At 38.8% G+C, this 240,546-nt stretch overlaps 1 protein-coding gene and 1 long non-coding RNA gene across 8 annotated transcripts; both read left to right on the plus strand.

Moving 5' to 3' along the window:
* Positions 1-46,163: 46,163 nt before the first annotated feature.
* On the plus strand, positions 46,164-49,576 carry LOC147584747 (uncharacterized). Its single transcript, XR_015252838.1, has 2 exons — positions 46,164-47,255; positions 48,878-49,576. It is a non-coding gene; the product is annotated as an uncharacterized LOC147584747 (long non-coding RNA).
* Positions 49,577-52,237: 2,661 nt separating this feature from the next.
* DGKH (diacylglycerol kinase eta) lies at positions 52,238-239,531 on the plus strand. 7 transcript variants are annotated; one of them, XM_086711415.1, is made up of 32 exons: positions 52,238-52,521; positions 59,327-59,551; positions 132,092-132,202; positions 134,267-134,347; positions 135,716-135,829; positions 157,734-157,838; positions 158,134-158,266; positions 165,131-165,237; positions 165,894-166,019; positions 169,905-170,007; positions 171,566-171,725; positions 173,411-173,519; positions 173,671-173,810; positions 175,459-175,543; positions 181,971-182,056; positions 189,894-189,993; positions 191,739-192,012; positions 192,795-192,917; positions 196,621-196,752; positions 203,115-203,232; positions 204,350-204,460; positions 204,600-204,696; positions 206,912-207,019; positions 209,119-209,232; positions 209,478-209,612; positions 210,495-210,658; positions 214,765-214,870; positions 215,918-216,010; positions 218,689-218,808; positions 219,411-219,519; positions 220,959-221,089; positions 226,626-239,531. In XM_086711415.1, the coding sequence occupies exons 1-32, from the start codon at positions 52,462-52,464 to the stop codon at positions 226,713-226,715; spliced, it is 3,870 nt and encodes a 1,289-aa protein (XP_086567541.1). In that variant the 5' UTR covers positions 52,238-52,461; the 3' UTR covers positions 226,716-239,531. The 7 variants fall into 7 exon arrangements, with proteins under 7 accessions (XP_086567541.1, XP_086567557.1, XP_086567549.1 ...); XM_086711431.1 differs by lacking the exon at positions 220,959-221,089 and having other exon boundaries at positions 52,240-52,521; XM_086711423.1 differs by lacking the exon at positions 135,716-135,829 and having other exon boundaries at positions 52,240-52,521.
* Positions 239,532-240,546: the final 1,015 nt, after the last annotated feature.

The following is a 240,546-nucleotide window of genomic DNA, read 5'->3' on the forward strand; positions in this document are numbered from 1 at the left end:
TACGCTGCTCAGAGACCTCTTCAAGAAAGACTCATTGCCCAGCTGTGAGGAGTATGGTCAGCTGATAGCCTCCAGCTGTTAGCTCCTTCAGGTCCACCTCAACAAAGACAGTCTTTGCTCTGGAGCTCCCATTGGACAAGAGAGACTTTGTCAGATCTCTATCCCAGTCTAATGGCTCTTCTACCCAATCCCAATCTTCCTGTGGGTCTTATTCCCCAGTAAAGTTTTTGCACTGCCAATTCCAAGCCCACATCTGCTTTCCAAAGGATCTAACTGAGAAACACCACCACAAGGAAGCCAACTAGGAGACAGTTGGGAGTGGTCACTCTAAGCAGCCCTGGAATGACTCTGGGCCTGTGCAGAAATCATTCTTTGTGTCATACTTTCTAAGTTCCCTTAAATGTCAGAAAATCTCACTAAAAGTCACATGCTAGTATCCACCATGTTGTGAGGAAGGGGAAACAGTCCACCCCTTGGGAGAGGAGAGAGGGAACATCTCAGGAGAGCTTTGATCCTCATAGCAGCAGGATGGCAGCTTAACAAAGAGGTTGGAATGGAGGACCCAAGGGCTCAGATCCAGAGCTCACCTGTGCAGCCCTGTGGGGGCCCCTCACAGACAGCTAGGGTCACTCTGAAGGTCTCTTCCCAGTAATAAGTCCAGGGGTGACTTATGCCATCACTCCTGGGTTGCAGTCCACTAGATTTGCACCATGAGAACCCAAAAGGTAGATAGATTTTATTATCCTCATTTTGCAGATGAAAAAATTGAGATACCATTCTGGAAGTTAATTACGTATTCTTTTCACTATCCCATAATAGCCACCCCCCTCCAATCTTTTCAAAACAGGGTAACTCTCGGGTCACCATTTCCTGTTAAATAATTGAGTCTAATGTCAAAGGGCATCTCAGTGGTCTGAAATAACTTAATGCTTTAGGTGGGGCAGTCAGTCCGCTAAAGAGCAGCACCATGGCGCTCTTTCACTATTGGATGCCTTTAGTGTTACCAGGAAGTGCATTTGTTTGTTTAAACAAGACCGCAGTAAGTTAAGTTTTATAGGGGTTGCAAGAGTCTGTGATAGTAAAGTTAAAAAAAAGAAAAAGTACGCATTTCCCCCGTGGTTTTATCTCTGACTCTCATCCATCTTATGAAAGGACTTTCTGTTGAAAGACTTAAATGAGCAGGTATTTTTAAATATGTTTATTATTTAAAAGAAATTTAAGGTTAAAATCCTTTTTCCCAGTAATTCTAAGTTTTTTGAACCCAGTTGTTTGATCCCCTTTGATCCATGTAACTCCTCCTACTCTCGGGCCTCCCCTCAGAATCCGTTATTTCCTGCAACAAATATTTCCTTACAGGTAAGGAATGCCTTGTCCTTTTCCCTTTCTGGTGAACTTGTTAGAAGTAATGCTGCACTTGTCTCGCATTTTTCGTTGCTTTTCCATTACTCAGTTAGCTTTTCTTTGCTTGACTGTCCCAATTTGTGTCGCTGTTGCTGCATTTTAACATTTGTGGTGAATCTCCTTTGTTTAAACGCTGGAAGGGTCTGTGCTCTACTAGCTCACACTCTGTTTTTTGTTTTGTTTTTTAAGTTGTAACTTCTTTTCTTTCATTAGCTCCTCTGGGAATTTTATTTTTTCTGCCATCACATCTTTCTTACACAAAAATGAAAATGTTTAAAATATTACAAATTTCTGATTTTGTTTCGGCTACCTAAGCCTTCCCATAAGAGTAAAATAGTCAGGGGCGCCTGGGTGGCTCAGTCGGTTAGTCATCCGACTTCTGCTCAGGTCATGATCTTGCAGTTCCTGGGTGTAAGCCCCACATCGGACGCTGTGCTGACAGCTCAGAGCCTGGAGCCTGCTTCGAATTCTGTGTCTCCCTTGCTCTCTGCCCCTCCCTTGCTCGTGCTCTCTGTCTCTCAAAAATAATAAATAAACATTAAAGAAAAGCAGAGTAAAATATTCAGGATTCTTCATTATGTCTTCATCTGGTATAAATTCTCAGCTGCCCTGGGCAAACAACTGAGTGGTTATTGCTAAGCCTGCTTTATAGGAGTAAAAATAATTATCCTTGGATTTCTTTTTCATGCTCAATTTTCTCCTGGACTTTTTATCTTTTTCAAGGAAAATGAACAATGATTTTATTGACTTTTATAGTGCTTCAAGCTCTTTATACCACTCTGTGTCTAAAGGAATTTTTCTTTTATTCTCTGTATCATGAGCCAGGAAATATTTTAACCAGTGTTTTCTGGAACTTTATTCCCTGGTTGTTATGCTCTGTGAACAGTTTAGCAATTTCCTTCTACCTGTCATGACCACAGAAGGAAAATGGAGTAGTATTGTTCTATAAAGATAATTTGACCTGACCTCTGCAACTAAGAGGCAAAAAAAAATAGTAATAATAAGTTAAATGGGGAAGATTCATGTTTATTTTTGTCTTTTATGTTTATTATTTGTATTTAACACGTGACAGGCACTATTATACTCTGAAATAATTAATTGTATAACACTGTTTTTACTGAGATACTGAAACCTTCAAACTTTAAAAATTTTTTTTATCTTTATTTATTTTTGAGAGAGAGACAGAGTGCAAGCAGGGGAGGGACACAGAGAGGGAGGCACAGAATCTGAAGCAGGCTCCAGGCTCTGAGCTGTCAGCACAGAGCCCGACATGGGGCTCGAACTCACAAGCTGTGAGATCATGACCTGAGCCAAAGTCAGATGCCCAACTGACTGAGCCACCCAGGCACCCCTGAAACTTTCAAACTTTTAAGGTTTTGAGCAGTGTTTCTAGAATGGCTTCTACTGGATGACTTTTTGGGGGGAGAATGGATATTTTTAGTGTAATTTTAACATGACTATTCAAAATTCCCACACAGCTTGATTAAGTGAAAAAATTCTTTTATGTTGACCAAAATGATCTCTTATGATTTGAAAATGTGTACTTTAAAAGAATCATAGAATTTAGACAAGAAGAAAACCACAAGATTATCTAGTTTAACTTCCCAGAGAATGTTCAGTTCTCTCTAATACGTCGTTGAGGTGTGACCATTTTAACTTGGATGTGTCCACTGTGGAGAGCGCCTCTGAAACCCCGTTTTTGCTGAACAAGTCTAACATCTAAAATCTTTGAACCCGAATCTGCTCTAGTACTTCCATCTTTGGTACCAGTTTTTCCTTCGGGAGTAACTCATCTCATGTCTGTTCTCTGGTTTTTATGGCAGCCCTTTTTATATTTACTTATTTATTTTGTTTGTTTTTAAATTTACATCCCAATTAGTTAGCATGTAGTGCAACAATGATTTCAGGAGTAGATTCCTTAGTGCCCCTCACCCATTTAGCCCATCCCCCCTCCCACAAGCCCTCCAGTAACCCTCAGTTTGTTCGCCATATTTATGAGTCTCTTATGCTTTGTCCCCCTCCCTGTTTTTATATTATTTTCGTTTCTCTTCCCTTATGTTCATCTGTTTTGTCTCTTAAAGTCCTCATATGAGTGAAGTCATATGATTTTTGTCTTTCTCTGACTGCCTAATTTCACTTAGCACAATACCCTCCAGTTCCATCCACATAGTTGCAAATAGCAAGATTTCATTCTTTTTGATTGCTGAGTAATACTCCATTGTGTGTGTGTGTGTGTGTGTGTGTGTGTGTGTGTGTACACACACACACACCACATCTTCTTTATCCAATGGACATTTGCAGCCCTTTATATATTTAACCATTGAGGTACATATCTCCTTACTTCCTTCCATGGTCAGCACTGACTCCTCCTTCAGCCATTCTTTATGGTTTACAATTCTTTGTCCACTTTATTTAATTCATGAATGATACTCTTAAATGTGATGTGCAAAGTTATACTCATTCTTTTTTGTTTCTGTTTTTTATTATTTAAATTTTTGTTGAGGTGTAAGTGGCATATACATTATATTGGTTTCAGGTGTACAACATAATGATTCCATGTATGTATATATTGCAAAATGATCACTGCAATATGTGTAGTTAACACCCATCACCACAAAAAATTATAATTTTTCTTGTGATGAGAACTTTTCAGATCTATTCTCTTAGCTACTTTTAAATATACAATACAGTATTATTAACCATAATCACCACACCGTACATTATATCCTCATGACGGATTTAATTTTATAAGTGGAAGTTTGTACCTTTTGACCATCTTTACCCATTTGCCCCCCACACCCTATGTACCTTTCCACTCCCCACCCCTCTGCCCCAGCTGCCACAATCTGTTCTCTGTGTCTTTGAGTCTGGTTTTGTTTTGTTTTTAGATTCCACATATAAGTGGGGTAATATGGTATTTGTCTTTCTCTGTCTGGCTTACTTCACTTGGCATAATGCCTTCAAAGTTAACCCACATTGTCGCAAATGGTAAGATTTCCTTCTTTTTTATGGCTGAATAATATTCTATTATACATGTATATGCTACATCTTCTTTATCCATTCATCTAGATGTACACTTAAGTTGTTTCCAAGTCTTGGCTATTTTAATAATGCTGCAATGAACATTGGGGTGCATATATTTTTTCAACTTAGTGTTTTCATTTCCTTTGGATAAATACTCAGAAATAGAATTGCTAGATTATATGGTAGTTCCATTTTTAGTTTTTTGAGGAACCTCCATATTGTTTTTCTACAGTGGCTCCACCACTCTACATTCCCATCAACAGAGCACAAGAGTTCCCTTTTCTCTACATCCTTGCCAACATTTGTCATCTCTTGTCTTTTTGATAATAGCTATTCTAATGGGTATGAAGTGATATCTCATTGTGGTTTTGATTTACATTTTCCTAATGATGAGTGATATTGAGCATCTTTTTGTGTGCTGATTGGTCATTGCTGTGTCTTCTTTGGACAAATGTCTATTCAATTTTCTGCCCATTTTAAAATCAGATGACTTTTTTTCCTATTAAGTTGTATGGGTTCTTTATATATTTTGGTTATTAATCCCTTATCATGTATATGATTTGCAAATATTTTCTTCTACTGAGTAGGTTGCCGTTAATTTTGTTGATGGCTATACTCAATTTTAACTTTTAACTTGCTATTATGCTCATTTATTGCTTCAAAAGATACCTTCCAGTAAGTGAAAACACAGCTCACAAAAAAGGGAGAATATATTTGCAAAGCATATAACTGATAAGAGACTTGTATCCAGAATATCTATAGAACTCTTACAACCTAAAGATAAAAACTACAAACATAATCCAATTTAAAAATAAGCAAAAGATTTGAATATACATTTCTCAAAAAAAAAGATATTAAAAGTCTAATAAAACCATGAAACCGTACTCAACATTATTAGTCATTAGGGCAATGCAAATCAAACCACTCAGAGATATCACCTCGCACTCCTAGGATGGCTATAATAAAAAAAAACAAATCTTGGCAAGGATATGGAGACATTAAGACTTTCTTACAGGGGCACCTATGTGGCTCAGTCAGTTAAGCATCTGACTTCAGCTAGGTCATGATCTCCCAGCTCGTGAGTTCAAGCCCTGAATCGGGCTCTGTCCTGTGACAGTTCAGAGCCTGGAGCCTGCCTCTGATTCTGTGTCTCCCTCTCTCTCCACCCCTCTCCCTCTCATGCTCTCTCTCTCTCTCTCTCTCACACACACAAACAACAAATAAATAAATAAATAAATAAATAAATAAATAAATAAATAAACAAACATTTAAAAAAGACTTTCTTACATTGCAAGAATGTAAAAACCCTTGGATAAGAGTGTGGCCATTTCCTCAGGGAAACAGGGCCACCCCCATCGACTGAGCATCTCCCAGGACAATATTGGGAGCAATATGGCTCTTCTCATTCTTTCAATTTGGCAAGTCCAAGTGCGTCTTCCAAAAACAGGGATCATGTGTGAGTTCTAGAGACAGAAATCAGTTACAGGAAAAAGGAAAGCTATCATTTAGTGGACTGGAGACAAATTGAAAGCCCAGATTTCACTTTATTTCTGGGAGGAAAAGTAAAATAATGGAAAAACTACTAAATTCATTTCCATCTCCAAGCTTAAGTTCTCATCAGCTCCAGTTGCCTTCCTGCAGCAGCAAAGGTTTTCACCACCTACAGGGATTTTCAGGGAAACTAAAATCAAGGTGAGTGGAACCCACCCACCGGGCAGAGCTGCTGTCTTAGCAGAGTTGGGGAACCATCAAGTGTGTGAGCATCCTATGTACGTCAACAGATAGAATCCAAGGCAGGAGACACACATACTCACGAGGAAGGAGAAATGAAACCGTCTCAATGCCGCCTCACCATTCAGTTTCTGAGTATATATTATCGACTTTCCCAACTTAGATGAGCCTGAATCCTGCCTGTTGCCTATTGCTGTGCTATGATATATAAGAAATACAATACAGGGACTTATTCCAGCCCAAGCGCACTCTTCTAGAGTTTCATCCCTACATCTTCGCCTGCTTTTCTATCCTGTTGAACTAGCTGGACAATATACATACTTGACATGCAGTGTATCCTCTTCCTAAGCCAGTGGCCAGCGCTAAGCAGCCAACCTTAGCCTTACTAACAGAGTAGTAAATCCTACTCTCTTTGACCTTACCTTGTTTCCTCTTAAAATTCCAGAATCAAAGATACTGCCTAAGATGGCATGTACAGCTCGTGCCTTATTCTGCAAGAGAGAAAGCATGAAGAAAGGAGAGAGCAAGATGACGTTTGTGATCCTGTCTCTCCACCAGCTGAGTGCTGTAGCCTTCCACCCTGAGGAGCCTCTCTCTGAGGAGGCTGTAATGAAGGGGTAGAGCTGTGGGGGCTAACACCTCTGCACATTCTATAACATAAATTGCCTTAGTTTCACCAGGCTACAGGTAGAGATAAGGCTATGTTAATAGCATTTACCAAATTTCTTTGGGTAAATGGATTTTCGCCCCATCCAGTTTACCCATGAGTCCTGCAGAGCTTCCTTTAGATATTTCTAGGAGCCCCCAGACAATATCTTATAAGCCTTTGCAAACAAATTCCCTCTCACACGTGGCATTTGCCACCTTACTGGGGCATTAGCACCTCCTGAAACAGCTGAGGACACAGAGCTTTTGAGATGTTAAAACACTGCAGTGTTGTGTTCCAAAGCAGGAGAGTGCTGTGCCCCTTACGTGTTATACCCTTACAGGGGCTGGAAAGCTAAGCTTGTCCCATGAGGTTATCGCCATTCCTTTTCTTTTACAGACTCCCTCCTCCTAATAACCCAGTGTAAACTCTAATGAGTTCTGGGTCAGGAAACACATTTCATTATCAGTATTGGATATTTGAGATTGATATTTGAGGATCAATGCTATTTCCATAAAGTCCCCTCCTTCTCCAACAACCAAAGCTCTCTTACTGGAGTCAAGCTCTTATAATGTCTAGCATCTGCTTTCTGCAGGATGAGTTTCCCCCAAGAGGCTTTTCAGAGCACGGGAAACTGTGCTTCTGGAAGACTCATCCCACTGTTTTGTCAAATATGTTCAGACACATCTGATTTTCAGTTTCTCAGCTAGCCCTTTCTCAGCCAAGACAGAGCATTGGTTTGGTTAAGGAGGTGTTCCCAGTGCAGATAACACGAAGCCTGACTAATGAATGGTAGCTTAAACAAATAGGATTTCATTTGTGTCTCATTACAAAACATTCAAACATAGCAGGCTGGGGCCAGTGCAGTGGCTCAAGGAGACTGTCAAGGACCCATATGCGCTCTTGTTCTCTCTCTCTCTGCCCCCCTGTCCCCCACCTTGCCCTGCCATCCTTACCTCATCAGCTTTTATTCTTAAGTATCTCATGATCACTGTATGGCTATTGCCTGGCCCAGCCACAGGTCAGTATTGTGTGCAGAGGAAGAAGGAGAAAAGGTATGCCGGCAGATTTATACTTAAATCCCTTCCACCAGCACTGCCTACAGTGAGTCACTGGTGTGGGGTGGGGAGGGTGCTCTCCATTTGGTCCAAGCTGTCCAAGCTGAAACAGATTCTCCCATGAGGTATCACAAGGACATCTACGGTGTAGAATCTAACTTAGATATTCTCCAGGCAGCACTGACTGTTGTCCATTCTCTTTGTATCCCACCCTCAACGTGGGCCACACACCTTCATGTCTCACCTGTCTTTGTGTAAATAAGAACATGAAGCTAACTAATTAAGTGGACAACTTAGGACTTTAAGACTTTTTAAGAAGTTTTTCAGTGGCTCCTAAAAAGCAACTAAAATGGTTTAGAACATGACTTCAACTAAGTCTGTACCATGCTAGACTGTTCTCTAGGTTAAAAATTTTTTGCATATTCAAGAATTTCTCAAAGTGTGCATTATAGAACACCAGTCCTATCAGATAAAACACGGGTACAAACACATGTTAGAGATGCTGCCTGTTATACTGGACCCTTAGAGCTCTACAGTGCACATGGGCATTTTAAATGTTCCCAAAGGGTGCCTGGCTGGCTCAGTCGTGGGGTGTGTGACTCTTGATCTCAGAGTTATGTGTTCGAGGTCCACACTGGGTGTGGAGATGACTTAAAGATAAAATCTTTAAAAAAACTAATGAAATAAATATTCCTAAAAGGCACACTATAAATAAGCTTGTTTAACTCTGTTTAACCCACTGCTTCCCAATTTTTTTGGATAAAAGAATTTTTTGAGGCATAACATTTTATGCTATGAAAAGTTATCCATAATTTTTTGGCCATGAACATGTTAAGGAGCTAAGGTTCTATGGAATACACTTTGGAAAATGCCAACATTCTCTTTTCTTGTGTTAAATTCTAGCTGTGTTGTCCAACTAAGCTTATCAGTTTGAATTTTCAAGTGTGAAATATAAATAATAAAATACATGGAAGGCCATGCTTTCAGTTTAACACCCTTCCAAGTGGTTGTTTTTGCCTTACCCCTTTATTAATTTATTAATTTGAACATTTATTAATTCAAGCCCTTTCCCTTTAACAAAAAATCCATATTGTAATTTCTTATTCATATAGATTAATTAAGAAAAAATGTTTTAGTTATATAGCAAAGCTTTTAAAATAAAAAACAGTTTGGGGCGCCTGGGTGGCACAGTCGGTTAAGCGTCCGACTTCAGCCAGGTCACGATCTTGCGGTCCGTGAGTTCGAGCCCCGCGTCAGGCTCTGGGCTGATGGCTCAGAGCCTGGAGCCTGTTTCCGATTCTGTGTCTCCCTCTCTCTCTGCCCCTCCCCCGTTCATGCTCTGTCTCTCTCTGTCCCAAAAATAAATAAACGTTGAAAAAAAAATTTTTAAATAAAAGTTTGATTTCTTTTTTTTTAATCTTTATTTTTAAGAAAGACAGAGAGACACACCATGAGCCGGGGAGGGGCAGAGAGCGAGGGAAACACAGAATCCGAAGCAGGCTCCAGGCTCTGAGCTGTCAGCACAGAGCCTGACACGGGGCTGAAACTCACAAACCACGAGATCATGACCTGAGCCGAAGTCGGACGCTTAAACGACTGAGCCACCCGGGCACCCCAAACAGTTTGATTTCTTAAAAAAAGGAATAATAACTGCACATATTTAAGGAATGAAAATAATATAATAAAAAAAGTAAACTTAGAAACACCTAGAGATACTACAGAGAAGAATTTTTTTTTTTTTTTTTTTAAATATGCCACAACTGGGCAGGAAATAACCAGCCTATGATGCTGTAAGCTACCGATGTGAACTCAAAAGAAATCAGTAGCTTCGGCATATAGCCAAGGGGGAGAAAAAAAAAAAAAAAAACAACCATTGGATCTTAACTGCTGACAAGTTTCCACAGAGGCAAACGATTTTGAGAAATCAAATAATTGAACAGAACCCAAGTTCAGATTATATGCTTCATTAAAATTTTTGGTCAGTGAGCAGAACATTCTCAAGTACCTTAAGCCTGTACTAATTTTATATCATGTACACATATTCACATGCAGAGTCATGGTGATGAAACACCCAACAAGGACAATAGCCAAATACGGCTATCCTCATGATGACATTGGAGAAGCAGTGGAGGCCTTGGCCCCGAAACCCACAATGCGGATATGTGAATGCCAACAGGTCAGGCGCAAGAAGAGGGTGCCTTCTGTGAATGCAATTAACCACAGTATCATATTTAACTCGTAGAAGGCAGTCTCTCTGACTTAAGGGTGGAAAATTTAAGTAGCCTCTACAGCAGAGTTACGCATGAGCCAAAATGATTAATCAGAAAATACATGACTCTAAACTCCTGCCACAGAAACAAACAAGTATTGATGTCATCATTTATGTACATGATTTTATGTGAACTTTTTACTGACTTTTAATAGCTATTTTACATCTAGTTTCCCTAGGAAAGACTAAAATTTTATTTATTCTTACTATCAGATCTATTCATGAGTTGCAACAAAACACTGGTGTTCTTTTCTTAGTCTTATAAAATAAGAGAGGCTCTTGTAGAAAACATGTAGCCCAATAAGGTGAGGTTCTTTGCTGAAAAATCTTTGTGAGTGTTGGAAAGATGAGCTTGGGAAGCAGGGGAAGGGGAATTTCAGTATGTCTCATTACACATTTGATGGCTTCTGAAAGAATGGAACCTCAAACACTATGCTGATGTCAAATTTAATAATTGCTTGAGGGTAGACGTTTTAAAATCTAATATTTACATATGAAAATTTAAGGAAGAAGGATTTTTTTTTTTAAAGAGAGAGATTGGGGCGCCTGGGTGGCTCAGTTGGTTAAACGTCTGACTTCAGCTCAGGTCCTCATGATCCTGTGGTCATGAGTTCGAGCCCTACATCGAGCTCTGTGCTGACAGCTCAGATCCTGGAGGCTTGGAGTCTGCTTTGGATTCTGTGTCTCCCTCTCCTCTCTCTGCCCCTCCCCCATTTGCATTCTTTCTTTCTCTCTCTCAAAAATAAATAAACATTAAAAAAATAAATAAAAAATAAAAAGGAGATTAACCCATGGTGTAGAAATAGACTATAAAATAGGAGTTCTCTTGATAAAATAATGATTAGCACTGTATGCACAACAGCATTTGTTTCAAGATAGGACTTGAGTACGTATGACATTTAACCCTCTGTCTGTAACTAGAACAAGGCAAATTCAGCACCTAGACACAAACATGGAAGTAGGTGGAATTTGGAACTCTAAAATTTATTTACTTGTACATTTATTTCAGAGGAGGAAGTGGTCCTATTCTATGTGACCTATTCTCACTCTGTGAAGACTTGCCTGTTGAAAACAAGTCCTGGTGTTTGTGTTTCCTTTCTATATCACAGTCTAATCAAGTGCCTGTTTAATAATCTATACCACACAAGTCAAATGAAATAGATTTATTAAATGTTGTTATATTCAAGGAGCCACGCTCCAAAACATGGATATCCTGTGACTGAAGCTCTGGGTTCTTATAATCATTAAATTGAGTGAGAAATTATTTTCTGTCAAAGTGTTTTAGTTCTATGAGGATATAGTAGGAATCCCCAGGGAAAGAAGCTTGCTAAGGAACTCTTGTAACTTTTCCTTGGTACGGTGTCTCTTAAAACATTTTTTTGAATTCCAGTAAAATATACATAACATAAAATTTACCATCTTAAACATGTTTAAGTGCACAGTTCAGTGGCAGTAAGTACGTTCACATTTTATGCAACCCTCACCACCGTCCATCCCCAGAAGTTTTTTCATCTAGCAAAATGGAAGCTCTGTAGCCAATACAGCTGAAATTCTATTTCCCCTTCCCCCCAGCCCCTGTCAATCACCATTCTACTTTCTGTCTCTATGAATTTGAATGCCCTAGGTACTTCATGTAAATGGAATCATACATTATTCTTTTGTGTTAAGCTTATTTCACTTAGCATAATGTCCTCAAGGTTCATGCGTGTTGTACGATGTGTCTACAGTCTCCCATTTTGGTGGCTGAGCAAAAAAGAAAGCAGCTCCAAACACTTAATTTTTTATATCTATATAATATTTCATATCAATTTTCTTCTAAGGGACTTTAGAAAGTTTGCCTGGGGTGTGAAACACAATAGAACAGAGTAGTGTTATCGGTGGTGGTGGGCTAAGTATAGAAAGAGGCATGAAGAGGCAGTTTCACTCTAGGTTAAAGTTATCTGCTCTGCTGTCAGAGATTCTGGAGTCCACCTATTTGGGTAAGGTCTCACAATCAATATTTTTTAAGAGCCTTTTTAAACAAATGCAAATAATGCAGAGAATACAAATTCTTCTTTGCACTGCACTGTGCTATTTCTACCTGTGACTGCCACCCACTGCTACCTGCTGCAGAGATAAAGCCAATCCATCCTCTTTGACAGCCTTTTAACATTTGACTTTGTCTCCTCTTCTTGAGGCAAAACACCTCAGTTTTGCTGAAGTAACAGACTTTATTTTATGTGGTCTTCTTCTCTAGTAGGTGGTCAATATCCATTCAAAATGAGGCATCTGAAACTGCTGCTTGTTCAGCATCGTTTCCTAAGATTCTAACTGTGCTGGGCAGAATTCTAAGACAGCAGAGGGAATCAAGCTTATTAATCACTTAATAGTAAGATAGGAAGATTGTCCAGGTTAGCTTAAACTAATCACGTGAGCCCTTTAAAAGCAGAGAGATTTCTCCTTCCCATTGCAGAAGGAGAAGTCAGAGAGATTCAAAGTGAGAGGGATCCACTACAAGACGGGATCTCCATTGCTAGAATGGAGGGGGCCACATGGTGAGGACCTGAGAGTGGCCTCTAGGAACTGAGAGTGGTCCTCAGCCAAGAGGCAGCAAGAAAACGGAGACCTCAGACCTACAAGCGCCAAGAACTTGAGAGAGCTTGGTGACTGATTTTTCCCTAGTCGAGCCTCCAGGTGAAGTTTCGGCAGCCAAAACCTTGATTTTAGCCTCAGGAAACCCTAAGAAGAGGACCCAGCTAAAATGTGCCAGACTCCTGAATAACAGAAACTAAGATAATAAGCAGGTGTTGTCTTAAGCCTCTGAGTTTGGAGCAGTTCGTAAGGCAGCAATAGATAACAAGCACACTGCCCTTTTATGTTCCAACAATACTTCTCTACTTGCATTTCCTGAACATAGCTTGCTGTCAGGCTTGCATACTTTTGTTCATGAAGTTTGCTCACCTAGGATATCCTTTCTTACCTATTCAGATGGACAAACTCTACTCTTCATGTTCAAGATCTATCTCAGGCATTACTGCCACCAGAAAATGTCACTATCCTCCCGAGGCAGACTTACTGTGTATTAGTCCTTTTGACTGTAGGAATTTGTGCCCTGATAAATTCCACTGGAAGAATTTTCAATTAACAATCCTAAGATTATATGGGGACAAAAATAAGATTATAAAGATTGAAATTGTGAGAATACATGTATAAAAGTACTCGTCGGTGTTTTATATTCCTTGAAATAACACACGAAGTTTATCAGATAAAGACAGTTAACAATGATATTCTACACAATATTGGCAGCGATTAATGATTGGCAGTCTGCTTTCTGTATTTACCACGCTTTGCTAAGTAGAAACTTTTAAGGATTTCCTTCCTCTGCAATTTTAGTGAGATGCTTGTAAAATTCTCCTGGTTTTGTTCCAGGGGTTGTGCCTGTGGGCACGCACGTGTGTGTGTGTGTGTGTGTGTGTGTGTGGATTCCCCGATATAGTCCAGGATTCTTATAACTTTTAACTCTGAGGTTTTGACTCTTCTCCTTCCTCCTATTCTCCTATTCTGCAGAGAGTGCCACTTGGATGGCACGGAGAACAGTAGGAACAGAGTAGGTGTTCCTCAAACCACTCCCCGGTACCAAGAGGTTATATAACCTTGCTGATCACTTCATACCAAACCACAGATGCTCTTATGCTCTCTCCTTCCAACCCGCTGAGCTCTGCCTTTCCTTTGACTGTAGCACTGAAACCAGGACATGAACACCATCAGTTTCATTTCTCTGGCCCCCAGAATTACAAGAATTCTATTTTTGCACTCCTCTCTACTTCCTTTCTGTATCCTAATCCTAAATTCATTTTTCTAATTACAGTATATACTTTGTACTCACAAGCGCTGTATCCTCTAATCTTTGATAATCCTCAGATTCACAAGTGCATCGTTGCATGTAACAAACCCCTATCATGAGACAGGCCCGCAGACAACAAAAAGATAATAAATGGTAGTCAATGTAAACAGCATCAATGGGATACAACAGGTATCCCAATAGGCAGACAAAGCATGGCAAAAAAATTGGGGTATGGAAAATATTTCAAGATTCAAGTAGACATCAGAGAATCTGTTAGGAGGTGGAAAGATAGCAAGATGTCTAGAGGTTCAGGTGCAGGATTTTAGTCTCTGGTGGGGAAATGACAAAAGCAGAGCAAGGTCTTGGTTCTTTAGAGATTGGAGTACTGGTAAAAGAAAGGCAAAACTCCCAAGTGGAAAAGCAAATCTGTGACCCAATTACCAGAAGTAGGCCACAGGCAGGGAGCAAACCCAAAATTCCATGTCATTGTACAAATCTACTTGCATAAGTATGCAAATATATTCATGCAAGGCTGTTAGTTACAGCCATTAGTAATGGTGAAAAACTTAGAAACAACTAAATGCTCACAGTGGGGTCCTAGTTATAGAAATGATGGTGTATCTAACCAAGGGAATACTTTGTAGCTCTTAAAATCAATGAGGCACCTAGCTGAGATGAGCTGATATGGAAAGATTTCCAAAGTGTATGATTAATTAAAACATTGAAATAGACGACAATAGGAATAGTTTGATATCACCAGTACAAATAAAAGGATATATCGTGGGGGCACCTGAGTGGCTCAGTCAAGAGTGCCACTTGAAACACCCCACTCTTGATTTTGGTTCAGGTCATGGTCTCAGGATTGTGAGATTGAGCCCTGCATCAGGCTCCATGCTGGCCATGGAGCCTGCTTAAGATTCTCTCTCTCCTCCCTCTACCCCTCTCCTGCTTACCCGTGACTTCTCCCTCTCTCTGTCTCTCAAAAAAAAAAATATATCTTAACCATACATGCACACACACACAAGTACACACACTCATACCTGTATATATACATGTATGCATATGTATATATTACATGTATGTAATATATATACATATATATACACATATATATGTGTATATATGTGTGTGTATATATATATATATATATATATATATATATATATATATATATATATATATATATATTAGTGTCCTTTTTGAGGTAGGGGGAAGAATATTTGAGGTATTCAAACAGAGGAGATTTAATATAGGGACTATTAAAAATTGTTGCACAGCCAAACAGGGAAGGTGAATTTACCCAATGGTGGACAACTTTACGAACACTTAATGGAACAAAAGAAAAAGCAATTTAACCAAGAGTCCATAGTTGCTGTGGTACCGGGCCTGCTAGAGGATCTGTCAAGGATAAATCCTAAACATTCCATGCTCCAACCGTGATATCCCTTTCATGTGCTTGTTTTGGACTCCCATTAGGCTGAGGGGTGGTCTTAAAATGGCAATGTACTGGTATTCTTATTGTACATTTAATGGAATTAGTAGATTGTGTCAGAGAAAGGATCTTAATGTCAATCCTTTGATTGGTTGGTTCGTTGGTTTTTAGATACACTCTTCTTGTTTGGTAAATGTTTCATGATGACAAAAAAGACCTAACTTTTGCTTGACTAGTTGGGGCAGTGGGGGTGAAGAGAATGGGGGAAGAGCCTGACATATTATTAAATATAAGATAATTTACAATGATAATCTATGAATGGTTTTATTTTAACCTATCAGAAAAGAAGAGTCTGTTTACAACTGCATGAAGACTGTGTTGGATTTTTTAGATTTCCAAATAGAGATGTATAGCATATCTTTAAGAGACAAGTATGTTACTTTTTTATACTAGTCAGTTGAGTCTATTTCATCATGAAGATAGAAGGTCTTTGTATCTGATACTTCTTGGGCACAACTTGAGTTCTCTCGGCCCCACCTATCTCTTATTCCAACCCCTACTGTGGCAACCAGTTCTGGGCATGCTCCATTTTCCTACAAACACAACCAGACAGGCACAGGCTTCCCTTTCTAGGGGTTGCTGTTGATGCTGAGGCAGAGACACAGTGGGAACCCACAGCATGCAACAAACTGGAAGGGCAGAGACAAACTTTTGATGGACTGGAGCCTATCAATAAATGATTTTCCTGCTTTTTGCCCTGGCTGTGTAGCCCTGAGTTTCACAAGGCAAATCACCAGTAAGGGAGTGAGTGAGCAGACAGGAATCCATCTTTGTGTTGGCTCTCCCCACTTCCCTGCTTTGCTCCCCTGTCCTTCACTCCTGCTCTCTAAATCACACTCCTCTGTAAAGTACTTGAACTTAAGTATTTGCTTGAGGCTTTGCTTTATGGGGAGCTCAGACGAAGACAGCCTCCAGTATACAATACTGTGTTTCTGATGATGATCCAATTCAGTGACTGCTGGGGGGGGAAATGCATGGAAGATAATATTACAGCCAAATGAGCAAAGCCAAAACCTGAGCTTGAGCACTTTGTTATGATTTTCATGAAATACAGCAAAATGGAAAAATCCATAAGTAGGAGGAACTACTGAAACCAGAGAGTCAAATGCTATCAGGGCTCTCCCCACATCTCATCTGCTTTGTTTCTGCCTCTGTCTCTCTCAGTTTCATCTGCTTCTCTGGTTCACCTGGAAAGAGAGTGCCCAGGTTGGAGGTGGGGAGACTCTCACCCCTTTTCCTGTTTCCATGGGGTGGCATTGCTGTAACTAACACTCCTTCCATTTCTCTGCAGCCTGACTCCTCAAGTCCCCCCCCCAAAAATGTGTGATTTATGTGATTTGTGAGTTTGTGGAAAGGGATTGGATAAATGTGGCTCAGCTATGTCCTTCCTCCTTTCCTTTTGAGATCAGTCAGCCCGCAGGGAGCACACATTTTCCACTCCTCCAAGCAATAAGTTTTAAAGGATTAGACACATGGAGGGAGCCAGCTCGCATGCAGCTGTGCCTGTGACTGGGTGGGTAATTCTCTTTAATTTAGGGGTGGAGCATGAGCAGGACTGTGTGTTACACACTCTGCTTTGATCTCCAGGCTGGCTTTGATCAGTGATAAATATGATATCTTGATCTCTGATTATCTGAGTCCTGCATCAATTTCCCAATTGGTTCTGAGCTTAGGTGGATATGTTTTATATATCGATTCTTCTGAAACCCCACAGCCACCAACATCCCTCAGGCTTTTATGTTTCACAGTCTTTCTGCTCAAAGAGAGATGGTTTCAGAAGGTTAAGTCAATTGTAACATGGCATCTCCATCCCACTGGAGCTGTGCCGCCACTGTGGGCACAAGCCCTGTAGAGTCCATCAAGGGTCACCGAATTTCTGGGCAAGACTGGCTATCAGGGACAGTGCTTACAAGTATGCATGGAATTCATACATGACACGACTGCTCCATCATCTAAAACATGCATCGCCCAGTGTGTGAGGGCAACAGCTTACCCTATCAGAATCACCACACTGAACCTGATGCCAAATCCTGAATAGCTTCACCCATCGGCCTAAGTGGATGACCTATGACTACTAAAGCATTTATGTTATGTGGGCTAAAAACATAACATGGCTGACCCAATTGCAGCTGGAAAGATGGCAAGAGAGATGAGATACTTCTCAAAAGCTGAAGGGCTTTGAGGTCCCAGATTTAGACATGTTTGCTCCTACCTCAACCAGTTATCCCAAAGTTTTGTCTCTGTCCTGTCTCCCCACCATATCTTCATGTTGCTCTTCTTTGCCTCAGGGCATCTTAATAAAAAGAACAGAGGCTGATGTGAATTACAAAAGCTCTCTCCACTTCCACACAACAAACATCTGCTTCTACCCATCTCTTACCTTCTTTCCTTCTGTCTCAATGGGAAAGGTGCCCTTTCTCCACGTCATGCCATCTATGGGGTGTGACAATATAATGTTGGGCTTGGGAATCAGATGGCCTAGATGTCAATCTTGGCTCTACCATTTCCTTGGCTTATGACATCATCTTTCTGTGCGCCCCCGCCCCCCGCCCCAGCTCATCTGTCAAACCCAGCCAAAAATAGTGGTAACAACTGAGAGGGTGGATTTGAAGATTAAATGAAAGAATGGACACAGAGAACTTACCCCTGGGCCTGGTACAAAATAGGAATAGCAGTTTTCTCACCGTGCTGTGACCACCACCAACTTCCCGGTCACTAACCCAAAGGCTACTTTTCACCTTTATCTTCCTTGACCTTCCTGGGATGTCTGACATTGTTGACCTCTCTCTCTTTAACTGTCTCTTTTCTGTTGACTTCCATTTTACCACTTTCTCATGGTTTTCATGTTATACCTCTAATCATAGGCTCTCAATACCCATCAAAAATTTTCTTCCTCTGCCTGCCATTTCAACATCAAGGCTCTGCCTATGACCCTCTTCTCTCATTATTTCACATACTATCCCTTCACAATCTCACTTACATCTACATTCTTGGGTAATCCCTGAGGGTAGGTTTACATAAATTGCATTTCTAGCCGTAATTGCTCCCCTGAGCTCAGTGATAGTTAATGTATGGCCAGATGTACCCAGAGCTTAAATAGACTCAAGAGTGCTTTCATAAATGCAATAAAGGCAAGTATCTAATGGATTCATATTTTTAAAGATCCAGATATCCACCTGTATGTTCTACAGGCACCTTAGACATCTCCTTGTGCAAAGCAAATTTATCTTATTCCTCACCCTACAAGTGAGTTCTTTATCCCTCCGTCTGTATCACCTGCTCTGTCACCCTAACCAGAAACTTCTTCCTCCCTTTTACTCCTATTAAAACACTATTTGTCCTTAACAAGTCTTATCAGTCTACTTCCTAAAGCTCATTGGATTTATCTCTTCCTTTTGTCTCACATTATCCCAGCCAACCAAAACACCTGCACTTCCAACAAGTGTGCTATCTCCCTCTTTTGTTCAAGCTCCTCTGTAGATTGGGATGCCCTTTTCTCTTTTGCGCACTCCTACTCTTTCTTTGAGATTTAGCTGAGACCTTGTTTCCACGAAACCTCCTATACCTCCCCCAAGATCAAATTAGGAGCCCCTTGATGCTCTCTGTGGCAGGTACGCGGGTGCACTGTGCTGCATCCACTCAGCCTCCCTGGGGACAGCTGTACGTGCTGTGCCCACTCCTCACTTCAAATCCTCCCTGAAGTGTCTTTGCAGTTTTCTGAAAGCTTTGCAGCTTTCTCTCAATCGACAGGAAGTTAACTGCTCAGCCTGGTTGCAGGAGCAACGTGGAAGTGTGGCAGAAGCTAATACCTGCAGAGCCAGCTCCCAATTAATGGGGACAGGAATCAGTAGATCCTCCAAGCAGTGATCTCAGGTCCTTTCTACACAATTCTGAGGGTCTCCAGTGGTATTGGACCCCAGGTCATCGTTGCTCACCGCTGTCCTGTATTAGCTTTTCTCCTTCTTGCTCACTTTCCACACTTCCTCAACCCTGCTTCCTGGCATGACACCAAATAAACTACCTGTCCCAAATATTTTTCGTAGGCTCTGATTTAGTAGGGTGGGGGTACCCAAACTAAGACATGTTCTAAGAGTATCCAGTCTATCCCTCTGCCATCACATTCGTTATATTACCATTGCTGCTTTACCTTAATCATCTTTGCATCGTTAATGCCCAGTGCCCTTATATAGAGCCTGGATTAAAATAGACATTATGTAAAATATGTAAAAGCAGATGGAGTCGGGGCGGGGTGGGGGGAGGCAGAGGAGAGAGGGGAGAGAGAGAGAGAAAGAGGAAAAAGAAATATGGAAGGAAGGGAGGAAGACAGACCCTTTGGCCAACATCGCTCTTCTTGGTGCTGATTAGTCCTACTGCTACACATTTCATTTTATGAAAGTACAAAATTTGAATAGCACATTGCCAATATATAATATTGTTGAAAAATCACCCACAAAGTAAGACACAGACACAGGGTGGGCTTTTTGTTTGTTTTGTTTTGTTTTTCATTCATGTTAAGGTGATTATGAGGCTAAGCCCCTCCTTGGAAATGTGATACACTGTCTCAGACTTGCTGTGAACAAAACAGAACAATGGTTCTTTGGGGGATGCAATTCAAATAAAGTACCTGTGAGACAGCGGTAAAGATGGAATCAACAGAGGCGACACCACTGAACGCTTTTCAACCTCCTCAGGATGTTTGTAAGCAAGATGGAGTATGGGAGACCAGAGCCAAAGTAGGCTGGGTTTAGAGGGTATTAAAAAAAACAAAAACAAAAAAAAAAAAACGATGAATCTTTTACTGGAATTTCACAGATGATTTCTTCACAACCACTTAAAGCTTGCTTTAAAGAGAGCAAGCTTCATTAGTGAATAATGTGATAACCTAGCGTATAATTATTTATGAAGTTTTCACACTGGCACTTAAACACTTCCGAGATACTGGATGTGTGGCCTGGATGCACCGAGAGCTTTATTACACTCAGGGTGCATCTACAAATGTAATAAAGGCAGATGTTTAATGGGTTCACATTTAAAAAAAAAAACAAAAAACAAAAAACTCACTGCCAAGGCACTTGGAAATGCTCACTTATTTCCTACTACCCAAATACCAAATCTCAGGAGAAATAATGGTAATTGAGCATAAAAAAGTGGGCTAGAAGTTCTTGGTCTCTGAAGGGGAGTAGTGCCAGGAAATAAAATGGTAATTTAGGAAAAGTAAGAACTAGTCACAGCACATGCTTCTATTTCTTGTTTGATCTTTTTTTCCTTTTAATTTTCAATAATTTGTGACTTCGTTTTCCTTTCTTCTATTTTCATGTTTTTCATTCTGCCCTTCTTTCTCTAGTTCTTTCGTTTATATTCAGAAAGTCGAGAGAGCCAGGGCTCCTTGGCACAAGCCTTTTCCTTTTAAAGAGATCTGTGAGGTTAACAGATATATTCCTTTCCTGGCCTATTTCACTGAAGCAGACTATCTGCAGAGAAGGATTTTCACACAAAATGAATGTTTTAAAAACTTAAAATACATCTATATTTGGATCTGTGATCTATAAACAGCAGGAAACCTGCAAGGTTCTAAAACCTGCTATTTTCCCTCTTATTATTTCTATTTTACAAAGCTTTGTGTGTCCCATCTTCAGAAGTGGTCTCAATTCTTCCAGTTCAAGAAGATTTACCTTAACATCGTGTGCAGCCTTTGGATTTCTCTGACTTTACCCACAGATGTCACCCCAGAAATGATGCATACCACTCAGCTCAATTTGCATCATTACACAAAAGGGACTCTCCTTGGAAACCTTTTATGTGCTTCTAAAACATAATAGCATTTCAAAGAAATGTGTTCTTTTTAAGATAATAACTGCAGTTAACTCCCCCACTAGATCTTGCTGAAGTATTTGACAATTAACCCAGCTTAACTGGCTTGAAGTGATTTGACAGTGATTTAACTCTTTGGGGAAATGCTTCTCTTTAACTTACTACTAAGCTTTTTTTTTTTTTTTTTTTTTTTTTGCTTTGCTTTTCAATGTGTTTTAGCACATTTAAATTTCATCTCTATTCTTCTACATGTATCCCTTGGAGTACAAATCCATTTTTAGTTATGTGTCTTTGTGGTTCTTGAAAACATACAGAATCATTGTGTTCTGGGCTAAATTGTGTGACACCCCCCGCCCTGGCAACTCATATGTCAAAGCTGTATCTTCCAATACTTCAGAATGTGACTGTATTTAGAGAAGGGTCTTTAAAGGGGTGATTAAGGTTGCATGAGGTCGTACAAGTGGGCCCTAATCCAATCTGACTGGTGCCCTTATAAGAAGAGGAAATTTGGACACACACCAAGACATGAGGGATGTGCACATGCAGAGGAAAGACCATGCAAGGGTACAGCAGGAAGGCAGCCATCTGCCAGCAAAGCCAAGAGGCCTCAGAGGAAACCAAACCTGCCAATACTTGATCAGGGACTCCAGACTCCAGAACTGTGAGAAAATGCATTTCTATTGTTTAAGCCACCCAGTCTGTGGTATTCTGTTATGGAGGCCAGAGCAGACTAACACACATGGATTCCGAGTGATCTTTGCAGCTTTGGCCTGAAGCTCTTCGGTGTCAGGGAACATAACACTCACTCCTCACTACCTATTCTATTTAGGGCAGCCCTTGAGGAAAGTGTTTCCTCCTGTTCTGAGTAACTATGATTTCTTGCTATAATTCTACTGCTGAAGCAACGTCAGGATGCACAAAGGGCCATCCCCAAATCTCCACAGAAGCCCAGTGTTTTCCAAATGCCGTTATAATACATTGATTAAAAATGGCGTTAAGTTTTTGAATTGTCAGCCAGTGCCTCTGAACTCCTCTAACTATCCACACAGACTTAGTTGGTGAACTCAGACTCCTCAGTCTTTGCCTCATCCCTTAAGGCTGTCTGGTCCCTTCCTAATTTCCTCATCCTCTGCTGCCTTGACTACCATCTTTCTGGTCTCCCTGTCTATAGCTTTCAGTCATAACTGAGAGAGGTTATTTTATGAACATTACAGGGGTAAAAGATTCTGTGGGCTAATCACCCACCTTGACCATTTTTATTTGATGAGATTAAATCATGGTGAATAATGAAACCTGCCTTAAAAAGAGAAATAAGACACCTGGAGGCAGTTTAGGAGCACCAGAGGGGAAAGGCAAATGCTTTGTCTTACCCAGAATGTGTGTGTGCCACTATCCCCTGCCACCGATGGTCCACTCGGATCATAGCAGCCCAGTGATGATTTTAAATTGTATTTGCACAGCCATCTCTCTCCTTGGCTCCCTGTCTCAGTCAGGGTAAAACCTGAGTCCTTGAAATGTCGAGCTCACGCCTGGCTCCCTGTAAGCTTTCTGACCAGTGTGGCTTCCTGCTCTCCTCAAATGCCTCAGGCTCCCACATTGTGGCTTTTGTTATTCCCTCAACTTGGAATTAATTTCTCCCGTGTATCTCTCTGAAATTTGCTGAGATGATACTTTTCACTTTTTCACCTTCCCCAGTTCCACCAGTAAGAAGAAGAATATTGATGATAATAACAATAGTAATAAAAACATTATCTTTCCTGCCATCATTTAAAGTTCTACAAATGGTACCTCCACTCAGCGTGATTTAAACTGTGTAAAAGCAGTAGTTAAGGACACATGTTCTTTACTGTCTCACATGTACGACCCTGGGGAATTCACATGATGAAAAATGTTTCAAGGATACAGTTTGGGGGTCACTTACTTGCAAAACTGGTTCTAATTAGATATTTTTTTAAAATTACATTTGATGAAAATACTCTGTATGATACTATAATGAATAGATGCATGTTATTATGCAGTTGTCTAAACCCTTAGGAGGTACAACAGCAAGAGTAAATCCCAGGCAAACTAAGGACTTTGGCGATCATGATGTGTCAGTTAGATTCCTAAGTTGTAACCAATGTGCCACCCGTGGGGGATGTTGATAATGGGGGGGCTGTGCATGTGTGTGGGCAGTGGGTAGATGGGAAACCTCTCTACCTTCCCTTCAAATGTTCTATGAACCTAAAACTAACTCCAAAAATATTCTTCAAAAAGAGTTAGATTTGCAGGCTTTTGCATGGATCAATGTAAGGGAATGAATGAATTGGTATATCTGGACTGCTCAAGTATCCTTTTCTTTTCTTCCTGGATTTAGGTCAAAAATTTAATTCTTAGTTCACCCTCTTCTCACAGATTGGTCCTTGGGGAACATCTGAAATAGTCCTAATGGAGGCTGCACCTACTACATGTCTTGGGGTCCTCAAAGATTCATCCGAACCTGGCATAGTTACCTCTAGGGAACATTTGTTCTGTCTCATGTGTGCTTCTGTGGGCATTGGAAGGGAGCATGGATCACACTCTGCTGCAAGTATGTCTTCAACTGTCTGCTTGACCTCACGCACTCTGAGTGCTTTCTAGATGGGGTCGTTAAGATTTATTATAAAATTAGTACATGCTCAAAAACTCAAATAGTACAGAAGTGAAAAATCCCTTATATCTCCATCCCTTCACATCTACCCCCCAAAGGTGTCCCCTGTTAAATTTTGGAATACCTTTCTGAATTTCTCTATTTATAGACAAGCATATGTCTATACATAGCAGGCGTGATTATTTTCAGGATGCCACATGTAGGGGTGCAAAAATATAACTTAAAAAAATAACATCTTAAACAACAACAAACAAACAAATAACATCGTAATCTTTGAGTACCAGTTCCATCAAGTGGCAGAAAATATTTGTCAACGCAAGGGAAATGCAGGCATTTCAAGGTTTTCTTAATCAAGTAAGGAGCTTCCTCTCTGCTTGCCTGCCTTGGATTGTTGCTCTAGATCACAGGGGGATGGAACAGCAGTTTTGCAGAGGAGATGGCCAGCCATCAGCCAGCTCTGAACACGCAGGCATTTACCATGTTACCCACCACAGTGCCCGGCTGCCGCCGCCTGTAAGTCCTCCATCTTGGCATCTGGTACACGCCAGGTAGCTGAAGCGGCAGCTGCTGATGGGGCTGTCTCTTGACAGCCAGAGGTCTCAACTGGCTGTTGATTCCTTGCAGGAAACCAGAGGCTGCTCCCTGGTCCCAGCCAGTGAGTGAAGCTGTCCCAAGCCCATCTGCCTGGCAGACCTTATACCTGCCTCTCCCCTGTTCTGTGTCCTGACACCGAAGAGAATTCTATAGGAGCCCTAGACAGGAGACTGCGCACCGCTCTTCCTTCTCGTTGCCCCCCACGCTGCGGGGCTCATGCCAAGGTGGGCAGTGTGCTGACTGACCCTCAGCACTATATGTTCCGGCCAGCTCTCCTCTCTGCTTCTCCTTTCTCTCTTGGAGTATTTTATCCAGTTTAAAGCAGGAAAATTGGCTCTTAAATCAACATTCATTTTTTCAAAACTATTGTTGAACCTATTGTCTCTGCCAAGAGTTCCAGAAGGTCTATTTTGAAACTAAAAAGCCAAGAATTGATTCTTTTGTTCTCTGTTCCACGTGGCCTTGCTCCCCTGAGGCCTGGGCTGCCCCAGTGCTGCCTGTGGTGGGGGGAGGGGCACGGCCTGGTGGTGATGACAGGGGGCGGGGTGCATCATAAATATTTTGAAGGATTATCCCACCACACCTATAGATAGCCCTATTTTGCCCACAAGTACAATCCCTCCATTCTCACTGTTCTATAATTTGCTTTTTCCACTCAATGAAATACCAGGTATCTGTTTCCAAATCAGTACATTTATGTTTACCTCATACCTTTTCACATTTGCGTATATGTCATTGCCTCAATATATGCTATTGTTTATTAACTAGTCCACTGTTGATGGATATTTAAGTAATTCCAAGTTTTAGCTTTTCAAACGAAGCAACAATGAGCATACTTATAAACACATATCTGGTTATTTATATGAGATACCCATAGTATACTTTACTAGAAATAAAATTGCTATATCACAGAGCTTATCAATTTTACAGTTTGGTTCTTGTTGCCACACTGTCTCTAAAAATGTGTGCCAATTTACATTCCCACCAAAAGCATTTAAGAATGTTAATTCCCTACAACATTTACCAGCACTAGGCATTTGTTGAACTAGAGATTGTTCTTGGTTTCTTTTGGGATTCTTTTTTTGTGTAAATTGCTCATTAATTTCCTGAAACTATTTTCTTCTATTAAACATTCTTTTTTCTTATTGATTTGTACAAGGTCTTTATATGTGAAGGAAATTATGCCTTTGAATAGTTTTCTTTATTTGCTTTATTTTTAACTCTGTTTATGTCTCTTTTTTTCTATAAAAAGTTTATGTTTTGTTAGAGTAAAATCTATGAAATCTATCAAATCTGTACATTTCTACCTTTCATGACATCAAGGAACAGCATATTACATTCTCATAATAAATGAATATTAATTTATATATCACTATATTCCTTTTTTGTTTCTCCATTTTAGACTTTATTGGCATTTATTCAGGTGTAAGGTATAAGGTGTAGGTGGGGCTATAATGTTATCTTTTTCCAAATGTTTTGGTCCCACTTATTGAATATCATATATCTTGTATATTTCAGGAAGAAGTACTAAATTTGGTTATATATTATAGTTTTTTTAATGTTTATGCATCTTTGAGAGAGAGAGAGACAGAGTGTGAGCCGAGAGAGAGGGAAGCACGGAATTCGAGGCAGGCTCCAGGCTCTGAGCTGCCAGCATAGAGCCTGATGCGAGACTCTAACCCACGAACTGGGAGATCAGGAGCTGAGTCAAAGTCAGATGCTCAACCGACTGAGCCACCCAAGTACCCCTATATAATCTAGTCTTAATAATTTTTGGAGTATCTAAAGTAATCAAGGTCAGTGTCTTCTCTTCCCCCTTTTCCCCAATATTTCAGATGATAATTTCTTCCAGAAGGTAGACAGAAGTAGTATTTGCTTTCATGTGTGTCTGGAGAGAAGAGAGGAGACCAAACCTAATGATAGCACTTGCCTCTCCTTCCTTCCAAAGGACAGGAGCTCCTGTGAATGGATACAGATGGATGCTCCCCAGAAAGGTCCTGCTTGTCAAAGGTTCACAATTTCTGTTAGCAGTGTAAGGCTTATTGCTAAAGCCACAGGTGTTAGTAGTAACGTAGCAGGCTGTTCTGCTGGAAGGTTGCATGACTTCTACAGTGTCGCAATTCTGAGCAAGTTATAGCCAAAATGCTTGCCCTGAAAATGCAGAAAATACACCCCTTGGAGTTCCGAGCCTAAAGCACCTTCCCTCCTCCTTGGCTTACACTTTCTGAGCAGAGTAAACAGGTGGTGATGTCTTCTCACCTTTCTCAAGAGTGGGAGTGAGCCTTCGGCTTCTCTCCAAATTCCTTCACAGTGACCGTGAAACCCACAAACTTATCATGAACATAAATGTTACAGGGAATGTGCGAGGATAACAAATGCTAAGGACAAAAGCAAAGCAGAATAGGGTGTGTGGGAGACCCCGCATGCTTGGGGATGGAGGGACAGGTTGCAATTCTAAATAGGGCCGTCAGAGTAGGCTTCCTCGAAAAGTGACATTTGAGCAAAGGTGTGTAAGAGACAACGTTGTGAGTCATAAGGGCTTTTGAGTAAAGAACATTCCAAACAGAGGGAACAGCCCTTGTGAAGGTCCTCAGGTGGGACATGACTGGGCTTTAAGGTGTAGCAATGAAGAGCAACGTGAATGAGGAGAAAGTAGAAGGAGAAAAGGCCAGAGAGGTAAGGAGTAGGGGTAGGCACAGACCATGTGGAGCCTTGAAGGCCTACTTTCTTTTTTTATTTAATGTGTATTTATTTATTTTGAGAGAGAGAGAGAGATTTAGAGCATGAGTGGGAGAGGGGCAGAGAGAGAGGGAGAGAGAGAATCCCAAGCAGGCTCCATGCTGTCAGTGTGGAACCCCACATGGGGCTCAAACTCGTGAACCCTGAGATCATGACCTGAGCAGAAATCAAGAGTCAGTCACTTAACCGACTGAGCCACCCAGGTGCCCCTTGAAAGCCTACTTTCAAATTATGGAGCCATCACGCCTAATTTTTTTAATTATTTTTTTTCATAGTCCAAAAGACTATTAAAAACCCATCCTTCTCGCACTAAAATGATTCATTTAAGTAACTTATGGAGAGTCAATCAAATTGGGAATTAATGTTATCCAATACAAAATAGGATGGGTATTTACAGTGAAATAATCCAATGTTAAATTATTAAATAAATATACTATTGAGTAAACTAAACATATCCAGATGAAGAAGTTTGTTATATCATAACCTCACTAAATTAAACCTATTTAAATGAAACTACTTTTCAAAACCAAAAATAGTATTAAGGGTGGAGGAGAAAAAAAGGTGGGCAAGATAGAAATATGCATGTATATGGCTTTTTCTTAACTTCTTTCTCACAGAACAAACAAGTAAATTAAAACAGAAACAATGAAATGACAGGGAAAAAGTGCCTGATTGAATTGTGTCACTTCCCTGGCAATATTTACTTGCTTATTATTTGAAGAGTCCCCATTGTCTCAAATGAGAGATCAGAACCAGGGATCAGGCTGGTATAAATGCTGCTGGCTCTTTTGTTTTCAATCACTTGGTAGATATAAATGCATGACATCCCTCATGCCCAGGTTTCCTGTTTAGCAAAGTAAAATAAATGAACAAACAAACAAACAAACTGCTCCCTTGCTCACTTGCTCGCTCACTCTCTCTGGGGCAAAGTGCTTAAGCATTGATAGCCTAAATTTTTTTGGTGAAAGATTTGTAAAAAGGTTGTTTATATTAAATTATGAATCTTTCTGATGATCAATGCTGACTTAATTTGCTCAGCAAATAGTTCTCAAATAATAAGGTAGGTGGAAGAAGAAGACCATGTGAAGAGTCTGAGAGAGTGGTTGAACAGGTAAGGGAACAGAGAAGTATCAGAGAACCAAAGCAAGGGGAAATTTCAGGAGGTAGCAAATGTCCATCAGCTATTGCAAAGAGATTAAGTATGTTAATGCTATCAACTTCTGATAGATTGGCATTTAAGAGTTCATTGGTGACTTAATTAAGATTGGGTCCATTGTGTGTGGTGTTTATAAACACTCTAACATGTGTTTCATCATTGTACTAAGCACTGTCTGTTGAAATACCTAGAGTGGTTTCTGTGTTCCTGATTTGGCTCTCATTAATACACAAGGTACATCAGCTAGGTCATGACTGAAGTTTGAATTCACTGGGTAGGTGGAGATAGGTGGTGCTTACTATCCCTGCCTGCCTCTACGTGCATCACAGACTTTTACGGAAGCCAAGAGACTCCTGGGGAGACATGAAATCTCGCCTCTACCTACCTTGTAGACACAGATGTTGACACATGGAGAACTGATGTGTGGGTGGGTTATGAGGGTAGGGGTTGTGATGAGAGGTGATAAATTACTAGAAGAATATGGACCCTGTGGCAGAGAGTCCACCATAAAAACGGAGTCAGGTGCCATGAGGAAGAGACTCTGAGAGTCAAAAGAGAGTAATGGCCACAACATGAGTGAGTCTCAACCAAGTCAGATAATTTGGGCCCTGACGGGGAAAAAAGCTGTGTGTAAACCAAAAGAGGGACCTTAACAAACTCTGGAACACTTCTACACCCAAATAATATACTGTAGGATCCCTCAGTGAGGTGTAGGATTCCACCTCACTTTGGTGGAAGAGAGCTGCCACTCACTCGAACACACCAGTTTCTTATAACATGTGAGCTTTGAGGAGATGTGCACCTCAGAAGGGCAAGGGCAATGTCATCTGCAGAACCTGACAATAAGCAAAGGTGACAACACCTTGGACTGACTACACCTCCCAAGAAGTACCTTCTGGGGACCATCCCAAAACTTTGGGAGACCTGAAAAGAATCAATGTAACTTAGGTTACAAAGAGAAGACAATGTAATTGACTCTATCTCAGACTTCTGGAAATGAAAGATTTTTTGAGACTTGAAACAATAGGATAATTATCTGTTTTATATCATGGCAGTTTTATATTTGGAATTTTCACCTAGGTTTAAAAATGAGTGTACAAATTGCTGATGATAGTCTCTACTCACTTTTCATATCAGTTATTGTAGATCCTTCCTTATTTCAGATTTTTAAAAAATGCTTATTTATTTTGAGAGAGAGCGAGAGGGAGAAGGTAAGTGGGGAAGGGGAAGAGAGAGAGAACCCCAAGCAGGTTCCACACTGTCAGCACAGAGCCCCATGTGGGACTTGAACCCACTTGAACCGTGTGATCATGACCTGAGCCAAAATCAGGAGTTGGATGCCTATTTGACTGAGCCACCCAGGCTTCCCCTTATTTTAGATTTTTAAATTTGATTTCTCTCTCTCTTGGCCTAGTTTTGCTAGTTGTTGAATAATTTTGGTAACACACACAAAAAAAACACTCTTGCTTCAGTCTATCAATAAAATTGCTTTCTAGTTTCTCAATATGATGTCTTTATTTTTTATAAAACCAATATTTTTCCCCCATCTCTGCTTTTTTTTTCTGTTTTTGCAACTACTTTTGGTATAGAAAAATAAGGAAATTAACATTTATTGAGCTCTCTACTACGTACCAAGTTTTAGTATACATCAAGATTATGTTTCCTTTAGTGTTATTTTCATACTTTAAATTTGCTTCAGAAATAGTTTTCACACTGTTCTCCTTTTGTGTCCTGGATTTCATAACAATAATACTTTACTTAAGGTACTTAATTACTATTGCTATGATAGTCATCTAAATCACTTAAGTTTATTGTTCCTCCAGATAACCCCAATGTTCTGTAGTTTATTTTGTAGATGCAGTTTGTGTTAAAATATGCCTTCAGGCTCTACGTTTGCCAAATATTTTGTCTGCCTTAAACCAAAACAAACAACAACAAAAAGCCCTAAGAAATCAACTAATATATATATTTTAAAGTGCATTATAATGGATTTGTAGTGAGAATCTAGTGTTTTTAAGAGATTCATGGCAGTTTTATTCTTAGGACTTGCTTATATTCTATTACATAAATTCAAACATCTTTTACTCTGAATCTTTGAATGATAGCTTTCTCTCCTCTTTATCTATTTCCATTAAATGTCACATGTCTCTATAGCTCAAGAATTTGACAAGTAGATACCCAGGAATAATTCTCCAGATATTCAAGATACACAGAGACTCAGATATTCTTGCTCTTTCAAAATTGAGGATGAGTTAGTTTCGGTAATTTCTTTCCGTATGATCTCTGTGATAATTTTCTCCTCTTTTTCTCTGGCAACACTATTCACAGATTGAATTGGCGAGATGTTTCTTTAGGTCAATAGGTTTCTTTTGAACTGCTTTAAATGTTAAAATCATCTCTCTTAGAATTTGATTTTCTATAACTGCTGAACTTTTAAAGATACCTACTGCTGTCTTAGTGGGCTTAGGATGGGAGGTGGCCCCTATGTTGTTCATTTTTTCCTTACAGGTTAATTCAGTAGAGTTCCCAATGGCCAAGTGACAGTCTCAACTTCCATTTCAATAGAAGAAATGTAGTTGTAGGTTTTGAAGAGAGTATTACTTCCTTGAGAACCATGACCTTAAACCAGCAGAACCTAAAGTTGCAAGGATGGGAGGCAAACATTTGTGGGTCCTTACACGTGATAGTGAAAGGATAGATCCCCATCCCCAAACCTTGATTCCTGGGCTGGGCATTCTGGCTCTGGGAGACACACTGCTGTATATTGATCACTTTGATCATGGATTCAAAGCATGTACTCCATCCTATAGGGCCACACTCCGACCTTGTACCATGTCAGCATTCCCTAGGGGCATCTAGATGATGGGGACTTGGGAAAATCAGTGAATTCCATGGACATGAGCCCATTGTATCACTCCTTTTGCTGTAAAATTATTTTCTTGGTCAGAGACAATTGCAAAATTGATTATTTTCATTCAACTCCCCAATCAACCCAAGTTCATTTTGTAATATGTCATAAACTATGATTCTAATTGCTCATTTATAGTTTACCAGAGAAAATTGCCTCATTTATACTCAATCTGTTTCCTCTTCATCGTTGTGTCAAAACAAAACAAAACAAAAAAGATAAAGGAGATGACAAAGAAATGTGAAATGCTCTGATTAATTTTATTATTATGAGAGTATTGGTCTTTGTTCCAATTAGTAGTGTGAAATCTACTTGTTTGCCTAAAATATATTAAATAAATTAGCTAAGTAATCCTCAAAGTATTCAAAAGTAAAAACCTTAAGCAAAAAATTCTAGGGACATCTGGGTAGCTGTGTTGGTTAAGGGTCCAACTCTTGGTTTTGGATCAGGTCCTGATCTCATGGTTCACGAGTTTGAGCCCTGCATCAGGCTCTGCACTGACAGCATAGAGCCTGTTTGGGATTCTCTCTCTCTCTCTCTCTCTCTGCCTTTCCCCTGCTTATTCTCTCTCTCTCAAAATAAATAAATAAGTAAATAAATAAATAAATAAACTTTAAAAAACTTTAAAAAAAAAGGAAGGTTCATCTTAAAAAATTCTTAAAAGGAGCTTCAACTTTTTGGTATATTATGAAATGGATACTTAATGAATATAAAATTTTAGTACATGATTTATTGGGTAAATTAATATTAGTTATATTGATTGATTATATGTGATATAATAAGTTTATAGATTTTATATATATAGAAATAGATTTGGTTTTATTAATTGTATTGATGTGGATAGATATTTAGAATTTTTCTTGAATTAATAAAACCCTGCTAATAGTTTACTGTGCAACCTTCCAAGCTTTTTTGTACGCATGTCTATATGTACACACAGAGGTTTTTTGTTGTTTGTTTTAAATGTGGCACCATACTGTATATATTGTCCCATTAGTTGCCTTTAAATATACTAGGTACATCTTTGCATGTTAATGTCTATGAATGGATGTAGTCAAATGGTTTTAGGAATTGATTTTATATATCAACTGAGAGAGAATTAACATTATATAACATTTATATAAATAACTTATAATAACATAAATATTTAAATATATAATATTTTTAAGTCTTACCATGAAGGAATTAGATATATCCATATCTTCTTAACTGCCCCTTATAGTCTTCTTTATATAAATCTTAATTGTTTCTATTTACCCTAGGTATTTTATGTCTTTTGTTACCATTATGAATAGGATTTTTAAAAACGTTTCTTTCTTTCTTTCTTTCTTTCTTGAGAGAGAGGCAGAGAGAAAGAGAGACAGAGAATACCAAGCAGGCTCCACGCTGTCAGTGCAGAGCCCAACACAGGTCTCAAACCCATGAATTGTGAGATCATGACCTGAGATGAAATCAAAAGTCAGACACTTAGCTGACTGAGCCACCTGCATGCCCCATGAATAGATTTTTTTAAAAAAACAACTGATTATTGCTATTGATTTCTGTAAAAGAGTGTCTGTAGCAGTAATCGTGAACATTTTCTGTCTTGCTCTCTTGGCTTTAATGGATAAATATTAAGTGTGATTTTTGCTGTTGTTTCTGATTGATGCCTTTTTACAAGTTGGGCAGTTTCCCTCTTTTCCTAGCTTATGCAGAGTGTTGCTGGGTGTTGAAGTTTATCAAACAGTTATTGAGCACGTCAATTTTGGGATGATTTTTTGAACATTTCTCTCAAGAAATTTGATTGTGAAAATCTAACATCCAATTCAATCATTATCTTTTGGATCTTTATACTAATGTGCAATTGACAGTTGTAAAATTGTTATATTTATTGAAGAAGCCCTTTAACATCATTCTGATAAATCTTAAGGTTAGAGCTAGTTATGTATTAGTAACACCTGATTTGTATATTGTGCTTACTGTTTGAATTAATTCTACCGAATTGATGTATGGAAGTCAACCAAGCCTTACAGAAGTCAAGCATAGAATGGAAAGCATAGTAATATGGAATTAAGAGAGATTGTTTTTATGTTTCTTCCAACAAATGGTAAAGCCATTTATAAATTCATGCACAAACTAAGAACAGTCTTATGATCTTTACAGAGCATCTGCCAAAGTAAATTATAAATACCTCAGTTAAACTTTGAAATTATATTGGAAAATAGCATAGTTATGCAGTATGGCTGACAAATGACAAAGATGAAAAATCACTAAACATGTTTAAATACTTCTAAACTATATATGAATAAAAGACAAGCTCCTAACTCAACACCCAGGGAGAATGAAGTGAAAGGTGCATATGTAGAGAATAGTTAGGGGGACTGAACAAGGTAGTCTTCAAATGCTGGTCCCATACGAATGCCAGTTCATCCCCTTATCTTCTGGCCTACAGAATCTCTCTGGGATGCATTTCTGACAGTGCAGGGCCATGAGAGGCTTGAGCTGGGCAGCCCTAAGCAGAAAGTCTTCTGCAGAATTTTTCTTGCAGCCCTGACCAGCCAGACACATGGCTTGATGCTCTGAGGACAGTACAGACACAGCAGTGAAAAGCGTGGGGACTGTTGCTCCATAGCCTTTCTCACTCCACCTGGAATATTTTTGGATCATGTGAGACTATGACATCCATTTGATTGAAATCTTTTGGTAAACCTATTAAAAACCACACTACTAAAACCAGGTGGACATTGAGTTCTTCTTCCTTATTGCAGTGTCTATAAAGTGCCAAAGTCAACAAACTTGTATCAAAAAACTACTACAAAAAGTGTATATTTTAAATTATAGTATGATTTTTCTACATTTGACAACATTTTTATCTTCTCAAAATAAAGTTGTCTCTTTCTAAATATTTTGTTATTAAGTGATGGTGATAGTAGATAGTGTCTTTCTGCACAATTGGTTATTTATTCAAAGTAATGATCAGTACTAAAATGAAGACAGATGCGGTACCATGTGAGTTTGTAAAGAGGGACCAACCTGAGTTCAGGGGTCAGAGAAGGCAGTCTCAAGGAAATGGCACATCCACTGGCCTCATTTAGGTGGGATCTATGAAATCAAATTCCATTTACCACCTAAATGATGGTTATTAGAATTAAGTATGTCAACATAGTACCCCACAAGCAGTATTTTTGCTCATTTCCCATCCCAGGTGGCAAATGGTGGACCCAATCCTCCAGAAGCTTGAGGCAAACATTAAAATATAAGTTAGCTCTGCAAAGAGAAAAGAGAATTAGGTTTTAGATGTTCTCTAGACTTGAAATATGTTCTTTCCTTCTCTTTCTTGGTGTTCTTCTCTCCTAACCCCCTTAGTTCTAACTTCTCCTTATGATCTATCTGCTTCTTTCTTCTTTTTTTCTTGTTCTATCTAAGACAAGGATCTTAGAGAAAAAGACACTAATGGAAAAATAAATGTCCAAATCATCAAGGGTAATGGATTCAGAATATTGTAACGATAAACTACGATAGCAGTTGAACAGATTATACAGACAGTGGGTAGTGACAACTTGTCTTCATTGTAGAGATCTTTTCTTTGGGAGCTCAGCTGCAGAACTCAGGCTGGGTATTATTCATAGGACAGCAGTAAGGGGAAAATAGAGGAAGTGAGATGCCTGTGCTATTTGCCTTTATTGAAACTGTCTAAAAGAAGCTAATGTTGTTCTCTGGTGCCATGTTTATTAACTCTCCCTGGACTGATACGGGATCACATCTCACTTCACTACATCCTCCAACTTACATATTTCTGAATAATAATTGCCATTTGGCCTTTATATCCCCAGAGAACAAAAGTCATAAACAGACATGAATCTATGTTGCCAACTGAATGGAAGGCAAAATTGGTTTGTTCTTAAAATACCTTCATTTGGCAGGGCACTTGGGTGGCTCAGTCTGTTAGGGATCCAACTTCGGCTCAGGTCATGATCTCGCAGTTCATGGGTTGAAGCCCTGCATTGGGCTCTGTGCTGACAGCTCAGAGTTGGAGCCTGCTTCAGATTCTGTGTCTCCCTCTCTCTCTGTTCCTCCCCGGCTCATACTCTGTCTCTGTCTCTGTCTCTGTCTCTCTCTCTCTCTCAAAAATAAATAAAAGCTTAAAAAATTTTTGTAAAAAAGATTACTTTCATTTGGCAAACTAAAATAATAAACACCTCTCTTGAATGATATTCTTGATTGAAAACAAAAATATTCACTCCAGCTAATCTAAGTACAAAGGGATTTATTAAGTTATATAGACAGCTTGTCCTGAAGCCTAAACAGGTGAACTCTAGCTCGAACTCCCAGAACCACTTTGCAGAACTGGCGTCCCAAATGAACTGCTGCTTCTCTCAGGATCAGGAATCCAGTCAGGCACCACCACCATCACAAGCTGCTGACACGGACCACACTGCCTAGTTGGAACCAACCCTCTGAACGAGCCTGGATCAAAGTCTCCTGGGGATATGTCTTATCAGTCTAAGGTCTGAAGCCTAGAGAACAGAGACGCTGGGAAATGGAGCTTTATGGACTTTGGGAGAGAAAGTATACAATTATCACACTGTGGAAAGGTTATTCAAAAGATTTGGGGCAGCTATGAATGAATGCTCTTCACTTTAACATCCTCTTACTGATCTCTCAACTAAAAATTTCTCTCATTTATGAAATTCCAGAGTCTGGGAACTCTGGTGAACAAATAATAATCTAAAAAGGGAGCATGGGTGAAGCTTAATTATTGAAGACCTCAGATACCACATGATAGAACTTGAACTTGATTTGGTGAGCAATAGTGTGCCATTGAAGGAGCAAAGTAATTTCACTGGAATATATATGTATGTCCACAGACAAAATTGAAATTCTGTCTTCTAGTCAGGTTTTTCCCTTTATCTAATTTTGTCTGTCTTGCCCGCATGTTACCTACTGGTGGCCATATGCAGTAGTAGTAAAATTCCATGTGATCGCTATAGATCACCCTCAGATAAACAGTCTTGGTGTGTGAGAATTTTGACCTTGTAATTGTTAATTCCATATGCTTCTGGATTGATTGCTCTGGGTCATGCTCCCTGTTATAAATATTCCTTACCATTTTCCTATCTTCGCCAACATCTTAGAGCCAATCCAGGATCAAGGAAGGAGCCAGGGTAGTATTCAACTGTGGGAATACCTGGGGCTTATCACTGGTCTCTTTGAACCTGCTCCTGTAAGTTCTCAAGGTGGGTCTAGTTACAGACCTCTGCTCTCTATAATTAAGAGGAGAGCTAGTCAAAGAAGTAAGCAACAAGGCCAGTCTTGGTTGTCCATATGATTTGACATCAGGATTCATGGAGGTCCTCATGGGTGTTAGGTCAACCTAGATTGTGGGCATGGATTTCAGGGTCCCAGTGTGATAAAGCCCATCAGTGATCAGATACAAAAGAATAGGCAGACTTGCCACGTAGCAAAAACTAATTTCTTCTTAGGGAGAAGCAAGACTAATTAGACCATGGAAAAAACTAGCCATCAATAATATTACTAAAAAAGACCCTGTATTTGAAAGTCTTGCCTATGAGGAGCCAGGCTGGTACAGAAACTGCAAGATGTCTTTGGCAGAGTGGCACTGGGTGTTACAAATGCACAGAGAGCTGTTGCCCAGGAAACGATCTTAGCCTTAGACATCACCACGGGAGACAAGGATCCAGAGAGGTGATGGCTCGAGATCTTAGTGGTCAGGCTGTCCTGTGTGAAAGGGGGAAGAATGCATATCTGGGTCCAACCGCTTTTCAAGTTGAGACCTGGAAGAAGCAGTGGCACTTAACTGCTGTGCGGTCAGGGCTGGTGACTGGGCTGCACATGGTTTCTAGAGGGGGAAGGATGATCTCAGAGAGGAAACTGGAATCCCTGCTGAAGAGACGTCTCAGGTCCCTCAAAAGATGAAAGGTGGCCTCTGAGTTCTGTGGCTTGAGAGTTATGGCAAGATCATATGGGGACCCTGAGAAGCTGAGTCCCTCCATTTCATGGATCCTGGGTGGATAACTCATGGGCAAAGACATAGATGAGCAGCAGCCTCTTGAAGATATACGTAGGGTTCTTCGGCTGTTGTACCGATCTCCTCCACTCTGACTTACCATTGCTGTGACTTAGCAAAAAATCAGAGGAATGTTGGCTCTTGATCACCTTTCCTCCCTCTCTGCACTGGCAGTGGGGTGTGGTGGGGGTGAATGCCCATACGCACATACACTCTGCATGTTGTATCAAAGCACACAGTGTTTAGAGCACCCCACTATGTCAAGAAAAGCCATAAAGTTCTAGCCCAGGCTGGCGTGTTCTTTCTTTAACAGTGTTCAGCTCTTACTACTTTGCCTTAGGGTTCTCTCTCCCTCAGGGATGTTAGGGTTGACAGGCAAGAGGGTCCTTTCCTGACCTGAGAAGGCCACAGGTGAGCAACCTAAGCCAAGCAATGTCATACAGTATTGAAGAGCATGGGCTTTGGAGCTAGGTTGCTTGGGTGAAGTCCCAGCTCTGCTCCTTGCTAGGTGTGTGACCTCTCAGTGCTGTATTTTCCTCATCTGGAAAGTACAGAAGTAGCAGTACCTTGCTCTAGGGTTGCTTGGGGTTGAGATGAGGGCATATGTGTAAAACTTTTATAACAGCCTCTGGCTCATAGCAGCTGCTATACAAGTGTTAGCTGGTAAGCCTTGGGGTAAAGTCTTTATTTGACAATAATTTATTGAGCATCTACTATGTGTCAGGCACTTAAATACTGGGAAGAAAGCAATGAACAGGACCAGGTGTGTGTTTGTCCAATGCTTACATTCTGGAAGGGAGACAGTTAGTAAACAAATGAACAAATAAAGTAATTGGCAGTGATAAGTGCTATGAAGACTATAAAACAGGGTGAATGATTGAGATAGACTGAGAAGGTACTTACACACCCTTATGTTTATTGAAGCATTATTTACAATAGCCAAGATATGGAAACAACCTAAGTGTCCATCACTAAATGAATGGATAAAGAGGATGTGAGATATATGTGATGGAATATTACTAGGCCCTAGTAATAGGCTTTAGGAAAGAGTAAAATCTTGCCATTTGCAGCAACATGGATAGACCTAGAGAGTATTATGCTAAGTGAAATAAGTCAGAGAAAGACAAATACCATATGATTTTACTTATAGATGGAGTATGAAGACAAATGAACAAACAAAACCAAAGCAGAAACTGTCAGTTACCAGATATGAGAGACATTTGGGGGTGGGTAGGCAAAATAGGCAAAGGGGATTGAGAGGTATAAACTTCCAGTTGTCAAACAAATGAGTCATGGAAATGTAATGTACAGCAGAGGGTATATAGTCAATAATATTGTAATAACTTTGTGTGATGACAGATGGTAACTAGACTTATTGTGGGGACTATTTCATAACGTATAAAAATATCAAATCTCTATGATATAAACCTGAAACTAAAAGAATATTGTATGTTAACTATACTTCAATTAAAAAGATGCCAAGACAGGACATGACATGTTTGGGGAACGAGAAGGGCGGTGTAACTGGGGTACAGAGAATGAAGTGGAAGTGGTATGACATCAGATCAGAAAAGTAGGCAGGTGACAGTGAAAGGACCCTGAGAATTTTGGAATTTCAAATATCTTCGGAGTAGTGTTCATAACCATTAGTAAATGCTAAGCAGATAACTGACATGACTTGATTTATGCTGTAAAAAAACCCAAAAACATTCCGTCTGTTGTATTGAATGTGGATTGTACAGGAGGGGTAATAGTGGAAGCAGGGAGGCCCGTTAAGAGACCAGCACGATAATCAGTAAGAGATTGTGGTGGTTCACACGAAAGGAAAGTAGGGACAGCTAGAAATGGATAGATCAATTTTGGAGGAAAAGTTGACAGAACTTGCTGATGGACTGGATATGGGAGTTAGGGGGAAAAGAGGACTCATTTTAGGTCTTTTATTTGAGTTCCTGTGTGAATATTGGTATTTTTTACTGGTATGAGAGAGAAGCAGTTTATAGGTGAAAGCTATTTTGGATATATTATGCCTAATGCACATATTAGATACCTAAATGGAGATGTCAAGTATGTAGGTGGGTGTATAAGAACAGAGCTTGGGGAAGAGTCAGGTTGGAAATATAAATACAGATGTCCTCTGCATATAATTTAAAAGTCAAGGCATGAGACCCAACAAAAGCACCTGGGAAGAAGGTATAGATAGAGAAGAGAAAGAGGCCTAAAATTGAGCCTTGGAACTCATCTCATTCAGAGTTTGAGCTAAAAAGGAGGAGCCAGCCAAGGAGATTGAGAAAGAATGCCCAGTGAGGTGGGAAGAAAAGGAAACGAGGGTAGTTTCATGGTTCTCTGTAAACATAGAAGTCAAGAGGAGGGAGTTTTTTTTTGTTTTTGTTTTATTTTTTTTTCAACGTTTATTTATTTTTGGGACAGAGAGAGACAGAGCATGAACGGGGGAGGGGCAGAGAGAGAGGGAGACACAGAATCGGAAACAGGCTCCAGGCTCTGAGCCATCAGCCCAGAGCCCGACGCGGGGCTCGAACTCATGGACGGCGAGATCGTGACCTGGCTGAAGTCGGATGCTTAACCGACTGCGCCACCCAGGCGCCCCAAGAGGAGGGAGTATTTTAAAACATAGGGTGTGATCAACTGTGTTGAAAGGTCAAGTATTGTTGAAAAGCTAAGTGAGGTGAGGACCAAAAAGTATCCATTGGATTTGGTAACATGGAGGATGACGGTGCGCTTGACAAGACTAGCTTCTGTCGTGGGGGAAAGACAGAGAGCTGGATTAGAAATGGGTTAAGGAGAGGTGAGGAAATAGGGACTATTTTCTTTGGACTGTTCTTTCCTCACCATTAGAGTAGCAGGGGAAGAAGGCCTTTGACTCTAGACCTGCCTTAGCCCACCGAAGCTTAGCAAAGGACCTCATCACAGTTTGGGACAAAGCTTCATAGTAATTCAGAGGCACACTGCTCCTTTCCACCCTTTTTTTTTTTTTTTTTTTAATCTCTGAAGAATCTTCCGGGAGGGCTGGCCATGGTGAGGCAGCATAATTGGTCTGTTTTTCTCTCTGTTCACTGAGAAACCTAACCTATGCCTATCCTCAATACTGACAACAAAACATTAGAATATTAATATCATAAATCACCACTTCATTTTTTTGGAGTGTAAGCGTTTAATGCTAATGACCCTTAACCTTCAATCCCGGCTTTTGGAAAGCTTTTAATCTTGTTAATGATATGCTTAAACAAATTAAACAACATGACTAATTCTGCAGCCTAGTCACTGACTGATTCCAACAGGAAATTTCTCTTCAGGAAAGTTCACTCTGAAGGTACATTCATCTGATGTCTAGTCATAGACAGGGTATTTTTTTAGATTGTGAGGCAAGAATATCATATTCTAATAATAGGCCAGTCGAACCTGCAATTGTTTGTTCATTTTGATTTCTTTATTCAAAGCAGTGTGCTTTAAAAAATGAAATTATAAGAATCTTGTGTTTGAAATAAGTTTCCAACCTCATCCTTCACCCGCTCTCCAAAGGGTAAAGCCTGTTCCAGCATGTATTTCTTACTCTGCCCTGGAGGAAACTGTTAATTTCTAGATCTTCAAAGATGCCAGACTGGTTAGTCAGATGATTTCTAAGCCTGTTCAAAATGGCTCCCTCCCCCTTCAATCATCATTCCTGTGATTCTCCACTCCTTCAGCCTTTATTTAAAAAAGAAATTAGAGAAGAGAAGTAGATATTTTAAAATGGTACCTGTGCCCTCTAGTTTTGAAGACATAATATCAGGGTATTCGATATGGAAGATAGTAAATTGTGATAATCCAACCTCCGTTGCCTTCTAGGAGTTAAAAGGATTAATTAGTCAATCAACTGATGTGCTCACTGCTTGCTATTATTACTGTGTTAAAGATGTGAACCCATAAAGTCTTTGCTGCTGTATTAAGCCCTTCATGATCCATCATATGCTCACTTCTTCAGTGTCATCTCACATTCACTGCCTCATGCTATAGTTAACAATAATATTACCATTCTTTTCAGAACTTGAAAGAACCAGCAGAGCTCTCTTTTGCCTCTAGACTTTTATAAAGAGTTCCTTTTCCCCCACAGGACGGCTTCCTGCCTCACAGCCCCTCCCTATCCAACGTGGTCTAGCTAATTCATAAGAGTTAAGTCTCACTTTCCATGTCACTTCCTCCAGGAAGCCTCCCTTGATGACTCAGGATGGTTTTGCGCATCGCTTCTATGTGCTCCAGTACTCCCTGCATCGTGGCGCTTACCACACTATTTTATAAAAGTACAGATGTCTCCCTGGTACCAGGCCTCAGGTGTAGTAAGTTCTCAACACATATTTGTTGAATGAATGAGTGAGTGAATGAATGCATGCATGCATGGAATAACCATGATTTAAAAAACATTTTTCTTTAACACATTCAAACACATTGCATGGGTAAATAAGACACGAAATGAACTATAACTTTAACTTCAGTCTAACCGTTTGTAAAGTTCTAAAAGTTCCACACCTTGTGACCAGAGACACTTACCTAATGAGAACTGTTTAACATGATTCTGAACAAGCCAATGTTAATGATTTGCACAAAGTAAGTGTTCAATGAACTCTTATTGGTAAAGAAATTAAAACGTAAGGTATTGATACACTTCCTTGGTGACACAAAACGCAGAGGTGTCATTAAATGATTTTAGGGGCTCCTGGGTGGCTCAGTCGGTTGAGCGTCCGACTTCAGCTCAGGTCATGATCTCACGGATTGTGAGTTCGAGCCCCGCATCGGGCTCTGTGCTGACAGCTCAGAGCCTGGAGCCTGCTTCTGCTTCTGCTTCTGTGTCTCCCTCTCTCTCTGCCCCTAACCCACTCGCATTCTGTCTCTGTCTCTCTCAAAAATAAATAAACATTAAAAAAATAAATGATTTTCACATTGGATTTAGGGGTCCAAGATATCCTCCCTGACTTGCTGCAGGGCACACGGCCCCCATCCCCATGAAGATTAAATGCAAACAGCCCCAGTCCTCAAGCTCCAGTTTCCACCCTTTCCCTACACCTTTGGCCACCATCCTTGTGATCCCCAGACTGCTGCCAGCCTCACAGGAGCGGGGCCAGGTAAGGGGGAGAGGCGGGACTGGGCAGACAGAATGGCAGGTACTTTGCTCTGGGCTTGGGTGCAACTGGGACCCACTTGTGGCAGAGACGTAAGGCAACGCCAGCTGGGTCAGGAAAGGCTCCCGAGCTCCCATCCCATTATCTGCTTGTGATTCTGCAGGTCCCTTTCTGGACTAAAAAGGCTAGAGTTGGAAAGGTGGAGGAGAGGAAGGGGCACCCAAGGTAGACTGGCCAGGCCCCTGGTAGGGTGGAAAGGTGGTGGAGCCGGAGACAGAGTCAAAGCAGTGTCTAGGAAAGTGGGCCTGATGTGCAAGAGTCTGGGAAAAGGACCAAGAATGGATCCAGCCAGTCTAAGACCTTTGTACTGCGGGCAGTTGCTGTACCCTGGGGTGACAGGAAAGAAATACACACTTTGGACCTGGATGCCAGTCAGCTCATAACAGTCAACATTTATGGCGTGTTTTTCTTCCTTGACTCCTTTATTCTTGGCTCTGAAGAAGCAGGGTTTCAGAAGCCTTATTCCTCAACCTGTGCATCAGATCTTTTCCCAGGAATTAGTCTCTCTCTCTCTGGCATTCCATCATTTCCCCTGGACTAATTCCTGCCCACTCTATAAACAGTTGTTTATTTCCCCATGCTGTAAAATGGCGCTAACTTCCCCCAGCAAAATTCTTGAGGTGTATGTAGTCCATGGTCCTTGTTGGTCCTTCCTCTGTATCTCTGTTTCTTCATCCTTCTTCCACCTCTTTCATGGGACCTTTACATGGTGAGAATTCCACATGCTAGCTCTATAGCTCTGACAAGTTCTGTGACCTCAGGCAAATTGCTCAATCCCTGAACGTTACTCTCCTCATCTGTAAAATGGGGCTGATGACAATTACCTCATGTTGTTGTTGTGATGATCAAAGCCAAGTGTCACGTACCTAAAAGGCACTTTTAAAAACCTGTTATGTGCAAACTTTTGAAAAATCTATGGTTTTCTCATTCCGGTAGCTGCTGATGTCAAAGACTGTATGACATCCCCCATGAAGGAATGAAAGACAATGTTCCCCATCTAATCTAGGTGACATAGATTTAGAAAAGTAGTTTTCCCCTTATTTCTTTTCCTTTTCAGCTGGAACTTTCGCGTGTGTAAAAAGCACCTATACTATACCAGATGTTTTTAGTACAAGATTTCACTTGTCCCTTAAACAGTACTGAGAAATTGGTATTATTATGCTCCTTTCACAATGGAGGAAACAATTTGCCCAAGGTCTCAGGTTAGTAAGTAGAAGAGCAGGAGTTTGAGCACAGTTCTCTTTAACAGCAGATGGCACGTGCTTTCCACTAAATATTAGTGTTCCTCAAATGACAAGATGCCAGACCTCACTCTCCTTGCCTTCATCTCTTCCTTGTATAGTTTTCCAAAAGAAAGTACAGTAAAACCTTGGTCTGGGAGCATAATTCATTTCAGAAACATGCTTGTAATCCAAAGCACTTGTATATATCAAAGTGGATTTCCCCATAAGAAACAATGGAAACTTACATGATTCATTCCACAACCCAAAAATATTCATATAAAAATGATTTTAATGCTACAATACAAAATAATAAAGAAAATACAAAATATAAAGAAAATAAACAAATTAACCTGCACTTACATTTGAAAACCTTTGTGGCTGGTGTGAGGGAGACGAGAGAGAGGAGGGTTATTGTGTAGGACGACTTCCACTATCACCAACAGAATCACTGCTATCTATTAGCTCAATGGAATCTTTTTCTGCATGGGGGCCTTTGTATATGCTCACACGGATGTTGACTAGAGTACAGAATTAGTAAACTCTGGTCATATACTGTATTTAATGTAACTGGTAATAAGGCAGCAGAGGAAAGGGTCTGTATCTGCAGGATGCCTGATCAAGAAAGAAGCAAATCATTCCTAAGCTTACTCTTGTATGGAAAAGCAAAGGACTGTCCATTGGTGCTTTGAAGTGACCAAAAAAAAAAAAAAAAAAAAAAATACACTAGTACCAGTTTTGGGCACCTTCCAACACTCTGAAAAATCACTGATTTCTGCCAAACACCATGGCCTGAGACCAAGCATCCAAGCATGGGAGACAATCACCCACAATCCCGCAGAGAGAGAGAGAGAGAGAGAGAGAGAAGGAACCATTGGTTCACTTGTAATCATGTGACGTTCCGCGTCACGTACTACTTGAATTGCAAGACACAGGCTCGTTTATTGAGTTAAAATTTATTAGAAATGTTTGTTTATCTTGCGGAACACTCACAGAACAAGTTACTTGCAGTCCAAGGTTTTACTATCCTCTTAATCTGCTCTGAGAAAACCACTGTAAAAATGTTAGTCCCTTAATCTGGGTAGCTTTGTTGAGGTTCACTGCTTGTATCCCCCAGTGTTGAAGGCCACCACTGACCACTGGCTCCCATTGCCCTCTCTAGCCTGTTGGCCCCCGATCGCACATCCCTGAGGGCCACTGAATTGGGTGCTGGGCTGCCTGGTCAGCGTTCCCTTCGTGTCTGTTGCCCCAGTTCCCAGCATTTTCTTTTGATTGATTTCTGATACTTGGTTCTTGACAGCCTCCTTCTGGGATCTAGAACTCTGACCTTGAATGTAAAGGGGCTGGGCACCTGCCACCACCCAGGTGAAGTCCACTGAATGTATTCTCAGGGATCACAAAAGCCCCATCCTCGGCTCTGCTCACTTGGTGGGAACCCCACAATTCACCAGTTTGAGTCACAATGAAATTTGTCACATTTTATTTTAACTTTTAGACCCAACTCTTCACCCTCATCTGGCCTAGAAGACATAGCCCTAGGCCCCTGTTATTTGCAGTTTTCCTCTGCTTTATTCCCTAGTCTCAGTATACCTCTTTTTGTGCATTTAAGGATTTATATTTCCCTAAATATACTGATTTTTATTAACTTAAATATGATCAATTATTAACACTTTTCTTCTCTAAAAAGCAATAAATACTTATTGTGGGGAAAATAAGAAAGTCAAAGAATATGCATAATCCTACCAGACATCAAAAAGAAAGAATAAATATCTGAGATTATGGAATCCACCTGCCTGAGAATAATCACTAAACACCTTGAGGTATATCCTGCCAAACTTCTTAATACATATTCACATAATATTTACATTTTATTTATACACTGTATTTTAAAAACTACATTTTCTTTTCTTTTTTTTAATTTTACATTTATTTATTTTTGATAGAGAGAGACAGAGCACAAGTTGGGGAAGGGCAGAGAGAGAGAGAAGGAGACACAGATTCCGAAGCAGGCTCCAGGCTCCGAGCTGTCAGCACAGACCCCGACGCGGGGCTCGGGCTCACAGACTGCGAGATCATGACCTGAGCCAAAGTCGGACGCTTAACCGACTGAGCCACCCAGGTCCCCTTTTCACTTGTATTTTTAGTATCCTTAGATTCACAGTCAACAGATGTTTAATTATTTTTAGATGTTTTTCTCTTGATATTGTGTGGGATGAGGGCAGAAGAATGAGATAAAATCATTTGTATAATTTGTACACTTAAGTTGTGGTCTGTAATAAACAGAAAACACCCCCCAGCACCCTGCTACATGAAGAACCATAAAGGGTGCTTTTATTAAGGCAGCAGGTATAACAGCCAATGTGACCCACAGAGAGTTGGGTTTATTATGGCTCTTCTTTTTGTGTGCCCCACACTACTTTGATAAAGTGGAATGAGGGCTGCAGTTTCTATTTCTTGTCTTAGGTAGGTACAGTATTACTAAGATGTAATCTGTTTATAGACTTGCTTCAAGTACAATCCTTATTTTTTTTAAGTTTATTTATTTTGAGAGAGAGAGAGAACAAGCAGGGGAGGGGCAGAAAGAAAGGGGGACAGACAGAGGATTCAAAGTGAGCTCTGTGATGATAGCAGAGAGCTCCGTGTGGGGCTTGACCTCACGAACCATGAGATCATGACCAGAGCTGAAGTTGGACGCTTAACCGACTGAGCCATCCAGGCAACCCTCAAGTACAATCCTTAAGCAGAGAATCTTTATCAGATTACTTCTTTGGGAAGTTTTGTTAGATTCCAATATGCTCCATAAAAGATCTGCTCTGTGTTTCTTCAATGTGAAGAGGACTCTATGCCTGCATTTTAGTTGGCTGTATTCCTCATGAATGATAACTCATGTCCTCCAGGTGCTGGGTCAGAGATGAGGAATATCCCTCTGTGAATATAATCTAACTTGAGAATGAACCTCTGGTTGCCGAGAAACACGAACCTGAAACTTACTGAGATCTACCATTATGGGAGATTGTATGTTCCAAAGAGGACTGCACAAGTATGTATGTCTCATCCCAAACGTTTCTCTTCGAGTGTTTCTGATACTCCTCCCACTGACAAGTTTGAGACCTGTACGTTGCATACCCTTGAAACTGGGCAGGGTTTTGCAACAACTCCAATTCATTTGGTGAAAGTGATGCTATGTGATTTCTGAGGTGAGGTCATAATAGAATATAGCATCCATCTGGCTTGCTCCCTCTTGCCACACACCTTGGGAACCCTGATCCTATATATAAGAAGTCAAACCAGATATCTTGAAGCCACCATACCGAGAAGAGTAGTGGAGAAGCCTATTAGAAAGAGTGAGAGAGACCTTAGGAGCCCCAGGCTGTGCCAGCCCTCATCTGCCTGAGTCTCCTAGCATCCACTGCTATTCACAGTGAGCCAGGACAACCTACAGGTCCCTGGCAGAGTCAAATGTAACACCTCATAGGGTGTGCATAACCATCACGGAAAACAAGTCCCATTGAAGAGGAACTCACAGCGAAACATTATAAAGCACACAAGGAAACAGGCCACCACATTTGTGACTCAGTAAGTGCAACAAATGGGAGAATTGATACTCTATTTTAACTATAGATATTAGAACAATTTTTAAATTATGTTGTTAATTTTAATGCCAGTATAGTTAATGTACATTGTTTTATTAGTTCCAGGTGTACAATATAGTGATTCAATAATTCTATGCCTTACTCATCATGATAAGTGTGCTATATTAGAACAGTTTGAAAGACTTTTAAGTAAATGTGTTTAGAATGTTCAAAGGGATAAAGGAAAAGGATAGACTAATACGAAAGTAAGATATTATGAAAAAAAGAACAGGTAGATTTGAAAAGAAAAGAAACAAAAATTCTAGAAATGTAAACAAATTAAATTCATTGTCCATTTTAAAGACTATATAATACAACTGCAAGGGGAATCTGAGCAAGAGAATCAGAGAGATCTGAGAAAATCACCCAAGGTCAGCATAGAGAATAAGAGGGGAATATGAAAGAAAAATGAAGACCTGAGAAAAAGAGAAACTCAAACTCCTATTTAATAGGAGTTCCAGAAAGATAAAATAGAGACAAAAAATGCATGGGGTGGGAGTTGGGGTGCGGGGGAGGAATACTTGAAGCACATAAGGGCTGAAAATTGTCCAAAACTGAAGAAGGACTTGAGTCTTCAGGTTGAAGATGCATATCAAGTCCCAAATAAGATATCTAAAAAACAAATCCACCTAGACACAAATCACTAATGTAAACATCAACTGGGGGAAAAAAAGAAAATATTGGTACTATGGTGAAAAAAGAATCTATAATAAAGGAATAACAATGAGACCGACCAGACTTCTAATCACCCACAGTAGATGCCAGAAAGGCATGAAATAGAAACATCGAGGTGTTGAAGTCAATAATTGTCAACTTAGATTTCCTTAGCTGATGAAATTCTGATTCAAGAATGTGAGAGAAAATAAAATGAGAGTGATTATATGAAACAGAGAATTTTACTAGCAGATATGATGAAAAAAATACTAAAGAACATGCTTCACCAAGACATAAATTGAGCCCAGGAGGAGAGAATGGGATAAAAAGAGCAAATAGTAAGGAAACACACTGATGAAATATGTTGGGAAAATTAGTTAAATAATTATAAAAGTAGTAATGGTGATGACTAATTTAGTAAAGAATTGAAAAATAAATAGGAAATTAAACAATGCTAGATAGCAATACATAGTTTATAGGAGGGGAATTGGGAGTTAAAGTATTTTATTTATTTTTGTTGCTTAAGATTATCTTTAAAGGAAGGAGTTAAAGATACTGATGGAATCTTGGGTGTTAGGTATAAATGTTACTATTTTAAAGGTAATCACTGAGGATTGAAATAAAAGGTATAAATTCCAAAACACTAGGAGTGTTTAGAAAAAGAGAGTAAATGAAAGAAAATTCAATTAATCCAGTAGAAAGCAAGAAAGGAGAAAAAAAGAAAGCAAAGAAAAAGAAAATTAAATAAATATGAAACAAGAAGGTGGTAATAAATCCAAAGAGGGTATTCATGATGTAAAGAGAATGCTAGTTTTTACTAAAATCTGTTTTCTGTCTTTCATTGTAATAGAGTTGTGGTTGGAACATGGCTGCCCAGATAATGGCTCCATTTTCCTGCTCCTTTGCTACCAGGTGTGACTAAGTAACTAAGTTCTGGCCAATGGGATATGAGCAAATGAGAAGTGTGTCACTTCTGGATCCAGGCCTTAAGAAGCTTCTACCACGTAGATAAAGGCAATGCTCTGAGGAATGGAATAGAGATATGAAAATTAACTTCTGTTTTAGTCAAGAGGAGCCACCCTGACAACCTGGACCACTTATCCTAAGACTGTTTCAGGAGAGAGAAATAAACATTATGTTTCAGAGGAGTCAGAGAGGAAGATCTCTTTCTTACAATAACCCTTTACCCTAATTAATATACATGATAAATGAAAACTGATTAAAATAAAAGGCAGACTCTCAGAATGAGTTAATAATACCGAAATTCAACTGTTTTTTACAAGACATACTTAAAACATAGTGACTAAGAATGGTTGGAAATAAAGAGATGAGAAGATATATACCAGGCAACTACTAACAAAAAGAAAGCTATGGTATCATGCAAAATAAATTTAAGGTGAAAAACAATGAACAGATAAACATGTAATGAATTTGCCTAGGTAACTGGATTATAGTCCTGCTTTGCGATTTATACAGTTGAAACCTTGGGCAAATTGCTTTATTCTTGTCTAGTTTCAATTTCCATCTCTATAACAGTTGATGATATTTTATTTGCTGAAATGTGAGAATTAAATGAGATAATGATGGGAAACTAATTTTCTTTTTTTTAAATTTTATTTATTTATTTATTTATTTATTTATTTATTTATTTATTTATTTATTTATTTAGAGCAGGGGAGGGGCAGAGAGAGAGGGAGAGAGGCAGGCTCTGCCCTGTCAGCACAGAGCCCAACTTGGGTCGGGATCTCACAAGAACCATGAAATCATGACCTGAGCTGAAATCAAGTGTTGGATGCTCAACCGAGGGAGCCACCCAGTCGCCCAGGAAACTGATTTTCTATAGCCTTAAAAGATCAAACTCAAATTCTATCACATAATTCATTCAACATTTACTGAGCACCTTTGATGCAGCAGAAACTGTACTGAGAACTAGGAAGATGGAGATAAGTCAGTCATAATACTTGTCATCAGGGATATTATATGTTAAAAAAATGAGTTTAATAAAATCTTCCAAGGCGTTGCAATGGGGTAGGGGATGTGCATTGCATCTAGAGTGAGTGGCTAGTTCTAACCTGCAGCAGTGTCAAAAGATTTCATAACGAAGCGGCCCTTAGGTTGCATCCTGAAAGATGAGCAGGTGTTTGGACAGGCTGAGTAAGAGGAAGGGCATCCCATGAGAGAGCACAGCATAAAATTAAGTGGCCTTACAGGGAACTGCATGCAAGGACCTCAGAGTTGTTTGATAAGACTGGAGAAATAGGTACTGGCTAAGATACTAGGACTTCATCTTACAGGTAATGGGGAGTCATTTGAAGGGCTTATCCAGGGAATGACCCACTCAGTTTTGTATTTTAGAAGGTTTACTATGGCCACAATGTGAGAGATGGCAGGGGTGAAGGTCCTACCAGCTTTGAGGCAGTGAGACTAATAAGGGAAGAAATGCAATGTTTCAGGGGCTTGAAACACAGGCTCTGAAACCAGACAAGAACAGTGACTTTGGAGGGAAGGTGATATACAGGAACCTCTGGTGTGTGGAGGGGGCAAATGGGAGAGAGAAGAAGGAACCTGGGACAATTTTCAGATTTCTCCTTTAGATAACTAGGTGGATCGTGAAGGTATTTATTGAGAGCATAAGACTACAGAGAAAAGCCAGCTGGCAGGAAAATTAACTTCTGTTTTAGTCAAGCTGAGTTTAAGGCCCATGGGATGTCTGGATAGAAATTTCTGGTAAGAAATTGGCTTTACAGAACTGGAGATCTGGGATAGGGGTGGACGTTTATGAGTTATCAGCACATGGTTGGTAGTTGAAGTCATGGGTGCTGTGTGGAAAGACCAAGCAGTGTTAGAAACCGACCAAGGGCAGATTATTTAGCCACTCCAACATGTAAGAGGTGGCAAGAAGGCTGAGCATGAAACAGAGAACTTAGAGACGAAGTGTCATAGGGGCCAATGGAAGAGATAGTTTCAAGTCTGGTCCCCAATGACAAACACTACAGATAGGTTAATTAAGAAGAGAATTGAAAATAAAAACAACAACAGTATACTTGTTTAGGGCCTTTTTAAAGCCATAAGTGACCTTTGTCAGGGTCACCTCGTGAAAGTTGGTCTGCAGGGAAGAATGAGGGGTAGATTAAGAAATGGATGTGAAAATAATGAGAACAGGTGTTTATCTCCAAAAGAGCTTGGCTGCGAGAAGGTGGGGACTGGATCAAGTAAGTGTTGTTGTTGTTGTGTGTTTTTTTTAATTTTTGCAGTTTGTTTTTAAAATGCGTGAATGTGTTTGACATGATTAAGAGCCCTGGGAAGATGCTGATAGAAGAAGCCTCAAGTCCAAGCTAGGGAATAACCTGTGAAAAGCCATTCTTGGCTTGGAACTAGATGGAAACCGATTTCTACGCCACAAAGATGATCAGAAACGCCATTTGTAACGTTGTTTTCAAAGGCTGGAGGAGGCGACTTGACATTTACTGAGCACTCACTGTGAGCCAGTCCCTTTCCCAAATTTGAATGTATTGCTGGAATTGGAAGGCAGATCGACTCCGTAGCCTGTTCTTTCCACGAAACCGTTAATCATTAAACATGAGTAAAAGAAGCACTCCTTCAAGCTTCAACCCTCCTGCAGATGCTAACCCATCTGCAATCTCTTTAACATCACAGAGAATAAACCATCCCTGCACAGCTGGTTCAGGAGCGGCTCTGGAGTGCAGTTCCCTTGCTCTGTGGAAGTCGGTAACTGTCCAGTGTGGCTTCGTTCGAGCCTCGGCGCCCGGAGGAGGGGGAGGTGCCCGCAGCACCGGCAGCCGGCGTTCGGAGGGAGGCGGGCTCGGGCTGCAAGCACCGGGAGAGGGAGAGAGGGAGAGGGGCGCTGGGAGGCGTCTCCCGGGACTCTCAGCCACCGCCGCTCCCGTGGCCGGCGCGTCGGCCCGCCCAGCCCGGGCTTTCCCCGCCGCTCCCAGCGCGCCCGGGCTCGGCGCCCGGCCCCGGGAACGGCCGCTCCTGCCCCCCGGGCCGCCCGGTGCCCGTGACCACCCGGCGGCCGCTTTCGGTTCCGCGCCTTATAAGGCCTGACAGGGGGGTCACGTGCGTCCCGGGCCGCCCGCTGGGAGGAGGGGGCGGCGGGGGGGGAGGGGCGGGAAGCGGGGAGGAAAAGGGGAGGGAGCCGGGGGCGGAGGAAGGAGCGAGGGGCGGATTCTGTGGCCGTGGGAGGCGGTGGCAGCGGCGGCGGGGAGCGGACCGCTTGGAGCTGGACCGAGGTGGAGGAGAAGGAGGAGGAGGAGGAGGCGGTGGAGGAGGAGGAAGGGACCGGCGCGGGGGCGGGAGAGCGCAGCGCGGCGGAAGCCGGAGACGGCGGGAGCGCCGGTGGCTGGCCCCGGGCAGGAGCCGGGGCGGCGGCAGCGGCCGAGAGGACCGCGGCGAGGGAAGCGCATCCAGCGGCCCCGGCGGCGGCGGGGGCCCGGGTCCCCGCGCCCGGGCGGCCGGCGGGCGCGGGCGGCGCGATGGAGCCGCAGCACGTGCGCCCCGCGCCCGGCGCCCGCAGCCCGGCCTGGGAGGAACCGGTGGGTACAGCGCCCGCGCCCACCCCCTCCCGCTTCTCCTCTGCTCCCCCCCGCCCGGGCCGGGTTCCGTTCAGGAAATGGCCCGGGATGAGGTCCCCAGCTGCTTCCCAGCCGGGGCAGCGCTTCCTCCGCCGCCCGGGCTCCTACTCGCGCGCCGCCCGGAGCGCCTTTGTCCGGCCAGCGGAGGCTCTCCCCGTGGGGCCGGCCGCTGGCAAACCGCTGACGACGGCCCTCGGAGGACCGTTTCCGTTGCTCCATCGAATTCTCAACTTCTGACTTGATTTTAGAGCCGGGGGGAGGGGGGTTGGAGGAGGGAGAGGAGGAACCCGACGGTGGGGTCAGCGTTAGGGCCGGGAGGGACCGCTCTTCCCTCCAGAGACCGCGCCCCGGCCGTCACCTGGGCGCGCAGGTTCCTAAGGACCGCCGGCGGCGGAGGCTGTTCCCGGCCGGGAGCCTGGAGCCACGCCTCCCGCTAGCCGCTACAGCCCCGGCTTTTCCAGGGTTCAAGGGTTTTGGCAGGGATGGAGTGAGAAGCTAACCTTGATCTCACTTCACTTGCAGCCCGGAGGTTGGGTAATTTTAGGGACCGAGAGGAGCGTGTGCGTGTGTTTTGTGTGTTTGAGGATAAGGAGGAGGAGACCGGGGGGCTTTGGATTTGTTCCCTCAAACTCCTCCAACTTCCTTCTTTCTTCTAATTCAGTCAGAACCATCTCACATCCCTCCAGGGATTTTACCCCGGAATCCCCGTCTCACTCAGAGCTCTGTAATCCTGTGTGGGCTGCCTTTTCCCTGGCATCGAATTTTGGCTCTCCACGCCCTGCCTCGATGTTTGCTACTCCGTGTTGGGTGAAATTCTTGAGCCTATCTGGAAAGCCTCGTCTGAAATTTCTGGCCTCACCCGTGTTCTGTTCAACGTGTTCGGATGCTCTTTTCCCAGGGACTCTGCGTGTCTGCTCAGGCTGGCCCCCTGCCTGTTAAGAGCTTCTAGGTCAGGTGCCAGGCTTGGTTTTCCTTTTTCTTTTCTGAGTGTGTTACACCCTCAGCTCCTTTGCCCAAATACGTTTCTCTGCCTCTTGTTTCCCGACCTTTCAGAAGTGTCCTTGGACTCTGATCCATCTGTATCTGCAGCTGTCTTTGCTTTTGTAAATTTGAACATGTCCTTAGGTTGGCCCATCTGCTCGTATTTCTTCTGTGGTTATCACTGGGGATTAAATTATTCCTGAAACTAAAACTACAGTTCAGTTTTGAAGTTTAAATCAAAGACCATTGAGAACTAAACTTACTGACCTGATTTTGTTACTTTTTTACTTTTAAACTTTCCTATATGAAGTATCTTTTGAACCTGGATGCTGTAAGCCAACACCAATCACATTGAAAAGTACCCTTTTAAGTTCATTTTGCTCTAGGGTACTGATGGCAGAACTACTTTGTGCCTAGAAAAGTAGAGAAAAACTTCTAATGTTGCTTTATTTAAAGTGACAAAAATGAAAACGCTCATGTATTAGCCTTTAAAACTAGAGCCCTAATAGGAATGTACGAATGAACCATGACACTTTATCCAGACTGCAGAACTGTCCTTAAAAAAATTGGTTTTTTTTTCTTTAAACACTGAAGCCCCTTTTATTTACTCAGCAGATATTTTATCCAGCACCTACTATGTCCCGGGACTGTTGGATATAGCAGTTAGCACAGACATTAATCCTTATATTCTCACAAAGCATGCATTCTTAACAGAACATCTTGTTTCATATGTTAGTAGTTGATATTCAGATAGTCCAAAAAAAAAAAAAAATCTTCAGAGGTCTTACATGTGTGGCACAAAATGATACTTAAGTGATTTTATTTGAAAACCTGTGGGCATACATGTATGACCACAAAGTCTAAGAGGAAGTCTCATTTAAGTTCTTTAAAAAAAAAATGTTACCCAAATTTCTGAAAAGTGATGTATAGGAGAAAAAGGGGTGATAAGTTAGGGAAAAAAGAATACTTAAATTTTAATTATTTCAGACCTTTGGATCTAAGGGAGGAAATATCAGCTGAATCTAAATATATATTTAAAGACACAAGATTCCTCAAAATCAGGGATTCTTCAGTGTCTCTTGGGTGATCCCCTTAAGAATCTCACCAAAGCTGTGGAGTCTCTCCCCACGATGTACCTATGCAACATGCCATATAAAACCAATAATAATATTTCAAGCAAACCAGAGTTCCTGAAGCCCAATCTGTGGATCCTCAAAGACCTTGGACTAAGGAACGTCTGTTTTGACTAGGAGTCCATTTGGCAGTTATTGAAGATCTGCTGTTTGATTGCAAATATAGGCAACTTTAATACTTTACCATAAAAGTATACTCATTTATATTTATAATAGGAACATTTAATATTGAATAGGAAATATTCACATTACACAGACCCTGAATTCTTCCTTATTGTGCATAATAGCATACCTATAAGGATTTACTCTCCTCATTCTTTTTTTGATGAAACCTAACACATGATGATATGATTCCATGATTCTACATGGATCTACTCAAAAGAGTAGACATAATCTCAGGTACTGATGCTGAATAATAGTAAAGAGAACAGAACTTCTGGCCTGCAATGTACCCATGTCTGGAGTTGAGAGTCAGTTACTGGACTTCATGACATTTTTCATATTTGGAGATAAAATGAAATTATTTAGTTAAGTGAGGGCATTTAAATAAACAGCCTTATCATTCCTCCAGCCAGGGCATTGGACCTGAAAGAAGATAAATGTTAACATTCAGGTTTCTGTGTATTTTCTTTAATGCTAGCTTTAGAATGCAATCAAATCAGTGGAAATAGAGGCATTACCTAAATTTCTAATCAGTACGAAAATATTTCAGTGGTGGGAATAGATGGGTGGGAAGATACTTAGCCAAGTATCATAGATGATATCCTGGGGCGGGGGTGAGGGGATGGGTAGTTTGAATTCTAGCCAAAACTTAAAAATTGTGGGAGTATTTACAAAGTAGTCCTTAGACAGTGATACTAGGATCCTAGGGTACATTTTACTTACTAAAATTTGTTTTTATTTTTATGTGGTTTTTGTCTACTTGGCTCTGATGAAACTGTTCAAAACTAATGGAAAATTAGAAAAGTAAGAGTTCCAAAGGAAAAGGGGCAAAAATGTAAACGAGAGGCTATAAGCGTATTTATGCCTTAGGTCTAGATGACAGTGGGTTTTGCCCTAGGCACAGGGATGACCATTGGTACATGAAGTTATATCATGATTAATAGGAAATCTTTTTCACTCAGGTAACAACCAAGGACATTTTAATGGAGTAAAGTTTTGAATGTTAAGTTCCAAATATGTAACAGTATATTATGGAAAGTTTGAATGGAAGCAGGCCTGTACTTATTCAGCCAGCAGTGTTCTTTTTTGCATGGTTTCCATTGATTAGGAATGTGCATCCTAGGACGTGACTGTTTGAAAGTGCCAACTTGGGTTCTTCAGTATATAAAGGTAGAGTTCTATGTATTTGTGATATAATGTTTAACATAAAAGCACAGAATATATGGGATTTAAAAGTTGCAAGTGGATATTAAACTCTTGTTTATAAGTAATGCTTAATAAGAAGAATATAATTAAAAATATCTATCAGTAAGAATATGTTAATATTCATAAACTTGTTATCAGAATGAGAATTGGCTGTGATTTATACATCTTGAGTGTAATAATTTTTATTTCTTTAAATGGGGCAGGAAGCCCTATAAAGTAGAAACCCAATTTAGTGGTAGCTTCTATTTCCCTTTCATCCTGAATGCAGTGTCTACATGGCTTATGTCCAAGTTTTTAATAGTGTGTTTGTGATATGTTATGTTCCAAACAAAGATTTCAAAGTAACAATAATAAAAGAAATATGTAAGACACATCTAAGAAATTATCTGAAAACACCAAGTAAGGAAAAAGTCAAGGGAATCTTGTCAATGAAAGAAATAATGCAATATACTACATATTTGAAATTTGTTTCAGCTGTCATTTTGAGCTACATTAAAATGGTTGAAAATATGGAGCTCTTGACATTGCTATTATATTTTGAAGGGCAGTGAAGTGCATTGCAGGTATATAAGGATTGGATATTCATTGTGGGAAGTTCTAATTTATGGATAAGACCTGAGAAAAATCTAATGGATTGGGTACCTTACATGAGGGATTACTTGAAACAATCTCAGAAGAAAAGAGGGTTTTCATGAGTTGCCTTTTGTGGGAAATGAAGTGACATTCCTTCGTTTGCCTACACGGTATTTTCACTCTGAGTGTCCTATAAACTGTAGAGCAGGGATAATTTATTTAGCCTGAGTAGGCTAAGACTGGCTATGCTTTCAAAGTCACCACCAAGTTTTAGAACTTGTTACAGGAGTGTTTGAAGAGCAGGGATAACTGATGGTAAATTTTTATGGAGTAATAAATACCTTTACTTTGAGGTATTAATTGCCCAGCTCTTGCACATGAAACTCTTAAGATATCTGTAAGCAACCAGCGTTTGAATGAGAATGAGAAATGTATTGAATCTCTAATTCAGACCACAGAATGGGCATAGGTGTGAAAATAGTGTCAGTTTAATAGCCTGGATTCAGGAAAATGTTACTATACAAAACTTGAAAGCCTAAAGTATGAATAAAAACATAATTGACTAACTTTTGTATAACAAAAGTTGGTGCAGTAAAGTGAGTAGAACATTAGAATAGCTAATCACATGGTTTTGACTTTGGACCCAGCTCATGATTTTGGGCCTCACTTAACACTAAAGGAAGAGTCTGAGCTAGGTTTATTCTTTCAAAAGGCCCTTTACTAGGTGTTCTTGGCTACACTTTCAAACCTTTGGACTCCTCACTGACCAAACAATTAGGTTGAGCTAAAGACCATTATTTTGATCACTTTTTCTCTTAAAGCATTCCCTTCACGACAAAATACTCTTTGTAGATATAGAATTACATACCTACAAACCATAAGAGCTCCAAGTTTATTTTGCCTAGCTCCTTCCCTTCCTAAAGAAGACAACTGAAGCTAGAGAAGTAGCTTCCATCAGTTAGTATTTCAAGGCATCAATCTCTTATCTTGGAAGATTCAAACCATCACATTTTACCTTTTAACGAACAGTGTGGATATACAGTATTGGGATTGAATATTGTAATTTATAACCTCTTAGAACTGTTTTGACATAGCAATCAAATTACTGGAAGATTTCAACTAAAATAACCCAAAAAACAAAACAAAACCCCAATAGACATATTAGTCTATTAGTTAGTTTTGACATAGCAAATTAGTTTTGACATAGCAACCAAATTACTGGAAGATTTCAACTAAAAAAACCCAGAAAACAAAACAAAACCCCAACAGAATGCTAGTTTGGAGGACTCTTAAAGGTCATGTCAACTGAAAGTGTAGAAGGCCATGTCAACCGAAAAAATAGGAATGGGTACTGAAGGACTTGAACACGCTTAAGAGATTAAATGCTTTACTCAAGTGTGAAGAGACTCCACAGTCTGGCGGGGACTTTTGCCCTACTTAAAAATACAGCTAAGTTTAGAGTTCTCTGTGGATGACAAGAGGAATCTGTCATTTTAGTATCTTCTCCCCCAAGTCCTCCCACACCTACAAGGGTTCTTTGACGCTGAGCATGCAGAACGCGCCGCAAGGCGCCCCAGTGCCCGCGTAACCAGCTCACTTGGGACGAGTTGTGAGCTGTGGCTGCAGCCTGCTGATCCCGTTTCCTCCTGCTCTGGTCCGGGTTAGGGAGTGGCTCTCCCAGGACCTCCAATGTTTTCGTGCTCGGGCACTGGCGTTCACATGGCTTCAGTGCATTGTTTCCTTACAGGCAGTCTCGCTTAGCGCTTCAGTTTAGACATTTATTTTGCATTCTGTGGTCTTGGGCTGCGTGTGCTCTCCTGTTTCTGCGCTCTCTCCACGCCCTTCCCAGTTTCCTGTTAGCCAAAGGGATCGCTCTTTCTGAACGAAAAGTTCTCAGAGCGGAGTGGAACCTCCCGGAAAATGCTCTTCTCTTCCGTGTGCGCCGGATGGAGGTGGGGGTGGGCCAGAAACTAAACACCGCGGTCGGGAGAGCTGAAAGGACCCGAACCCCAAGGCAGAGGCGGGAGAGGTATGGTTCATCAGAGATGCGCTGGGGGGTCGTGAGACTGACAAGGGGCAGCGCCCATCCATCTAGGGGGCGGAAGGGACTTTTATTCAGTGGGAACCGTGTGGTAAGGCCCAAGACTCGAGAGAGATTCTAGGTCTAGGGGGTGGCAGGGTGTACCCAAGGGAGTCGGGAGGAAGCTGTAGGTTCCCCTTCTACTCCTAGGGCCGTTCTTGCCCCAGCGGCCCGTGAACCGAGGGAGGGAGGGAGCATCGCCACTGCCCGGCCTGTGGAGGGTGGCTGCGGAGATTTCTTGCCCCCCGACCCCCGCCCTCCCGTCCATCCTGGGGAGCCCAGACCCCACAAGAGGTGGTAGGTTGCCCCTATCCCTCTGTCACTCCCATCCTCTCTACCCGCGCCAAGTCGTATTCTGGGTCAGGAACCCTGTAACGTCTCGAGGCTGGGTGAGCAGGGGTCCCAGGCGGGCCGGGGTCCGCGTCCCCCGTGCCCCACTGCGGTCGCCGCTTTGGCCAGAGCCCGGCAGAGGGGCCTGGAGGGCGGCCGCCGGGAGGGCGTCTGATCCCGCGCGACCCTTTCCCCGCGGGGGCGGCTGGGGGAGCGGAAGATGGCGGCTGCAGCCGGGCGCGGGGCTCTGGGCCCGGCTCGGACCGAGCGCACCCACTGACCGCTGCCGCCGCCCCCGCAGGGCGGTGCTGTGTCCCCGCAGGAATCGGAGAGGATGGCCGGGGCCGGCGGCCAGCACCACCCTCCGGGCGCCGCGGGAGGAGCGGCCGCCGGGGCCGGCGCCGCGGTCGCCCCCGCCGGTGCCTCGGCGGGGCCCGGAGACGATTCTTCCGACAGCGAAGCGGAGCAAGAGGGACCCCAGAAACTGATCCGCAAAGTGTCCACCTCGGGGCAGATCCGGACCAAGGTGAGGTCTAAGGGGAGCGCGGACGGCGGGAAGCTGCGGGGCGGGGAAAAGGAGCGAGGGCGCCCGGAGCGCGCGGAGCGCGCCGGCGATCCCGGGAACGTGGGCCACAAGGTGAGGGCGGGGCCTGGCCCGGGGGCGGGGCCCGCGGGAGCTGGACAGCCGCGCGGCAGGAAGGGATTCCCGGGCTCCGCGGGAGAGGCCGCGAGGGTGGGCTCCCGGGGAGCTCGGCGGCCGACGTGGAGGAGAGGGAACCAGCCGCTCGGCGGGAGCGTGGGAAAATGCTGAAGCGCTCTTGAGAGTTCCCACTCAGGGAACTTAAAAGGACTGTTTTTTTTTTTTTGTCCTTCCTGCGTGCAATGGTTGGGTGGAGTATGTGCATTGCGTAGGGAGCCCAGTGCAGGCCGACCAGCCTGAGTTGCAAGAAGCCCCCCACCTTTCCTTCCCGCGGGCCCAGGCCCACTCCGAAAGGTTGTTTGAGGAGGTGACAGCGGACACCCCCCTTGCCTCCCGCTGCCCTTTGGAAGGCAGAAGCCGAGGCTCGCTGCCTGTGTAAATGATGTTCGAGGTTAAACACACCGTGCGCGACACAACAGCGAGCCAGGCTTTTGAGTCGTGGGTTCCTGCTAAGTGCAGAGTTCAGATCTTACCAGCGATGGTTAACTTAATGAAAATTAACCTCTTTGTGTTATGTGGACTTAGTATGTTGTGTTAACTCTTGTTTATGTAGCAGGTGCTTTTGACTCTTGACAAATCAACAAAGTTGATTTGTTTTAATTATATCTTAAGCATATACATAGCAAATGCTTATCACTGAAGGATTATTTATATTTTTAAGTTTTCATTGTACTTTAAAAGGCTTACTTTAACGATTATCCCTGGTTGGATTTTAATGAGGTATTTGAAAAGAGAACCAATCAAATCACGGGAGTTGTGTGCTCTCTTTAAAAATAAATTTGCAGGGTGCCTGGTGGCTCAGTTGGTTAAGCTTCTGACTGGGCTCAGGTCCTGATCTTGCGGTTCCTGAGTTCTAGCCCCGCATGGGGCTCTGTGCTGACAGTTCAAAGCCTGGAGCCTGCTTCGGATTCTGTGCCTCTCTCTCTCTGCCCCTCCCCTGCTCACTCTCTGTGTCTCTCTCTCAAAAATAAATAAAACATTAAAAAAATAAATTTGCAAAAGTTAATTCACTATGTAGTTATTTTTATGAGAATTTGTTTCCTAAGGTCAGTGGACCCCTATATGAGAATAGAACTTTTATTGTAGGTCTGTGGAATCGTGCTTTTATTAGCCTGCCTCCTTATTTTCTAAAATAAGTATGTGTAAGCACACACAAGTGTTAGCAAGATGCACTTAGCAAAGAGTCAAAGATTGCTTCGGTCATTTTTTTTTTTTTTAATGTTCATTTATTTTTTTTTTTTTTTTTTTTTTTTTTTTTTTTTTTTAACGTTTATTTATTTTTGGGACAGAGAGAGACAGAGCATGAACGGGGGAGGGGCAGAGAGAGAGGGAGACACAGAATCGGAAACAGGCTCCAGGCTCTGAGCCATCAGCCCAGAGCCTGACGCGGGGCTCGAACTCACGGACCGCGAGATCGTGACCTGGCTGAAGTCGGACGCTTAACCGACTGCGCCACCCAGGCGCCCCAATGTTCATTTATTTTTGAGAGACAGAGAGAGAAAGCATGAGTGAGGGAGGAGTAGAGAGAGGGAGAGAGGGAGACACAGAATCCCAAGCAGGCTCCAGGCTCTGAGCTGTCAGCACAGAGCCTCATGGGGGGCTAGAACTCCCAACCAGGAGATCATGACCTAAGCTCAAGTCAGATGCTTAACCGACTGAGCCACCCAGGTGCCCCACTTTGGTCATTTTTTTTAAATCTGCACATCTTGTAATTCATTTTAATAGTGATATTCTTTATAGAATTTATGATAACCTAAGGATATGGAGTTTCATGTATTTTTTGAAGATTAAGCCTAAAGAAGATAGGGACTTTCTAGCAGTGCCTTTAACATTTTAAATCTTGTTTAAAAAAAAAAAAGTTCATAAAACCGTGTTACTAATGGCAACTCAGCAGGTTTAAAAAATGGTATATTTTATAGATTCATATGAAGTGGTTAAAATTCCATGCAAACTTATATTAAAATTAGCTGGTGAATTTATACTGTTTGAAAGAAAATTTATGGCTCTAACTTGTGTTGAGTAAAGTTAATTAAAAATTTGGGGGGGGAGTAAAACTAAAATTTGTAGGTGTCGTGAATTCATGGTAATAGCTAAGATTATACTCTTCAAATGTTATATTCTCTGTGATTGGGGGTAAAGCATGTGTTCGAGACTAAGAATAATTTCAAAAAGCATACTTATTACTGGGTTTCCATTTAACTTTCTAATAAAAATATTTCGCACATATTTTTTTCTCATGATTATACATAGTGATCACTAAATGAAATATTTCTTAAATTTCCCAAGAAACATTTCTTAAATTTCAGAAATTCTGTATTTTATACTAACTCATACAAATGCATGTGAGTTCATCAGCCTTTTTGTATCTGAACACCTGAGATCCAGGCCTAAAACTCTTGACACCAGTGAGCCTCAACTTCTCTCCCTGCCCCCACAGGCAATCCAGACTGTTCATATGTGCTACAGATTTCATTAGTTGTATCTCTTTATCACACAGTACTGATTCTCAAGGAAGAGAGCTAGTGCAGTGAGGGGATTCATAGAATGAGAACTGCTAAATTGAATAGTGGTGCCCAGTCTTCAATTATGACCCAGCTAAGAGTTAAGGGAAAAATCTTTTAGAAAAAGACTATACTTGCTTGATTACCTCCACAGATATGCAAGATGGGACAGTCTGGAGGAAAAGGAGGCCAGGACTAGCCCAAGGCCTGGTGGTTTTTAAGACAGAAAGCTGTTCTTGCTCATACATACGATTGATGCATCAAGGGACCATTAGAGCTGACAGGTTATGGTTATTAGTGGCATCTTTGATCCTGGAGGAATAGCAGCCCAGGATGGTGTGTGTGGTCCATGTACACATCCCTATGCACATATACACATATATTCATGTGTATGCATATATATGCTGTCTCTTTATAAAACATTTGTACGTAGATATACAGAAGGCCTACAGCAGAGTGAGTTGTACCTAGAAATCAAAAAAATATTTCTTAAATGAATAACTTAAATGAATAATGTATATATTATACACTTGCATATAACGCTTCATATATATGGATATTATTGTGAAAACAGAGTACTTAGTTTCCTTTTTTTTTTTTTCAACGTTTTTTTATTTATTTTTGGGACAGAGAGAGACAGAGCATGAACGGGGGAGGGGCAGAGAGAGAGGGAGATACAGAATCGGAAACAGGCTCCAGGCTCTGAGCCATCAGCCCAGAGCCTGACGCGGGGCTCGAACTCACGGACCGCGAGATCGTGACCTGGCTGAAGTCGGACGCTTAACCGACTGCGCCACCCAGGCGCCCCAGTTTCCTTTAAGAGCCTTAATGAGCATAAAGCTGTTTGGTTAGTTTAGGTTTGGGGTCAAAAAGGCCACTAAAGTAATTACTTTATTCAAAGTGTTCTTTGTTGTAAATACTGGTTAATGTTTTAAATAATTTGAATAATCTCAAATTAATTGTGGCACTTGGAAAGTCTCCAGGTTTTTCTTTAATTGAAACAAGTAATACATACATATAATAAGATATTTAACAATGTGAGAGGACATTCAGTGATGGGAGGGTATCCAGGGACAAGTAATCTCCCTCTTCCTCCAGACCTTGTAGTCTCCCATCTCAGAGGCAATTGTTGACATTTTTCTTGGTGGGCTTCCAGAAAATGTCTATGAATATACATATGTTTCTTTCAAAAAGTACAAACGGGAACATTCCGTACACATGCTGTGTCTTGTTTGGAGCTATAACATGATCATTTCCCTAATGGCGTGTATACATCTACCTCATTCTTCCTAGTGTTGGGAAAGTATTCCATGATATTAGGTTGAACTAAGAGAATTTGCTATGTCAGTAGGTCAAAAATGGTCAAGAGTAGAATGGTGGGTTGCCAGGGGCTGGGAGGTGGGGCAGATGGGGAAATGTTAGAGACAGGCTACAAACTTTCATTTATAGGATGAGTAAGTTCTTATGTTCAGCATAGCGACTACAGTTAATAATACTGTCATGTATCCTTGAAATTTGCTGAGAATAGATCTTAAGCATTCTTAACACACAAACACACACATTAACTATGTGAGGTGCTGGATATGTTGATTGATCTAAGTGTAGTAATTATTTCACAATGTGTAGGTCAAATTAACACATTGTATACTTTAAGTATATATAATTTTGTTTGTCAATTATATCTCAGTAAAGCTGGAAAATACAGGTTGAATGTGGGAAATTTCATGTGGTTCAACCTAACATGATAGATCATCATTTAATTACCCACTTCTCTATGGAAGGAAATACGGGTTATTTTAGGACAACACTAATCTCGGGGTTTATTTGCAGTAGATATAATGACTTTTAAAGTAAAGAATAAAACTAGCATGCTTTTAAAATTAGTGTGGTTTAATAATAAAATTCTCATGCACATTTTAGTACCTGCCCCACATCTTTGTTCCTCTTTTCATTTTATTCCTGTTTCTTTGTCCTTGGTGTGTACTATTTCTCTCTCTCTCTCTCTCTCTCTCTCTCTCTCTCTCTCTGTCTCTTTTTTCCTTTTTATCTATCTCTGTTTCAGCTAAGTAGAATTTCAGGTAGTTTAATCTGGCTGCCCAGGTGCTAAACTCTAGAAAATTTTATGGCTGCTTCGATTTCCCCAAAGGAAAAAAAAATCCTTACTGTACAAAAGTGAAAGTGGTGCTGACGTGGGAAAACCAGGAGCTATAATTCATCCTATCTCTTCCTATCTCGTTACTCTTGGCCGTTATTCCTAATCCTTAGTTCTGTCTTAAGGAGGAGGTTGATTTTACATTCAGGTTTACTGTTACAGAGGATTTCACATGTATTTATTGAGAAAGAGACATTCTGAAACAACACTAATATGAACTCAGACCAACTTGGTTTTGAACATGAATGTGGAAAAAGCTTCATTTGCTTTTTGTTGGCCAGTGAATACTGTGGCCCATGAATACAGGGAATCGCTGGAGGAACCTTGGTCAGATTTGTAGGCTAAGATTGTTGAACCATCATAAGCCACATGGTATCAACAAATGAACCATCTCAATGACTTTTTCTTTTTCTTTTTTTTCTCCAAGAGATCCAAGTAATGTTAACTTTATGGATAGCATACATATAGAAATTTCCAATACATTCATCTCACTTAATTTTTAAAAAAATGGTTTATTGTCAGGTTGGCTAGCATACAGTGTATACAATGTGCCCTTGGCTTTGGGAGTAGATTCCCATGATTCATTGCTTACATACAACACCCAGTGTTCATCCCAACAAGTGCCCTCCTCAATGCCCATCACCCTCTCCCCGGTCCCCCATATCAACCCTCAGTTTGTTGTCTGTATTTAAGAGTCTCTTATGGTTTGCTTCCCTCCCTCTCTGTTTGTAACTATTTTACCCCCCTTCCCTTCCCCCATGGTCTTCTGTGAAGTTTCTCAAGTTCCACATATGAGTGAAAACATATGGTATCTGTCTTTCTCTGACTGACTTATCTCACTTAGCACGATACCCTCCAGTCCTAGACACGTTGCTGCAAACGGCAGGATTTCATTCTTTCTCATTGCCAAATAGTATTCCATTGTATATATAAACCGTATCTTTATCCATTCATCAGTTGATGGACATTTAGGTTCTTTCCATAATTTGGCTATTGTTGAAAGTACTGCTATAAACATTGGGGTACATGTGTCCCTATGTATCAGCACTCTTGTGTATCAGCACTCTTTATCCTTCGGATAAATTCCTAGTAGTGCTATTGCTGGGTCATAGGGTAGTACTATTTTTAATTTTTTGAGGAACCTCCACACTGGTTTCCAGAGCGGCTGCACCAGTTTGCATTCCCACCAACAGTGCAAGAGGGTTCCCATTTCTTCACATCCTTGCCAGCATCTGTTGTTTCCTGACTTGTTAATTTTAGCCATTCTGACAGGTGTGGGGTGGTATCTTAGTGTGGTTTTGATTTGTATTTCCCTGATGATGTGTGATGTTGAGCATCTTTTCATGTGCCTTTGGCCATCTGGATGTCTTCTTTGGAAAAGTATCTATTCATGTCTTCTGCCCATTTCTTCAGTGGATTATTTGTTTTTCAGGTGTTAAGTTCTTTATAGATTTTGGATACTAACTCTTTCTCTGATATGTCATTTGCAAATATCTTTTCCCATTCTGTCGGTTGCCTTTTAGTTTTGCTGATTGTTTCCTTTGCAGTGCAGAAGCTCTTTATCTTGATGGGGTCCCAGCAGTTCATTTTTGCTTTTAATTCCCTTGCCTTTGGAGATGGGTCGAGTAAGAAATTGCTGCAGCTGAGGTCAAAGAGGTTGTTGCCTGTTTTCTCCTCTAGGATTTGATGGTTTCCTGTCTCACATTTATGTCTTTCATCCATTTTGAGTTTATTTTTATGTATGGTGGAAGAAAGTGGTCCAGTTTCATTCTTCTGCATGTTGCCGTCCAGTTCTCCCAGCACCATTTTCTTTTTTTTTTTTCTTTTTTTTTTTTTTTTTATTTATTTTTTTTGGGACAGAGAGAGACAGAGCATGAACGGGGGAGGGGCAGAGAGAGAGAGGGAGACACAGAATCGGAAGCAGGCTCCAGGCTCCGAGCCATCAGCCCAGAGCCGGACGCGGGGCTCAAACTCACGGACCGCGAGATCGTGACCTGGCTGAAGTCGGACGCTTAACCGACTGCGCCACCCAGGCGCCCCTCCCAGCACCATTTTCTAAAGAGACTGTCTTTATTCCATTGGATATTCTTTTCTGCTTTGTCAAAGATTAGTTGGCCGTACATTTGTGGGTCCAGTTCTGGGTTCTCTATTCTATTCCATTGGTCTATGTGTCTGTTTTTGTGCCAATACTGTAGTCAATGACTTTTTCTGACAATGAGTCATCTCAGCCAAGCTCTTGAAGCTTCATGTGTCAAAAATATCTCCTAGTTAGGTAGATTTATTGTGCTCTCATTTCTCCGATATTTCTATGTCTTCTTACAGTTAATATGGAATATTTATGGGTATTTAAATTTAGGTAAAACCTACCTAACCACTGGAAACATATTCAGAACTTTGCAACACTATACCTGCATTCAGACATGTCTTTAAGCACGTTAAGAAAATAGTCACTACAATCATCAGTTAGTACCTTGGTTTTACTTTAACATGAAGGATATATAAATAAATTCTTGTACCTTGATGGTAAGGCCATACATGGAAGTATTAATTTGTATTTTTCACAGCTTTATGAGATACAATTTGTGCAATTAAAACATTATCTTTCACCATAACTGTATTTAGAATAGTCTAGGGAAGACTTACTTAGCATTTTTCAAATTGTAGGTGGTGGCCCATTAGTGGGCCATGATGGCTCATATCTAACATTTGAAACCGAGACAGAATAGATTAGAAAATATTACTTAAAACTTTTGCCCACAGTTCTGAGTGGAATCACTGGGCTCGGTAATGATCCAAATATGATGAGAAATAGAAATATGGCTAGAAGATTGTTAAGAAATGAGAATAAAGTAATATTGACAGGTTTATAGCTCAGAAACTCAATATGATATGAAAAGCAAGTAAGAACTTTAACATTTTGCTGGATAATGAGCAGGAATATGTCTTGAATAATAAGAATAATTAACATTCATCTAGGGCAAAAATTGGCAAACTTTTTCTGGAGAGGTCCAAATAGTAAAGTTTTGAGCTTTGTGGGCCATAAAGTCTGTGTTAAAATTATTCAACTCTACTGTTTTAGTGTAAAAGCAGCCATAGACAATACTTAAATGAATAAGTGTGGTGACGTCCAGTAAAACTTTAAGGACACTGAAATTTGAATTTCTTATAATTTTCAGGTATTAAGAAATACGCTTCATCCTCTTCTTCTTTATTAAAAAAAAAAGCCATTTAGGGGCACCTGAGTGGCTCAGTAGGTTGAGTGTCTGACTTTGGCTCAGGTCATGATCTCACGGTTCATGAGTTTGAGCCCCACATTGGGGTCTGTGCTGACAGCTCAGAGCCTGGAGCCTGCTTTGGATTCTGTGTCTCCCTCTCTCCCCGCCCCTCCCCCTGCTTGCACTCTGTCTTTCTCTCTCTCTCAAAAATAAATAAGCATTTAATAAAAAAAAGCCATTTAAACTTGTAAAAACCTTCTTAGCTTATAGGCTGTACAAAATCAGGTGGCCGGAAGGAAATGACCCATAGATTTGGCATGTGGGCCAACGTTTTCTGACCCCTATTCTAGGTGATGGAAAATGGTATAGTTAGGTTTGCAAAGCACTGCAAAGTTAAGGTGCTGCTAGATGCGATCAGCACTTAAGGGACCAAATAAAGCTAGATTTCAATCCATTTAAAAATCTCATCTTTGTAGAACATTTTATTTTTAGCTTGGTTTGCGTCTTTGCTTCCATTTTAATGTGAACTAAATATAGACTGGAAACTCTGAGTCTTGGTACAGTAATATATGGTATAACAGCTTTCTTTCCATTTTGATTACAAGTTAAACATGGTATTCCATTATTAAAGATAAGAGGCATAATAAATAATTTACTAAACCTTTACATATAACTTAAGATACCTTATTTGAAAGTGTCTAAATTTAGAAAGCTTTCACTTAGTTTAAGGTTGCATGTTTGCTGTTGTGGTAGGGATGACAAAAGGTTATATGAAATGACTATTGTCAGCCACCCGGGGCTCCTCTCTGTTTCCAGGGTACAGTGTTTCACTCGTATTGGATTTGTTAGACTTTACTTACTCAGGAAATGTGCTTATAAGCAAAGGTTTTAATTAAAGAGCATTTGTTTTATATCTAAGAATAGACCTTTGAGAAAGGCCATAACATGTTAGCACATAATTTTCCCTTGGCAAATTTGTGTGGTTTTTCTGGGTATCAAGTATATTTCTCTATGAATATTCAGTTACTTGAAACACATTTGTGTTTTTTACTTTAACTGGCTTAAAATGGTCAATAACCATTATTGATAATAGCCTTAATTTAGGATTCAGTGCATGTTGTTTCTGCTTTAGGTAGTCGTTTATTTTTTCCCAATGAACATACATGGTAATAATCCTCCCCCCACTTTGCTTTTTGTTATGAGGATATTTGGAAGACTATTAGGCTCTTGTTTTATACCAAAGAAATATGATCAACTTTATCATGTGCAGAGCTGGGATTTCTAACCTTCTCACTGTGCCATTTGAGTACCAGGACTTTTTCAAACCACCAGGATGTAATTTACTATACTGAATCTTTTTGTACAGGCTTGGGGCATTTGTGTCAGAAATTTTAAAATACCTTTCTACTTAACATTTGATTTTTTACAGAGCAGTTTTATTAACTGAATAAGCATGAGTTTACTTAACAGTTGTGTGAAATTATCTAAAATTTTACAAATGATTCAACTGAGGCTCAGTTTAGTATGTGCTGAGTAAAAGGGCAGGCTGGAACTCAAAAGCAAGACTTCCAACTACTGCACCATATTCCCTGGCACAGTGGACACAATGTTCCAAATGCCTGTTTTCAGGAGTTTCGTGAGCATCTTGGGTTTGGGTTTGGGTTTTGGAGCCTTACCTCCACAGGGTACAGGCACGGATGTACCAGGCAGGCGGTCTCAACGTCTCTTCTCCCCTCCCTCTTCCCCCTCCCAGCCCTACTTCCCCTCTCCCTGCCCCTTCCTCCTCCTCCCTGCTCTGCCCTTTATCAATTTGTTTAGTCTGTAAGCATATCTCTCACCAAGGTGCTAGATTTTTTAATGTCTCTCTGCATTTGAATCCCATGGTTTCAGTGACATGTTTGGAGCCTATGTTTGAAAAGTAAATTTCTGAAGAAAATATTTCCGCTGAAATCTGAAACTTATACGGATTTTAATTACTGTTAGCAAAATCATGATCAGCATTTAAGGGACCAAATAAAGCTAGATTTCAAACAAACATGTTTGAAAACATCTTTGGAAGGGCTAATTTAGAAGAAATGCTTTTAGGTATCTAAATTTCCAAACAGGTTCTCAAAGACAGCTCTTAGTTTCACTTCCATAAGGTAAGATGCTATTTTAAAAGGTCATGATACAGCACTAAAAAGAATTATATAAGGTAATTTTCCACATGGCCTATTAAAACATAGGTGAGGAAAAAATATGAGTAAAATTTATTTTTAACTAGCTAAGGAATGAAAATGACATTTGAGGGGCCATTTTCTCTATCTGCCTATTTTACTTAGATAAGAAAGGCTGCCAGGGCATATACCTGAGCGGGCACACTGTTTTGAGTAGGATTGTTTGTACAAACTCATACAGTACTTTAAAATTATAACATCAAAATAATGTTATATGTAATTAATATACAATAAATGTATTTTATATATGTTTACATATGTTAATATATGTTATGTATGTTATATGAACATAATGTGTACAATTAAAATAGTGTATGAGTATGTTATATACGTGTCATATATATATAAATATATCTCTGTAGTTTGCAAAGCAGAATGATAAAATGAGCACCTGTGATTCCAGTTTAAGAACCAGAACACTTCCGGGGCGCCTGGGTGGCGCAGTCGGTTAAGCGTCCGACTTCAGCCAGGTCACGATCTCGCGGTCCGTGAGTTCGAGCCCCGCGTCGGGCTCTGGGCTGATAGCTCAGAGCCTGGAGCCTGTTTCCGATTCTGTGTCTCCCTCTCTCTCTGCCCCTCCCCCGTTCATGCTATGTCTCTCTCTGTCCCAAAAATAAATAAACGTTGAAAAAAAAATTAAAAAAAAAAAAAAAAAAAAAAAAAAAAAAGAACCAGAACACTTCCAACACCATACATCTACCTGTGTGTTCCTTCTCTTTTTTAGTCCTTTGTTGCCCCCCAGTTCATTCAAAAAGATATTTATGTTGTTCCAAGCACTCTCATAGGTGCCAGGGATTGAGCAATAAACAAAATAGACAAAAACCTGTGCCTTCATGGAGCTCACAATTTAATGCCAGGAAAGGTTATGATCTCATAAATATGTAAAATGAGTAGCATAGTAGCAGGTGAGAAGTACTATAGTGGAAAAGTATGGGTGGGGGAGGAGGAGAGGGGAAGAGCTTCCTGAAAAGGTAACATCTGAGCAAAGATCTTGAGGGAATGAACCATGTAGACCTCTGAGGGAAAAGCAGTGTAGGCAGAAGGAACAGCAGCTGTGAAGGCCAAGAGACAGAAGCTGCGAGGAGGAAGAGGTCAGTGGGACTGAAGTTGGGGGTGGTTGAAGTTAGAGGGAAGCAGGTAGAAAGTTAGAAGTAAGTTAACAATGTCAAAAGTCAGGTGGTACTATAGAGAAGAGTTCTTAGCCTGGGGTTCATGCATTCCATAGCATGGATGGACTTCAGAGGGCCCCCCAAATTTTATATCTGGCTATACACCTCTTGGAAGACTAACACCATTGATCTGTAAGGAGAAATGCAGGACAGGCAACAAATATAGATGAAAAAATACACACACACGCTATAACCCATCACTGTCGTGGTCATTTGGAGAGGTGCTAAAATTGAGGGTGGGTCAACGAAATGAATCTTATTAAGAAGCATAGAATAGCAAGATTCCTTTCAGGGGTTCGCAGAGTTGGGTTTGCATCTTGGCTCTTTCAGGTACTATTAGGTGACCTTAGTCATGTCACTTAATGTGACAGAGAACGCTGTGCTCATCAGTATTTGTGTTTCTCTTGTTCTTCCTGGCCCATCATTGGACTTCATTTCCCCTTGGTGGAAATGGTGGGGTTATGTAACTGAGTTCAGGCCAGTGGAATATGGGTGTGAGTGATGTTTGTTATTTGGCCTCCAAAGCCTTTTATGGGACTCTCTCTGTTTTGTCCCTACTCTCACCTGCCAGCTAGGTGTATATAATTTAATGGGAAGAGCTTGGATCCCTGAATGACTTCATGGACCAAAGCATCTGTGTTCCTGCTCCCAAACCTCACTGGTCACATTGGATTGTGACACAAGACGGAAATAGACCTTTACTGTGTTAAGTGTCTGAGATTTGGGCATGGTTTGCTACATTAGTTAGCATACTCTTACCAATATACTTCATCTCTGTGAACTCCAGCTTTCTGGCATGCCAAATGGATATAGTGATTTCTGCTCATAGGGTGGTAGGTGAGTAATGAAGGTTAAAGAAATACACAGTATGCTGTTGTATCCCTGATTTTTATAATTATTTTAAAAAATTGGTATAAAATTCTGATAACTCAGTTATTCATGATACATATATATTCTGCATAACTTAATCAGTAGGGTATATAGATTACTGTTCATTGCTGACTATTCTAAAGACTTGATAAAATGACTATAATTTTATAGGCCATTATTCTGTCATTAAAAATCAAATGTCTTTGCTACCATGAAAGGGTAGCTACCTTTGGGCAGGCGAAAACTCATGTTGCAAAAGAGTAACGAAGATAGGCTTACTCTACTTGATGATTTTAGCTAGGGTCACCCTTGTTTCTAGAGTAATGTATGTTACAAGAGTCTTACGAAAAAATACTTTCATGAGTGATCACTTAGAGGTGGTAGTGGAAATAATTGGCCAGGTAGGCTTTTAGGTGATTTTGTGGCCAAATCTACTTTATCCTGAAATGATCTTCCCTACACCTTCCCCGTCTCCTCAACTCCTATTTACTCCTCAGTCCATATAATCTGGCTTTTGCCCCAACCACTTCATGAAAACTTTTGCAAAGGTTACTAACAACCTAATTGCTAAAGTCTTGTGGTCTCTTTTTAGTTGTCACTCTGCCATATTCATACCAATTTTGACAATGTTGACCATTTTTCTCGCATCTTCCTCTTTTGTTTTCAACGTTTAAATTTCTCTTATCTTTCTTATTACCTTTTTACAGCCTGTCAGTCTCCAGCCCCAACTCATTTCACTAATGCTAAATGTTTTTGTTTCCTAGGATTCTTATTCTAAGTCTGTTTGCCTCTGTCTTAGTTAATGCGATCGATTAGATTAGACTTCAGCTACCAGCTGTAGCAGTCTTTCTCCACCCTCTGAGACCTGGACCTCTATTTCCTTTGCCTACCAGTGCCTAATATAGTGGGTCCCCATTGCCTTCTCAGCCTCGATATTCTCAAACTGAACAGGTATGTACATAGTCTCCCCACCTACTGAGTACTTTTTGCTTCACTACTTTTCTCTCTTACAGGATTTGCCTTGTAGCTAACTTGGACTTTTTATCTTGCTAATCATTTTCATTAACTCATCAGCACGTATGCATTCTGGCTGGGCAGAGTGCTAGGCGTGCGGATGGAGCAGCCACCAAATGTGGTCAATTCTGTTTTTTTTTTTCCATACATTATTCATATAATCTTTATAACAAAAACTGTCAAGTCGGTAGGTACAACTAGCATACTCATTTTAGAAGTGAAGAGACCAAGAATTTGATAAGTAGCTTGCCCAAAGTCACATCGCTGTCCAGTGACCTTTCTGGTGCCTGGCTTAACTATTGTGATATGCTGTCTGCTGCGTGTGTCTGTTGTGAATCCATCCCTTCCTTTGTATTTCCATTGCCACTTACCCTAACTTCATTTGACCTACAAAACTCATCATTTGGATGTTTGCAATGGATTTCCTCTCTGGTGCACTGCCAGAGTTATCTTTGTAAGAGGGAACATTTTACATGAACTCTTAGACATTGCCCGTTACTAGTGGAATATGTTCTAAATTTCTTTGCAGGGCTTAGTAGGTCTTTCTCAATTTGATGGTAAACTACTTTTCTGTTCATTTAACGAGTATTTATTGAGTACCACTGTAGGTGCTGGAATAATAAAATAATATAAAAAAAACCCTGCTTTCTAGATCACTATTGAGGGAGAAGTTAATACATATATATACAAACATGTGTCAGATGTTCATAAGCACAATAGAGGAAAATAAGACAGGGTAAAGGCAGAGAAAGTGAGGGGCGGTGTATGTGTATATGTGTGTGTGGAACGTATTTTGGTTGACTAGGTACAGGAGGGATTCTCTCTTTGATGAAGTGATTTTGAACAGAGATCTGAATGAAGTGATATCTGGTGTCAGAGTCTACCAGGCGGAGTCAGTGCCATGTTCTTACAGTTGTGTTTCCTGTCACTGTCATCCTGTGACCGATCATGCCATATTCTTCTCTGTTCCCAAAGAAAGGCAGGTACTGTTGTACCTCCAAGTGTTTTCCCATGATATTCCATCTACCTGAAATGCTCCTTTCTTCCCACTTCTCTGCCTGATTTCTTTTTATGTACTATTATTTCCCAACATTTCTGAAAATATTTCAAGTGGTTTACATTCAACATTGTGTGTCAAGCTTGGGTAAAATATAGACAGGACTAAGAGACCATGGATGTTAGTAGGTTAATCTATAAAGTAGGGTCTGTGTTCTTTTTTTTTTTTTTTTTTTAAGTTTATTTATTTTTCAGACAGAGAGAGACAGAGCATGAATGGGGGAGGGTCAGAGAGAGAGGGAGACACAGAATCAGAAGCAGGCTCCAGGCTCTGAGCCGTCAGCACAGAGCCGATGCGGGGCTTGAACTCACGGACCGTGAGATCATGACCTGAGCCGAAGTCGGACGCTTAACCGACTGAGCCACCCAGGCGCCCCGGGTCTGTGTTCTTTCTTTCTTTCTTTCTTTCTTTCTTTCTTTCTTTCTTTCTTTCTTTCTTTCTTTCATCTATCTAGTCTATCTATTATTAAAGATGAGTTGTAAATTTGACCCCAAACTTCCTGGCAGCCAAAGCAACAAGATTATTTACAAATTTTATTGTCAGAATTTTTTTCCCTAGGTCCCAAGGAAATGTATCTGTCAGTCTTCCATGTGGGGGTCACTGAGGGATATAGATGCACCCCTCACCAATATGTGGGGCAGGATGGGGTCTTGTGAAAGGCTGACCTTTCCTGGGAGCTGGATTATTTATCCAGAGTTTGCAGTAGATGCAGGAGTAGGCACTTCTGGAAGTTCTTTTCTGATTTTTTTGCAGCTTTCTTTGTGGAGTAAGAATCTAGATCCTCAGCTCAGAATAAGACCGGGGAGGGGGGGGGCATGGAGAGGATCTTGGAGATCTGGGGAGAGAGGAGAAGGTGTGAAATACTTGAATAGGAGAGTGGAAAAGGGAATGGAGTAGAGAAATGCAGTGTGAATATCAGGTGGCATTTCAGGCACACCTGAGGCAAGTGACCATGAGTTTAAGGTAAGCACCGTCAGCCTGGCCATGGGACCAAGTTCAGCAGCATGGCTGTAGGCACAGAGTAAGTAGAGAACTAAGGTAAACCAGGGTTGTGGTTTGGTTAAGTAAGTATGGCAGAACAAGAGGGGACAGGGAGATTGAGGGTGGATATAAGGGAGAGATTCCAATGACAAGTTCTGGAATTCATGCTGGGTAAAGAATGAGCACTTGAGACATCTTAAGAAGTAACTATGGGACCAAGCAGCTACGGAAAGTTAGAAGAGAAAACCATTGCAAAGAATTTCATTTTAGTCACTCAAATTAAAAAAGAAGAAAGAAAAAGAAAAGAAAGTCTACTAAAAAAAAAAGCTATGCAGTTTTAATTATTTTAAATATGCTTTATGGATGCCTTCATAATAGGTTTTGCTGGGGAAATCTCTGGATCATGTATGCATAATTGGGGTCCCTTCAATAGTCAAATACAAAGAATATTTTACTTAGAACATGAAAACAGTTCCTTGAAGAAATAAATGGATTGGGGTTGGAATTTTTAAAAAACATACAAATGAAACCTTAACATGCATTAAGTAACTCGTGAGCCCTAGTTCCAGTATTTATTGGTTAAGCTAAGTGTTTGTTTCCTTGTCTGTAAGTTCTCATTAAGGGTCTGGTGAGGATTGAAGAGATAAAGTCCTTAGTTCAGTGCCTGGTGCACAGTAAGTGCTAGCAAATGTTGGCCACATCGTCAAGAATCTCGAGGTGAAGGGCACTCTTTCCGGAGGTACCTTTGCACTCAGAAGGACAAGTGAGTGAGGTGCTGGTGAAACCTTTGGTCATAGTGAAAAATCCCCATTCGTATCCAGCCTTTGGCAGGCCAGAATCAAAGCTGTGTAATTATAAACCTTTCTGTGAGTTGATAAGGGGCCAGAGCCATTATCATAGATCTAGCGAAGGTTCCACAGTAGGAAGGGAACAATGTTGAAGGAGATTCAGCTATCTCCTGTTGAATCTTCTCATCGTCCATTCATCTATACATAGCACAACAATCCTAAGTTATTACCATTCAAGCATTCGTGATCCTTCCCCTCCTGTTCTTAAAGAGGAGTGTTCTGTTTTGGATGGGCACCTTCATTCTCTTTTGTTAAGGAACACGAGAGTGGATATAATGAGGGGACAGGAAAATACTCATTCTATGACATTATTACCTTCAGGGCCCAGTGTGTGTGGTGTAGTTGAGAAGCTGGAATGAACAGGGGAAATCACATGTGCTGACTTTCCTGTCAAGGGAAACTGTGAACATACAGGAGACATTCCCTGGGAAATATTTATATGAAAGAGGAGGACTGGGGTTCTATATGAACAAGTAAGAGAAACAGCCAGCGAAGTGTGGGTTATTGTCCTCACTGTGACCTCTTGTATACCTACAGGCTGATAAGGCCTGGGAACTTGATGTACACTTTCATTAGCCATCTACACAATATGAGCACATGATATATAACCTGTTTAAATTATAAAGCAGTTGTACACCCCTGTTCATAGCAGCATTATTCACAAGAGCCAAAAAGAAAAAGTGACTCACATGTCCCATTGACGAGTGGCTGAAAAAACAAATCATGGTGTATATATCTGCAAGAGGAGTTTATTCAGCCGGAAAAAGGAAAAAAATTCTGACACATGCTGCAACATGGATGAACTTTGAGGCTGTAACGCCGGGTGAAATAAAGCAGCCGCAAAAGGACTTATGACTCCACTTACATGAGGTACCTGGAGTAGCCAAATTAACAATGACAAAGTAGAATGTTGGTTGCCAGAGGCTGGGGGAAGTTGGGGAATGGGGAGTTAGTGTTTAATGGGGACAGAGTTTCAGTTTTGCCAGGTGAAAAGTGTTCTGTGAATGGATGGTGGTGATGGTTGCACAGCCATGTGAATGTAGTTAATGCCAATGAACTGTATACTTAAACATGATTAAGATGATAAGTTTTATGTTAAGTGCATTTTACCGTAATTAAAACCAATTATAAGTATGCTTCATAGGAATGATCTGCTATAAACTCAAGTAATATTATAAAATTTTTTTTAGTGAGATGAAAATGAAAAGTAAGCTTAAGCAATGTGCAGAACATCACAAAAAATGAAAACATCAAGAAAACAGTGAAACTTTGCTGAAGGACAGAAAGAATTTGGACAAATGCTATTTATTAAGTTTTACTCAGTTTGTCTGTAAATTTTACACAATTACAAATACATTTGCTATCCGAATTTTGGCTGACTTACTAAAATGATCTGCAAGGTCATAAAATAGTACCGAGTTACATACTGAAAAGGAAGAATAACAAAAGGGCCTTAGCCCATCAGATGTAATTGAACTTAGCACAAAGCTACAAAAACAACGAATGTGGCTCTGATATGGGAGTAAATTGAGAGATAAATGGAACGGAATAAAAAGTTCAGAAACTTGTCCATAAATATATAAGAATATATCTCACAATACAATAATATTTCAAATCAGTGGGGAAAAATGGTTTACTTAGTAATTCCTCTTAAGGCAACTGGCTCACCATTTAGTTAAAAAAAATTGGAAGCCCAATCCCTACCTCACACCATGAACTACATACTTTCTGGATAGGTTAAAGATCACATTTGTAATAAATGAATCATAAAAGTACTAGAATAAATATAGATAAGTAATTATATAGTTTCAGGGTTGGAAAGAATTTTCTTTCTTTCTTTCTTTCTTTCTTTCTTTCTTTCTTTCTTTCTTTCTTTTTTTTTTGGCAAGAATTTTAAAATGTGACACTAAGGAAGAAAATAGGAAGTAAAAGCTTGTTGAATCCTGACATATTGAAACTCACCATAAACCAAGTAGCAAGGCAAATAATTTCTCAAACCTATTCAATATTTAACCAGAAAGATCATTTCTTATTCATTGTTTATGATAAAAATGTCCAAAAATAAAGAGTTGGTTAAATTAATTATGCTATATCCATATCAAAAAAAATCCATCAGGTACACAGTAACTGGCAGGCTGTAGATGTTCAATAAGTGCTATGAGAGTAGACAGAGGAGCAAATTACTATTTGTTACCATGCTGACATGGAAGGTACTCACAATATATGAAAAGGAGATTGTAACACCATGTGTAGACTTGGAGCCCCACAAAAGGAGATACCAAAGATGTAGTGGTTTCCCACTGTGTTATGGAATTATGGGTGTTTGCTATTTACTTCTATTTTCTTTTTTTAAGGTTTTATTTTAATTCCAGTTAGTTAACATACAGTGTTATATTAGTTGCAAGTGTACAATATAGTAATTCATCACTTCCACACATCATCCTGTGCTCATCTCGACAAGTGCACTCCTTAATCCCCATCACCTGTTCAACTCATCAGTTTGTTCTTTGCAATTAAGTCTGTTTCTTAATTTGTCTCTCTCTTAATTTTTCCCTCTGCTTGTTTGTTTTGTTTCTTAAATCCTATGGATGAGCAAAATCATACGGTATTTGTCTTTTTTCTGATGTATTTTGCTTAGCATTATACTTTCTAGCTCCATCACATCATTGCAAATGAAAAGATTTCATTCTTTTTTATTGCTGAGTAATATTCTATTATATATATATGTATGTATATGTGTGTGTGTGTGTGTGTGTGTGTATATATATATATATATATATATATCACATCTTCTTTATCCATTCATCAATTGATGGACATGAGCTGCTTCCATATCTTGGCAATTGTAAATTATGCTGCTATAAACATAGGGGTGCATATATCCCTTTGAATTAGTGTTCTTGTATTATTTGGGTAAATGCCGTGTAGTGGGATTGCTGGATCTTAAGGTAATTCTATTTTTAATTTTTGAGACACCTCCATGCTGTTTTCCATAATGGCAGCACCAGTTTGCATCCCCACCAACACTATAGGAGAGTTTCCCTTTCTCCACATCCTTGCCAACAGCTGTTGTTTCTTGTGTTGTTGATTTTAGCCATTCTGACAGATGTGAGGTGATATGTCATTGTAGTTTTGATTTGCATTTCCTTGATGATAAGTGATGATGAGCATCTTTTCATGTGTTTTTTGGCCATCCGTATGTCTTCTTGGCAGGAATGTCTGTTCATGTCTTCTGCCTCGTTTTTAATTGGATCATTTGGGGTTTTTTTGGTGTTGAGTTGTGTAAGTTCTTTATATATTTTGGATACTAACCCTTCATCGGGTATATCACTTCTGCCATTCCTTCAGTTGTCTTTTAGTTTTGTTGATTGTTTCCTTTGCTGGGAAGAAGCTTTTTATTTTGATGCAGTCCCAATAGTTTATTTATGCGCTTTTGTTTCCCTTGCCTCAGGAGACATACCTAGAAAGAAGTTGCTGCGGCCAGTGTCAAAGAAGTTACTGCCTGTGTTCTCTTCTAAGATTTTTATGATTTCTGGTCTCACATTTAGGTCTTTAATGCAGTTTGAATTTACTTTTGTGTATGATGTAAGAAAGTGGTTCAGTTTCATTCTTATGCATGTTGCTGTCCATTTTTCCCAAAAGCATTTGTTGAAGAGACTGTCTTTTTCTCACTGGATATTCTTTACTGTTTTGTTGAAGATTAATTGACCATATAGTTGTGGGTTCATATCTGGGTTTTCTGTTCTGTTCTATTGATGTAGGTGTCTATTTTTTTTTTGCCAGTACCAGTGTTTTGATCACTATAGCTTTGTAGTATAACTTGAAGTCCAGAATTGTGATGCCTCCAGCTTTACTTTTCTCATTCAAGATTGCTTTGGCTATTCAGGCAGGGTCTTTTGTGGTTCCATATAAATTTTAGGATTGTTTGTTCTCGTTCTATGAAAAATGCTGTTGATATTTTGGTAGGGATGACTTTACACCTGTAGATTGCTTTGGTAGTATAGACATTTAACAATATTTGTTATTCCAATCCATGAGCATGGAATGTCTTTCCATTTCTTTGTGTCATTTTCAATTTCTTTCATCAGTGTTTTACAGTTCTCAGACTACAAGTCTTTTACCTCTTCGGTTATGTTTATTCCTAGGTATCTGAATATTTTTGGTGCAATTATAAATGAGATTGTTCTCTTATTTTCTCTTTCTGCTGCTTAATTATTGATGTATAGAAATGCAACAGATTTCCGTACATTGATTTTGTATTGTGCGACTGCACCAAATTCATTGATCAGTTCTAGCAGTATTTTGGTGGAGTTTTTCAGGTTTTCTATATAGAGTATCATGTCATCTGCAAATAGTTCAAGTTTTACTTCTTTCTTACCAAGTTAGATTCTTTTATTTCTTTTTGTTGTCTGATTGCTATGACTAGGACTAACAGTATCATGCTAAATAAAAGTGGCAAGAATGGACATCCTTGTCTTGTTCCTGACCTTAGAGGAAAAGCTCTTAGTTTTTCCCCATTAAGGATGCTAGCTGTGAGTCTTTCATACATGACCTTTATTATGTTGAGGTATAGTTCCCTCTAAACCTACTTTGCTGAGGGTTTTTATTTATTTCTATTTTCAATTCTGTTTTACAGTTTACCTGTTTGCTTTTGTAATAAGAAAAACCTTTAGGTTTTAAATTTGGATGTACCTCATTACAGAAAAATGCAAAGAGAAATCTTGAATTCTTATACACCAAAGGAATTCAAATACCACTCAGTTTGTATTAATAAAACATCTGATAATTAGGTGGCATAATACTTCGTATTTATAGAGATGGATTAAATATTTCTGTAGGAATAATCAAAGATAGATGGTATTATCACCTAGCAGCATGCATTAATTTCTCTGTCTATATAAAGGGATAATTGAATAACAATTCAGTAATTTATAATTTCTGTAAAAGCAAAAACAAAAAAATTCCTACTGGTGTGCTCCATATTTATTGGTATGATTATTATAAAGATATTATTGAGATATTAGAAGCTGAAAGTCTGCATAACCTAATTTTTATAATAAGCAAAAGGTCAAATATTGATAATAAAATCAGTAGTTCCTAAAACAAGATATTAAAATTTGCCAGATTTGTAAATAGAATAATATGGCTTATAAGCTGAACTTGCCTTCAGAATGACTTAGGTTTTTAATTTGTTTCTTTAATAAATATTAACTTTTTAATTTTTTAATGTTTATTTATTTTTGAAAGAGAGAGACAGAATGCAAGTGGGGAAGGGGCAGAGAGAGGGAGACACAGAATCTGAAGCAGGCTTCAGGCTCTGAGCTGTCAGCAGACAGTCTGACGTGGGGCTCGAACTTGTGAACCGTGAGATTGTGACCTGAGCTGAAGTCAGACACTTAACTGACTGAGCCATCCAGGTGCCCCTAAATTAAATATTAACTTTTAAAAATCTGATAATAAAAAGACTTGACTATTGGTAGCGTTTCTAAAACTTACTTGAACAAAAAATTTTTTAGTAAATTATAATGTTTTGACAGAATACAGAATAGGAACTTTTTTGATAAAGTGTACCTCTTTTGTGGAAAATTCTGTTCTTTCAGCCCCTGAAACAATATAAGCACATCTACTAGAAATTTTTTGGATGCATTGAAATTCATTTTGACATTATTGGACAAAATATATGGCCCAAGCCAGTGATGACACACATCCAATGACAAATAGTGAAATGCTGCTTTTGCATCATTGTGAGGTTAGAAGTCATACCTTCAGATGTCCAGCAATTTTTAGTACAACTTGCCGATGTTATCATGTAACGCAGCACAACATTTAGTACAGTTTTTCACATAGCAAACAACACTACATGCATATGCTTAACATTGTATATATAGTGGATCCTCATCATTCATGGATTCTGTATTTGCTAATTTGCCTACTCACTAAAATGTATTTGTTACTCCAAATACTTGCAATGCTTTTGTGGTCATTTGTGGACATGTGTAGAGTGGGGGGAAATTTGAGTTGCTGCATGGGCATGTCACCAGTCGGGGTCGATCCAGGTGCCAATCTGCCTTCCCATACAGTAAACAAGTGACCTTTTTGTGATCTACTTAGTGAGACATTTTCCACATTTTTGTGCTTTCTGTTGGTGATCTTGCTGTTCAAAACTGGCCCCAAGCTTAGTGCTGAAATGCTGTTTAGAGTTCCTGAAATCAGGAAGGCTGCATGTTCCTTATGGAAAAAATAGGTGTGTTAGGTAAGTTTCCTTGAAGTGTGAGTTAAAGTGCTGTTGGCTATGAGTGCAATGTTAATGGATCAACAATAAATACTAAAGAGGGCAGAAAACAGGGCTAGGTATTGATCAGTTGATGGAAAGGCTCACAGGAACTTAGCCCTGCATTTCCCCTAGGAGCTATGGTTCAGTATTCACTAACTCAGTGTTCACAGAGACTTTTTCGTTTGAGTTTTGAGATGTCTTTTTGTTGTTCTATTAAATTTTGTTTTATTTAAAAAAATTTATTGAGGTATAGGGACATAAAGTATGGTAATCTTAGATGTACAGCATAATGGTTCAATATTTGTATATATTGCAAAATGATCACCGCAATAAGTCTACTTAACATCCATCACCACACATAGTTACAAATTTTATTCTTGTGTCGAGGACTTTTAATATTTATCCTCATAGCACATTTCAAATATGCAACATAGTATTGTTAACTACAGTCACCGAGCTGTACATTGTATCCCCATGACTTACTTATTTTATAACTGGAATTTTGTGCCTTTTGAGCCCTTTTACTCATTTTATTCTCAACCCCCAGCCTCTGGCACCCATCTGTTTGTTCTCTGTATCTGTGAGCTTGGGTTTTTGTTGTTTTTTTAGGCTGCACATATAAATGAGATCACATGGTATGTGTGTTTCTCTGACATTTCATTTAGCATTATGCCCTCAAGTTCCATCCATGTTGTCACAAATGGCAACATTTCTTTCTTTATGGCTGAATAATATTGCATTGTGTGTACATACATCACATCTTTATCTGTTCATCCATTGATGGACACTTAGGTTGTTTCCATGTCTTTGCTGTTGTAAGTAATGCTGCAATGAATATGGGGGTGAGGGGTGTATGTATCTTTTTGACTTAATGTTTTCATTCTCTCCAGATGAACACCAAGAAGGGCAAATGCTGGGTCACATGATAGTTCTATTTTTTTTTTTTTTTTTGAGGAACTTCCATAGTATTTTACACCATGTTACATTCCCATCACATTTTCGCCAAAAATGTTATTTATTTCCTGTCTTTTTGATAATAGCTTTTCTCACAGCTATGAGATAATATCTCATTGTGGTTTTAATTTGCATTTTCCTGATGGCTTGTGATGTTGAGCACCTTTTCATGTACCTGTTTGCCCATCTGTATTTCTTATTTGGAAAAATGTCAATTTAGGCCTTCTATCCATTTTTAATTTTTAAATGATTATTTATATATTTTTGACAGAGAAGAGAGCACATGCACGCCAGTGGGGTAGGGGCACAGAGAGAGGGAGACAGAAGAATCTGAAGCAGGCTCCACACTGTCAGCACAGAGCCCAACGCAAGTCTCGAACTCACAAACTGTGAGATCATGACCTGAGTCAAAATCAAGAGTCAGCCGCTTAACTGACTGAGCCCCCCAGGTGCCGCTTCTGTCCATTTTTAAATTAGATTGTTTGTTTGTTGGTTTTGCTATTGAGTTATATGAGTTCTTTATATATTTTGTATATTAACCCATTATCAGACATATGATTTGCAAATATTTTCCCGTTTTCATTTTTCATTTTTCTGCCTTTTCATTTTGTTGATGACTTCCTTTGCTGTGCAGAAACGTTTTAGTTTGGTGTAGTCCCACTTGGTCATTTTTACTTCTGTTGCCTTTGTTTTTGGTTTTAGACCCCCCAAAATCACCAAGACCGATGACAATGAGCTTACTGCCAGGGAGTTTTCTTCTGGGAATTTTAAAGTTTCAGGTCTTACATTCAAGTCTTTAATCCATTTTGAGTTAATTTTTATGTATGGTCCAGTTTCATTTTTTCACATATGGCTGTCCAGTTTTTCCCACACCGTTTATTGAAGAGGCTGCCCTTTCCTCAGCATATATTCATGGCTCCTTTTTGGTAAATTAATTGACAGTATATGTATGGGTTTTACTTCTAAGCTCATTTCTGTGCCACTGACCTGTGTCTGTTTTTATGCCAGTACCATACTGTTTTGCTTGCTATAGCTTTGTAATATAGCTTGGAACAGGGAGTGTGTTACCTCCGGGTTTGTTCTTCTTTTTCAAGATCTCTTTGGCTTATTGCTATCATTTGCTGTTCCCACAGCAGCTTTACAGAGCATAACTACTGCAAATAACAGTAATCAACTATATATTAAACCATTTCAAAGGAAAAGTATCATTCATTTCTAAGTTTTTCTTTTCAAAGAAGACTAAAACGGTCTATGAAATCCAATTTAGGAAATGATTCTACAAGAAAACATCTATTAAAAAGTTTAACTTCATTGAGTTTCTTATTTTTATTCCTCAGGAGAAAAGAGTTATCAGAAACTTTTCAATACTTTTTATTATTCATGAAAGCGGAGCCAGTGTTTGAGCTGAAACCAGTCACCTCGGAACCCATCAAATCAGAATAGTATACCAAAAAATCCGTTCTGACGGAAGAGAAACTAGTTTATGTTTTAATTTTCAGTACACTTAAAAAAAGAACTTTGATGGTAGAACACAGAATTACTCATTTCATTATAATGATCCATTTTTCCTACACCAAACATATTTGACTTTGAGATCATCTGTTCATGTGATAGAAAAATGGCTTTTTATTACAGAAAGATCATAAAAGTTTGAAATGACAAGAAGACACCATTGTGTGTGTGAACACCAACAGCTTACATTAGGTCTTAATCTTTGGGTTAATTATTAATTATTGCTACAATTGATCCAACAATTAATAATACATTTCTTGCTTCTGTGTTGGTTTAACTTGAAAGGAACAACTCTGAGACTAGAGATATTCTTAGAGACAGAAGGATGTGGTTTACTTTTGTTTTTATCAGTTACACTTATTTCCTTTTCCCTGTCATAATGACTCTTCTGGGATCCCCATTCACTGAGTTTATGTAATAGATTCCCAAACTGGTCTTTAAAAATAGGGGCTGTACTCTGCTTCTGGGAGTTCATACTAATTAATGTCTGGATTGTAAGAAAACCTTTTGTTATGAGGTCTCTTTCCATATTAATCTATATTTAAAGAATTAATAAGCAGGTATGCTGAAATGCTGATGTAACACAATTGTGCTTACCTTTGAGGCAGTAGCATGTTGTGGTTAAGAACATGGACTTTGTTTTTGAGAAAGGCCTGGTTTTAAATCTCAGTTGTCTGACTTACTGTCTAAGTGACTTTGGGAAAGTTACTTAATCTCTCTAAAGCAGACTCACCTGTGAAATTGGGAAAATAGTAGTGCCTACCTCATAGAGTTGGGTGAGGATTTAAATTAGATAATATGAGTATTCAGAACAGTGGCTGGAACATAACTGGTACTCAATAGAGGTCATTTATTATTTTACTATTAAAGGAAAAAAATAATGTACCATAGCAAGTTTGATGTTTAAATTAAAATCAGCATCTAAAAACAACATTTACTCTGTGATGGTCAAGAAAAAAAAGTTTAGCTTGCAAAGAAACATAGATCTGCCCATTGTCATCAGACGATGGCATCTCATTAGTTCTATTTGAAAATAGTTTCTAAATTTACTGGATAGTGAAATGTCATTACAAAACGGTAGATAGAACAGTGTCTATTGGAGTTTTGTTTATTTCAGCAACTTATAGAACATAGTGTTTTTAACCAGTGAATTTTTAAACACAGGAAAAGGTATCTTTAACTAATCAGATTCCCTCCCTCCCCTCAGATGTCACTCCAGTGAGACCTGCCCTCCCCTGCAGCTCCCCGCCACCAGGCTGGCATGCTTCAATTTCTTCCCTTCTCTACTTTTCCCCTCATCACTGATCACCATCTAATGCCTACATAGTAATTTATTTGTCTACTGTCCATCTTCTAAACAGTGCAATAGAAACTCCGCAGGGGCAGGGATATTTGGTTTTTTCCCTGCTGTATCTCTGGTACCTAGAACAATGCCTCTTACAAAGTTGTTGCCTAAAAAGTCTTTGTTGAATGAATAAGGGAGTAGTCCCAGTCTTGAGAAACTCTTTTATATATTTTAGTCATGGTGGTAATATTCAGCCTTCTCTTTGATATTTGTGTGGTGGGAGTAACTCAAATTTAGAACCGTGTCCTGCCGGGTAGACACTCAGTATTTTATATAGCTGGGGATGCAGCATATTAATACCTTTTTTTCGTTGCCATTTATTAAGGGTTCATTCTGTGCTAGAGATATAAAATTAGTAGAATGCAGTCCCTTCTTGTAGGAGATGGGTGGGCAGACAGCCTTGTATACAAACGTACATGGTAATGGATGCATGCAGTAGCAGAAGCAGACATGGCACTCGTGGGCAGATGTGAAAGACTTCTGGGAGGTCCTATTGAACTGAGTCTTGAAGCATAAGTAACAGAAGTCAGGCGGCAGAGAAGAACTGTGTCCTAGCAAGCTTGAACTGCACGATGGCTTTTCCTCTTAGTACTCTGCTCTATCAATACTTTGTTACCCTCGTTTTCAAACACATTTTTGCGTGTGTCCATTGAATTCACACAGCTCGTTTCAGGAGTTCTCCCAGAAATTACCATGACGTTTTTGTTAGGCTGTCTACAACAGGGAAAACTAATCAGAAAATTTACAAAGTTCATGCTCTTATTATGATCTTATACATGTTTTTGAAGTAAAGAATTTTCATTATAGTCATTATGGTCTTAAGGTACATAGTAGAAAACAGTCACAGTTGAAGGGTGCTAGTTTATTTGCGTTTTTGTGGTTTGGACGTAGAAAATTGTTACTGAGTTATGTGTGTTTTTTTTAAAGCGTAATGTAGACATATTAAGTAATCTTTCAGAGTATGATTTTTGCCATGATTAAACCCTGTTATTCGTACAGTTTCATGCTTTCAGTAAAATCACCACATTTACCAATACTCTATCCCGAGGATGGTAAAAGTTCAGATATCCCACTCAAAAATCAGTTGTGAAGGACACTACATTTTATTTTTCCTTTCTCCTTTGAATAAATTAAACAAAGGAAATATTTGTAAACTATGTGTCATGACATATTAAAATAACTATTAAGATGACACTTGAAACAATCCACAGTATGGAAAGGAAAAAAAAAAAATAAGGCATCTTTGCCCTACTTTGGCATATGTGCTGTAACATATTTGTGTAATTCCTAACTCAGACAATGTTTCAAAACAGGTTGCTTTGCTGTCCAGAATCCATCCATCCACTCTTCCCCTAACATCTTGAATATACATCATACTACAATGTATGTACTAGAATTACAAAGATTAATAAAACACATCTACATTTTAACTACTCACCATCTGGCGTAGCTTTCTAGTGTTGAGTAATACCTCAAAACTTCTAATAAATGCATGATTTGATTTAACAGAGCAAGTTTTGGAAAAATAAAACTGAATATTTGAATGTAGAGGTCAAGCTTGCAAGGAATTGTACCTGGTGCCTTGTTTCACATCGAGCAATAGATCAGCAATGCTTGGTGATGGATATTGCTTGAGTTTTTGAGTTTTTTTTTTTTAATTTTTTAAATGTTTATTTTTGAGAGAGAGAGAGAGAGACAGAAAGACAGAACATGAGCAGGGGAGGGCCAGAGAGAGAGGAAAACACAGAATCTGAAGCAGGCTCCAGGCTCTGAGCTGTCAGCAGAGAGCCCGACATGGGGCTCAAACTTACTAACCCTGAGATCATGACCTCAGCTGGAATCAGATGCTTAACCGGCTGAGCCGCCCAGGTGCCCTGAGATATTGCTTGAGTTTTCAAGGCATCCAGACCCTATTGCCTCTTACACTTACTAGTTGTATGATAGTCAGTGAGTTAGGTAACACCTCAAGACTCACTTTTCTAATTTTAAAATCGAGATAAGTAGATCACTTTGCTGAGGTTTAAATGAGATGAGGTGTAAAAGTGAGCTTCAACTTGCTGTCTGTCTCTTTTGAAGTTTTTCCCGCAGTAGGTCATTTTTCTGCAATGTGTTAAGTTGACGTTAAATGTACCAGTGGTGTTTGAAAGTGTAATAATCCCTCCAGTTTGGCGATACATTTAGAATATTCATCTTCGGGCTGGCAGACTAGCGGTGGTTATGCTGCTGCATCGTTTCTCACTGTTCTACAGGGAAAGAATTTTATAACTAAAATATTTACTTGATCATGAAAGTGCATCTCTCGGGGCTAAGGACATCAGTGAACATGAGATCTAAGTGAAAAGTGCAAGAAGTACTTGGCTCAACTTCCACTCTCATTCTTTTGCACGATTGTTAATCTATAAATAAAATCCTGTCATTCTCTTCCCTTAATTTGCAAATCTTTCAGAAGTCCCTTTGAAAGTTAGCCCCTAACACATTTGTCAACTAGTCCCCATTGCTTCTGCCTGTTTAGCCGACTTAAAGGTTTTTTATTAACGTCTATGGGCTGCTGGAGCCGCAAACTGAAATTTAGGGAGGGGGAAGGTGGGGACTCCTTTACGTCGCATACAGTGCTGGCTGTTCATTTAATTATAGTGGTTACCACACGAACACTTGCTGCTACCTGCCTCTGCGGCTTCTTTCTAGTCTTTTCTATTTTCACACTGCTATCTACCTTTTACTCAACTGTCGCCTCGGATCCACTAGCATGAGCTATTTCCATCCTTGATTTCCGTGCTCCTAATTGAAACTCTCTCTTTCTCTTTTTGAAGGCTCAAAATGTCTTGAACAATTTTAAACAACATATAACATAGTCAGCTTTGAATCTCATACGATAAGAGCTTTTTCCTTTTAATGTGATCCGATGTTCAACGTGATTACACTTTTCATTTTGGATCATTGCACGTAATCCTCTTATAACCTTTCTCTGGAAACTGCAGATGGTGTTTGTAAATATTGTACAAATGGTTTTATAGATAAACTTCTCAAAATTTAGTCTATTATTTAAAAAAAAAAAAAGACAAGTCTCTAGTCTCCAAGACACTAACTTAAAATGAATTACTTCACTAGTAAAATTGTTATTCATGGCGTTGAGTAGCCTCCATACTGCTATGTTGGAGAGGAAATAGCTCAGTTCTTTATTGGCCTGTAGAATAAAAGAATTATGTTATAGACTGAATGTGTCTTCCCAAAATTCATATGTTAAGTTCTGATTCCCAGGGTAATGGTATTTGGAGATGGTGCCTTTGGGAGGTGCTTACGTAGGAAGAGGGATCCCTCATGAATGGGATTAGTGCCTTTCTAAAAGGGACCCCAGAGAGCTCCCTCACCCCATCTGCCATGGGGACACAGTGAAAAATAGCCATTTATGAACCAGGAAGCTGGCCCTCACCTGACACAGAATTTGCCAGTGCTTTGATTGTGAACTTCAGTCTCCGGACCTGTAAGAAATAAATTTCTACTGTCATTTTGTTATAGTAGCATGAAAGAGCTAAGCCAATTACTACATATCAAAAAGAATTCAATGTGTATATTTGGATGTATAATCTGTGCTAACGTAGTAATTTGTTTTCTATTCCCTGTCATGGAAACTTTCTGCACTGGCCTTTTGGCCAATGACCAACTGGAGAAAAAAGAGAAAAATCAACCTCCAATATAAAGCTGGAAGGGGAAAGATATAATGTTTATATCAGAAAAGTGTTTTGTAAGGAAACATTGTAACTTTTTTTTACTGTTCATTTTCTAGAAATCTTACTCATATTCATGTTTAGCAACCATGCTTTCACTGAAGATGACTCTGTTTCCATTTCCTGGGCCTGTAAAATTTTAACATATAATGTTGAGAATTTGACTATTTTTTCATAAATGACTCCAAGAATATGTAAGGAACAGAATATTGGGCTAAAGAATGTGACAGTACAATTATCCAAGGGAAACAGCTAAGGCTGCTATTTAAAATAAGTTGATATAGCTCCAGTTTCTATAGTATTGAGAAAAAAGTTATTGGTTATCAGCTTGTTTTCTGTATATACATCTGTATGTGTAGGTTTTTCTTTTGGTAGTGTGTAACTTAAAACTTTTATGTTTCTGTTTTAGAAAGAGAGAGAGTGTACATGTACATGTGAGTGGGGGGAGGGGAGAAGAAGAGCGAGAGAATCTTAAGCAGGCTCCATGCTGACCGTGGAGCCTGATGCACAGCTCAATCCCATGATCCTGGGATCGTGACCTGAGCCAAATTCAAGAGTCGGATGCTCAACCAGCTGAGCCACCCAGGCACCCCAAGACTTTTATTCTGTTAAAAGTCCCCCAGTTTTTTTCTTCCTTAACTTTTATACAATATAGAATTATGCACCACTTTTCTCTTTCTCCACAATGTTTATTCACTCTCTTCTGGCCGTTTAGTTCAGACATTCTTCTTGGTGCTTTTAAACTGCTTATATTTGTAATAATCCTTCCACTTGACCATTTAATAAATTATGTAACATAGCCCTTGAGAAACCAGATACTGTATAGAGACAAGATGCTTCATTGTTCTGCCCATGTTATGAATTTAACACTTCTAAAAATAACAGACTTTTTTTCTGATGTAGTTTAGTATTAATAAATTAATGTAGTTTACTAATAAGTTAATGTAGTTTAAGTATTAATAAAACATCTCCATTTTATTAATACTTAAACAGATTATGTCATAGACTTTAGTGTAGAAATACATCATTAGGGAAAGTCTATGACTAGGGGCCTTTAAAAGCTTGCACAGGGGCGCCTGTGTGGCGCAGTCGGTTAAGCGTCCGACTTCAGCCAGGTCACGATCTCGCGGTCCGGGAGTTCGAGCCCCGCGTCAGGCTCTGGGCTGATGGCTCAGAGCCTGGAGCCTGTTTCTGATTCTGTGTCTCCCTCTCTCTCTGCCCCTCCCCCATTCATGCTCTGTCTCTCTCTGTCCCAAAAATAAATAAACGTTGATAAAAGCTTGCACAGAACTTTACTATTGATTAATCCTGGTGACACTTGGCTTAATGTTGCAATACTCAAAGAAAAACTCATTTACTCAAGAAAGAAAAAGGTATTTTAATATTCATATAAAGAATGACAAATACAAGCTTCTGAAGATTGTTTATTTGGAATAGGATTGAAATTGGAAAGCAACTTTTTGTTGTCGTTGGCCTTATCCTTGAACTTTTATCTGATTAATGGGAATGTTATGGAGGTTTAGGTCCTCCTATTTAGAAACAACTTAGTCTGATGAATAGACAGTTTTCCAAAGAAGACATCCATATGGCTAACAGACACATGAAAAAATGCTCAACATCACTCATCATCAGGGAAATACAAATCAAAACCACAATGAGATACCACCTCACTCCTGTCAGAATGGCTAACGGTAACAACTCAGGCAACAACAGATATTGGCGAGGATGTGGAGAAGGAGGATCTCTTTGTACTGCTGGTGGGAATGCAAACTGGTGCAGCCATTCTGGAAAACAGTGTGGAGGTTCCTCAAAAAGTTAAAAATAGAACGACCCTACAACCCAGCTGCACTAGTAGGTATTTATTTAAGGGATACAGGTGTGCTGTTTTGAAGGGGCACATACACCTCAATGTATACAGCAGCACTATCAACAATAGCCAAAGTATGGAAAGAGCCCAAATGTCTGTCGACTAATGAATGGATAAAGAAGATATACACATACACACATATTCATATACATACAATGGAATATTACTTGGTGATCAAAAAGAATGAAATCTTGTCATTTGCAACAACGTGGATAGAATTAGGGTGTATTATGCTAAGTGAAATCAGAGAAAGACAAATATCATATGATTTCACTCATGTGAAATTTAAGATACAAAACAGATGAAGATAAGGGAAGGGAAGCAAAAATAATATAAAAACAGAGGGAGACAAATTGTAAGAGATTCTTATTTACAGAGAACAAACTGAGGGTTGCTGGCGGGGTGTTGGGTGGGGGGAAGGGCTAAAGGGATGATGGGACATTGTGGAGGACACTTGTTGGGATGAGCACAGGGTGTTATATGTAAGTGATGAATCACTAGATGCTACTCCTGAAATTATTATTACACTGTATGTTAACTGACCTGGATTTAAATTAAAAAATAATTAAATAAAGGGGTGCCTGGTGGCTCAGGCAGTTAAGCGTCTGACTTTGGCTCATGATCTCGCTGTTCTTGGGTTTGAGCCCTGTGCTGGGCTCTGTGCTGACAGCTCAGAGCCTGGAGCTTTCTTAAGATTCTGTGCCTCCCTCTCTCTCTGCCCCTGCCCTGCTCGCATTCTCTCTCTCTCTCAAAAATAAATAAATATTTAAAATTTTTTAAAAATAAATCTTTAAATAAATAAGTAAATAAGTAAGTAAGTGAGTAAAACCTCTTGGTCTAGTTTGACTTTTGGTTCAAGGCATTCATCTGCTGTTGTGGCTAAAGGAAATAGAAAGGCCTGCTGACCATCCAGATTTATATGTTATTTACTTCTGTTTCCACCAGATAGAATTAGGATAAAAATACCTAGCTATAGTGTGGGCTGCAAGGGTAGTTTGGGATTATCGCATCAGCTTGCTAAATGGTTTTCCTGATTCCAGCCTTGCTTCCCTATAATCCTATTTCTACTCTGCAGCTAAAACGAGCTATTTATTTCTTTAAAGCAGGCATATTTCTGGAAAAAGGAATTTAAAAAGCAAAAGGCGATAGTCTTTCATATGCTACCATCCAGAATTAAAAAGCATGAATGTTTTGTCCTGTTTGCTTCCATGTTTTTTATTTGCTTGAACAAAAATCACTGTTACTGCTTTCGCAAAAATAAGTATGATACAACATGCAACTGTAAAGAATCAAAATGAATGTAGTAAAGTGCTGTGTCAGCAAGGTTTCAATTAGGTAAACAAAACATTCTAGGTATTTAAGTAGAAAGAGACTTAATTCAGGGAATTGGGTCCTTACAAAGTCCCTGAGTTTGGGGGAATACAAATCAGAGGCCACCACTGGTGTCATCCAGAGATCAGGAAGCTGATGCTGTTTCTGGAAACACCTGTCTTGCTATCACAGCTGTCTCATACCTACAAATATTTTCAAGAATAGCTCACGTTTTTTGTTTGTTTTTATTTTTGTTTTTATTTTTTTATTTTTTTATTTTTTTGTTTTTTTTAGTTTAGTTTTTTTAGATTTGAGAATGTCTGTGGTCTTTATACATGGATAATTTGGCTGTATATAATATTGTTGAGTCCCATTTCCTTCCCTCCAAATTTTGCTTCATTGTCTTCTGACTTTTTTATTGTGGAAAAATCTGCGAACAGCCTGATTTTCCCACATTGCTTTTTCCTTCTGGATGCCTGAATAGTTTGTTCTTTATCCTTGAAGTTAAATAATGGCTTAGTTTTCTCTATCCCCAAATAGAAATTTTTCTATTTAACACTGTGATTTAGATTTCTTTATCTTCACCTATTGGTGCCTTCTTTCTTTATGTTCTTTGATGTAGTGCATTACATATAATAGCTAATGTTTCTCAGATCAAATGTAAGAATATTAGGGAAGTCATGTAACTTTTCAGTTCCAGATTTGCTCTGTACCTTATGAGATGCTGAGTTTCCCATCATATAGGTGGCTGAGCACTTGTTAAATGAAATGTTTCTGTCCTATGGAATAGAAAGTTGGAATGGGTGACCCTTAAGTTCCTTCCCAGCTTGGATTTTCCTTAATTAGTACTTTGTGACTTCCAGTATCAGCCCATAACTAGGCAATATCCTGGGGAAATACTTTGATAATTATGTTTGATGTAATAAAAAACAAATGAACTATTTCCAGTTCTTAAAAATATTTTTTAAAACTAACTTATGGGTCAACTCATCTGTCAGAAATTTCCCTTAAAAGTTTTAGGTTCTGGGAAAGCTACTAAACTTGACTATTGTTAGGCGAACTTGATAACCACTGCGCTATGGAAATCACAGTAAACTTTACTATTGTTAATGTCAGATCTGCAATATTAAGTTGTAACAGAATCATTTATGACTCTTTTTCCCTCCCTCTACATTGGTTTTTGAAGTCTGGAAGCTCCTGATTTCTGAGCATATTCTATTAAGTATACCCATTTTTACTTACATTTTCCTCAGAAAATTTTATTCCCAAGCTATTTATCTGAATTTTACACATTATAGTTTGCTGTAAGATTTTATTTTGGGGCGCCTGGGTGGCTCAGTCGGTTAAGCGGCCGACTTCGGCTCAGGTCACGATCTCACACTCCGTGAGTTCGAGCCCTGCGTCGGGCTCTGTGCTGACCGCTCAGAGCCTGGAGCCTGTTTCAGATTCTGTGTCTCCCTCTCTCTGACCCTCCCCCATTCATGCTCTGTCTCTCTCTGTCTCAAAAATAAATAAACGTTAAAAAAAAATTAAAAAAAAAAAAAAAAGATTTTATTTTGAAAAAAAAAAAAAGGCTCTCTTGAATTTAACAGCTTTGAACCATGAATCTAGTTCGTATCCCTTTACAATGAGGAAACTAACAATCAGAGAAGTAGCTGAGGATGAGGCAGAGCCTCTGAGCCAGAGTCTTACTCCTAGTTTTTATGCTTCTTAAGCCACACCATGCTAGAAAACACAGTTCAGATCATTATTCATTAAAAAAAAATTTGTCATTTTAGGGATGCATGCATGGGTGGCTCAGTCGGTGAAGTGTCTGACTCCGGCTCTTGTCATGGTCTCACAGGTTCATGAGTTCGAGCCCCACATCAGACTCTGTGCTGACAGCTTAGAGCATGCTTTGGATCCTCTGTCTCCCTCTCTCTGCCCCTACCCTGCTCATGTGCTCTCTCTCTCTCTCAAAAATAAAATAAGAAACATTAACAATTTTATCATTTTATATAAATATCTTTAAATGCTAGAGATAATTTTTTTTTGACTAATGACTATGATATATGCCAACTGGCTTCTCTAATGTAATTATTCTTTCTGTATTTTTTTAGTTGCCATCCTAAGGAAATGCTTTCTCTTCTTTCCATTGATTTTAAAATTTATTTTTGTGTATGTCCATGTGGACTCACGACTTCCTATTTTGCTCAGTGGGTTATACACCATTACTGTTCTTTATTTTGATGCCTGAATTCTTAGAGCATCCAGTAGCGGCCCCCTCAGCTTAGTTTCTCTGTTCTTCTGGTAGGTCCCCATCATTCTTAAGTACTCCTTAAGTAGTAGTCTACTTAAGTCTACTCTGACATGAGGAGATATCCCAGGTTCATCTTGTTCTTTCCTTTCCCTAGCCTTGAAATAAGCCCCTTCTCCAAGAAGCTCTAGTTCCTTAAAAGGAGAATAGAATTTAGAAATCAAGATCTGAGTAGCAGGTGGGTTCGCTGCTGTTGCAGTGGTACTCTTGCCAGCATCCCTCAATGGCCAGAGTTACGGGCACATTTACGTCGTATTTATTTGTGTATCTGTTCATATTGAAAACCATAGTTTCACACTGGTATTCTAAATTTCAATCCAACACCACACGTTTTAAGTTTTCTCCCTTCTCGGAGAATAAGAAACCTGGCTCGCGTTTTTCTAAATACATTTGCTTAACAGATCGATGGCCTTTGTTAGTGACTGGACTCCCCAGATTCACAGTCCCACTTCACCTAGTGTTGTCGCTGCGGCCCGGCAGGGGGCGCCCTGTGGGAGGGGCCTGGGAGTGGGCTTTGCCCAGTTAGCGGGGGTGGGTAACCCACTGACCTGCAGTGGCCAGGGGTAGGGATAGGGCCCAGCCCTCTCCCCTGCAGTCTGCTCTGGGCTCTCTCCCGCTTCCCCGAGGAACACATTAAGAATCCATGACTGGCACATTAACCCACTCTCTTCTTTTTTCAGACCCTATTTCCTTTCCTCACTTAATCTTTAAACTCTTGCTACTGGGGCTTGGTTGTTTTCTAGGGTGCCTGAGCTAGGATGGACCGCTTTCTCAGTCTTTAAAAGCTAAGGAAAATACTGAAAACAAAACAAGAGGAAAAAAAAAAAAGAGAGACACAGAGACAGAAAGAGTGAAAGAAATCGAACAAACCAGAAACTCTTCATATTTTCTCAAGAATTATACACAGTAAGAAAGAAAACCAGAGTTAGTGTTAACAGCAGTTTTAAAGAGCATGAAGGACACAGAGAGGAGGCAGCCTGGGCATTCCAGATCGAGGCAGTGACCACAGCAGAGGACCAAATACACGAGCAGATGCAGGGCTCGAACTCATCAGCCATAATAGAAACTGATACCCAAACTTTCACGACGATCTCTACAAAGTGAAAGAGCTCCTTGTCACCCATATTTATGTAAACGTATTAAATATTTAATATAATATAAAAAACATACACTTATACATACATGTACTTTACATGTTTATGAACGTTTGCACCTAACGTGATTTAAGGAAACACATTTTTTTGAATTATTTATTCATAGGTATATCTTAGAAGTTCTTTGCTGTTCGTTTTATTGCTGTCCAAACAGAAATAGTACAATCTGTTCTTTTTTTCTTTGCTACCACGTTGTAGGAAATGATCCCATCTGCTATTCAGTGTTGTATATAAGAGTGCTTGTATGTTTTTAGTTTAGGTGTAAATATTTAAAGCTACCAAGATTTTTTCAGGAAGTTATTCACAATAGCCTCATTCATCTTAAAGAGTTTTACTATTTAAAAAAACTGACACTAAGGTTAACTTTATATAAACATAATAAGGTGTAGTTACCTTGAAAAATGTATGTTACTGTATTTAAGCTTTAGCATAATAGGGCATCGCCTATATTCTTTTCACTCTGAACAAATATTAAAATAACCTTTATGGTTATGTTTGACCCAACCAATGTATTCTTAGAATATAATTTTACAGTTAAAAATATCCTGTGTAGGCTGTCGAAGGATAGCTAAAGATTTGATTTTTTTTTCAGACTAGTAGTTTAAACATGCTAGATTTTTATTTCCTGTAATATACCTATAATAATTTGGGTTAGCAATGTTCTGACAAAATGACAAAGATTTTATATTTGTCTAGGTTCTGAGTAGAACAGAGAAGTATAGCAACTTTGGAAAATAAATGTTAGTGGTCCTAACATTTAGTGGTGGTCCACTAACATTTAGTTAGTGGTCCAAAGTTATCCTGTGTTATTAACCGGTGACAGTTTTCATAATGCTTGCTCTTTGTTAATATAAAATAACCTTTAATCCCATAAATGGATATTGTGTATGCACCCTGGACTTCTGTTTACTATTTTTGCTCATGGTACTTTATGCTTCTATTTTTATCCCTACTTTTAAATATCCAGCAGTCATCCATTTTGAGCTAGTGATTCATTTTATGAATTTCACATATGCTACAACATAAGAAAAAAATGCAAATTTAGGTTATATTAATGTAAATGATAGGATGAAATGATAAAAGTGTCTGCAGAAATAGGTTGTAATGGCAACTGAGTCATAGCTAGGGGATACTGACCAACATTATATTTATAGGGCATCTGGAAGCTTTGGGATTATAACAACTATTTGTAAATCAGTATAACATGTCATATTTGTAAAATATATGTGAACAAAATAGTCTCAAGTATTCCCTTCTTCCATCCTCCTCCCCCACAGAATAATGACCATTCTGCCTCCATAAACTTCCCAAGATGGCCGTGCTCCACAGAATATACTTTGGGATATATTGATGTGGGGAAAGTACAGTGATTGTGAATTAGAGTTTATGGCAGTAGTTAGTTTGACAGTCCTGACTGTTGTCAAAATAGAAGCAATGAGGCTGCATGGGGCGATGGGGTGGCTCAGTCCATAGACCATCTGACTTCGGCTCAAGCCATGATCTCACAGTTCATGAGTTCGAGCCCTGCATCAGGCCCTGTGCTGAGAGCTCGGAGCCTGGAGACTGCTTTGGATTCTATGTCTCCCTCTTTCTCTGCCCCTGCCCTGCTCACGTTTTGTTTCTCTCTTTCCCCCTCAAAAATAAATAAACATTAGAAGCAGTGAGGCTGCTATGATACAGCAAGCATCTTGAAATGTTAAAAAAAAAAAAATCATCAAAGATGGAAGTTTTGCAGCAGAGCAGTTTTTATATGGATGGAATGGATGTTTGGGGGGAAAAATGTAAAGTCAAAGCAACATTTTCAAAGAAAACAAAACAGTGCCACCAGGATTTAAGACTGTGAAACACAGTTCTATGCTTTTTTTTTTTTTTTTTTTTGAAGCTAGTGTAGGCAGATGAAATAATGGCTTTTAAGAAATTATTTCAACTCTTGAAAAATCCAGGTATCTCTAAAGTCCATAGTCTGAGTTATCCCTTTCCTCTATGAATTTCTGTAACTCTTAAGAAATACCTTTCCACAGACATTTACTATATACTGGTATGTATGTGTGATATCTATTTTTTTATCTCACCTATTAGACTTTCAGTTTCTTATAAGAGCAATAAGAAAAAAGATATTTCATGCATCTTTGTATCAATCTTTGTGCCTAAAGCATTGCTTAGATATAATCAGATATTCAGTAAGTGTTTATTAATGAGTGAATACAGTGAACCAGAAGATTCTTGTTTTACTCTTCAATATTTTTATGCACTGATGAAAAAGTTGCTCTAATATACGTATTTTCCCAACTCTAACTTTCTTCCTTAAGCAAACATGAGTTATAGTATGTTCATTTAAAATTGATTTGAGGGGCGCCTGGGTGGCTCAGTCGGTTAAGCGTCAGACTTCGGCTCAGGTCATGATCTCGCGGTCCGTGAGCTCGAGCCCCGCGTCGGGCTCTGTGCTGACCGCTCAGAGCCTGGAGCCTGTTTCAGATTCTGTGTCTCCCTCTCTTTCTGATCCTCCCCCGTTCATGCTCTGTCTCTCTCTGTCTCAAAAATAAATAAATGTTAAAATTGATTTGATACAAACAGTTGCTTAAAGAGATGAAAAATTAAATCAATAACAAGAAAACAGTTTACTTTTGGCCATGATGGAGTAAAAGAGACTGCCCTCCTTAAAAAACCATACTAAACAATGGTCTTCAGACAACAGACAGCACATGACAGTGATCCCTTAGAGAAAGGGGGAAGGGGTGCGTGGAAACCAAGATGTGAGCCCCATGAGTGCCTCAACTTACTGCCTAGAGAAGAGTTTCCAGGCCACAGTGCTGGAGGGGAAACCCAAAGAATGTTCTGTGTTCTTGCTGAGTTGAAGAAACAGAGTTCAGAGTTTGAGGAGGGGTTAGAGTTTGTGGGGAAAATTCCTGAAGGGGGTGGGAGCTGCACAGAGAGAAAGCTGAAGAGATCTGTTGAGTCCTCTTGAGTCTTTGACCAAGAATTAGTCAGTGCATGTACAGGAGAAAGAAACACCAGAAAGGAGTAGGCAAAACAATACTCAGAGCTCATACAGAGCTGAGAATAGATTATTTTCTCACTGGAGAGAGTGGAAGGAAATTATAATACACAGGATATCAGGTAGAATCCTCAGAAGGATATTGCCTCAATAATGGGAACTAATTAGCCCTAGGCTTAAGGCTGCTCTGGACATGCCATTATAAAGCTTACAAGTCAGTCTCAAATTAATTTAATTGTATTCCACTACAAAGCCCAATGATAGTTAAAGGAATACAACGAATTCCAGATCCCAGTGACAAAATTCATAATCTCCAATATCTAATAAAAAGGTTACCTGGTCTACAAAAGCAGGAAAATTGGACCTTTAAACAGCAGAAAAAAGTAATAGAAACTGAACCTCAAATGAAAGAGATGATAGAGTTGGCCGATAGTCATTGAAATAATTATTATAAGTATGCTGCATTTGTGTAAGGAGGCAGAGAAAACCATGAACATGATGAGAAGAGGAATGGAAAATACAAAAAAGGACTTAAACACAACTTCTAGTGATGAGAAATACAATATCTGAAATGAAAAAACAAAACAAAAAAAACGCTGAGTGGGATTAACAACAGATTAGAAACTATAGAAGAAAAGATTCGTGAATGTGAAGACGTAAACTTAAATACCTAATATAAATCAAGAGTAAAGAGTTGATGCTTTGCTCATTTTTTTTCAATGAGCTGTGGGACAATATCACACTTAAAACATATGTATAACTGGAATCCCAATAGGAGAAGAGCAAGAGAGAAGAGAAACAGAGAACATATTTGAAGAAACAATGGCCACAGTTTTTCCAAATTTAATGAAAGCTAAATGTACAGATCCAGGAAACTCAATAAACCCCAAGGAGAAAAATTATGAGGAAAATGACACCAAGACACATCAAAATTAACTTGTAAAACCAGTGTCACAGAGAAAATCCTAAAAGCAGCCAGAGAAAAAAGAAAAATTGTATGTGGAACAAAGATAAGAATTGTAGCAGACCTCAACAGAAACTATGCTAGCCAGAAGACAATAGAGTGACATCTTTAAATTGCTGAAAGGAAACACATGTTAACCTAGAATTGTCTGCCCAGCAAAAGTCTTTCAAAAATGAGGGTAAAATAAAGTCTTTTGGACAAACACCGAGAAAATTCATCATCAAGAGACCCACACTGAAAGAACTGTTAAAGGAAACTCTCCAGGCAAAAGCAAAATAGTACCAGATGAAAATTTACAAGTGCAGAAAGGAATGAAGAACATCAGAAATAGTATATGGGTAAATACAGAAGACTTTTGTTTTCATGCTCTTTTTAAAAACTTAGAGGATAACGGGCCCTTTAAAAGCAAAACTAATAGTGTGTTGTGGAGCTTGTAACATATGTGGAAATAAAATGTAAGATAGAAGTAGCACAAAGGAGAGGGGGTTGGAAGGAACTGGATGCCCCCATTGTGAGATTCTCATGAAAAGAAAGTAATATCTAAGTGTACACTGTGATAAATTAAATATGTATGTGATAAACAATAGAGAAACCACTTTAAAAAATACAAAGCCCTAAAAACAGACACATAACTAATAAGTCAATAAATGGAGATTAAATTGGATCCTAGACAATATTCATTTAATATCAAAGAAGACAAGAAAAAAGGGGGAAGAGTAACAAAGAACGGGTGAGACCAATTAAAACAAATAGCAAATGGTAGACTTAAACCTCATTATATCGGTAATGACATTAAATGTAAATGTTCTAAATACTCTCTTTTGAATGAATTGCTAGACTGGGTAAATAGACACAGCCCAATTATTTACTGTTTCTAAGAAACCTGTTTTAAATATAAAGATACAAATGTGTTAAATGTAAAAGAATGGGAAAAGATATACCATGCAAATATTAATCAAAAGTAGGCTACAGTTGTTATATTAATGTCAGACGAAATAGACTTCAGAACAGGAACTATTATAAGGAGTAAAAAGGTACATTACATATAATAAAGTGGTCAGTTCATTAAGAAGACTTAAAATTCCTAAATGTGTATGCAGCTAATAACAGCTTTAAAATATATGAAACAAAAAGTGATCTGAATGGAGAAATGCCCAAATTTACAATTCTGTTTAGAAATTTTAGCACCCCTTTCCCAATAACTGCTAGAACAAGTAAAAAATCATTAAGGATATTAAGACTTGACTACCACTATTAATCAATCTGATCTGACTGAATCTTGCAGAGAGCACTCAATCCAACAGCAGAATGTGCATTTCTTTTTCATGAAAAAGTCACATTCAAAGGTCCATAATATATCCTGGCAGCTAAGGCCATTTCTGGCACATAGCTGGAGCTCAATGTGTATTTAGTAAATGAATGAATATTAGGTATTTAGTAAGATAATTAACTTTTCCTAAACTCAATACATTGAACAGGTATCTTTGTGTACTTTAGGAAAAAAAAATGTTTTAAATCATATGACTAAGTTAAAGGAAATGAAAAATAATGTTATCTCTGTAAATATAAAAGAATTATTTTTTTTAAAAAACAATTCAGGGGCACCTGGGTGGTTCAGTCAGTGGAGCATCCAACTTTGGCCCAGGTCAGGTTCTAACAGTTCATGGGTTCGAATTCCCCTTCTGGCTCTGTGCTGACAGCTCAGAGCTTGGAGCCTGCTTCAGATTCTGTGTCTCCCTCTCTCTCTCTCTGCCCCTCCCCCGCTTGTATTCTGTCTCTCTCTCTCTCTCAAAAATAAATAAACATTAAAAAAAATTTTTAAATAAATGAAAACAATTCAGAGCAATCTTTAAAAATTTTATAAACAAATAGGGGCGCCTGGGTGGCGCAGTCGGTTAAGCGTCCGACTTCAGCCAGGTCACGATCTCGCGGTCCGTGAGTTCGAGCCCCGCGTCAGGCTCTGGGCTGATGGCTCAGAGCCTGGAGCCTGTTTCCGATTCTGTGTCTCCCTCTCTCTCTGCCCCTCCTCCGTTCATGCTCTGTCTCTCTCTCTGTCCCAAAAATAAATAAACGTTGAAAAAAAAAATTTTATAAACAAATATATTTTATTTGCAAGCATGGTATGGAAAAAAATGAACATGTTCAGAAAGAAGTTCCATGTACATTGCTGAACATTAGCATGTATGGCATTAAGCCAAACGCTTACAGTTAAGTCCTTAATATCCATTTCATAGAGTTTCATAGGAAAAATATGAGCAGCATAAATTTAGTAAATTGAGGTCACCCAACTCAACTGTCTCTCTTAGAAAAAACCCTGCAAGATGGTTACATTCTTGTATAATTTTGTCTAACTTCCCACATTTCCACGTTTTGCTCATGATGTTACAAAATGCTGTAAAGTGGCAGCTATACCTTTTTCTGACTAGTGTCAGCTTTCTCTGCTTCTTTCACTAGACAGTGTGGCATAGTGGGAAGACAGTGGGCCTGTTTTGAATTCTGTCGCTTATTATTTGCGCACGTCCCTTAAACTTTCAGTGCTTTGTTTTGCTCAGTAAAATGGGCCAGCGATGCCTAGTTCATATAGCGTGGCCGATAAGCTAAGGTATAGGAAGGAAAGCACCTAAAAGACATAGTAAGACATCCGTATATTTCTTCAGTCATAATTACAAATTAATGTTTTATGACGAGAAAGCATTGGAGTTGAAATGTTACCTCCTCCAGCTATCAGTTGTTTGATCTTGAGCAGGTGACTTCACTCCTCTGAACTGAATAAATAATACCTGCCTCATAAAGAATTAGAACTACCTCATATGTTTTAAGAATTAAAGGTGACATGTAGAAAGCATTCAGTAAACTTCAATTATAAAATGATTTTAAACGTAGTTTAAAATGGACACAAAGTCCACTCAAAATGGAATAAAGACTTGATAATAAGATGTGAAACCATAAAACTCCTAGAAGAAAGTGTAGGGGGTAAGCTCCTTAATGTCAGTCTTGGCTGTAATTTTTTTATTTGACACTGCAAGCAAAAGCAACAAAAGCAAAAATAAATAAGTGGGGCTGCACTTAAAAGCATCTGTAACAGCAAAGGAAACCATCGTTACAAGGAAAGCAATTTACCAAATGAGAGAAAATATTTACAAATCCTATATCTGGGAAGGGGTTAATATCCAAAATATATATAGAACTCATACAACTCAATAGAAAAAAAGCCCAAACAATGTGATTTAAAAATGGGCAAAGGAACTGAATAGACATTTTCCCCAAAAATACATACAAATGGCCAATAGGTACATAAATAGGTGCTCAGTATCACTCATCATCAGGGAAATGCAAATGAAAACCACAATGAGATATCGCCTCACACCTGTTAGGGTGACTAATATAAAAAAGACAGGAGATAACAAGGGTTGATGAGGATGTGGAAAAATTGGAATCCTTGTGCCATGATGGTGAGAATATAACATGGTGCAACCATGATGGAAAACAGTATAGTAGTTGCTCAGGACATTAAAAATAGAACTACCATGTGATCCAGTAATTTTACTTCTGGGGAATGAACCATGCATAAAAATGGACCACCATACATAAAACTGGACCACCATACAAAAACTGGACTACCATACATAAAAATAAATTCAAAATGGATGAAAGACCTAAATATGACACAGGAAACGATCAAAATGCCACAGAAGAACACAAGCAGCAACCTCTTTGACCTTGGCTGTAGCATCTTCTTACTAGACACGATGCTGAAGGAAAGGGAAACAAAAGCAAACGTGAACTGTTGGGACTTCATCAAGAGAAAAAGCTTCTGCACAGTGAAGGAAACAATCAACAAAACTAAAAGGTAGCCTACGGAGTGAGAGAAGATATTTACAAAAAACACGTGTGTTAAAGGGTTGGTATCCAAAATCTATAAAGAACTTATCAAATTCAACACCTAAAAAACAAATAACCCAGTTAAGAAATGGGCAGAAGACATGAATAGATACTTTTCCAAAAAAGACGTCCAGATGGCTAACAGACACATGAAAAGATACTCAGCATCACTCAGCATCAGGGAAATACAAATCAAAACCACAATGAGATACCACCTCACACCTGTCAGAATGGCTAAAATTAACAACACAAGAAACAACAGGTGTTGGTGAGGATGTGGAGAAAGGGGAACCTTCTTGCACTGTTGGTGGGAATGCAAACTGGTGCAGCCATTCTGTAGAACAGTATGGAGGTTCCTCAAAAAACTAAAAATGGAACTACACTATGACCCAGTAATTGCATTATTAGATATTTACCCAAAGGATCAAAAATACACATTTGAAAGGGTATATGCACCTTAATGAACATTATAGCATCATTGTCAACAATAGCCAAATTACAGAAAGAGCCCAAATGTCTATCGACTGATGAATGGGTAAAGATGTGGTATATACACAATGGAAAATTACTAAGCCATCAAAAAGAGTGAAGTCTTGCCATTTGCAATAATTTGGATGGAGCTAGAATGTATTATGCTAACTGAAGTAAGTCAATCAGAGAAAGACAAATACCATATGATTTTACTCATATGTGGAATTTAAGAAACAAAACAGATGAATGGGAAGGGGGGAAGAGAAGAGAGAGAGAAACAAAACACAAGAGACTCTTAATGACAGAAAACAAACTGAGGGTTGATGGAGGGAGGTGGGTGAGAGATGGGCTAGATGGGTGATGGGTATTAAGAACGGCACTTGTGATCAGCACTGGGTGTTGTATATAAGTGATGAATCACTGATTCTACTCCTGAAACCAATGATGTTAGCTAACTAAATACTGTTAGCTAACTAAAATTTGAATTAAAAAAATTAAAAAAAATAATTTCACTTTTGGATATATATCCAAAATAATTAAAAACAGGGTCTCAAGAATATTCCTAGCAGTATTATCCACAATAGCCAAAAGATAGAAGCATTCCAAATGTCGATCAACAGATGAATGGATAAACAAAATGTGGTATATATATATGTGTGTGTGTGTGTGTGTGTGTGTGTGTGTGTGTGTAGACATATATATGTATATACATATATATATATACACATACGTGTGTGTATATTCATATATATACACATACATATATATGTATATACACACACATATACACACACACAATGGAATATTATTCAACCATGATAAGGAAATTCTGACACATGATAACAACATGGATAAAACTTGAGGACAGTATGTTAAGTGAAATAAGCCAATCAGAAAAAGACAAATGCTTTATGATTTCACTTACATGAGCTACCTCGAGTAGGGACAGAAAATAAAGTAGTTGCCAGGGGCTGGGGGTAGAAGAGAATGGGGAGTTGTTTAAAGGATATAGAGTTTCCGTTTTGCAAACTTGAGAAAGGTTCTGGAGATTGGCTGAACAACAGTGAGTGTAACATTACCACACTGTACACTTAGAAGTGGTTAAGATGGCAAATGTTGTGGTATGTGTATCTTACCACAATGTTTTAGAAAAGCTCGCAGAAATTATATAAAGGTGATTGTTAAAACAGTGCTCAGAAACAACTGTTCTGATTTGGTTATACTTGTAGATTTTAAGCAGCTTTAAAAATCAAACTTTTTGGACTTCAAGCTGTATTACAAAGCTGTAATCATCAAGACAGTATGGTACTGGCACGAGAACGGACACTTAGATCAATGGAACAGAATAGAGAACCCAGAAATGGACCCACAAACATATGGCCAACTCATCTTTGACAAAGCAGGAAAGAATATTCAATGGAATAAAGACAGTCTCTTCAGCAAGTGGTGCTGGGAAAACTGGACAGCGACATGCAGAAGAATGAACCTGGACCACTTTCTTACACGATTCACAAAAATAAACTCAAAATGGATGAAAGACCTAAATGTAAGACAGGAAGCCATCAAAACCCTCGAGGCGAAAGCAGGCAAAATCCTCTTTGACCTTGGCTGCAGCAATTTCTTACTCAACACGTCTCCGGAGGCAAGGGAAACAAAAGCAAAAATGAACTATTGGGACCTCATCAAAATAAAAAACTTCTGCACAGTGAAGGAAACAATCAGCAAAACTAAAAGGCAACCGACGGAATGGGAGAAGATACTTACAAATGACATATCAGATAAAGGGTTAGTATCCAAAATCTATAAAGAACTTATCAAACTCAACATCCAAAAAACAAATAATCCAGTGAAGAAATGGGCAAAAGACATGAATAGACACTTCTCCAAAGAAGACATACAGATGGCCAACCAACACATGAAAATAATGCTGAATATCACTTATCATCAGGGAAATACAAATCAAAACCACAATGAGATACCACCTCACCCCTGTCAGAATGGCTGACATTAACAACTCAGGCAACAACAGATGTTGGTGAGGATATGGAGAAAGAGGAATCCTCTTGCACTGATGGTGGGAATGCAAACCGATGCAGCCACTTTGGAAAACAGTATGGAGGTTCCTCAAAAAATTAAAAATAGAACTACGCTACAACCCAGCAATTGCACTACAAGGTATTTATCCAAGGGATACAGATATGCTGTTTCGAAGGGGCACATGCACCTCCATGATTATAGCAGCACTATCAACAATAGCTGAAGTATGGAAAGAGCCCAAATGTCCATCGATAGATGAGTGGATAAAGAAGATGTGGTATATATATACAATGGAGTATTACTCGGTAATCAAAAAGAATGAAATCTTGCCATTTGCAACTACGTGGATGGAACTGGAGGGTATTATGCTAAGCGAAATTAGTCAGAGAAAGGTAAATATCATATGACTTCACTCATATGAGGACATGAAGATATAAAACAGATGAACATAAGGGAAGGGAAGCAAAAATGATAAAAAACAGTATGATGCTAAGCGAAATTAGTCAGAGAAAGATAAATATCGTATGACTTCACTCATATGGGGACTTTAAGATATAAAACAGATGAACATAAGGGAAGGGAAGCAAAAATGATAAAAAACAGGGAGGGGGACAAAACATAAGACACTCTTTAATATGGAAAACAAACAGAGGGTTACTGGAGGGGTTGTGGGAGGGGGGGATGGGCTAAATGGGTAAGGGACATTAAGGAATCTACTCCTGAAATCATTGTTGCACTCTATGCTAATTAACTTGGATGTAAATTTAAAAAATAAATTAAAAACTAAAAAAAGCCAAACTTTGACTCAAAACCACTCAAAAGATGAATACCATATTCATCTTTAAATATACATTGTTCCAATCATAGATTAAAGTTGGGTTTGGAGACATAGAATTTAGTATGGGTCTGTGCAAAGCACCACAAAGGTCACAAGGATTTGTTCTGGTATCTCTCTAGTGATGGTTTGTTTCAATTTTCATGTTTTGTAAAGGGTATATTTTTCCTTCCTATTTCTCATGGGCCTGGATCTGTGTCATGAACTGAGTGCTCTCAGTTGGGTAGAGTTAAGGGATCCGTGTATAACAGTGTACTGTGTCAGAATTTTGTTGAACAGGGAGACTTAAATTTTCATCCAAACTGCTGCCAAATTTCAAGTTCAGAACTAATTTTTGTTTATGCAAAGCCCATATGTTGTGTTACACAGTGTCACAGAGACATGCTGATCGACAGATTCCTACATCTGTATCTCATGTATCACAGCTACCCCTTATTGGTTTCCTTGTAGGTTTTTAGTCATTGTGGTTTTTTGTTTTATTTATTTATTTGTTTATTTATTTTAATGTTTATTCTTTTTTTTTTGAGAGAGAGAGAGACAAAAAGCATGAGTGGGGGAGGGGCAGAGAGAGAAAGAGAGGGAGAGGGAGACATAGAATCTGAAGCAGGCTCCAGGCTCTAAGCTGTGTACAGAGCCTGATATGGGGCTCGAACTTGCCAACCGCAAGATCATGACCTGAGCCGAAGCCGGGCGCTTAATTGACCCAGGCGCCCCTAGTCATTGAGTTTTAAGAGAAAACCCTAGAAAGCTAGCAGAAAGCAAATAAGTAGTGTGAAGTGTGCCAGTTGGTTCCCTGACTTACTCTCTACCTATACTTGAAATATAGGTAGAAAACGCGGTAAAGTGGGGAGAGGAAGGGAAGGCTGGGATGTGAAAGGTCACTGAAAGATAGCCGGTGGGGGCATGGAAGGACTCACTGCGCTCCTGAGATACTTCACCTGTTCCACAGTGTTTTTCTCTGTTGTGACTGTACTTTCTTACACACAGCAGTTGTTCAATAAATGCTGACTACTTTTACTTAGTGTGTAATACCTGTCAGAAGAACAGTCACTGTTGGCATTAGGAATTGTGTTTTCAGCAATGTGGAGCAGTCTTTTAACTTGCATTATTAGAACACTGATGACTAGTCATTTTTTATTACCTCCAATCTTCTTCTATATTCTCTCACTTCAGAGAAAAGGTTAAAGATGCTTATTCTATTTTTCTTAGGGTGAATTTAAAATTTTACTGTATCTCTGTCCACCTATGAATGTATATATATTTGTATTTGTACATAGCACTTCTATAAAACAGTATTTGATTTGGTACCCATGAATAACCGTTGACCTGATATTGTCATAATTAACACAGTTTAGTTAAAGTTAAACCTAAAGTTTAAGGTTAAACCTAAAGTTAAACCTGACTTGTTTCACGAATTGACAAATAACTACATATTGTTGGTATTCTGGTTTTTATTTTTTTTTATTTTTTTATTATTGTTTTTATTTCTTTTTTTTTTGGTATTCTGGTTTTTAAATTTTTTTTTTTTTTCCCCAACGTTTATTTATTTTTGGGACAGAGAGAGACAGAGCATGAACGGGGGAGGGGCAGAGAGAGAGGGAGACACAGAATCGGAAACAGGCTCCAGGCTCTGAGCCATCAGCCCAGAGCCTGACGCGGGGCTCAAACTCACGGACCGCGAGATCGTGACCTGGCTGAAGTCGGACGCTTAACCGACTGCGCCACCCAGGCGCCCCAAGTATTCTGGTTTTTAAACATTATGTTTGATTTCCCCAAATTTCGTCTAATTTAGAGAGCAGTGTACTTGCAAACGTCCATTTATTTAGAAATTATGTCATTTCCCTGTTGTTATTTTCTTAATAGAGTTTAAATTTTTTTGAGAGGGAAGATGCACATGTGCACATGAGCAGAGAGAGGGGCAGAGGAGGCAGAGAGAGAGAGAGAATCGCAAGCAGGTTCCACGCCCAGCAAAGAGCCTGATGTTGAGGCTTGATTTCATGACCCTGGGATCATGACCTGAGCTGAAATCAAGAGTCAGACGCTAAACCAAGTGAGCCACCCAGACACCCTGAGTTGAAAATGTTTTATTTTATGAATAATTTTGTTTTGACTTGTGTAAATCCAGTAGTTTTAGGTCATAAAGTAATTCTTGAGAGACTTCAAATTCAGCTTAAATCTTATTTATGTGGTAAACTTTTTACAATCATTCCAGAATAGCCTAGTCCATTCCATCAATGAATTTCAGTGGTGTTTATTCAGCAGGTAATGCATTGAGCATTCTGCTGTGCTTGGTGGGATTTGCACAATGAATAAAATTGCTGCCCTCCTGGGAGAGAATCTCCTGTTACCTGACTGAGGACTGGTTCAAAGGGAAGGTGTCATCTGGATGGCGTGTAAGGAACCACATGGGAAAGGAGAATGTGCAAAGATTATTCAGGGACTCGTGATGAGTCTGAGCACACAGGAGGAGAGAGTCCTGGCCAGGTGGGTTTCCATGTCAAGATGATTCTGTTTTTCTATCACATAGGTTGGTGGCTTGGCTGGGTTTCGGATTCTAGCTTGGAAGCCATTTTTTTCCTTCAGAACATTGAAGACATTGTTCTCCTATCTTCTAGTTTCCAGAAATGAGAAATCCTGTACAATTTGGATTTCGGATGCTTTTTATGCCTATTATCCCCCTTATTTTTGGAAGCTTCTGGAAAGTTCACTTTTCCTCAGGAATCTGAAACTTCACAGCGATATTCAGTTTATTTTCATCCATTGTATGGGCTTTTTGTATGGCCTTTCAGTTCCGAGAAGTTGGCTTAAATTTTCTCTTTTGTTTCTCTGTTTTATTTATTGATTTATTTAGGAATTATTATCATGTGAATGTTGGACCTTCTCCACCCATCATCTCATTTTCCTCTTCCCTCCACCTCCCCATTTCCCATCTTTTCGTATTTTTGCTCTGCTTTCTGGGAGATTTTCCAACTTCAGTTTCCAACTCTTCTGTTGCATTTTCTATTTCTATATAGACACATATACACATAATTAAATGGCAAATTTTATATTAGACTTAAGTGCTACGGAAGGTCACAGTAGAGAGAAATCCACGTGGACTGAAACCCATCAAAGGGATGCTTCATCTCTGTTTGGCTATCCTTTTGTAACAAATGCTTGTTTAAAACTCCTCATCCACACTGATTCATATAGCCACAGATTTGTGGGTAACCACAAAGGTGCCCAGTTCACCAACTCTTTCCTGGCTGATTCCAACCCACAGCTTCCCCATTAAGTGCTTGTCCTGCCTCTGCTTGAACATCACAGAGCTTGGGCAGCCCACTGAGGTCTCCTTATGGTAATGGCAGTACCGATCTTTCCATTCTCCTTTCTCTCTTTCCTCTCTATTTCACATTACCAGGTCTTGTGGATGCCTCCTTTGCAATATGTCTCCAGTTCATCTATTCAGTTCTAGCGTCTCAGCGTGTTTACTTAAGCTCCTAATATGTGCCAGGGAGTGTGCAAAGAGCTGGGGCCGTATAAAGACCTGCAAGGAGCTTGTGTCCCCTCATGGACACAGTAGACATGGACTTGAACATTTCAGGAGAAAAGCAGACATATTCGGAAAGTGTTTTGCACAGGATCCTACTGGCAGCAGGGGATTGATGCTGAATCCACCAGGGAGAAAGGCCCCACACCACACAGGGTATTTGGACATGGGTTAGCGTGGCTGGAGTAGAAGGTGGTGGGGCTGAGGCCATGTTCACTGCAGGCAGAGCAGCACTGTATACAAGGGTGAAGGCTCAAAAGGTACTCTACTCACTCATTCAACAAATATTAACTGAGCATCGACTATGTGCCAGGCAATTGTTTTGCAACTGGGTGCAGCAGTGAGCAAAACATACAGAAACCAGACATAAACGTAAATTATATAATCATATAACATAGTGAAAGAATGATAAATAAGTAGATTGTGTAGTCTATTTGAAGGTGATAACTGTGATGGAAAACAGCAAAGCAGGATGATGGAGACGGGGATCTTGAGCCCTAACCTGCCTTCGACTACTTTTCACACTGTACTCCAGAGAGCCCCGGGTGCTTCCAGAAGTGCTTCAGGGGGTCAATAAGCATTCGTTCTGAATCGTGTTGTTTAAGGTGTTTTGAAACATTTCGAAAACAGCAATGAGAAACCGTATGGACAAAAAATAATATATTAAGTACACAATTTTACACGCTAGATTCCACCGAAACATAAATTTGTGCCACTGTGAAAGCTCATGTTTGGAAAAAGACTTTGATTTCCACGAGTGCTGTTCATATGAGTTATCTCCATAATATATGATTTTACCCGATTAAACCTAAAGATGAATTTAATAAAACCTCTCACCTACGTATTTCATATATTGAGAATCCACTGCTAATATTATTTGAAAACCAAGGAATCGTAGGAATTCAATTTGCCTTACTCTTGGATTATCGTAGTCGCCTTCAGCACCTTCAGACTTTGTCTTTCTAACCTCTCTTGTATACACCATTGCCAGAATTAATTTTCAGTGAAGTTTTTCATTTTTTCATTAAATGCTTGAAACCAAACCCTGTTGTGGGGAAGAGTAAACCTGGATAGTGGCTGTGGCTCTGCCACAAAATGCCGTGTGGCCTTAGGCAAATCTTTGTTTTCTCATCTGTAAGTATCTTCTCTGCTCTAAACATTACCTCCATGAGTTTTCCCCCAGCTGCCGGTGCTCTTTATGATCCATCTGTAGCTCACCCACCTAGTCCCCATCCTGCCCTTAGCCTCTCTGCTTTCGTGTGCTCTTTAAGTGCCCCTTGATGCTTTTAGGATGGTAGTAATTAAATATCTTTCTTTCAGTTCATGATTGGCTGGGGTTGTATATTATCTCTAATTTATTTGTAGGATTGGTTCATTTATTATGTATACTTAATGGGGACCCTTGTTATACTTTACCAGTCAGGATGCCACCAGCTGCAGGTAACACAAAACCCAAAACCATATTGGCTTATGCATCTGGAGGAGGGCAGGCTCTGACTCCCTTCTCTTCGGGATAGTCCAGATTTTGCCCTCCTCTCCATGTTAGCTGCATCCTTAATAAATGCCTGAATCAATTCCAGGTCTCAACGGAATTTCATCTCAGGTATACCAAAAGCAGCTCCCCCAGCCCCTCCCAAGAGACCCCCACTCACATCTCACTGGCCAGAAATGGGTCACATCCTGCCTCTGAACTAATTACCTATGGTAAGGGAAAAGGATTCCTCCTAGCAACTTATTAAACTAATCAATAGGTGCTTGCTGAAACTAGGAATAGGGTTAGTATCGCCTAAACATATGACTTGCCGAGAAAGAGTGGATGTCTAAACCAATTCAGGGTTCTGTTAGGAAGGAGGGAAAGGAAAATGGATGTTGGGTAGGGTCTTGTAGCTATTCCTAGAATTATATATAATGACTAATTACGTATTAGGTAGGCTAACTAGTCTGCTGTGACAAAACCCCAAAATGTTCTCTCCCAATTAATAGTGCAAAGCCCTTGGTCCTGAGCCGGTGGGGTGGCTCTAACATAGTTTGAATATTAGAGTTGCCAAGTTGTGATAGCAAAGAAACCTCCCCAAATGAGAGACGTAGAAAAGAAAGAAGTTTCACTCTGACATCACAGTCTGTGGCAAGCTTCTGAGGTGAGAGGATATGTCTGCTGCACTGGGCCATTCAGAGCTCCTGGTTCTGTCCATGTTGTTTCTTTGCTGTCTCCCCAGGGGATTGTCCTTTCCTATGGGGGCAAAGTGAGTGGAAGAGGGAGAGGAGAGAGTGTATAGAGGGAGAGAGGGAAAGGAAATGTTTCACTCCATCCCAACAACAACAAAATGTGTCACCATTTCCAGATTCTTGCCAGAAAATGGCAGAAGAGAGTGTATAGGAGGTGGGCCCCTGTATAAAGGCCTAGACCAAAGTGACCTCTTACTTCCACTCACATTCCATTGGCAAGATCTTAACCACAGGGGATATGCAGTTGCAAAAAGCCTCATGTCTTAGTCCATTTGGGCTTTTATAACAAAATATAGTAGGCTGGATGGCTTAAAAACACATTTATTTCTCACAGCCCTGGAGTCTGGGAAGTCCAAGATCAGCGCACTGGCAGATTCGCTGTCTGGCGAGGGCCGGTTTCCTCGTTCGCAGATGGCCATCTTCTCCCTGTGTCCTCACATGGCAGAAGGGGAGAGCAAGCTCTCTGGAGCCTCTTTTATGAGGGCATTAATCCCATTCATGAGGGCTCTGCCTTCATGACCTATTTGCCTCCCAAAGTCTCCACCTTCAAATGCCATTATACTGGGGATTAGGCTTCAACATAGGAACTTGGGGTGGGGGACACAAATATTCATTCTGTCACACCTGGGAGAAATGTAGTGTTACCGGGCAGCTTCCGGAGTTGCTCATGGCATCACCAGCAGAAAGTGAGTTCAAACCTAAGTGAAGTGTCTGTAAGGGAATGACAAGTTTCACCCATCATTTCTACTCACACCCCATTACCCTGAACTTAGTCACGTGGCCACGTGCAAGGGACGCCAGGAAATGGAGTGATGCTGGAAGGCCAGGTATCAGGACAAGGGAAGAATGGATCACGGTAGGCTGTGTTCTCTCACACAAAGGTTTCTCTGGGTTCTGCATAGGATCTTTCTATCCGGAGACTGTTTTTTTACTAAACAGAGTTCTGTTTAATGCCTAAGGCCACTAGTCACCCATTGTCACATTTCTGAGTTTGGTTACTTTCCATTCTTCCACTATAGGAAAAACCAATATAAGCAGTAAAACAGTATTAGTGGAGTCATTCTGAATAGAAAATTTTCCAAAGGTGCTTTTTAAAAAGTTATGCATGATCTTGGCCTTCTAAAACAATTTGTATAGCTGTGTGTGAGTGCATGCATCTGTGTGTAGTTTTAAACTGAATAACTAAGGTTGTACATTTGATGTATAAAATCGAAAGGAAAACAACAGGCATTTCTTTGGAAGTGAGTGGTAAATTTTCTTCTCAAAGCCCATTTATACTTTGGTTCTGTTACCCTCAGGTGGCTGCTTCCTTTTTCATGTAGGAAACTACTCACAGAATGTTGTCCTAAACTTTTGTATTTACCCTTTTATATGCTATTTTCAGATTTTATTTTTGGTCATACTTATGAACTAGTTTTGTTAGGTTTATAAGTCGATGAATAGATTATACATAGCTTTTATATGTAGACAGACTAAAATGAAATTAGATTCATGAATTATGAATTAGATTTTTTTCTAGAATCCTAAGCATGATCTTCAGTATATTATCAGCTCCACGAAGGCAGGCATTTTTAGCTGGGTTTTGTTGTTGTTGTTGTTTTGTTTTGTTTTTGCTGTTCTGTCTTTAGTGCCTAGACTAACTCCTGGCATGTAGTAGACAATACATATGTGTTAATGAATGAAAGGGATATAAAACACAATATATTCCATTGAATCTGATTTTTAGCTCTGCACTTAAGGAATTCGTATTTCTTAGGCAACTGAGTGAAGTAGTCTTTATTTGCCTCACCTTCCAAGTGGAAAGTGAGGCAGCAAACAACAGAGTCTCCCTGCTCTGTATAACTTCAGCAGACAAATTCTATGTGTATTCAAAGAATCATATATAATAAAAGTAACACATTTGTAATATGGCCTAATGTAAGCATCCAAGATGTCGGAATATGTGAACTAGAGAGAGGGAAAGGAAATGTTTCACTCCATCCCAACAACAACAAAAATGTGCACTTTTTAAATGCAGTTTTCTCAAGTGGATTGCAGTTTTCTCAAGTAGGATGAAGAAGAAATAAAATAATTTGGGTCCTAGAAGGACTTTTGAGGGTTAGGGAGATAGGGTTAAACCATCTTCTAAAGACTGAGTGGGTAACTTGACCTATTTTATGATTTATTTTCTTCTCATACTGTAATATATTTTTCAGAATTCATGTGCCGCTGACAATATTGAAAATGAGAGAGATAAGCTTCTTAGAGTAAACATAATCTTAGCACACTGCTCTCCTCTGTGAATCCATTACCTTTTACAAATAAGGCTCTGTGAGGACTGAGCACATGGTATTGCGAATGAGTGAGCTCTACTTGGGTGACACGTTTTGGAAGGAGAGTGTTTAAGTCCAGCATTTAAGGATGAGTCAATGAGAGGAAAGATCCTGGGGCAAAGCATTCTGGGCCTGTGGAAAGACACTTAAATAAAGGCCCCTAGATAGGAGGATGTGTGTTCTGTTCAGGCAGTGGCAGGTAGACCAGTATGCTGGGAGCATAAGCTCCAGGGCAGTGAGGAGGGAAACTGCACCTTGATGGGAGGCTACAAAAGCAGTAAAGATGTAAACAAGCAAGGGCCTTACGTACGGAGTTTTTGATTTGTTTTGTGGTTTATGAGCAACCAACAAAGATTTGGGGCCAGGAAGTGTTAGGATGAGGGCTGTATCTTACGGAATCAATTCCTGAGGGAAGGAGAATGGATAATTAATTAGAAGGAGGGAGTAGTTTACGTCCATATGATTTTCTTTTATGAACAGGTGGAAACTTGGCTTGGATTGTGGTGTTCAGTGGAGGCCCGCCCCAGTTAGCCAACATCCCTTGTTCCTCTATTCAGAGGAGCCAGAGCTGTGAGGACGGGGCCCCAGACAGGCCAGCAGGAGGGGTCAGCTTCTTGGTTTTAGTTTGGAGACCTTGAGTGTGGTGTTTCTCTGAGCTTGTGCTTCTTGATGATAAGGGAATACCTGGTGTGCACCTGCTGGCGGAACCCAGACAGAAAGGTCCAGGGTCCCTGTTTGGGCTCATGGACCTGGAGAACAGGAGGTATTTTGTTCATATGGTGTTTTGTCCCTTTTCTTACTGCCAACCTTTGGCAACGACTTGTCTGAGTAATCTGTCTTGCCTCTATTAGGAGTTATTAAGAGTAGAGTTCTCTTCCACACTTGGGTCAAACTCAAACCAGAGCAGCAGTAACTTCCAAATGAAGGCTTAGCGCTGGTGGCAGTCGGCTGGTCTGCCTCATGTCTCAAGCAATTCCTTCTCCAGTGCCGGTCCTGGCTGTGTCACGGGAGGTAATTGTTAATGTCTAAGTGAGAAATAACAACGTTACTGGAATTGGGTGGTAAGAGCAGAAAGGAAGGCCAGATTTCAAAACCATTTTGATGGCAGACTAAAGGGTTTAGGAGCAAGGGAGAGTAGATAGTTTGGAAGTTTGGAGATTGGGTGCCTCGGGAAACAATGCTGCTGCTGACAGATGGGGGCACAGGAAGAGGAGCAGAGTTGCCGTGGGAAGGGGCGCTGTGTTCAGTTTGAATTCCGGATGGGTGACTTTTACCCAATGTTGTATAGTCATTACCTAGAAGTTTCAAAATTAGAATCTAGGTTTCCGGAACCAGGGCGATGTTTTTTCCATTATACGAAGACATACGTTACGTGAGATAAAATGTACTGGTTGAGTTTCAGGTGGTGAGAGTGTCTCCACGCGGGGATGTCACCAGGCAGTTGTAAATGGAGCTGGAGTGAAAAATGGAGAATAAGTGTAGAAGTTTGTTTTGGGAGCTATGTGTATATTTACAGGACATAATTGGAGCTATGTGAAGGGTAAGTCCACCCAAAGGTATTTGGCCTGTAGGGTATTATTGGAAATAGCCATAGGGCCGTTTTCTTGAAGAAAAAGTGGTAGCTATCCAGTAAGACTGAATATGCAGCAAGCATATTAAAAAAAATTTTTTTTTCTTTGAAGAGAGAGCACACACACATGCAGGAGGGACAGAGGAAGAGAGAGAGAGAGAGAGAGCATCTTAAGCAGGCTCCATGCTCAGCACAGAGCCTGATGTGGGGTTTGATCTCACAACCGTGAGATCATGACCTGAGCTGAAATCAAGAGTCAGACACAGCTTACTGAGCCACCCAGACGCCCCTCAAAAAAAAATTTTTTTTTTTAAAATTGTGTAGTAATAGAGAGGAAGGCATCGATTGTGACCTAGAATGTAATGAACAGGTGAAAAAACTTTTTAGTTTTTAAGATCAGACAGGCTAAGGGAACAATGGGTGGAGAGGGAACAATTGGATATGTAAACAAAGGATAGTTGAGTTTAGATCAAGAAACTGATTATGAATGAGTATGCCTGGGATGATGGACGCGGTACTGGCTACAAGCCAAACAAAGATGAAGTAAATTTGATTCTGGCTTTGGGAAGTCTACTGCTACTAGACGACAGGAACAAGAATAACACGAGAACAACTAATGTCTATTGAGCGCTACGTATCAGGAAACGTATTTTACGTGCATTGAATCTTGTAGTCCAAAATGACACCCCTGTGAGTTAGTTACCATCGTCATTATCTGCACTGTGAAGAAGAAGAAACTCAGGTTCAGAAAGGTTAAGTAATTTGCCCAATGTCTTTAACAACTAGTCAGCTGTACAGCCGTGATTTGTACTCCAGGCCGTAGTGCTGCACCTCTATGCATTATGTAAACAGATTATTATGCTAAAATGTAAAGAGAGACAGAAGAACAATTACTGAAGTAGCACAGAGGAGGGAGGGGTCAAATTTTTCTGGTAAGGGATAGAGTAGGGCAGGGAAGATATCAGAGGGGAATGGATCCCGATGAGGGAATTCGCTTTGGTCATGACAATGGGTTCCTTCATTGGGATCCACCCCATGTTGATTATGAGGTCTGTGTGTATGTGTTACTGTTCCACTTAGTATTTTACACAGACTTCATCTCTGACCTTTTCTCTGCCCCATCCTAATCACACAGGACACTCACATTCGATCTCATTCATTTCTGTAAGCAATTAAGATGTTTTTTAAAAAAATCTGATAGAAGTGGGCTATCCCCTTAGGTATATCAGTCCTGCTCATTGAAACCATCGTTAAAATAGTTTATGATTTGAATACAAGTATATTGTCTGTCTATCTGCCTACCTACCTAATTATCTGTGAGTTCAGAGAACTGGCAGTAATCTGAGAATTTCCTATGTACTGGGGACCCATATATTATCTCTGGAGAAGAATCAGAGAATTTGAGAGGCAGATTATGGGAAATAAAATAGAAACTCCAGAAACTAAGCAGATATTTTGCATAGAATGGTTAATAGCCCATTCAGAAATAAGTATATAGGGTAAATATATGACTCCTGGTTATATGCAGTTGTCTTCCAGACCTTGAGCTTCACCCCATTTCCCATCCCGTGGTTGGCCTTACCATTGACCCCCAGTTTCTGCCTGGGGCATGCGGTTCTCTTTTGTACATTAGTTACTACTTAAAAAAAATTATCATAGCATTTAGTGGTTTATTTTAGGCCACATCAAAATGTCTGTACATCAAAATAGTTGTGTCATTGTGGCCTTGTAGGAAAGTGGTTACATCAGAACGTCATGTGTGGGCAAAGGGATTATTCTTGGAAGTGAGCAGGGGCATTTGATAAGGGAAGAAATAAATTCAGAGTTGGAAAAATACATTTGTTTTTTGCCCCTTTACAATGCAGTTATTATGTGCCACTCACAGGTGTAGGCAAAGATTCATGTAACTCTGACAAGAGGCCTATCCAATGTTCCTCTCTGAAAGAAAACCTGAGCGTTAGGCGTAACACCACTGCCACCCAGTGGTAATCTGTTGTAGTTCATTGTATTTTATGAAAAAAATGTCTGATGATATGCCTTGCGCATTTTATATATTTTCCTTTAAATAAAAGTGTAGTAGCACTTTATAAGATCGTATATTTTTACTTCTTTAATGGTATTTAGGAAAATACATTTAGAAACTCCTAAATAAGGAACACATTGAAAGTAGAGATAGAACTTAATTTTAGCAATTAATAAACAAAATGTCACAAAATAACCAGTCTCAGGAAGGTAATTTGTATCTATAGCTCTTCTCAAGAAAATTACAAACCAATATAAGGGACAAAATACTTTTGTTAAAACTAGATGGTTTAGGGGTGCCTTGGTGGCTCAGTCGGTGAAACATCTAACTTCAGCTCAGGTCATGATCTCTCAGGTTCATGAGTTTGAGCCCCACATCGAGCTCTCTGCTGTCAGCATGGAGCCCACTTCAGATCCCCTGTCTCCCTCTCTCTCTGCCCTTCCCCACCCATTTTATCTCTCTCTTTCTCAAAAATAAACTTAAAAAAAACAAAAGAACTAGATGGTTTGTTGGTAAAGAGGGTAATTAGAATATGCTGGGTAATCTCCATGATTTTGCTTTAGAATGCATTAATTTACATTTAAATATAAATATCCCAAATATTAGAGTTAATAGGATTTCAAATAAAATAATGAAGACATTTTGCATGTATTGAAAATTCTCAGAATACCTCAGTAGGCACGAGGAAATGATAGGCTCGTCATTCTGTTTTCCGGTGCGTGTCTTCTCTCGATTTCTTGAAGAGCAGACCTGATCCCTTCTCCGGGTCTGGGCCTGCTGCAGCACGACTGGCTTTTGTTTGCCACATTGGATTTTTTCCTTTTTAGACAGGAGTAGTGGTGGAATGCCTTTTCCATCATTGGATTGAGCGCAGCAGGATGAAAAAACTGCACACCGAGAGACCCATTTTACAGTTTTATGCCTCACTTGACCTGACAACACTGGAGGGTTATGCTCCGGGTATGTGATGGATGACCACACTACATTTACCCAGACAACCTGAGTCAGAATGTGTGTGTGTGTGTGTGTGTGTGTGTGTGTGCACGCGTGCGCGCGCATGTGTGTGTTACATGTATAATTAATTCTGGTAAAATTGAAACCGATAGAGTGTATATTTTTCTGAGAATACAAATAAATAAAACTATTTCACAAACTTCTAGAAAATTAAATATCAGGATTTTGTTGTATGAATGTTAAATGTCATTATATTTAAATGCATGTAATCATTTTGCCTCCCAGCTCGTGAACTGGATTTCATGGAGCTGTAGAACTCCTCTGAGGTACCCCAGAATGAGAAGGCTGAGCTGGTCACGTTCTAGGTTACTTCCTCAAAGCGCCCCGTCACGTGTCCTCAGATTATTCTGACACGTAAAACTGCTTGAGGACAACTGCTCCCAGGGGCAGCTTATAAAAAGGGAACTGTGTTGTGTTACACACTATTACATTATCATTAAACACTAGTTCTAGAAATGCACCCTTGTGTCCACTGTGCTGTGAGCTGGGATACCCCTCTCTTACTGCATCATCCTCTTGCCGAAACATCCTCTTTGTAACCACTTCAGCCCCCCTGCCAGCATTTGCTTCCTTGGCCGGGTCAGGCCAATGTTGGCACATGCCTTGGGCGGTGGTGCAGGCTGGAGGCATGTTAGGGGACGGGGGAGGATAAGCAGGTGGGCAATTCCTGTGTCCCCTCCCCCCCAACCCCCTGTTACCCAGCACATGGTAGTGTCCAGTGCAGATCCCAGCTCTTCACTCTTTATCTTCTGCAAGTCAAATCTGTTTTCTCTCTGAATGATGGTTGAGTAGAACCTGGTCTCCTGTGGGCAGTTGGCTCTCAAGAGGAGGAAGGGGAGAGTTGGAGTGGGTTAATAATGTTCCATCATTAAACCCAAATTACTCCCCCAATCTCCGCCGGAGCAGAGCCAGTGGGGATGCAGAGAGGGCAGGAGTGGCTTATTGATGGGACTCTACACACAGAGAAGGACATGTTTGAAGTGTAGAGTTTCTACAAATTATTACATAAATATTGTGTATGTGAGTGTTTATTAACCCTGACTGATGATTAGAGTCACCAAGAGAGCATTTAATATATGTGAGTTTCTATGCCCTATCCAAGATCAATTGAATCAAAACCTCCCAGATGAATAGAGGTTCTTAATGTCCATAATGTTCTCCATGTGATTCAGATGACCAGCCAGATTTTAGAACAACTGGTGTATTTAATAGAGCTTAATGTAATATATGTAGATTCCTTTTAATAAAAAGACTCAAATTTATTTTGAAGTTTACTTATTTATTTTGGCAGAGAGAGAGAGAACATACATGCCAGTGGAGGAGGGACAGAGAGAGAAGGAAAGAGAGAAGGAGAGAATCCCAAGCAGGCTCCACACTGTCAGCACAGAGCGTGAAGCAGGGCTCGAACCCATGAACCATGAGATCATGACCTGAGCCAAAGTCAGATGCTCAACCAACCAGGCCTTCCAGACGCCCCTCAAATTTGTTTTTAAGGAAGTAGGAAATCTATGGTAGAATAAAATTCCAACGGGGAAAGAAGGATACAAGGCACAAAACCCAAAAGGGTCCAGAATCAAGAGGAACTGAGGGAAATTTTGGAGGCTGATAGAAGAGCCAGCCTTGAAGCAGTTTAACCCATGACTGATCAAAGAGGTTGACAGACTGAATCAGAATGAGATCCAGTGGCCGACCTTCCAAAACTGTGAGAAGAAGGGCAGTAATCCTTCAGTACAGCATCTGGCATGTTTGTGGAGAATGGTAGTTCTTGTTTTATAATCACACAAAGACTACTTAGAAGGGCTAATAAAAGAAAAAAAAATGTTTTGATAGGAAACACAATCCATTAAGTTGAGACCTATGATGAAGGTAGACTTGTAGTTTCAGAGATGTTGGGTCAAATGAGTGATGTGTGTTTGACCACCTTTCAAGCCAAATGATGTAAGTTCAACTCTTGGGTAAAATATGGGAGGCTAGAGAATCTATTCCAAGTAATAGTTGGTTTATACATTTCTTAGGCATATCTGCCTTGTATGCCACCCAAACACAAGGTTAGCGCTGACAAGATAGATGGCCTTCCTTAAGAATGATGAAATGGTAGTGGATAAAAACAGAATGACTTTCGATTTGGAAAAGAAAGAAAAAAGAAAGAATAGTCAACAACTAAATGCTTGTATTTGCTGCAGGGACATTTGCAAAGGAGAAAGATGGCCACAAAAGCAGCTCGTCTGGATCCAGCTCTCAGAATGCTGGCAAGGTTCCTGCCCAGACTCTCCCTTAAGAGCCCTTAAGAAAACATACAGTTCAAGTTTCCTTCATTCATTCATGTGTCCCCATGAATAATTGTTAGGAGCTATTCTCTGTGCAAGGAAGTGTGATAAGTGCTGGGGCTACAGTGATGAATATAGTGGGGCTGGCCCTGTTACTCCACTCACAGGCCAGTTGGGAACATAGATACAGCAGTTCGGTTGACTCAGCTAATTGAATTTTGAGTGCCAGTGGCATCCAGGTGGCATTATCCAGTAATCGTTGCCATCTTTTCTATTCTTACTGGACTATTCTTAGACCAATAGTCCAAGAAGTAAGACACTGATTGTTTTTTAACACAGTGATATTATACAGTAGCTGTAAACGCTGCTCCATTATTAAGTACCAGTACATGATTGCATCATGTTCTTATGTTTAATGTTTAGAAAGCTTTGCGCATTTTGGGACTGGATACTTTATGTGATTAAACATGGTCTTTGTGGAAGTGGTTCAAAATCCACAACTTGCCAGATATGTCACCAAAATGATACTATAGTTGCTCCTGAAAAATGGCTCAGATAAAGACAGAAGTTCAGATAGACCTGGAACCCTTCAGTGATTCTTGGTAGAGGCGTTTCAGAAATTTGTGGATGTATTTTTTTTCTTCACCCTAGTGCTTTTGGCATAGTAAGCATTACTAGCCAGCAATCCTACAACACACTAGCCAGGTTAAAAGTTCCAAGGATTGTATTCAGATATCCTACAGGGTATTATTATGGGCAGACACTGTTTATAATCACCAAGCTTGAAACTTAATGTCATGCAACACAAAATCTTGAAATATTGCTACAAGGTATTAATTTTCCGGGTATATAACTACTATGTGTAAAAAGGGAAGCTTATAGCTCAGTTTGTGATCAGAACTTTACCAGGAGCTAATTACAACTTCAGAAAATTATGTCCCTGGTTGCCATACTATTCACTTCTGTATCAGCTGGCATTTGCTGTTGGTGCATTAATGGGGATTTTACGTACAGGTGCAATCCTCTCTTTTCTTTGTTATGTCTGCCACTGTAGTCTTTTGCACACGATGCACACATTGCTTTATGTTACTCTTTAAAAATGTCTCATTTATCCCTTAGGATACGATATTAATTTTTTTTACTCTCTTTGGAATTCTTCATCTCGTTAAGGTTTTTACAAAATACAAGGCTCGGACACAATTGTCTACGTCCACCACGCACTAGAATAAAATAAGTGGTTAGTGCACCCACGTGCACACACGCACGTGTGCACACACGTTCTTTGTGTGATAATTTTTCTCTAAGCATCAGGCCCTTGTTCAGGAGTGTTATCTCTTTATTTAACTTGTGTCAGTCCCAGTTAAAACACCTTTTCCCCCAAGTGTGACCTACTAAAATAGTACCTTACTGACAACGCTTTATATTATTTTTATATAGCATTTGGGAGTTTGTGAAAGGTATTTCTCCGTACAGGGCAGGTGACCTTTATCTTCACCTTACAGATGGGGAATTTCAGTTCATAGGTGTTGTTACTTACTTGTGGTCACAAAGCTAATAAATGGAGTCAGAAGTGGAACCCAACTTGGGGCTCTCTTAGGAAGTCAAGTCTATCTTTTTTGTACTTTCTGCCAGCATATTGACTTGCTGGACAGAAAAATTGAAATCCGTTTCTCCATTGAGTTCCCCAAGTTCTTACTGAGGGAAAAATATTTTAATCCTTTTAATTTCTTACTTTGTGTTTCCTGATTACTCAATAAATTGATTCACATGTATTATTAATGTCAAGGACAGGACTATATGGAGGATGGAAAAATAAATAAGATGCAGGAGAGAGACACAATTTTTTTTAAAAATTCCCGAACATGATTAATGCTATAGATTGATGTGTGAGCATAGTGCTCTGGGCACACCTAGGGTGTGATGGTGGCCTGAGCCTCAAAAGATGACAGTATGCAGTGGGGATTGCAAGAAAAAGCAGAGGACAGGACGATGAGTGGAAGGAAGAACTTGTGAAAGAGGCTGGACATAAGGAAGCATGGGGGATTTGGGAATTAGCGAGTGCTTCTTGTTTACCCTGCTGTCAGGTGAATTTCAGAGGACGCCTGAAGAGGAAGCTGTCCAAGGAGGTGGGTCCCTTACGGAAGGAAGAGGCTGTGTGCCCAGCTCACAGGGCTGGGTTTATACTGTGGGCAATAGGAAACCACTGGACATATTAAACCAACTTTGCTGGCACCAAATCTGTTCTTCCTGGATAATTCTGCCCACAGTGGGAAGAATGGACTAGCGGTGGGAAAAATCGAGAGTGTGGAGGACATTTAGGGGACTGTTGAATTGTAGAGACATAGAGGAGCTTGAAACAAGGCAATGGCAGGAGGAGTGGAAAGAGACGGACTGAAGAAATGAAACCTTCCTCTAATAAATAATGCTTCTGATGGGGACTGATGTTAGCCAAGATAATATCTTGCCATACCAGTTTTTAATTTAAAAAAATTTTTTTTAATTTTTAATTTTTTAATTTTTTTAACAGAGAGAGAGAGTGTGCAGGGGAGGGGCAGAGAGAGAATCCTAAGCAGGCTCCTCGCTGTAAGCACAGAGCCCGACACGGGATTCACTCTCACCAACCGGGAGATCAGGACCTGAGCTGAAACCAAGAGTTGGACACTTAACCGACTGAGCCACCCAGGCACCCTGTCATACCACATTGTTAAAGAACTGTGTGTGCTTTCATATCCATTGTCTCACGTGTCATCATAGCACATAGTGATATACAGGTACAGGTATTATTTCCAACTTAGGGATTAAAGTCTGTAAAGCTAAAGAGACTCACCATTAAAGAAAGTCAAACAGACTCACGATGTTATAGGTTCTGCCTGCCTATAACACCTACCCATAACACTTACAGGTGTCCACCCAGGAAGGCATAGACAGCTTTCCTGGAGCTTATGTAACAAAATGGATAAGGAAATGTTGGCGCCAGAGAAAAGTTCTCTTCTCGGGGGGATGGAGCTGACAGAAGTCACAAGAGACGAGGGAGGGAGGTGCCTGGCTGGCTCAGTCAGTAGAACACGCAACTCTTGATCTCTGGCTTCTAAGTTCAGGCCCCACCTTGGGGGTAGAGATTACTTAAAAATAAAATCTTTAGAGAGAAAAAAGATGGGAGAGAAGTGGTGTGAAAACTCTCTCAAACCACATCTTAGTCTGTTCAGGCTGCCGTAACAACAAATGCCACACACTGGGGAGCTTAATCAACAAATTCATTTCTCACAGTTCTGCAGGCTGGGACATCCAGGACCAGGGCACCGGCAGATTTAGTGTCTGGTGAGGGCTTGCTTCCTGGTCCATAGATGACCGTCGTCTCGCTGCACCCTCACAGTGGCAGAAGGAACTCTCTGGGGTCTGTTGTATAAGGGCACAAATCCCAAAGGCCCTACCTCGTAATACCATCAAATCGGGGGTTAGGATTTCATTTTGGGGGGGGGGGGCATACAGACATTCAGTCCATAACAACAAATTTTATTATTACCATTTCTTACAAGAGAAGTTAAGGGGTCATGTAGGGACACCATGAGGAGAAGCAGAGATTCTTCTGGAATTTTTGAAGACATCTGTAAGCGATGAGTCATCGCTGACATTTCCATTTCACTATATCAAGCTTTTCACCACACCTATTTGATGGCCAAAAAAGTCAGCATACGAAAATGTGCACTTATCAGATAAATCAGGCAGTAACTGATTTTTCGAAAATTCTTAGCTTTACAAAAAGACTCATTGAGTGACTGACTCAGTTGTGTTCTCCTCGGGATGTGAAAGTGGTGTTCCGTCCAAGCAGCTTCAACTTGTGACACACAAGTGTTGCTGAAACTTTAGGGGAACTCTTAGAGCACCGTGTCTGTGAATGACTTAAAAGAGAAATTACTTTTGTTTGATATAAACCGGGAGCACGAAATGAACAATTCCACAGTTTTGAGACATGAGGCTGCAGGCCATTTTAGAAAGCCAGCTAAACAAGAGACTTTTCAACTTAAAGTTTATCTCATTGAAGTAATTTTTTCAAAGCCAAGTTTATTTAACCTTTTTAAAAGTTTTACTTATTTACTTTGAGATGGAGAGACAGGGAGGGATGGGGAGGGGAAGAGAGAGGGAGAGAGAGAATCCCAAGCAGGCTCAACGCTATCAGCCCAGAGCCCAACTGGGGCTCAGTCCCATGAACTGTGGGATCATAACCTGAGCCGAAATCAAGAGTCAGCCACTTAACCAACTGAGCCACCCAGGCACCTCTGACTTTTTGTTTTTAACATCTGCAAGTTGGGTTATTGGTATATAGTCAAGTCTACATGTCTTCACTGATTTTTCATACGTGTTAGATATTACTAAACTAGTATCTGCCAGAGTATACAACTAAATGTCAATTAAATGTAAACATTTCTAAGCCCGTTTTTGAGGGAGGAGAGAGTTTATCCCTTACCCTAGAGATTATGAACAAAATAAAATTAAGATGTAATGCTTAATTTTAATAGGCTCTTAATTATAACTCTCTGGTCGTAACTTTCTTGTATCTGTTACTAACCTCAAGTAGTTACTCTAGTTGAGCATTAACATTGAACATAATAAATATTGTGATCTTAAAGAAAGAGTCCCTGTTTGTTCTCTTAGTGTATGCAGTATTTTGAGATTTCTGGAGCCACGCATGTTTTTCTCTGAACCACACTTTGATAATATGATTATATTTTCTAGGACTGTTGCAAATTAATCATTTTTTTGTTATGCTGCTTCTTTTATCAGAAGTGTTTGTTTAAGTAGCCGCATATAAACAGATGTTTATTTTGAGGATTGACTTTCATGTGAATAACTGCCTTCTAGTTAAGTATTTTAAATCCCATCTCTTAAAAGTAAGTAAGCTAGCCTCAGAATGTTCTTTCTTTTTTCGTTTTTAAGAATTTAAGATGAACTGTGTAACATAAAGAAGTTTGTAAATGCGTGAAGATAAGGATTATGTCTTACACATGTCTGTAACTCCTCCCCCCCCCCAACAGCCTCACACACTGCAGATTAACCCATGCTTATGCAAGATTTAAAGAACAAAAAGTGATGTAGAAAAAGCTACATCTTTGCTTTGAAAGTGATGATGTAGGGATCATCTCTGAATTTAGCAGTATCCTTAAAATCAGGGTAGATAGACATTTTCCTATCCCTCTTCCCATCTCTCCCCAGCCCTCACCCAGGGAGTGCATCTGGGACCACATACACCTTTGTGCACTGTGTCTGCTGTTTTTATATACATGCAAAGAATCAGGTTCAGATCTGCCAAATGCTGGAAAACGTGAAATCATTTCCGGGCACTATCTCGGTTTTCCAATTCTTTTGTTCTTCTAAAATACAAAGTTCTCTTCCATGCTACTTTACATTCAGCTAAAAGTTGTTCAGTGCAACGTTTACAGAGGCCCTAAGGTGTTGGCTAATGCGTTAGGTGGTGTGAGATGCAGTCTTGCTCTTGGGAGGTTCGCACCATGGTTGGCCACAACCTGTAAATCGACGCCGTTCTGTGTCATAGATGATGCTATACAAATAGGGTAAGGGCGCCTGAGAGGGCAAACGTGGAGTAGTTATTTCTTTCCTCCTAAGGGTCAGAGAAGCCGTCACGGGGCACTGGCATGGATCAGAGTTTTCCATGAAGAGGAGCTTTCAAGACAGGCAAACTGAGGACAGGACATTTAGGGCAGAGGGAGGAGCATGAGCAGGGGCGGTGATGAGGTTGGGGAGCTCATGCAGGGTGTTCTTTGGTACATACAGAAGTTTGGGCTTTCTGTTGCAGGCAAAAGAGAGTCAAGCTTTGGTATATTCAGGTTTTCATTTTAGAAAATCACTCTGATAACCAGGTGGAGAATGAAGTAGGGTATTTATGCTTTCCTCAGACAGTGCTTCTAGAATATAAATAGAGCAAACATGGAGTTTTCTTCCTCGTTGCTTTAAAGGAAACTTTGTAAGAAATCCCGATGCATTCGCTTACAGAACAAATGATTTGTTCTTTAGGTAAGTTATCTTTTTACAGCATTTCAGTGCTTTGTGTTCAGATTTAAGAATTCCGACTCCCCCCCCCCCCCCCCCCCCCCCCCCCCCCCCCCCCCCCCCCCCCCCCCCCCCCCCCCGGCAACACCAGATGAATTCTGACTCTCTCCCCCGGGGGCAATACCATATGAATTCCGACTCTCTCCCCCAGGCAACACCAGATGCTACGGCAGTACCGTAAAGCAGCTCACTGCCTCACTCTTCCTGCCCCTTTCTCTCTCAGGCTTTCCCATCGAGTTGCCCAAGCCAAATGCTTAGACATTTCGTTGGCTCTTCTCCTCTCTCTTGCCTTTTAGGCCAATCAGTAAGTCCAGTGGATTCTGCCTCCAAAATAAAATTGCTGTCCTTACCTTCTTCTCAATGATGCTACCACCTGCTCTCCATCTCCAGCCCCTCTCCCTGGGACATTTCCTCATTCTCGCTCTCCTGCTTCAACCATTTCACTAGCTTTTTGCACTTAGAATAAAAAGCGAACTCCCCGTTGTGGCCGCATCTTCTGGCTCTTATCTCCCTGAACCTCATCTCTTGACGTTCTCCTTCTGCTCCAGCTGTTCTTTGTCCTTACGGTGGCCTGGAAACACTTCTCTTCTTCCAAGAAGCTCTTAGGATTTGGTGCCTGGCAAATACTCCCTGAACTTAATAGCATAATGATATCATAATAATAACACTTTCTGCCATTTATTGAATGTTTGCTGTAACCCAGACAGTGTGCTAAGTGCTCTGCAGCCATTACTGTATAATTAAATTAGATGCAACAAGCTTGTGAAGTAGGTATTATTATTGCTGTATTTCAAGAGAGGAAATTAGGGCACAGAGAGCTGAAGCAACTTGCCCACGTTCCTATTTTTGGTGTCTGATGGAGCCTGGCTTGCAGTCTGTCTGTCTGACTCCAAACCAAGCTCTTTGGTACGAAGTTTCGAAAATATTTTGTTATCATCAAAATTTACAATTCCTAAAATTTTTGATAAACATAGAGAAAGTCAGGTGAAATGGCATCCAACTATTTCATTAAACTGTTTAATATCTTTAACAGTGATTTCACTTATCACATGAGTTTGTATGGAAATTTACATGCATAATAAGGTGAGACATTTTGCAAAACAAAGATTATTATGAAAGTAGCAGCTATTTTTAATTTTAGAGTTTCAACATGTAAACATCTTGTTTGCAGGGCACCTGGGTGGCTCAGTCGGTTGAGCTTCCGGCTTCGACTCAGGTCATGATCTCACGGTTCATGAGTTCCAGCCCTGCGTCGAGCTCTGTGCTGACAGCTCAGAGCCTGGAGCCTGTTTCAGATTCTGTGTCCCCCTCTCTCTGCCCCACCCCTGCTTGTGCTCTGTCTCTCTCTGCGTTTCAAAAATAAATAAATATAAAAAAAAAAAATTAAAAAAAAAATTACAATTCCTGGAAGACAATCTTAGAGCAAGCTATAGAGAACATCTCATACTGAAAGTGAAAGTAAACGTTCATATACCTTAACTACCTTATTGGTGGCAACAGATTTTTCTCAATATTTTATGTCTCATTAATAATAAAAGATGGTATGGCACAGAAATGGGGAGTAAACTCTGGAGTCAGACAGACATGTGTTTAAACTCAGTACCTGCTCTTCATTCATATAGATCCTAATATCGTGTGTGCTGAATGATATTTTTGGCACTTGAGGTATATCAGTGGGCAGTCCAGTGAGATGGGTTTTTAAACTTTGGTTCTATGAGCTGTTTTTGACTTGGAGACTCACTATAGCATTTTATGAATTCAGTATAAATGTGACCCTTCCTGGACCCCACCCCAGTGGAATCTATTTGAGTCAGTTCTGTGACGTGTCTCCTAAGAACATTCTCAGAGCAAGACTAAAAGTTCAATTTGCTGTAAGTGTAATTTCCTTCTTCCTTCCTTTCTTCTTTCCTTCCGATTAAAATGAAGCATTAAATTTAACTTTATTAGGTATAATAAACTCAGGTAACTTCTACTCTAATAGAGGTAGCACAATAAACGTAGTACGTGCGAAAATTACATTATATGTTAGAAGAGGAAAGTCCTTTGTGTGAGGGAGTAAATAAGATGAGGGAAAATCAGGGGAGCTCGTTGTGGTATTAAATAAGAGGTCAGTGAGGTGGGTCTCACTGAGAAGGTCAAAGACTTGAAGGAGGTGAAGGAGTTGCTCAGATGGATATCTGAGGGAAGGGTGGCCCAGGAGGAGGGAGTAGGTGGTGTCCAGACCTAAGAGGAGCATTGAAGGCCGCTTAAAAACAAAGCACCATTGTGGACAGAGGGGAGAAAGGGATGGAGAGATACTAGATGAGGCCAGAGGGTTCTCAGGGTCTTGTTGGTGATACTGAAATGAACTTCATACACGAGGCACGTGGCCACAGGGGCTGGCCCAGAATCACAGAGCCCCTGCCCACCTCCTCCAGCCACAACTCTTGCTGCTCTATCGCTGCAAACCCTACCCTGCGTTTATAACCGAAAGTCCTTTGAAGATTTCCCAAATATGCATGCTGTTTTAAGCCCTTCTACTTTTGCACACACCTCAGGTACACGTTTCCATCCCTTGTCATTCTGATAAACTCCTTCAAAACCCACCCTGAGCCCTCTGGACTTTCTCTGGACCACCATGCGTAGTGATTTGACTGTGTGTTTGTTACAGTCACACACAGCTAATGATAACATGTGATGAGCGCTTACTGTATGCCATGCAATAAGTCTTCTATATGTTTTTAATGCATTCCTCACAACAACCCTCTAAGGTATGCCCTGGTATCATCCCCATTTTATAGATGAATAATAAAGGCATGAAGAAGTTCAATAACTTGCCTAAGATCATTCAGCCACTAAGTGGTGGCCTTAGGAGGTACACATAAGGTTTCTGGCTCTAGACCCCATGCTCTTAATCATTACATTATATTGCCCCTCTACGTTGTCCACCATTATTAAATACTATATATGAGGCAATGTATACATCACACTTGACTGTAAATATTAGTTTGGTGTATGTGTCTCCTATATTATTTGTGACTATTTGGAGGGCAGGGAACCATGTCAAATTCACCTTAGCTCTTTGGGGCTTTGCACATGCTCTGCCTTGGTTGAGTTGAAAGAAGAAAACATTCTCTCATGTAATTTGTAAGACCTGGGAAATAATATTCAAAATGTCAATGATAGGGTGTCATTAACTCTGAATTTTCCTTTTTTTTTTTAATGTTTATTTTTATTTTATTTTATTTTATTTTTAATTTTTTTTTTTAACGTTTATTTATTTTTGAGACAGAGAGAGACAGAGCATGAACGGGGGAGGGTCAGAGAGAGGGAGACACAGAATCTGAAACAGGCTCCAGGCTCTGAGCTGTCAGCACAGAGCCCGACGCAGGGCTCGAACACACGCAACGTGAGATCATGACCTGAGCCGAAGTCGGATGCTTAACCGACTGAGCCACCCAGGCGCCCCTTTAATGTTTATTTTTAAGAGAGTGAGAGAGACAGCGTGCAAGCAGGGGAGGGCCAGAGAGAGAGGGAGACACAGAATGAGGAGCAGGCTCCAGGCTCCAAGCTGTCAGCACAGAGCCCGATGAGGAGCCCGAACCCACGAATTGTGAAATCGTGACCTGAGCCGAAGTCGGACACTCAACTGACTCAGCCACTCAGGCGCCCCTGAATTTTACTTGGTTTTGAATTTGATTTTCATCATGTTGTTATGCTTCTGTTTCTCCCCAGACCAGTATTAAAGAGGGACAGCTATTGAAGCAAACCAGTTCTTTCCAGAGGTGGAAAAAGCGTTACTTCAAACTTCGAGGCCGTACACTTTATTATGCAAAGGACTCAAAGGTAATTTGGGAGAATATTACTTGCAAGCGCTTGAAGTTGTGAATGGATTAAAAACTTTGGTTCTGTAAACTTTTTGTCTTAGTGCTCACGATAGCCTTAACTGTTCTGTGCATTTAGTATGAATGTGATCCAATTTGGACCAAATCCCAAGGGAGTCTATTTAAGTCAATTTCGTGGCATGTCCACAAAGGACAATCTTATGGGAAGGTTCTAAAGTAGTTTTCTTTCTTCCTTTCCGCTTCCCTTACAATTAAAGTAAAACTTTAAGTGTAAAGTTTATTAAATGTAATAAACTCAAAAATGTTGGGCTTCCCTCTTTTCTTGCTACCTTTTTACCTTATAAATCTTTCCCTGACCATGAGAGAGAGAATTGCTATAGTTGCTAAGAATCCATACTCCAGTTTCAGACAAGATTCGTATCCCAATTCCAGCACATTCTAGTGGAGTGGCTGTGGGCAGCATGTGTTGTTCTGGGGAGGCTTAAATGAGATAATACAAACAATCATTCCATTGTGCTAGCAGTTAAGAATAAAAAACCACAGTGAAATAAAATCAAGGCTTTAAATGATTGTTACATAACAGTTGAATAAAATAAGAGTGATGTGGATGGGTAAGAAAAAAATGAGTAATGATGAGCTTCCATTTAAAACTGACATTTTAATATTCCTTGAGAAGTTAACATTAAGATGTCTTGCTGCTGTCTCACTTGGATAATTGATAATTTCCATATTAAAAACTGTATGTTTCTGATATAATTAGTAGAGTTATATACCAGGAGATAAAATCAAATATGCAAACAAACCTAATTCTTGGTCTGTGCAGCTGTAGAAGTAATAACCAAACCAAGTAATTCTATTTTAAAAGTCGTTATGTTCTAGGTTGTCCCTGATCTGGCTCCATGCTGACTTTTCACATTCATCTCTAGGGAAGCATTGGCCATTTGACAGCCTTCGGCCTCGCCCCATGTGTACCATCGGCAGATGACTTTCCCTCTGTCTCCACTTGATGAAACTCCCTGCTTTCTTTAAGATCCCCTCAAATATTCTTACTCCATCATTCATGAGAGCAAGAGTTCAAGTGTCTTCTGCTGGAGAAATTATCTGAATTTCATAGTATTCTGTCGGATTTCTTCTTTTCCACTTTTAATAGTCTCTCTTGCATTAAAATGGGTTGTGTCTGTTTCTTCTCCTATGCTAGATTTTAAGTTCCTTCTGGTCAGGGAACAAGTCTAACAGGTTGGTTGGAGTGAAGTAGACTCACAAGTGCCCTGGAGATCTTGGGGGTGGTGGCGGAAGCTATGAGAGGACGGTCCCTTGTCTGCAGCCCCAGACGTATGCTGTCATCCCTGCCCTGCTGCAGGGACGCGGAATGAGTGCGAAAATGGCCAAATGACCCAAAGTGGGACGGATACGTTCATTTACTAGAATCTCCTAATCTCCAAATGGAACACTAATATTAAAGATTCCGTTTCTCTGGAGTTTTTCTCACAGGAACTTTTTTTGATTGAAACCATTTTTAAGAGTACAAAAGAAACTTCCATTTTATATTTGCAGAGCACATTCACCTTCTCATCTGAACCCATGTATGGATGAGGAAAATAGGGTTCAGAAAGTTCAGGAACTCACCATGATCCGACCCAGGACTAGTTCTCATTTCTCACTTAGCAAATGTGGGAAGGAGGATGTTTGCCTGCTGGCAAAGTTGTTACAGGCTGTTTGTTGCGTGTCAGGAGGTGTTGCTTTGTGTGTACGTGTGTGTGACACAGTTAGGAGGTTCCCCATAAATTATGCTTCTAGAGGGCACACAGCATTTTGCATTGAAACACTGTGCCAGGGTTCTTTAAAGACCTTCCCAGTTTGTGATTTAAGAGTTAATTGTGCTTCATGGTTTTACTCACTCTTCTTAAGAAATGGCAAAGTGTAACGAATGACTTTCCTTTCCTTTTCTATTCCTAATTCCTGACATCGCTTCGTAGTCATGGCCCGATAACGACAACAACAAAATTATTGACAAGCATTGAGTTAGGTTTTCATTTAATGTGTTTGTGTTCTTTTTCATTAACAGTCTCTGATATTTGATGAAGTCGACCTCTCAGATGCCAGTGTAGCTGAAGCAAGCACCAAAAATGCTAACAACAGTTTCACGGTATGGTTCTATTCTGCTGACTCCCTTCTCAAAAGTCATAGAATGACCTTTCCTAAACAGGTACAGAAAGTCCTCTTAGTTACCAACTGTGTGTCAACTGTTGTGCGTTGGAATTCCTGCCAACTCAATACACTTGATGAGTACGTTGTGTACCCAATACTTTTCATGATTGTTTGGGTCAATAAACGAAGATATTAAATGTATTTTTTTTAAGTATTTACAGTGTTTTCCATTTTAGACCTTTTAGTTTTTGTGCTTTAACATTTTTACCTCTTTTAAGTTTATTTATTTGAATTTTTTAATTTTTAATTTTATTTTAGAGAGAGCACAAGTTTGGGAGAGGGGCAGAGGGAGAGAGAGAGAGAGGGCGAATCTTAATTTTTTTTTTTAACATTTATTTATTTTTTGAGATAGAGAGCATGAACGGGGAGGGTCAGAAAGAGGGAGACACAGAATCTGAAACAGGTTCTAGGCTCTGAGCTGTCAGCACAGAGCCCGATGCGGGGCACGAACCCACGGACCATGAGATCATGACCTGAGCCAAAGTCGGATGCTTAACCGACTGAGCCACCCAGGCGCCCCGAGAGAGGGAGAATCTTAAGCAGGCTCCACACTTAGCAAAAAGCCTCATGTGGGGCTCGATCCCACCAACTTGGGATCATGACCTGAGTTGAGATCAAGAGTCAGACACTCAACCGACTGAGCCACCCAGGTGCCCCTCACTTCCTTTAAATGTAATACTTTAATTCTGTTGTTTATGAATATTCAAAAAGGTTGTTTATCTTCAATCTTAAAAAGAATGTTTTTTCCTTCTGTTCTACTTTTGCTCTGTTGCTGCAGTTCAGGTGGTTGCTATAGTTCAGGCCTTCACTTATTCTCACTTAAGTAATTCATTTGATAGCTACTTAAGAGGTAGCCTCGGTTTCAGCGAATTCCTTCCCGATTACAAATCACGTTGCTGGAAGGAACTCACTGGCTCGCTGTTGCCCATCAAGTGGCGTTTGCAGCTCCAACCTAAAGTCTCATAAAATCACGCCTCGGCGTTCTCGTGTTGCTGAGACTCTGTCCTCGTGCAGCTCCCTGGTCCAGCCTTTCTGTCTGCGCTCGGGCTTTTCCCGTTCCCTCTGGCTCGAATGATTCCTCCTCCTTCTGTAGCTGTTGGAATTCTGCCACTTCTGCAAAGCGTATCCACGTATCTCAATCTTCCTGTGCTTCTTTCATTCAAAAAATATGATTTGAATACCCACTGTGCGCTAGTCACAATACAGTGCAGTGAAGTCCATCTGGGGTACTTTTTATAACTTCATATTCCTAGGCCCTCTAAGATGCACTGCTCTTGCTGTGTTGTTGCCCCCTGCACACTCCCAGCCCCTGCTCAAGAAGCTACCACTACTGACAGAGGCGAGCTGTGTCCCTCTCCCAGGCATGCCAGGGCAGGGAAGGCAGACAGATGAACAAACACAGAGCAGTGCCGCGGTAGAGGTAAGCACTGGCAGGGGCGGGGGTGGGGGAGGAAGCAAATGCATTCAGATTTAGCCATATTGATTTACGGGCACGTGGGATAATTCATGGTGTAAATATTCCTGCCCCTCCCCCTTCCCCAGGGAGAGTTTAGTTTGAGGAGAGGAAAGCCAAGAATAGAATCCTGGGAAAATGTTAAAATTTCAAGTTGGACCAATAAAGACAGAGCACTCGGAAGTATACGAGGAGTTTTAGAAGGTGATGATGTTAGGAAAAGCCTGTGGAAGATAGTTTTAGGACGGAAGTTTCAGACATCAAATACTGCAGAGAGGTCAAGTCAAAGGAGAGATGAAAGCGTTTATGGAATTTGTTACCTTGGAGGTGACTGGGTCACACTGATGGGAATGACTTCAGGGACCGGGTGGAATGCATTAGGCTGCACTCCGGAACAAGGCGGGAAGGCAGGGAGGCCGGGGTGGATTGCTGGTTTGAAAAGCTTGGCTGCTAGAAGGAGAACAAGTATAGCTAGAAGAATGTTCAGGCTTGAAGAGAATTTTGGTTTTGTTGTTGTTGCTTTGCTTTGTCTTTAAAATGGGCTTTGAATGTGTATGAAGAGAGAAAAAGAAGTGTTAGACTCAAAGTTGGAGTAGGGGGAGAATGGACGGAGCATGACTGCTGAATAAGCTGAAGGGTGTGGGAGCCAGAGCTCATGTAAAGATCAGCATTGATTAGGAGACAGAAAGTTTATGGAGTTAAGTGTGTGCAGGAAGTTCATTCATCTCAAACCTAAATACTACTGTTTTCTTAATGAAATTGAAGACAGGGTCATCTGCCCTGAGTAAGAGTTTAGGTGGCTTTGGAGTCGCTTCTGTAGAAAATGAGAGTTGGCACTGAACAGGGACCTGTAGTAGATTATGAGGTGGTAAATAATGTCTAGCAAACATCGAGGTCAAGTTTAATAATGCACCTTATTTCTATGCCTTTCGCATTTTCTTTAGGATGGGGAGAGGGAACAACTAAATTGATCCAGGGTAGATGGTTTGTAGGATGTATCAGACAGAAAGGTAAAGGGATTATTGGATGTTTGAGGGATCAATAACTCATCCATCTTCCCTTCTGTGTTCTCGGTTCTTGAGAATAAAACGTAGGGAGTGAGGGACGGCTTTATTCATGGCTGAACAAGACCCAACAACCATTAAGTACAGAGCTTCTGATAAATTGTTGCTTCTTTTTCCTTCCTCCCAAGTGAAGGTGGGGTAGGATGATGAACCACTTGCCTTCCCTAGTAGTCCTCTCTCCTCTGTGGACACTGGACGCTCATGGGGGAGTGGACAATAAGAGTTTCCCCCCAAAAGGGATCTAGAATTTAGTTTGAAAGAGGGTTCCAAAATTTAAGATTTGAAAGATAGAACAATTTCAGGTAAAGATGAGGTCCAAGGTGTTGGTGTATATAAAGGTAAAAGGAAGTGAAAAGCTTGAATTTAAGAGAAGTTATTCAGATCCTTTGCATAGCTCTTTCTTGGCCTACAAGTACATTCAATCTCTCCTGTTGTATCTTTTTTATTATAGAACTCACTATATTCTGCCTTTTTATTTAATTAGGTACTTATGTTTATTATCAGCTCCCTGAGGACAGAAACTCTGTCATGTTGTTTTACCTCATAGTAACTTACCCATAAGTATTTGTTGATTTAATTAATAAGATGAAAGTTTATTTTACACATGAGAAGACTTTTGGTTGAAATATTTTCAAGAAATTTGTCCACTCAACCAAACGTTATTCCTGAGGTTTGTTGGTCCAGAAATGGGGAGACTAAAATGTTAGGCAGATTGCTTAGAGTCTTATAGCAAATCAGTTTGGTAGAACTTTCTATGGCATAAAATAGAATAAGAGATAGATTTTCAACCAATAATTGGCAATCCTCTCTATCTTTAAATATTTAAATATCCTTCCTTTCTGGATTGCATTGACTGCTATTAATGCTGTTATTTTAGCTAGTTTATGTCGAAGGTTAATGGTGTAGTTTGGTGGTATTATGGCTAGAGAATACAGGAATGGCCAAATTCAGCTTCACTACAGCCATGCCTTGAAGTCCCTAAGGATGATATATTGACAAGGGACAATAGTAAATGGAAAATCTATAATTAGCAAATGGAAAATGGAAATGCACTGCTTTGCCTGAAAACCCAATGCCAAGCTCTCTAGTAGAACGGGTCCTAGAGCACTGTTTTAGAGACCACGGCAGAAACTGACTTAACATGAGAGGTTACTCAGCATCATTTCTGCCGCATTCTGTGGGTTACGAGTGAGTCACTAAGGCTGACTGAGCTTCAAGGGAGGGAACATAAACACCATGAGCATTGCGTCACAGGACTTGTGGACATGGTTCAGACCTGCCTACTTAATGGTTACTTTTCCTTCCTCGCACAGTCCTGTGCTCCCATCCTTGGAATGAATAATTTTCTTGGTGGTTTTTTTTTTGGTTGTCTTAGTCACCTCAGGTACATGTTAGTTTTCAATTGCTTTGTAACAAATTACCACAAACTTTGTGGCTTAAAACAACGCCCCTTTGTTAGCTGACTGTTTCTGTTGGGCACACAACATCGCCAAATTCCTTTCCTCCGGATCTCACAGTGTTGAAATAAACAGATTTTTAAATATATACAGATATGTGTATGTACACATCCATACATGCATATTTAGCCCTTAAATTGGGCTAATTTTAACCAAGGTTGGAGTTTCGGGTTTTACATGTGTCTTCTGCAATAGACGGCAGTGACAATAACAACAAAAAACTGAAAGCATTTTCCGTGACATTAGGTGTCAGTGATGTGATCAGGGAATGGAAAAGGACAACCCTGACAGCCTTCTTGGCAATTTATAATCCTTCAGGATTCATTAACGTTCATCACGAATTTATGTGTAGTTTAAGTTCTACCATAGCATGTCTACAATTGTGGCATCTACGAGACGTTCTTAATTTTGTCGTTCATTTTCTAATTGTCTCATTTCCTTCCTTTTTTCTTGTTTTATTGATTTCTGCATGGTGTTCTGGTGTTTTATTTCCACTTTCACGTTTTAATTTTAACACACCACTGTGCTGTAGGCAAAGGTGTTCTTCTCTTAGACCAGAGAGAATTGACTTCCCCTTGGTCACACCAGTGCCTCCTGGGGAAGGGTCCCAGCCCTCCTGATGCATAAGCCAGGGTGCTTCCTTCTCACACAGTGTTCTTTCCATCTGGTTAGTCTTTGCCCCTGTTCTCTCTCTCTTCTCACCTCCGCTGCTCTGTTTGTCTCTTTCTCACTTACCATGATGCGTATATCCCGGCTTTTTGTGACTTACTCGGTTGCAGACTTTAGACCGTGAAGTCGAACAGTGTGGGTTTGTGTCCTGCTTGGCCCTGTCTAGTTACGTGACTTTGGACAAATGAGTTCACCTGTAACTGAGGACGGCGACGGAGCCCGCCTCATGGGGTTATGAGGATTAAGTGAAATGTGATAACACATCGCAATCCCCAGCCCAGTGACGAGCACATATAGTTTACCAAGCGCTAGTGGCTGTCATAACCCTGAGGTCATTATCCCCACTGTGTGCTTCACAAGTGGAAGCGTGTTGCCAATTCCCAACAAGTTTGGGAATTTTGAAGGAGTATGTGGATGAACTTTATCTTGAGAAAGCGTCCCACCCTGCCCATGTTTCAGAGGTGCAGTGAAGATTTATCTCCACTGTTACCTCATATTAATAGGTTATTCGGGAAAGCAACTGTGCTATAATGGATGAAATTTCAATCATACCTTGTTATATAGATGTATATGATAAAGAACAGCTTTTTAATGATTTGAAAGCCATCACAATCACATTTATACATTAGGCTTTTCAAAATGTGTTGTCCAGGGGCGCCTGGGTGGCTCAGTCGGTTAATCGTCCAACTTCGACTCAGGTCATCATCTCACGTTTTGTGGGTTCGAGCCCCGCGTCGGGCTCTGTGCTGACAGCTCAGAGCCTGGAGCCTGTTTCAGATTCTGTGTCTCCCTCTTTCTCTGACCCTCCCCTGTTCATGCTCTCTCTCTGTCTCAAAAATAAATAAATGTTAAAAAAAAATTTAAAAAAATGTGTTGTCCAAATGACTGCTTTCATTACATTTTAATGTCGTTTAGGCTACATCTTAAATGAGTCATCATTTTTAAGGAAATTATTTTATGACATTGTTAACACTTTTTATGGAAGTTTGTAAAGAAAGCTTTTTTAATTTTTTTTTTTAACTAGAAAGAAATACAGAGGCAATTTATTTGGTTTATCTAACTACCCTGAACATTTTCAGTGAGCTATCTGTGGGTGCATTTGGAATCTTGCGGTTACTGCACACCCATGCTGGCTTTTCTCGGTTGTGTAAAACACAGAAACCATGTGGTAACATTTATTTTTAGAACTAAATGAGCACTGGAACAAAGAGTCATTTTAGTTCAGGGGTCACTTGCCACTGCAGACATGACTGAAAGTTGATTATCATTAGATTTGATTCCTCCAATGAAGTTTCAAAAAGTAGGCATAAAAACCAATACAGAGAATATAATGTTTATGGCACATAAAATGCTGAAAATTATACATTCATAGTATAACTGAAATGAGCAGCTGTTTAATGGGAGGGGAAAATGTTCTTAAGAATTTGTTTACTTTTTTTATTAAAAAAAGTTTTTTTTAATGCTTATTTTTTTTAATTATTTATTTATTTTTTTATTTTAAATATGAAATGTATTGTCAAATTGGTTTCCATACAACACCCAGTGCTCATCCCAACAGGTGCCCTCCTCAGTGCCCATCACCCACACTCTCCTCCCTCCCACCGCCCATCAACCCTCAGTTTGTTCTCAGTTTTTAAGAGTCTCTTATGTTTTGGCTCCCTCCCTCTCTAACCTCTTTTTTTTTCCTTCCCCTCCCCCATGGTCTCTGTTAAGTTTCTCAGGATCCACATTCTATCCACATAGAATGAAAACATATGGTATCTGTCTTTCTCTGTATGACTTATTTCACTTAGCATAACACTTTCCAGTTCCATCCACATTGCTACAAAGGGCCACATTTCATTCTTTCTTGTTGCCGTGTAGTATTCCATCAACTGATGAAATGGATAATCCTTATTTATTTTTGAGAGAGAGGGAGAGAGAGAGATCACGAGCAGGGAAGGGGCAGAGAGAGAGGGAGACAAGGAATCCAAAGCAGGTTCCAGGCTCTGAGCTGTCAGAACAGAGCGTGACATGGGGCTCGAACTCATAAACCATAAGATCATGACCTGAGCCAAAGTCGGATGCCCAACCGACCCAGCCACCCAGGTGCCCCAGAACTTGTTTCTTTAATGTGTACTTTTTGTTGATTCTGTTTTCCCCTTAGCTTCCTCTCTATTATAATTCAGTTCATCTTCTCTCTTAAGAGAGATATCAGATCCTTTGAACCTAAGGAAGTGTCAGTTTACTTTTATCCACTAATACCTCAATCTTCAATTACAAAGGAAGGAATGAAAAGTTATTTTTATGTCATCTGTGAATGCATGTCACAAAACAGGTGTTTAGATTATCATCTAAATAAATAATCACTTAGATAAATAAGTTGCCTACTCTGATGATAATATTTACTATAACTACAATGTGCCATCTCGAAATGCTGATAATTCATTCAGTTAATTATATCAGTCCTGGTAGGTAGTATTATGCTCTCCATTTTATAGATGACAAATCTGAAATGGAGAAGCAACACCTAATACATGTAAATAGTGACAATCTGAACCTGTCCAGGTCATCTGGCTTCAGTCTGTGATCTGACCACTCTGCCATTGTGACTCTTTATTGTGGAGTTATTTTTTTATTGTTTTAAATATTTATTTATTATTTTGAGAGAGAGAGAGAGAGAGAGAGAGAGAGAGAGAGAGAGAGAGAGAATCCCAAGCAGGCTCTGCGTCACCAGCTCAGATGGCAGATCTCACAAATCTTGAGATCATGACCTGACCTGAAATCAAGAGTTGGATGTTTAACTGAGTCACCCAGGTGCCCCATTTATTGTGGAGTTTTAAGTGAGTTTGGTCAGATAGTATTCCTATGTTTTTTTTTTTTATGTTTTCGGTTGCCTCTTCTCCTCCAAGTCAATCACAGAATTTTCTATAGCATTGCCTGATATACTGCTAAACACTTGCTGGTCATACTGCCGATTTAGAATACTATATTTTATTTGGGGCACTATATTTTGAATAGAAATGTTAATCAAGAGCTCCCAGAGGAAGGCAACCCATATTATACAAAGGTCTGGGAATCGTGGGATTGACTGACTTTAGAGGCCACTTTCTATCTGAAAGATTTGGGGAAATGACATCTTTTTAATATGTGATGGATTCTCATGTCTAAGAGGCAGTTGACAGGTTTTATGTTACTGCAGTGTGCAGGAGAAAGATTCACAGTTGAATTCACAGAGGGACAATTTTAGCTCTACTTAAAAGAGAACTTTCTAACATGAGTCATCTGATAGAACAGGCCTCTTGTGAGGTAATGCCTCTGTCCATTATTAGAAATCTGTAGCCCTCTCATTCCCTACGAACTGGAAGGGGCCTTCAAGAACAGAGTTCTCAGAGCGGACTCAGGTTCAGAGGGCTGAAATGAATTTCTCAAGGTTGGGTGGCTGATAGCTATATACAGCTAATGTAGAATTTGGGGCTCCCGGCTCTTGGGGTTTGTTGGGAGTAGGCAAGGAGTGGATTTAGAGATTCCCAGGCACTTTGCACACACTGTCTCATTCTACCAAACAGCAAGAGCTAAGTGACCATCCTTCAAGAATGCTGTTGGAGAGACCTTTGCATGGTGTGTGTATGTGGCAAGGAGTGAGGGGAGATGGTGGGGACTGAAATTTCTTGCATACCCAAAGACTGTCTTCTTTACCACTGGATCCCCAGGGTTAACACAAGGCCTGGAACAGAGGGGAAAGACAATAAGTATTTGTTGAACGAAGGAAGGAATGTGCTGTTGAATGAATGAATGATAGACCCTAGTTTTCCTTTCAGAGAAATGTGTCATTTCAAGTTTTAGCTTAAAGCACACAGTTTCCTCATTTCTCCTCAATGATGACGGATTATAATATACCCATAAATATTTGTATCCTCGTTGAACTCTTTACATCATGACCAGATGATGTTTATGCTAACAATGAGTCTTAAAAACACGATTCTTGCCTGTGACTGATGATTGCAGTGGTCTCAAAATTATCTGATGCCTGATAATGGCAAACCACATATTTTTTATGTCTCTGTGGCTAACCTATTTTATAGCGCTCTAAAATGATACCACATTAATGCAATCTGAGTGGTTGTTTTGCCTCTTAAAATTGACTTATATGTAGTGTAGATGGCTTTATACTATGAAAGCTGATAATTTAAAAGTGGAGTTTGAAATTTGCATTCTTTTTTCTCTAACTTGGACATCAGGCTTTTAGAAATGAAATGCGTTATCATTGTTTCTGTAAGTACATCATGTTTATCTTTTCATGTAACGACATAACATCTTTTCCAAGAGTATAGCCTGGAGAAATACTTCTTTAAAGTTATTATGAGCTTCCTCAGACCAAAGTTCTAGGCAGCAAGAAACTATTGGTCCTTTTGTAGCTAAACTAAAAACTTGAAGTGCTCTATTTGTTAGGCTCATAATGTAAGAAAAGCTATCAGGGCAAACCTGCTAATCCTTCTCCCCTTGAGAACCTTTGTAGGAATTTAGAGTTGCTGTTTTGTGCAAGTAGATTGTTGTTCACGTGAATATGTTTCAGGTTGTACATGCCTTTTCAGGATGGATAAAAGCATGCCTACCACCAAGGACTCACAGGTCTGTCCTCAAAAGTGCTACTGAAAAACCTCCAAAAGACTTTAACCTGAGGTTTAATACAATATGACCAAGATACACACTTCACAGGATAGATTGTGAAGAAGGTTTTTTAGGTCCTTGGGTTCATCAGTGGCTTCCCTGCCCACACTATCCAGAATTAGCAGAGGTCATGAAAGGTACTGTTTATGTATGCCAAGGCATATGGACAAGGCTACTTACCCACTGCAATAGCACAAGATTGGAAATACCCCAAATGTTTAAGTTAGAGACTGGTTGAAATGAATTATGAAATATTTCACAGAGTACAGTGTTATGCAACCGTGAAGAAGAAGGAGTCTGCTCTGTGTATAATAATGCACACTGAACTCCAAGTTGTGATCAGTGTGAAAAGCCAGATGTAGAACAGTGAGCATGTGTAAAATGTTACTCTGTGTTTGTTACTCTGTGCTTGTTTGTGTGTATGTGCAGGCAGCTATACATTTAAACCTTGAAAGATCGTATATTTGTTGTATATACAGAGCATTTCTCTGGAGAGATACGTAGAAGCTGACAGATATATGCCTTCAGGAAGGAGACTTGGTAGCTGGGGGCAGGCTTGGGAGGGAGATGTATTTTTCGTCCTAAATATATTTTGAACGTTTTTGTTTGTGTCACAAATCCTTATTACTTATTCAAGAAAAGTTCTAAGTGCTACATGAGAGCCCTTTCTGGCAACTTCTTATCAGATGCATTTGACAAGAGTTATGGATTTAGCAGGAAGCCCATGTTGGGCACTGCTCTACTGTTCAAGCAAACCATCATAAAGGCCATCGGTAATGGGAGGGAAGGAAGAGGTGCATGAGAGATCTTGTGGGAAAGACTGGAGAGCCATGGCCAACAGGAAAGGAAGGAGGAGAGGAGGAAACTAACATAGAGTTGTTGAATTTGGGAGGACTGCTATATAAATGATGCCTTTAATTACGGGTAGAAAACAAGAATACAAGTAGGCTTGTGGGGAGTGAAAAGAAGGCACTGTGAATTAGACACTGAGAATTTGAAATGATGGTAAGGTATCTTGGCAATGTCTAGTAGGCAATTGAAAGATGCTTTAAAAACTATTAAAATGGCTTAAAGTACTCTTTTGGTATCATGTTCATGGCTCTTTGTAAGTTTCTAGCATATCCGGTGTCTTCTCTATTCCTTAAGTATGATTGTGGTGTAATGGAAAATTTAGGTTTTGGAAATGTTTTAGTTTTGTGGTGACTGGTACAAACAAGATAATTATTTTGTTTTGAACTTTCCCATTACATATGTGTTCTGTACAAAGCAATTTACGGTTACAAACAAACAGAGCTTGTGCCAAGGGAATGAGGCTAATGCTTTGTTCCAATCTCTGGTGCATTCTGAAAATATTAAATGTGTGGTAAAAATTTTAATGTGTCCATTAACTAGTACTCATGGCTAATTTACAGCAGAAGTGTGTGTGATAGCTTACATAAATAATTTCTAAAATCACTGTGATCCTTGTTATTGTGATTACTGCTAAGAAAAAACCCTCTCAGTTTCCAATGTACAGTGTGATACTTTCCAATACTATATATGATTATATATCTTGTCAACATTTTGTTTTGTAAAGGTGCCTGGTTTGCAGAGACCTATCTATGTTAGCAAATTTTCTCCTTCTCCTTCTCCTTCTCCTTCTCCTTCTCTTTCTCCTTCTCCTTCTCCTTCTCCTTCTCCTTCTCCTTCTCCTTCTCCTTCTCCTTCTCCTTCTCCTTCTCCTTCTCCTTCTCCTTCAACTTCTTCTTCTTCTTCTTGTTATCATCATTATCATTATCATTATTATTAATTTACCAGCACCTTTTCTTGCTCAGCTTTAAAGAATCTCCAAGTATGTATCGGATTGAGATATAACTGTACAGTTGCCCTGATCATTTTTAAGAGAAGAAAAAGTGAGCAGCATGTGAAGCCTTTTCTGCCTGTTCGTCCAGGGTAATGTCAGTAAACTCTTTGATATTCCTTCCTTGCTAGTAGATGGCTAGGGAGGCAGACAGAATTCATTTTCAAATCCTACATGGACCTTTCATATGAAAGATGGAATGAGATAATATATGTGATCATATTGACAGCAAAGCACTCTGAAAGTGTAAGATCTGCAAAAGTAATCATTCTGCTTATTTATCAAGATTACGGCCCCCTACACCCTTCTTATTTTTCAAGAACTTAACTATTAATTCTTCTGAGGAAAGGTTGTTTGCATCCATGGATAGTAATTAGAATTATGAATATAATAGGAAAATAGATTATAGTCTCATTGATTTCCCAGTTCACTATTACAATAGCAAAAGCTGTAATTGTGTATCATAGTTATTTTATGAGTGTGGCAGGCTGAAGAATGGATCCCAAAGATATTTACATCCTAATTAATGTCTGTAACCTGTGAATGTCACTTTATATGGCGCAGAGGACCTTGTAGTTTTGATCATGTTAAGGATCTTGAGATGAGGGGCTCCTGGGTGGCGCAGTCGGTTAAGGGTCCAACTTCAGCCAGGTCACGATCTCGCGGTCCGTGAGTTCGAGCCCCGCGTCAGGCTCTGGGCTGATGGCTCAGAGCCTGGAGCCTGTTTCCGATTCTGTGTCTCCCTCTCTCTCTGCCCCTCCCCCGTTCATGCTCTGTCTCTCTCTGTCGCAAAAATAAATAAACGTTGGGAAAAAAAAAAAAAAAAGGATCTTGAGATGAGGTCATTCTGGATTATCAGTGGGCCCTGTGTAATCACAGGGGCCCTTGTAAAAGGGAGGCAGGAGGAATTAATCAGGGAATATGTGAAGTTGGCTTGGTGCAAGGAAGGGGCCATGAGCCAATGAATGAGGGTAGCCTCTAGAAGAGGAAAAAACAAGGTTCTTCCCTACAGCCTCCAGAAGGAATGCAGCCCTTTGGACACCTTGACTTTAAACTTCTTACCACCACAACTGAAGAGAATTTGTTCAGCAGCAACAGGAAACTAATGCCATAGGGATTGATCAAACATTAATAACTACAGTTTTTTTGAATTCTAAGAAACTGGTAATACCGACTTGAATCCAAACTTTCTTTATCAAAGTCTTCAAAGAAGCAGTGGTTTATTATTATACATGTAATTTACCTATATAAATGATAGAATAGGATACCCCAGTAAGCATCACGGAAAGTCTCTCTTGATAGACTCCCTGAGGCCTTTGCCATGCCTTTCTCCAGAGAGAGCAGGGCAGGGCAGCAAAGCCTGCACAGGGACCACCTTTTTCTTCTGCGGTTTCACTATGTCCTTCCATCTTTGGTTCTCCAGTGAACCAGAGGCTTCTGGGAAGTTCCAAGTAGGCCCTTTACTCTGGAACAGAATCTTAAAGACTAGATAGTCCCCAAAAGATTTTAAATAGATGGCTTTCTTTAACACTTTCTGTATAGATTCTAACACGATATGAATTAGACCATGTTGAATTCATTTGCTTGTTTGAAACCTGGGTCCTGCCAGCTTACATGTCTCTATTTTATTGTTAATATTTTATTAAATGCTTTCAGTAAAATTTTGATTTTAGAGTATTTTGGATTTTTACATTGAAATAAAGGAAAAATTCACTTTTTAGAATGTGAGATACATTGGAAATCCTGGGTATGTAATGAGAAGGTTGGTACTTGATAGCATTGAAATCTGTGCTTCCTTTTTTCATGGAAACATATCAGAATTTATGTTTTATTTATATTTAATACTTTAAGGCAGTAAAAAAAACCAATATTAGGTTATAGAGGAAAATCAGATTAACATGGACAATGACTTTGTTATGAAGCCATTATTCTTAGTCAAGAAGCAGGTTTTGTGCCGACCTAATCTTAAGCAGAGTCATCAAAGCTCAATAATTATGGAAGTCGATGGGGCGCCTGGGTGGCTCAGTCAATTGAATGTCCAACTTTGGCTCAGGTCACAAGCTCACAGTTTGTGGGTTTGAGCCCCACGTTGGGCTCTGTGCTGGCAGTTCACAGCCTGGAGCCTGCTTCAGATTCCCTCTCTCTCTGCCCCTCCCTGCTGGTGCTCTGTCTCTCTCTGTCTCTCAAAAATAAATAAACATTTAAAAATTAAAAAAAAGAATTATGGAAGTTGGGTTACCTGGATGGCTGTCTGTTAAGCATCCAGCTCTTGATTTCAGCTCAAGTCATGGTCTCACAGTTAGTGAGATTGAGCCCCAGTTCAGTCTCCTCACTAACAGTACAGAACCTGCTTGGGATTCTCTATCTCCCTCTCTCTCTCTGCCCCTCCCCTGCTCATGCTCTCTCTCTCTCTCTCTCTCTCTCTCTCTCTCTCTCTCAAAATAAATAAACAAACCTAAAAAAAAAAAAAAGAATTATGGAAGTAAGATATGCAACGCTGTCTTCAGCTCAGTCCATCCCACCCCATCTCACTCAGTGATTGGAAGACTTACCTCTTCAGCTTCTATGGACATTTCAGGTCATTTGATTAAGGAGACCACATTATTCATCTAATTTGAGTTTGATACAAGAGAAGGCCATAAAAGGTCAGAAACTTGAGTCCTGGCAGGTATGGTCTGCAAGTTGAGTACAGAGCAAGGATTGAATAGAGCCTATATCCCTAAGACACCCAGGTCCCTCACCTCCTTAGTTCCTTGAAGAGTTTTGCTTGGGGTTCCCCGATGTTTGGGTACAGTTGTTTTCACTGTGAAAACTTTCAAATACATACAAACTCAGGGTAACTGTGAACCCCACATTCCCATTGCCCAGCTCCTGCTGCCGTCTGCGTGTTGCCACATTGCTTCATCTCATCTCTCTCTTTCCCTATTTTCTCTGGAATGTTTTAAAGCAAACCTTTCACACCATTCTACTTGACCCCTCATTCTTCAGTAGGCGTTGCTAGATTTTAACTCTGCTTCTTTTCCATCGTTCTTCTCAAACAAAGCCTGGATATGCAGAAGCTGCGGAAGAGAGAGATTGCCCGTGGTTTCTGAATTTAGTATTTCGCAGTGAAGGAATAATCTTTTCTTTTGATTTTGATTTTACTTTACTTGTTATAACACTGCTATTACTGTTTTGTTAACTCCTCATATAAGGAGTGTATTAGCTAATTGTAGACAACCCCTTTAGTATCTACATTTGTTTTTTTCTCTTCAATGTATTGTAACAAAACTAATTCCATACTTAATTTACAGAGCTGATTAAAGAATCAATGAGATATTGTCTTTTTGCCGTAAGTTTGTAGTCAAGTATTCCTGTAGATAAGAAGACAGACATCTTCTTGGCAAAGACGTTCTGCTCTTGTCCACAGGTCTTTTTCCTTTCTATAATTAGTACATTTCTCAGAATAATAGTTTTACATATTTACAAAAAAACTTCCATCAAAATTGATTCTGTCCATACTTGCACTTCTTTGTAGAATTTTGTCACGAATTTCATATTATGCTACAGAATTCTCAAAATTTTTTTTAATGTTTATTTATTTTTGAGAGAGAGAGAGAGAGAGACAGAGCATGAGCGGGGGAGGGGCAGAGAGAGAGGGAGACACAGAATCCAAAGCAGGCTCCAGGCTCTGAGCTGTCAGCACAGAGCACGACGCAGGGCTCGAACTCACGAACCGTGAGCCGAAGCCAGACGCCCAACCGACTGCGCCACCCAGGCGCCCCTATGCTACAGAATTCTCAATTATTTATACCAAAGTTTAGGTAATTACTTGATTTATAGCTTCATTTTTGAAGTTAATGTTATATATACAAATGATATATAACTTCTCCTTAGAAAAGTAAGCAGCATTGGGGCAGACTTCCCTGTGTTCATGACTAATGCCTCCCTCTTTATTTTGAGAACCTATGCAGATGTTTGGTACTTCCTAGTTTACATTACAGGAATGCCCACAAAGATCAGTATGTTGTTATTCAGCTAGAATGACTCATCCATTGGAAGGATGATCAGTCAGCCAAAACCAGAGGGGTAGAATGACTTTCAAAGATCCTCTTTAACTTTCAGTAAAGGTTGTGTATGTGTCTAAATCTAAATATAGTTCTAAATAGACATCTGAAAAAATTTGTAGAGCCTTCTGAAAGGGAATAGGAAGACCTTAGTTCAGCATCCAAGCCATATGATTTAGGATCCTGTTCACAATAGTGTGCTATCGGCATGGCAGGATTTCCCTATAAATTCCAGCAATGGGTTAATAATTGGCTCTTGAGTGTATGTGAATTACCTGTCAACCTCAGTCTTATCGTTAGCCCACTACATCTTTGTATGTTATTTTACATCATTTGACATATTGTTAAATGTGTGCTCTGCGATTTTATGGAACTACTCTCTTCATGAGCACGTAATGCAGATTCCACAGTGTTTACAGCTATATCATGAGTGTTTACTATATTGCAGCAGTATAATAATGTCTCTTCCTAATATACAATTCTGTTATTTTACAGACTTAAATTATACTATCTGTTGAAAATGTCCATAGCTCTTCCTTTGCCAGATGCGCATTTGTTGTGACTGTACTTTTCTTAGTCTCCCACTAAAATTCAAGCATCATTTGGGAGAAAATACGCATTGAACCTTTATCATCTGGTAGTGCCTCAGAAAAATTTACTTTTACGTCAGAAGTTGTCATCTTAGAAAATAGATGGGACTCGGGGCAACTGGATGATGAAACAGTGAAGTATTGATCCCAGAAGAAAAAGGAGTCAGTCTATCTATGCAGGACTTGCGAACTCAAATGCCTCCAGGGGCCACTTGGTAATTTAAGTGTATGAAGTGGCCAGCTGAAGAAAATAGGTCTAAGCTGCTTGTACTGTGATGAGCAAAGTACCTGTCTAAAATGGATTTTAACTTGTTTTTGTTTTATAACTCACCACTTCTGGGTTCAAACAGATTGACCAAACAAAAACATCAGAGGTCATCATTTGGTGACCTCTGTTATATCCCTTGGGGTGCTGTAGGTGGTAGACTATTTCAGATTGATAGCATACAAAGGAATTCTGTTAGGTACAGATGAGAACACTGGAAATTGGGGAGCAGAAGGGTCCTGAAAAGGGAGATACGGAGCCGTAAAGATTAACAGCACTTTCTCTGCCTTACTTAGACCAGATCCTGACTTGATTAATGGACAGGTTGGATGCTTCCATTGCCCTTCACAGCTGATAAGCAAAGATGTGCATCAGAATCACCTGTATAGCTTTGCCAAACTACTGATTACGTCTGAAATGATCCATGCCTCCCTCCAAAATGAGATTTCGATTTACCAAGTCTGGTTTGGAGCATGACTAGCTAAGTTTTGTATATTTTATAAAAACTCTTAGTTCCATGCAGGTGCACCCATGTGGTTGAGGACCTGTGCTCTTGGATGTAGAGTGCCCCGGGCCACTTTGAAATAAGGGAGTAAATGTCTCTACCCTCATGATACTCACTTAGGATGAGAGACTACATTGCATTCTGGCGCATTTAAATTGTTCAAGTGAATTATTTCCTTTCATACAAGAGGAATGAAAAAATCAACATACACCACTTAAGAGTTGGATATATATATTTGAGGGAGGCTGGAAGAGGCAGGTATGTTAAGACCCAGCATTTGGCAACTTCAAGTATAGCAAACCTAGTTTTAAAAAGACATAATTCTACCTGATTTGGCTTTAACAAAAGTCAAATTATATCCCCTAAGTTATAAAAATTCAGGCAATAGAAAATTGTTACGAGTACACTTAGACTTCCTGTTAGTTCTGCTATCCAAGAAAGACTTCTCACTGCATATGAATTTTCATTTCAATCAGGCAGTTCAGGATTAATCACTAAGAATAAAAAAAATAAGTACTGCATTTCATATAAATGGAATCACACAGTATGTGGTCTTTTGTAACTGGCTCCTTTCATTTGGCATAATGTTTTTAAGGTTCATCCATGTTGCAATGCTGTCCATCTCTTTTCTTTTTTAAATTTTTTTAACGTTTATTTTATTTTTGAGACAGGGAGAGACAGAGCATGAACAGGGGAGGGAAGCAGGCTCCAGGCTCTGAGCTGTCAGCACAGAGCCCGACGCGGGGCTAGAACTCACGGACCGCGAGATCGTGGCCTGAGCCGAAGTCGGACGCTTAACCGACTGAGCCACCCAGGCGCCCCTGTCCATCTCTTTTCTTACTCCATGTTTTAAAGTTTCCCTTTTTTATTTTTGCCATGACATCTCTAGAAAGTGATACTGATTTTGAATTTCAAGTCGGGATAGCAGGGTAACTTTATAGATGAATTTGGGTCAAGAAACTGATTTGATTTAAACGGATTAATTATGTAGTCATTATCAAACATGGCTTCAATTTTGCTTGATGTCAGACCTAGTTTTATTTTTTAATTAAAAAAGTAATTTTTAATTAAAAAATTAATTTAAAAATATTTAATTTTTTTTATTTGGGTGTAGTTGACACACGATGTTACATTAGTTTCAGGTGTATGACATAGTGACTTGGCAACTGTAAACCTTATGCTGTGCTCACCACCAGGGTAGCTAGCTACCCTCTGTCACCATGCAGTGCTATTACAATGTCATTGACGATATTCCTTATGCTGTGCCTTTTATTTCCATGATGTATTCATTCCATAACTAGAGACAAAGTAGATTCGTTGTTGCCTAGGGCTGGGGGTGGGGCCAGATTCGGAGGAAAATGGCGAGTTACTGTTATTAAGAAGGTTCCTTTCTGACATGAAAACATTCTAAAATAGATTATGGTGATGGTTATACAATGCTGTAAATACAATAAGAAACATTGAACTGTACCGCTTAAGCAGATGGATTGACTAGTATTGTGAATTATATCTCAATAAAGCCGGTATTAAAAAATAAAAAGGAAAATGAAATGTATATAGTTTATTTTTAAGTATTTTGATAGAGCAGAGGTGATCAGTTTGGTGTAAAGAAATAAGGATTTCCTAGTGGAAAAAGTTTGTTGGACATTTAAAATTACCACAGAAGTTTGGGGCACCTGGGTGGCTCAGTCAGTTAAGCATCTGACTTTGGCTTGGGTCATGATCTCAAGGTTCGTGAGTTCAAGCCCCACGTCAAGCTCTGTGCTGACAGCTCAGAGCCTGGAGCCTGCTTTGGATTCTGTCTGTCTCTCTCTCTCTCTCTCACTCTCTCTCTCTCTCTCTCTTTCTCTCTCTTCTCTTCCCCTGCTAATGCTCTCTCATTCTCTCAAAAATAAATAAACATAAAAAAAATTTTTTTTAAACTGACAAGCTTAAAAAAAAATTACCACAAAAGTTTGTAAAGTGCCCTTCACTGCAGAATCAAAAATCTAAGTTAGAAGAAGAAACTCTCTATGTGAATGTCTTAAGCATGACACCTACTAGAGAGGGCATGCTGAGCTCTCTCAGTACTGCACAGGGATCTGATGCCCTCCACTCTGCCAAGCCTTTTGCCATCTTATGTTCCTGCTGTGAGGAAGCTGAGACCCAGTGCAGTTAACGGGAGGGGTTGGGTGGGTGGGGGGGGAGACAATATTTTTCCTAATCTGTTTGTTGATATTTTCCTAGTATCTTCTAAAGAAAACTCATTATCATTATTCTGGTTTTGGTGGTTTGCTAGTCAGTGACTATTTTGTTAGTGAACTGCTTCCAGTTTGTGTTGTCTTGGACTGTGGACCACACTTAAAAAAGAAATATATACATTACAGAAGAAGTCTGTAAATAGATACATAATTGCTGTCAGCGCCAAGAACTGTGATGCTAGTATTTACTGAGCTTTGGTTTCCTAACAGACGCTGTGCTGAATGCTTTACTTGGATGGTCTCACTAATCCCACACCACACTCTGTAGAGCTGGGAGTTAATGCTTTATCCTCACTTAGCAGGTGCAAGACGATGGCTCATAGAGAGGAGGAAACATTGTTCACAGCCGCACAAGTAAGAAAGGACGCTATTGGTCTTCATTCTAAGTGGGCCTGACTCCAGAATTTGGGCGCTGAATCACTCTGCTGTTACCTTAATGGCTTCCAATAGGGAATTTGCAGACTAGCAATGCCCTGTAATTCACTTGGCTACAGAAACTTCTGTCATTTCTTAAGTTCTAACAGTGTTGTGGGGAACAAGTAAAATATCTTTAGGACACTGGTTTTCAAACATACTTGCACTTTGCAATTATCTGGAAGTTAAAAAAAAAATAAAGCTGGTGGCTGGGTCCCAGCCTCAGATGTTCTGAGTTAAATGGTATGGAGTGTGGCCTGGACATTGCGATTTTTTAAAAAATCTCCCAGGTGATTCTAATGTGCAGCCAACTTTAAAACTGCTTCGGGGGCGCCTGGGTGGCTCAGTACAACTTCGGTTCAGGTCGTGATCTCAGTTTGTGGGTTTGAGCCCTGTGTCGGACGCTGTGCTGACAGCTTAGAGCCTGCAGCCTGCTTCGGATTCCGTGTCTCCCTCTCTCTCTGCCCCTCCCCCGCTCACGCTCTGTCTCTCTGTCTCCCAAAAATAAATAAGCATTAAAAATTTTTTTTAAATAAAAAAAAAGAACTCCTTGTGAACAATGCAAAGTTTTAAATTCTGAATTCCCATCCTTCTGTTAGTAAAAAAAAAATAGTGGTTTTGTTACAAAAGTACTACGTATTTGCTTTAGAAACCATAGACAAACAAAAAATACAATTATGATTCTCTGTAATCCCCTCACTGAAAGATGACCAATACAGTATTTGTGGGGTTTTTTTCCCTGTGCATGTTTATGTGTTTAAAGTCTTAACTATAATGTTACTCTTCTATAGAACTTTATGTATTTAATGTCTCCTTTCATATGTGTTTATATGCTTTAGCAGACTGAGAAATTTTTGATTCTTATCCATAGGTAATAGTGTTGTTGGATTAATAGTAAGTAGGCCAATAACTCTCCAAATGGAGCAATATCTCTATTAATGGAGAGTTTGTATATTATTTGAGGTAGCACTTAGGAAACGGATTTAGATGGCTCTCCTATGTGTTCATCTTATACAGCACTTTTTCAGACAAGCAAACCTTGGTTTACCTCCTTATCTCTTTTCTGGACTGTTAAGGCAAAGCCCATATGGTTTGTACCCCTGGGTTCTGGGCCTTGGGCTCTGGGCTCTAGTCTTCTAGACTTCCTGGCCTACGTCCTCCCCCTCAGGCTCAGAGAATCCTCCCTAGGAATAGCCCCCTCCCACACCTCTGTCTTTCCACCTTCCCACACTGCTCACCTATCATAATAAAAACGCTGAGTTCAATATACTTTCAGAGTGAGAAGCAAATAATTTTCAGAGTTTGCTGCTTCTCAAATAATTTTCCTAATAAAGATTTGGATGAGAAACCACTGTAGTGTAAGGGAGTTTAGTTAGGATACAACCAGAGCCTGTCAGCTAACAATTATGATTATCCTATTCTTTCCTACAAAGGTGGAATATGAGGAAGAATTCAAATAAAAGGTGGGGAGAGAACTCAGAGCTTTGGTGGGCTGGTGAGGGTTTACCCCAGAGGAGAAAGGGTCAATCTGGGAGACTTTATGGGTTTGGTTGGTAAACCAGCCTTGTCTTCAGTTAGGCCCAGACTACTCCAGGCTTTTGGAGGAAGCATTTTTAATACGGTAGCCACAAAACCAGACATCTCTGCATCATGATTTACAAAAGATTTTCTTTTTCATACATATTTCTTATAACTATAATCAGTGGATTTGTTAATCACCCTTGATCACAAGGCCTATAAATCAAAATTGTTTATAGTTATTTCTGGCTCTTAAAAACTTAACATTTATTTTAAGAATGTGTTATGATCTTTTTTCTAAGCGTTTATTTATTTTTGAGAGAGAGCAAGCATGTACACATGAGCAGGGGAGGGGCAGAGAAAGAGGGAGACAGGATCCAAAGCAGGCTCTGTGCTGACAGCAGACAGCCTGATGCAGGGCTCGAACTCACCAAGTGTGAGGTCACCTCCTGAGCCAAAGTCAGACGCTTAACTGACTGAGCCACCCAGGTGCCCCAAGAATGTGCTATGATGTTTACTTGCTTATTATTGACCACTTTTAAACAAATTTATGTTAAAAGGAGGAAGCTGCAAAATTATACATTTACTTCATTGGCATATCGGTGTGATATACATTGCTGAAATTTTTTTAGGATTGAGCCATTTATGTAGTTCCAAAAGCTATAAGAAAAATTAGAAGCTGTTTCCCTATTCTTTTTCTCCCCTTTTTGTTGAATTCACGATGACTTATGATGAATATAAAGGCATTAAAGATAGTTAAAACCACCAGATATACTGCTTTCCTTCAAATTCAACAACGACAAAACAAAATCAAAGAATAAAATAACAAGCCTGGTTTATTTATCTGAATGATATTTGTCTGACTACAAGATCATAATGAAAGAGAGGGAATCCTTAGAGTTCATCCTATAGTGTAGTAACTAACTAACTAACTAAATACATAAATAAATAAAAATAAATGATAGAGGTAAATACTTATTCAGGTAAATGTCAGATTTGTTGAGTCAGTCCAGTGTAAGTGGGAGATTTCTGGAGTACCATGCCAGTCCTCAGAGCCAGGAGAGTATTATGATATAATGGTATCTCTTCTGCTGCATTGGATGAGCTGTCCTAGAAAAACATTTTGAAGCAATAAAGCATCCATTTAGCTCCTGAGTAATGAGGGAGTCAGTGCTCTTTCATTAACTATTTATTCAGGAAAAGAAGTGACCAACTGCTGAAAAGCTTTATCCAAAGAGGGTAGTGGAAAACAGAAGAAAATGCAGAAGTGAGGTTCTGTTCAGTTTCATATGCAATTAACAAATACCCAAAGCTGAACGGTTGATGCTTCTCCTCCATGTGACTTCTGGCTGACTGTATTTAAGTGTGAGTGCCTGTCAGATGTATGAAAGGGCCCCTTGGCTTAAGGAAGGATTGTGCCGTCTACACTAAAGACCAAAGAAAGGAAGCAGTGAGCGGTGAGTAGCTAAGATTGGGCTGGTGTCTACAGTTTTAAATAACGGACTTATTTCCTATGATGAACAGTACTGATTTGAGGCACGCTGGTTTACTCCTGTTGGGAATCGTTCCTTTTATTTTTAGATGATTATTCCTTTTTCATGACTTCAGAAATCTGTGCTATAATGAAGTATGTAGATTATCACTCGATCAAACGGCTTCTAACTTAAGAAGTTATTTGCTATATAAATATATAACTTATTATTTGGAAATAGTTTCTAGGTGTGTGTGTAAATTTTGCTCTTCTTCCACAAGTATATAAGTAGTCCCTTCTTTGCAGTGAGTGCTTAGGACTTAGCAACTTCAAGATTACAAACAGAATATTGTATTCACACATAAATAGGGCTAATTTCAAGCCATTTCAGAATCTCACTTTGGAGCACTTTTGATGCTATAACAGCACAAAGCCTTCATTTCATTTGCTGTAAGACTCTTGGTCTGTGTTCTTTAGTGACATGAAAAAATATAAGAGTCACAATTATTTTCTTCCCTTAAAGCCAACCGAAGGGTTTTTATGTTAATTCTTCCCTCCCTGGCTCTCGCTAAAAAGTAGTATAGTTGTTCTTCTATACAACGAAGAAACAATCCTTCATATAAATCATATTAAAATAGACAGTGGAAATGGTATGTAAATCCCACATTATTTAATAACAGAATATTGTTGATATTGTCAAAAACCAATTATGAATCATTCCATGTTGCATTCCTCTGGTTTTCAATTTTTTTTTATTTCCATACCAAAAACTATGTACTAATTTGAAGCTTACCATGAATTATTTCGAAGCATACTTAAAATCACTTTTCAAGATACCTTCCATGAAGTAAGAATACATTGTTGATTTGGATTCACAGCCTTTGGTAATGGACTAAAAAAGTCTAAATAGCAGTGAGCTTAAAGACAAGAAATTCCTCCTTAGAACTAAGTTTTCTTTCCTAGACCCCATTGTATCATACTCAGAGAAAGAAAATTATTTACGTTACAGAGACTCTCACTTGCTTCATCAAGGAAATGAGGACTCTGAGTTTAGAAATACAATTTCCTCGCGCGATTGCTAAGTTTTGCAGTAATCTGTCCTTTCGGTGATTAACAATCATTAGATTGAATTCCCCTTTCAGATAATCACTCCCTTCAGAAGACTAATGCTGTGCGCTGAGAACAGGAAGGAAATGGAGGATTGGATGAGCTCACTGAAGTCTGTCCAGACCAGAGAGCCTTACGAGGTAAAGTGGCTTCTCTTCTGGCGCCTCATGTTCTTAGAAAACCAATGTTATCTGAAGAACTAAAGCTATATTCCACAAAGCAAAGTATGTGTAGATTCATTAAGTAACTTGCTTAAATCTGATATTGACATTTCTTCCTTTTTTTCTTTTTTCTTTTTTTTTTTTTTTACTTAAAGGAGAGTGTTCTTGTTGTAAAAATTACGGATTTGAAACTTTAATCATAACTCATGCATTCCAAATGTTAACTCGCTCTCGTCTCCTTCTCTTGTTTGCCAAACCTGTGTCTCGTTTCTAGGTGGCCCAGTTTAACGTGGAACATTTCTCAGGGATGCATAACTGGTACGCTTGCTCCCATGCCCGACCCACTTTCTGTAACGTGTGCAGAGAGAGTCTTTCTGGAGTCACCTCCCACGGCCTGTCTTGCGAAGGTACTGTAGCGCCCAGCCTGTGTTCTCCCTCAGCACTGACCACTGTGGCACGATGCTGCCACATCTTGTGGGTACTTCTGTGCCGCGAACAGAGAAACATCACCCCAGGGAAACGTTTCCCTCGGGTGGGAGCTGCATCTGGGAGCACCTCAGTGGGAACACAGTGTTTAAGTTTCACTGCAGCTTAAAGTGGAGCTCAGAGCACACAGGACTGATGGGGAAATATTTTACCGAGAGAAAGATGATACGAATCATTAGGAAGGAAGTAGAAATCAAAATGTAGCATTTCGCTCCCGAGGAACTAGCAGGTGCTCCACAGAACATCTCTAGACTTTGTCTATCATGCTGGTTTTCTAGAATTCTTTTTCTGTTCTGAATTGATTGCGGAGAACAAAACTTTCAGCGAGGACAGCACATACGCTGACAGAATTTCTATTGTTTGTTATTTCTATTGTTATTTCTATTTCATTATTTTTTTAACTTTTTAAAATGTTTTTTTATTATTTTTGAGAGAGAGAGAGACAGACAGACAGAATGCGAGGGGGAGGGGCAGAGAGGGAGACACAGAATCCAAAACAGGTTCCAGGCTTTGAGCTGTCAGCACAGAGCCCGATGAGGGGCTCGAACCCACGAACCTTGAGATCATGACCTGAGCCAAAGTCGGATGCTTAACCTACTGAGCCACCCAGGCGCCCCTCTATTTCGTTATTTTAAATGTTTTCTTTTATTTCATTTTATGTTTCATTTACATGGAGGCCATCCTTTTCTAAAAATAAGGCCAATGCTGTAGTTTTCGTATTAGGATTTGTGCATTTCTTAATTAAAAAGCAGTGACCAATAGAAGCAAATATACTAATAATTACCAAAAGAAAACTCATAACTTCTTTAGATTTATTTAATTCCGTACCTCAGTGAGCACACTTTACTTTCTGAACTATATCTAATATTAATACTGGCATTTTTTTTCTCTAATACAGAAACGTCTTAATTTTGAATAGCTTTTTATTCTTGAATAATAAAATAGTAATAGAGTCACAGTTTTTGTTCATTTTAAGGTATAAAATCTGAGATACGTCATAGTTCCAGCTATTTAATATGAGACAGCACAGAGGTTGAGAATAGAGTTCCTCAGTTTTACCCTCAGGGTTCTGGTTCCGCTCCCAGCATTGCAAACGGTGACCAGGAGAAATAGTTCCACTGGTTTTGACTTTCATTTCCTCATCTGTAAAACGGAGATAATAGTCATTTATACTATGTAGAGATACTATGAAAATTAAGTGAGAGAATATAAATAGGAAAGCTACTTTTCTAGTCAAGTAACTTGGGGAAGTTAGTAGCTGTGCTGTGTAAGAAATCCATCCGGTAAATAATTGAAGATTGCATCATGGCCTGATTGATGCATGAAAATGCATGAAAACAAACACTTGGAAGAGCCATTACACGTGTTTTTTTTTTTGTTTGTTTTTGTTTTGTGTTTTTTAGATTTAAACAATGATTGCAAATCAGGTGTAATTACTCTTTATGACTTTAGTAATCTGAAAGGGTTCCTAGCTCTGAGTCTACTCTTACCCGGTCTGTAATACTCAGAGGTGTTCTTTCGAAGGTCCCCTTAGTGTTGCCTCCTAACCTCTTACTCCAAAAAAAAAAAAAAAAAAAAATGCTAAAAAAAGATATCAGATCTGAGATACTCTGTGGTACTCTTCCGATTTGAGAATTAGGCATTATTAAATATATTTGTTTGTGAATTGAGTTTAAGCTGGGATGACTAAGTCGTTTCTAAAGATTTTAAAGGAAAAATGAAAATTACATTAGCTGATGAGAATAAGAAACTTAAAAGTCTTTAAATAAGTTTGTTATGTTATTCTGTTAATAATGAAGTCTTCCTGACTTCTTTATGGTTCTTTATTGTATTTTTAAATAATAGTTTTAGAAGAATGTCTGTTAGTACTCATTTTCTCTGCTAATAAAAATTTTATTTTATTTTTTTTTAATGTTTATTTACTTTTGAAAGAGAGAGAGAGAGAGGGAGAGGGAGAGCCTGAGCAGGAGAAGGACAGAGAGAGAGAGGGAGACACAGAATCCGAAGCAGGCTCCAGGCTCTGAGCTGTCAACACGGAGCCCAGTGTGGAGCTTGAACTCATGAACTGTGAGATCATGATCTGAGCTGAAGTCAGACACTTAACCGACAGAGCCACCCAGGAGCACCCCTCTGCTGATAAAAATTTTAAACCTGTGGCATCCTACCTTGGTATTGTTAGAAATACACCAGAAGGCTTTAAAAATCCCAAGGGTTTTATGAATGTGTAAAGAAGTTACCTTTTTATTTTATGAGAATGTGGTTATTTAGCATAATTTTCTTGTAATCCAAGTTATACTTAAACTTTAGAAACTACCTCCAAATCTGAATAAACTGCTTGCTTGATAAAACAAAAGGCATAGGATACAAGAAGCTTTAAAAGACATAACAAAGATGTAAACACACACAAAAAATTTCATTCAACTGTGACAATGAATAACTTTGTATTGGAATGGAAATCAGTTTCCAGTGTGTAAAACCATCACTAAATTTACTTAATGTGTTTCACAGTAAAACAAGCTGTAATGATTTGTCTTCTGGGTTTGTGTTGAATAACTACTAAAATTGTTATTTTAAAGCCTTGCATACATGAAATATATGAATGAAAAATAGAAGATAGAATACTTTTTGTAAATAATTCCCTAAATCAATTGAGAATGTTAATTATAATTTCAAAGCGTAATTGTTCTTCACAATTATTTAAACAGTAATTGAAGAAAAAAAAGTTAAATGGTGATTTTTTTCTCTTTTAATCAATAACATCAAATATGTTAACATGGGACTCTATGAATTTTTATCATAGCCAGTGTTGAACACTTAGAAAGATTCAGTGTGGTAGACTGGAAATTGCAGATAAAAAATCATAATTTTGTTACTTGTCAGTATATATTTTTAAGTTCTGTGGTTTTGAGATAATGGCTTTATAGGTCAGGGAAAAGTGATTTATTTCACAATAACTTATTTGGAGAAATCTAATTGTCGCCTAACAAAATTAAAGTGTTTATTAATAATTTCCATTCCTCAGTGACCATAATCACAGTCTGGTTTATTTTTTTATTATTATATGCTATATTAAGCAACTTTGCAATTTTCAAGACTCTTTGCATGAAGCACTTTATTATTACAAGTGTAATTTTTGTTTTTACTGAGCTGTTTGATTTTTAATGGCAAAATTTTTAAAAAGCTGTGAAATTATTCCCTGTTGCTCTCTTTTACTTCCTTCTCTGTAAAAAACAATTATTGACTATTAATACCAAATACTTACTTGTACTTAAAAAGCAAGCCTGGGGATTATGTTGCAAATAAAACTAAAACTAGGACCACATTTTTAAGAAACACCATAACAGATGAAAAGACCTAGGGATGCTAATTAACCTCAATTTTAAAATAGAACATGAGACCGAAAGGGAGCAGGTCATGCTAAAACTGTTTTTCAAACTAAGCTTATACTTCCTAAACTTCCTATAGTATAAGCTTATACTTCCTGTTTCTTTACACTACTGTTTATCGGCAATGAGATTCCATTAAAAAATTAGTTATCCTATATAAATCTGTTCTTGAGTCACAGAATCATTTAGAACAAAAGCTGTATGATTTCCAGGAAAGCATTTGTCAAGGTGCACAAAAGAGCAGATAAATGAAACTAATGTAGACTAATATTTCTCAAAAAAAAAAACCCAAAAACAGTTCAGCTTAAGTGACCTTTTACCTATTGGCTATCCATGACATCTGAAGCATTTTGAACATTATTTTACCTGACCCTCTCATTTGCATGCCACATTAAATTAGGACTGTCTTAAACCAGTGGCATATAACCCATCATTTTAAATTTGTTAGCAGTTTACAGTTAGACATTAAAAAATCATGTGAAAAGGAGTCACCTTACATGTAGCATTTAGCAGCAGTTACCTTTGTTATTTCCACTAAAGTGATCTCAAACTTTTAATTATATTCTTTAGAATAAAACTTAGTACAATAAAAAAATATATTCTGAAAAGTCAGAAACAGGTGTAACGTCAGTATCCACTAATGCTTGGATAATTGGTGTCCTTAAAAGGATAAATCAGTTTAGTAGTACTCAAGTACTGATTTTCATAAGTAAGGGTTAATTTCTCAAATAATCTGTGGTTTACTTGTTTTTCATATATGAGCTGCTTCTTTCCTGGTTGTTTCCTTTTATTTCTCTCTTGTTTTTTTTTCTATTTGGTATTTGTATACATTGTAAAATGATTACCCAAATGGAACATGTCACCATCTGTAGTTATGGAATTTTTTCCTTATGATGAGAACTTTTAAGATTTACTCTCATAGCAACTTTCAAATATTCAATTCATTATATTAACTATACTCACCATTCTGTACATTACATCCCCGTGACTTAGTTATTTTAGTGGGTACTTTTGACTCCCTTCACCCATTTGGCCCAATTCCACGCCCCCACCTCTGGTAACCACCAATGTGTTTTCTGTTTCTATGAGCTTGGTTTTTTTGTGGGTTTGTTGTTGTTGTTTTTACAGTCTACCTAAAAGTCAGATCATAAGGTATCTGTCTTTCTCTCTTTGACTTCTTTCAAGTTAGCATAATATCCTCTAGGTCCATCCGTGTTGTCTCAATAGGCAAGATTGCATTTTTTTATATGGCTGAATGAATAATAGTCCATTGTGTAAATACATATACAGATACCACAATTTCTGTATCCATTTGTCTATTGATGGACACTTAAGTTGTTTCTGTACCTTGCCTGTTACGAATAATGCTATAATGAACACGAAGGTGCAGATGTCTTTTCAAGTTGGTGATTTCATTTTCTTCAGATAAATACCCAGAAATGGGATTGCTGGATTGTATTATAGTTCTATTTTTAATTTCTCGAGGAAACTCCATACTGTTTACTATAGTGGCTGCACCAATTTGCATTGCCACCAACAGTCCACAAGAGTTCCCTTTTGTTCAAATTCTTGCCGACACTAGTAATTTCTTACCTTTTTTATAATAGCCATCCTAACAGGTGTGAGGTGATATCTCATTGTGGTTTTGTATTTGCATTTCCCCTGATGACTAGTGATATTGAGTATCTTTTCATTTCTCTGTTGGCCGTCAGTATGTCTTATTTACAAAAATGTCTGTTCAGATCCACTTCCCATTTTTTAAGTGGACTGCTTGGTTTTTGCTATTGACTTGTGTGAGTTCTTTGTATATTAATGTATATAAATGTTAACCCCTTATTGGATATATGATTTGTAAATATTTTCTCCCATTCAGTATGTTGCCTTTCCATATTATTGATGGCTTCCTTGGCTGTGTAGAAACTTTTTAGTTTGATATAGTCCTGCTTATGTATTTTTGCTTTGTTGCCTGTGCTTTTGGTGTTAGACCCAAAAAATCATCGCAAAGACTGATGTCAAAGAGCTAAAGTCCAGGAATTTTCTTCTATGAGTTTTATGGTTTTCAGTATTACATTCAAGTCTTTAATCCCTTTTAGTTAACTTTTATGTACAGTTCAGTCCAGTTTTCATGAAAGTGGTCCAGTTTCATTCTTTTGCATATGGCTGTCCAGTTTCCCCAGCAACATTTATTAAAGACATCATTCTTTCTCCACTGTGTATTCATGGTCTCTGTGTCATGAATTAGTTGGCCATATATGTGTGGATTTATTTCTGGGTTCTCTATTCTGTTCCATTGACCTATGTGTCTGTTTTTACGCCAGTACCATACTACTCTGCTTACTATAGCTTTGTAACATAGTTTCAAATCAGGATCATGATGCCTTCCACTTTGTTCCTTCTGAAGATTGCTTTGGCTATTTGGAGTCTTTTGTGGTTCCATAAAAATTTTAGAATTATTTGTTTTAGTTCTTTGAAAAATGCCATTGGAATTTTGACAGGGATTGCATTGAATCTGTATATTGCTTTCAGTCCTATGGACATTTTTACATTATTAATTCTTCCAGTCCATTAGCATGGAATATTTTCCCCAGTTTATTTGTGTCTTCAGTTTCTTTCATCAATGTCTTGTAGGTTTCAGTGTCTCTTATGTCTCTTTTATAGGCTCCTTTTTGATATTATTGCTGAGCCAATTAGTGATGCATGTAGCGTATTTCTTCATCACTACTTTAGTCTACATCATAATGTAGTAATCCCAACAATAATGCTTTTAAAAGACAGTGCCATCTTTGTGACCCTTATCAACCTATTGCCCATGATGACTGGGTATTTTCTCAACATACTTGCAATTTAAAACTCCTCTGAATTATCCTGTTCTTTATCTTACTGATATTTTCAAATCTTTCATTTTAAATTTATTATATGGACAGAAAAATACAAATATCAGAGGAGTACAGCACATAGGATTTTTCACAAATGAAACACATTTATGTAACCAACATCCAGATTAAGAAATAGGATGTTACCAGCACCTCTGTATTACTAAATTTTGTTTAGTTCTATGTTTGTGTGCGTATGTGACTGTTGTCTCCTTTCTCCTAAAGAACTAATTCTTTTGTATTCATTTCCTTTATGTTTTATTTATGAACAAGTAGAACCTCTCTAAGTAGCAATCTATAGATTGAAAAAGAGCTTTATACATACATAGCCATATGTATCATAAATACATGAATACCTTCTGGAAAGGTATTTTCAGAATACCTTTATTATTGTTGAAGAGTAATTTAAGATTTTAAATTATTGTTTTTCTTCTACCCCCTCCTTTTTAATTTCATGCTATGATTTCCTTTAATCATTATTCCAGAAGTATATATTCATTTAGAAATGGTTGACTTTTTTTTTTAGTGTGTAAATTCAAGGCTCACAAAAGATGTGCAGTGAGGGCAACAAATAATTGCAAATGGACGACTCTGGCCTCCATTGGGAAGGACATCATAGAGGACGAAGACGGAGTAAGCCCAGTTCTGTCTCTGGTCTCTTCCCAGTACCTCCTCTCTTTATTGTCTGCCCTGTGAAAAATGACAGAGTTAGTGGGAATATTTACTAGCAGGATGAAATGGAAGGTTTTGGTTAATTATGAGTTTCTATTTCCAGTTAGATCCTTCATAGTTGCCTTCAGCTCTTAAATTTTGAGGGAAATGTGAATAGAGCTTACAAGTGGCTGCTGTGCTGGGCTGGTGTTGTAGACCCCGACCTGACAAGTAAGATACTCTTTAAGGCTTAGCTCAGGTGTTAATTCAGATGTTCACTCCTCAGATGTTGGGGCCTCCTTTCAACAGTGACCCCCACCTTCAAAACCTTGTCTCCATTGCACCTTGCATTCAAATCTCTGATAGCACTTTGTAATCACTTTATGATAATGCCTTTACATTCATTGCTCCTCAGCTAGACTACAAATCCTGAAGGTCAGGGCTTTAGTCTTAATTATTTTTGTATCGCTACAGTGCTCTGGGCACAATAGATGTCAATAAATGTGGGCTAAATGAATGGATGCCATGAGTGGTACATATATTGATTCCACTGAGTAAGAAATATTTTAGATCTTCCCTAGGGTGAGAATGACGTCCTCCAGTCTTTAATTTGACTGCTCTTCACTCCTGCTGCACAGGTAGCTATGCCTCACCAATGGCTAGAGGGTAACTTGCCCGTGAGTGCCAAATGTGCTGTCTGTGACAAAACATGCGGGAGTGTTCTGCGTCTACAAGATTGGAAATGCCTTTGGTGTAAGACAATGGTGAGAGCCCTTTTTAATTCGTTCTTTTCATAGTTTTTTTAACCTATGTGATTTAGGGGAAAGGAACGTATGGTATAATAAAGCCTGGTAGCATACCTGCCCATTGTAATGTTCATCTTTTTCAAAGTATTCCTTCCAGTCTGGTTACTTTTTAAATATCCTTCTTGCAATACTGTTGTTTTATATTTCCCTTGTCAAGACCTCTTTCCCACAGTTTTGTTGGGATATATCTATGTTATATAGATAAATATTATTATATAATATTTATATATTATGTATTGTATATATTATTTATGTATCTACATAGTATATATATATTTATATATTACAAAGTTTTCTTGCATGTGTAAGGAAGCAGTGAGAAGTACGCACAGCATAACATGGAATCAACAGCAAGGAATGGTTCTGTCCATGCCATACTATGTGAGTGCTGGGCTCTAGACTTCACGAGGGCAGTCAGAGCAGGAACTTACAGGGTGAACGCAGGCCACTCAGAGGGTGGCGTGGAGGGTGAGGAGGCAACCGCTGTGGGTGCTCATGTTAGCACTGGGCGATGCTGTCCAACTATGACAGTGATTGCCTTGCATTGGGCTGATTTTTTTGGTCTTGTTTTGAGTCTTGGAAGTCACTCCCCAGGCCCCCCCAAAATATGGAAAACTCATTTCTTTTAATAAGTATGATGTAGATCATCAAATGAAAAAGATGTGACTATGATGCGTTGATTTCACAATGAGTGAGATTCATCCCATAGGCCATAAAGAAGATAAGTCCTGTATAGCTTTTTCGTCAAACCTGATAGGTAATCTGTTTCCTTTTCATTTTATTTTTTAAAAAACTTTTTAATGTTTATTTATTTTTGAGAGAGAGAGAGAGGGAGAGAGCATGAGCAGGGTAGGGGCAGGGAGAAAGGGAGACACAGAATCCAAAGCAGGCTCCCATGGACCACAAGATCATGACCTGTACCAAAGTCAGATGCTTAACCAACTGAAACACCTAGGGACCCCTGTTTCCTTTTTATTTATAAATCAAAGTGATTCTCTCTATCCTTATGCTTTTGTTATTCTTCATCAATTGCCCCTTTTATTAGCCACAGGTGTTACTTCTAATTTCTCTTATCCCATGTAATATATAAACCGTATTAGACATGTCTCTTTGCAGTTTTGGTGCAACCATATCCCCTAAAACACTCTTGTGGAATTCCTTATTTTATTTATCTTTTTTAAATTCTTTTTTTAAGTAATCTCTACACCCAGTGTAGGACTTGAACTCACAACCCCGAGATCATGAGTCACATGCTTTCCCAACTGAACCAGCCAGGCACATTCCTTATTTTAAAAGAGTACTCTTGGCCCCTGGGTGGCTCAGTCAGTTAAGCATCCGACTTCAGCTCCGGTCGTGATCTTGCAGTTTGTGGCTTCAAGCCCCACATCAGGCTCTGTGCCGACAGCTCAGAGCCTGGAGCCTGCTTCAGATTCTGGGTCTCCCTCCTCTGATCACTCTCTGTCTCTCAAAAATGAATAAACGTTAAAGAAATTTTTTTTTTTAATAATATAAAGAGTGCTCTCCAAAGGCCTGTAAGATAATGTTACAAACAAATAAGTAAAGTTCTCTCATAAATAAGATTTTAAACTTTATCCCACCTAAGACTTCCTTTTCAGGGTGCAACCACTGATGTATGCTTCTACTGCTATTTTCATTAGTCTGTATATCTATTTCTCTATTTCTAGAACTTCAGCTGTTTCTTTCTAACTTGTTGAAAAGAAAGCAGATATTGTGTGTGACAAATTATTTTAGAAAGGTTTTATGAAAGTTGTCTTTACCTACAATATATAGGACTCTACTTGTATTGGTCCAGTCATTTTTAAACTTTGTTAATTTTAACAGTGGGAGTTGATTAGATATTTTACTTTCTCACCCTACTCACCCCTACCTTTAAAACTTTTCACAAACAGGATAGAAGGATTTTTGCAGGATGTAGAAGCGGGTATTCTAGAATGTCTTCGCCCTTTTTTTTTCTGGCAAACCTAGATATCACCTTATCTTGAAGTCACTCCTGACCTGTACTGCGTCCACTAGACACACAGGTTTCTGGACCACCATCACCTTGTTACATCCTTCTCGGTCTTGTACTTCCTATACACGATCTTCCTGTATACGTCTTTGCATATTATTTTGCCTTTAAAATAATGTTTCCCACAGAGTGTCTAATTTGTAAAACAGTCATCTACTTTAAAACAAAACAAAGTAAGACCATAGTCTTTACTATGGTATTCACACAACTGTGGTCTTACACAACTCTACTGAGTCAACTGCTAATTTTTTCGGTTGTCATCCAGTCTTTGGACATAGTTTTACCTTTCCTGTAAAAAGAGGGAAGGGGGGAGCCTGAGGGGCCCAGGTGGTTGAATGACTGACTCTTGGTTTCAGCTCAGGTCATGACCCCAGGGTTGTGGGATCAAGCCCCTGCATGGGGCTCCACGTTGACATGGAGCCTGCTTAGGATTCTCTCTTTCTCTCCCTCTGCCCCATTTCCCCACTAACACTCCCTCTTTCTCTTTAAAATTAAAAAAAAAAAAAAAGTGAAGATACAATTTTGTCCTCTGCTTTTTTCATTTAACTTTGCTGTAAATATTTTTCTGTTTTGCTCTATGTGTCATGACCTTAGCCTAAATCGAGTCGGTTGCTTAACTGACTGAGCCGCCCAGGTTCCCCAGTGCTTAACACTGAGCCGCCCAGGTTCCCCATTAAAATCTTTTTAAAACTATCTGTGCATGCTTGTTTTTTCTGAAATCCATTTGGGGATGTTAATTATTATAAATAATAATAAGGAACTGTCCAAAATTAGGTCATCAGTAGAATAAGAATCAGTATTTAATTTTAGTTATTTTCTCAAAAGTTTTGATAAGTATGTGTTTAATTAACATGCCAATTTTCTAAAAAGACTAATGAAATAAAGCTGTATTAAGTAAATGCTTTATGAAGTGTCTACTTTTACTGCTTAAAACATTTTAAGTCTCTCTGAGTAGGTACCTAAAGTATTGTAAATTCCCTGGGTTCTACTTAATAAGTTAGCCCTGCTCTTGTTCGAAATAATATATTGACTACCCTTGAATCTTTGTTTTTACAGAATTCACATGTTTACTGGGTGTCTATGATATTTATCACTTTCCAAGATAACTGTATAATGATAGGACCTTTTCCTTTTCTCTATGGAGCCCATAGGCACAGATGTACTTATACCTATAAGAACATGAAAATGTTATTTTTAAAAAAAGATGTGAATAGAAAGTTATAGGACCACTGCAGAAAGAGGAGACACATTAAAAATTTCACGGATTTTCATGAAATTCCGTAAGAATGTTATAAGGTAGAGCCCATCATCTTTTTTATGGACGATGATATTGACAAGTACTAGTTAGCTTGCCTCCTTCCTCTCTCTCTCCCTTCCTCTGCACTCTGTTCCCTTCTCTTCTTCTCTCCTTGCCTTCACCAGGCATTTCCTTTTTTAAATTTTTATTTATTTTTGTGTTTTAAGTAATATCTCCACCCAGTGTGGGGCTCGAACTTACAACCCCAAGATCATGAGTCACGTTCTCTACTGACTGAACCAGCCAGGCATCCCTCACCAGGCATTTCTCGATATACACTACTTGCCCGAGGCCACCATAAAAGTAGGCTGCACAGAGTACGTCAGATTCCCATCTCTAAAATAATTAGCTCATTCCTTAGAGTTATAAACATTATACCATGAAAGTAATTTATGAGTTACTGAATATTTTGTGATATAGTCGATCTTCAGTTATTAGTCCCATAGATGTAATCTATACCATAAGAAAATATCGATGTGTTTTTATGGTTCTTGAAGGCTTATTTGTTTGTTATTAGGTACACACTGCCTGCAAAGATTTATACCATCCTGTGTGTCCCCTTGGCCAGTGTAAAGTGTCTGTCATACCTCCAATTGCACTGAACAGCACCGATTCTGATGGTATGTATCATTGTGTAAATATGTATATTCTTGGTATTAAATGTTGATATGTGCATTCACTTTCCTAGAATAAGTTGAACTGTAATTGGTTATTTTGGTCAGTTTTTATATAATAATTCATTCAAATTGCTGAATAGTACCTTTAAATTTTTTTAAGTTTCTTTATTTTTTTAATAAATTTTTTTTATACGTTTACTTATTTTTGAGAGAGAGAGATAGAGTGCAAGCGGGGAAAGGGCAGAGAGAGAGGGAGACACAGAATCCGAAGCAGGCTCCAGGCTCTGAGCTGTCAGCAGAGAGCCCGTCGCTGGGCTCGAACCCACAAACCTTGAGATCATGACCTGAGCCAAAGTTGGACGCTCAACCTACTGAGCCACCCAAATGCCCCTAAGTTTATTTATTTTGAGAGAGAGAGAGAGAGAGAGAGAGAGAAAGAGAGAACAAGTGAGCTTGTGTAAGTAGGGGAGAGGCGGAGAGAGAATCCCAAGCAGGCTACATACTGTCAGCACAGAGCCCGTCAGGGAGCTTGAAACATAAGATCATGATCTGAGCTGAAATCAAGGGTTGGAGGCCCAATCAACTGAGCCACCCAGGTGCCCCAGTACATTTAACTTTTATAAGAACATTTTAAAATTAAAATTTAACATAGTTATTATTACACTGGTGAAATTCCTACATATAAGACTTTTTACATTTCACATTTTACATTTCAGTAAATAAAATAAAATTACTCTGTAACAAAACGCAATCCAAAAAGGTTAACTTTTTGTGTTTTTTTTTCCCTCCATAATTTTGAAATTACCCATCAGCATAGCACTTATTGAAATCTGTTTTTCTATAATTTCCTTGAGGAATTTATATTCCTGTAAATTCCATCACTTTTTCCAGAATCTTACAACTTGGTTGTTAAGTGCTGAAGAACCTGTCTTCCTTCTAAGCAAACCATATTACAAAAGGCTTTTACCGTATATCGTTAGTAATGTTTTGCATTGAAAAAGTGCCTGTGGCTTTCAAACTTTTTATATAAATTATGCCAATAGGTATTATAAATACAAGAATATTGGCTGCAGAATATGTAATTTTTTAAAATCTGTGCTGTTAACAGCCCTCCCCCAAGCCCTGCTATAATAAGGTTCTATTACTCATGATAACTTTCAAAATATTTTCTAAAGCCTCATGAAGGAGAAATTAAAATATCTTATAATGCTGAATATGAATATGAATTCTTTGACAAATGTGAATTTACAGACTGTGATCGGTTTCTGATAATTGAGTGTTAAGGTAGGTGGTATATCTCAAATATCTATGATTAACACTTTTGCCATCTGTACTAGGATTTTTCATTATAGAGCATATTATAAGAGATAAGTTCTGTAGTCTTATTGTGTAAATAATAAACCTGTCTCCATTTTGGGGGCTAAATTATAATTTATTGTTCAAGTAATAAACAAGGTTCTTTATGAATTTATGTTCTTTTCTCTGAAGTTTCATTAATGGTTTAATAGAGACAGCTGTACATATTGTACTGTGTTGTTGTTTTTTTGTTTTTTTTTTACAGGTTTCTGTAGAGCGACATTTTCATTCTGTGTTAGTCCTCTATTGGTTTTTGTCAATTCTAAGAGTGGAGATAATCAGGGAGTAAAGTTCCTTCGTCGATTTAAACAGTTGCTAAATCCGGCTCAGGTGTTTGATTTAATGAACGGAGGTCCTCATTTAGGGTAATTGATTATTGATTAATCTCATTAGAATGAAATGTAGCACCAAGCATGAAATGTTTGATTTTTCAGTTCATGAAGATTGTCAATTCATCTAGACATCTCTATGTTGATCTTCCCACTCCTCCCTTTTTAAAGCTCTAATTATACGTTTTAACTTCCCCTTTTTGATATTTATACAACTTCCTTATGTGCTGAAAATCCCAAAATTTGTTTAGAAAATGTTTTAGAATATATCATACATCAAATAGTACTAACAGTTTACTTAGCTTTGAGAAGGAACCTGTGTAAATATAGAAATACATGATAATTTTAGAAAATGATCTGCGTGGAAGGCTAGCATTGATTTTTATGTAATACAAATAATCAATGATTTAACCAAAGCACAGATACTATTGCAGGTCCCAAGGATTGGAGACTCATTCATATAAATTACAAAAAATACTGTTGTTGATTGTTCTTTTCAGCTTTCTGGAATATCCTATGACTTACAATCTGAAAAAAAATTAAATGTATTATCAGTGAGGGAAAATATACCTTCCGGTACTTTAAATACATTTTTAGTGTATGCATATGATTTTGTTGAAGAGGTGATACAATGTCATTAGAACCAAGGGCCTGCAACCTCTCCATGATTTACTTCTGTCAACTCAACTTTTCTCTTAAAGCATGAACACAGAAGTAGGAATGGGGATTTTAGGTACCCCCAGAAGGCCTTTACCCTTTCCTGTCCTTTCTATCTCTTGCCTCAGTCTTTGTGCTTCTTTTCACTTTTGCTCTTCAGAGTCTTTCTCCTTGTTCCCGTTGCCTTCTTGCCAAGTCTCAGGCCCTTCTGAGCCCATGGATGTTCATCTTTTTCATCTGTCTCCAACCCCTTCCCTGGGTTCTGGTATTTCCTTACCTGGCTTCTCCCCTCACTTGTGTCTTTTCCGTTGCTGGTTAGCTGTGTCTTCCTTTCTAGCACATCTGTTTAATAACCCTTCACAGTTCCAATATCTTACATTCTTAACATTTCCTTTTCTCACCTATATAATTCCAAGGAAGGCCCTTTGTGAAACCTCTTGAGATCGTCTCTATATTTTTTAGATTTCCCACAATACTTGAGGTGGACAAAGGTACATTCAGAAGGTGCAATGTGTCAAAAGCTGAGATGAAGGAAAAGGAATATAAAAGTAAAAAAGACTGACCCAAGTCTAGGGGATGAGGCGGAGGAGAAGCGAGTGGGTGTCCGAAAAGTGATACATCGACAAGGTTTGATGGGTCTCTTTAGAAACGGCCTTGAGCATCAATAGTATCAGTGCCCTAGATTCACCATCCCTGGTTGGTAGTATACTATTCTTAAGGAAATAACATATCCTTATAATGGAAAGAAAAAAAAGTCACTACTTTTACCATGTTGTATCCCTTACCTTTCATTCTCTTTCCCGGGTCTGCTTCTTTGTTTTCTCATTTCCAACTCCCTTTTTCACCTAATTTTATCTCCCATTTCTACTTATAATCCCCTTTCCTCCTTACGATTAAGAAGTTTTCTTGAGTTAAGAATTGCACTTTAATTTTTATAGTATAATTAATATGTAAGAGTTCTTATAGTTATCTGAACATGAATACCAACAAATACAGAATAACAAAGAATTGGGGGAAGTGATTTTCATTTATTTGTATTAAAATAAAATCCTTTTTACTTTCAGTTTAAGATTATTCCAGAAGTTTGACAACTTTCGAATTCTTGTTTGTGGAGGAGATGGAAGTGTAGGTTGGGTTTTGTCAGAAATTGATAAGCTCAACTTGAATAAACAGGCAAGTACTCAGTCTTTCCTGACTCATTAACTACATTAACATGTACTCATTAGCATGTACGTATGCTAATCTGCTGACCAGGGAGGTGCAGAAATGCCATAGCTCCTGTTTCTCAGCTTGTCTGAGGTCTCCCTGTTGTATTCTCTTTCAGTGTCAGCTGGGAGTATTGCCCTTGGGTACAGGAAATGACCTTGCCCGCGTTCTGGGCTGGGGAGGTTCATACGATGACGACACCCAACTTCCTCAGATACTAGAGAAGCTGGAACGAGCCAGTACCAAAATGCTAGACAGGTAAAAGAGAATTTTCTTCCAAAACCAGACTGAATATGGCCTACTAAATCATTTTTGGCAGTTTAAATTTTATGAACTGTAAGCCCCATGAGGACAGAGACTTCCTGGTCCTACCTACTCTTTTCACGCCTGAGGTCTAGGACAGAGCCCAGTGTAGAGTAGACACTCAATAAATATATTTTTTGAGTGAATGAATGAATTGTAACAATAACTGAGAAAACTAGTCTAATGAACCCACTTTTTTATTTTATTTTATATACAGAAGATATCTTTTTATCTTTATTTTTTTAATATGAAATTTACTGTCAAATTGGTTTCCATACAACACCCAGTGCTCATCCCAACAGGTGCCCTCCTCAATGCCCATCACCCACTTTCTCCTCCCTCCCTCCCCCCATCAATTCTCAGTTTATTCTCTATTTTAAAAACAGAAGGCTATGCTGATACAGCAATTACTTGTCCTTGTTCTCCAGGTCAGAAAGCTTCAATAGTTCATTTTGTGTGGGGGCTTTTGATGACTATAATAGGTCATATAACAGGCCCCATCATCTTGCGGCTTCATGAAAGCTACGGAAGACACATAAAGTTTAGATTTGTTAGAATATCTCTTCTTAATTATTGCATACTAAGAATGAATTGAACCAACAAAGAACTGAATACTAAAAAAGATAATCCTTTCCCAGGGACCGAGAAATATTAGAAAGACCTCTTCATATCAAGGAGGTGTTTATGATGTCCTGACCACATCTCAACCTCTTTTCTCTAAACGCCCCACGTATAAAAAAGAAATCACAGTACGTGTACCCTGAATATTCTAGAGGAGGTGTTTAGGATTGAAGTTTAGGAGCAACAGGACTCAGTACGCAGTAACCAACCCCCCCCACCACCACCACCATAAGTAGAAGACAAATGTCAAAATATCATTATGGACTTAAGCTAGCATGAATCAAAACAACTTTGATAGGATTAGCCATCTGTGGAACTGTTCCCGAAAATAACAAAATCTCATCAGGGAGTCACCAATCTAAAATGTAATTACTCTAAAATGAGCTATAACCTAATTAATTGTAACCTTGCCTGTCCTAAGGTAATGTTGTAATGGTCGATTCTTTTGCTGACAGAATATTTCAAAAGAGAGCTGGGTGGTACAGCATTTGTCTAAAGTTATGGTTATCCCAAACTATTCAGGAGAGGGATACCCCGGTCATTTAGGTGCCTAAAGGGGCTTCTGTCTCCAGTCTTTAAAAGACCCCAGAGGTGATTTCCCAGTTCTGTGCTTACCAAACTATGCAGGGTATTTGAAATGGCTTTTTGCTGCAAATTTAAACACTGTTCTCGCTGCACCCCAAGAACAGAAAAGTCAGAATTCATTGCGTTAGTGAAGAAGGGGAAGGTTTACTATGTATGTGCATTTCTTATTTCATGGAGTTTGGAAGTCACTAACCAGAGAACTGGTAAGATATGGAAATCATAAAGCATGAATTCAGCATTTTATGAGATTGCCAAAAATTCCATCTCTTTTTTCCAGTATCTGGTTGTCTTAGATACAATAAACCATAGTTTGTGCAGACTTGTGCATATGTATGAGAACAGAATCTGTTTATTAAATTTTAAAGGAATTTTAGACCAAAGACTTTTCTCCCTTCAGGTGGAGTATAATGACCTATGAACTCAAGTTGCCTCCAAAAGCTTCTCTACTTCCAGAACCTCCAGAAACATCCGAAGAATTTTATGTAAGACTTTAACCTTTTGCCTATTTATCATTTGGAAATAGCGGTGAATATCTTGACCAAGTAAGAAAACTTTATAAGATACGGTAGCATGCTTGCTTAGTTTTATTTTTTATTATTTTGGGTATGGGTTCATTGACTGCTTCTAGTCTTCTCTCTCAGAAGGAAGAATTCATACGATGCAGGTTAGAGTCTTTCTATGACCACCCACACTGGAAACATGAAGTTAGCCACATCACTCACTGTCATGGGCCGCTGTTACTTTATCTATAGAACAAGGTTGCAATGTTGGAAAGAGTTAATGCAGTAACAAATGTGTGCAAAGCACCAGGCATGCAAGTTCCCCTTCCTCACCCCTGATGGTTCCCCCTGATATTCCACCTGCCTGCTTCTTTTTACCAACAGGGCTCCAGGGCAGGCCAGCTGATGACAGGTTCCTGTTAGCTTTTACTCAACTTCTGCTTTGGCCATGATCACCTGTCTATTAGGTGTTAGCTCAGCTCCCTTAAGCAATTTGCAAACACACTAATACTTGTGGCCAGAGTATTATATAATTTCTTCCTCCTTTGCGTGCTCTGTTGAGTGTTCACCATTATAGTTTTCCAGTTTAAGCCTGCTGATCAAGATAAAAACAAAGGAAGAAAGACAGCACACTTTTTTCCATCCCTGGTACAGACCATTAACTACAATTTTTAGATGTTCTTAAAGATTCAGCATTTTGATTAAACCTCAAAGCACTGGAGAATGAAAACAGACCCTACTTTTCAAAGGATTACTCTGTGACTAACAAGACCGTTTGGTCTATAATAACTTATTTTTCCCTCTAGGAAAATTCATCTGTTTATAGTTGAAATCTTTATTTTGTCATTAAGAAAATTATGGTCTTGTCAAAACTGAGGAAAGGAATGATAACTAGAAACATGGGGCTATGCCTTAAACCAGCTAATTATATAATGCCCTTTTCTCACATAAAGGTAGCAAAAACTGCCTCTAAAAATATGGAAAATACAAAAATGTATGAAAAAATAATCTTACTTCTAGTCCTAACACCCAAGGATAATTGCTATTAAGGATTAATATATTTACTATTTTCTTTCTAGCAGCATTTTTATTTATGGTATTATCTTATCCAACTACAAATATAATACATGTTTTTATAGGAACCAGTCTTTTTTCTTAATAGTATTTTTGTAAATGCTATTAATTTTCTCCCCAAAGAGACAAAAGAGGGAATTCTTTTGCTCTACTTACTTAAGAGATGTCTACTTCCTAGCATAAAAAATAAAGGTAAATAATTTTACTTTTATTGCATATGTATAGTCGTTAAATACGAGATATGGTTGTAACTACATGGAAGAAATCTCTTTTTTAGTATAAAAGGTTTTGAATGAAACAGTTTATTTTGGTTTCCTATTAAAATATTTCATAACAGGGGCGCCTGGGTGGCGCAGTCGGTTAAGCGTCCGACTTCAGCCAGGTCACGATCTTGCGGTCCGTGAGTTTGAGCCCCGCGTCAGGCTCTGGGCTGATGTCCCAGAGCCTGGAGCCTGTTTCAGATTCTGTGTCTCCCTCTCTCTGACCCTCCCGCGTTCATGCTGTGTCTCTCTGTGTCTAAAAAATAAATAAACGTTGAAAAAAATAATAATAAAATAAAATAAAATAAAATAAAATAAAATAAAATAAAATAAAATAAAATAAAATAAAATAAAATAAAATAAAATATTTCATAACAAAGGAATAGCATGCCTTCAGAATACACGTTAAGTGAGTGTTCTACATCACTCTGACTCGTCACCATGTGACTTTTTTACCTTTAAGACTGTAAGAAGAGCAAGCTGAACCTTCCTTCTTAGGCCCAATCTAATTTCCCAACTTATATATTTTTTATTCGTTTTAAATTCCTTTATGCGTGACTGTGAAATTACTGTTTTTTCAGTTTTCCTTAAAAGGACACAAATGTGGTTGAACTTCCTGATTATCTTATTAACTTAGCATTCCGCTGGCACCATAGAATTGCAGAGTTTAAAGAACTGTGACAGTTTTGTTGATGAATTCCTTATGGCCATAATTAAGTAATTCTGTTTCCTGTTATACTTTTTAAACATTGAAAAAGTAGTGATTCCACGATTTCCTCCAGTAACAATGATTCTATTGATACTCACTGGTAGAAAACACATTGTTTGTATTTAGTGTGAAATCCCCATGCTGTCATGTCCTTTTCTCCCATACCCCTTTATGAATGAGTATGTATCCTTCCAGCGATATCATGCTTAGTTCACTCCTGTCCTCACCTCAGGGTATCACTTGCTCCAAGCAGCCACCCTTCATCCCCCAAGTCCCACTACTATCTCCTTCTTGGGAGTTCCATAGCCCCCTTCCATCATCACCTGCCATTATCTTGGTGCAATTGTACTGTCACGGTGCGGCAACGTGTTATCCATTCACCATTGTATTGTCATCTGGTGTCATGACTGACACAAAGCGGGCAATTAATAAAAAATTCTTACTGTTAATTTTTTTTCTAAATACCACACACTTTTGGAACTAGGGACATCTTGGCATCAAAGCCTTCTGACCTTGTCTGTTTCTTGGAAGCCAGATTCCTATTGCTTTCCAATTGGTTTCAAAGCTTTTTGATGTAAGAGTCATATTTTTAGTCTCTTTTGTATCATACCCAAATCACACCAGTCTAGTGAGTCAATAGATGCTCATTTATTAATGGTAAGGTCATAAAAAAGAGGATGTGAACTGCTGCACCTCCATCCTGACAACAGGAACGAATGGCTTCAAATCCCTGGAAACGAAATTCTTCCTATTAGTTTATTTTTTTTATTTACTCTTATAGAAAGCTCCTCTCCCCTCAATTCTTTGTTTCCTAGATGCTTGGTAACAGCATGCTAAGATGTTATAACGTTATTTTTTCATTCACTTAACAATATTAAATGCCTGTTGGCATCCGGGAGTAGACATAAAAGATTGCCCTCCAGCTCCAGTCAGCTTACAGTGCCGATTCCCAAGCTGTGTGCAGGGGGCCTCCAGGCACTCACTCTGGTGAATTCAGAGGGCTACCATAAGATGTGTTCAAATTTCAAAGAGAATTTAATTGTAATACTCAACATCTATTGGACAGCACACAGCTTGAAGTACTGGACAGTTGAAACATCATTGCACTACACTTCTTTTGATGACATCACATTTTTGCAAAGCTTGGGTTTTCAGTAGTCACTGTGACAAAAAGCAAACACCACACAAAAGTCAGTGTTGAATAGGAAATGAGAGAGTTCTTGTCCAATCTGATTCCAAGGCTTGAGACGTACACAGTGCCTACAGGCTCACAGCTCGTTATTTAAGAGTTAAATATGATACTATTTTTTCTTTTAATCTATGTGTATTATTTTTTCAAGTGGCTATTAAGTTGTTAGGACATAAATACTAAGTTGTGTGTACTTAACTACTGTTAGCTGTTCCTTTAGGCCTAGGGGTATGTGACAAAATCATTCAGACATTAAGGATGCCACAAAGCGAGAAAGCTGGAGAATATATTTTGAGGGACAGACAATAAATGATCAGCTATGTTTAGGTTATTTTCAGGGTATAATGGCTGCACAGAAGAGAGGGCTCTCAGTCTGGTAAGTTCAGTGAAGTCTTTACAGAAGAGATTGTATCTAAACTGGGTTTTCAGCACAAAGAGAAGTAGGAATTAGCCAGTTGAAAAAGAGCATCATGTAGAGCTTGATAGTAAGGACCTTCATACATTTGGGACACTACAAGTAATTCTGTTGAGTTAGAGCTCATGGGCAAGGGAAGAGCATCAAAAGACATGACGGTGGAGAGAAGGAGGGTTCAGATCATGGAGAATCCTGGGAATTGTGGAAGGTGTTGTGTGTTAGCTGAAGAATTTTGACTCTGTCTGGAAAGTAGGAAGATCCCCTGTAACATGTTAGGCAGAGATGTGTCATGCTCAGATTTGTGTTTTGGAAAAAGATCATTGCATCATGAAGTGGAGAATGATTTGAAAGGGGTTAGAGAGATATAGGGATCCCAGCTACAAGGCTGGTATAATGATGCACTTGAGAAATGACAAAATTTATATTTGACAGTTAACCAAAGATCAGGACTTGCTTGGAGTGGAGGGTTGGGGTGGGGCGGGAATAATAGTGGGATAAGCTGCAGACCTGGCCCCCTAGTTTGTCTTTTCTTCATTAGCCCAGGATCGTGGGAAAATCACACAACTTCACTGAGCCTTAGGTTCCTTGGCTATAAAACAGGACAATTAATGGGATAAATATGTATCGAATACTTCATCACAGTGTCTGTACACAATAAAAAATGTTAACTATTATTCTTACCTTACCTTCCTGACTCTAAATGACTACATAATAGCTTAATAAGGGACATCAATAATTTTGTCTTTGGACATAGAGTTATTTCATTTTCCTCTGGAAGAGGTTGTATTCTTTGCCTTTTCTTATTTTTAACAGACAAAAACTTGGATTTTTACATGTAATTTCAAAGGGAATTACTGAGAGTATAAAATACTTTCCCCTACCTTCTTAGGCTCTATGACAGTCTATCCTGTAGGGAAAATAAATGAAACTAATCATTTTGAAAAATACTTCCTTTCTTTGCTTTTTTAAAAGATGTATTTTCATTTTTCTGATCTTGAGTATAAAGATACAACTTTTAATGTTTACACTGGAAGATGAATAAAGTGGATTTGCAAGTGAACACAACATTGCGTGAGGCTTTGAGGCTCCTCCCCTCCCATCCTTTCCTTAATGTAAGAATTCCTTTCTATACGTGGTCTGCCTCTGAAGAAAGTAAGATAGAAATTTAAAAGAGTGACATACTGATTAGCCACTCATGGAACTGGGCAGAAATCGGGAATGAGATCTCTTTGGAAAGACGCTAGTCAGGAAGGCTTTAAGGAGGGGGGGTGGTAACTGAATCTACATTTAAGTCTGAATGACCTGGTGCCAATGGGTAAGAAGCAACAAAAGGATATCAGAGAAGGGCGGAAGAACACAGGAGGCCAGCTGGAACAGAGCAGGTGGTTTACACTGGAAATTTTGAGCTGTAGGACGTTGTACATATTGGAGGCAAACATTTGATGGAAGGCTCTGAATAGAGGCTGTTTAAATACTGTGCACATGTTTGCATATTAGGAAGATCTGTTCTTTCAACAGAATCTTACATTTTGAGTCAAACAGAAAAGGGGAGACAGGACTCCCTGAGCATTTTGATTACTTCCTAATTTGAGAGATTTATTTACATGGCTGTATGACAGACTACTCAACATTCTAAAAAACTTTTTATTGAATTGTGCACCCAGAAAAGTGCACCAATCATAAATGTACAGCTGGTAAGTTTCCACAAGCTGAATACACCCATGTAATCAACATGCAGATCACAAGGCAGTATTATCAGCGTGCTGTGAGCCCCCACAGGCCCTCTTCCATTCACCACCCTCCCCTCCCACCCCAGGAACCACTCTCCTGGCTTCTAACAGCATAGATTATTTTTGTCCATTCTGCACTTTATAAAATGAATCATTTTGTAAGCAGTTCTTTTCTGAATCCTTTTATTCCACATTATGTCTGTGAGATTCATCCATGTTATGGCATAGCTGTAAACCACGCATTCTCATTGCCCCCATCTAGTCCATTGTGAGGATATACTCCGATGTGTTATCCATTCTGCATTTGAGTGAATGCTGCTATGAACGTTTTCTATCACATGTCTTTTGGTGAACGCACATTACATTTCTTTGGGTGTGTGTGTGTGTATAGAAATCGGATTGCTGGATCCTATGCTATATGCATATGTTTGGCTTTGAAAGACACCCAGCAGTTTTCTAGAGTGTTTATATCAATGCCTGCTCTCCCACCAGCAGTGAATGAGACTTCTGTAGCTCCACAACCTTGCCAATATTTGGCATTTTCCAGGCATTGTTGCTGCTATTTCATTTTAACTCCTCTGGCAAATACAGTGGAACCTCACTGTGGTTTTATTTTGTGTTTGCCTGACAGCTGATGAGGCTGATTTCCTTTCATCTGTTTGTGGACCTTTTTTTTTTTTATCCTCCTCTTTAAATTTCTAGTCTTTAGCCCATTTTTCATTGGGTTGTCTGGCTTTTTTTTGGTGCCTACCTGGAGGAGTTCTTTATGTGTTCAGCCATTCGACATTTTTTTCTAATTTAATGGATTTTAGGGTTTTTTCTAAGACTATAGATTAAGGAATTTCAGAAACTAAAAGCCTTTTATAGAAGGGAAGTATTTATCTATTTTGTATGATGACTTTTCATATAATTCATTATACTCACGTCCCTGTGTCACATGTGTCTTAAATGATCCCATTTTGGAAGTGGTAATAAACTGAGTTGTATAAATGCCAGCAACAATAATACAGTGTAGGTTTTTTACTTTTTCAGATGACAATTTATGAGGACTCAGTTGCAGCTCATCTTACAAAAATCCTCAATTCTGATGAACATGCCGTGGTCATATCATCTGCCAAGTGAGTAATGGAGTTCAAGTCATGAAAGAGTTATATGGTGAAAATGAAAGGACAGCTTGTTCCTACCATTTATGTAACTTTTTTTGTGATTCCCCCCCCCCCAAAATATTGGTGAAGTAACTTATAAAGTTAGAGTACCTTATAAAGTTAGATATACTAAACTTGCATTGTTTTTTTTAAAAATCACTTTAGCATCTTATTTGCAGTGAAGTATATATTTAGAGGGGTTTTTTTAATGCTTAATCTGAAATATTTTTATCAGAAAGGTGTGATATGAGTTAGAGTTTAATTAATCTAAGTTCCTATTTAAAGAAGCATTTATGATTATAATATGGAAAACACATTTCACCATAATTTATTATTTCCATAAACACTACTCTTTAGGAACTGTTTACATCAGGAAAGGGAAAATATTGAAGAGATTTTTCAAAGTGACATTTATCAGCATGTTAGAATTCCATAATTATATTTTAATTCAAAGTTATCAGATTTTAGTTAGGTTGATTCTGTACATGGAGCCAAAGCTACTTGATTTTATTATCTTAAATGTTGCCTGCCCGGAATTTAGAATTTAGTTTTGAAATATCCTATACTGATATCCTGAGAGCTGGAAAGTCAACTAGAGTAAGGGGTGAAACCCGCTGAAATTTTCAACTGATAAGCAAAGGTCAAAGCATGCTTTAAGATTCTGGCTTAGCAAGGAAATATTACTGTTATACAGAAAGAGGAGACAAAGAAGAAGTAAAGGGAGTGAGGGACTGGGGAAGTAGTGGGAGGAAAAATACACAAACCTTAGTATATTATATATTTAATTTGCAAAGACTCAAGGGAAGACCAGATAAATCATTACAAACAAATTTGCTTGTGACAGAGTACAAATACAGTAACGACTGCTTTTGCTGCCATAACCCCCGGGAATAGGAAACCGGGCTGAGCAATAGGAAGGGTATTGCTTAAGGAATAATAGGAAGGAACAGCTTAAGGCAGGGGAGCAGACTGGTTGCCCAGAGAGGTGGGCAGCAGATGCTCTGATGCACAGTGCTGCTGGTGGGTTTTTGCTGCTGTTGTTTGGTTGGGCGTTTTTTTTTTTTTTTTTTTTTTTTTTTTTTAATGTTTATTATTTTTGAGAGAGAGGGAGAGACAGAGGCACAAGCGGGGAATGGGCAGAGAGAGAGAGGGAAACACAGAATCGGAAGCAGGCTCCAGGCTCTGAGCTGTCAGCACAGAGCCCGACATGGGGCTTGAACCCATGAACCGCGAGATCATGACCTGAGTCGAAGTCGGACGCTCCACCGACCGAGCCACCCAGGCACCCCTGGTTGGGTGTTTTCTGACAAGTTGCATGGCTTATGGTGAAATGTAAAAATCTCCAGTTCCTCCCAAGCCTCAGCACTCCCTAGGCCTTCCTCATAGTGGGCCAAATTTATAAATATACCCACGTCATTCATTAGGTACTTCTTAAGTTACTACTACAAGGAAGACATTTGCGCTTGCCACCCTTGCTCTATGAATCAAATGCTTGTTTTTATAGGACATTTTAGAAGCTATTGCTAGAAAAAATGGAAAGCTGATTGGAAACTTTTAAAAATTATAACAAGTTATAAAAAGAATTGTTCTTTAGTGCAGTTAATATTTTAAATATTTCAAATTTGGATGTTAGCAAATCTCTTGATATTGGCCTTCATGTGTTTGATGTGTTTGATTACTGCCTTCTATACATTTAATATGTTTCTTAACTGAGATATAATTGGCTTATAACCTTGTCTTCTTTTAAACAAAATATTATGTAGAATTCTAATATTTAAATAATTAAAAATCTATTTTGTTGTCATTAATAAATTGGACAAGATTAAATTGTTAGCCATTTGTGAGAAAAATTAAGCAATGAGATTATAGATAACAGTTATAATTTTTTATTTGATGCAGTTTCTAATTATTTCTGTATTTTATTTTGATTATTGAAGACAATTTCCTTACTAACATGTAACCAAAATAAAATACAGAAATAGCTGAAAACTGCATCAAATATAGTCTAAGATTTTCCCCAAAAAACTGAATTCTGAAGTGAAAGCTAACATATTACTTGTCTCTCATATTTCTAATGATTATTTGAGCATGTAAAAAAATATATATCCTATATTTCTTTTTTTTTTAGTTTTTTTTTTTTTAACATTTATTTTTGAGACAGAGAGAGACAGAGCATGAACAGGGGAGGGTCAGAGAGAGGGAGACACAGAATCTGAAACAGGCTCCAGGCTCTGAGCTGTCAGCACAGAGCCTGATGCGGGGCTTGAACTCACTGACCGCGAGATCATGACCTGAGCCAAAGTCGGCCGCTTAACCGACTGAGCCACCCAGGCACCCCTATATATCCTATATTTCTAAGTGAAATTTGAATCAAGTATTTGCAAAATCCTTGAAGTCTTTCTGGAAAACAGTTTGAAAAACACAGTGTTGAAAAACACAGTTTGAAAGTCACAGTTTTGAGCCAAGTAGAAGTAAATCTGAGGTCCTGGCTGAGATTCAACCATTTAGTAGCTTTGTGGCCCAGGTCTGTTTTATCAAGTGTAGGAATGTCCTTCCTCTCTCATGGAACTGCTAGGAGATTTAAGTTGAGTAGTAAAATAAATATAGAGCTTATAAACTCCAGAGTGCTATATTAAATTATGGTATCATCATCTCATGTTTTAATCAATTACATTCAAATTTTTCTTTGACCTTGGCCTGGCTCTTTGTCTAGGCTCCACTATTATTAACTTTAGCTTTGGATTTCTCTCTGACCTTCGTTTGCCTCTAAGCAGATTCTATTCCAACCCTGGTCCCCTCTTGTCACTCCTGTGTGCTCCCATACTGCCCAGCTGTCTTGCCTTTATAACCCCGGATTAAAATTTTAGGGGATTTGCCATAAAAAGATTTAAGACTGAAAAGAAAGGACAAAATGTAGTAAATTTGTACCATTAATATAGTATATTTTCAATTTAATTTTTGTTATGAACATTTTCAAACATACATAAAAGTAGACTAGTATAATGGTTTCCCACCATACCCATCACACAGCTTCAGTGTCTGTCAAAATTTTGTCATCCACTTCCACTTTTCCGTGCTACAGTATCTCTAAGCAAATCCCAGAAATCCTTTTATTCTAGTTTCAGTATATATACCTAATAATCTTATTAAAAAGTCTAATAAAATTAGTAATAATTCTCTAAGACCATCTCGATCCGTATTCCATTTGCCCTAATTATCTCAAAGTTTTTTTTTAAACAGTTGTTTTATTCAAGTCAAGAACCAAACAAGGTTCAATTACTGCATTTGGGTTATATGTCCCTTTAAGATTTGTAAAGGATAGGGGCACCTGGGTGGCTCAGTCGGTTAAGTGGCCGACTTCGGCTCAGGTCATGATCTCGCGGTCAGTGAGTTCAAGCCCCGCATCGGGCTCTGTGCTGATGGCTCTGTGCTGATGGCTCTGTGCTGATGGCTCGGAGCCTGGAGCCTGCTTCTGTTTCTGTGTCTCCCTCTCGCTGCCCCTCCCCCATTCGCACTGTGTCTCTCTCTGCCTTTCAAAAATGAATAAATGTTAAAAAAAAAAGAAAAAGAAAAAAAGAAAGAAAGAAAAAAAAGACTTGTAAAGTATAAAATAGTTCTCCCTGCTTAAAAAAATTTTTTTTTTTCAGGGCACCTGGGTGGCTCAGTCAGTTAAGCATCCAACTCTTGATTTTGGCTCAGGTCATGATCTCATGGTCATGGAATCGAGCCCTGCATCGGCCTCCATGCTGAGCATGGAGCCTGCTTAAGATTCTTTCTCTTTCTCTGCCCCTCTCCCCCAGTCATGTTCACTCACTCTCACTTTCTCTCTCTAAAATAAAATTAAATTTAAATTAAATAAAATAAAAGTTAAATAAAGTAAATAAAAATAAAATAAGGTAAAATAAATTGTTATCAAGGCATGACATATACATGGTAAAGTAGCCAAATCATAAAGGTATAACTTAAGTGATGAGAGAAAAGAATACACACACACATTCACATTCACACACACATTCTTGTAACCACCACCTAGATAACATAAATAATTCCCTTCCTTTGATAATGCTAGTTACTTGTTAAATGATATAATATTCAGGAAGAATGTTTTAACCTCCTTGTGCATGTTTAAACTTGTTTTATAAAATAGTAATTCCCAGCAGACTAAGCTGTTTTAACTATTTTTTAAATGCTGAAAATACTATGGAAATGCTATATTCCATTAGCATAGCTAATATGTAGGTTAACTAACGTAGTTACTATGAACTAACCAACATAATGTCAACATTTCTTTGATTTTGAAATTTTGTAAACATGAGTTACCTTCTGAGAATCAGAAGCATTAGCTAGCAATTATAGATGTCATTTATTAATAAAAATACAAAGCAAAGTTATTAAGTAAATGCAAGTTGTTCTGAGGATAAAGCTTCTTAGAATATGGGATCGCTGGCCAGAAAAAAAAAAGTAAGATTGGAACTATTGCCATAGAACCATAGAATTTTATTTTATTTATATTTTTTAATGTTTATTTATTTTTGAGAGAGACACAGAGTGCGAGTGGGAGAGGGGCAGAGAGAGAGGGAGACACAGAATCAGAAGCAGGTTCCAGGCTCTGAGCTGTCAGCACAGAGCCCGACACGGGGCTCAAACTCAAGAACGGTGAGATCAGACCTGAGCTGAAGTCGGACACTTAAATGACTAAGCCATCCAGATGCCCCTAGAACCATAGAATTTTAGATTTGGAATCTATCTTAGAGATAATTTAGGCTAGCTCCTCTCCCCCATTAAATAGATGAGATAAGATATGTAGTTATTACAATCTTTCCTCAGAGCATAGAGTAGGTAATGGTTTTTTAATATATTATGCATTGATATTTGAAAATCATCTTTAATTTCTGATTGGAACTTTTTTATATCAGATGGAAAATGAATTTTTCAGATGATACCTGCCTGCCAATATGCACATCTGTTTGGGCACCATTGCCATATTTTTCTGCATGTAGTGTTTGCATGTTTTATTGTCATTTGCCACTATTAAAAAAATAAGTGAAAAATTGATAAATGAAGATACTGCTACTAGTGATGAAAAGTATAGATGCCATGAATACAATCTGATTGAGATCATAGTGGAAATCATCAAGCATGCTAAATGTGGACTATTGTTGGCTCCAACTGAGTATTTGGTGCAAAATCAACTACATATTTGTGTTCAACTTGGAAGGAAGAGAACAAAACTAAAGAAATAAAATGCTTGGAAATAGCTTGTCAAAGTTATGACTAACATTAATTTAAAATATAATTAGGGATTAAAAATATTTATAACTCTATGAGAAAATCCATGTTCCACTTTCATTTATTTGATTTTTGAACCTGTTTTCTGGAAGTCTATGCATTAAAGTAGAAACTATCAGTTGGAGAATGTCTTTTACGTTATTACAGTAAATACATTTATTTTTTTTTTATTCATTTTGAGAGAGAGAGAGAGAGAGCAAGTGGGGAGGGACATTGAGAGAGGGGGAGAGAAAGAGAGAGAGAGAGAGAGAGAGAGAGGATCCCAAGTAGGCTCTGTGCCTTCAGTGCAGAGTCCAATGCAGAGCTTGGACAAACAGGGTAATCATGACCTGAGCTGAAATCAAGAGTTGGATGCTTAACCGACTGAGCCACACAGGTACCCCTACAGTAAATACGTCTTTAAATTGCTTTTCTCCAGTTTGCAAGTTCCCAGGTAGTATGATTTTGAAATCATACTAGTGTACGTTTTATTTCAATTTTAAGAATTCTACAGTCACTATTTAGGTGTAGTAAAAAGTTAGTTCATTTCTCCCGAGTGTACGTATTTTATATCTTCTGGAATATGAAACTTACTGGATCCTAAGATAGACCATTTCTTCTAATTTTCCCCACAACTTCCATGGCAAGTATTCTCTAACACAGAATCGTACTCTCCCCTCCAGCCTCCACCTGCCTCAACAACATGGTACCTTTGTTGCCCCTTGCATTCCTAGGCTGATGGGCCAACAGGCTCTGTCCCTAAGAATTAGGAAAATGCCAGCAAAAGTAGTTATGATAATGTTATGGCATATGCAATTTCACAAATTCTGACAGAAAATTATATCAGGGCAGTGTTGTAACAATAGCAAAGAAAAGGTCCATTTTGGAGTTCTGTAAAGAGGGGAAACTGTCCGTGTCTCCTCTTCTTAGAGGTGGGACATCTTAGAGACACTTTCAGTAAACTTCATAGAAAAACTTTCACGATAGCCTCACTTTAATATTTCAACAAGTTCTATAAAAGTGCTATACATGAACAAAGAGGACAAACCTTGAGGTGGAGCACATGAATGCATCTCTAATAAATAGTAAGCTAGAGTCTCTGGAGAATTGTGATTTTAAAAAGCCAACAGAGGGGCGCCTGGGTGGCTCAGTCAGTTAAGTGTCTGACTTCAGCTCAGGTCATGATCTCACGGTTCGTGGGTTCAAGCCCCGCGTTGGGCTCTGTGCTGACATGTTGGAGCCTGGACCCTGCTTTGGATTCTGTGTCTCCCTCTCGCTCTGCTCCTCCCCCACTCACACTCTGCCTCTCTCTCTCAAAAATAAATAAACATTAAAAAAATAAAAAATAAATAAAATTCTAAAAAATTTGAAAAAGCCAACAGAAAGGTTGAAGGTTAGGAAATACTACTTTTTGTCCGAGTGAAATCTAGAGATGGTTGCCAAAAAACAACAAAGAAAATAAAAATTGTTAAATTGTTAGGAATAATTCATTTATTTCTTAGATAATAAATGTGAACGTTTGGAGTGTGTGTATGTACACTCTATCTATTGAATGGCTTGATTTCATAACACTTAAATATCTGGAAACTTAATCATTATATCACTCACATACCAGAGAAAATTGTGAGGATAATAAAAAAAAATAATTGCTGGAACCTGCTTGTTTTTTCCTTCAAATTCCTAAACTGTATCCATAATAAAGAGAAATATAATTGTTTTAAAATAATTCTGATTTTGTTTTCAGACTCACTAAGCCCATGCTAGAAAAAGCTGGTCACATACCATTCTGTTGGATTGTTTCAACACCAGTCCCAAAGACTTTTGAAAGACAGATTTTCGTCAGTGTTGGGGTTTCAGATTATTTTTTCTCCTAATCTATTTCTATTGCAAAGAAACCAAATTTATGTAAAAGGAACAAGTAAAGCATATGTTGTTGACACTAACAAAATCTAAATTAAATTAGTCTTGCCTATGACTATACTGGTCACCTTAAGGAAATAGATTTGCAGAGAATATAACTCAATCCAAGTGGCAGGTTGGCTACACAATCTCTTTCCTCTTTAGGAACAATATACTTTCAAGATACCCAGATAATGAACATTAGAGTGACAGTGACAACTTTAAGTGACAAATTTATCCTTGTTTTTTCAACATTGCAAGTTCTGTTATGAAAATATATAAGATGCCGGAGATAATGCTTTAAATTTTTTAATGGGATCTACAAATGCTCCTCTCAAGAATTTAATTTAAATATTTGAGAAGGACTTATTATAACCTTAAAAGGACTGTTAGTTAAATTATATAGAGCAAAGTGTATTCATGTACATTTCCGTTTATCACTTAGAATGTCTTGAACTTCTACAGTGCGTGTTACACAGCAGATAGAGTATGGGTTTTTTATACAAATGGTCCCTATATTTTGACCTAAATGTGCTTGTTTTAGGTATAGTTTACCTAATTGTGCTTGTTTTTAAAATGTTTGTCAATCAAACCAAATCAGCCTACTGGGTTTACTGAATTTCACCATTTCTTTTCCTCAAAGGATCCTATGTGAAACTGTAAAGGACTTTGTTGCCAAAGTAGAGAAGGCATACGAAAAAACGTTGGAAAATGCTGTTGCAGCTGATGCTGTGGCCAATAAAGTAAGCAGGTCACCTTTAGAGCATGAAAGTTTTGACTCACAATGCTGGCATTGAATGGTGTTTTACAGCTAGATTGATTAAGTGGCTTTCTTACCAAAACATCTTAAATCAAGAGAAAAAGTCCTTTTGAATCAGATGTAAGGGATTAAAACATATTCTATTTTATGGTTATCTGGTAGGAAAACTGCGTTACTGAAGACCATCTGACAACACGAATTTTATAGCTCAACTCCCTTTTCCCACTGATTGACATCTTGAAGGGGAAATGCACAGTAGTCGGGTCACAGGTGGGAGATGCAGAGCCACTGGTGTTCCAGTGCAGAGAGAGGAATGGCTTTCCATTTCCAGGCAAACTGGGCGTCAGGCTCTGTCCGTCCATCTTAGCGCCATTCCTTAGGTTCCCCAGACAGTATGGCCCTTGGTCCCTTTCAGGGTTCTGTTTCTTGCTTTGCCTTTTTCTTTATAGATTTTTTTCCCCCTTTATGAGCTTTCTGAGGCTAACATAAGAAACTTAAAAGCTACTCTCTTTGCTCTCATATGTTCATGACAAAAGGTTCTTACAAAAGGTTCTTGGGCTTGAAAAGGAATGGTCTCCTCCAGATTCATGCTGTCGATGGTGGTTTAACTGAGTGAAAGGAAAAGAAAATGGAAGTAAACATACATTTGACATTTTCAGCCTCTTTTCTTCTTGTTTTTCTACTCTGTGGATAGCTTCAGAAAGGCCTCTGTAGCCACACTTTTTTCTGTTAACTATTTCCACTGTAACCTTGTGTTAGCATGACATCAAAGGCCAATAAATGGAGGCGGAAGGAACTGGAACTTGTGTGGAATAAAAGGTAAATTAGGCAGTCACATCAACAGCTTCCATCCTAAATATTTCTTTACCCATAGTCATTCAAGAGAAGCAGACAGAAACAAGGTCCGAGAGCTGGTTTTTCTTTCTCCATCTTCTTTTACTTCTTTATCATTGTGCATTTTCCTTTTTTGCTCTTTTTTTGAGCCATTAATCCCTTAGGTGCCCTTCACTCCTTTTAAAACCAAAGCTTTGAAGGAGAGCTTACCAAGGCTCAGCCAGACCTGCAATTTGTGATGCTCAAAACAGTACCATACATTGATTACTTTAAAAAGTTTATGCAATATTCTGTATAATGCATAAATTTTCTGTGTAACGTGTAAATTTTCTGCATAATGTGTCACTTTAATGTGTTCTTTTAAGAAAAAACAACTATATATATAGTTATATAGTTGTGAGACTTTTTTTTTTTTCAACGTTTTTTATTTATTTTGGGACAGAGAGAGACAGAGCATGAACGGGGGAGGGGCAGAGAGAGAGGGAGACACAGAATCGGAAACAGGCTCCAGACTCCGAGCCATCAGCCCAGAGCCTGACGCGGGGCTCGAACTCACAGACCGCGAGATCGTGACCTGGCTGAAGTCGGACGCTTAACCGACTGCGCCACCCAGGCGCCCCTAGAGACTTTCTTTTAAGGGAAAATAGTTATATAAAGATGGTAGAATTGGAATATTCTGGACGTGCATGTAAAAATTCACATAATTGTACTTCTTTTAAAAGTGATAGATTACTTAGTCCATAAACTATCTAAAGTATAATCTATAATAGATGGCCTGTTAATGGTAAATATTAATATAGGCATCTTTCCTCTAAAATCAGAAGCCATTCACTTAAATTATCATTTTCCATTCCCACCAAATGGAGATTCATTAGTGTATTTTTGTTTTCTTAGTGTTCAGTCCTAAATGAAAAGCTTGAACAACTGCTTCAAGCTTTACACACAGATTCCCAGGCTGCCCCCGTTCTCCCAGGCATCAGCTCTCTCATTGTAGAAGAAGATACCGTGGAATCTTCCAGTGAAGAATCTTTGTGTGAAAACAAAGAACAACTCACCGATGACCCTGCAAAACCTTCCTCCCAGAAAGCTGTGAGACCAAACGAAATAATGTTGCGGGCAAACAGTTTAAAGAAAGCAGTGAGGCAAGTCATTGAAGAAGCCGGCAAAGGTACACATGAACGAAATCAGCTTTTGAAGAAGTTAGCAGCATTCTTATATTGCAAGCACAATGGAGTTTTCACACTGGTCAGGCTATACACACATAGAAAATTTTCAGGCAAGACAGAAGATAGGGCCATTAGAATGAAATCTATCCCCTCTCTTGTTTTAGTAGTAAGGATCAGCATATTTATTGTTAAATATGTTAAAGATGTTAAATAAAGTAACATCTCAGAGATAAAGTACACTGGAAATATTGAAAATTAAGTAATAATTATAAAATTTTAAATATCTTCTATGTCATTAGAATCTGTTGAGTTCTCAAAGAAAATCAAACCTGTAAACTACTTTGAAAATACTTTCTTAAATTTGTTTCCTGAATGTTTACGTTGTTTTTTAAAGAGTTTGTAAAAGCTCCACCTATATTTTAATTTTTTGTATCAATATAATATATATACCTCTCTTAGAATTTTAATAGTGGACTGAAGTTAACTTTAATTAAAAATTAACATTGAAATCCCTTTTATAGGTTATAACTTGTAGTTGGACTTGTATTTCATCTCAAATTTTTTATTTTTTTCTTCTGGTAAAAATATAACTTTTACAATTTTAAATATTTAGTTGTATAATCTCTAGTACTTAGAGACATCACCCCAAACTTATCAACTAGTGTTAATTTGTGCATATGGAATTTCTTTTGGTTTATGTTTCATTTTCCTTTTTAAGCATACATTAATATTTATGGATTTTACTTTTACTTGTCCAAACATATTTCTCTCCGACTACTTAAAGTTCTGGATGAACAGAGTGTTCACCCTTGTGAACCAGTTAGCCAGTCATTCGATAATGATAGCACAGAAACAGATGAATCTAAAGAAGAATCTAAAGATGATGGTGCAAAAGAGCCTTCAACTGGTAAGAAAACTAATTATTTTGGAATTCAATAAAATGTAATTCTGCTTTTACTTTTCAAAAGGCTTATCGGTTTGTAATAAACTTTGTATTTTAATTTTAACAAGGCTTTTCAAAAGTTAAAGCTTAGATATTCGTGAATAGTAGAATAATAAAGGTAACATTTAGAGTATTGTCAAGTAGTCACATCCCTTTTTTATCAGATAATCTGGAGATCATCATAATGAACTAAGGATTCTGGGACCAACCATAGCTAAATCTCTTCATTTTCCTGAAGAAAAAAGGAAGAAACACCTAAATCAACAGATTTTAACCTGTTTTTAGCCTACAGATGCATTTGAGAATTCTGTGAAAGCAGTAGGTCCCACAGGCACGGAATTTGGCATTTCAGTAGCTTAGCGGTCCCTTGAATTCCACTGATCAGCTCGGATGGTTTGCGAATTTCCTATTGCTACATTAATCTCTAAAATCACTGGACGTCTAGTTACAACCCTATCTCTACTAAAATTATTTTTTCCAGGAAATTAATATGTAGTTGCCTGTTGAAGTTCAAAGATGAATTTATATTTTTAATATTTCAGATTGTATAAAGGAATAGCTGTTAATTTAGTAGAATAAAACAAAGCAGAAATTAAAGTATTAACGAAGCTGAGAAGTAATATGAAAGTAATCGCATAATACTAATGAAAAGTCAACACTATTAAATCAGAACTGCGTTCATTAAGCTTTTGCTTTATTTTCATTACACATACACTTGGGCAGATTGCTTCATTTCTCTGTGGTTTCCTTGTTTGTGAAATGCGGATAATGACATGCCTACCTGTTGTGAAGGTTGAGGAAGTTAAGATATGTGGAGTGCCTAGAATACAGTCAGGTACATAGTGCTCTGAAAGAGTGTTTGCAGTCATTATCACTATTACCAGTGCTATTGCTATTCCTGCCACTGCCGTTGCTACTAATTACATTAACTTCCAAAGAATTCTCCTTAATTATATGTGAAACTCTTAGCAACTTTGAAATTAGACCTCACATGTCTGGCATGCAACCAATGCATACATATTCTACAACCTTAGCCCTTTTAGACTTTACGTGTACCTATTTCAGCACACGACCCAACTCTATAACCTTAGACTGTAGGGACCTTAACGGTCCCTGTCGCAGCATATAATCCAATACAGGCATACTTTATAACCCTCTTGACAGATGGCCACTCACTTTCTTTTGTTTTTTTCTTAATATTGTATTTTTTTTTAAGTAATCTCTACACCCAGCGTGGGGCTTGAACTCATGACCTCAAGATCAAGAGTCCCAAGCTCTCCCATCTGAACCAGCCAGATGCCCTGTCACTCACTTTCAATACATCCCATTCTTAACATCAGCTCTCAATTGTTAGAAAGCTTTTCTCTATATTCAGCTTTATATTTTCTTCTTAAATTTCTACCCATGATCACACTAACTAATGGAGTTTTATGTGTGATAATGTTAATAGCAACAACTGCTGGCGTTTGTGTGGTGCTTTATGAATAGTTAAAAACAATTTCCTGTACATTACCTCACAGTATTGAAGATAACTCTACCATGTGGCAGACCTTTGAAAACAGCTTTCATGGCATCATATCCTCTTCTTCCCCTTATATCTTCTTTTCCATATTATCTCCTAATTCTTTTACCAATTTTTAACTTGATTTCAAACTTTTTTGTTTTTCTGGTTGCACTCAATTGGTCAATATGATGCCCCATTTTGAATGCAGCCCTCCAGATAATAGCACACCGCTAGCCATACACTACACATTCTGGGCAATTTTGGTTTTCGAAGGCTTCCCTAAGAGTTCTTGTTATGGAGTGTTCTATAGTAATGCCATATAAGCCTGTTTTCCTCCTGTTTTGTGCAAGTGATTTTTTTTAAATCTAATGATAGTAGTTTATGCTCATCCCTATGAACTTTTATCTTTTCAATTTGGATCTACCATTACATCCTGTCAAAATCTTTGGAAGCTTCATTGTATCGTCTCAAATTTACTTCATCTAGAATTTAATAAGCTGACTTGTATGTTTTCATCCCTTAACGAAGTTGACTTAAGCAGGACTGCAAATGGCATTCTTACAATATGCTGCATGACAATTTTCCCTAAGATAAGGAAGGCTCTCTTGGGACGATTGGTTTTTCAGCATTCACTGTAAAACGGTAGCTGGTTTTCCAACCAGCTACCATCCCATCTTACTATATAGTCTCATGAACTGAGCACTTGCATTTAGTCTGCAAAGAAAACTGAAACATATGGGTATGCAACTATAGATATTGATATTGAAATAGACATAAATTTATACAAGTCTTTAATGTTGCAATATTTGATTTTATTTTCTAGCTAGTAATCCAATTTAGTGGGAGTCAGTAGCAATTGAAGCATTTCTGTATTAAATAATCGTTATTTTTTTAAGAACATTCATTATATTATTAAATTATGCAATAATTCATATGCCTGAAATGTATAATACAGTATGTTACTATGATCAATGAGATGTTATGTTTAAGAAAAACCATGAAACAGTAATTTAGTTACCTGCAATATTACATCAATCTTAGTCACTAAGATGCTGTCTGCTTTTGATCAGAGATGAATATCAAAAGATTGTTTTTATTAGAAATTAGCCCCAGGTCTCACATCTGTCCAAAAAAAAGAAAAAAGTGAGCTGTTCTGCTACTTTTCTTTAGTACAACTGGACTGTTTTTGAAGAGACAGAAGAGAGTGTAAGATTAATATGGTTAGTTTGTAATTAGTCTTAGGGAGAGTAAAGATAATTAAATTTTCAAGTATTTTTAAATTGAGTTTGAGGATTACTGGTTTTTTTAAAACACCTGCCAATAGCTCCTAATTGAGTTAAAGATACTATTTGCTCTCCATTAAAAATTACCCCAGTTTAGACAGAATTAAATCTCCTTTTTTGTTGTTTACTTTGAGAAAAATTCTGGTTTGGTATAACTTTTTAAATGTATTGAGCATTTACAAGAATATGATAGAACCATTCTGGGTAAATCATTGTTATGAATTTATAATTAATTGAGAAGTGCAGGAAACATATGTCGGTTTCATTTGAAAAAAAATACCATCTTCCTTTCATGTATAGAAGACGATGTTAACTCACGTTTCGCACATTAGCTGTAGGAACTACGTTAATTAATTCTGATCACTCAACATTTATGACAAAAAGAATGCATTGGTAGTATACATTATAACACATATGTTCCATTTGCAAAAGTCATCAGGCTTCAAAGTTTCTTTTTATCTTTGTTTATATATATATATATAATTTATTGTCAAGTTAGCTAACATACAGTGTGTATACAGTGTGCTCTTGGTCTTGGGAGTAGATTCCCACGATTCATCACCTACATAAAACACTATGGGTTGGTCACATTCAAATTATGAGTATTACTGAGCTTTAATTATGATAGGCGTCTATGTTCTACTGATCTCCATCTGTTTGAAATGAGTGATCAAGACCCGTGGCAGAATCCCTCCGTTCAGTAAATCTCAAGAAAGTGAAAACAAAGGGAAAAGAATAGGTAAACGCAATGTAATATTTTCAGTTCTGCTAATTGATTTCAACATGCATTAAACTATCTTATGTCCTGAATTTATAAGGACTTGCTTACTTTAATAGCTTTACCATTATCTTTTTTATAATTGGGACTTTTTGCCAACAGTTAAAACTGCACCTGCACCTCGGTCTCCAGATGGCCGGGCAAGTCGTTCCCAAACTGACTCTGGCCCTGGTCCAGCTGTGGCAACCAGCAAAGAAAACCTGCCTGTGCTCAACACCAGAATAATCTGCCCAGGTAGTATAGATTCTGAAACATGGTATTTTTTTAAATATTTCTGTGAAAATGTATTAAGTATTCACTTCCATGAACTATTGAAATGTGGTCTGAAAGATAAATGTCCCTTTGAGAGAATGTTCTTGTCACTCTTATCAACCAGACTCTAGATCCTTAGACTTGTGTGTGTGTGTGTGTGTGTGTGTGTGTGTGTGTGTGTGTGTATGTATGTGTAAGAATTACCTTGGAAGTATTAAAATATATGTTTTGGGGCCCTGCCCTGAGAAATTTTATCTAGAATAGAGCTCAAGAATCTGCATTTATTAAGCACCTTGGGTAAATCTAATCCTATGTTCTACTACCTCTTAAGTATCTCCACAGCTTTCCTTTTAGTTGTAAGCCACAGGTCTCTCTGTAGTCATTTTTAGACTACTAATATCGCTTCGTTTTGGAACATCTAAGGCATCTCTGCCAGCTCTGATGAGATGAATTTACCTCGGGATTCAGTTAGTGCTAGTGAAAACCAAAGAACTTGTACAGCAGCGAAGGAGGAAAATAGAGATGTCTCAGATGTCTCCTTAAGTTCCAGTTGTTTGACCTAGTGAGAACTGTCAAGATTTATTCCAGGGTAGATTGGATCCCAAATTACACCCTTAAAGTCAGTCTCTCCTACATGCTCTTTTAAAAGGTGAATTGCAATTCAAAAATAATAATAGTTGGAGACTTTAGTATCCCACTCTCAGTAGTGAATAGAACAACTAGAGAGAGATCAACAAGGAAATAGAAGAACTGAAAGACACATAAAACAAGTAGACCTAACAAATGTCTACAATGCACTCCACATAACAGCCACAGACTGCACATTGTCTAGTGCATATGGAACATTCTCCAGGATAGACCATATATGAAGCCATAAAACAACTTTCAATAAATTTAGAAAGATTGAAATATTATACAAAGGATGATCTTTGGCCACAATGGAATGAAATTAGACATCCATAACAGATGGAAATGTTGGGAATGTGGCAATATGTGAGTTAAAGAAAAAAAAAAACCATAAGAAAAATTTTGAAATCCTTTGATATGAATGAAAACAAAAGTACACCATACCAAAACTTACTTGATGTAGTTAAAGAAGTGTTTGGAGGGAAATTTATAGCTGTAAAGGCCTATATTAAAGAGGTAGAAAGATCTCAAAACCTAACTCTCCACCTTAATAAACTGGAAAAAGAAGAGCAAACATACTGAAAGCAATCACTAGGAAGGAAGGAAGAAATATTGGAGTGTAAATAAATGACAAAGAAAATACAAAACAATACAGAAAATCAATGAAACCAGAAGTTGGTTCTGCGAACAGTTTAACAAAATTGACAAGTCTTTATCTAGAGGGACCAAGGAAATAAAAGAAGATTCATATTACTGAAATCAGGAATAAAAGAGGAAAGATATGACTAACAACCTTACAGAAATAGAAAGGATTATAAATAAGGGAAAGCTATCAACATTACATGGCAATAAATTAGATAACTTCAATGAAACGGACAAACTCCTAGAAGCATGCAAACTACTAAAACTGTGTTGTAGACTCTGGGTCTGGAGTTCTTTCTTGTCTAGCAAGAAAGTGGGATGCAGAATTAAAAATGCGAGAGAGAAGCTGATGTCCAGGAGAAGACAAGAGCCCCAAGTAAGGGTCCTAGTTCTGTTTTTATTAGGATCAGAAGGCTTACAAACGTGGTGATGGGTGTGCACAAAGAGACAGTGAAATCCTGAACATTAACTCATGGGCGTGAGGGAAAGGGGGTTTTGAAGATATGCGGGGGTTAGGGATTTGGGTTAATACAAAACAAAATCCTGGTGTTAGGCAGAAGGTTGTTTATAGCAGACAAGAGGCACCACCTCTGTTTACCTAAACTGGTCTAGGGGGACAAGAAAGACAGAGCATGCTACCTCAGGGTCAACAAGGCACCTTTCTTTTGCTAATTAGCTAGTTGCCCTCTGGGCAACTTTGCCCTGCTTCAGTCGCTAGCCCTATTTACCTGTTCACCTAATTTGGTCCTTCCTTCCTGCGAAAGCAGCTTTCTGCTATTGTAAGTACTAAATTGGGGGTTGTTTCCACCCTGAATACCTAATCTTGTTTACCTCATATACATTTGTCCTATACTGGGGCCTTTGTCCCACCTTATCTATACTGAGGCCTGTGCCCAGGCCTTACCTATACTGGGGCTTTTGCCCCACCCTATCTATACTGGGGCCTTTGCTCCACCTTATCTAATCTTACTTACCTAATCTTGTTTACCCAAACTTGGGTGTGAACATCCTATGACTTTCTAATTCTTTATGCCTTGTTAACCCATTGGCAGAGGCTCAGAAAATTCCTAAGCTTATTCCCACAAAACCGATTCAAGAAGAGAAAATCTAACTAGACCTACAACAAAACTTCTTACAAAGAAAAGGCCAGGTCCAAATCACTTCACTAATGAACTCTGCCAAGTGTTTAAGGAATTAATATCAGCAGTTCACAAACTCTTCCAAAAACTAAACGAGGAAGGAACATTTTCCACCTCATTCTTTGAGGCCAGTGTTACCCTGGTACCAAACCAAAGATGTTCAAGTCACTAACCATCAGGGAAATGCAGATTAAAAACCATAATGAGCTGTCACGTCACACTACTCAGGATGGCTATTATCAAAAAACAAACAAACAAAAAAAATCAAAAGGCAACAAGTGTTGGGGAGGATGTGAGGTGCCTGGATGGCTCAGTTAAGTGTCCAGCTCTTGATCTCAGCTCAGGTAATGATCTCACAGCTTGTGGGATCAAGCCCCGTATTGGGCTCTGTGCTGACAGCTCAGAGCCTGGAGCCTGCTCCGGATTCTGTGTCTCCCTTTCTCTCTGCTCCTCCCCTGCTTGCTCTCTCTCTCTCTCTCTCTCTCAAAAATAAACATTAAAATTTTTTTTTTAAAAAACTAAAATTAGGACTACCATATGATCCAGCAATCCCACTCTGGGAATTTATCAAAAGAATTGAAATCAGAATTTTGAGGAGATATTAGCACTCCCATGTTTATTGTAGCACTATTCACTACATCCAAGACGTGAAAGCAACCTAAATGTCCACTGAGTGATGAATGGATAAAGAACACATGGTATATACATACAATGGAATATTGTTCAGCTTAAAAAAAAAAATCTGTAATCTGTCATAATGTGAATGGACCTGGAGGAAATTATGCTAAGTGAAATAATTCAGTCACAACATTGCAAGTACTACATGATTCACTTCCATGAAGTATCTAAAATAGTCAAAACCATAAAATCAAAGAGTGGAATGGTGGTTACCAACAACTAGAAGTAAGAGGAAATGGGGAGTTGCCAGTCAAGCTACATAAAATTTCAGTTAAGCAAGGTAAGTTCTCGAGATGTGGTGTCCAAAATTGTACCTAGAGTTAACAATACTGCCTAGAGTTAACAATACTGTACCTAGAGTTAACAATACTGCCTAAAACACTTAAAAATTTGTTAAGAAGGTAGGTCTCATAGTAAGTGTTCTTACCACAATAATATAAAGTAAAAAGTTAAGGACGCCTGTGTGGCTCGGTCGGTTAAGTGTCCAGCTGTTGCTTTCAGCTCAGGACACGATCTCACAGTTGTGAGATTGAGCCCTGCATCAGGCTCCATGCTGAGCTTAAGATTCTCTTTCCCTCTGCCCCTCCCTGTTTACACATGTGCTCACTCTCTCAAAAAAAAATAAATAAAAATTAGAAAAAAAGTTAAAAACAAAACAAAAAAAGAGCTATCCCTGAGTCCTGGGCTCACCTGACTGAGTCATTCTCCTTTTCTAATGGTTGGTTGGTAAGCCCTCATCTTTGGTCTACCTCTTTAATGATCTTCAAATAAATTCATTTTACATTTTGCTCAGCTTTTCAATTTTCCCTCAAAGTGAGGAGGGGTAGTTGGTCTGATGAACTGACAATATGCCATCATCAAAATGATACATTGATTTTTAGTTTTTGCAGATTCTGGGTTGTTGTGGCTTTCCATGAAACTTTCTCCTCTCATAAATCAAAAAGGATAAATGAAAAGGAAGAAAGAAAGAAGACAATCCATAGGATAAAGGAAAATATTTGTAAATAGTATATGTGATAAGGGACTAGTATTCAAAATATATAAAGAGCTCTTAAAATTCAACGGTAAAGACAAATACTTCAATTTAAAAATGGGCAAAGGATCTCTTGCAAAAAGATATTCAAGTGGCCAATAAACACATGGAAAGATGCTCATCTTCATTAGTCATCAGGGTAATGCAAATCAAAACCACAGTGAAATACCACTTCACTTTACTGGGATGGCTATGATCAAAAAAGGCAGATAATAACAAATATTGGCAAGGATGTGGAAAAATTGGAACTTTTATACTTTGTTGGTTAGCATATGAAATGGTGCAGCCATTTTGCAAAAACAGTTGGGCAGTTCCTCAAAGAATTAAACAGAGTTAACATATAACCCAAAAACCCACTACTAGGTATACACCCATGAGAAGTGAAAATACACGTCTACACAAAAACTTGTACGTTACTGTTTATAGCAACATTACTCATAATAGCCAAATAGAAGAAACAACCCAAATAATCATCAATTGATGAATGGAAAAACAAAATGTACAATATCCATACAGTGGACTATTAGTCATCCATTAAAAAGAACAAAGAACGGGGGTGCTGGCTGGCTCAGTCAGGGGAGTATGCAACTCTTCATCTCAGGGTTGTGAGTTTGAGCCCCGTGTTGGGTGTAGAGATTACTTAAAAATAAAATCTTTAAAAAAAAGAATGAAGCACTGATACATGCTGCAACATGAATACCTCTGAAAACATTATGCCTAGTGAAAGAAGCTTGACATAAAAAGCCACATACTATATGATTACATTTATATAAAATGCCCAGAGTAGTCAAGTCCCGAGAGAACATAGGTGAGTGGTTTCCAGGGTTTGAGGATGTGGGGAATTGGGGGCAAGGAAAATGACTACTAACAGGTACGGGGTGTTTTTTGTAGAGTAATAAAAAATGTTCTAAATGTGATGGTAGTGATCATTGCACAACTTTGTGTATATACTACAAACAGCCAAATTATGCACTTACTTAAAAGGTGAATTTCATGGTATGTGAATTATATCTCAGTGAAATATTAAAGTAGATAAACCCATAACATGTTTGATTCTGGAAAAAGACCTCCACGTCTAGAGGTTATATTTCTATTCAAACCTGAAACCATGAGATGACCTTTCTGGCTAAAGCTGTAAATATGCCTGACCTTAAAACATTTTAGAAAATATCATCCTTTTCTGTGGCTGGAGCCTGATTCTTCACCTGTCTAAAGTGCGTCTTTTCTTACCAAAATAGTGGCTTTGTCCATTTATTTACTTATGTAGACATAAAAGAAACTGGCATAACTAAGTCTGCTGTGGCAGATTCAAAACTATGAAAATAAATGACAGAATAAAATTCATTTTGATTATTTAATAACCAGCTAAACTTTGTAGCTGAAATAATGAATAATTTTCTTCTAAGAAGACCACACTGTTGAGGAAAGGAATATTGGCTTAAAAAAAGGACTTTTTTCCTAATTTCCTAGTGGTTCTCAATTCCAGGACATACTTTTCTTCACTATTCTTTCCTTTTTGTTTGTTTATTCCCTTAGGCCCTTGTTATTTTTCTTCTTTGCAGAGTTTAATGCTTCTAGCCTCAGTTTTGGGTTGGGTAGATCATAAAATTGATTAGCTTTGAATATCGTAACTACTTAGTAGAAAGCTAACTGCTTGTTGAAATAAATTTGAGGTTTTACATATGTAGAGGTAAGATAAATGCTTCACTTTTTTTGCGTTCAATACTGCTCTTAAATACCTGTGCTTAATATTTTCATACTTACCGTTGATACCAACACTGGGATTTCACTTAGTATATCTGTTAATACTTTTAATTGAATATTATTATCTATGCTTTGAGCGTATGGAAGTAGTAACACCGTGACATTCTTGCTAATTCAGCCTTTATTGCAAATTCCTTACAGATTTACCGCCTTATTTGCTATAACATAGGAGGTAATATTTACTTGTTGAAGTATAGAATCACTAGAATGGTAAATGAGAAACTGTCACAAAGAGACTCTTATTTGAGTCTTCATCAGCTGCATTTTTTATGACAACATATGGATCCTGGTTGTAATCACCAATGTTATAGTTTTTGGTTTTGAATAATGAGAAGATTAGACACTGAAAATCATGCTTTGGGGGCAAGGTATCTGAGGTGAAGCCTGAAAACAATGCACTGGCTCTTTCTTTATCTTTTTTCTTAACATGTGATCCTGTATGTATTTATTTTTCTGTCCAGGTTTAAGAGCAGGATTAGCTGCCTCAATTGCTGGGAGTTCTATTATCAACAAAATGTTACTGGCAAATATTGATCCTTTTGGTGCAACGCCATTTATTGACCCAGATCCAGATTCCGTGTAAGGAAATACTTTTGTAAATATCTCGTTTTGACTTTTCTTGTTTCTACTTTATACGAACGGTACAATTGTCAATGCGTTACAAGAAATATGCTTCCCCATATAAAAAGGGTCATCAGGGGCGCCTGGGTGGCTCAGTCGTTAAGTGTCCGACTTCGGCTCAGGTCATGATCTCGTGGTTCACGAGTTCGAGCCCCGCGTCGGGCTCTGTGCTGACAGCTCGGAGCCTGAAGCCTGTTTCAGATTCTGTGTCTCCCTCTCTCTCTCTGACCCTCCCCCCATTCATGCTCTGTCTCTCTCTGTCTCAAAAAATAAATAAACGCTAAAAAAAAAAAAGGGGGTCATCAGAAAATTTCAAAAGTTGATGATGATGAGTACATTGATGCATTTGAAACACAGTTGTTTTCAGGATCTGTTCTCAAGGTAGGTCCTGTCTAGCCCATTTCCCTATGGCAAAATGAAGCATACCTGTATTCACTTTTCCCTGGAATATTGTATTATTTATTTCAGGAAGCATCTGGCCCACATTGATCTCTTCCCTTCTTAAAAGTACAGGTGTTTTTTTGTTTGTTTTTTGTTTTGGGTTTTTTTTTTTTTTTGGCAGTTCAGTATGAACTTTTACTTCTGCATATAATCTTTCTCTTGTTACATCTCATTTCTCTAATGACACTCCTCAAAGACGTCACCATATTTTTTTAATTTAAATTCATGTTAGTTAACATATAGTTGGTCCATTGATAAGAGTACAGCGGATGAGACTTTCTAATGATCAAGAAAGGAGGATTGGCACCTGACTGCAAGACCCTCCCACTTATGTATGTAGTAAAGGGTTCACGTAGGAAGTAAAAGAACCAAGGTTTTATTACAAGTTTTAGAAAAGCGTTACTATGATTCTGTCTCTGCTTGGCCCCCTATCCCTTTTACCACATGTACCAAAAATTACACATATGTACTGGGGTTGTACACATGGCATATGAACAGGAAATAATTCCTGCTAAGTTTTACTCTCTTCTGTAAGGAATGGAAACTTAAATGGTTTTAAGTGCTGTTTTGTGTGCAAGTTGTAATTGTTATGAATCTGAAATTGACTCTTATGTACTTTTCCATATTATCACAGAGATGGATATTCAGAAAAATGTGTCATGAACAATTACTTTGGGATTGGATTAGACGCAAAAATTTCATTAGAATTTAATAATAAGAGAGAAGAACACCCTGAAAAATGCAGGTAATTTTGGGTAATAGTTATAATGTTATTACAGGAAGGCAATTTCACTTTAATTTCATTTATTACCTCTTTTGCTTGCTCTGCCTTTAAAGATGAATAAATAATAGCTATTGAAATGTCTGCCAATATTTATTTTCAGGAGCCGAACTAAAAACTTGATGTGGTATGGAGTCCTCGGAACCCGGGAGTTATTACAAAGGTCATATAAGAATTTAGAACAGAGAGTTCAACTTGAGGTAAGTTCATCTTGAAGTAAAGATATTTCATGTTATCTTACTTAGAAAAATAACTTCATTTGGGCAACTCAATTGGCTTCAATTCCTCTTTGAGTGTTTAAACACTCAGTGGAAGTGATTACCAACTTTATACTAAGGGAGGGCTAGATCCTGGATATGACCAATACACTTACCATTATCATTGGCGCCTGAAATCTGGATGCTACTGTGGAGTCTTGGTGCCCCGTGAGAAGGTGCAGCCATGAGAGTGCATTTATAGGAGAGCATTTGTAACAGATTCTCACAGATTTTCTCATTTAAGTTTATAAATCTTGACCCAATTCTATGATGGCCTAATGTTTCAGAAATCCCTGAAAAAAACATTTATAGTAAATAGACTCTTAATTCAAATGTATATTCATTCCAATTATTTCTAACAATAGTAAACTAAAAAGAGATCTTGAGCATTTAAATTTTTCAGTAGTTTTTTACTAATTTAAATGGGAAATTAAGGACAGCAAAAGTTATTTAATCTCCTCCAATAAGAGGAGAAAGATGGTTGGAGACATGGCTCTGAAAAGTCTACTAACTTCTGTGACTTTTATTTTCTTTCACCCTTGGTCCAGGATTCATAGTTTATGCCAATATGCATGTCTTTCTTTCTTGTGTCTTTTTATAGCCAGATATTTTAAATTAAGGTATAGCCTACGTACAGAGAAGTATGTAGATTAAACAGAGCGTTATTATTTTAGGTGTTATCTTAATACTGGAATGAGCACTGGCTCATTCATTATCAACTAAATGTTTTAGTAAAGATAAATCCGTTATGCCTTCCACACTAGAACATAACCACATGATCAGCTAGTTTGATTTATCACCGCTTATAAAATTAAGATGGATGTGGGGTGCCTGGGTGGCTCAGTCGGTTAAGGGTCTGACTTCAACTCAGGTCATGATCTCGTGATTCCTGAGTTCGAGCGTGCCTGGCGTCGGGCTCTGTGCTGACAGCTCAGAGCCTGGAGCCCGCTTTGGATTCTGTGTCTCCCTGTCTCTGCCCCTCCCCTGCTCATGCTCTGTCTCCCTCTCTCAAAAATAAATAAACATTAAAAAATATATTTAAAAATTAAGATGGATGTTACTGGCATTTTTTCCATTTCCTTTAAGTTAGTGATATGATTTGAACAGCTGTTCTAAAGCACACAGAGCTACCTGTTCAATTTATTGGATTCAGAAAAAGTTCATTATTCTACTAAATACTTAATGCGTGTTTATTTTAAGAAATACACATTGAGCACCTGCTGTGTACCATGATTGGCCCTTTGGATAGAGTATAGACCTTTGAATGTGTTTTTATGAAAAAGAAAAGAAGGTGTAAAAAATACCTATAGGAGTACAATCAAGCATAAAATGTTCTCAGTTATTTCAAGTGGTTGAATATGGATTGGAATTGGATTTTCATTTGTTCTAAGGAGTGGAGATGATTTTGATTGGGTATTAAAAGGCAATGTTATAAAGTTATGTTAATTATCTTTTATTGCAGGAATTATTTAATGACAATATAGCCCCTATTTTAAGAATGACATCTGCAAGCTCTTCTTTTTTAAGGTGAAGGATTGAGAATTGACTTACATGTCATGTATAATTACTCACCAGCCATATGATATTTGTTTCCTATTTCAGTGGTAATTTAGTTTTCATTTTTGTGATTAATTAGAAGACACAGTAAGTATAAGATACTTCCTGACATGCATGGTTTTTCTCTCCCTGGCTTTGGTTTTGGCTACTGGAGAAACTCACCCGGAGTTTTGGCCAGCCACCGTTAGTGACAGAGTGGCAGCCCAGTAGCAGGAGTTCTGAGAGGGGCTAGACGGGGTGGCTAGGACCCAGACGCCCTCACTCAGCTTGCTTTCAAAAGGATGCTTATAATAAGCACAAAGATGACCCTAATACAAGTGAAAATGTAAGTGACTTGAAAAAAAAAGAAAAGTGCCGCCTGATCTGGGCAGAAAAGTTAATATTTTTAAGGTTGGTTTTCTGTAACAACTATAGTAATTTACACCTTAAATTTTTTTTAGTTAAAAAAATAAGATAAAGGTAATGTGTAGGAATATGTTTCTAGGAGAGCAAACATTACCAACACACTTCCCTCCATCATCCTTTGTCTTTGGCATTCTAGTGGCTTCCCAACTAGTGGTTTTGCTCTTTTTCTCTAACTTCTAAGCTCTTTACCTTACAGTGTGATGGGCAGTATATCCCTCTCCCCAGTCTGCAAGGAATAGCAGTGTTGAACATTCCCAGCTATGCCGGAGGCACCAACTTTTGGGGTGGAACTAAAGAAGATGATGTAAGTATTTCCTTGCGCCTTCTAGATTCCAGAGGCTGCCCGTATTCCTTGGTTCATGGCCCCTTCCAACGTCTCCAAAGCCAACAAAGGCGGGTTGAGTCTCACAGTGCATCATTCTGATCTCCCCTCCTGCCCTTCTCTTCCACTTTGAATGACTGTTGTGATTACATTGGGCCCACTGCATCATCCAGGGTAATCTCCCCTTCTCACGGTTCCCTCTGTAACCACATCTGCAAAGTCTCTTTGGCCACGTAAAGTAACATTCACTACTTCTGCAGATTTGAACATGGACATTTTTGGGGTAGAAAGGGAGACGTTATTCTGCCTGCCAAAATACCTTTCTGTATTTTTAACTCTACATCTATGTGGCTATTATTTTTATTTTTAGAAATGTTAACAGGGCTCATTTGGCCGTTAACATTTAGGTCTATGTTTTTCGTCCTTTTAGACTTTCCTGCCAAAGGAGAAAAAAACACAACTTAACAATGTAACGCATATAATAATGTAAATAATGTAACAACTATAAAATTTACATTAGCTGTGAACTTTTTGTCAGCCTGTAACTACTCTTCCACTCTTAAATATCTTAAAGGGAAGAAATCAAGGCGATAAAGGTAAATAAAGCTAATGACTCCTCCTAGGTAATCAGACAGTGTTCTGAGAGCTTCACATTCATTACTGACAATCACGATTTTTATCTAAATTTTACCAGTGAAGAAACTGACACAAAGTTCACACAGGAAGTAGCACAGACAGGATTTAAAACCACGCAGTCTCAATCTACTCCTGAAATAATTGTTGCACTATATGTTAACTAACTTGGATGTAAATTTAAAAAGTAAAATTTTAATTAATTAATTAATTAAAAAAATAAAACCACGCAGTCTGCTAACAAAAATGATAAGAAATCGGGGTACCTGGGTGGCTCAGTCAGTTAGGCCTCTGACTTCAGCTCAGGTCATGATCTCACGGTTTGTGAGCTCGAGCCCCATATCAGGCTCTGTGCTGACAGCTCAGAGCCTGGAGCCTGCTTGGCATTTTGTGTCTCCCTCTCTCTCTACCCCCTGCTCATGCTCTGTCTCTCAAAAATAAGTAAACATTGAAAAAAAATTTTTTTAATGACAAGAAATCATCAATGTTTGCAAATTCATGCCCTGATATTTTCAGTTTTAATTTAGATACTGCTTTATGCTGAATAATTTTTTTTTCCGAGGCATAATTGTTTATCATATAGTCAAAGAGAGAATAAAGGGGACAAAGTAAGACAGCCAGAATTTAAATTGTTTGATTAAATTGATTTTGTGGGAATGCATTTAACATCAAAGCAAAGTAAGCCTGCATCATTTTTATCCTCTGAGGTGTCTGTTACCATCTTCTCAAATGCCCTAAAAAGTTGTCATATTAATATATAAAGCACATTATACATATTGCTTGTAAACATTGAAGGATTTCCCTTAGAATATGCCAGGTAAACTGGGTATTTTAGGTTTCCTGAAATTACATGCATCATTTTGTCAAGACATCTGAGTTATGTGTGAACAGATATTCGATGCATTTTATGCCAAGATGGATTATTTAAAATTTTTTAATGTTTATTTTATTTTTGAGAGAGAGAGAGAAACCGAGCATGAGCAGGGGAGGGGCAGAGCAAGAGGGAGACCCAGAATCCGAAGCAGGCTCCAAGCTCTGAGCTGTCAGCACAGAGCCCTACACAGAGCTCGAAGTCACAAATGGGGAGATCATGACCTGAGCCAAAGTCAGATGCTCAACCAACTGAGCCACCCAGGTCCCCCCAAGATGGATTATTTAGAATAGAATAGTTCACTGGTTTAAAGAGTGCTTTATGAACGGCATGAACATTTTATCCATGTGGGTTTTAAATCTTTTGTATTAAGTTTGTTTACATTAAATCATCTACAGTGGGTTTTTTTTGGGGGGGTGGTCCTTGGACTATCATTTCCTATTAAAATTGACTTACTTTCCTGCTTACTATTTCTGTAGGTTTTACTATGTATATTGCAGACTTTACATTGCTGATGTGCCACTTCATCGAAACCTTAACCTCATCAGGGGAAATGTAATATAGGTTTTCTTTTCAGATATTTGCTGCACCATCATTTGATGACAAGATCCTGGAAGTCGTTGCAATATTTGATAGCATGCAAATGGCAGTTTCCAGGGTCATTAAACTGCAGCATCATCGAATAGCCCAGGTTTGTTTTCTCTGATCAGACCTGACCTCACTACTCGGGCCACTGGGGAAGCTATTCCAAATGACTCCTACGCTGTCTGTTCATCTATAAAATATGAACTTTCTTGTCGTGTCAGTTGTTACCGTGCCGTGGTAAGTGGAAAAATAGACATTCCATTCCACGGAATGGACAAAAAGTCAAGCTTGAATGCCGATTGTCGGTTTCTCAGGATGATTTGTTCTCTAAAATGACTTGTTTTATTTCAGTGCCGTACAGTAAAAATCACTATATTTGGTGATGAGGGAGTCCCAGTGCAGGTAGATGGCGAAGCATGGGTTCAGCCTCCAGGGATTATCAAAATTGTGCACAAAAACAGAGCTCAGATGCTAACAAGGGACAGGGTATGTAAAAAAATATTCTTCTAGATTTTTATCAAGAGTTTTAAAAAATATTCAATTGTTATGAAAAATAGAAACCACGGAAAAATATTTAAATTATCTCTTAAATCTGACAAGTCATTGTAGTTTTAAATATGAACATTTAATTTTTTAAAAAAGTTAATAGACTATATTTTTATTGTTTCTTTTAGGTTTACAGAGAAATTGATCAGAAAATACTGAGAATTCTAATTCTGTTCCCATATACCTCCTTGCCTCATGGACATATAGTCCCTTATTATTAACATGTTGTATTAATGTGGTACATTTATTACAGTTGATGAGGCAATATTGATAATTATTAACTGAAGTTCATAGTTTACTCTTCATGCTGTATGTTTTATAGTTTTTGATAAATCTGTAATCACTTGTATCTACCATTATAGTATCCTACAGGATAGTTTCACTGTCCTAAAAATTCCCGGTCCTCCACCTATCATCCACCACTCCCTCCCTTACCTCAACCCTTGGCAACCATCTACCTTTTTACTGCCTCCACAGTTTTGCCTTTTCCAGAATACATGTTTTAATTAAGGTTACACCCATAACAGATAAGACTGCCAACACCCATCTTATCCATTATGCATGTAAAGATTGAAGCATAAATTGAAGCTGTCTTTTTAAAAACTTTCAGTGATACATTCATTGTCATTGATCACATTACGTATTCTGATAACACTGGAAAACTTTAAGATACCTTTTTTGTATCTTATGATTTCTTTAATGAGGCTTTAGATTAGGAAAACAGCAATAGTTTCAAAGTCATTCATGTAACATCTAAATACACACTTATTTGGGTCTCAGAGCTTCAAACTAACAATTCCTTGCAATATTGATTGTAAATAGGCTTTTGAAAGCACTCTAAAATCTTGGGAAGATAAACAGAAGTGTGATTCCGGTAAACCAGTTCTTCGAACCCATTTGTACATCCAGCATGCCGTTGACTTGGCAACAGAGGAGGTATCCCAGATGCAGCTATGCTCCCAGGCAGCAGAGGAGCTCATCACTAGGTATGGTGGGCCTGCCGGCTGTGGGCGGGGAGAACTCTAGCCTTGGCAAATGTGCTTTTTTACTTTTGATACATAATTTCAGTTGTTCGGGGGTATCTAAGAGAGATGCATTTACTCCCCTTCCGCATTTGCTGCCTCATTCATGCCTCCTTAAGGACTGCGCTCCTTCATTAGACCCCCGCCAACACGTACAGGTGCACACCCTGTGTTCTCTGTCCAACAGACCTTGGACTTCCTGAACCCCAGTGGGGAGCTTGCCTAATGTTACCTAACACACAATGCTCTTTCTGTTATTGTTTATTTCCCCAGTTTTACACAATCTTTACACTATACTACTTACTGATATGTTACCTTGTAATTATTAAATGGTTATGGAATGTAGAAAGAAATACAGACATTAATCCTGCTTGCAAGGAGGTTTGGGGGTGTGGGGGTGGGAAGAGTCCGAGAATCGGTTTCCAAAAGACATATCTGGAGATTGGGAGACAGCACAGAAATTAATTTTAGTAGACAAAAAAGGGAAAAGATTAAACAAACAAGCAAAAAACCAAGTTCCATGAATGTAGAACAGATATAAATCACTATGAGAGGGAGTAAACTTCAATGGAGGAAGGGGGGGTGGGCAACCATGGACAAGTTTCTTACCACCTAATCTTCACCTAAATCTTCTCTACCAAATGGTGATAATAAGAGCTAACTTTGCACGTCTTTGTGAAGGTTTAATGAGACCCACCGTGTCTTGTCGCATCATGTCTGGCCTATTTAGTGTTCTGGTAGTGGTAGCTATTATATTCTTCCCACACTTCATCTGGTCACTGATAAAAATCTTGAAAAAGAAAAGAAGGAAAGCAAAGCTCTTTAAATATTTGTTAGAAACCTAGAATGTACTAGAAGTTGGAGATATAAGAGAAAAGATATGCATTCCTCCCTATAGGTGGAGACCAACATTCAGAATTAGAATAAAGTATAACTACAAGATACTAAGTAGCTTCGAAGCAAGGTAAAGGAAAATGAATAGGCAGCTATATGCACAGAACTGCATTACTGTACCTCCCAGCTTCTTATTCACAGAGAGATTAATTTTAGGGTACTACAAACAACTTCTGTGGACTCCACGTTACAATGGGGTTGTTTTTGTTTCTTTTCCAGGTTGGTGAGGGATAAGTGACAAATAAAATCACTTATATACACAAGGTATACATGTGATAATTTGATATATGTATACATTGTAAAATAATTACCATAATCAAGCTAATTAACATATGATGGAAAACAATATGGTGGTTTTTCAAAAAATCAAAAATAGAGCTACAGCATTTTCTTGAGACCAAAATATACTTCCTATATTATCTCCCTTGAAACCAAATATACTTCCTATATTAACTTCCTGTCAACTAACCAAATAACCTTATCAAAAAAAGGGAAGTGAAGGTTGGCCAGACTTGGTCAACCTAGTTTGGTCAACCTAGTTTGGTTCCCCATATATTCACTAGTCTGTTTGTTTAATTTTGTAAAAGATGAAAATCAGGCTCACTCATCTATTTTCAAAACTTACTCATTTAATATTCAGCAAATAATTTTGAGTCTTTGCTACATGCCAACCTCCATATTAAGCCCTGGGGATGACAAAATGCCTGTGTTGTGGTCCCTCTTCTTAATTTGCTGGCAGGGTAGTAGGGAAAAGTGTGGCCAAAGGACTTACAAGACTCACAGTGGGGCGCTGTGGATGAACAGAGGAGGCCACAAAAGTAAGGGAGGGCTGCCTGGAAGAAGTGATCTCCCAGCCAAGTCTTGGGCGGAGAGTAAGAGAAGGAGCATTCTAAACATGGGAACAAGCCTGGGCAGAGGCCCAGAGGAGTGTGAGTGCATAGTATTTTTAGGAAATCTCAGGAAACCAGGGTGGCATGGTATATGTGATAGAGTGGGATACGTGGATGGAGAGGTGAAGAAGAGCCAAGTCTTTATCAGAATGTTTCTGGAAGCAATGTGGAGCGTTGTCTGCAAGACAGCAAAGCAGGGGCAGGGTGAACACTCTTGGAATGGTCCTGACAGGAAACAGCTGATTGAGGTAATAGACATGGGAAGAAGAGAGACTTAAGATAGATTAGGATCTAAACTTGCTAAATGGCCTGAATTATGAGACAGGGCGACTCTAAGGTTTCTACCAAATGGCTGGATGGATTATGGAGCCTTTCAAGGAACCATAGGATTCAGGAGGAAAAGGAGATTTGAGAGGGGAAAATGACAGGGTCTATGTTGGACTTACAGAATTTAAACTACACTGGAAATTTCTAGATTTAGTAGGCAGTTGAAGTATTCATCTGAAATCGATTTACCTTTTTTCCTTTGTTTGAAAGAATAACTTTTACCCACCTCTGTCCTTCTGATAAATGTCCCATTCTTCATCATTTCTCAAGATTATTGGTAGCAATACTGAGACGACATTTGCAAATTCCTTTGTGGCTTGGATATCAATTGTATCATCTTTAAGATTTAAACTCTTTTCCTTTACTTTTGGTTCAACCATACAGGACTAGTCTCTTCTCTTGTGTGTAGCTCGTTCTCCTTGAAGATGCCAGAAACAGGATTTGAATAGTTTGGCTTTCTTGCTTATCTGCAAACTTTCCATCATTTTCTAGCAATTGGTGGAACTTTTCCTCCTTTCTCTTCTTTGGCCTGAGTGCCTTCCAGGATCCTGTCTGTTCAGGACATTCTTGAAGGTTGAGATTCTAGAGGACTGTGGCACAACAGGCTTTGGAACTGATGGACATAGATTCAAATCCTAGCTCTATTACTTAATTAGCTTTGTATGCATACTGAATCTCTCCAAGCCTCAAGGTCTCCGTCTATAAAGTAGAGAAAATTCATCACAGCTACCTTTTAAGTTGTGAATATTAAATTAGATAATGTCTGTAAAGAACTTTAGCAATAGATGACAAATACAGCAATGTTCTTCCCTTAATCCATTCTATTTCTTTCTAGTCGAAGCTTCAATGAATAAAAGATTAAGTTTCTGCTCCCCACATTTGGGACCTGTGTCACTTTACAATGATACTTCAAAATGAAGTGTTCTTATATTTTGTTCTTCCAAATAGCACTTCAATTTGTTTATCTGTGATGCTCAGCCTAACTTTTCCTATTAAGATTTTTGGTTTAGGGGCGCCTGGGTGGCGCAGTCGGTTAAGCGTCCGACTTCAGCCAGGTCACGATCTCGCGGTCCGTGAGTTCGAGCCCCGCGTCGGGCTCTGGGCTGATGGCTCAGAGCCTGGAGCCTGTTTCCGATTCTGTGTCTCCCTCTCTCTCTGCCCCTCCCCCGTTCATGCTCTGTCTCTCTCTGTCCCAAAAATAAATAAACGTTGAAAAAAAAAAAAAAAAAATTTAAAAAAAAAAAAAAAAAAAAAAAAAAAAAGATTTTTGGTTTAGGGGTGCCTGGGTGGCTCAGTCGGTTGAGCGTCCGGCTTCGGCTCAGGTCATGATCTCACAGTCTGTGAGTTCAAGCCCCCCCCCCCCCCCCGCCCACCCCCCCGTTGGGCTCTGTGCTGACAGCTCAGAGCCTGGAGCCTGCTTCTATTCTGTGTCTCCCTCTCTCTCTGCCCCTCCCCTGCTCATGCTCTGCCTCTCTCTGTCTCAAAAATAAATAAAAAAAAAACATTAAAAGAAAAGATTTTTGGTTTAGTATTCTTTGTCGCAATGGGGTTTGAAGTTTTTAAATTTTTTTTTTTTTTTTTTTCAACGTTTATTTATTTTTGGGACAGAGAGACACAGAGCATGAACAGGGGAGGGGCAGAGAGAGAGGGAGACACAGAATCGGAAACAGGCTCCAGGCTCTGAGCCATCAGCCCAGAGCCCGACGCGGGGCTCGAACTCACGGACCGCGAGATCGTGACCTGGCTGAAGTCGGACGCTTAACCGACTGCGCCACCCAGGCGCCCCTGAAGTTTTTAAATTTACCCTTTGTTATTCGTAATTGAGCACTCATTAAAAAAAATTTCTGTAATGACTTTTTATTATTATTATTACTTGCCTTAGTATACCACTTCTGCACTTGAGAAAAATCAGCAGTGCTCAAAGTTTTTTTGGTTCGTCTGCTTTACTTTTGCTTTCAGGATCTGTGACGCAGCCACCATCCATTGTCTTTTGGAACAAGAACTGGCCCACGCTGTGAATGCGTGTTCCCACGCACTGAATAAAGCCAACCCGCGGTTCCCAGAGGTGAGGAGCTCATGGTAAATTCTTATTCTACGGATTGTTTGGTATTACACATGTATTTCGATGCTGTACAATGTGCCACGCCCTTTGAAAACCATTAGACATCTATAAGAGTGTCTGCCAGAAGCTTATGGTAAATCTGTGCCCACATTTTTCCTGATTTTTCTTTTCCTGCCATTTTTCCATTCCTGCTCTTAAATTCTCTTCTTCCCGCCCCCCCACACACACACTTCACTCTCAGTCATCTGTCACCTTGCCATCTTCCTTCCACTCGTTCTGTTCGGGCTGCTACCATTCCTCCTTGTCCTCTCTTTCACCTTCTCCCCTACACCTTGATGTGGGCACAGGTAGATACTATGTATTTTATTAGCGATGTTTATTCATTGTTGAAGTTGTACACAGAAGCTATTCTCACTTCATTTTGTTCTACTAAACTGGTAATGTTTAATGTAGAGACTACAATTTTTTAACTTCTGTAAACTTTTTAATGTACACATTAATAGTGAATAAAAGGGGTACAATATAACTCTCTTGAAATGTGATTCACAGTACAAGACTGTAGGGTACAGAAAACTGATATAGCATCATTTTATTCTTTTTAATTATTGGATGGAAGTCACCTAAATTAATAGATAAGTGCTAAAAAAGCAATCTGGTTGGAACTTCTGAGAGTCAAAGTCAGTGGATAGAACTGACTATGATCTGATAATGCCCCTTTAAGGCATCGTTTCCTTTGACTTAACTTTTTTGTGGGAATATGTGTATGTTGTTGGGAGCAGGCACACGTTTGTATGTAGGAGATCTGGTCCTGAGTGTATCAGTACAGTCAGAGCATTTGGTTGGTTCTGTGCTGTAAAGGTCAGAAGAAGTAATCATACTAACAAACATGAGTGTGAAGTTATTCAATGACAATACAAATTTGGTAGGTTTTTAAAAACATTTGTGATGTGAATTTCTTGGAAGAATAAAATTTAAGGTATTTGCTGATGATTGAATCCCAATTTAATACAGAACTACTTGTCTTTGATGTGTTGTTGTGTTTTTTTCTAGAGTCTTACGAGAGACACTGCCACTGAAATAGCCATCAATGTGAAGGCACTGTATAATGAAACAGAATCTTTACTAGTTGGCAGGGTTCCTTTGGTAAGGAGGAAACGACTGATAACACAAGAATGATGATCAATGTATGGGCCTCCCTTTCAGTCAGGAGCATGCATTCATCAGATTCTAAGGCAGGATCAGCCTTCTGGCCTCCACCCTTACAGCTTTCTCTGTACCTAGCTTTTGCCTTCAGGAAAGGACATGGCTAAACCAGGGAGTAATGATTCAGGCTAACAGGAGGAGAAGTTTCCCCTCGCATATGCCATCATGTTTTTATGCAGTTCTACTGTCCCCAGTCAGCTTTGATAGATTTGAAACATGATATTTTGAAATGTGATTGGTATGATTTTTAGATTTGCTTAAAGGGCAACTCTTTCTAGACTGGATGTTTCAAGAACTAAATTCAAGAACTAGCCATATCCCTAGATTAACTCAGAGTGGTCCTGGAAATCAAATTTAGGGCAGGTGTGAGTCTAACCACAGTCCATGGACCTCAAGCATAAGTGCTACAGTGGAACTGTTCCACGGACATCCTGTTTGGTTTGCCCAGAGTCTGACCGGTCAGACTTTCTTCTCTCCCCTTTTTCAAATGTTCTAGAATATTGGGTCTTCTCGTCACCTAGTGTTCACTTGTGGGTTTTCACACGTGCTGTCCTAACTGTGTAGAAAGCCTAAATGTGTTAGCTGTTTTTAACTTCCTTGTAACAATTCTGATTAACTGATCGGTGGTGATCTTAAAACATTTCTCTTGACTAATATTATCTCTTGCTTTGGAAAATATACACCTAAATAAAAGTGGTAGTAAAAGTCATAGTTTCTGGCCTAGTGGGAAAATGGGAGGTGTGTCACAGGCTAGCTAGCTAACTAAGTGACTGTGGTTGGAATTTCTGTTTGCTTGCGGTCCAGAAGAGCGTCCTTGGAGCATCTTCTACTCTGCGAAGAGTGAATATATAAAGGTTGAATGGTGTCCATTGCTCTTACCCACCTCCAGAGGAAGCTGAAATATAAGTTCCTTGGGTCACAGGTGGCTGCTAATGCTTTGGCTGTGGAGAAAAACTTTTAGGAGGAAACACTGGTTATCTTTTATGATAAAACCAATGGAACATTTTGCCAATTCTTGGAACTTCTGTCATTAACCGGAGTCTTTTTGCTGCTTTTCTAAAATGTGTCCAATGAAATCCAATGAGCTGTGACTTTGGTCCCAAATTTAGGTGAAGGACATGTATGTTTTGCCTTATTTGAAACATGATTAAGATAACTTACGATTGACGAGAACCAGAAGCATAAGTTATTCTGTATTTTAGCTCTCTACTCTGAAAGTACCCTCTGAGTGTTAGTTGGTTAATATTTATTAATTACATTATGTTAATATAGAAGGACCACCCACGCAGACTTTTAATCATTTCAGTCTGCTTCTGTCATTGTCAAATGTGGGTGTTTGGTTTAAAATGTATACCAGTGAGTTTTTCCGTAACCTTTGATAACATTGATGTGAAAATACAGTCACTCATATTCGAGATCAACTAAGGTTTACACTTCATTTTGCTTCTTGAATAAATGTATAATACCATTTTATCAATTTTATAAGGCATATATGCTTAGACTCAAAGGAAAATGGTGAATTTTACATGACAAGCTGGAGAATCTCCAAATTTTTATTAACTACTAGAAATGGTAGATACCTTGAGTAACGGGGGGGGGGGGGGGTGGAGGGGGAAGAATGACCATAATAAATAACAGTAACATTTTCTCTGAACTTTAAGTGTAAAATTCTGCAAGCCTATATGTAGATACTCTACAATTTTAAAGTGGCTTATGGAAGTATTGATTAGCTGGAATAGACCTTAGAAATAATCTTTATACTATTTTAGGAAGAAACTAAGACTCTTAAAATCAGCCAGCCTTCCTTTGGTTGCATACTTAGTAACAAGTAACTAGAATGTAGTCACCTCCCTTCCCGACCTACACATAACAGTGTTTATTTCACCTTTACCATTGAATTTCTACATGCTTTTTAATAACTGTTTCAAATAAGTGGGTAATAGGTGACTGGTTAAATTCTCTATAAAGTTTCCAAAACCCCTTCCAGATTTCAAACCATGTAGCTTTTGCCCTTATTTTGACAACAGCTTTTTGTCATAAATTTTTCTGAGATTCATGGGTTCCCCCCCCCCTTAAACTTATTCTTCTATTTCTCCAGGAGATTTCTGTACCAGCCAGTTCTTATTATGTGACATGTTTTTGACCAAGTTTTAAAATAGCATTATTTGGTTACGTAGTGACCTATGGAAATCAGAAGGATTTCTGCCGCAAATAAGTAGAATAGTGAGATTACTTACCAGAATGCAGAATGGATGGATGGATGCATGGTTTGGAAGGGAGGGAGAGGAAAGAATTTACATAGGAAACAAACAAACAAAAAAAACCAACAACACCACCCAAAGTGATACTTTTTTTTTCTGTGACATTATTAAAGTCACACTGACTACTTATATTGTCTTTGGGAAGTACGGATAAATCAATTCAGATTTTTTTTAAATGAGCTCAATATAAAATAATGTGTTCTCTTTTCTATATTCCTTTATATTACCAACAACAATAACCTAGCCTAGTAAGAGTTGAGGATGTCTGCTAGAAAAATAAAATATGTTTATTCTGTTTGAGATTGGTCACTGAGACTTGTTTTGTTTTGTTTTGTTTTTTAACCTGCTGGTAAACAGCACTTAGAATCCCCACATGAAGAGCGGGTATCTAATGCCTTACATTCTGTGGAGGTGGAGTTGCAGAAGTTAACAGAGATTCCTTGGCTTTATTATATCTTACATCCAAACGAAGATGAGGTATGTAAAATCTGGCCTGTTTCTTTGTAAGTGTAGGCTTTCTGACAATAGAATTTGAAATCATCTTTTGAAAAAGGGACATTCCAGGGAAAACGAATTCTGGACGCTACTTTCAAATGTGCTGTTCTTGAACAAGAAAAGAACAAGAAATGGGGCGCCTGGGTGGCGCAGTCGGTTAAGCGTCCGACTTCAACCAGGTCACGATCTCGCGGTCCGTGAGTTCGAGCCCCGCGTCAGGCTCTGGGCTGATGGCTCAGAGCCTGGAGCCTGTTTCCGATTCTGTGTCTCCCTCTCTCTCTGCCCCTCCCCCGTTCATGCTCTGTCTCTCTCTGTCCCAGAAATAAATAAACTTTGAAAAAAAAAAAAAAAAAGAAAAGAACAAGAAAAGGCTTTTCTATGAACAGAGGTATCTTTGGGGAATCAGTACATCTTCGGTAGTACATAACATTGTACACTTTTATTTTAAGAAGTGTTTTGCATTTATTCCTGCATTGTCATTTCAGCAGTGTTTTGCATTTATTCCTGCATTGTCTGTAATATCAGAGTGAGTTTTTCTTCTCTTAATGTCCTGAGAAAATTCTCTTCTTGCTCGACCCGAACAGGAACCCCCCATGGATTGCACCAAGAGAAACAGCAGAAGCACAGTATTTCGTATAGTGCCAAAATTTAAAAAGGAAAAGGTTCAGAAACAGAAGACAGGTTCACAGCCTGGTAGGTGATCCACACTGGAAGGGAAAGTATTACATTATGGAAAAAATAACTTATTAAAGCAGTGTCACCAAGGTGATGAAAATGTTCTGGAACTATTAGTGGTGACCATTGCACATTACAAATGTACTAAATGCTGCTGAATTGTATACCATAAACCAGCTAAAATGGAGAGTTTTGTGTTCATTTTACCATAATAAAGTAAATCATATCATACCCACGCAAAGTCCAAAAACCAGTAAGAGCCTGTAGTTATGATGCACACAAGAAAACGAGGTTTGCTTGTACTCTCTTCAGTGGACATCAGTGCATCTGTTTAGATGGTCCTTTGTCTTGCTTAACAATTCAAGGCATCAGTGGATAACTTGTTTCTCGTCAGAGTTCAAAATCGAGATTTTCATAAATGAAATATAGAAACTTGCTAAATATATCTTTTAACTTGCTAAATATATCTTCTACCTAAAGTTACCTGATCTTTTTCTCCTGTTTCAAAGACTTACTACACCATTTCATTCCCTCAGTAGTAACAATCTACTGTGACATTTGCATTCTCAAGCGAAGATTAAACTCTGTCTTTGATGTTGTTTGTCTGGTTCCCTTTCCACCTTCCCCTAGAAATTAACGTTAATGCTGCACTTGTGCTAAAACACCTTCAAGTTCTGTGTATGGGACAGTAGGTGCCTTTCATAATCAAGTCATTTTATAATTCTTCCGAGTTAGCTAACTCCTTTTAAAAAGTGATACATGACCTTATTTTTGACAATCGTAGAGCAGCTATTGAAGGGCATTTTAAAACCAAATAGGGCAAATAAATAATCTTTAATTCAGCTAAGCAACGTTGAATAAAATGTATACAACCACGATTATCTACATTGGAAAATAACAATCCAACGAATCTTAGAAGCATTGACGGCATTTAGAGGACATTAAAATGATCTAACAACACGTTTGGTGCTGTAATTATCAATAATTATAATTATAAATAGTTATAGAATCAATAAAGGCGATACTTGAAGACAGCAAGACCCAAAACAGAAGTTTGTGTAAAATTCAGTACCCTGTTTCAGATTTCATATTTTGATTAGCGTTTGTAGCTAATTAAATTAAATTAGTGCCATATATGGTCTTAAAGAAATCATCAGAGCTTATTTTGATCTTGTACTATTTATCCTAATCATGAGAAATACATTTTTTATTCCTATTGTGTAGTTTGGGTGCCCAGCAGTGAATGTTTTTGCCTAGTCAGACCTTTGTGTTGATTGATGGTCTGTAACCTGCATGGGGAACAACGAAATTGGAGTTTTGTTGAAACAACACCTTTAACCTTTCCCTTTGCTAGCACTGCCCGCTGTACTCTGTTTTGCATCTTCTTTGGCCAACCTTTGCTTTGTAATGCATTGAGCATGTAGAAATTAAGGGGGTTTTGCTCTTAACTTTGGTAGTTCAAAAATGGGGCACAGAGGAAGTTGCTGCTTGGCTGGATCTGCTCAGTTTGGGAGAGTACAAAGAAATCTTCATCCGTCATGACATCAGAGGGGCTGAACTTTTGCATCTGGAAAGGCGAGATCTTAAGGTATTTCCTTTGTGCTACTCTTCTGCTTTTGAAAATTTCCTGGCAAAACAGAATCCTTTATCCTGCACCTCTTTTGTTATGTGCTTCTAGCTTGGCTTATGTTATGCAAATGTGCAGTAATCTAATATGCATTGTCCTGTGGTTGGAGTTCCTCTGCTTTTTAAACAAGAATGTCAGCAATATTTTCCTATCAAAAATCATTCTCTGATTATTGTAGCTAAAGCTTAGCATGAAGTTAGTAATTTTTCTCTGCATCCATTCATACGGCTGTTCCTGTGCTAATATTTCCAAATGGCTCATGTTTCCATCAGCTCACTTTATTGAGTCGGCATGAAAGGTGGTAATTGTTGCTGAAGACGACTTAAAAATCTAACCAAAGGTTAACAACTAAAAATCAATTCAAAATACCAGTAACAAAGTCTTCCTAATATATGGAACTAAATAAGGGATCCACAGCAGTGGCTACTTAGAGTCCTATGATTTTGTTGTGTTTCTGATTGCCCTTTCAGAAGTCACGTGAACAACTAGACCAATAAATTCAAATGCCCTTCCCATGATTTACTGTTAAAATTGTATTATGCTCAACAATGTATTATTTTCTTTAGTAAATGAAGTAAAAATTGTTTTACTCTTGCTGGAATGCAGCTTAGAGCCCCTTTGTCATTTATGACCAGAAAGAATATCATTAATTAGTGGTAAGCAGTGGTTCTCTTGGATTTTTCGGGTGGAGACTGCCAGTGGCCAAAGTAGAGTATTCTCTCTTAAGGTTGGGAGTAGAAGTTTGTCATCTTATATTTTCTTACCAAACGCTGCCATTTTAAAATTCCAAGATTGAGTAATATGAAAATGACAAAGCCTTTGATGTATTTTAGAGTGGTCCTTTTCCAGTAGGCCAGGTTCTGATTCTCATGGAATTATGGTACAGTAAATCCCTAACAAATTTGTGAACTGTTGTGCCTTTATCTATAAATACGGTAGCAGAGATCTTTGAACAATGTATGGGTAATCTGTAGGATTTTATAAAGCAGAGTCATACAGTTTTAGCACATTAAAAGTGGACACCATTTATATGTAAATGTTTTTAACCAGAATAATAATAAGGAAGTAGATTAATTATCACAGTTGAGAGTCCCAAATCTGGAAAAAAGCAAAATATACAGTGCTGAAGTTCATAGAGTAAAGGTTGGCTTCAAAACGTGGAATGAGTGCACAAAAAAATAAATGTAAGGCATCATTGTATCTAAGGATAGCTTCTCATATCCTTGGCAGGCAGCAATATTTATTGACTAGCTACTGATTGATATGCTATGCCAGTCTCTCTTTACATTTCATTTGCCATGAGTAAGCGTATATTAAAGGAAAAGACTGTATGTGTATGTATATATAAATATATCTCTGTATGTTATATATATGTATATGCACCTATAAGCATACAAATAGACACACACATACACAGTGAGCAAAGCAAATATTTGCAGAATGAAGAAACAAAGCTCATACGTATGCAAAGTCAAAGTTAGAGTGATAGGACGTGGCTAGAAAAAAGTAAGAGTAAAAAGGAAATGGTTAAGAATTATTTTAGTAAATTTTCTCTTTAGCTTTTCATGGGACTTTTTGTTTTTATTATTTTTTAAAATTTTTTTAATGTTTATTCATTTTTGAGAGACAGAGACAGAGCATGAGTGGGGAAGGGCAGAAAGCGAGGGAGACACAGAATCTGAAGCAGGCTCCAGGCTCTGAGCTGTCAGCACAGAGCCCAACGCGGGGCTCGAAGTCACGGACCATGAGGTCATGACCTGAGCTGAAGTCAGACACTTAACTGACTTGGCTACCCAAGCACCCCTACTTTGTTTTTATTTTTACTACAAACTACATTCTTTCCCTTATAACTTGTCTTTTGGAAATCTGTATTGACACTGTCCTTTTTAACTCTTTTGGTTCTAAAACACGGTCTGAGGGAATGAGAAAAGGAAAATAATTTTACGGAAAGAACCAGCTGTCGGACAAAGCCTTCATGAAGGTAGAAGATGAGCTCCCCTTGCTCTCTGGGTGTAGCTGTAAGAGGGAGCAGACTTTCTGGCATAAAGTCTACCAATGTTGGTAAAGGATTACCTACTCTCTGGGTAATCTTACCCATTTCCATTGCTTCAGGTATGGTCCATGAATATGGCAGTGGTTCACAGGGTTGTATTTCCAGCCCTGACCTCATTTGAGAGCTCTAGGATTATATCACCACCTCTACTTGAAACTTGCCTATCACACAGGGGTGTCAGTCTTCACGTGTCAAAAACCAAACCTCTATTCTGCTGTCCCACTCCAGCCCTGCCCCTCCTCACTACCCCTCCTCACCTGGCTAACTCCTGCTCAGATCTTGGCTCAAGTGTTACTTTCTTCTTAGCAAGACGACTAGAGATAGCAATGTGACCTTGTAAAGGTGGGAAAGGAAAAATATTTCTAAGGTGCTTTAGCAGACAAATAAACTGATTACGTTACTTCACCTCCAGGAAGACAGTAGGCAAAAGTGAGGGACACCAAAGAAAATGGTAAAGATGCAGTGGTTTTGTTTGTGTGGTTGGTTTTTGTTTTTTTCCATTTGGAAAGTTGCATATGTGTGGCTACAAAGGTAACTGAACGTCTACAAAGTATGTTTTTGCCAAATCAGGCCTATTCATCCAAAGAAAGAAAAGGCCACTAATAAAGAATATGAAAAAATAAGAAAGGTGTAACAGATGTCATGGCATAACTTTATCACAGCCTAACTCCTAGAAGACATGAGAGTATTGAACTCAAAATAAAGAAAATACAGCTAGGAGTTAGTGTAACTCTATGGAAAACATTCATCTCATTACACCAAATTGGTAATTCTGAGTAGAGTCTGCCTCTCCCAGAGAAGTTTTTATTCTCAAGAATACAATGTGCATATGGCCTGAAATAAAATATTTAATATTAAGTGTATTTATTAATCAGATAATTATATTAACAAAGCAGAAAGAATATTTAAATATCCCACTCAAATAAAAGAATCGAAATGCAACTGTAAATGCATTTATATCTCAAATTTAGGTAGCAGGAGCAGCTATCTTTCTTTAGGTTTTGGTCTTGCTTTTGAGTTTGCTATTTTAGCACACACTTCCTTAAGACTGGTTATGAATGACCCAGTGTTGGGGCACCTGGGTGGCTCAGTCGGCTAGGTGTCCGACTTCGGCTCAGGTCATGATCTCATAGTTCGTGAGTTCGAGCCCTCCGCTGGGCTCTGTGCTGACAGTGCAGAGCCTGGAGCCTGCTTCAGATTCTGGGTCTCCCTCTCTCTCTCTGCCCCTCCCCACCCCTGCTCACACTCTGACTTTCTCTCTCTCTCAAAAATAGACACTAAAAAAAATAAAAATAAAAAAGAATGACCCGGTGTCATATGAGAAAATATTTTTCAGGGTCAGTTACATATTGTAGAAGCGTGACCTAGAAATGATCTCAGGCTGGAAAAGAGTGCTTGCTGTAGAAAAAGTATTTTCTAGAAAGATTCAAAATTGTCAGAAAAAAAAAAAGTGTCAGTAGCATTACTGCTATAGAATTCAAAGAGCCCATAAAGTGTGTGGAAGAGAGAGCACATGTGTGCACGCACTTCAAATACTCTGATCTATTTCATTTAAAGCTTAAAAATAAATAATGCTCTGGGGCGCCTGGGTGGCGCAGTCGGTTAAGCGTCCGACTTCAGCCAGGTCACGATCTCGCGGTCCGTGAGTTCGAGCCCCGCGTCAGGCTCTGGGCTGATGGCTCAGAGCCTGGAGCCTGTTTCCGATTCTGTGTCTCCCTCTCTCTCTGCCCCTCCCCCGTTCATGCTCTGTCTCTCTCTGTCCCAAAAATAAATAAACGTTGAAAAAAAAAATTTTTTAAAAAAAAAATAAATAATGCTCTTAGCCTACAAAATAGAATGGATATTTGGAATCTTTATCATCTCAGACACATGATTTTGTGGTACCTCATAATCCTGTTTTCGATGCTACTTTGGAAGCCATCTTTTTGCTAATTTTCAAATATACCACACCCTCTGTTTTATACAGAATTTGTTTGACTTCACCTGTTAGCAAATTGATCATACTCATTACACTTAAATTAACTATGGCGGTGGGTGATGGCGGCTGATTGGCTCAGTCGGTGTAGTATCCGACTCTTGATTTCGGCTCAGGTCATCATGATCTCAAGTTTCATGAGTTCAAGCCCCACATCGGGCTCTGTGCTGACAGTGAGGGACCTGCTTGGGATTCTCTCTCCCTCTCTCTGTGCCCCTTCCCTGCTTGTTCTCTGTCTCTCTCTCTCTGTCTCTCTCAAGATAAATAAACATTTTTTTAATAAAAAAAAAATAAAAGCTAATTAAACAAAAAAGAAATTACAGGGTTTGGAGGCCTTCACCCTTTCTTTTAGTTTTTCAGGTAGTGAGCATCATGGCTGTCTTGTGTGCATCTCCTTCCTTCCTGCAACAAGTATTTCTTTGCCAGGTGCCTGCTGTGTGCTGCACACTCTGGAACCATCCTCCACTTCTGAAAGCTAAATATTGAATTCTTGGGGTGCCTGGGTGGCGCAGTCGGTTAAGCGTCCGACTTCAGCCAGGTCACGATCTCGCGGTCCGGGAGTTCGAGCCCCGCGTCAGGCTCTGGGCTGATGGCTGATGGCTCAGAGCCTGGAGCCTGTTTCCGATTCTGTGTCTCCCTCTCTCTCTGCCCCTCCCCCGTTCATGCTCTGTCTCTCTCTGTCCCAAAAATAAATAAACGTTGAAAAAAAAAATTTTTTAATATTGAATTCTTGGCTCTTTATAGAAAGACAGTTCTGTAAGAAACAAGGAGAGTTCTGAGGCAAAGGAGCCACGAGTGTTTTGAGGAAAAGCATCAACCCACAGAGAGCTATGTTTATGTAATTTTTTTATACTTCTGCATTACAAAGTAGAAAGGATATTTAAATAGACCACTCAAATCAAAGACTCTAAATGTAACTGTAAATGCATTTAAATTCCACATGTAGGTGGTGGCCACTAATATCTTTCTTTAGGATTAGGCTTTACTTTTAAGTTTACTACTTTAGGAAGGATGTGCATGGTTGCCTTGGGACTAATTGTGGATGCCCTGATGTCACATGCCACTTTTCTCAGAGATCCCAAAAGGACCTGTGTTTTAAAAAGAAGAAGAATAGGAGAAACCAATTTTGACTCTTGAAGAACTGTATTGTGTATAATTTATGATAGTGTTAACGTTTAAGAGTTTGTGTAGGATGTGATTTTTTTTACTGGTTGGCAATTTTTGCTTTATAAATTGACTTTTATAGTTTTTGCTTCCTAAATCATTGATTATAAACTAAACTTAATGAACTGGATGCTAATTATACTATTTGCTGGTGAAATATTTAAACCTCGGTCTTCTCTGGTCAATAAACTTCTTTCTTTTCCTTCTCTTTCTTTTTTCTTTTTCTCTTTCCACCTTTTTTCCTCTTTCTTTCTTTCTTTCTTTCTTTCTTTCTTTTCTTTTTTTTTTCTTTTCTTTTCTTTCAGGACCTGGGGATAACGAAAGTGGGCCATATGAAGCGAATTCTCCAGGGAATTAAAGAGCTTGGAAGGAGCACTCCCCAGTCTGAGGTGTAATCACATTGGTGCTATTCCTTGGAAGGGAAGTAATTGCTACTTAATACAAAGCTCTTGGAAGCAGTTGTCTGTTTCTGTAGTCTTCTGCCTAGAAAAGTAAGCACCACTGAGCACCTCTGTGGCTTGATATTTTGCTGTGGGTGAAAATTTTGATTTGAGGTATTAGAAAATATTTTCGTGCCAAAAAAATACATTCCACAAAGCCATTTCCTTATTGTGCAAACTTGACATGTTAAAATATGCTCATATAAGTAAGAAGGTAGGAGGAATCTGAGACAATTGCATTGTCTAAAAGATGGAAATGTTTACTTTCCTTATACCTGGTCAGATGGAATGTTCTTACTCTGTGACTGCATAACAATATGTGGCTAAAACTCTTAGGTTTCACTATTGGAGGCATTGGCTTCTTCCTTAAAATAGTTGGTTAGGAGATTAAGATGTAAATTAAGCTGTGTTTTGAATGTTAGATGGGTATGGCCTCACTTTGCTAGCATTCAGTGGTCATAGAATATGGTTAAAACCCCTCAAATATTATGAATGAATGCAAATCTTAATGCACGACATTCCTGCCTGAATTGTCTTTCTTTTTCTTGCATGTCACATGTAATATCTTAAAACTTGGCTTCCATGTCAGTTTTAATGTAATTTAATTTATTACTGCCTAAGTACCTTTTTGTTGGTTAAAGGCACTTTTCTGTTCTTTGATGTGGGATTTTGGATAAATATTCTGTATCTGAGAATTTGTGAACACGTGTCTGTGCCATAATCAACAAATGATACACATTTTATGCAAGCCAATTTTATGTCACTCTATTGTCAACACTAGGTATGCACAGTAGGAAAATTTTCTGGATATTTTCATAAAAGTATGTGTTCTATTGCCGAACAAAACTTGTTATAGCTTCCCAAACCAAAATTCCCACATTTTGTTCTTATCTTTGGTTTTAATTTAGTGTTTATTCAATACTCTGTTTGTATTTATAATACAGTGGGCTGTTGACATCCAGTTTTCTGAAGGTCTCACCTGGGATTTGTATACTGATCGTATTCCAATTGGTCACCCAGACTTATCCACTAGCTAGAGTGACTACTGACACAACTTCCCAACAAGAGATTTACATTTTTTCTTAAGGGCTTTTATCTCATCTCATTCTTATACCATTATTACTATTATCTCACCTAATTCTTATATCAGGCAGGTATTATTTTCTTGTTTCTAAACCACTCTACTTCAGTGTAGCTCAGTAGGAGTCAACATTACAATTATCAAATCTTTGAAAGCCAAAGGCATACTATGGTGTTAAAAAGTCACCAAAATATCCTCAGACCATCTTTCTTTAGGCGTTATGTACCAAAAATTAATTGTAATATTTCAAAACCTCCTATATAAGAGAAGTAAACAGGGTATTGACCCAGTGGTAACAATTTTCATGAAGTAGCCTTCTAAGCAGGTGCTCTGTAGATACAAATACACACACATACACATATACACATATATGGGTCTATACACATATACCGTGTTTGTATATTCATGCTTAACACACATAATCTTGAAATGTACTCTCACTGATATTTTCTAGACCATTATTTGCCAAATTTGAGAAATATTAACGGGAAAGCACTTAAAATGAACTATTGTCAGACATAATTTAATTGTATCAAAGAAGTGTAAACATTTGACACTTTATTCTTATTTATACATTGCATATTTACTAGTAAAATCACAAAATTAAGACATCTTAAAAATAAATGAGCCTGATGGGTTCCTGACCAAATATGTCTGACTATATATTCTACCTGTCTCAGTTGTGAATAAATAGAAAATTTTCAAAGGAAATTATATCAAGTAGCATGAAAGAGTAAAAAGCCACTCACTTAGTAAGTGTATTGTTACCCTCAGCTATGAAATCAAAGGGCTTCTCTTCCAGTCCCTTGATAATCCGCACCCCCCTGTCCCCTGCAAGTTGTCCTGCTCTCTTCCAGGCACTTCCCTGTGAAATTAAAATACAGATGGCAGAGTCTCGGAATTCTGCTGAGGTCACAGATACCTGTCCAGCTCTACCAAAAAGAGAAATGTAGGTGCAGAGAGGCATGGGACTCACCAATGAATTTTGGGTTGATTTTCACTCACCCAAAATACCCCTTTGCCAACAGAAGAGACTTAAGCTATTACATGTTCAGAATTTGAGAGTAAGATAAAAATGATTAATATTTTTTTGGCTGATGTTGATCTTTTTACTCTTAGGTAATAACTCTTTATGTTGTAAAACCTCAGTTACTAGACTCTTAACTAGAGTCTTCCTGCAGATGGCTTTTGGATGAGGAAAATCCTTTAAAATGACAATTTCAGTATCTTTTTTTTTTTTTTTTTTTTTTTGTCGTTAAATTAGAGCAATCTTTCCTGTATGCTTTGTCTATACATGGCTGTGTAGGACCCACATGACTTTGCCCACACCTGTTTGCCAAGATGGTATCCTCAGAGCCTCCTTAGGCCCCTGTCAGCCTCACAGAGGAGCCAGCTTCTTACAGTAGATGGAGCTATAAATAGAAAGTAGAAAGAGCTTCTCTCTGGGAGGTGATCCCAGCTCAGGGGAGTGCAGTTGTGGCCTCTGTACCCTGATCCATTCAGAAGCTGAGGTGAGAAGCTTAAGCCTACTCTGGACTGTCAGCTGTAACTGTACTGTTCCTCCCCGCTATGCTCTCCCACACCTGAATAATTTGGGAGAGGTGAAGGGGAATCACAGCCAGCATCCATTTCCTTCAAGTCTTATTTCCGTGAGGAAGAACTTGCCTTTTTTTTTTTTTTTCAAGATTTTATTTTTAAGTAATCTCCCTACGCAACATGGGCCTTGACTCACAACCCCGAGACCGAGTCACATGCTACAGTGACTGAGCCAGCCAGGCATTCCAAAACTTGCTTTTCAAGAAGGGAAGGGACAGGGTCAGGCCTAAGTAAAATTTCAAAGGACTCAATTCTTGCCTTCAGTGTTATTCCACCTCCCTTTCTGAGTTTCCTTGCCAGCTTTTGGCCTCCCATTTCCCACATGCCCAATGCAGTGATGGTTGCTCAGATTCTCACTACTCTTTGGTACCCTTTCTTCATCAACTTCCATACTACAGAATGACTGCTTTCACCTCTCCCCGCTTGAGTGCCTGTTGCGGATCCTCTGAACAAAGTGCTAGGAAGAAAACAATTTAAAGAAAACGAATTTTACAGTTCACAGTTTAAAAAAGGAAACTTGCTGATCTAAATGAACGGACGGGTTAGATGATTTTGGGACCGTGATATAGATTGCTCTGGCTGAGAAGAGATGACCTGTGAATGTCGAGACCCTTGTTGTCCAGTATTATAGGCACTAGCCACATGTGGCTGTTTAAATTTACATTAATTTAATTAGAAAGTTAATTTCTCCATTGCACCAGCCACGTTTCAAGTGCGCAGTAACTACAATAGACAGTGTGGGTGTTAAACATTTCCATCATTGCAAAAATCGTACTGGCCAACACTGGTCTAGATCATTGCTACTCAAACATGGTCCCTGGGCCAGCAGCATCCATGCCACCTGGGAGTTTATAGAAATGCAGAATTTCAGGTCCCCCCAGACCTACTGAATTTCAATCTTCTTTGTAAACAAGATTTGGCGGTGGTTAGCACTGGCCTAGCCACATTTTATTGCTCCCAGGTATTAGGGATCAGAATGCTTCAAAAAGCCCTCGAATAGCTCACTCCCCAACCCACTACTTCCTAGAAATCCCAGAAAGGAGCTTTAGCTCATTCATCCCCTTTGCTAAGTTTTCTTCTGAATGCTTATTCCTAATTCTGGTTCTAGATAAACCCTACCTACCCAGGAGTTGTATTTGGGTAGCTAAGATAGAAAGGGGATGTGCTGGTGGGCGTAACTGGCCTCTCTCCAGCTCCCTACCTCATGTTGAAGTCACTAACAATATACATTTGCTCAGTTTCTTGCTAATGTCACATTCTCATTTGTTCACAACTTAAGTCACAGGGAACATTTCAGAAGAATATGTAAGGAGATAAGTAAAGACCAGGTCAGTCTCCTACAGCTTGTACATTTCACTTTCTCTTATCAGCAGATTATCCTGTTGACGTAGTTCATGCTTGAGGATACAAACAGCACACACACATTAAATGAGCCAGTAAGCATGGAAAAAAAAAAAAAAAAAAAGAACCAAAATGATTCCAAGTAAAGTGAATGTGTCATTAAAGCTCTCGGGAAGGCATGTTTTGCTGGACTTTTTTTTTTTTTTTAATGCTAATTTATCTTGATTTTCAGACAGTTAATAATTCCTTAAAATAGTACCTGAGATATATTTTGATCCTCAAAATACAAATTATTTTATTCTGTAGTAAGATCTTTCCCAATGATATATTGTCAGTAATCCTGCACTTAACAATTTTTACATATTGATATCATTTACCAAAACATTACTGGCTACAGATTCTTTAGCTAATTTTAATGGATAAAGAGGGCACCACTTGAGTCTTGATAGAAGTTATTTTTAACAGGCATCAAGAAAGAAAATATTCATGCAAAGCTATGACTTAGAAAATTACAGTGGAAACTTATATATACATCATTTCTAAAGTACATTATCTGTTATTTCTGACTGAACTGAGAACACAGTGGACTCTCATGTTCTACACATGTGAATCCTACAAGGATATAGTTTTTCACTAAAGTTCCTTAAATGTTACATCTCTCAACCTTGACATTTAGGATCTCTCCTGCCCTCTTCCTGCCAAACGAACTCATCCTGCATTTTTCAGATGCAAGTTGGGTAAAACCATGGGTTCAGAGTTTGATAATAATACAAGTGGCAGTTTTAAAACACCAAGCTTTTAAAGTCAGTTGGAAAGAGTGAAAAGTGAAGATTCCTCAAATACTAACTATTGGTCAATGGAATAACCTCTCTGGGCAGTTCCCACAGCACTCGGTAGCCTCACCTCTCCCCCTCTGGCTTCCCCTTGCCGAGGGCCATGGGGCCTGGGACCCGTCTCTGCTATGGCATCTCCCAGGTGACTTTTGTGTAGCAATCTCTGTGTCAGATGGGTAACACAATGCCTTTGCAATCGGATGCCTTCTTAAAGAAACACGCAAAACTTTAAAAAGGCAAAGATTATTGGTTTTTATAATACCCAAAGGATTCTTTACCTTTGTTATTGTTCCTCTTTGTTATTGTCTTCAGATTTTGTTTTCAGATATTTCTGTTAGAAGAAAAAACTGTAAATGTTTATCATTACAGAGAACAGAGAGATAAAAGACAGCTGGACTGTACCTATTTCTATACTTCTTTCTGTTATTTTCGGGAAAATAACTTTAACAGTAACTGAGACTTCGTTAAACTCAGTAACAATGTTTAAGATAAAGACCCATATTACTACTGTAGATGGACAGATTGATTCCCCTTATGTAACTAAGATATTCTATTTACATATATTTATATCTTCTCTCTTAATTTCTTATGCATATCCAAGTTTAAGTTGGAAAAATAGAAACCAAGCCACTACTTAAAAGCTATAAAAACTCCACCTAAAATATTTCATTTTAGCTACAAGTTATTCATTGTATAGGAATTTATAAATAGCCTGGGTATTTCATAGGAACTGCATTTCAAGGGTAAATTAACCGTACCTAAAAGAACATAGGGATACTTTTAAAATGCATTAAGATAAGTTTCATATTCCATTGATGATGCTATTGAAGTAGGATAATGCAGTTAGATAAACAAGCTAAAAAGAAAAAGAATATATTTTGTGGTCCTTACTGTTTGCACTATTGTTTACCACAGGTTAGCCATATCTATTTGTATATTCTAAGTATTAAGCTGATATGTAGCTAAAGATTTCTTACAGTTCTGGTAACTGGTAACTAGTGCTGTGAAAGGTTTTGGTATTGTAACATTCCCAGTTTTGTGAGTTATATATTGTATATTGAAGATGATTAATAAATTGGAGTAATATATTTATCTAGAGCTGGGAAGATATGATAATTATTTTCAAATCTTCACGTAAGTTGTATCAAATTTATTTCTTCCTCTTAAGTGAGATAAAAGTCTCACTTTTGTGTTAAAATGTCTATTTATACAACAGGTTTCTCCTTTTACTGGTTTTATTAATTTTCATATTAAAATTTTTCTTATCTTTTGATACCAAAATAATTATCCTGCTGGTTATTCAAACTGCCAAGATGTATTTTAGTTTGCAGGAATTTTTGGCAGACAAAATATTTAATAACAAACCAGCTTTGTATATTTTGTGGCTTTGGAGGTGAGAATTCTACCTTTGAATCTCTGTGTGAGGCAGTGCTCATATCAACAAACTGAATAATAAGACAGTATTACTTGTGATCATCAGTAGAAGGTTTTCTCAAGTTGTATAAATCAGTGCATTTATTTATTATGTTGTGATATTTAATCTTTATACAAAATGCATATTCTAGCTCTTTTCTTTGTTACTGCTGTGGCTTAGGGTATAATAGCTCTGTTAACGATTTACTTACGTACTTGAAGTGCTCATTTCTGTCAAACAGATGCCCAGTTTTTTTTCCTTCTTAGAAAAAATGATATTTTTCTGCTTTTACCATCGTAGGTAACTGAATAGTAATAGGGGCTTTGTTAAAAAATAATTTGCATATTTAAAATACATATAGAAAAAAGGCATAAAGCCAAAATAAAATTACCAATATTAAGAATTTAATGTAACCAAGGGATTCACTGTGCTATATTTTGCCAATATATATTTTATCTTCAAGTCAGAACTTCTGTGATAAACTTTCCATTTTTCTTTTAAAAGAGAGAGAGCTCTGTGATTGTATGCCAATATAACACTAAACTGAACATTGAAATTCTCAAACCCCAAAAATACCGCGTACTTCAAGGGGCCAGCTTTAGATTCCAGGGTGAATATTTTTAAACACGTGTTTGCATTTGACTCTTGTCTACTTTACAAATAGTAACCATGATGGTTAATGCTTTATTTGTTTCTGTCAATTAAGTCAGTGAGGCTTGAATTGAGTTTTGAGTTATTTTTGTTTTAAAAAAGTATTCTCTGTTCAACTCTTTAAAAAGCTAGAAATTGAAAACATAAGGGCATAACCTACCAACCAGAATAAAAACATGTTCTGACTTAAGGTGAGGCAATGTTGCATACCAAAGAAAACAATTTAACTAGCCCTAAATTCAACCATTTTAATGTTTTACAGTGTGAGCAATAGGTGAATTGTGAACCATTTAAGAACAATAGTAGGAGATTAAGAATTTACTATAATTTTAAAGATACGGAGTTTTATATTAATTTTACTGTTGTATAAGCAATGATTAAAGGCAGAAAAAAACATATGAGAAACATTATATGGAAATATGGAAACATTATAAAGAAAATGGAGCTTGAGCTGGATATTTGCCAAAGATTTGGAAATGAATAGTTTGAACATAGATATCTTTCACCTTGTATGGTAGAAACACAGAACATGTGTTCCATGTCTAGTAGGCACAATACCACAAAACCCAAAATAGTTACACCGATGATGTCTGAGACTGTATCTGTATGTTACCAAAATAGCCAATGAATTCAGGGAGCTCATCCCACTGTTGCAATTTAGAAGTCATTTAGGCAGGTAGTTTGGATGACCTCATCATTTGTGTTTATTACAAAGCGAATGTCTGTGCTTTGTCAACTTTGTGATTGACAGAAGGAGAATGAGTCAGAAGGACTTAGCTAGTTCCTATAGAATATTTGTAAATGTGGATCAGACCATACCACACCAGTTGAAGAGATTTTCATGAACTTGCTAAGCCTTGAGATTTGTTAGCAGTGATAGATTTCCTTTTACTTGAAACAACAAAAGATTATTAGAATTTACAATATTATAAATAGCTGAATTATATGATTCTGCAGATGGGTATATGGTTTAGATTTAGGTGGTTCTGTAACTGACTCTGGCACTGGCTCACTATGCCTTTTCTACAAACTATGTATGTTTAGGTGTTGCAGTTTTCCCAATGAGACATAGCACTCAAAATGATCAATTATAAGTACTTGGTAATTCTTCTTTTACCGAAGAAATTATGTAAGTGTGAATCATACTTAAATTTACCAATTGTTTTTTCTTTAAGTGTATTTGTTTTGAGAGCACAGAGACAGTGAATGGGAGAGGGGCAGACATCTGACACAGGCTCCACTCTGACAGCAGAGAGCCTGATGAGGGGCTTCAGCTCCCAAGCTTCGAGATCAGGACCCGAGCCGGTCAGACGCTCAACCGACTGAGCCCTTCAGGCGCCCCTTAAATTTCCCAGTTCTTTCCCACTGTCATTTGATATACAAAGAAAGACTTCCAAAACTATAGCATGAAGATTACAAGTCCAGATTAATATCCCTGATGTTGCGTTTGAAATGAAAGTGAAGTTACATTAATCCTCTCTGTAGCAGAGTAGGGGATGGGTATTTTCACCTGTTTACTACAGGTTCATATTATTCATTTAAAGGCAGGCTAAACTCTCATTTCTAAAATCTTCAGAAATTCAGATTCATTTTGTTTTTTCTACACTCACCACAAACAACCATTGTATAGTAGCAGATTGGTTGATTTTTTTTTTTTTTAATTAAGACCTTCATGTCTTTTCTTAGATTAACACCCAAAAGAGAAAAATGTCACTTTAAATCAGTGGTTACAAAAATGAAATACAGGACTTACTTGTTTCATGCTGTGACATCGCTTGCTCTCTGTACTAAATGAATTCTGAATGGTTTTCTTGCTGTTTGATCTGAAGCATGGATCGTTAGCTACATTTCCTGGCTGTGGAATGGTACTCCCTCATGAAAAGTACCTGCAAAACTTCCTGTAAAGAAACTAAACTGGAGATTATTTTAATTATTGCCATAATGGAAATCTGAGTACAATTTAGGGGGAAAAAATCGAATAACCATGTTAAAGTCATTAAATATCGATGAAGGTAAGTGAATATTGCCTTCTATTTTTACCTGACATTTGAATTCAGTCACTAACTGATAACTTAAAAATTTTGTCCTGAATATAGCATAATATGATAACTTGAAAGTCCTGTTACAGCCCCTTCCCCTAAAAATGTTGAAATTATAAGAGGCTGTAAACTGGATGATATAGAGAAAAGACCAAAGCAGAACTCGTTTGCATGGGATTTGGATCTGTCTTAATGACACAGCCTAGTTTTCATGAAGACGGGTCTCTAAACAATTCCAGAATGATTTGGTAGAGTGACGGGAAGAAATTATTTTTCTGGGTATTTGTGTCTCACAATAACCTGATATACAGACGGCCCTAGTATAATTAACATTAATTATAACTTCTGTTAGAACCTACCCTGTTTACAAATCTGTTGTGCAGCGATTTTTTAATATACATAATGATGAATGAATTGCGAACTTGGACAGTTCTTTTGTTTCCTCTCCTTCTTTGACTTGAAAAGCTTTCAAAAAGCTTTTGAGATGACATAATTTTCATAGCAACATGATGTGACTGCCTGCTTCTGCCAAGAAACTCCTGAACTAAAATATGGAACAAAAACAAATATGGAACAAAACAAGTGCTTAACCCCAATCTTGTTTTTGGATTGTGTTTGCAAAAGCATTTCATATATCAAAGTTTTCTCAGTATTTATGCAGTTGCATATTTCATTTTTTGTCCGTCTCAAAAGTTGCATTGGCATTTTATGTTCCATTTCTAATTATATGCAGTAAAGTGATAATTCCATTGCCGTAGTTCAGCCCTCTGCCAATACAGACCTTCGTGATTTTTCTCTCCTGTGCTTTTGCTGTAGTTTTTCAGCAACCGGTTTTCCTACATACATTGTTCTAGTTCATCTTCCACATGGTTGAACGGAGTGGGAGTGGTCTTTCTGAAATGCATTTTCTTTGTCATTCCTTTGCTACAATTTCTTAGGTAGGTTCTTTTTTTTTTTTTTTTTTTTTTTGGAGCATAGCAACCTAACCCCTTACTGTGATAGATAAGGGTCTCTATGGCTTTGCCTCTTCCCATCCTCAGCCACCATTTCCTCTAGAGGCCTTTTGTAATTCATTGCCTTAGCATAATCACTTGCTATAGATAACTCATTCAAAACTCGGTTCAGATTTAACTTTCCGTGGAGCTCTACCTGACTTCCCAAAGTTAAGTATTTCATTCATGTTGCATAGCATCTTGAAACTTTCTCTGTTAAAATAACATCACATTTCAGTAATTTCGTGTGTGTGTGTGTGTGTGTGTGTGTGTGTGTGCCTGCCTTTCCTCCCCCTACCAAATTTCTCCACCTTTGTAGTCTCAGTGTGAAACTACCATATAATAAGACTTCAATAAATGTTTTTGAAAGAATGCAGGTCCTATGGAACCCAAACTTCTCCATAATTTTATACTTTCACAAATGCAAGCTTAGACTTCCCTGAGCCACATGAGGGATGTGTGTATTCATGAGCAGGTGAGCATGTGTGCACTCTGGGCACACGTGCCAACAGGAGATAAACATCAAGGAAGAGAGATTGTTTTGAAAAGGATAATCATTTGTTAGTTTTTCGTCAGAAGTGTTTACCAAATCTGACCAAACCTGAATTCTTGTTTCTAAAACCGAGGCTTACAAAATTTTCAAATCGCTGTCAAATTCTTGTTTGTAATTCATGCATATGCCCTAAAGACCACCTTGCTGTTTCGCAGACACATTTAGTGTCTACAGTCTATATAAACACATGCATTGATCACCTAGACAAAATAAGGAAGGATATTTGGGAAAGAATCAGAACTAATAATGAAGGTGAAAGTTTCTCAAAAGTAATAGCCAACCAGAGATCTAGGCTGAATTGGTGTGATTTCAGGTCATTTATAGCTAAGGATTATTTCATTTTTTATGATGCAAATGTAAGATGGCTTGTTTGTGCCTGTTGTCCCCTCTTCTAGAACATAAAGACTAAAATCTATTACCTAAGCGTTTGTTTGGTTCTTTTCTGATTCTATAAAACACTTCAGCCACGTCCCCAAATCGTGATAGAGGTCAACACAAAAATTCTTTACAGTTAATAATTCCTAAAGTTAAATAGTAATCAAAAATGCATGTAATTAAATTAAATGCCCTCTTCCTTTGCTCATGTAAGAGACATTTTTCCACCTGCTCTGTACGGGGCACTTGATTAGATGCTGGTTATACGATAAGATAGTCTGTCTTCAGAATTATTTTCTACGGTCTGAGAAATTGGGGGGACACTGTTTAAACCAAATGTTCCTCAGGTTATTTTAGAATAATCTCATTCCACCCCAAAAAACAAACTTTGCGTCATGAAGAATTAATCCCATTTTTATGTCCAGTTTTTGCACTTTCAGGTCAGCCATAAATAATTTTTCACCATCACTTGTCAAGGATATGTTTCATCAATCCCGTAGAACCCCATCTCTGTAGGTGCTATGTGTGGTCCAAGTGGCTAATAGATTTCCAGAACATGAATTCAATTTCAAGTCCATTTTAGAAAGGCATATATCCCTATTAATGCCATACACCAAAATATATGAGGTATGGCTGTAAACCCACAGCAGAAGGAAAAAAATTATAAAGTAATGCTTTCTAGTATAGTTCAAAGACTCCGTTTGAAGTTAATGGGTTGATATTTCCACCTCAATTATTTTTAATTTTTAATTGGGAGTAGAGAGTAACAATATTTAACAGGTAGCATACTTATCTGAGCATATAGTAAATATACTACAAGTATTTGTATGCCACAATGCACTGATATTGATGAAAGAAAGCAAAAATATTTGACTTATAAAAAATTAACTTCTCTGCATATTTATTGATGGTTAGGCAATAGGGTTCCTTTATGAGAAGGAAAAAAAAAATATTGTCAGTAAGTATGGAAAAAACCTTAAGTGTGTGTATTTTTACCTTTTGATAGGCATATTTTGAAGTCATTCTTTCCCATCAATATAAATAAAGTATCAACCATTTCTTCGTTCTCTAGGAAAAGAAATTTTTAGTTTGATACAATTTTACTCTTTGTTCGATACTGTAAAAGGTCCACAAAAGGAGGAGACTTGGCTGGACACTTAACTTACGTTCCCATAAAGATAATCATAATTATTTGCCTCCTGTTTATTATCATGTTGAAAACCTGACAGTGTAGCTCCTTTTGTCCCTCACATTGCAAAAGATAGTTTTACTCTAGCCTTTGCCATATTATTTATAGTTAAGAATTTACTACATTTTGGTAGTCTGTTTTGAAACTTTTACTTGTATCTGAAAGATGCAGATCATGTCTATTTATTATTACACAACGGGCTCTGTTTGCTGCAGAAAAGAGTGAAACTTTTAACTGCTTAGCACATTTGCCAGTGAAATATACCTGACAGAGCAGAGGTTATAACTTTGGCTCTAATTACTTTTAATAATGGTAAGGAAATGTGTTTTGTTTGTTTACATGCTGTTTACAATGGCATAATTTTTTAAATATATACAATTGAGATATTTATTGCATACTATTTTAAAGATGTTTTATGTGTTTTCACCTTTGGAATATATTGTTACAGTTACTTATACAGATAATTTGGGTGGCTTTGTTAATGTAGCTAGTAATTTTTATGACTACTAAGTGACCAGTTTTCCGTGCCTTTTATTGTGGGATGCATGATTATGTATTTATTGTACGGAAGTCACTGATGTGTGTATTTTTGTACTTTGCTGGGAGTAATGGTTGATCTCGATGTACATGATGATGAGAGATGCCTTTCCCAAAGGGCACTGCCTTGAGATCGTCCTTCTCAAAATAAAAAGAATGCATTTGGAGAATGTGTGAAGCCTACTTTCTTTCTGGGAGAAAGTCTTATTTTTTTAATTAAACTTTTTATTGTGAGATCATTGTAGATTCACATACAGTTGTACAAAATAGTACAGAGAGAGATCATGTGTACCTTTCACCCATTTCCCCCCTATGATAACATCCGGCACAACTATAGTACAATATCACAACCAGGCTGTTGACACTGACAGAGTCCAGATGCTGGACAGTTCTTTCACCCCAAGGCCATACAAGGATCCCCTAAGCTGCCCTTTATAGCCACACCTACTTCCCTCCTGCCTCCATCCTCTCTATCTCCACTTCTATAATTTTGCCATTTCATTTTATATTAATGGAATCATACAGTATACAACTTATTCCCACCCACCCCCACCCCCCAGCCCAATTCCGTGGAGATTTCATCCAAACCGTTGCATGTAACAATAGTTCAGTTCTTTTATTTTTTAGTAAGATCCATCTGGTGGGGGAATTCTTTTTTTTGTTTTTTTAACGTTACTTATTTTTGAGACAGAGGAAGAGCACGAGCAGGGGAAGGGCAGAGAGAGAGAGAGGGAGAGAGGCAGACCCAGAATCCGAAGCAGGCTCCAGGCTCTGAGCTGTCAGCACAGAGCCCAACGTGGGGCTTGAACCCACGAATCATGAGATCACGACCTGGGCTAAAGTTGGACACTTAACCAGCTGAGCCACCCACATGCCCCAGGAGGGGGAATTCTTAATGGTGAAATACAGTTTAGTTTATCCTTATAGCAATGAGTCCTTGAAGTTCACCAACAAGCACTTGTTACCTAATGCATGGCAGGTGTTGTCCCCAGTGGTAATGAGCTGTGAGTAATGCTTTGAGATTACCGTCAAGTGACAAGACAGTTTATTGTAACAGAGTGGCACGCGATGAAAAAAATACGCCACCACATATGTGGGGAGCACAGAGGAAGAGAATGCGTAGAGGGTGTTTCAAGGTTGGAGATTGGGGGTAGATACAAGAGGATATGAGGTTGGATGTAAGAA

This window comes from Puma concolor, chromosome A1 (assembly GCF_028749965.1).
Source record: "Puma concolor isolate L17-30 chromosome A1, mPumCon1.1.hap2, whole genome shotgun sequence".
Classification (NCBI taxonomy): domain Eukaryota; kingdom Metazoa; phylum Chordata; class Mammalia; order Carnivora; family Felidae; genus Puma; species Puma concolor.

Bases quoted from the DNA above. Each gene is read 5' to 3' on its own strand.
- DGKH (XM_086711415.1), top strand. From the start codon at position 52,462: ATGGAGCCGCAGCACGTGCGCCCCGCGCCCGGCGCCCGCAGCCCGGCC. The intron at 135,830-157,733 runs GTAAGCACTGGC...TTCCCCTTTCAG, and splicing joins AGAGCAGTGCCGCGGTAGAG to ATAATCACTCCCTTCAGAAG. The intron at 214,871-215,917 runs GTGAGGAGCTCA...GTTTTTTTCTAG, and splicing joins CCAACCCGCGGTTCCCAGAG to AGTCTTACGAGAGACACTGC.